The 243,793-nt window shown below is 42.1% G+C and overlaps 1 protein-coding gene across 1 annotated transcript; it reads right to left on the bottom strand.

Moving 5' to 3' along the window:
- Positions 1-13,474: 13,474 nt before the first annotated feature.
- LOC124619946 lies at positions 13,475-199,340 on the bottom strand. The gene is made up of 9 exons (XM_047146608.1): positions 198,423-199,340; positions 172,634-172,818; positions 152,241-152,524; positions 151,011-151,334; positions 143,176-143,714; positions 135,450-135,888; positions 99,693-99,935; positions 74,539-74,650; positions 13,475-13,650 (listed from the first exon to the last, which is right to left on the bottom strand). The coding sequence occupies exons 1-9, from the start codon at positions 198,845-198,847 to the stop codon at positions 13,475-13,477; spliced, it is 2,727 nt and encodes a 908-aa protein (XP_047002564.1). The 5' UTR covers positions 198,848-199,340.
- Between the last annotated feature and the right edge of the window lie 44,453 nt (positions 199,341-243,793).

Here is a 243,793-nt window from a genome sequence, read left to right as displayed (position 1 = left end):
GCTTCACTCCCAAGTTTAAACGCAGCCAAAACCTCTCAGACAAACAGAACCTAAACGATGTCAAAGTTAGCGTAAGGAGGGCTATGCGTGAAGCGTTCAGTGAATTCGAAAGTAAAATTCTATGTACCCACTTGACAGAAAATCCTAGGAAGTTCTGGTCTTACGTTAAATCAGTAAGTGGCTCGAGACCGCAGATCCAGACACTCCGGGATGATGATGGCATTGAAACAGAGGATGACACGCGTAAAGCTGAAATACTAAACACCTTTTTCCAAAGCTGTTTCACAGAGGAAGACCGCACTGCAGTTCCTTCTCTAAATCCTCGCACAAACGAAAAAATGGCTGACATCGAAATAAGTGTCCAAGGAATAGAAAAGCAAGTGGAATCACTCAACAGAGGAAAGTCCACTGGACCTGACGGGATACCAATTCGATTCTACACAGAGTACGCGAAAGAACTTGCCCCCCTTCTAACAGCCGTGTACCGCAAATCTCTAGAGGAACGGAAGGTTCCAAATGATTGGAAAAGAGCACAGGTAGTCCCAGTCTTCAAGAAGGGTCGTCGAGCAGATGCGCAAAACTATAGACCTATATCTCTGGACGTCGATCTGTTGTAGAATTTTAGAACATGTTTTTTGCTCTAGTATCATGTCGTTTTTGGAAACCCAGAATCTACTATGTAGGAATCAACATGGATTCCGGAAACAGCGATCGTGTGAGACCCAACTCGCTTTATTTGTTCATGTGACCCAGAAAATATTAGATACAGGCTCCCAGGTAGATGCTATTTTCCTTGACTTCCGGAAGGCGTTCGATACAGTTCCGCACTGTCACCTGATAAAGTAAGAACCTACGGAATATCAGACCAGCTGTGTGGCTGGATTGAAGAGTTTTTAGCAAACAGAACACAGCATGTTGTTACCAACGGAGAGACGTCTACAGACGTTAAAGTAACCTCTGGCGTGCCACAGGGGAGTGTTATGGGACCATTGCTTTTCACAATATATATAAATGATCTAGTAGATAGTGTCGGAAGTTCCATGCGGCTTTTCGCGGATGATGCTGTAGTATACAGAGGAGTTGCAGCATTAGAAAATTGTAGCGAAATGCAGGAAGATCTGCAGCGAATAGGCACTTGTTGCAGGGAGTGGCAACTGACCCTTAACATAGAAAAATGTAATGTATTGCGAATACATAGATAGAAGGATCCTTTATTGTATGATTATATGATAGCGGAACAAACATTGGTAGCAGGTACTTCTGTAAAATATCTGGGAGTATGCGTGCGGAATGATTTGAAGTGGAATGATCATATAAAATTAATTGTTGGTAAGGCGGGTACCTGGTTGAGATTCATTGGGAGAGTCCTTAGAAAATGTAGTCCATCAACAAAGGAGGTGGCTTACAAAACACTCGATCGACCTATACTTGAGTATTGCTCATCAGTGTGGGATCCGTACCAGATCGGGTTGACGGAGGAGAGAGAGAAGATCCAAAGAAGAGCGGCGCATTTCGTCACAGGGTTATTTGGTAACCGTGATAGCGTTACGGAGATGTTTAGCAAACTCAAGTGGCAGACTCAGCAAGAGAGGCGCTCTGCATCGCGGTGTAGCTTGTTCGCCAGGTTTCGAGAGGGTGCGTTTCTGGATGAGGTATCGAATATATTGCTTCCCCCTAATTATACCTCCCGAGGAGATCACGAAAGTAAAATTAGAGAGATTCGAGCGCGCACGGAGGCTTTCAGACAGTCGTTCTTCCCGCGAACCATACGCGACTGGAACAGAAAACGGAGGTAATGACAGCGGCACGTAAAGTACCCTCCGCCACACACCGTTGGGTGGCATGCGGAGTATAAATGTAGATGTAGATGTCATTTGTAGCCTGAATACCTCATTCCCAGCTTGTCCAGAAAGTATAACACTGCCCAGTAACTTTTCCTCAGCCTAAGAGCAGTGTACTAACAAGGGAACCTCCCCATCGAACCCCCCTCAGATTTAGTTATAAGTTGGCACAGTGGATAGGCCATGAAAAACTGAACACAGATCAATCGAGAAAACAAGAAGAAGTTGTGTGGAACCGTGAAAAAAATTAGTAAAAATACAAACTGAGTAGTCCATGTGCAAGATAAGCAATATCAAGGTGAATGTGAGCTCAGGAGCGCCGTGGTACCGTGGTTAGCGTGAGTAGCTGCGGAAAGAGAGGTCTTGGGTTCAAGTCTTCCCTCGACTGAAAATTTTACTTCCGTTATTTTCGCAAAGTTATGATCTGTCCGTTCGTTCATTGACGTCTCTGTTCACTGCAATAAGTTTAGTGTCTGTGTTTTGCGACCGCACCGCAAAATCGTGCGTTTTGTACACGAAAGGACGTGCCTCTCCAATGGGAACCGAAAACATTTGATCGCAAGGTCATAGGTCAACCGATTCCTCCATGGGAAAACACGTCTGATATATTCTATACGACACTGGTGACGGCATGTGCGTCACATGACAGGAATATGTTGTCGACCCACCTAACTTGTACACTTAGTGAATGGGTAAAAAGATTCTTCTACCTTGCCCGATTTAGGTTTTCATGTGGATGTGATAATCACTCCCAAAACAGTGATGAAAACTTAAGAGTTTGTCACATAAACTGAAAATAAAAAATTAAACTTTTTACTCGAAAGAAGACTTGAACCCAGGACCTCTCGTTCCGTAGCTGCTCTCGCTAACCACGGGACCACGGCGCTGCCTAACTCCCAGTGTCCTTGATGTTGCCTATCTTCGCATGGACTACTCAGTTTGTATATTTTACTAATTTTTTTCATAGTTCCACACTTCTTCCTGTTTCCTCGACTGATCTGTGTTCAGTTTTTCAAGGCCTATGCACTGTGCCAACGTATAATTAAATCTGAGGGGGGTGCGATGGGGATGTTCCCTTGTAAGTACAAACAAAGAAAGAAGGAATATTAGGATTTAACGTATCGTCAACGAAGAAGACATTGGAGAATGAGCACAGTCTCGGATTGCGGCAGGATGGGGAAGCAAATCGGCAGGGTCTTTTTCACATGAAACATCCCAGCATTTGCTTTAAAGGTATACGGAACGCCCTATGCTTACATTGTTAAATTGAGCTAAAAGTTAGGAACATTTCCTCATTTGCTATTTGGACGATACTCTTGATTTTTTCACAGAACGCAGAGATATGTTCTGCTTTTATGCTGAATTATTAATTTTGAAAAAATAATGTATAGTTTTTCAGATATTTTATTTTTTGTAAATGTTAAAAAAGTTATACATTTTAGCAAGTATTTTAAAATTTACATCCATTAATACAAAATAATTCCACATATCATTTAATTCACATATATTAGAAGGTCTTAAGGAACAACTACAGAAAATTTCATCTTTCTACTATAAATAGGCCCTGAGAAAATGTACCTTATACACAAAAAAACTAAAGTTACGGGAAATTAGCTTCAAAGTTTTTACTTCAGTACAAGCCTGCTCCATAGCTTGTATCATCAGAATCGTCCAGTAGCTTCCTCTTGATGGCTCTGCTATGCTGTCTAGCCATCTTTGAATATACTTTTATGGCATTATCTGAAGACTTCAGCCGTTCCTTGTCCAAACAAAGCATAGCTGCGGCAGTTCGTAGTCCTACACAGAGCCCCAACTTCTGCAGAACTTTGCACTTTGTTATATTGCCCTGATTGAATGATGAAACAGCATCATAAACGCCAAAGTGAAGTGTGTTTATACCCACAAACACAGTTTTAGGTAGTCTATTCCATATCACATGGTTCACACACTCATTTTGATTTTGAGTCCGGCCATGAAGACATTTCTTTAGTAGACTAATATCTGCGAGGTCTCGAAATATTGGTTTTATTTCATCCATTATGGCAGGTGGCAGGTGATGAGGGTGATTGCATTGTTTCTTAGTTACCTTGCCTCTGTTGTACTTGCACCAACTATCGTATCTTTTTGGACATAGCCCATGTTGGGGGTTCTCATTGTTTGAAGCTGTATGAAAAAACAGAGCCCACACTGCTCTTCTCATTAATTCTGCATCTGCTGTATTCTGTCTTATTGCTAGACCATAGCACTTCTGAATATGATCTATTGTAGCATCTGTCAGTCTATTTTTCCCACCTAAAGTTTTTCCATAGCTCAATTTCTTGCCTTTCATGCTAGCCTTGAGCCGTCGAAGTTTTGATCCCATCCTTTTCTGAACATGGCCAACACACTCCAGTTTGGAAATTTTCACATCGTTACCATAGGGCCTCAGTTCCTCAATTTCTTTGAAAGCCTTTGAGTCACCACCTCCAAGATAATTTATGTATCTAACGTTGTACCATTTTACTGAGCGTTGATAAATACTTCTTACACCAGCAACTTCCATACCACCACTTGACCCATAGTAATTTGCCATGCACTCCTCTTCATGTTTATTTTTCATTTTCTCCTTGCATCTGCAATGCTTGGAAAGTATTGCCACATCAACTACCTTACCAGTGTTCACACTTGTAGCTGTTACTACACCATTCAGATACGTATGGCCTCTCTTCTGCCAGCTTCCATCAAAAGCTGTGGACAAGTCTCTGCTATTATTATTTTCAACAACTGCTTCCTCAACAGCATCTTTCATGTTTTCCTGTGGCACATCTTCTACAGCAGAGCCTATTGCAGTTATGTGTTTGTTAAATTTTGAAGATGGAGGAGGGAGGTTCATCACACCACACAACATGACACCTGCAGCCCTGCCCTTTCCTATACACCGTAATCCATAAACCAGTCTAATGTTTATATCGTATAGTTTACCTGTATCTGCAGTAAGATGTGAGGAATTGAACAAAGTAACACTGTGTTTGCAATAACTGCACATCAACTCTAATTCACAAGCAAGTCCTACATGTAAGTTTGTTTTCAATGAAACACCACATTTTCCACATTATTTGCAGCACACATTGTTCTCCAAAGCGTCTGATAATAAAGAGACGTTAATCACCTCATATTTTGTAGTCCCAGCATTTAGTTTCTTGTATTCTTCTTCAATTCCAGCTAGTTTTCTTCTTGAAGCACTTTCCGGTGTAGTGGCAGCAGCATCACTCTATGTATCACTACCAGTGTTGAGGATAGTCACTACCGGGACATCAGATACTGATGAAGATGAATCAGACGAATTTTTTGTACACTTTACTTTCTTGCGCCAATTTACACTCTTTCTAAATACTTTCAGACAAGGTCTTGGCATGTTGAAGGAAAGAAAACTCAATGACTTCTCCACATACGACTTTCACAACAACGACATGGATGTACTCACAAAGGAAACAATACAAATGGTGCAGAATCTATTGTCAACTGTCTAGCAGTGTAGCCAACAGAAAAGCTAACTCTCTTGTGCTCAATTGTATCTCTGGCAAGGCTGTCTATATCAGGTATATTTCGCGTCTCATACGCAAGGTGCGGAACATCGTTTGTCGAAATTATTTTAAAAAATTATTTAAAATAGTTCTATTCACGTCATCCAAATATTTTATACATGGTATTAAACGGGAGAGTCTAAATTTTTCGAAAATGCATTTACCCAAAAATAGATTTTTTTCATCGAAAAACTCATTCCGTATACCCTTAAGCGAGTTATGAACACCACAGAACATCTAAATATGAATGTCCGGATGACGATCAGAAACCCGTCCTCCCGAAGGCCAGTCCAGTGCCGTACCTAGAATAAAGAACGTGGTTCATTTAAGGATATCGTAAGTAAGTGCCCAATTTTTGGATCCATTCCTGTTTTTGTTGTAACAGTTCGGAAAAGCTACTCCAGCAACGCAGATAATACCTCTTATCTGCACTCGCTAATGATGGATAGTTTTGCAAGAGACTTCACGAACAAGTCATTTGAAGCACATGGATTTGTGCTTAATACATCTGGCGCTATCTGCAGGCCTTACGAGCAGCCCCACGTGATTCACGGTTTTCGGTATGCTAATAATTACGGCATGTCATTCCTTCACATGTGAGGTGACCAAAATGAGTCATGAAAATGCTATGAAGGATTGCGAAGTTCGTTGTAACAGATAAGTTGTTTTCCAATAACCAACTCCAGCTACCAGGAACAAACGTGAGGTGGAGCTCTCTGCAGTATTTCCCACATTTGCCGACGAAGGCTTCTAACTTGCGCAGCTGAGAACGTTACTGCCCGCTGGACGTGGTTGCCCCTTGCCACGGAAGACGCTTCGAGCAGCTATGGCCAATGGCCAACAAAGGAGATAAGGGCACATCACGGCACTGACTTATTGCTGCACTGGCGACACGAGGGGCTTAAAAAGCAGCGCCCATCCGGCTCCCCGCCCCCGACCTATCGGCTATAAATTGCGGTGCAGAGCGGCTCTCCAACAGCGGTGCGGAGCGCCGAGTTAGTGCGAGCAAGCTGACGTCCCCCTCCCTTTTTATCGCGCCTATTACTAGTATTTATTCCTCTGTTAACGCTACATGTTTCTCTACCCCATGTCTGTTACCTACCACAAGTAAAAGGTGTTTCAAAATGACGTTAACTCCAACACAGGCCGCTTAGCCAATAGAAGTTAGTGCTCTTCCCAGTCTTCAGTGAAGCAAGGGGACGTGAGATCGTTTTGGTGATCCGTCCGACAGATGACAAAGTCTACTCGAACGTATCCCTATTTTTGTTCTAGACCGATATAATCTGCACAGGCAACCTCTTCGCTCAATTTAATTTCCATAATCATCCGCCAAAAAAGGTATCTACATATCTACCCTGCGAATCACTGTGAAGTGCGTGGTAGAAGGTACTTATTTCTGAAACATATGCTAACGTTTCTCCCCTTTCCATTCATGGATGACGCGCCCTTGAGCTACCTGCTAATTATCTGATTGTACAAGGTGATACGCGAGAGATGAACGGCTTTTCAATAAAGAATATTCGGTCAGTTTTGAATCAAAACTCATTAATTGCCATTTAACGTAGGTAAGCCTTATTTGTGAAAAATACTGTCGTCGAGGTGATGTCCATCATTTCGAAAGCACGATTCAAGTATCTTCGCCAAATCCCCCATCACACGGACCAACGTCTCTGCAGGGATGGCAGCAATTTCTTGAATTATAGCATCCTTCAACTTGTCCAAATATCTCAGTTTGTGGCTACATACATGGCTCTTAAGGTACCCCCCACAGAAGAAAGTCAAGCAGTGATAAGTCTGGAGATATGGAAGACCTAGGTACATTGCCAAAAGGAGTGATAATCTGTCCAGGGAACATGCGCCAAAGAACTGCCATTGAAGCATTCGCGGTGTGTAATGTCGCGTCATCCTGCTGGAACCAAACATCTTTTAAAGGGATTCCCCGTCTTAGTTCTGGCTTCCAGAACGTTTCAAGCCTATGAATGTACCTAGAGGAGCTAACAATAACTGTGGCCCCATTTTCATCGAAAAAATACGGTCCAATAGTGTCGAAAGAGCCAAGAGCACACCAGACGGTGACTATTTCACGGTTTAAAAGACCCTAGTGAATAAGGTGTGGATACTCAGGAGCCCAGTATCGCATGCTTTATTTACTGATGGTCTCGTTTAAATGAAAATGAGCTTCATCGCTCATCAACATAATCACATCACCACTCAAAATCATTTTCATTCTGCATGCAAAGTATTGGCGTACAGAAAAATCATTGGCTTCAGTTGTTGCACAATAAGAAGTTTTTACGGATGGAATTGTAAGGTATGCAAAATTCTTCTAACCGATTCACAATTGACTGCAAGCTCACTAGCATGAGGTCTAACTGATCGTCCTGGGCTTCTGCCTATCACTTCTCTTATTCTTATCACATTTTCTGACGTCATTACACACTGTCTCGGGATTGAACCCTTCTTAACCATTACGCTCCCAGTTGATCTAACGTGTTCTACCCATCTCAAGATTGTGTTACGACTCGGAACAACTCCATGTCGATCGACTTTCAGTTGTTCACGGAACATTCGCTGCATAACTGCAAACGACTTACTACTTCTAAAGAAATTGTCATAGATGCACAAACGACATAGAAAGAGCCACTGTTCCACTGTAACTGAGATGGCGCCTTGTATGGAGAAGGACTACTGCCACCAGTATCATCTGCTACCTCCGCGCTCACAGTATTCCGGTTCAAAACTGTTCGTCTGCGGTGTCATGCTGTACATGCAATGCTACAAGTTAGATTTGCATGAGGCAGAACAATATGCGTAGTTTCTACATGTACATCTATACTCCGCTAGCCACTAAGCGGTGTGTGGCGGAGGGCACTATTCGTGCAAAAGTCGTATTTCATAGATTTCACGTACGACCAAAATTTTTTGGAGTTATTTTTCGAATCTGCAGATAAAATATTGCTTTCAAATTCGTTAAAAGAATCGCTAATTGACCTTTTGACAGCTGCTTTCATTTCGTATAATTTCTGTTTGTCAGTGGGGCAGTGACTACTTTTAAAACGATTGTGAAAAATTTTCTGCTTTCTCACCAACTTCCTAATATGTTTCTTGAACCAAGGTGGATCCACTGACATAGAAGCCACAACGACATTATGGTCGCTAAAACCTTCTTCCAGATTAACTTCCTCAAAAAGATCAGGTCTGTTTGTCGCCAAGATATCTAATATGTTCCCATCTCGAGTTGGTTTTCTAACCAATTGCTCAAGGTTGTATTTTGTGAGCGCTCCTAGAATAACTTCACGCGTGTCTTTACTACTGCTACTCCCAATTAATTGACGCCAGATTAAAGTCTACACATGTAACTAATGGATAATTTGGAGATTTATTTCCTATGTGCTCAAGACTTTCCCTGAAACGTTCTGCGACGTTTGTTGCGGATGCTGGTGGTCTACAGAAACATCCTCTTACAATTGTCACCCCATATCTAATTGACAGCTTTATCCAGACTATTTTACAGTCCGACCCAGTATCGATCTCAACTGCGTTTAAACAGCTTTTAACTGCAATGAACACACCTCCTCCCATAGCAACAGTCCTATCTTTCCTAAACACTGTCCAATCCGAATTCGAAATTTCACTGCTGTTTATGTCTGGTTTCAACCAGCTTTCGCTACCTAATACAATATTGACATTACTACTGTTTATTTCGGAGAGTAACTCGGGGATCTTGCTACATACACTTCGACAATCTACTAACATGAGATTTGGCATATTTAAATCCTTTGGAATGACCTGTTTAGGCGAACTAAGAATTTTTACAGTTGGCACACCCACATCAGCGTCATGAACTGGCAATTTTTCAGGTCAACGGTTTGTTTACCGTGGGGAGGAACCTAATTAAAAAAAAAAAACCATGTGCACACCACAAGTGCTGTGCTACCTATGTAGCTGATTCCCGTGTTTAGTGCACCCCTGATCTATCGAAGGGCGTCCTATAATCTTCCACCTCATAGCGTAGGCCGAGGAATCTACAACTATTTTCGTCACAGAGTCGACGTAGCCTCTGGTTTAGATTCTCCACTCGACTCCAAACTCTGCCCTGAAACACGGTTCTTAAAGTTTTTTTAACCAGTTCTCGCGAGACCTACGGCGTCTATCCTAGACTGTCTGCCAGTTACGTTTTTCCAAACATTTCTGTTACACTCTCTCGCCAGTCAAATGTACCCGTTACATTCGCACACCTATTACAGTTATAACACGAGTGAGTGCTCAACCCAGCACAGTTTTTATAGACTGACGATGCAATTTATATTACAATATGATAACAGTGTCTAATACATGTTTTATCATTTGATGTTAATGATTTTACATTTTCCTCAAAATAATGATTTGAATACATTCACGGACCTTATGAAGGCCAGTCGAGCGAAACAGATTGGGTAAACAAAGAATTTTATCAGCGGCTAAGGCGGTAACACGATATTTTTCAAATATCTACGAGCTGTGGGCACCACCACCTAAAAATATCTTGCGATTCTCGGCTCCTCAAAACAAGATTGTAGCCGCTTCTACTTCGCAATTCAAACTTGCCTGGCTACATCGTAAGCGTAAGCGCCACCTCACAAATGTGTCATGTGATGCTGCACTGTTGCCGTATACTTCCACCAACTCAACAGGGATGGTTGCAGCGTTGCTCCGTTCCATATTCACAAAATGAATTACTGCAAGATACTTTACTTCATCAGCTTTTGACTCCTCTGTTGATACACTGCGGTACCACGGCGTGAGGATTTCAATTTGGAAATATGAACCTCCAAATTAATATAAATCAGTTAGGTAGTTTAACTTTTTTGAGGTGGCAACTGAAACTTTATGACAGCCTCTCCTACGTTCACTCGAATCGTCCGCTGTGACACGTCCACGGCGCAGGCAGGCAGACAAATCGCAGCCTAGGTCCTGGTGCAGAGCAGCGACGGCCGGATGCCGGCGGGCGATAGCGGCCGGTGATTAATGGTGCCATCAAGGTCGCCGCGCCGAACCTGCAGGCGACCCACAAAAAACGGCCTGCTTAAGCTGTCAGCTGGCCTGCCAATACGTTTCCGGGGTGAGCGCTCCTGGGGAACACCGCTCTAGGCGAAAGCGACACGCCTCTACCCTCTTCTACACGTCTGTGTAATTACGCAGTTTGCACATTAGCAATAACGAACTTGTAGCGAAACTGACTCGGTTCTCGTAGTCTCGCCCTTGGTAGCACCAATCTTAAATGAGTGCTGGACTGTGTTTGATCAATACGCTCAATGATGTACACGACATTATATATTAGATTCATTAACACAAACGCTTTATTCCTTTCAAAACTCAGTTATTAATCACAACGAGCAGTTTACACATTACGCAAAACCAATAGAGCGAATATCCAGGCCAGAACTTACAACCGCCTATCAATAGTCACAGTTTAACGGTTAAGTCAACTGTTGTCCTATGGCACCAAAAATACAGTTCACACATACATAAAATCAACACAGCTTCTACTAAGCGCTGTCCTGCGGTAATTTGTTAAAGTATCATACCTTGCAGCAACACACTTATGGCAGTCCCTATTGAACATCACCGTGTCCAACAAACACTAATTTCGATGACAATACCATTCCACAGTATTTGTCGATCACATCACTGCTCGATCGAACTATTCGTTAATTTAGGTGACAAAATCATTTGAAAGATCTTAACATACTACAGTACTTGAGTTTTGCGGATGTCGGTGGGTGTAATTTCGCCTTCAGAACACGCATAATTTAGCTCGAGTCAGTACTAAGAGCGTGTCCGACAAAGATCTTACTCAACACTCAAATCGCGAACTGGCAATTTTGGGAGAGGTTCGATTACTTATAGACGGGTGTAAGAACAAACCGTTATTTTGGAAACTACACAATGCACTGAAAAATGGTAGGGGTTGGATTTTACTGTTTTGGGTGAACTACAAGAACTAATGTGACTTTGAGCTATACGAAATACTGCTGATCATAAATTTAGAAAAATACATACACACTATTTTTCTTACTCAATATGAATCCCCTTGTTTATATGCATGACCGCCATATTGCAAATTATGGTAAATTACATGAAATTATTAATAAGTGAAATAATGTTGTAGCCTACGTCATTTTGTGCTGAAAATTGAAGGTGTCAAAAGTATGTAGTCAAAGCCTGGAATTTAACAGTGGTTATGACGAAATCTGCGATGGAAGACTGCAGTTGCTCGGAACTCCAAGTTTAGTTATTTGGGAAGATAATTAGTTTTATATAGTATAAAGTACTTAACAGGAAAGACAGAATGCTCAACTTTCTAACAGTATGAGTCAAGCTTTTCAAATATACTGATTAGCTCATACGTTTTTGGCAAGTAACGAACTGTAGTTCTAGTATCAATTAATTGTATTTTCTAATGACAATCAATTCTACTAACAGAATCAGAACAATCAAAACAAGAAACTCAATAATAATTCCAATAAATTAAATCTAAACAAGTATTTGATATATTAATGTAAGTTTTACGTGCCAATAGATAAATGTATCGAAAATATGATAACAGTAACAAAAGAATATGGTTATTTATGCAAGAAGGAAAACATAACAGATGGGACGAATTCGCCTGTTCTGTCACAAACTGAAACGTTATAAACAAGGCCAAATTAACTTAAGAACAGCGTTTCTAAATTGTCTTCAGGACCGGAAAATAATGACAGTCATGGTTATGGCTATACACATTTTACACTTTCGAGTGTCATATTACACGAACGGTAGGTGCGAGGAGAGATATTTTATTATTATTATTATTATTATTTTTTTTATCCCACTGTAAGTTTCTGTCTACACAGTGTCGCGCAAATATATCCCCTCCTTCAGTAAGTTAGTGCACGTATATCGCAACATAAGAAAATCCGATCCCATTTTGCTTAGAATGACAAACTTTTTAGAATATCGAATACTGTTTCTTCTAGGGCTTGCTTGTCTGTTGAACGACGTCACTACGCAACTTTAAATAACATGCTCACATTGGAACCATTGATCTATGCACTTAGATTTAAATGCAGATAGTTCGGATAATTACTAAATTGTAGTAATTCCAAACTTAAATTGTTCACACTTATTTATTGGATGAGCAATATAATTCACACATTGCTGGTGATTTTGCATAGCGTAGATTTTTCTACACGAAGCGAATATGTATTACTCGAAATTATTATTAAATAAGATAATCATTTTCCTCTAATACGTCCATATTTACGAATAAAAAGAATATCGTTTCTAAACCACATTTTCTTTTACCGGCGTCGAGAATAACCGAAGTATCGCTTTGGGAAGAATTATTTAGATCATGAGACGTGTGGAAGATTTGTCAAGGGGTACAGGAGGGAGGAAACTGGGTTTTGCCCCGTAGAAGACGCAGAATCGGCGAGGAGAGGAATATACGGAAAAAAGTGTGAGACGGATTACAAAACTGATTTATTAGAGATAAGGAAAGCACTTGGCCTTATGTTCTTGAAAGCTATCAAGTCGATCCGCCAAGGGACATAACCACAGGTCAACAATAACACGTTACGTGTGATCACTGATAATGTGATTTCATTTTCGAACAAAATGGCACCAAGAGTCTTAAAATACTCAGTGAAGTTGAGAAAACTGCGCCTCATCGTTGTACGCCATTGGAAAAATCTGCTATTCATGGGCTTCCACTCTATTAAGTCCGTTATTTTAAAGCTTCTCGCTAACGATTTCTATTGCGGAGCACTTGGCCACCAGGGCATTCTAATGAATGATTTTACGAATGTGCGTAATATCGGTAACAATGTCTCTTATTTTACAGTAAAAGTTATCTTCCCAAGTCTTATTATTAGTAAACGGAAAACCACCACTTGAACAAAAATCTTGTCTTCGTTTGTGTCTCGGAATGTAAAGCACGGTTGTTAACTTTGAACTCCCATGGAACATACCTGTTAATATATGCCATAAAATCTGGTGGGAAATTCTTTTAAACCATGTTTCTCTGATTATTTTTTGATAACTATGGCTTCAAGTATATCTTTTGCAGTTTCCCTCAACTTCAAAGCGACGTTTCTCGATCTTGACACTTGCTGTTTGTGGGTGGCCAACACCCTCCTCAGCGCGTTCTCCAAGAGCATAGGACATATCTGAAGGTAGCAAGTTATTTGGCATGAGGCTTAGAACAACAACAACAACAACAACAACTGAAAAAGTCGCCAAACTAAGTTAATTATGTTTGTCTATTAAATTCAGAATTTGTTTTTAATTTTTACAGTACTATTTCTCAGATATATGTCCAAAGACATGTACAGTTCTGGATTCATTTTGATCATCACGAACAGGACAACCAAACCCAGTATTTTAGATTTATTGCTGGCAACTAACAGCCAGTAAGTTTTCCTTTAGCAGCGATAACACAATTAGTGTGTTAACGCCAGACTTGCACAAGTAATGTGGATTGCTGATGCTCATTAACATTACTTCATTATTTCCCATTATCATGGTCTAAACAAATTTTTTTACAATATCTAACAACTTATAGTTTCGTTACTTGAGAAAAACTTTCTAAAACCGAATACAGTAAAATTAAATAAAAAAACAATACGCTCTCAATTTTTTTACGTGAGCCCTGTGTTGGCGGAAGCTAACTTAGCATTCCTGACTAGATAAATCACTGCCTTAAGACATGTATATTTACAAGGCGTATGTCACGCCTGGCTGTGAAAAATCGTTACAGATACAGATCACAATGTTCTTATTAAATCCACTAAAATACACGTAATTTTTCCACAGAGTCACTATTATTCTCCAAAAACTCTTGTTACCTTGAACAAAACTCAACCTAACCTTCACATGAAATTCAACCGCTTAAGATTTCGGCCAGTTCAGAACTGAAAATTTCAACTTTACTATTGTCGAAACTCCGAGAAGCGAACCATTGTACGGGGTACAAGAATACGCGATTGCCAACAGTGTGCAAGATGAGAGAGCTATATGGAGGTGCTACACGCATTTCTTCGGAATACTGTCGAGTGTTTGAAGAGTGAGAACGGAGCAGCGTGTGTCCACATGCATTTCCACTCCAGCTCTTCTATTCGTCAAGGCATGCCTCAGAAACCAAAAAGTTTAATGATCGTCTTCAGACAGAACAGTTTCCCCTGACTCTATGAAATCTATCAAGAGCGTACTCTTCGGGTCAGGAACATCAACTGCCGTGGCGCTCATACAGCCTATATTTTGACTTTTTCAACCTTAATTAATCCGAACGATGCCACTGAACGAATTGCTAAGAGTAGTGACATTAAGTAATTGTGCCGTTTTAAGTTACTTTCTATTTCTCGTTTATCGATACCACACACGCATGTGTAGTACTTTATATCCGCTGGTATTTTTGGCTCGTTGCTACATTAAGGGAAACAAAAACCAAATGGAGGATTGTAGGTATCCGTGCACAGAGGATGTGAGCAAGCACTTGCTTGTTCAAGTCAGCTTCTTTAGCTAACCGGCTCTAATTACCTTGAGAAACTTTGTATATCTCCCACCTAAAGACTAAGCTTTTGATTCGATGCACCATTTGAAAATGTTTTAAAGACTGAAGATTGTTGTAGTAACTTCCTGTGTTCTACGATATAGAAAGTACGGTCTGCAATTAGATTACCTATTGTTCCAACAGGAAATTAGGCTCAATCTGCAACAGGGGTTCTTTGGAACTAACAGTATGGGTTGTGAAAAGGTTTGTGAGAGAGCGCTCAAGTCAAGAGGAAGGAGCGGCAGCACTATTGCTTTCAAACGTGCTCAACGAGGTGATTCACGTGCGTACGTATAGTTCAGGCTGGAAGGGGTTCTGCGCTGTTTTGTGAGTGTGTTTTTCGTATCATGACCAGAACCTTTTCTTCTACATTTTCATAATGAATATGGAGTGGACATTTTTATCTTCCAACATGGCAACAGCCGTGTTGAGCTGCACGCATGTGCTCCTGGTTTGACGAACACTCTAGCCCCAATTGTGCCTCCACAGATCAGCTAAATCACCAGATCTATGGGACTATTTGGAATAGGGGATGAAGCGTAGTAATCAAAATCCTCGCAATTTTGTAGCCATACGGAAGATTAGCTTCTGCTGGATATGGCACAAATGAAGAAACTTGTCGACTCTCTTCCTCGCCAAATTGAGGTCATTATCAAGGCTAGAGGCTGCGTTACATGATAATAGCGTCATATCTTCTGGAGATTATGACTTTGTTGTCCAATGTGCTTATTTGAGGATTTTATTTTGTTAAGTACAAAAGACAGCCACTGGGTAGGCGTGGACTCATGATGGGGATCGGGGGGGAGGGGGGGGGGGGGGAGGCACGGAGGTTTGTGGACAACAAAGTTCCTAATGAAATGAACTGACCGGCCGGGAGTCTTGCCCTGAACCCAACGGAACACCATAGCGATGAGTTAGGACGTCGACTTTGCTCTAGACCCAGCGTACAGCATTACTGCCTTTTCCATTTCACCCTCAAAGAACTTTTTACTAAAATGTTTATATTTTTACATATATCGATTTCCAGATTCCTTCGATACTTTTCTGATAAGAGAGTAGGACGAAAAAGTGCAAACACGGTAAGCAATTCTAGGAAATTACGCGATGTGTTTAACAAAGAGCATGTTTCGGTTGCTCGCTGTAGGCTTGCCCGCATGGACACGGCTGCGAGCTGACCGGCCTGCAAAGAGTGACCATTCAAAGCTGGCCACAGGTAATGCCTACAGCAAATCTGCCACAGTTCTTGATTCAACAGCTAAGATGTAATTTCATAGTCGATAATCGAAGTGAAGTCGTTTGCGACACCTAGCAAGAGTCTCTTTAACCTAAATTTACATAACGTAAATTCCATTTTTTATATACAAACACATTTTTAACGACGGCACAAGGTTGCCGACTGCTTGCTGATTCCATACCTATCACACAATCATCCTGAAACTGTATTTTAGGACTTCTGTAAGAAATCCATATTTCGAACTTTGAAACCAGTTTAATTCGTCACTCCATATTTCACTCGCATGAATTGAGTATCTACAAAATCACAATAAGGTAACAGGTTTCAAGGAGAACCTACGCACTTCGCTAATTCCAAAATTGTGTCACGTATTAATGAAAGAAATAATGATGCAACATAAAACACACTGAAATTTGAAAACGTTTTATTTGCAACATTTAACTACAACTTCCCGTTACTACTCTACAGAGTCGCCGCTCCGACTTAAGACATCTGTCAGAATGTTGTACCAACTTCCCAGTACCCTTTGTAATAGAAGGCAGCCGCCTTTGCTTACTGACAAATCTCTACACTGGTCTGCAGCTCGTTGTCTCAGTCACAATGTTGTCCTCATAGAAAGAGTTTCCTGTGAGTAAAGAGATGAAAATTACAGGGTGCATGGTGGGTAACCAAACACCCCCCTTGGAAAATGCTGCAGGAGTGTCTTTGTTGCAGTTGCAGTGAGATTCTGCACACTGCCGCACTTTGCTGTCACGCTTGACAGTTATGTTACGCGGGCTGCATGAAATCAGGCGGAAAGCCACGGCAAATGACAGCACGCAATTCAGACTTCGCGGTACTCTCTATTGTCCCTAGGCATCTTTATTTGCTCACTGCGCACTCAGAACTGAACAGCCTTGACGTGAAGCAATCGACGGGCATACTAGAGACAGTGCGCAATACATCTGTGCAAAGTTTCATCGGATCTTCAGTGTGGTTTGGGAGAGAACCTCGTACTTTACAACTCATTTAATATATAATGGAAAAAGGCTTTGACTTAAAACTAATATAAAATAAAATAGTGCTAGCCATCTTCTTTTTCTTGTGCTTTTGTCCCGCACTCGCGCAGGGTTATTAACGGCTGTGTCATGGCTAGCTTAAAGGGCGGCCTTATGCCTTCCCGTCTCCACCCCGTTACTCAGGACGGAATATGTGTACTGCAACTGTCTGCGTGTAGGGTAATTCATGTGAAACTAAGCGAAAGTTTTCTAAATGTATGGTAATCGTGTAACTGATTCCAAACTTGGCTACCTGCCTGGTTATTAGCGTAGTGAGATGTGGGAAACCGCCAAAGGCCACATTCAAGTTGGCTGGCACAGTTCACTCGTCAGTACTCTCTTGGGCGGATTGGATCAAGGGCCAGCGCACATCCCCGGCCTGGAAGCGGGGCTTTAACATGGACGACTATTCGGGACAGAAGGAAGAGGGGGTGGGGGGTAGTGGAGTAAAATAGTAAAAGCGGTTTGTAACCTCGCATCCCTTACATAGGTAGAGAGAGGCAGCATGTCTATACACAGATTTTTGTGAGACGCCAAAAGGCAGTTCAGAGTGAGTTCATGTTTTCAGGTAGGTCGTTGAGACCTTCAATGTTTTTATTGTTGTGAATGCGTACCAAACGTAGGTTGGCAATAGTGGGGAAAGAAGGCTGTGGCCGCTTGTTGTGAATTTGTATTGTGAACTGTGTTTACGTATGGATACATGTTTTGAGTTACTAACTGGCACACGGAAAATAGTGCACTAGTGAACCCTGGATCCAGGAATGGACTGCAGCCAGTTTGATTCATCATCTGTTAACGATGAAATCCGTAATACGGATTTATTGCTTAACTGAAAGGGGGCTCAGAACTTAATTTTTGCCAACCTCGGTAGTCAAATCCAGCGTACCACAGGATGTTGAGTAAGATAAAATAGAAAGGCAGAAGCTCTCCCGCAAGAAAAAGAAATGCAGAAACACTGACTGCCATTACTAACCGCAGGTGGAAAACACTGAAAGAAACAGTTTTCTTCTCAATTACACCCAGGCATAGCCACAGTTTGCTGACTTGTGTTAATAACCGTGGCACTAAGTGAAATACTTATAATGGAGAGTGCAACTTCGATTCTAGATCATCTCAGTTATTAATTCTGTAAGTTATGCTAAAGCGATGTACCAAGCGTTAATATAAAACCTACTACGCTGTCGTAGCAGGAGGAGAAGTGATACTACTACGTAGTGCGTCCCAGATGCCGAATAGGGGACTCCTCACCGGCTTACCGTCAGACTTCAGCAACATGAAATACCTCCCAAGGACCAAACAGATCCTTTGCCGTTAAGACCGTCGTTGTAAATCGGAGTTTGCTCCAACTAAGGTTAATTCCCATAAAAAGTCAAATATGTAAATGTCTTGAAGGAAAGGAAAAAAGTCACCGTCCCGCCCAGAAAGGTATCTAAAGGCTACACCGGATTCGTTGGGTAGCCAAGAAGAAGACAGAAAACAATAGGAGCGTTTGCAGTCAGCCAAAGAAGAAAGTAGGAATTGTGCCCCTCAGAATCCAACCCCTGTTTCGTGTCTGGTTTTAGGCTCTCTACAGAACCCTATAGTAACCCCGCCTCTACGTGTTTTGTGGTGCGAGAGGCCGCAGCCGGCGCTGCGCCTGGTTAATATAGTAGGAAGGCGCAGTCGCAGGCGCCGCCTAAGGGGGGGGAGGGGGGGGGGCGCAGATGCTAGCAGCGTGCGCCTGCCTACACCTAGCGACAGGCAGGCCAGCTGCCGCGCGCTGATAACGCGGCGCCTAAATAAAAAGATGCCCGACGGGTCCCTCTTGCCGTTCCACAGTTTACATCTCTCGTCACACGAGCACGACAGCCGCTCGCCTAACACCATTACCTTCAGCAAAATTAGTGAACTATCCTCAGCAACACTGCCAAGTTTTGTTAGTAGACGATGAAAAAGTTCTGAGAAGTAGGAAATCAAGTACAGCTTCAGAAAGAGCTGTCAATTATACTTTCATAGACGCGCATAAATGTTTAATGTCCAATTCTTTGGCACTAAACTTGGATAAGAGACACCACAGGCAGTTCTAAACACATTAGAGCCTTGCAAGCGGCCAATATCTAAAAGATGATGAGAAGCACATCAAAGAGACTGACACAGTTCAATTCTGGGCATTATAACGGCACAGCAAATTCAGTTGGTAGCAGCATACTACAGCACTCCCGAAACGAACGATTTTATTTACGTAATGTCATATTGGATAATATTTTGGGACAACTCATTAAAAGTTTCCCGATTAAAAAGCGAGTATATAGGATGTTAATTCAGTAATTCTCTGTAGATCCCTGTTCAATAAACCTGGGAATAGTAACTACTGCTTTCGAGCATATTTATTTCTTAATCAAATTTGTAAATATATAACACTAGTGGGCATGGACGTGTGTGATGTCCTTAGGTTAGTTGGGTTTAAGTAGTTCTAAGTCTAGGGAACTGATGACGTCAGATGTTAAGTCCCATAGTGCTTAGAGCCATTTGAAGCATTTGAACAGACTGATGCGTCTACCGTGTTCAAAGATCTGGGTACGCCCAAGAAACATTTACCTCCCAGACCTGGGCCACCAAAACCAACATATTCGACAAAGTTGGCCGAGAGGTGGGAACACGTAATGCACCGAGGAACATTGTCGAGCGTGATCGTTTTGGTGACCCAGGCGTTCGGTGTTGGGTAGCCCAATACTCCACGGGCGTACTGGAACTCTAAATCTTTGAACCGGTACTGCCACTAGTCAAGGCTTTTGTGACACTGTACATCTTCCCTAGGTGCGGCTTTTCACGGAGTGCATTCAGTCCTGATTCCGTGGCTGCGTCGCATGGCGCAGTTGGAGCAGCTCTTAAAACGAGTGCATATTTGACGAATGGGTTGGCCTGCCTGTTCCCCGACTTAATCAAATCGAGCACGCGTAGAACGCGTTAAGAGATGCCCTGCAGTACATCTACGTGCACCGACGACCATCCAGCAGTTGTCAACCGCGCTGGTGGAGGAATGCAACGCCCTACCACAAGTATTCCTTACCAACCTTGTGGTCGGCATAGCATGGGAACACGGTTCGGAGAATGTACTGCCGTCCGTAGTGATCTCACATCCTATTAAGAACCATATCCCGCTTCTTGTAATGCCCAGAGGACCACCATTAATCGCGGGGCCATCAGTGTAATTACTGTCTTTTTAAAAGTGTCATTTCTGTTCGTTTCGCTGCGTATTTCTTTCAATTACCTTCGGTATTTCACTGTAGCGGTTATTTCAACGTATGGTCCAACTTTCATCGAGTTACGTTATTTGGCAGTTACACTTCGTGCGAAAGCATCTTTGATTCTCCAGTTCTGCACAATAGCGTAAATATTCTTTTTCAAATCAACAGCTCAAATCAGGGAATCAATATTAGAAATAAGAACAATCTACAGAAGTCACTGACTCGTCTTGTAAATGTTCATTATTGAAAACACACATTTTTCAGTAATTTACAAGCAGCCATAAAAAAGGGTAGTTAGTAATAAAATACAGTTTACGAGAAGCCTAAAGCATTTATTGGTGCCCAACTCCTTTACTACTGACGAATTTCTCAGCAGAACCAATTGATGTGTATATTATTAAAAGACCTATCAGATGAAAGGATACACAAAATCTGACTTATGCACATCATTTTTGCGCTAATGTGTTGTGTAAATGTCGTGAACTGTTTTCTGCTTGATGGTGCGAAGTTATACATTCACATGTTTATGAGAAGTTGCCCTCGATATTTTAATGAAAGTATGTTTCGGATTTTTTTATTCATCCCGTTTCAAATGGCTGTAAGCAGTATGGGACTTAACATCTGAAGTCACCAGTCCCCTAGATTTAGAACTACTTAAACCTAACTAACCTAAGGACATCACACACATCCATGCCCGAGGCAGGATTCGAACCTGCGACCGTAGCAGCAGCGCAGTTCCGGATTGAAGCGCCTAGAACCGCTCCGGCCACAGCCATCCCGTTTCCTTCCGGACCATTACACTAAAGATATCCGCATTGTATTCTTTTACATTAGTTCTACAACATTCAGGATCTCCTCACCAATGATCCATGGAACCACTGGTTCATCAAATTACACTGTCTGACAAAAAAAGTGAAGCACACAAAAGGGGAAGAAGGCACGAAATGAAAATTCACAAGTACATAGGCTACGTGATGTTATTTCAGTGATTATAAAATCGAGTAAAAGAACAAAGAACATGGCAGTATGGGCCCAATTATCAGTATCACGTTGCACCCCCTCTGACCTGAATGCATTCACTGATTTCGAATGCGAAAGTCGCCGTAAATCCGATGTACCCTCTTTTGAGGTAAGTTGGCCCACAACGGATTTAGATCCCCACATCATGACGCCAGGAATAACACCGCTTTGCCTCTCCAAAACTTGGGAAGGATGGGACGCCTCCCCAGGTGGCCGCAGTACTCGCCGACGATGGTCATCCGGGGTGGAGCACAGCCGTGATTCATCGCTGAACACAATGTGATGTCGTTCATCAGCAGCTCATGCTTCCCGGTCACGGCACCACTGCAAACGCAGTCGTTTGTATTGTGGCGCTGGGGCAGCCTACGCATAGAACGGTAATTCGTTAGTCAGATGCTGCTGGTCTCAGACCAATGATGCAAGATTATATAGAACGTTACAGAGAGCCCATTACTTGTGCCCGGATGGCAGGCGCAGATGTGAAGGGGTTACGATGCACTTCGTACTCGATACGGCGATCTTCCCTTGGGGTTGTCAATCGTGGTTCGACCGGAACCTTGATGACAAGTATGAGTGCACTCACGTTCCCACGCACTCCAACATCGGGCCATTGTCACATCCGAATGTCCCACAATACTGGATTTTGCACGATTGGAACAGCACGCCAAATGGAGAGCGACAATGATGCCACTTTCAAATTCTATCAGGTTCTGATAACGCTAACTCACACTATTACGCGGCATCTTTGGTGCTCAACGTCTGGCGCTGCTCAAGCCCCCTTAATACCCTGCCAGGCTAGGTAACAACACTAACGCACTCTGGTGGCTGATCTACCTGCCAGAGAGAATGCATTTACATTTCCGCCAATGGTGTGTACGCATACGAAGTTGTAGTGACACCCGACCAGGTCATCACTTTTGTCAGGCAGTGTCATTCATCGCAACAGGCTGTTTTCCTATGTTAAAAATATGGTTCGCACTGTTGTTATTCTGACTGATTATAACATATAATTAGCATTTACGGTCAATATTCTCACAAAATATAAATTATTTTGTGTAATTCAAGCTCATAAACCATTAAATATCAAGATCTGGTCACGTGATCGAAAACGCTCTGTTACCGACTGATGCTCTGGTGACGTCACAGATTAGGAGTAAGACGAAGCTGCACGTTTGTTATAGGAGAGTTAGCCGAAGTTACGCGATTTTTACGTTCTTTTACTGCAAAGAGTTTTGCCGTTTCGTGATGGAAAACCAACCTGCAACTTTTATAGAACAACAGAAAGGAATTTTGTGAACGCTGATAGGGGAAGTCCAGCGAATGTTGATGCGTTTATGCTCCACCTATTTAGAGCGGCGATATGTTGTACGACGCACATTCTTTCTCCCTGCTCACTGCAACATCATTAAACTCGCTCAAAACTAAGGAATTGTAGAATTTTTGCAAAGGGATCCGTGTATTGTAACTAGATTGTCGGCCATCAGTCATCAGCGACGACCCAAAGCACAATGTAATTATTCTTGGCAAAACTTAGTGCTGATTTCCTCTATAGAAGACACTTAGCAGGAGATACTGCATGCATCAGGCGGTCGGTGGCGCAACGGATAGCGCATCCGACTGCAGATTAAGGGGTCACATGTTCGAATCCTGGAAAGGTCACATATATTTAAAGATTTTAGACGAAAAACGAAAATAGCGTTAGCAAGAATTGATTGCAGGAGTTGTTTCGATTGTGGGATGTGTTACGTACAACTACGCATTAGTCTTAGTTTGAGAAATAGAAAAGACAGGATAAATATATTTGCTTTCCCAACAAACAATTCACTTTTCTGGAAAGCACTGCTAGTAGTGACGGTATCACCACAAGCCCACAGTACAACGAGGTGTACGACAAAGAGGTTATACGGAGAGATGTAAAGCGTGTACAACATAAATCGATAAATCAGGATACTCAGATGGGATTTTGAACTGCCATCATATCGAATTCGAGGCCAGTCATTTCTCACCACTGCACCACCTCCCGCGGTAACACTGAGCGCAGCGACGCAATGGTAAACACCCTGGAGTCTTATTAGGGGAATGGCGGCTCAAATACCCGGACGACGATAGCATTCAGAAGCAATGGAGCGATGGACATTTGAGAAAGTCGCGTACGCAATCGAAGCGTTTTACCCATACGGTATTTCTTATGTGCAGACAAGTCGTGCTTTTCGCACTGATTTTCAAATTAATTGCAGTTGACCGGTGTCGTCTGCCTGTGTGGTTAAAAAGTGGGTTGAGAACTTCGAAGGGATCTTGTCAACGATGATAGAGTAGCCTGCGAAACCAAATAAAATGCACACTCCTGAAAACATCAAGCGTTTAGAGCTGCAATCAAAAGCCCGCATCACTCAGATCGCCGGCATTAGGATTTCCAACAGAACGATAAGACGGAACTTACACAACGATCTACAATATCATCCTTACAATATCCAAATCGTTTAGGCTTTTAAAGAAACAGATTACGTGAGTTGAAGACAACTGTCTAGAAATGTTGAATTAATGGAACAATTCATGGACGAGTGACAAAGCCCATTCTCGTTTGTCCGGTTACGTCAAGAAGCAGAACTTTAGGCCCAAGAGTGAGGTGAATCTTAGACAACACCATTAGCAGCCTCTCTATAGTGCGCCATGTCTTCAGCAGGGATCAGGGATCGAAGATGATCTAGGCAATACTGTGGCAGCGGCTTCACAGCTGGAAAACTTCGTCACTCCCTAACTTCCTTAGTACGAAGCAAGCGAGGAATTTTTTATTTTTCCAAAAACATGGAATAACCTCCCATACAAGAGTAAATATGAATGTCGTTAATAGTTTATTTCCGAATCACGTCAGCGTAACCCACAATGAAAAGTTCAAGCACCGAACGAACGGACCCGTTCGATGGTGCTTCAAATACCACTGGTAGTGCTGCAGAATTTAAAGGATCACTTCAAGGCTCGCCGAATTTGAATTCGGCTCCTTCCAAAAACAAGTCAAATGTCTTAACCACACTGCACGCCCTCGATTGGTGACAGTATTCCAAGAGAATGTGTTTGATACCGTGCTCTGTGTTTGGAAACAGACGTCTCCACTGCTTCAAATAACTTCAGAATGATCCCCACGAGGGCAAGTGCCCCCCTTCCTCATCTTTAACCAAACAAAAATGCTTGGCAGTACCGGTCATCAAATTCTGGTGTCCGGTCTGTTCGCAGACGTATTCCGAGCGACTATCTTTTCTCAGCAGACTACTGGTGGAATGTAAGCCTACTGCATCATCCCTAGTGTATTATTCCTGAACTGACACTCGCTTGTCGTAAGTGGTCACTTGTCTTTATAAGTCTGCGCCAAATCGGTAGAGTTAAGGGGGGCCGTCCTTAAACAAACTAAAAGAATACAGCAACAGCAGCAAAAACTCAAAACGATAGTAGAGTTCATTAACTGCTAAAGCAAAATTCATGGTGAATGCTCTTTATATAAGGCGTACGATAAATACTTGGCATGGCTGAGAACTGAAAGAATACAAGACGTGTCGTCCACATATTTCAAATCATTTATTTGCACGAGAAAATGTATACAAACACCTTTTTACCGTATAATGTGTTTTTTGTTTTCCTCCTGACTGCTGAATAAAACTCTGAACCATGTATCTCCAAGTGGCGTCCAACAGGAAGATTTGCACCAGGCAGCCGAACTGCCCTGAATATATATTGAAATCATTGTCTTCCCCTACAGTTCTATCCTCTACAGCTCCCTCCAGAACCACGGAAATTATTCCCAGTTGTCCTAACATATGTTCAATCATGTTGATCCTTCTTCTTGTCAGTGTTATCCATATATTTCTTTCCCCACCAATTATGCAGAGGGCCTCCTCATTTCTTGTCTTAAGCTAGCACTAGGATAAAGATGAAGAACGTAAAAACGCAAAATCCAAAACTCCAAAATAGCGAGAAACTGTTATAGCTTCTGATGTTAGCAGAAAACGACAGTGTCCTCTGTATCAACATATGCGCAGTCTTCAGTACACGAAGAATTTAAAACAGTCCTCGACTTCCAGGCGGCGAAACCGGAGGTTGCGATGCGCGCTCACCTGGAGTAGCAAAAGGGGATTTAGTGAAATGGCGATGTGTTTTATCACCACTTTGTTGGATAGAAAAGGTCTACACACACACTTCGGAAGCCGCTATACGGTGTTGTCAGCCATTGTCTTTCCTGTTCCACACGCAAATGGATTGTATATCTCCGTACGAGCCTTGATTTCTCTTATCTTCACGGTTCTTATGCGAGACTTATGTTGGTGGCAGTAGGATCGCTCGGCAGCGTGTGGCAAATCCCGGATCTCTAAACTTTCTCAATAGTGTTTCTGCCCTCTAGGGATTACCATTTCAGTTCACGGAGCATTTCCGTATTACTGAAGCTCCGAGCAACAAATTTCAAAGCACGCCTCTGGACTGCTTCGATGACTTCCTTTTATCCGAATTGGAGGGGATCCCAAACACTCGAGCCATACTCAAGAGGGGGTCACATTGGTGTTCTGTATGCGGTCTCCTTTATAGATACACCACACTTTCCTACAAGTCTCCTAATAAACCCAAGTTGACTATTCGCATTCCCTTCAACCATCTGTACGCACTTGTTCCATTACAAATCGCTACGCCTAGATATTTAAATATGGTGTCTGTGGTAAAAAGTACGTTACTAATATTCTATTCGAACATTTATCAATAGCCTGTGCCGCCTAACGCAAGATTCATGTGGCACCACGCAGGGACTTTCTTTGGTGAATCAGGAGTCCATCATGAGAGCCTACTTGTCGCCCTGCTTTTGCAGCTAAGTTGTTGAGCCAGGCGCCGTCTTGGAACCTGCTATCATCCTTGATGAGTTTCCTCCATCTGCTGCGTTCTTTGGCGACCTCCTCCCATTCGTTGCAGTCAATATTAAATGCGTTCATATGACGCTTGGCGCAATCTTTAAAGCACAAAGCATGTCTTTCCAGACATGGAGAAGAGCTTGCATGCAACAGCAAATTTTTCCATAAACCTCTGGAGGTCATTTTGAATATGTGCTATAAATGCTGCATCATCGTCGAATAAAAGATTACTTACGAATGAGACCCCACGATAGTGCTTGGATCTGCGCAAGGAGATGATGTAAAGTCCCCCGTCAGCCCTGATATGTAGATGGATGCCCAGATTTGTTTTGCCGAGAGCAACTTTGAGAACTAACGAAAAAAATATACCAAACAAGATAGGCCAGCACAGAGTCTTGGCGAACTATTCTTTGCACAAGAAAAGGATCTGACGTGCTTCCGCCAAATATCATAGCACCCCCAATATGGCGTGGTTGGTTGGTTTGTGGGATTAAAGGGACCAGACTGCGAAGGTCATCGGTCCCTTTTTCCAAAAAAATTAAAACCGCCCAAAGAGAATAAAAAACGAACAGCAGGAAAGACGTCAGACGACACAGGACGAGAAAGACTCCGACAGAGATCAGACAAAACAAATTAAAACACACAGAGTATGACGGTGGTTGGCCGACTATAGAGAGAAAAAAAAAAGAGGAAAAGCCAACCACCAAGAACACATTAAAAACTCAGTTTAAAATCAGAGGCTAAAAGCCAGAATCAACACTAAAAAACAAACACTCAGATTAAACTATAAAAAACCCCTGCCCGAATAAAACGCAAAACTAAGTCCACCATGGCAGAGTCATCTAGTAAAAGGGCAGGGAGCGTATCAGGCAGCGCAAATGTCTGCCTGAGCACAGTTAAAAGCGGACAAGTTAATGAAATGTGCACCACCGTCAAAACCGCCCCACAGCGACAGAGGCGGGTCCTCACGACGCAATAAATAACTGTGAGACAGTCGGGTGTGGCCAATGCGGAGCCGACAAAGAACAACTGAATCTCTGCGAGTGGCTCGCATGGATGACTGCCACACACGCGTCGTCGCCTTGAGAGAACGGAGTTTGTCTGGCGTGGGCAGATTGCGCCATTCAGTGTCCCAAAACGAGAGAACTTCGCAGCAGAAGACTGCCCGCAAATCAGTCTCCGGGAGGCCAATGTCCAGGGTGGATTCACTGGTGACGTGTTTGGCCAGGCGGTTAACACGTTCATTTCCCGGGATACCGACGTGACAGGGGGTCCACACAAAGACCACAGAACGGCCGCAACGCGCAAGAGTATGCAGGGACTCATGGATAGCCATCACCAGACGAGAACGAGGAAAACACTGGTCGTGAGCTCGTAAACCGCTCAGGGAATCGCTACAGATAACGAAGGACTCACCTGAGCAGGAGCGGATATACTATAGGGCACGAAAGATGGCGACCAGCTCAGCAGTGTAAACGCTGCAGCCATCCGGCAAGGAACGTTGTTCGGAATGGTCCCCTAGAGTTAGCGCATACCCGACACGACCAGCAACCATCGAACCGTCAGTGTAAACAATTCCAGAGCCCTGATACGTGGCCAGGAGGGAATAAAAGCGGCGGCGGAAGGCCTCTGGAGGGACTGAGTCCTTCGAGCCCTGTGCCAAGTCGAACCGAAGGCAAGGGCGAGGAACACACCACGGGGGTGTACGCAGAGGTGCCCGGAAAGGAGGTGGAACAGGGAAAAACCCAAGCCCGGAGAGAAGCTCCTTGACGCGGACCGCGATCGGACAACCCGACCGGGGCCGACGGTCCGGCAGATGGACGACCGACTGCGGGAACAGGACACGGTAATTTGGATGCCCGGGCAAGCTAAAAACATGGGCAGCATAAGCAGCCAGTAATTGTTGGCGTCGTAACCGCAGTGGAGGGACACCTGCCTCCACTAGTACGCTGTCCACAGGGCTGGTGCGGAAAGCACCAGTGGCAAGGCGTATCCCACTATGGAGGATTGGGTCCAGCACCCGCAACGCAGATGGGGAAGCTGAGCCATAAGCCAGGCTCCCATAATCCAGACGGGATTTGATTAACGCCTGGTAGAGCCGCAACAGGGTAGATCGGTCGGCGCCCCAGCGGGCGTGGCTCAAACATCGCAGAGCATTGAGATGCCGCCAACACGCCTGTTTGAGCTGCCGGATATGAGGCAGCCAAGTCAACCGGGCATCGAAAACCACCCCCAAAAACCTGCGTGATTCCACCACTGAAAGAAGTTCGCCGTTAAGAGAAAGCTGCGGCTCCGGGTGGACAGTACGTCGCCGGCAGAAATGCATAACGCAGGTCTTGGCTGCCGAAAACTGGAACCCATGAGCTACAGCCCAAGACTGCGCCTTGCGAATAGCGCCCTGTAGCTGACGTTCAACAGCTGCAATGCCAGTAGAGCTGTAGTAAAGGCAGAAGTCGTCAGCATACCGGGAAGCGGAGACAGAATTTCCCACGGCCGCAGCGAGCCCGTTTATGGCTATTAAAAACAGGCAGACACTTAAAACAGAACCCTGCGGCACGCCGTTCTCCTGGACGTGGGAGGAACTATATGAGGCTGCGACTTGCACGCGGAAGGTACGATACGACAGGAAATTGCGGATAAAAATCGGCAGAGGGCCCCGAAGACCCCATCCATGAAGCGTAGAAAGGATGTGATGACGCCATGTCGTATCGTACGCCTTCCGCATGTCGAAAAATACAGCGACCAGGTGCTGACGGCGGGCAAAGGCAGTACGGATGGCCGACTCCAGGCTCACCAGATTGTCGGCGGCGGAGCGGCCTTTACGGAACCCACCCTTAGACGGAGCCAGAAGGCCCCGAGACTCCAGTACCCAATTTAAGCGCTGGCTCACCATCCGTTCGAGAAGCTTGCTAAGAACGTTGGTGAGGCTAATGGGGCGGTAGCTGTCCACATCCAAAGGGCTCTTGCCCGGTTTCAAAACGGGGATGACAATGCTCTCCCGCCATTGCGACGGAAACTCACCCTCGACCCAGAGACGGTTGTAAAGGTCGAGGAGGCGTCGCTTGCAGTCCACTGAAAGGTGTTTCAGCATCTGACAGTGGATGCGATCGGACCCGGGAGCGGTATCAGGGCAAGCGGCAAAGGCACTCACTGAATGGAGCATTGTAGGATTCAGAAGTGTTTGTGCGAAAAGAAAGGCTCCGACGTTCCATCCGCTCTTTAATGGGGCGGAAGGCCTCGGGGTAATTCGCAGAAGTGGAACTCATACCAAAATGCTCTGCTAAGCGGTTTGCAATGACGTCGGAGTCAGTACAAACTGCTCCATTCAGTGAGAGCGCAGGGACGCTGGCAGGGGTCCGATAGCCGTAGACGCGTCGAATCTTGGCCCAGACCTGCGATGGAGCGACATGGAGGCCAATGGTGGACACATACCGCTCCCAGCACTCCTGCTTGCTTTGGCGGATAAGGCGGCGGGCCCGCGCACGCAGCCGTTTGAAGGTGATGAGGTGGTCAATGCAGGGATGTCGCTTGTGACGCTGTAGCGCCCGCCGGCGATCTTTAATCGCTACAGCGATCACAGGCGACCACCAAGGCACAGTCCGCCGCCGAGGGGACTCAGAGGAACGGGGAATGGTAGATTCGGCGGCAGTAACGATGCCGGTGGTGACCGATTGAACCACCACATCAATGTCACCATGAGAAAGAGGCTCAATAGCGGCAGTGGAGGAGAACAAGTCACAGTCAGCCTTATTCATAGCCCATCTGCTAGGGCGACCAGAAGAGTGACGCTGTGGTAGTGACAGAAAGATCGGAAAGTGGTCACTGCCACACAGGTCGTCATGCACACTCCATTGGACAGACGGTAAGAGGCTAGGGCTACAGATGGAAAGGTCAATGGCGGAGTATGTGCCATGCGCCACGCTGAAGTGTGTGAAGGCACCATCATTTAAAAGCGAGAGATCGAGCTGCGACAATAAATGCTCAACGGTGGCGCCTCGACCTGTTGCCACTGACCCACCCCACAGAGGATTATGGGCGTTGAAGTCGCCCAATAGCAAGAAAGGCGGCGGCAATTGGGCTATCAGCGCAGCCAGGACATGCTGCGAGACATCACCATCCGGTGGAAGGTAAAGACTGCAGACGGTAACAGCCTGTGGCGTCCACACCCGAACAGCGACAGCCTCTAAAGGTGTTTGGAGAGGGACAGACTCGCTGTGCAGAGTGTGAAGGACATAGAGGCAGACGCCACCAGACAGCCTTTCATATGCTGCCCGGTTCTTATAATAACCCCGATAGCCACGGAGGGCGGGGGTTCGCATTGCTGGAAACCAAGTTTCCTGAAGAGCAATGCAGAAGAAAGGGTGAAGGCTGATAAGTTGGCGGAGCTCAGCTAGATGGTGGAAGAAACCGCTGCAGTTCCACTGGAGGATGGTATTGTCCATGGATGGGAAAGGCGTGAAGGGACTGGGGAGGCAGATTACGCCTCCTGGGCCCCTGCTGCTACTGAGTCACCACCTGTACAACAGCCATCCATTACGTCCGAGGGACTGGCGAGAGCCACGTCCTCAGCAGACGCCAGAATCTCCTCCTCATCTTCGGATGCAGAGTGAGAAGTTTGCGGTCGGACAGGTGCCACCGCAATGTCAGTATGCTTGGGAGCCTTTTTCTTGGTCTGCTTTGCGCGCTGTGCCTTAGGTGGTTCTGGCTGGGAGGGCCGCACCGGGTCAGTCTCAGGGACTGAAGACGACCGTGACGCCCTACGACCAGCGACCGGTGGGTGTTTCAGATACTTGCGGGTGTCTGCAGTGCCGCTGGTCGGAACTTGCGAATGGAGGTCCCCAAGAGACCCCTTCCTTGCGAGAGTAACCGAAGAAGTCTCACGCTTCTCCGGCTGGGAAGGGGGAACTGATGTCCCCGATTGTTGGGGGGGGGGGGGGGGTGTTGCTCTTGAAGTAGATGGAGCAGGAGCAACATGTTGTGAAGTGCCCCCCACAAGCAAGGGGGCTGGTGGATGCTGACCGATCTGAGAACCGATTCGTGATGATGGGAGAAGGAGAACCGTCGTTGCAGCAGCGGCGTAGGTTGACGTCATTGCCACAGGATGGAGCAGCTCGTATTTCCGCCTAGCCTCGGGGTAGATCAGGCGGTCCAGGGTCTTATATTCCATTATCTTCCTTTCTTTCTGGAATATCCTACAGTCCGGCGAGCAGGGGGAATGGTGTTCTCCGCAGTTAACACAGATAGGAGGTGGGGCACATGGAGTATCAGGATGCGAAGGACGTCCACAATCCCGACACGTGATGCTGGAATTACAGCGAGATGACATGTGCCCGAACTTCCAGCATTTAAAACACCGCATCGGAGGAGGGATATATGGCTTCACATCACAACGGTAAACCATCACCTTAACCTTTTCGGGTAAGACATCACCCTCAAAGGCCAAGATGAAGGCACCGGTGGCTACCTGATTATCCCTCGGACCCCGATGGACGCGCCGGACGAAGTGAACACCTCGTCGTTCGAGGTTGGCGCGTAATTCATCGTCGGACTGCAGAAGAAGATCCCTGTGGAATATAATACCCTGGACCATGTTGAGATTCTTATGCGGCGTGATGCTAACTGAAACATCCCCCAACTTGTCACAATTGAGCAACATCCGGAACTGGGCAGAGGAGGCCGTTTTGATGAGCACAGAACCAGAGCGCATCTTGGACAAGCCCTCCACCTCCCGTAACTTGTCCTCTAAATGCTCCACAAAAAACTGGGGCTTGGTTGACATAAACGATTCCCCATCAACTCGCGTACACGCAAGGAACCGGGGTGAATATTCGCCACTGCCTTCTTTTGTCATACGTTCCTCCCATGGAGTGGCCAGTGAGGGAAATGATCGTGGTTCGTATTTCCTGCCGTTGAGGTTAGACCTCGATCGCTTAGAGACTGCTGGTGGGGGCCCACCAGCGAGAGATGATGCACCACGCTTCATTGCGGGTCATCCGCCCTGATGCCACCTACTCCGACCAAGAGCCCTCCCCACGGGCGCCACCCAGCCGCAGCAATAGCCACCTGGCAGGATGGCCATTGCCGGGAGTCCCGATGCCCCAGAGAGATGGGCATCTACTCCTTGGCATACGTGGGGAGTTAACGGCGCAGGCATCAGTAGAGCGATCCCTGTGTTGTCAGGAGGCTACAACCAAGAGGGTACATGGCGGCCCCACCACAACGGACTGGCTACCGTGCTGGATCTTAGGTGCAATAAATTCCAAGGTCGTCGTCGCAGTTAAAAGCAACACTGCAAAGTGCAGCGTGGTAATCGTACCCAAGAGATAGAAAACGAGCGGGACACCATTGCAACGACGAAAAAGCCGGCTAAAGGTCTCAATGCACGACGGATACAATGCACCATGTAAGGCGCCCTTCCCCAATTGGCTCGCTCTTCGGAATAATTTAGAAAGATGGAGGTCAAACCCGAGAGGGGACCATCACATAAGGCCAAAACATTTGAGACTCGTTTTAGTCGCCTCTTACGACAGGCAGGAATACCGCGGGCCTACTCTAACCCCCGAACCCGCAGGGGGAAATATGGCGTGAAAAGCCCTGACCTCTTCAGGAGTTTTGGAGGACAACCTATCTTCTTCACTGGTCAAGTATATAATTCCTCCCCGCTGCGTGTGTCAAATGCCTAATTTAGGTCGAAAAAGCAATAAACTATGGCGTCTTCAGCTCGCGGCGGTAATGGATCCCTGGGCTCGAAACCCACACTGAGACTCAGGGTACATTCTCTCTCCAGTCTACCCAGCACGACACGGGCAAACGCTTTTCCAACGATACTCAGCAGTGAAATTCCGCGGTAGCAACTACAATCACCGCTTATCGCCTCTACCTTTGTATAGGGTGACGATGTTGGCATCGTTCATGTCCTGCGGCGCAGTACACTCGGCCAAATATTTCAATAAAATGTTGTAGAGCACTGGGAGGAGTGGAGCCAGCTTGGTAAGTTCTGTGTAGATGATAACTTTACAGGGGCACTTGCCGCACTTAAGCCGCACAACAGCTCTTTGGAGCTCCTCCTTAGTAGGCGCTGCATCCGGCTCGTGGCAATTTCTTCTGTTGCTTTTTAGGCTGTAGTTGACAGGATGTAAGTAGAAGTTGGATGTGGGTGTGGTAGCCAGTACGCTAATAATGCTGTATTCGAACATTACGGCATTGTTTTTTCTATTCATTTGCAGTAACTTGCCGGCCGGTGTGACCGTGCGGTTCTAGGCGCTTCAGTCTGGAACCACGTGACCGCTACGGTCGCAGGTTCGAATCCTGCCTCGGGAATGGATGTGTGTGATGTCCTTAGGTTAGTTAGGTTTAAGTAGTTCTAAGTTCTAGGGGACTGATGACCACAGATGTTAAGTCCCATAGTGCTCGGAGCCATTTGAACCATTTGCAGTAACTTACATTTTCCTACATTCATCACACCAAATAGATATTCCATCCAATGTCGTCCTGTACCCCTTAAAGTCGCTCAAAGATGACACTTTCCCATACGCTACAGTTTCATCGGCGGGACAAGGAGACTGGAAGATGAAGAGGCGAGATTCCGGAAGTGGCGACAGAGATGACGAATGAAGAGAAAGGAAGTCGAATGTCAACATTCTATCGAGGGATGACAGCGCAGCGAAGCGGAAAGAATGAAGGCGGCCGTTTGTGACAGCAGTGTATTACGGGCCGCGGCCTCCCAGGCCAGAAGAGGCGCGGCGGTTGTTAAAGCGGCCGTGGCGCCGCCCCCTTCTCCGCCCTCGCCGGGAGCCAGCGCTCAAAAGGGGTCGCCGCGTCATGCCGCGCCGCAGACGTCAAGGGGCGGCGAGGTGGGGCGGCAAGTGGGCGGCGCGATCGATACGTTTGGCAGGCGGGCCGAGAGACCGTGGCGAAGCGAGGCGTCTTGCGGCCGCGCCACTTTATCTGTCAGGTCCCGCCGGGGACTCGCACCTAATTGCCGCGCGCCATCCTCCGCCCACCCTACACCGACTTCCATCCACTTCACTTCCGACCCGCTTGCGCGCGACTACAAACGGGAGCAGCGCCGGGCAGAATAAACTTTTTAGTAAAGGAATAATTACACTTCCTTCATAAAGTCTATCGTAGCCAATTCTTCAGTCGTGAAAAGATACCCGAATCCGATTTGCAGTCTATTCACTGACCACTTAAGGATACATACGAAACCAGACGTCGATATTCGCATGGTTTGCGCATGTATCACAAGCTCTCCTAGGCTATGTCGCTCCAGCTAGTGTTACACGACGCACGTACAAACGATTGAAGAGGCGTCTAGACATTAGGTATAAAAAGGCTAATCGACAGGCAGACTTTTATAAAACTTACGTTGACAATCGGTTAAATTACACTCCGGTTTACTATCGAGCCGTGGTCCAGTCGGCCACCAACTCTTCATTCGCCGGTAGAAAGGCCTGGAGGTAGCTAGCTGGAACCCTCGTGTTGGAACAGATTTTCATCCCCAGAATTTGGTGGGCAAGGCCGCGCACGTTCGTCATCAGACTAGGCACAATCGGGCGCTGAAATAAATTAGGTGGCGACAAATGAAAATTCGTGCTGGATCGGAGTTCGAATCCGGATTTCCCGCTTTACGTTAACGGCTGCTTTAATCGCTTCGGCTATCCGAGCACGCTTCACGTCCAATCCGAATTCTCAACTTGTCGCAAACTACTGACATAGCGTCTACTCCTCATGACTCGCACAATGATTCCCGCAAGATGTCGGACAAAGAGTCATCTGATATGAATGATCTTCAACTGCCAGACACCACATATACAAATACACGCGCCTTGATGGCAATTAATGATCATTCAGTGCAGATGCACTCTTCGCCCGACCTCTTTGGGGGAATCAGCGTGAGACTGCGAGCAATGAGGGTAGTGGACAGGGAACGATACGTCAGTAGTGTGCGACAAGTTAGGAATTTGGGTTGGTCGTGAAGCGCGCTAGGATAGCCGAAGTTGCCAAGGAGACCGCTCGCGTATACGCGGAAACACGGGTCGGAGTCCCTGTTCAGCACAAGTTTAACTTGCCGCCAGTGAGTTTAGTTCAATGTCTGATTGCAGCTAAGATCGGAGTTTCAATTTCGTCATGTGTACATGTACGTCTGTGTGATCAAAAAATGGTGTCTGTTCTTTCAGGAATGTGCTATAGCGCAGACATCACACAGATAAACAAGTATTATTGGTTGAATACCAAATCTTTTTCTCATGAAGTGAGATCGTTGCATTAGGACAGCCTTGAACGTAATAGCTAAGCTTCACATGCGTCTGGAGAATAGTGTGCCAACCATAGCCATTTGGCTAAAATGCCTAAACAAACCATTCACATTGTTGTTTACGAAGATTCAGTATGGATACAACAACATTAAAACGTTCATAGTTAACAATGACAACATCTCTTGCAAATCGAGGGAATGCAAAGATACTTTTGTGCTGCTATGAGTACAAAACCTGGAGGCCCATGACCACATTTGTATCATCTGAAGGATGTAGTTACAGACTTAGGGCGTGTCTGCATTAAATTCTGTTTTTACATCTAATAATATTACGTGTACTCCTTAGGACGTGTTTACATATGGAAAACAGTAGGCAAGAATCACAGCTCATTCCACCTTCTTTCAGCTGTGAAGAGTGCTGCAAATTCTGTTGTTTAAGTGGATCCTACAATCACAATGTGAGGGAAGGTCAACAGAACCATGATTACTACAGGAAAGTACAGCCTTCGACAACTGTAAGGGCACACAGGACTTCGGCGAAACTCTCACACGTCTTGTAATGAACTGGCAGCTCTCATTAATTGTGGATAGCTTCTAGAAAAAGCTACGACGGGATTTCCAAAAGTAAGTTACACACATCGTACCACGCTAAGACCACTGTGCAAGCAACAAGAGTGGCCCACTGTCAGAAGAGAGTACATGTTCCGGGTTTCCCGCAGATGTTCTGCTGCGATATGGATAACAGGTATGTCATAGTGTGCGAGAAATGGCGCTGCAACTGGAGACGCACCTCAAAGCCGGAGTTCGCAGGACAGTGCGATTCTTGTGGGAAAAACGCTAAACTGCACACAGGTTCGTCGTTAAGTTATGGTGATATACGGAGCAAATGCAATGTCACGTCCAACCGTAGAGAAATTGTGCCAACCATTTGACCAAAGCTGAACAGGAGTGGGTGATGCTGACCGAGAAGGAAGGTCATCGACATAGAAAACAGACGACGATGTCCAGGCAATCTAGGAACTTATTCTTAGCAGTCACATAATTTCCGACGATGAATGCTTTCACACAGCAGTTCTCGAATGGCTCGTGAGCAAGAAGCGGATTTCTACTGCCGAGGAATTTAACAACAAGTAGAACGTTGCGACCGTTATTTGATGTTTATGTTGAACACAACTGTAATGTATTTGTGTCGCTTTGAAGTGTAATGCAGTTTTCAATAACAGTTATTTGGCCTACTATAATAAGATATGACTTACTTTTTGAAGTCCCTCCGTACTATAAAGACAAAGAAGCCAATTGTATCCGATTACAAAATTAGTGGTGAATATCTTGATCACGTCACATTGAATAAAAATTTAGGGTCTGAAGCATAAGATCAGTGCTAGGAAAACAGATTTGTTGGAGAAGACATGGGAAAGTGCATTTTTATGGGAAAACACACACAGACACAAGTACGAACAATTGTACACTACGGTTGTAGCGTTTGGAGTTCTCATGGAAAAGGAATGACAACAGACAGAACGAACTCAGGCACGCATTCCTAGGATCTTAACGTGTCGATATAGGCCAGGCACACTCGCGATATTTATATATGGATCTATGGAAGATGGCGACGCGGTTCTCGCGAAAAAGTGTTGGGTAAGTTTAAAGAACCTGTATTCGAGGAAGACGGCGCGACCATACTACCAACTGCCACCATCTTCTATCTCTCACAGGGGATAACAGAGTGGGTGGGCGTACAGAGGCGCATGGGCAGTCATTTTTCCCTCGTTCAGTACGTGAATGTGATATGAAAGAAAATCACTAGTACTGGAACAAAGTAACCTCCGCTATGCACTATGCAGTGGCCTACGGATTATCTCTATAGATGCAGATCGATGGAATAAATATTCTACCGCGAGGGTACTGCATTTGCAAGGATGATACGGTATCCACCGACAGGTCACGAAATATATAAATTTGTTGCGATGAGTATGTCGATTTGGTCTTCCCAGAATATGGAAGCAAGGAAGGAAGATTGGGGTTTAACGTGAGATGTTGATAGCCAGTGTGAAAGTCGTTCTTAATTTCTTTTCCTTCGTAAATAAAGTTTGCTAAAATTTGTTTCGCTTATGGGAATTTAAGTTTGGTTATTAGTAGTAGGCATCGTATGGATCAAATCGTAAAAGGAAAATTATGGCTCAATGTCTCTGATAACGAACATCGTAATTATAAGTGCGGCTCGTTTCTAAGTGCACTTGAGCGCACTTCTAGTACAGTGAAAGTGTAACATTTCGTGAAAATGCACTTTCGTTGTCGGAATATTTTTCGCAGCATGCTTGTATCCACTTTACTTTGTAAGCTCATGTTGATCGAATACTAATCAAATTTACAGTCTTGCTTGTCAAAAATACTTTGCTTTTGTTTTTTTTTAAGGAACATGTCATGATTTACAATGGTATGGTTAGGCAGGAACCTAAGAACACAGCTTAATCGTTTCAGACCTGAATTTTTTCTGGGCGAAAGAAAATATCTCTTTATGTGGTAATGCTCTTACGCGATTTTTTAAGGATTTTAGATGCTAGTTTTATACAAAAATATGTACCCGTTTTCAAAATATACTTTGTACACTTGCCTCCATTTTATGGACTAAAATAATTAATTACGAAATATTCTTTATTGAAATAAATAGTGAAATGATCATTCGATAATTGCCATGCAAAACAACAATATTCAGTTATACAGCAGATCATACCGAAACAACCACATCCGCGCATTCTGGTGGTAAAGAGCTGCTGTGCACTGATTTACTGATACTTTCATAGTGATGCCCAACAGTTGGCAGCATTTGCGCATGACCTGAGGTTTCCATTGGGAAAAAATACTTCCGTTGCAACTATGACACAGTAAATGTTGATGTACACAATTGTAGCTAGAAACTCTGAAAAGGTTAAATTGATGCTTATGAAACGAGCAACATTCATACGTCCAGTTTTGCTTGTCAAAAATACTTTCCTATTTCTTACGAGTATGTCACGAGTTCCGAATGTATGGCTAGACAGGACCCCAAGGCAAAGTTTAATTTGCAGCGAGTCGAACGTGCAGCAGTAATGTGTAAAGTGCACTTTTGAAGTCGCACATTATTATGTCGCGACAAAACCTCTCAAGCTGTAAGTGTGCTTTCAGGACTGCCGAAAAATGAATCCCGATTCCTCGTATTAAGTTGCGGTTCTCAGAAGTTAAAAAGTATAGTATACTATTTTCTTGTGCAAGTGGACGGTGACAGAAGCAGATATAAACAACCGAAGGGCATCTGGAAGGAAAATACTGCAAAAAATTTATGGGCCAGTGAAAGGGGCAGAGGGATGGAGAGTTGGGTACAACCATGAAAAACAAGAGAACATACAAAGGGAAGATTTTGAGAAATCTGTTGAATCTGAAAGAATACGCTGTTTAGGAGATATGGAGAGGATGACAGGATGCCCAAACGAATAATGAAAGAAGATTGTATTCCACTTGAAGGAAAAGCCGACCAAGAGCTGGATGGCTGGACATATGCTGGCCGGCCTTACTAAGATGGAGGTCCGAAGATGGAAGAGAAAAGCAGAGAACAGAGATGTTTCGAGGAAGATTCCTGAGGAGGCCAAGGCCAATTAAGGGCTGTAGTGCCGAAGAAGGAGGAGGAGATATTTGGCCACTACTTCCAAAAACGCACGATTTTTTATGTTTCCGTTACGATGTTTACTAATAATATTAAAACTTAAATTTCTATGAAAGAAACAAAATATCAGCTAACTTTATTTACGAAGCGAAGGAAATGAAGAACGACACTCTCACTGTTCATCAACGTCTCACTCATTATTGGTCGTCTCGATTTCCCGTGATTCATCGCGACGTTACCAACAGCTGCTCATCACATAAAAACTGCCGTCACCGCAAATGCACTTTTAGCACCAGTAGGGTCCAACAGGCTGGTAGATCAATGTTGAACAACGCTTTAAATGCATCGGCAGTTCAGAACAGTTGTAGGATAAGGCGAAAAGAAGACAAGGTCGTCGTATAGCGCACCCGTCCGCACACACCGTGCAGTAATGAGACTGACGAGGGCCCCGATACAGCGGCGGGAAACGGCGTCTGCGGAAACACTCGCTCTCGACAGCTGGTAGTAATGTGAGGGCGGCCTTTTTGAGGCCGGGCGCCGCGGGCTAATCGCGGCAGCAGCGGCGCTGGCACCGGCGCCACCCCCCGCGCCGGCGGCTGGCGGGGCGTTGTTATCTGCGCCATTGTCGCTGCGCAGCTAGTGAACCTGCAGGCGCGCACAAAGCCCAGATAAGGCGCGCCGCCACAATGCCCGCGCCCTCACGCCGGGGTGCCCGTTGCTAGGATACGTACAAGAGAACCGCCACGCATCCTGCTCAGCCGGATGGGGGACCAATACGCGCTATTACTGTGACCAGAAACTATTAAGCAAGAAACTATTAGGCTCATACGCATCCGTGTAACATTCTATCCGTGTTGCCCCGTACTACCTACTTTGACAAATTATAAATTTTATACAAAAATCTACATATACCATGGAACAATAATTACTCCCTATTTCCACGTCTTCAAATAGAAACACGCAGAAATTGCCGTTCAGATAATTTGCTACATCCCCAAAGGACCCACATCTCTCCCTGCATCACGACGTAAAGTCAAGCCACAACTTGTAATATTTTCGGCTTTATAGCCATCATATTCAGCTACAAGAAGCTCTTCTTAGTTCAGCTGAGAAGGCGACAATGGGAAGACGACGTAATGTGGTGTGAGGCAATCGTGACAGATTCGGTTCGTGTATCGTGAGAGAAACCACCTAAATTGTAGTCCTTCTCCGCAATTAGCTGCTGTTTTCGGAAGTAGCACGCCAAAATGATAAACTTCTGTACTTAAAAAAAAAGAAGCATCTTTCATTAACAGGCTATCATTCCATTAATGGTGATTTATGCGAATTGGTTGAAAACAAATGTCTACAGACTGAGCAGAATATTTCCTTTAGCACTTACATTTACGACACATCCACCGATACAGGCCAATGATAAAAGCTATATAACTGAAAAGAAATATAAAAACTACACTACTGGCCATTAAAATTGCTACACCACGAAGATGGCGTGCTACAGACGCGAAATTTAACCAACAGGAAGAAAATGCTGTGATATGCAAATGATTAGCTTTTCAGAGCATTCACACAAGGTTGGCGCCTACAACGTACTGACATGAGGAAAGTTTCCAACCGATTTCTCATACACAAACAGCAGTTGACCAGCGTTGCTTGGTGAAACGTTGTTGTGATCCCTCGTGTAAGGAGGAGAAATGCGTACCATCACGTTTCCGATTTTGATAAAGGTCGCATTGTAGCCTATCACGATTGCGGTTTATCGTATGGCGACACTGCTGCTCGCGTTGGTCGAGATCCAATTACTGTTAGCAGAATATGGAATCGGTGGGTTCAGAAGAGTAATACCGAACGCCGTGCTGGATCCCAACGGCCTCGTATCACTAGCAGTAGAGATGGCAGGCATCTTATCCGCATGGCTGTAACGGATCGTGCAGCCACGTCTCGATCCCTGAGTCAACAGATGGGGACGTTTGCAAGACAACAACCATCTGCACGAACAGTTCAACGACGTTTGCAGCAGCATGGACTATCAGCTCGGAGACCATGTCTGCGGTTACCCTTGACGCTGCATCACAGACAGGAGCGCCTGCGATGGTGCACTCAACGACGAACCTGGGTCCACGAATGGCAAAACGCCATTTTTTCGGATGAATCCAGGTTCTGTTTACAGCATCATGATGGTCGCATCCGTGTTTGGCGACATCGCGGTGAACGCAAATTGGAAGCGTGTATTCTTCATCGCCATACTGGCGTATCACCCGGCGTGATGGTATGGGGTACCATTGGTTACACGTCTAGGTCACCTCTTGTTCGCATTGACGGCACTTGAACAGTGGACGTTACATTTCAGATGTGTTACCACCCGTGGCTCTACCCTTCATTCGATCTCCGCGAAACCCTACATTTCAGCAGGATAATGCACGACCGCATGTTGCAGGTCCTGTACGGGCCTTTCTGGATACAGAAAATGTTCGACTGCTGCCCTGGCCAGCACATTCTCCAGATCTCTCACCAATTGAAAACGTATGGACAATGGTGACCGAGCAACTGGCTCGTCACAATACGCCAGTCACTACTCTTGATGAACTGTGGTATCGTGTTGAAGCTGCATGGGCAGCTGTACCTGTACACGCCATCCAAGCTCTGTTTGACTCAATGCCCAGGCGTATCAAGGCCGTTATTACGGCCAGAGGTGGTTGTTCTGGGACTGATTTCTCAGCATCTTGCACCCAAATTGCGTGAAAATGTAATTACATGTCAGTTCAAAATGGTTCAAATGGCTCTGAGCACTATGGGACTCAACTGCTGAGGTCATTAGTCCCCTAGAACTTATAACTAGTTAAACCTAACTAACCTAAGGACATCACAAACATCCATGCCCGAGGCAGGATTCGAACCTGCGACCGTAGCGGTCTTGCGGTTCCAGACTGCAGCGCCTTTAACCGCACGGCCACTTCGGCCGGCACATGTCAGTTCTAGTATAATATATTTGTCCAATGAATACCCGTTTATCATCTGCATTTCTTCCTGGTGTAGCAATTTTAATGGCCAGTAGAGTATTTATGATCACGGTTAGATTAAACGCCGGCCAAAGTGGCCGAGCGGTTCTAGGCGCTTCAGTATGGAACCGCGCTACTGCTACTGTCGCAGGTTCGAATCCTGCCTCGGGCATGGATGTGTGTGATGTCCTTACGTTAGTTAGGTTTAAGTAGTTCTAAGTTCTAGGGGACTGATTACCTCAGAAGTTAAGTCCCATAGTGCTCAGAGCCATTTTTTATATTAAACTTTTCAGATCAGAATTTATTGGTTCTTAATTATTATTACAAAGTGGTTTATTTAGCGGAAATTTAACTTTTCTAAGAAGATAATATTAGATTACTTTAATACTGGCACGAGCATAAGACAACAACTATTATACACACAAAACTTCCGTTGCATTTCGCGCCTCAGTATATTGACAATATGAATAGGCAACTGTGCTTTTCATGGTTTTGCATGCGACGCACGGTTTCATTACTTTTTGATCCGAGCTAGGCTATTTCCTGTTAGCTTGTTTGACTTGCTCCAGCAAGAATTCTATTTTAGACAATTCACTTTCTTCTAATATTAATGGTTCCAGGTTATTTGATATTTTCATAATATTCTGACGGCACGCGAGTGTTACGTTTCAAGCTCTTTAATTTGTTGTTTAGTATCCATGTTCTAGTTCTCCGAATCTTTTCCCTAAAATGCTGACTGCAAACTACCGATGAAACTGGCAGCGTCTTTGGTGTGACGTTTCTTCGCGAAATCACTTGTACCCCCGTACTTCTTAGGTCGCTATCAACCGCAAATTCGTTGTAACTTTTGCCAATAGTTATTCCTTTTCCATTCTTACAGAACGGTAAACAACGTTAAGGTATCTGCAAGGAATAATAAGTGTGTTTCATACCATATGTAGCATAACGTACTGTTAGCGCAAATATTGAACACTATCAGCAACACGTAGAACTGTAGTACGGATGCAAATACTGCAACAATATTTTCAAAATTATATGCTTTGTGTACTGCTTACTTTCGTTAAAAGATGACTGCAGTTAAACGATAATCTTCAAACACAATAAATCCAGCAAATCACACATTACGTATTTAATATTCACAGCCTACACATGCACCTGTGACTGACAGAATTCCACATTGTGACACAATTCCAAAGTTCGGGACTGCCTGGAGAGCTGAAAGAGTGTGGCGCCACGGGCGGGATAAATTGCGAACTCCACCGACATGCACACCCCCGTATGATCCAGGGAAGCGCCGAGGATGCTGTAGCATTCTACCGGGCTACCGTCACATTTTGTCATTGAACATCGGTTTCAAACACAACAGGAATAGTTTCTGTCACTGAAAGCGTACGCTGTGAAGAGAATTGGATGCAACAGTCATTTGGAATTGGATAACCCGCAAAATAACATTGCTCGCAACAGCACGTTTTCAGTGGACCGAACAACACAAAAGGCAGCGTAGCAGACTTAGAGGCGTGTAGCGCACCGATGGTCCAATGACGCGTTTAACCCGCAGCTGTGGGGGATATAGTTCAGTCCGGTGGTAGTGATATGTTATTTTCAAGGTGTTTTTCGTCTCAAGACTTGGGCCAGCTGATTCACGTTATAGCGAGCTTGAACCATTTAGTTTATTATAACATTCGTAGTGACCCAGTGTTGCCCTACCTTCTACATCTTCACGATGAGTATAGCGTAGCCACTCCCGTCTTTCAATGCGATGACAGCCGTGATCACATTTGCCCCTGGTCTGACGAGCATTCGGGCACTCTAGCTCACCGACCTGGAAAATCACTCATCTTAATCCCACAAAGAATGTCCGGAACAACATGGAAAAGCACGTAGAATGTAGCGACCAGCTAACACGCATATTCGTAGATCTACGGGACCTAATCGTCGAGTCCCTTCAGCTACATATGGCATACCTGAAGAAACTTAGCGTCTCTCTTCTTAGTCGAGTTGAGGCCACCATCAAGGCTAGAGACGGCGTAACACGAAATCGCGTGATATACCCTGAGGCTGACTCATTTTTGTCCATTTTTTCCGGCCGCCGTGGCGTCGTCCTCTTAAGCTGTTACGGACGTAAGAGCTAATTTGCTCATTCTAAAGCTGGTGGATTGGCTTTTCCCCAATCCGCTTAAACTGAGCTGTAAGGGAGACTGAATGTTGTAGTCGGATTCTGCTAGGCTGTCTTAAGGGCTAGCGACTTCCTCCCAGACGGTAGTATTTTCCGGCACTTTAAGTTGGAAATAATCGTACGAAAAGTTGTGACAAGAAGCACGACTTCCCAGAGGAGAACGGTTAATGAAGGAAATGGCCAACGAGAATGTGAGAAACCTGTTCCTGAAACCGATAGCCTGCAAGACCGAAATGTTTAAAGAACTTTGGTGACGATATGCAGTTCGCACACTGGAGAACCGATCGGTAATTTTGTGGTTCTAGGAATCGTGGGCTCTCAACTGAGTTCAAACGTTAGTGGTCCACAGTGAGCGACAATGTATTTCTTTCACTAGCGAAAGATTACAATAATTTGCAAGAGCTTTCTCCAGTGCGGTGCTGTGCGGTTGATCATTTGAAGCAAGTAAGCGGCTTAGTGTGTGCACAAGTGGTTGTTAGGCAGCCGGTTATATTAGGTCGTGCAGTAATTAGCAAGCTGAAGATATTTAATGGGAGAGCTACTCTTGGTGTGGTATTGTTTATGCTACTAAACTTATCTTTTGTCTGGATAGATTATCTCCGGCACCGAGCGAGGTGGCGCAGTGGTTAGACACTGGACTCGCATTCGGAAGGACGACGGTTCAATCCCGCGTTCAGCCATCCTGATTTAGGTTTCCCGTGATTTCCCTAAATTGCTCCAGGCAAATGCCGGGATGGTTCCTTTCAAAGGACGCGGCCGACTTTCTTCCCCGTCCTTCCCTAAACCGATGAGACCGTTGACCTCGCCGTCTGGTCTCCTTCTCCAAAAACAACAACATTATCTCCGGCAGCTGCAATGAACCACTGGAGAACAATGTATTGACAGCGACGTACGTTTTCCATGCGTTAAGAGTTGTTCTGAATGCAGTTACACTCCTACAAGCCCTCTATTACTCGCCCGAAATAAAACTGTCTGGCATCTGTAGCAGTGCCGAGTCTGCCTCGAAAACGGTTCTTTGTGATTGAGTAGTGCTTTAGAAATGGGCCACTTTAGACGTCATGTACAGTTTCCCAACTTGACGACGTAAGAAATGAGGAAATAAGAGAAAGGACGCAGACTCTTTAAGGTATTACGGATAGAACAGAAGAGAAAACAGCTAGGATGCGGCATGGCAGAGGTACCTGGCTAAGAGGTACCGAAGAACCGATGGAGAGAAGAGGAATGGAAGAGGGTGAGGAAGGATGGAGAAATCGATGTATTTGGCGACTGAGATGCAGGATGCGGCAACCGCTCTAGACCCCCCCCCCCCCCTCCATCAAGAAGAAAATGAATTGCATACATTCGTGACAGTAGACCTCATGGATAACGTAGCCGCCAAACACAAATATACTCTTCGTACGCTACTGCAACTTATTTCAACAGTAAAGTGCGCACCCGTAAGATATTTACAACATTATACGTAATGTTTCCCAGTAAGAATATGAAACTTAAACTTTTACTCCATCGACTGCTTATTGCCAGAATGTCGCCAACCGTAAATGCGTTAATTTGATTCGACAATATCATGTACGACGAAAGAATTGTGGAATGGAAATAATATAGGACACATTAATACAGGGATTTATTATATTTTTGGGGCACAGCTCTTTATTTTATGTTCATGTAATCTTGAATCAAATCCGAGTTCGTGGAAACTTTCCTTATCTTAGGGGGACGACAATTTAATCATTCCTTTATGTTACCATTAGTTAAACGTGACATCAACCACAAGATTGACCGTTAATTCTTAAATCATGTTGCATTTTTAGTGCGTAATGTACTAGTTACTGAACGCCACACTCGCTACCTACACCGTCGCGCACTGACCGCGCAATAATGAGAGAAGTGAACAAAGCTAACTCTGCTGTCTTTAAGAGACAACCACCAATGAAAATGGTAACGCGGCCTTCAATACTGACAGAAATTTCCCGTACCACTGGGAACGCAGCTTCGATCTCTCTTGGAAATCTACTGCCAACATCTGCGCAAGAGCAGGTTAAGTATAATCATAATGCAAGAGCATCACTGAATGAATAGTTGCAGTGACGGGCGTCTCGATTTTTACCATGACTGACCTACAGGATCTTGCTGAAAACGCCAGAGCATTTCTTCAAATTAACGAAACAGTTACTAACAGTATATGAAAAGTTATTCTACAATTCATGTTTGACACCATTCGAAAAAAAGGTGTGTTGCTCCTTTGGAACACTCTACGAAAACTTAATATGGCACCTGTCGTAAAGAGTAATTCGTATAACAGAAAAAATTACGTTACCTATACGATTTAACCAAAGGAAACTAAAACTTGAGATTGTATACAAATCTTTTGTAGGGCTTGTACATGAATATGATCAGGTGAGTGTGAACTACATAGTGTCCGACGAACGGGAAGGGGTGGGGGGGCGGCATCGAGTATATCAGGCGTGTCTTGTAAGAATCGTCAGGCGCGTTTTCTCTGGTGTTTCGGCAGATAGTTCGGTTTTCCAATGTGTAGTTGGTGTCAGCCCATATAAATTCTTCTTGTAACATGTTCCATACGACGCCCAGCGTCGACGGAATGATGCATCGGTTTGTTTTCCTCTTATTAAAAAAAAAATTCTAAATGGAAATTTTTAAGTGTCCTTTCGATAGAACACTACCAGATTAGTCTAGTGCAATATTCGTTTTACCGACATGTATTAACAAGGACAATAGAACACGAGGAATAACCAGTACTCCACCAAGGACTCAGTAGCGCTGCATGCTTTGGTGGCAGTCAGCGCGGGCCACGGCGGTGTTCTCGCTGCTGAAGCACTGGTTATTCCTCGTGTTTTATTGTCCCTGTTAATACGTATTGATAAGACGAATATCGCACTAGACTAATCTAGGGACCAGTCTGTCGAATGTGCACGTAAAATTCCAGTTTAAAAATCATTTTGTTTGTAACGGGAAACAAACCGACGCTTTCCATCTACGCTGGGCATCGCATGAAAGACACGATGAGCAGCATTTGTTTGGGCTGAATTCAGCTACACATTGCAAAAACAAAATTGCAGCTATCTGCCGAAACACCAGATAAAGTGTGCCTTACGACTCTTATACAAAGAAGGGCGGTACGAATGGATAGAGGCTTGAGGGGGTGACGAAATGGATAGGTAGACACACTGGCATGTGAGTATACTGTTCGTGAAAACAGAGCAATTGCTGTAGTCGCACAACTCTGTATTGAAACAAATTGCTACTTCTGAAGCACAATTACTGGAGGGAAAGTTATAATAACTGTCGGTCCACTATTCTCGAGATGTTACACTAAACTAAATCACACCGTTCTGAAATCACTGTTCTTTCGAACCATGGTAGTGATAACAACGTGAAACTTTTTTCCCTTTGTTGTGTTAAGCAAGGCTGTGGACACACTGAAAGAGCTTTTCACCAAAGCAAAAGTAATACATACAGCCTTGCCAAAGAAAGCTTCCTTGAACACGCCTGAAAGCATTTAGTGCAAACCAAGAACTACCTACATCATCAGACGCTCCTGTCTGGGTCTTTAATCACGCACCATCTTGCTGTCCACTTGCGCGCCGACAAGTAGACAAACCAGAGGGTCCAGGCAATCGTGATTATGAACAGAGCAACGCCCCGAGGGTACCGCGGCAGCAGCGCGGCTTCCGTTAATTGAAAACGATAAAGTAGCGGACGCAACGAGCAGACGAACGGGGCGCTGCCGCCGTCTGCGGGCGGGCAATTTGCCGGCGAAAACTGCGGCCCGCCCCAGTGTGGTGGAGCGGGGAGACGGGGCGCCGTGCCGGAAATTGGGGATTATTTACACGTCGGCCGCAGGAAGTGTCGCCTAACAGCGCCAGCCGCCACATGCAGGCAGGCTGCGAGCGACGGAATACACGGCGCCCGCGCTCCGGTTCAGCGATAACAGTCTCCGCACAAAGCGGAGCAGCGAACTTTTACAATATAAGCCAACACGTGGCCCCTGGCTTTGAGAAGTTCGAGCGCGTCGAGGTAGGGCCCAGCGACAACGGCAGCCGATAGGATGTCTGTGTGTTATTGCCTTCTGAGAAGTCGAAATGAGAACACAGCGCGTATTTACATATATTTTACGAGTGGTTCTGCTGCGACTTTCTCGAAGATACCGATAGATGCCACTGTCCTAGCGGTATCCTGATTCTAAACTGTGGTAGCCATTCTAGCAGCAGTTCAATGTGGTTTCAATTGACATATACACTGCAAAATTGGCTGGCTTTTCTTTCTTTGAAGAGTGAATCTACCAACTTCATACTCGTGAGGTTCCTATGTATTTCTATAAACGCCTAACAACAAAATCTTCCAATAGTAAATAAGTGTTGTGGTACCTTGGCTCAGCAGGTAAGTGCCACTGCTACGATCTTACTAGTTCACACCTACTATGATGCTAATATTTTTGATTATGTGAAAAATGCCAAGGTGCACAAAAGAATGGAATCCCCGTTAAAATCGGTAAGAAAATCGACAAAAAGAGGCAAGGTCCTGCAGTCCTTAGTAGTGGTAACAATCAAGAATGGATTTCGCAGGTATGTGCAATAAAGTGTTGAAAGAGTTTCGCAACTTTTCAAGTATGTGTACATTAAAGCGTCATACATTTTTATGCATTAGAAGGTCGACGCCTATGAAGTAATTTACCGAGCAAAATTTGAGGTACAAATTTAATAACGCTCCACAATTTTCCCAGTAACACTTGATCACTATGGAATAGAGTTTACGATTAGACAGTGCAACCTTCGAAAAACAGAAGTCCAAACCGAAATAATTTTATATTGTAAAACAAGCGCTCTAAAACATATTAAGGAGTACGTTTACAAAAGATATTTATTACAAAATATTAGTAATGGAGGATATCGGACGTATACAAAGAAAGGCAGCACAAATGGTCACAGCTTTGTCTCACTTGCGGAAGAGCGTCACTAAAAGGCTGAGAAACCAGAGTTGGAACACGCTTAAAAAAATGGTTCAAATGGCTCTGAGTACTATGGGACTTAACTTCTGAGGTCATCAGTCCCCTAGAACTTAGAACTACTTAAACCTAACTAACCTAAGGACATCACACACATCTATGCCCGAGGGAGGATTCGAATCTGCGACCGTAGCAGTCGCGCGGTTCCAGACTGTAGCGCCTAGAACCGCTCGGCCACTCCGGCCGGCACGCTTGAAAAGAGACGAAAATTATCCTACGAAAGCCTGCTTACATATTTTCAATAATCAATATTAGGACAAGAAGACCAACCAAGGGATGGGAAGATGAACTGCAGAAGGTCCTTCAGCATTTGAGTATCCACGAGAACTGTATCCAGAATGCACAAGAAGGCCATTATGGACGAACATTATAAGGTCGACGCATGATCTTCAGAGACCGTGATCGCCCGTATGCATGTATGTACGTACGCAAATGAAGGACCTAGAGATATTCTTCAGCGTTCCACGTATTACTTACGTAGATGCTGCTGATGCAAGATTACACTAATTACTGCACCCACAAGGGCGTTTAAGAAGCTATTCTTCTTGCGCTCCACTCGCAAATGATCGGAGATAACTACACACACACACCTATCAGTGCCTTCAAAAAAGCTAAAGTATATTTTTGAAAGCAGCACACAGCCAACGTAAAACGCGCATAAATAAAGACACGTGAAATAGAAGTTGCAACGCCGCCATGGTCAGAAGCTATAGACCAGAAAATATTGGTTTATGCATGGATGACCGCGCTAGGGCACACAAACATTTCATAAATACGATTTCGTAACAAGGTCTCCGCCAAGTGGCATTAGTTCCCTTTAACAAGAACTTTGTCTCAGTCGCCGCCTCTTGTTTAGTACATTTACTAAGAATCATGTCACTTCACTTCTCTTTTCAAAGAAAGGACACAGTTTCCCAAAAACCGTAGCACTGTGACTTCGTTATCTAGTTAGATTTAAAAGTCACATGCTATGACGATGCAGTAAATTACTAGAGTCCTATGTGTGCTCATCAACTGCCGAATTCCTTGATCCGGTTTACGATATACCAGACATGTTCCTATATTATTCCACAGAGTTCGAGTATTGGTTAGATAGAAATTACTAGTGTGCTTCAACATGATTCTCTTCATCGTCCTACCATATGCAACGGGAATCTAAGATTTCCAGTGGGGGACAGGCTAAATGCCTGTGCCCCAGAAGCGATAATGATACTATGGAAAATCATTTTGTCACAGAAATGTCGGAGATCCCTACCACCGCAATGTACCTTACAACAAATGAACCGCTCACCTACCACTACAGGACTACGTCGCTAATAATTATTATTGACAGCTTCTACGGTTAGTTTTCAATATCTTGATTTCATTCCTTCATCGCATATTTGAAATGAAAGTTCCTGTACAAACAGAATATGAACACGTTGCAATTATTTTTAACGCTCTCAAAGGCAATTTATCACGTATATTCGACAAACACTTTAGTGAAACTCTATGGAAGCTTAGATAACAAATGGAACTGAACAGAGTGTGACAAATCACTATATTCAGGATCTGGGGACTAAGAATTTTCAATCCCATTCGAACGTGCCCCATACTTAGTGCTGTTTTGATAATGGACGATAATAGATGCCGGACAGAGCGTATCATGATTGGGATTGTAGCTTCGACAAATAGCAGGCAATTCCGGTTTCGACAAGAAAGCGTCGCTACTAAGGTGTGTACTACAATGACACCGAAAACAAAAGCAGTCTAAAGGTAGAATATTGCTGACTCACAAATTTCTAAATTCTTACATACAGATAAACAGAGATAAAGAATCGCGTAGCATTTCCGAGTGAGACATCAAGCGCAATGTCTGGAGTACTACGGGCCGATTCTGATACATGTAGCAGTTTCTGGGCTCGGAATGGAAACAGTCTGGTTTGCGGAAGCCTATAAGGAAAATGGTCGCCATTCGGCGCTACTGTGACATGCGAGAGGCCAGGCTGGGCCTTCTGGGACAGGGCCATAAAAAAGCGGACAGAGAAGGGCGAGAGAGGTCGAGTGGAAGGGCGTGGCGGAAATGTAGCCGGCTCGGCTCCCAAGCGAGTCCAGTTACTGCCGAACGCCACGCGCCGTGGTGTACGGGGGACACGCCGCGGACCCTCTCGAATTGCCTACGACCACAAGACGCCTTACCCGTTACCGATGTCGTTCTTAGCACGAAAATACAGTTTCAGAAACACATAAGCACCCTACTATACATAGAGCACGTCTAACACCACACGCAACAGAAGAAACCGAACCATCTATTTCAATGAATACCTTCATAAACTTTCCTAACTCTGCACAGACAGCACCTAACAGTTCCTATATCCTTTCAGTATTCCAAATCTACACGACTACTCTGCAATTCATACTTAAGTACTTGGCAGAGGTTTCATCCGAACTCATACTGTTTCTCTACCGTTCCACATCGAAAAGCGCACACGATAAACGAACACTTGAATCTTTTCGTGTGAGATCTCATTTCTCTACTTCATTATGATGGTCGTTTCTCCATATGTAGGAGAGCGTCAACAAAATATCTTTGAGTTCAGACGACAAAGCCTGTGACTGAAATTTCGTGAAAAGACTTCACCTCAACGAAAAACGCCCTTGTTTTAATGACTGAGACTCCAACTCGCCTATGATATCCGTGACATTCTCCTATTTCGCGATAGTAGAAAACGAGTTGCCTTTCTTTGAACTTTTTCGATGTCCTACGTCAGTCCTATCCGGTGCGGATCCCATACCGCGCAGCAATACTCCAGAAGAGGGCGGGCAAGCGTAGTGTGGGCAAGTCTCTTTAGAATACTGGTTGCATCTTCCAAACGTTCTGCCGATAAAATGCAGTCTTTGGTTCGCCTTACCCACGACATTCTCTATGTGATCGGTTCAATTTAAGTAATTCGTTGCTGTTATCCCTTGGTATTTTTCAGAACTGATGGCCTTGGGATCTGTATGATTTATCGTGTAGCCGAAATTTAGCGGATTCCTTTTAGTACTCATGTGGATGACCTCACACTTTTTATTATTTATAGTCAATTCGACTTTTCGCACTATACATATGTCTTATGTATATCATTTTGCAATTGGATTTTATCTTCTGAAACAAACAACAGCATCCTCTGCAAACAATCTAAACGGCTGGTCAGATTGTCTCCTAGATTGTCTTCTAGGCTCTGTGAAAGGCAATCTTCGTTCAAGAATACCTTATGTCTATAGGATTCCCTGTAGCCGAACGACGTCGTACGTTGGACACACTTGTCGCACTGTGGAATACAGATGCGCCGAACATCGACGACACACACGTCTGGACCAGCCGGTGAAATCCGCAGTTGTCGACTATTGTCTCTGTAAGGGGCACAATTTAGACTACAAAACTACCAAAATTCTCTTGCCGACGTATTCGTACTGGGACAGCGCTACTGAAGAAGCGATGAAAGTTCGCAGCTCGACAAATCATAAAAGACCCAGGATGGGATCCAGCACTGGCCATCTTAATATCACTGCGACCACAAAGGTGAACTACTGGCCATACAAGGGATGAGGCTTCGGAGACGACATAGATCTTCGAATGACAACGGCGAGGATGGTCACACGCCAGCGTGGACGCGTGTATCACCATGCGGCTGCCGACAGAGGGAGCACTTGGGCAGCCGATAACAGCATACAGTATGAAAGACAGCTATTGCGCGTGCGCCAGAGCTCTTGCTTCATCGTTCGACAGGTGGCGTAGCTGTCTTTCCCGCTAACGATCAAGAAATCTTCTTGGTTACCAAATTTGGCGACTTCACGCCTGCGTGTTTTCTACCTAGTCTGGCATAAACGGGAGGTTTCAGTCACAGTACAGCAGTTCCCCGCAAAAGCAAGAGGAACTTACTTCTCACGAAACCAGAGGCCAATTCACAAAGAAAGGTGACAGCGACAGATCGAGCAAGGTTTGGTCGTCCATAAACGCGACGGCGGCGACAGCTCAACATGGTGTTCGTCGCATCTGAACACGGCGAGCTGTGCCGATAAAATACTGTGGGAATTTCACGACGACATCCGACGTCTCGCCTGAGAACCATTTATACATGACTAAAGTCGCTAGCCGCTGCGTTCCGCTCCATGACAACGCCGAAGGGAGGCAGCAGTGGAAATGTTGCAGGTGTGTTAGCCCGATCCATATGACTTCTTTAACCGCATAATCACCACAGACAAGCGCTGTGTGTATCACTATGATTCCAAGACCAAGGAGCAAAGCAAGCAGAAGAAACATGTTTCGTTTACCTCCAACAAAAAGAAAACGCGAATACCCAACCATCATCTGGCAGGGTGATGCTGAACACCCATGGTGTGTTGCATATTCTGTAAGGGGCACGGCGTCACAGCTGCATACTAGTGAAATCTGGCGAGGTTGCAGGAGGCTGTTAAGGCGAAACCTTGCCGGAAACTGTCTACAGGGGTGCCTTTCATTCACGACAACGCTCCAACTCGTTGTGTACAGGACACAGTCTCGGGTCCCGCTTCCTTGGGGTATCAACTATTACCCTCCCCCTCCGCACTATTCTCCAGACATGGCACCCTGTAACTTCCTACTATTTCCTTGGATAAAGAAACCGTTGCCTGTAGGCATTTTCAAAATGACGATGGGGTGACTTTGGAGATGGAACACTTCCTCAGTAGCCAAAGTGGAGACTTCTACAATTAATTACGTGCAAAATTCTGATGTAGTGATGTCGGAAAAATTATGTGAATGCCAAGAATCACTTTCATTAAAAATCTAAATCTTGCGTTGACAATTAGGAAATGCGAATTCTGTTCGTATGGCACGAGATCACGGAGGGAGACATTTCTCTGTGTGTCTTGGCATTGACGTCGACTCTCGAGCTAAAAAGAGTCCTCCCCTCCGCCATAGAGATGTAACGAGGGGTGATCGGTGCAGTTCCCTGCAGGGTTGACAACGCGGACTATGCTTTTTACCACAAACAAAGGCAAGGAAGCACACTACGCAGGTTATAAAATGCCCAGGCTGATCCGCAGACGAGTCAAGAATCTTGCCAAGACGTCTGTGCCGGCGAGCAGCGATGACAGGACAACTTTCGGCATTCTACTGCTGACGACGAGAAGACCCCAAACCTGAGAAAGAAAATAACCTGACACTACAAAAAGCGAAATAATCACCAAAACCATGAAGACTGAGAATGAACAGTAAAATGTGCTTGTACTCCATCACATCAGAGGAGATAGGCAAATCCTTGTAGACGTTCCGTCTGTCTATAAAACGACCAGAGACACCGCGCTCCCTCAGTCCTGTCTCAGTGGCTCTGAGCACTATGGGACTTAACAGCTATGGTCATCAGTCCCCTAGAACTTAGAACTACTTAAACCTAACTAACCTAAGGACAACACACAACACCCAGTCATGACGAGGCAGAGAAAATCCCTGATCCCGCCGGGAATCGAACCCGGGAACCCGGGCGCGGGAAGCGAGAACGCTACCGCACGACCACGAGCTGTGGACAGTCCTGTCTCATACGAGCTGCCGGTGACCTACGAACAACTGCTTAACTCTACAGTCTATACTACCCTCTCTACAACGAATTTCTAGAACTCTCACGACTAGTTAACAACTCCTATTCTCTTTCTCTCTATATATAATTTTGCCCCAAGTGCATTTGGAATGCCAACCATTTTCTCTGTTCAGTACACACGCATCTGCATTTGCATTTACATCTACACATACAAGCCACCGTATGGCGCGGGACAGAGGGTACCCTGTACCACTACTAGTCATTTCCTTTCTTGTTCCACTTGCAAACAAAGCTAGGGAAAAATGACTGTCTACATGCCTCAATATGAGCTCTAATCTCTATAATCTCATCTTCTTGGTCCTTACGTGAAATGTAAGTTACTAGTCATTTCCTTTCTTGTTCCACTCGCAAACAGAGCTAGGGGAAAATGACTGTCTATATGCCTCAATACGAGCTCTGATCTCTCTAATCTCATCTTCACGGTACTTACGTGAAATATAAGTTGGCAGCAGTAGATTCGTCCAGCAGTCAGCCTCAAATGTCGTTCTCTAAATTTTCTCAATAGTGATCCTCTCCTCGGAAAGGACGTCGCCCTCCCCTCAGCGATTCCCATTTGAGTTCCCGAAGCACCTTCGTAATACTTTCGTGTTGTGCGAACCTACCGGTGACAAATCTAGCAGCCTGCCTGTGAATTGCTTCGGTGTCTCCCTTTAATCCGACCTGCTGCGGATCCCAACCACTTGAACATTACTCAAGAATAGGACGTGCTAGCGGCCTATATGACCTACACTTTCCACATGGTAGCTAATTTGCTGTCTTCTTGTTCCATTTTAACATTCTGTGGGCCGGAGTAGACGAACTTCTCGGCAGTACGGGTTAGTGGCTCCCATATTGGAAGGGCTGACTAAAAGTTAATTTCTGTTGAATATATCATAATTACGATAAAATTCTCCTATCCGTTTCTTGTCTGTAACCGCCACATCTGTCCCACTATATTTACACAGTAAGTTTCGGCAGTGAAGTCTGCAGTACGGCGAGAAGTCCGAGCGATGCTGCCACGACCAAGGTGACATGAGAATTTCTCAGAAGGACGAAACTGCTTATCTAAGAGAAGGGGCCGGCTGTTGTGGCCGAGCGGTTCTAGGCGCTTCAGTCTGGAACCGCGCGACAGCTACAGTCGCAGGTTCGAATCCTACCTCGGGCATGGATGTGTGTGATGTCCTTAGGTTAGTTAGGTTTAAGTAGTCCTAAGTTCTAGGGGACTGATGACCTCAGATGTTAAGTCCCATAGTGCTCAGAGCCATTTGAACCATTTTGGGAGAAGGGAAGAAGAGACAGTTCGGGAAAGACTAGACCCGAAGAGCTACAAAACTATGGAGCTGAGTGCTCACGAAAAAGTTGACAAAACTCGTTGGCACGTACGATACGTTGTACAGTAGCGCATGTGCTGAAGGCGCTGGGCGGTAGTTTACGAGGCGTGCCAACGAGCCTGGTCAAACAGATATGGTGGTGCGTAATCCGGCGGCGCCCTTCTCACTCGAGCCGGCCTCGGCTTCGCTCGCCGCGCGGCAGTGCTCTGGCGCTGGTGCCGGCCGGGGTGAGCCGCCAATTACCCCCTCTGGCCGGCGCCATTAATTATTCAGGCCGCGCCGCACTCCCCCACCGCCGCCGCCACCCCGCGGTCCTTTACCGGCCTGGTCTGCGGTCACGCTGCCAGCCCAGCCACCACCGGGACGCGCAATTTCGTGTGCTCTGCCTCCACGTGCCTGCCGTTCATCATTCCCACTGTTGCGTTTATTTACTGCACTTCTCTGCGAAGCAGTATCTCCGTGAATTAGTTTCATTTCACACTTTCTCGCAGATGCCACAGTGGCTATCTGAGATTTATGACTGACGTCAAGAGATGACGTGAAACGAAAGTTCGAGAGCACAACTCACTGAAAAAACACAGAAGCAAAACGTAAAACAAGCACATCACAAAGCAATATTCTTCCCAGTTTGCCTACGAGATTATTTTTCTTTTATATACGAGGTTTTGCGACGGACACTGTATGAGTTGACAGGCGCTACGTCTCGTCTTCAAAGGAAGGTGTCGATTGCTGCTAAAGCAAATTGCAAACGAATAGTAAATATAACAATACACAGTCAAATGGCGGTTTACTCTCTTTAACTGTATGCTTTGTCTTTGGTCCTAAAAGAACACTTCTCTTACAAACTGGACTCTAGTGATCGTACACTCTTAACTTCGAGACGTGTCCAACTGCACTTCTCACATGTATCCAAGAGTGCTCGTCTGTAATATTTAAATAATACACAGACTTTCTCGTAAGTGGGGCAACAGCAATCAAACAATGACGATGTACGGTCCTGGTGAAGATGTTGGGTATTTTACAAACAAAGAGTGAATGTTTGATGAAGAAAATGCCGTGGGATAAATTAACATTATGCCAGTCGACGAAAATCGAGCAGATCTCATTTTATCGTGGCTGGAACAACCATCATCGACGAAAGAAATACCATGACGTCTGTTATGTGTCAGTTGTACTGCTTCGTTTGGCAGTTGGACTACAAATGCAGCAGTTGTAAGGCACGAAAGCATAGATGGTAACTGCATACTGTACGCGCAAACAAAGTTGACACTCGGCTCCCATCAGACAGCGCACCGAGTGTTAACTATGTTTGCGCGATTAATAATGACAGTTCAGGAGATTGGTCAACTAGGATGGGAAGTGGTACCACGAACTTCTCCACCCCCTCCCCAATACAGTCTCAAGCTAGCGCCACTTAAATTTTGTTTGGGCAACTGCAGGCTCACCTGTGTGAGAAGCAGCTCCTTTTTTTGATTCTACAACCGTACATTAACGAACTTGGTTGCAGTGCAATTCATCAAATTTATCATACAATGGTGATGCTTTCCAAACGAACAATGCTCCTGCGTATAAAGATTAACTCCTCTGGTGCCCGACATAGCCAATCTACAGTGAACTTTGTGGACCAGCCTTTGTATGTAAAGCGGACGCAAATGTAAATCGCTGGGGATGTATGTCTGCTTCACCCTGCTTTGGCACTTTTGTTGGAATTAAAAAATGAATTAAATACCATATGGAAGCTTGATACCGTGATACATGACTCTCATTATGATGAACTATTGTTAACTTCAGGTAGAATGGGAGACGGCACATCAAGTTTCACGTCTTTAGAGTTTTTGTTTCTCTGGGGAATATCTGCAAAGGACATTTACAAAATGGTTCAAATGGCTCTGAGCACTATTGGACTTAACTTCTGAGGTCATCAGTCCCCTAGAACTTAGAACTACATAAACCTAACTAGCCTAAGGACATCACACACGTCCATGCCCGAGGCAGGACTCGAACCTGCGACCGTAGCGGTCGCGCGGTTCGTAACTGTAGCGCCTAGAACCGCTCGGCCACCCCGGCTGGCTGGACATTTACAATGAGATATCACAAACACTATGAGAGAAGTGTCTTCCAATAGTACGTCTTAAATTGTGCGTCTTGCATCAAGATTGGCCATTTCATGAAGATGAACACCGCAAATGGCGGCCCACGACATCAACAGACCCCGTGACAAGCGATGTCGTCCGTAAGCTGATTCTCGAAGCCCAGCGAATATCTGCCGAAAAGAAAGCAGAACTGCCGGATATTTCCCGGGAGCCCGATGTCCTAGAAGGGGCAAGTTTTCTGTGAAGTAGCGTAGCTGCCGAAATAATTAAAAAGTGAACGAAAGAAGGCGCGAGTTAAGATGTTCAGCGCTGTTTTGGCCCACTTTATACCAGAACCCAGGAATAGCCCAGTCACAAAGGGAGTCCTCGCGACAGAACTGGGCAAAAAGTCATGGAGTCTGTTTTGTTGGGCAAAGACGGTATTTTGTACAAACTTCATACCTTAGGGATAAAGTACAGCCGACGAACATTAAGCAAGCCCCCTCGATCAGAGGATGTACTCAATGAAGATGAAACGCCGTGGTAAGATGGTAAAAGGGATCCACTTACTGCCAGACAAGCTGTGCCTTCCAAACCGAAGGGGCGTTTCCACAGCAACAATGCTTCTACCAACCATTTTCTTTTCCGTGGTCTCTCTCTCTCTCTCTCTCTCTCTCTCTATATATATATATATATATATATATATATATATATATATATATATATATATACTCAGCAAGCCATTGTGCTGTGTGCAGACCAGGGAACATCGAACCGTACGTGTCCTAACCTTATCTTATTCCCATGACCCCCACGCGTGATATACAACTGTTGCAGCATAAAAGTCCCGTAGTCTTATTCGAATATGGGTTCTACACATATGCCCAACGGTGTTTCACGAGATCTACGAGGTCTTCCTGTAGGGATTTCCGTGTAAGTTCCCCGAGCATTTCGGTTGTACTTTTGTATGAGCTACACCGACATGTCACGATCGTTGCACGGCGTCTCTGAATTCGTTCGGTATCTGTTGTTATGCCTACTTGATAAGAACTCTAGAACATCGGAACGTTAAAACTGGTCGCACTGAAGTCTTACACGCGATTTCCTTTACAGATGCACTGCATTTTACCAGAACCCTTCCAACAAATCTAAGTACGTGATCGTCCCATTTCAAATTACTTCTTAGTATTAGCCCTAAATACGTATACGATGTGGCGTGCTCAATGTGAGCACCATTAATATCGCAATTACATGCTATGGGGTTATTTTTTTGTTGCAGGCTTTATCTTAAATTTACTCACATTTAAATAGAGCTACCATTCATTATACCAAATGGAAATTTTGTCGAAGTCTTTCTGCAGTTCCTTACGATCATATAAAAGCGATATTTTCATGTGCACTACAGCATGGGAACGATAAATACGCGTCCTGTATGGTTTTCGAGGGACTCTAGTACCATTCTCCCTGCAAAATAGTGACAAGTTCAGGTAACAACAATGGAGGTGGATAGCGATCACGCACCTTTCTCTCCGAAGTAGACCAGAAAGGCTCAATAATATGGAGAGTTGGTGACTGTGGTGGCAGGAGAGATGCGACAATTTATCCTCGAGCTCACAAAACCAATCCTGGTCGATGCGAGCTATCCTCTTGGAACACAGCGTCACCGTTGGCGAACAATCGTTGTACATAGGGAGGGCCTAATGAGCCAAAATGGTCTTATAATCCATGGTGATAAAACGATCTTGCAGAAAAACCGCGAGGTCCATGGAATACCACAATATGGCTGCCCAAACCATCACCAAACCCAACCTTGATTCCCTCTTGGGAGGTAAACTCGTCCAGAAGCTGGAAACAGTGTGAAACACGACTCTTCCGACCAAATGACTTTCTTCCATTGCTCCATACTCAAGGATTTATGGCTTCGTCACTACGTTTCCCTGTTACTCATGGGTGGCTTTGGAATTCCAGCTCGCTCTACAATTTCTTGCTTATGGAGATCCTTTTGTGTTGTTTTGGTGCTGACGGAGTTCGCAAATGCGACATTCAGTTCTGCAGTGAGTTGCTGCCGTCGTGCTCTTATTTTTAGCCACAATCCTGCTCAGTGACCGTCTGTCAAGATCACTCAAAATAACTTTCATCTGCGTTGTGACTTACCGGATAATGTTGCAACAAGCTCTTGAAAATAACTTCTGAAGCGACTTACAGAAATAAACATGTGTAAGTTCTTATTCTAGCGTAACCATCTCAGCAACTGCTTGTAGAGGTTCTCTGCGGAAGTTACTCGCTAATCGACACACGCCTTAAGCAGACGGAATCTACTACTCTCAAGCTACAGTGGACTGTTCTTACTTTTTGACCGACTATTGCGTGTAAACCTCAACACAGTAACGTCAATGGCTTCGAGGAACAAGCCCTTGTTTTTCCACTAGTTACCTGCTGGACGGCCTATATTCAGCGGCTGTCCGGCTGAGTAAGCAGCTTTTGGCGGAGCCTGGCTACAGGAAGCTGTCAGGAGAGAGAGAGAGGGAGAGGGAGAGGGAGAGGGAGAGGGAGAGGGAGAGAGAGAGAGAGAGAGAGAGTCGAGGAGCGCAGCCTCACGTGGCCTGGCGAGGCGGAGTGGGGGTACGTTGCGCGCGCCGCGCTCTGATCGATAAGGCCAGCGTGGGATCAACACGCCGCTGCTGCTGCCGCCGCGTCCCCTGACCTGACCGCAGCCACAGCCGCCGCCACCGGCTTCCCCCTCGCACCCGGTCCTTATGTGTCATCCCACTTCGGCCGACCCCCACTCGCGCCGCCCCGCCGCGCAACGCTACTGGCATTTCTCCAAGCAGACTTTTCTCCGAAGAGCGCAAATGGGGCATTTCTCATATGACCTGCAGTAGGGAATGGATTTTGCGCTGCCCTAGAATTTCTGCAAAAAGACTCGACAAGGGCGCTTTAATCGGAGACGACAGTTTTATTTGTTTAGGTGCACCGTCGATGTTGAAATCATCACTGAAAAGAAGTACTCAGCTGAAAAAGGACAACTTGATTATGGTCTAATGAATCGGGTCATCAGAAACAGAGAACTGAGTAGAAAAGGATAGTTTCTTTGAGTAGTAAATGCCAATGCAGACACAGTATTCAGGGAGAATTTGCTGGACGTAGAATAGCAAGAGGTTCCACCGAGAGTGCACACTAGATGAGAAATCAAGTTATTTCCAAAAAATAATTCTTATTGTACTAAGGATCGAGCTTTCCCTTACAAAGATTAATTGACAATTACAGTGTTGGGGGAATGAGTGGAAAAAAAAAAATCTCATGCCAGGAAGAGCGAGTTTTATTTAATGTGTAAGACTAATTGCAATCAATATGTGAAGCTGCACTCCGAGTATTACTCTGCAATATTTCACCATACCATAAAAAATGTAAAAACCATGCACTACACAAACAGAATTCAAAATCCCATAAATGTACCAAAGACCATTTGGAGCATTATTAGGCACAAAATGAATTAACCCAGTAATGTAAACAATATTCATCTCCTTGATGACAATAGCAGCGAAACAGATGAGGTTAAATTTTGATCCCTTGTCACTAAATACAATGATTTCTTCTTAACAGTAGCTAAAAACACAAGGACGAAAAAATGGAGATCCATTACATTTCCCTAAGTAGGCATCGCGTCCTCCACTACCAGTCTTTGAGTTCACCAGTTCAGTTGTTTGAGACATAATATTTCAGTGTAAAAGTCAAACTGTGCCAATGAGCAACTAATTGTGACTGATGCCTCTAATTTATGAGTGATACCTGAGTATGGAGCAAATCTCTACACATAACATTGGATGGCGCCACAAGTAAATTCACTGAGATAATATCACAGTAAACGCACATGTCCATTTACGAACTGATTCCAATGCATTCTTGGATTCGGTAAAATACATGATGACTGAATCATGTGTGTGGCACCGATTCACCACAAGATGTGGAATAAAATCTTACGAACCTTTGTTTTACTGTCTTTCATCTTCACAAATTTTCATGATGGCACAGCTTGAAAGTGTAAAAAATATACTGAATGACAGTTCAGTGATTGAAAAGGAGGTTATCAATTTATATTTTCTGCATATGACTTCCTTCTTACTGTTAAATATGACACAGGGCACTACAAAAAATCACAAGAGAAAGTAAATTACATGTCTGCAATGTTCACTTTCTACACTATAAAGTAAAATTATTGAAACAATTGGTTTTTTTTTTGTATCACTAATAAGCAATGAACAGATAAACTCACGTAAGATAAAATATAATCATACGAGAAAACTGTGAGGAACAAATGTGCCAAGGAGATATGTCTAGGTAAGTATTAATATAGGTCTGTTCATTAGAACAGTTCTCCTCTCAACGGTGAGAAAGTGGTAATGACCATTTACATCTTAATTGAGTTGAAAATCATCTCAAAATTAAAAAAAAAGTTGATTAAGGTATTCAGTTATAAGGTGAAGCAGTGTTCCTCTGAAATATCTTCTCCAGAACTAACATTAAGTCACAGAACTCGTTTTTAAGATGTTTAAAGAATCTTGAACAGAGTAAAGTATACCATATCATATTCTCAACCACAAAGAATAATGTTAGCAGTTACGTATCGTAATGAGACAATAGCACAATATTAGACAACTTGTAAGACGACAGTATGAAGAAGTTGTCTGCCAGTGTCAACATAACAACAGTCAAGGTGAAAGAATGTGAAGACAAGATGATGTCGGTAACTAAATAAGATGTGACTAAGCTATTTATCACAATGAATATGCTTGAATTCTTCTCTCTCTCTCTCTCTCTCTCTCTCTCTCTCTCTCTCTCTCTCTCTCTCTGCAATATAAGTCAACCATTCAATGATGAGTGTCCATGGTAATTATAATCAAACTTTCGCTACTTGAGAGGGACTCGAATGACAAATGAGTGATCACAGGACAACTCGTGGAAACATTTGAAAGGACATATGGAACAGCAGCAGTAATGAAAGAAGCAAATTTTAATTTCCACATCAGAGTATAACATTTTTTTAGTTGCTTAACATTTTTACATTCCAGGTTACAAACATCGGTCAATGCGATGGCCATCTGCATCCATGACAGCCAAGAATCACATTATTTATTGCTCTACAGTTGCGCAAAACAATGGTGGACTGTAGAATGTTCAGCTCTGATGACAAAACTCGTGTACTGCTTGAAGATCGTACATTGTGGCCAGCATTCTCAGCCATGGCAACAGTAACTTCAACAATTTGTGGCGTAATTGGCCATCAGCCTCTCCTGGGAGTAATTCCCAAATCACCAGCTGATTCAAACTTCTGAATCACAAGCTTCAACCCTGGTGCGGATACTCTCTAAGAGCAGCAGAACTATTACTGTTGTTTTGATAAAACATCTTTACAAGTAAAGCCCTGCTCACCTTGTTGAGAGCCATGTTGACACTCTGCAACTGTAATGATTGTGTCTCAACCTGACACTGCCATACCAGTTCTAGCATCTAATGGCAAGTTATGACACAACCACTACAAACAACACTTATTCTGCAGCACACAGTCTGATCATCATTCCTATAAATTTGGGTACCTGAGTGGTACATAGTTTTCAGTCTACAATGGTTCAAGTAGCAAAAGTTTAATTATAACCACCCTGTATATTGAGGTTTGCAGAATTATGTGCCAACAACACATTTTTAATTGCTGGCTGGTAGTTACACATGAATTAGGCCTGTACGGCCATTAGATTCAAATTTTTTGAATTAAACGTTCTTTATTCAGGAAAACATGTACTGGTAACTCAATTGTTGCTGAGGTGCACTGTGAGGAAAATATATATACTATGCAGTTTCATGATGCAAGAATCAATGAAGACAAATTTAGTTTCATATTATATGACTATGACATTATGATAATGATACTAGATAAATAAGCAAACACTTATTACTGCCTCCCACAATGAAGAGAGGTCTCTGACTTTTACCATAAAAAACACAAAATTTATTTGTGGAATACTGGACCAACACATTTGTCAAAATATTAAGCAAAAGAGCAGAACTAGAACACTTACCTTGTGGAATGACAATTCATCAATCTTTATAAACATTACATGAGAAAAATCAAAAGTAATTTCCTGTAAGGTCTGTAAATCTAACGTGAGTTCTTACTTACCTAATCTCTGGCACTTTATGAAGATCTGGACTAGCTGCAGAAAGCACCAAGCACATTTCGTTTTCCCTTAACTTTCATAGTGTATCACTGTCAGCTCATACAAGTAGTTTCATAATACACAAAAATGATGTTAGGTATCCACTCAGCTGCAGGTGAGTAGTGAATTGCTCCGTAACACACTTAAGGCCCTTACAAGATAATTAACTTTTGAGCATCCCTTCTTCTTCTTCCAGCTTTAGTACAATGTACACACCTTTATACCCTAATGTGCCAAAACATTATAATCAACTGCTTAACAGCATGTTGGTCCAACTTTGGAATGAAATGCAGAAGCGATTCTACATAGTGTGGATTCAACAAGTCCTTGGTAAGATTTCCACAGGCACGTGGCACCAGCTATCTATGCACTGTTTACATAATTCCCTTAAATTACGGGCCAGTATTTTGTACGTGTGGAGCTGGCACCTGATAGCATCCCAGATGTGTTCCATTGTGTTCAGATTAGGAAAATTTGATGGCCAAGAGTTCTATGCATGTTCATTATCATGCTTCTCAAATCACTACGCCACGATCTTGAGTTTATAACACAGGCAGTTATCCTGCTGCAAAGATTCCACCACTGTCGGGGAAAACGTCAAGCATGAAGGGATGCATGTGGTCCACAATAATGTTTACACAGTCTACAGCTGTTGGGATATCTTCAATTACACTGCATATCTCATAGAAGCCCAAATGAATGTCCCCAAAGCACAACACTGTAGCCCATTGGCCTGCATCTGTGGAGTGGTGCATGTTTCAAGCAGCCCATTGCCTGAGGGATGGTGTATCAGAACTGGACCATCCACCTGGTTTAACAAGAAATGTAAGTCCTTCAACTAGATGACACATTTCCACTGACTCATGGCCCAATCTTGATGATCTCATGGTCACTGCAATTGTAACTGGAAATGTAGTTGGGACAAGAGGGGAACATGAACAGACTGTCTGCTACAGAACCACATGTTCAACAATGTGTGCTGAGTGTTGTGCTCCAAAACATTTGTGCCTGCACCAGCATAGCACTCTGTTATCCAATCTACCACAGATTGCTGCTTATTCTACTTTACAGAGTGAGCAAGCCTCCGAACTCAACATTCTTTGATGAGTCGTGGATCTCCAATGCTTGTTGGCACCTTGTGGTTTCAATGTCCATTAACAACTTTCCACAGACGCTCACAACAGTAGTATGCGAACAAATGACAAACTCCACCATTTTCAACGTGTGTTACTGAAATTTCCCTTTTGCGGCCCTTATAATCACTAGAGTGAATCCTCATATGTATCTGTTCAATTTGTATTTTCCTTTGTGTAGTGGTCATAATACCTTGGTTCTTCAGTTTATGTTCACATAAACAAAGACTCATACTGTTCTCAAAGACCCTGGTAACATTCTGCTATAGTACATACAGCCATACACAAATACCCACAGATACATTTCCGTTTCATTAGGTTGTTCCAGGTGACTGGTTGTATATGCTAATTTTTTTACATTGTTCCCTTCCTATCTTTCCACTATAATAACAACTTTATAATATCTGACGAAATAAATACAGTGATGGCCACAGCACTGAATAAATGTTAGAGACATAAGATAAAGCCACAATGTGTTTCTAGTTATATATGTGAATTACGCAGGTGGATAAAACCACTTTAAGGACGGAATATCACTAACCATAACCTTTCATTTATAAACTTTCAGTTAGCCACACATATTTTTCTTGGACACCATGAAAAAGAACTATTTGAGATGCAAATAGGTCATTAAACAGAATCTACATATCTAAGTATGGGATTTGTGGGACCACTTTAGTGCAAAACATGCTGGGATACAATGTCGTTACACTGAGACTTCATCATCATTAGTGAGTTTTTCTTTCAATTTCTTTTCCCTACAAATCATCAGACCGCTACCCAATGTATTTCTTCAAATAGTGTGAAGTTTAATTCACCCCACTTTATTGAATAGCTTATATCATCTCACTAAAGCATGAAAAAATGCACGTATGAAGTCCACTGTTATCAGGTTTTTACTGCTGGTGGGTTGACAACTGAGATACTTGCAGAGTTTCAGTTCCTGTGAATAACACTAGTGCACAATATTTTCACAACTGACACTTTCAGCAGCATGGCAGATCCATGAATCCCATACAGTTTCCTGCAGTCGTGGACAAATGAGGAGATGAGTAGAAGTATACAATGACAGTCATTACAGATGGTTGGTTGATGTTATAAGCTCTTCTTTGAGAACACTTTTACAGTACAGTAGTGGAGAAACCTGGTGTTGCCCAGGTATTTACTTACAGCTGTGCATCCGCACCCTTACCATGCAGCATCTGACCCTATGCTTAATGTTTATGACATCATATCTCCTGAACTGTGTACTGAACAATGATGTAATTTTGTAGATATATTCAGCAGCAGATTTGGATACAGTCTGTAAAATTTGTTGTGAACACAATTAGTAGCAAGGAAGTAGTAAATTAAAATGTCACACGTGATGCAACAGTTTTTGGCAACATCAGGAGATAAGTCTGGTGATCAACACAAGGATCCAACTACAATTTTATGCTCATCCTTGATACTGAGTTTTGCCCAAACAATCTAGCAAGCAGTCAATTTCTATCTTGGTGGATTTGAGTTTCTTGTCTACTGTGCAATTTCCCATTAGTCTAGCCTTTTGGTATACATTTAAATTTTATCCCAAAACTGTCACATTGTCAACATCCAGTTATAACCAGCTTTCTGTGCCTGCCTTTTAGGAGAGCTTCAAACTCTGGCATTTCACTGCAAATGCTCTGCATAATATAGTCACCTGCAGGGCACACTTTTTTGGATCTTACACTGATATTTCTGGGTTTCCTCCAGTTATTATTATCTGAATGGGATGGAACCACCTAACTAAAAAAAAAAAAAAAAAGTGTGCACCCCGCACACACAATCCGCTACCTGGGCAGCAGCCTCTGATGGGTAGTGCACACCTGATCCATTTAGGGGGATCCTACAGTTCTCAACCTTATGGCACAACTTAAAGTCTCTGATTCAAGTCTTCCATTTGACTCACAACCAAGAGACCATGATCTGTTCTGGGGACAATGCTGCAAATTGCGAGCTTCGTTGAAACTCCATGAGGAAGGCTGGTATTCTCAACCTTCTCTGCCAGGTACATGAATGATCAAAGTATGGGCTACAGGAAAGAAATGAGGGATGTTTAAAGAGTTATGCAGTAGGTTTCACTTACTTGGAGTAAACATCCTCTTCCAAAACCACAGAAAAATGTGTACTTAAAAAGAATCAGGAGGCACAGAAACATATTAACAGAACTGTATCATACTTAGATAAATATCTACAAATCAAATACCATACCACAAAACATACACTAGTGCAGAAATTAGACTCAATTATAACCTAGCAGTCACAATCAGTGCGCTAGAGAAAAAGAAAAATGGGTATATGATGAATTGGAAAACTAAAAATTACTGACAGAATTAGATGAATCACAAATTCTCTGAGGCAGCAACTAGATGAGTGGAATGTAATGAAGACAGAAATAAAATGATGGCACAAAAGGACACCATTATTCATTACTGAGGTAAATGTGTATAGGAGAAAAACCATGGATAACCGAGGAATATTCCAGCCTACTGATAAAAAGAGGAAAAAATTTTATAGTCAATAAATTGCACTGCTTAGCCCTTCCTATAGTCCACAGCGTGCTCCACATTTTACCTCATTCTTCTCCTTCTCCTACTACCACCACCACCACCACCACTACTACTACGAAATTCAAAATATAGGGCATTTTGCATTCAGCTTTCAGCTCTCGTCTCACCAATAGTGCAAAAGTCCAGCGTGTAACATAAGTAATGGAAGGAATAAGTTTAACACTGTCAATGTTGGGAAACCTGTCTGCGTATAGATTCAAGAGAACTCAATATTTGGATGAAACTATGAAGTTTCATGTTTCTTTTGGTTCCTTGTACCTATTTTTGTTCAAGAACCTTTCTTAATTTTCATCTTAGTAACTACTCACCCCAATTCTCTGACAAACTTATCTTTATTCATTTCCTAATATTTTCCAAATTACTTCTAGTTTTGTTACTTTTACCTGACATAAAAGACTACAATATTTTCATATACATTAAATTTTGAAATGGTGTGTGTGTGTGTGTGTGTGTGTGTGTGTGTTTAAACTTTAAAATCAAAATGTTATCTAGAGCAGTACAAATACCTTCACTAACTTTTTGCACTCGTGTGTGCACACACACACTTAAGTCCATACATTAAGGGATTTTTGGACTTGTAAAACACGAGATATGGTGGTAACGTGCACGAACAGTGTTGTGGAACCGCTATGATACAAGACACAGTGATAAATACTCAATATATACTAGATAATAGGCAATTGGGCATGGTGGTACTTACCATATTTAGCAGCCCTCTGCTGACGGCATGCACAACCTCAATATGGGTTGTGATACTCTCACATGGCAACCAAGGAAACACAATGGCTCCCGAAACTATAGATGAGGTATTCAGCATGGTTTGCAACAACACTCCCAATCTGGACGAGACTCATCTGAAGGTCAGCAACGGTCTGTGATGGCAATGTCAGGGTGGCTATTCTTAGAGTCTTATTTATGCACACTATAGTATCCTATTCATCAGATAACTACCAGGCCACAAAAAAGTGGACCTGTAACTGGAAGATGTCATTGCCATGGACCACACCTGTTACAGTATCTAGGGGAACACCTCCATTGGTGCACAACCACGTAATATGATGCCATTCCAGTTCCCGATGAGAATACTGGCATATCATGTCAGTTCATTTCCAAAATATTGACATGCCTGACATATGTCCCTATGGCACCTCTCCAATATACTCTGTGACTCACCTATGACCATATATTATCTCAATGGTTCTTGGTCACTCCTGGTAAGCAAAATACCACATTCAGCAATGTATGTGTCACATTCACACCGTTGGATGCATTTGACCCATCACGAAACATAAGAGAAACCTCTCAAAGCTAACAAACCATGGTGTGGTGGGAAATGTGAAATCCAGAGACATTGCAGAGCCTGTGTTGTTGGTCAAAATTGGGCATTTAAGGCAAGATAAATGATTGTATCATTGGGATAACACGTATGTAATCATGCCCACACTGTCATGGAATGAGTTAGTTCTTCACGTGGAATCTTCTTCACACACTGAAATGTGCTTGTTCACCATTCAGCTACCAATCTACCTTGGGCTGCATGCTCAGCCCCTCATCTGCCAACAACCAATCCTTCTGCAATATGACTCAAATGCAATATGCCATCTGAACCACTTGACGGTTACAGGTACCAGTACCCTGCATACTTCCTTTAAATGTTTCCATTATAGACATTGCCACCATATTTTTAAATGCCAAATTGCCAACGATATCATCAGAAATGAAGAACTGTCATCAACAGATATATACAGAGACTTAAGCAGTAATGGAGAACAAGAACTTGTGGATACCACTCATAGCCAATCCAGCAGGAAAGACTCGTTTTCACATGTCACATGTCAGTTCTATGAACAAATGTGTCTAAGTGCAATTTATAGCTACACATTTCAAGATGAACACTCTTGACCATGCTATGCACAAATACGGAGGGCACATGAATTTTATTTTATTTTATTTATTTATTGATGAGATAAGGGCGATGTATCCACATCTGTTGCTATAGATGCACTTGCGAATGGACTGAGCCCAAAACTGGTAGTCCAGAATAAAGTAATTTGAAATGCAACCTGATGTAACCATGTCCTCCTTCAAACTTACCTGATGAGCACGAATGCAATTTCATGAGTGTTTTATAATTGCAATCTTCCTCCTAAAGGCATGCATCTATGTGATAGTGATTAGTGTGTCCAAGATTTACATTATAAGTTTCAGTCCAAACAAAATGACTAACCATCTGCACTATAGAAAGACATCAAATTTGCAAAACAAGAAATGAAGTTCAAATAATTTACAGGAATGCAGCTGGGTGATATCATTGACAACTGTCCATGTTTCAACAGGAACACACCCTGCCATTTTCAAGGCATAATTGGGGCATGTAATTGCTGTGCAATGGATTTTAAAACCTCGGTTTTCAGAGAAACTCCAGAAAGGTAACATTCACACACTCCTTGTAATAAGTACTTCTGACATCGATCATCATTAGTTTGTGATGGCGCTAGTGTTTACAGTGTGTGGAAATGTTATGTTTCCAGAGTTTCCCTGAAAACCAAGGTTTTAAATTCACTTCCAGAGCACTTACTTGTTGTAGATATGCCTTGAAATTGGCAGGGTGCGCTCATGTCGAAGTATCAGTGCTTGTTGACGATGTCACCTGGCTGCAATTCCATAAGTTATTTGAACACTGCTTACACCAGGAGAAACTCAGGTCTCAAGAAACGAAGTTAATTAAAATCACTATCTGAAACACGGTTCATTTACTTTCATTCGATAGACAAGGAGAGAAGCAAATGTGAACTACATAAGCATAAAAAAAAAAATCAAATATCACTTCATAACAAGACAATCTATACCTATCGCCCCTGTGTGTGATTGAAGGGAACAATATCAAAATGAATAGTGCATACAGCAAAACTTGCCTCCATCAGTTTCTATTTTAATTCTTAAATAATGATAATTATATAAATGTTGTCACTTGCATTTCTGTTTACAAGTAGATGCTGTAAAGTGGCATGCCATCACAGTCCAGAAATAAGCACAGAATCTTCATTGTAATATAAATGCCATTGTATCGCCAACGATGGTAAATGAGAGAAATAAGCACAGAATCTTCATTGTAATATAAATGCCATTGAATAGCCAACGATGGTAAGTGAGAGTTCCCAGCAGTATGAGGTAAAATAGCAACTCAAATATTAGTAAACTTTCCAGCGCATAGATGCTTTTGTCCTATCTGACAAATAAATAAAAAATTATGTGATGTACCAGCAAGTTTTTATTTTTGATTAAAGCTCACTTCCCTGCAGGGCTGTTTCCAAACTTTAACAACTTCCTAGCAGCTGTGCAACCGAAAGTAAAGAAATTGATAAATGAATATACTTTTGTCAGAAATGAGTATTGTTTGACTCACTTAAATGATGCAGGACGAACCATACATATACTAAGCTATGATGGATTGCACATTCCTGAATAGGAAATACCAAATGATTCTCTAATCTTTGTGGTATAACAAACAGCTATTTCAACTCTGATCATGTACATGATAGTAAATTAACAGATAACTGTACATACAAATGCAGGCTTCCTTGGTGAATTGCACTGGTGAAATCCGCACAAAAATTCAGCCAAAATGTTCTGACAACGTCTTTCATTTTCTGGAATCCCACACAGCAGGCCAACTGCATGTGCTTGGAAGTGAGTGTGTCAGCAGTTGGAATACAGGAAGTAGGGTAATGGCCGCACAATGAGTGCACTATCGGTCTGTACTGTTGTGATGCTTCAATTATAAATGGCACATTCCTAGCATTTTTATTAAAAAACTGTTGACCTGAGTTAAATCACCTTCAAAAGTCACTTATAGAGCAAGCTTCTGTTGCCACTGAAATGGTAGGCAGCAGGATCTGGACCAACAGACAGCCCACTGGGGAAAGAAGAAGGTGCTGTTGGTAATGTATGCAGCGGCCTCAACCTTCAACCAGGTAACAACTTGAATATAATCATATTTAAAAATCTTAATGACTTAGAAACCCAAAACAAAGGAAACTTCTCAGTTATCATAAAAAGATGCCACAGTATATAAATTCATAACAAATAAAATTTAGTAAGAATAGGTGGGGAACATATTATGAACCCAATTACTCGTGAGAGTTTATGAAGGTGCACGAAGTTCAGTTCAAACCAACAATGATATCAACCTTAGAGTCAGTGGAGCTGCGGTCTCCAAGTGGAGAGACAGCCTCCAAGAGTAAGGGAAGTAGGCTGTAATTTACTCATACTGGAGCCTCCACAAGCAGTGAGAGAGTTAATTACATTGTTCAATTTTAGACAGTTCGACAGATAATATACCGTACGTACAAGTAAAATCAGGCAAAGAAACACCTATGTTATCTTCATGAAGCAGTGATGCCAATTCTGTATATTGTGAGTGTTTGTCAACATATAACTGTCTTCAGCACTACACGCAAGGCTGAATGAAAGTATGATACATAAAAGAGTGTTATATATTAAGTATCTACTTACACAACCAAAGTCATTCTATTCCACAGTTTGAAAATTGCAGTAGGTCATGGAAACATGATACAGATGCCATGTGATACGAGATAAGAAACACTGCACAACACTGTAGCTTCAGCAGACAACTGAAATACAACAGACTGCCACATTATTCCATATGTGGGTCAATAACAAACATTTAAATCAGTGTCACCGATGGATAGTGTATTAGGAAATGATAGAACTTGCATGTAATGTCACCAGGTACTAGGAATGTTAAGTATGGCATCCAACAGACAGGGAGGGACAGAACTGTACCTGTAGTGTTACAATGTCCCTTGTTGGTGTTCTAGTCACACAAAACTACTGGCAAATTCTGATATGTTATTGCCGCAAACAGTCGATTTTCATGCGCTCTTATTTCTATTCTGTCTTGAACCGCAGAATAGATTCCCTGCCAAGATGACATGAAAGGAACTTGTTGAAATGAAACTCTGAAATGAACTTATTACTCTACTAATTTTCTGAGAACAGAAAAAGATAATTATTTGATTTACTTTATTGTTAATTTCCCTTCAAAACACAGATTAAAAAACATGATACCACCAACATTAATTAATTTATCAGCTTGTGTAGACATATGATGTGTTGTTAAACAGAGATGTTGTCAAGAAGAAAAGGGCACATATTAATCTTGGAATTGAGTGGTCAGAATGGCCTTTTAACAACTGTTTGTTTCGTCCTCAAAACCCTGGAATTTGCGAACAGATATTTCTGATGTTCTTCTGTGAAGCTCATGTAGGTAACTTTCTGAATTAATAACACATTTAAAAATATGTAATTGGATCTGCAAATAGTGATCACAACACTAAGTCATAACTGTTAATTTGAGATTTATTCATTACAATGTGTAGTATGAAGCTGTAGCTATCAGGCTGAGAACTCTAGTAACCTGGCATTTAAATGCATAAGAAAATCTTCTTCTCTAGACTTGCCTCCTCATTTCTACAGTTTTTCTTTCACCTCACTTTTGTGAAGTTAACGATGAGAAAATTTTCTTAGCAAAGGCTCAAAATTCATCATCACTTTACCATATTATTTATGGCTAACAATGACACCCAACCTTATGAAGGGTATGATGCACTGAACAAAATAGGTAACTTTCACTGATTGGTATATTTTGAAACAAATAGATACTGACAGGTTTGTTTATAATGGCCTTGCATGATTTTTTTTTATCACTGGTGCTTACCTGCATGTATCTAAAATGGAAAAAAGGCAATGCTTTCGCTTGTACTGTGAAACGCGTAATAACTGAAAGTGGCTAAGTTTCAATAATAAGGAAGAAAGAACGATAATATCGCTTCCCACTCTTTCGGTGTATGTGCTGTACCTTCAGAAAAATGACAAGGTCTTCAATAGAAAATTTCAACAAGAGTGGCTGTTTTACACAAACTACGTTTCACTCACCATACATGACAATCTAAAAAAGGATTTCCTGAGCCCTTCTGTAGAAACTTTATGCAACACACTTCGAAAGTTTTGGTGATTAATAAATTGCAATCAAGCTTACATGTAGTTGTACTGATTCACAAGAAGAGTACAACTGTGATGCAATGAAATATCTCAACATACCGGATGAAAATTCTTACAAATATTTCTTACCTTGTTCTGTTTTATCAGGACCATTTGGATTCTTAGACCCACTAACTTTTTTGTCTGGGTTCTTTGGTGAACAATTTTTTCGTGGTGGGCGAGCCGTAAGGGCTGGTGGTACCTGCAACAGATTGAGAATATGGTAAAAGTGTTTGATCTCACATTAATCTTACCAAAATAAGAAAAATTTACAAAAAATGTCAAGAAGGAACCAAGTATTCACAACTGAGGAACACCAGTCTAACATACAAAGATTGCTGTGTTGCACTGTATGACCTACTGCATCTATGCAAGAAAAGAATCCATTCAAAACTGGACAAAAGTGTAGTTTTTACAATACTCCACCATAAACAGTTATCTGTGTAAACATGAGCATATGAATACAATTAGAGGTGACATAATACACGTTTAAAGGTATATTACCTGAGTAAAAGTGGAAATGCTGTAAACATAAAACTGAAGATTTTTACCTCAATAATTGCTGTTATATTACTTATAAGTCTGTGATTAAGATATACTTCCATGTGAAACATACCTTCCTGACAAAGGGACATGTTCTGAATACAGCAGTAGGATGCTCATATCTATTACACTTACCTCAAAGAACAGAAGAGATTCAACAATTTAGATACATGGTGGATCATAATGAGTGATTAACATGACTCTCTAGGTTTGCATCCAGTAATGATTGCAAAGGGTCTCTTTTGCAATACTGAAATATGGATAGTTGCTTACTAGTTCCCCAAAAATAAGACCCTAAATCAAGGACCGAATACAAGCAAGGATGATAGTATTCCATACCCCCTTTTTTTTTATTACTGCAAAATTTCAATATAAAATTGTGTGTTTTTCTAAAAACAAAGATGATGTGACTTCCAAACGAAAGCGCTGGCAGGTTGATAGATACACAAACAAACACAAACATACACACAAAATTCAAGCTTTCACAACCAACGGTTGCTACATCAGGAAAGAGGGAAGGAGAGGGAAAGACGAAAGGATGTGGGTTTTAAGGGAGAGGGTAAGGAGTCATTCCAATCCTGGGAGCGGAAAGACTTACCTTAAGGGGAAAAAAGGACAGGTATACACTCGCACGCACGCACGCACGCACGCACACACACACACACACACACACACACACATCTATCCGCACATACACAGTCACAAGCAGACATTTGTAAACGTGTGTGTGTGTGTGTGTGTGTGTGTGTGTGTGTGTGTGTGTGGGGGGGGGCGCGCGCGCGCGCGAGTGTATACCTGTCCTCTTTTCCCCCCTAAGGTAAGTCTTTCTGCTCCCAGGATTGGAATGACTCCTTACCCTCTCCCTTAAAACTCACATACTTTCGTCTTTCCCTCTTTCCTGATGAAGCAACCGTTGGTTGCGAAAGCTTGAATTTTGTGTGCATGTTTGTGTATCTATCAACCTGCCAGTGCTTTCGTTTGGTAAGTCACATTACCTTTGTTTTTAGATATATTTTTCCCACGTGGACTGCTTCCCTCTATTATATTCGTATCATTGTATGTTTTTCCTTTCAGATCATCCATTTAAAATTGCTTTGCAACCATTATTTTAAAATTTTGTTTCTGTATTGTTGATGATGCAGGGCTGCCTCCTGCATATTTCTGCCACCACACTTACACGTATGTTTTGCAGGCAAATTATGGGCCCTGCCTCACCTAGGAGGTTATTTGTAAACGGAAGAAGCAAGGTACTGTGTGTAGTCAAGCCAGCAACAGTCACCACAGTATTTGGGGGCACCAGTCTTGCCACTACATGGCATGCAAGTCGCAGCACAGGGCACTGTAGTTGTGAGAACTAATTTACATCCACACGGTCACATGCTCATACGATACCACGCATGCCTCCTTCCGAAGGCATGTACTTGAGTTGGTGCTCTGTCCACAGAGAGCTCATTTCATACCGAGCTCCGAGCAACCAACAGCCACCTCAAATCTCTGCTATGGATACCAGCTGCTGCAGCCGCTTTGGTGCCGTGCCGCCCTCGATCTGAGCCATGTCCGATGCTGCCCTTCCACCAGCCACTCCAAGGGCAATGCTACACAGTATTTGTTGTGACTGCCCTCGTGCTCATCACCTTGTGGGACTATGTCATTTCCAGTAGACTGCCTATGACCTCTCGGTCTCAGACGATTGTGTTGTCACAGCAGCTGCTGCTAAGCAGCAGACTGCCTACAAGTTACCAGCCTCATGGGACTGTGTCATTGTTAATCTTACTTGTTCCTCAGTACATTACAGTTCTTTAGTTTTGCAGACATTTTTCCATAAGTTGTAAACAGTTTAGTTCTTGTAATGAACAGCTGTGATTGCAAAGTGTATATCTCACTTCAGCAAGTCTCGTTCCTCTAGAAAGGGACAGAACATGTACTGTTATCAACTGAGTGATGACTAGCAGAGATAAATAGAGAGTGTACATATCCTTGTTTTGGACACTGGCAACTTTTGTTAAAGTTTTCTTTCATGGTGTTAGCAGTTTCTGCACTAATATGTAACAGTTACTGTGGACTACTTATTTCTGAATTCACGTTGTCCACGGCAAAGAACTTTGTTTTTTATTTTAAATTCCATGAGTCTGTCGTAAGCAATTTTTTCAATTGTTTTTAAAATATAAATAGGAAACTGATTATTTACATCATCCCTTCCATCCTTTTTTATGAAGTGAAACTACCATAAAAGTTGTCAGTAGATAAGGAAAACTGCCTGCTTGGATTAAGCAGTCACACAGAAGCATCAGTGGTCCGATTATGTTTAAAGAACTCTTCTTTAAGACTGTTCATTAAAAACTAGTCACGCAGAGTCTTTTTTTAAGTCAGTGATTATGATTGCTTTTGCTACTACATGTCTTGTGACAATGGTATGCTTTTGCTACCGCATGTCCTGTGACAGTGCTAATGTACATCGACCTACTAAGTGTATTTACCTTATATTTGTCACCTTGTGCATTTTTCTCCATTAGAAAGTACACCTTTGCCAGTATCAGAATAATATCCCTCAAATGTTTCTTTTTTTCCACTCTCTGCACTGTACTACTCAGAGAGAGATATCACTTGTCTACTCTTATGAATGTTTACTATTAAATCATTGTATATAAGTAAAGCAGTCAAGCTTCAAACTCTAAAAGTTATAAATACTATAAAGTCACCATACTCAGATCACAACACAGGCATGCACCAATTTACATAATAAAACACAGAAAAGCAATGTGGCTTCTTTTATACATTGTTCATACAATACAGTGAATACTGTAAAGTTCCTGTACTCGGATTTCCAATAATTTTAAAGGCCAATGATAATGTAAAAAGCCAATATGTTTTACTTTGGAATGCCAAAGAAACAAGATCTAACATGACAATGACACAGACAAATCCTCTATTATATTTAACTTATCATTATTTATTGTCATTTCACAATTTAAAACAAATGAAAACATGATGCTATTTCTGAACACAGCTGGTACTACACATATTCAGACTGAAGCACAGATCTACCATTCAGAGCTCATCATATATTTGGCAATTTAAATGTGCAACTGTGATTTGCCAACAGTGAATCAAGTGCAACCAATGGTTCTGCAGAGAATTTCTGGTCAAAGAGTGAGGGAAAGAAACAATGATTTAATATCATACTGACAAGATTATCAGAGAGGGATTGGACAAGAATTGGGAAAGAAAATAGTAATATCCTTTTCAAATGACCCACCCCCACCTTTCTTGGTGTCATACATTATTGATACCACACCAGGCAGAATGCCTCTCAAGGTTGGCAATAAACTGTGTAAAGGCCTCATCACTCCACGGACGGCTTGAAGGCACACCTCCTGGTGAACACACAAGCAGCGCCACCACCAAGACAGCTTAAGGAGGATGCAGCACTGATCTCACCCAGTTTGACAGCAGAGTTCCTCGAGGGAATTAGCAGCCTTATTCATAGTTTTCCTGTACTGTGATTGTTTATAATGACTAGGCTCTGACTAATGGGTTTCTAGAACACTTGGACTTTCTGCATTATAGTTAAATAAACACCAGTGTCACTCACTTCTAATTCTTTCTGATTTCTGTCAAAGCACCCATCTATTCCTTGGCACCCACCTCTGACAGATCCAACACCAATATACTCTGACAGGAAAAAAAATAAAATAATAATAATAATAATAATAACTGACCCAGAGTAATGACATTTTGGAAATACATTTGTGTAGCTAACATATTTAAGCGATTAACATCACAAGATAATGGGTTAATGTAAGTACAAGGTAACCTGTCATGAATATGAAATGCTGGTACATTAATAACCAGCATAACCGCCAAAATGTTGACTGCAAGCGCGCAACTGTACATGCATTGTGTTGTACAGGTGGTGGATGTCAGTTTGGGGGAATGAGTTCCATGCTTGCTGCACTTGGTTGGTCAATAAAGGGATAGTTAATGCCGTTTGTGGATGATGATGAAGTTGTAAAATGGCTCTTTGTCTTAATTAAATCAAACAATCAATCTCCTTAAAAACTTGCAACCAGTACTGATACTAAGAGTTGATTCCAACCCCCACCTCATTCTTCAAAATAAAGATTCATTGTTTTTGCAGTTATGTTATTACTCATATTGTATGTGCTGCATTCGACATATCTAACACTTCTTATAATCAGCATTCTGTGGAAGTTAGTTTCTTCATTATAACAAATTCCAACAATTTTAGCATCATTCGATGCTTTTCCTTTTCTTTCTGTTTCCTTGGGTTGTAAGTTTTCTAGAATACTTCGGCTTCTAAATGGTATTATTGCCTGCTTATATGTTATAGTTGCATTTCTTAAAATTTCTGTAATTTCTCTCGATCCACGTCTTACACCTATTCTATTGTCTGTTTACTTAGACATCCTATCCTGATGTGCACCTGGTAGAAATTTTCTCTCTTCTCTGACACAAAAAATGCTGCTTCCTCCTCCTATCCCATGAAGAATGAAAGATTATTTGGGATGACAATATTACGAAAAGGATACAGTGCTACTCACCATACAGAGATGTTGAATCACAGACAGGCAAACAAAAAGATTGCTAAACATATTAGCTTTTGGGCAAGTTGTGCTTTTGTGTGTGTGTGTGTGTGTGTGTGTGTGTGTGTGTGTGTGTGTGTGTGACAGAGAGAGAGAGAGAGAGAGAGAGAGAGAGAGAGAGAGGTGCTTGATTATGTGAATATGTGTGCACTTTTCCTTTCTGAAGAAGGCTTTGGTTGAAAGCCCATTCATAACAGTCTGTTCATCATGCCTATCTGCAACTCAATGTGGTATTTTCATGGTGAATAGCAATCCCTCATTTTCATAATATTGTTGATATTCCAACACAGACTTTCCATTGTTTGTTGCACTTCAATCAAAGCCTTACCTTGAAGTTCTAACACTTTTCCTTGAAGTTCTAAGACTTTTAGATTTATGTTTTGAATACAAAATGTGGCATTTCTACCCAGAAATGTGACCTGTTTCTAAAGTGCCTAACATTTCTTCATTTATTTCGCTTGATTGTTTCTAAATATAGAAAACATTCTTTGAGCAGATTATTGATATTTTACACACACATTTTCCACTGACAGCTTTTTTGCATTTCTAACAGATGCTATTACTCTTGTTTTCCTTGCACTTTGCAATCTGACATGTTTTGCTATTTTGATTTGTCCAGTTCTATAGAAGCTTTTTAGTTCTACAGGCTTATCCTGCTCTTTTTTGTTTCTCCTTCATAAGTTAATTTACCAGCTGAAGAATTAACACTTTCCTCTTCAATTTAGTTGATTGTAAATGATCCATACATTTTCTGCTGTCACGACAAGGATATTGCTAAAGATAATCATCATTCATCTCCTGCATGCAACCTTAGTTGAATATTCACGAATCATTTGACCTATGATGTCCACAACAAACTTCGTGGTATTATGGATGGTAAAAGTTTCTGTTTCTTCTTCACTCACTGCTACAACAGAATGTAGTGTGCTGAGAATAATCTCATTCTTATTTTTCCTTGCTTTGTACACTGTCAGGAGCACTCTGGTTTATTAGAGTTTTTCAAGATAGTGGTGGAATGAAAGTAGGAATTATTGTTCTTCAAGCAATAGAGGATTTCTTGGCAAGTGTTGATCACTGTTCCCACTAATGACACTTTCTTCTGTTGTAGCTTCTTGGCATGCTGAAGGGATGGGAATAAGTTGCCCGTTGTCACGTTCTTTCATTGATTTTGAAACGTCTTCATGACGTGAAGAATGACATACTCTCCCAATGACTGGTGACCTGATTAGCTTAGCTCTGTTACCAACATATGCCAAGGCCTTGATATTGTACTTGGATGCTACATCTGCAGTTATCCAGAACTTCAGTCTGTATTTGTCAGATCGGTTTGGCATAAACTGGACAAACCTGCAACTGTTATGCATAGAAATATCTACTTATCAACTCCAATGTTTTCACCTGGGTGGTAACATCAGAAGCAGTTTTGAATAAATTGTTCCATGATTCAGAAGGAAAGTGAACTTGTCAGTAGGGATAGAATGATCTTGGGATGACTCCTCATCAAATCAGAGTAGTATCATATGTTCATGTAATCAGTATTCCGTCATTTTATCTCTTATAAAATTAGGCTCCAAAGAACATGACCTATGATCAGTATCTGATAAGTCATGTACCAAAGAGTTAGCAGATGCTATGGGCCTCACGCATTTGTATTCCACCTACTGTCCAATGGGAAGACAGTGGTGTCCAAATATAAGACGAGTAGTCATAATTTTAGCTCATTTCTAAAAGTGAACATTGGCCACACAATACACTGACAACAACACAAAACGTAACAGGGGAATTCTGTAATGTTGTCTGAGCTAGTCACAATAACCCAATCAATTAGTTTTCTGCTGATTGCCATAAGAAAGTAATTAATGAATACCATATTATTTTGAAGTCTACAATTACAACTGTCCATTCTTTTTATTAAGGTGTATTTCTTTTTCTTACAATACTTTTGACACGAGCTGCCTAGAGCAAAGTTGCTGTATTGTTGGTGAACTATTGAGTAATTTACTGTAGTTTCGCAGTCCCTGCATTTCTTTTGTGTTGTTTCTTTGCCGGTCACTGTGGACTAATAGGATACAATACTACTACTAAACTGTAGTACAAGATATCGAGAGTGTGAACTATAATTTTATTTAGGAATTGCGTAATTTGCCAACAGGAAAAGGAGAAGTACTGAAGAATAAGGTGAGCTTATCTTTTTGTTTATTTATGCGGAAGTTAAAAAAGCCTAGTAGGTTCTATGTGCAATGTATACAACAATATAAGCACCAATTACTGGTGTTTGATTTGATAATAAAATTTTACTGTTAAAACTGATTTACTTCCAAATAGAGCAAAGATTTACTTGTCATTAAGAAACCATGGTTAGGATTGATTTTTTGAAATGATGCATACAGTGGTGTAGGGCTGGGTACCAGGTTTCACACTGTGCAGCCATACACCCTCGCTGACCCTTGTTCATGAAAATGTGATGAATACAATTTCTTGCGAGACACTAAACTATTAAAAATAACATCCAAGAAAATGTACATACTATTTTGAGGGCAATGATTCAAAACGTGTCTTAATCAGGGAACAATGACTATCGCTTGGTATGAAATTGTGGGAAACTTGCAAGTGACTAGCATTTCGCTGCAGTTGTCTGATCAAGACCTTAATATGGAATATGCCCTCTATGAGTTTGTTACCCAGATATGTCCAAGCAACGCGGTCCACATTGAGTGAGTCATTGCTTTGTCCTTGAACGCCCTCTGACAGGAAACTGCGTTTCCTTTATTCGCTTCATTGTGGCAGCTGGCTGAGCGCAGGTCTGTCAGGGTTTGTTACCAGATTCTGTCTGCGGGAAAATGGACATAAAAATGGAGCAACGAGTTTGTGTGAAATTTTGTTTTTAAAAATTAGCTTCTGAGACTTACAAACTATTAAAAACAGCTTTTGGAGATAACTGTATGAACCAGTCAAATGTTTTTGTCTGGTTCAACAGATTTAAAAATGGCTGCGAATCATTTGAAGATGAACCGCGGTCCAGCCGTCCTTCCACCTCAAAAATGAATGAAAATGTTGTCAAAGTTCACGACTTAGTGCACTCTGATCGTACAATTACAATTAGGGAGATGGCTGATGAACTTAATTTAAGTTTCTATGCAGTTGAGGCAATTTTAACTGAAGATATGAACATGCATCGAGTGTCCACAAAATTCATTCCAAAAGTGTTGTCAAGTGACCAGAGACAATACCGACTTGAAGTGTGCCAAGAACTGATTAATCAGACTAAAAAATGACCCAGATTTGTTAAATAGAGTAATTACAGGTGACGAATCATGGGTATATGGATATGATCCTGAAACCGAAGTTCAGTCTTCCCAGTGGAAGACTCCAGGATCACCACGATCGAAAAAGGCATGACAAAGTCAGTAGAAGGTGTAAACAACGTTCGTGAATTTTTTCAATTCTACCAGCATTCTGCATCAAGAATTTACCCCTGGAGGACAGACAATTAATCAGGAATACTACAAATGTGTCCTTGAGCATTTGCCCGAAAATGTGCCGAAGAAAAGGCCTGCATTGTGGAAAGACAGGAGTTGGGAGCTACACCATGACAATGCTCTGGCTCATCATGCCTTGTCCATCGTTGAATTTTTGTCCAAATTCAAAATGCCTATGCTTCCACAACCGCCATATTCCCCTGATTTGGCCCCTATGGGCTTCTACCTTTTCCTAAACTGAAATTTTAACGGAAAGGGACACAATTTGACTCGATTGAAGATATCAAGGCAAATACGGAGAGTGTCCTTAACACACTTCAGGAAAAAAAAATTCCAGGAATGTTTTCGAAAATGGAAACACTGTTGGAGTCAGTGTGTTCAGTCAGAAGGGGACTAAGTACCATCATTGTACAATTACAAGCCCATTCTTAAAACTTTCCAATCACACCTCTTATCAGCAACAGACTTCAAGACAGCACAAGCGAAATAAGATACCACTATTTTAGCAGCTCTGTTACACTCAATGAAGATGGAGAAAATCAGATACCTGGACAACATTTTGAAATTCACATGTTTATTTCATAACTGATAATATGTTGCCTGTGTTAGCTAAATGCATGGAAGTTTATCGTCAAGTTACTAGGATATTTGGAGTACTTCAGCAGTTTATGTCTTTAACTGCAGAAGATATCTTGAAAAACAACTCCAGTTATTATAGTTATTTACCAAGACAATTTGGATGAAAGTCTAAATGATGAACTGCTCAAAACCAACGTGGCTGCTGCATCTTGGGGGAAAAAGATCAGCTTTCTGAACTTTTAATGGAAAATTCATTAGATTTGTGTTTCACAAATTTAGAAACAGACTTGTCTGTTATCTTGCTTACAGACATTGATTTGTCTAGTGTTCTCTCTAAATTTGTCCAAATTAAATTACAAAAAGCTTTTGGAAAATGCTGTTTTATTTTTTATCATAAAGTTTGAAGTCTAAAGCAAACCAATGGACTCTTCTTAGGATTTGCTAGAGTTCCCACACTGGCATAATACAGCACTGCAAAGGTTCATCCAACAAGATAACTTTAGTACTAAAAGTATCTCTGGGGCAAAGATGCCAATAACTAACTATCTCCAATTCTACCAACGATGTTGTCCAAGTGCTGTTTTTTTTTTTTAAATTTTGTTCCAAGTCTTTGATTCTGTGGTTTTTTTTTTATGATATGCACCACCGGTGCATCAAAAAGTAGTCAGAAGGCAATGGTGATGGAGGTATCCACTTGGCAGTAGGCATATGTAGCGCGTCCTCCTCTCCCCTTCAGGGAGTTCAAAACAGCCCTTCTTCCAGGAGATGGTGTGTTAGCAACCTTCCATTCCACCTCTAGCCATCTTCTTCACTGTTGTGCCAGTTGACTTCCAAGATTGACGTAATAACTGAGACATCCACTGATGGTAACTCCTCCCCCATCTCATCTCACCACTTTCATCATCTGTTGACTGTGGCAGATAATCACCATCTGCATCCAATAAGTCACTTTCTGATTCAGTATCTGAGTTCTCCACAATGTGCGAAATCTCTTTATCAGTGAGACCACGCGGCGACATAACAAACTGAAAATGCCTGTTACATGTTAAAAAACTATCCAATTGATGAGGCAAGTAACAGCAGTAACACATGAAATATTACTGAAAAGTACCATTACAATGACAAGGGTGGAAATGCTTTCAACACTGCATCTATCATCATTTGAGCCAGTAACTGCTGACCAAAGCAAAAAGCAATGCAAGTACGTCCATAATTATGAGAATAGCAATATTCTAAAAAGGAGTTAAGCCAGGGGTCAACTGATCCCTCCAACCGTTCTACGTGTACTTAATGAAATTACCATGAAATCATGAAAATTCAGCAAATTGTAACACACTGTTGCCAAAAGTAGAAGGAAATGTCATGAAGTTTGTTGGGAAAAAGTTAAAAACAGAATTCATTATAGTACAAATAAAACTTGAAACGTGTCTTTTTAACCTCTTTTGCTGTTCCAGTGTTAACCACCCTCACTGGCGAAAACTGAGGGCTCTACTAAAATGACAATTCTGTGACACCTCTAATGTATATGAATGCAATTACAGTTCATTTGTGTTAAGAATTAAGCAATGCTTAGTGTTGGTCATGGACCCAATTTTCCAGATCTGGCGTCATTTCACTGGGACTCTTGATGTGCTACTTTTGGACAGTAAGTTCAAATACATGGATCAAGCTATGTGCCTTTTGTTTTTGTTAGAAGCTTTCGATACATGCAGACACAAAAATGTCCAGAAATTACTGTATTTTTGTGTGCTGCAGAGAGATTATAAATGCAGAAAAGATGAAGATTTTAAACACTCTACTGTGAACTTTTGAATACACACAACTCACCAATAGTTACCACGTATAAAACTGGCTTTGTCTAGTACGACACAAGCAGATTTTGTATTGTAGGAAGGTGAAATTGTTAGAAGGTATTGGGAAGATTTGAAAATCATGACTTAATTTAATGTACCACAATTACTGTTAATTTTGGTGTGGAAAGCAGGAAAAATAAATTAAGGACGTTTATATTAAAAATATTTTACTGGCACTGAACTTGCAGTGACATAAATAACTATCATTTCCCCCCACAGAAACAAACCTTATTTGCCACTCCTCTTTTAAAACAACTATAAAAACTCTGATCTTCATTGGACACAACAAAGTAAAGCTGTCCTCATCATTAAAGTTTGGTAGAACACCACTGTTCTTTAGTACGTATGCTCATACTTTCCGTGATGTGCCCCTTGCCTTCTGCTGACCTTAGAACTGACTGACCCCATTAAATAGCAGGTGAAAGAATGAAAAGTGACAGAAATAAAAATCTCAGGACCAACTGGGGAAAGAGCTCCAGACCTCTGAAGTTAATGTTTTGCATTACTCACTGGCAAGGGGAGATCCCCAGGGATGGGACTGTCTTTTTGAAAACATCCCTACAGTGATGTAGGTTAATACGATTATTGAAATAACTCAGTAAGGGATTACAAATTTAAAAAACGACATTTAAACCAATTACCTGAATAAAACTGAAGAACAAAGTCATTTTAATAAAGATTACAAAAAAAATTGGAAAACACCAGATGGGATATGAACACACAACCTTCAACACCTAGAAATGTATTTTAACCTCTATACTGCGCCACTGCTGCAGATAACATTACCATTTTTAAGGATCATGCGGAGTTCTTTATTGTTGATTACTTACAAACACTAGGGCAAATGGCCGCAGCGGACACTAACCTAAGACACTCTACAGATAATTTCAAAAAGTTGATCCCATCCCTTGGGACCTTCTCTTTTGAGCTACCAAGCCATGCGGCTTTTCACTCTTTAACACATTATATTTTGTGATTACAAATGCAACACTATTCTCAGAAGAAAAAAAAAGCTCCAGTATGTGGCACATAAATCACACCACAGTACACTGCGAAAACCATTTACTTCTTTCATCATACACAAAAAATAACTTTTACTTAAACAATCTCACAGGACAATAATTCACAAAGGCTACAATGTGTGGCACAGCCACATTGCAAGATAAGTATAGTATAGTTCTACATAGCGTGGTGAATAGCATGAAGAATGAGGGCAATTACTTGATCACATATGCAAATTGCATGTTGCAGGTGGCGCTGCCAGGCACTTGCACAACCGTCATGTGCTGTCACTGAGTGCGATGTCTCCCCTTGGTGGCCAAGCTTCACAACAGAGGACACAGAGTGACTGTTCTGTCATACATGCCAACCACGCAACATCAGAGACATCAGCTGGTGCCCAACATCTATCTAGTAGCCCAGTGGGCTATCACATCCCTTCTTCCAAGGGGAAATGGCAAGCTCCACATCAGCGAGTCGATCCCCACCAAGCTGGGTGCCCAGGCAGAACTCCAAACCGGGCCAATGTCTTCGGAAGCATTGGATGGCCCCTTCAATTTTACCAGATCCCAGTCAGCACAGATGGGAGTGTACCGCCAGAAGGTCCCCACTTACTGGTGCAGTCTAGAGTCTTGGTGGCTCCAATGCTGGTTGCAGAGGCCACTCCATGTACATATCTGGACTTGGTATGGAACACACCTGTAGAGGTAGGGTTGGTGCCGTTACCGCAGCCTATCTTCTTCTGACACCCGTTCCATCTCAGGCGGCCTACAAACAGAGGGACATGAGGGCATGGTCGAGATTGGTAAAGAGGACTGAGAATCAGAAGGAAGGAACAGCTGAGGAGCAGGAAGGAAGATAACAGAGGGCCTGGCAAACGAGAAATGAAAGGTGGCATTGCTGGGATGTGTGTCTGGAGGATGGCCCAGAGGCCGGCATCAGCTGCTGGGTTCCCTGCAGCAGGCAGAGCTGATTATAGTGTGTCACCATCTGGTCCCCCTTGGCCAGAGTGAGCATGCAGTGTCCCAGCTGCTGCCGGAAGATCGCTGGAATCAACTTGTTCTGGCGCCCAAAGCCCCGCACTCACACACAGGTGCCTGGCCAGAAGTGGGCTGCAGACAACTCCACAGGTGTTGGCAGCACAAAATGGAGGAGCATGTGGAGCTGACAGCCAAAGTGGAGTTCTGCTAGATCTTCCCCCTCTCAGTGTCGACCAGTAGGAACTCAAAAAAAATGGTTAACACTTCATCTGTATCAGCATGGCACATATTTCTTCAGCTGTGTTTTAAAAGTTCACACAAGTCTTTCGGCTTCACCTTTGGATTGCGAGTAGAAGTGCAGAGACAGCAAGTGATGACTGTGGTCCATTGTCCGACACCAACATGAGAGGACATCCTTCAATGCTGAAAATTCTGCTGAGTGGTGTGACCATAACCTCTGCACTTGTGGACCAACAGCTGACCATGTATGGAAATCTGGAGTACACACAAGGGACAATCAGTCAGCTAGTATTCAGGAGAGGCCTGTGAAGTCGACATGAACCTACTCCCATGGGATTGAGGGTTTTGGACAATATGAGGGTGTTTGGCGAAGAGCCACCTGTTGTTGGTCAAACTGATGGCAGTTGTGGACAAGGTGTTACAACCTGCCGATCTATGCCTGGCCAGCAAACATGGCGCTGGGCGAGCACTTTAATTTGCGAGTTGTTCCTGTAACCTTGGTGCAAGAGCTGTAAGATTGTCAGGTGCAGAGTTTCTGGCGGGACTACCCAGGGAGACCACTTATCCATGATTAGTAGGATAACAACATCCACTAGGATAAGCCAGTGGCAGAGGTTGAATTAATGTTACAATGGGTTGGAGTCCCGACTAGAAATGCAGTCCAGCCAACCCGATTACGTGTACCACAGTACACAGACCTCCTGATGGGAAAAGTGTCAATTGCCTGTTGAGCCTTTTCATCCAACGGTAAGCACAAGATCTTATCTTGGTTGAGCTATAGACTGGAGCTCTTTGGGAGATGGGGCAGGGCATCCACACTGGCATGTTGAGTGGAATACTAAAGGGGATTTTGTAATTATAACTGCTGAGAAAGAGTGCGCAGCACTGGAGCTGGTAGGCAGTCCTCTTGGGTAGCTTTGCTGCAGGACCAAAGAGGGAGATTAATGGCTTATGATCTGTAAAGAAATGAAACTTTGTCCCAAACAGAAATATATGAAATTTCTTTGGCACAAAGATGTTCATGTGAGGCTCTTTTTTCATCTGTGAATACCCCTTCTGCATGATACTGAACTTCTTTGATGCAAATGCAATCAAATCTTCAGAGCTGTCCACAACTCTATGTGCAGGACAGCCCCTTAAGACATCATTCAGAAATGTTCGCCACCGCCTCTAGCTGTTTGCCCTTTTGAAATGTGATGAGATATGGTGCCGATAGCAGGGCCTCCATTAGGATCCTGAATGACTGTTCACAAGCCTCGTACCCTACAAAAGGCATGTCCTTCTTCCACAAGTTGTTGAGTGGGTGCACAATCGGCAGCAGGCCTATGAAAACCTTTCCTTAATACATTACTTTTCCCAAGACGGACTGTAGCTCCCTTAAATTTGTGGGACGATGAAGTGTGATGAGGGCTTTGACCAGCTTCTGTGTGAGCTTAATACCTTCGGGAGAGATGACGCGCTACTGGTATTCAACCAACGGTAGTTGCGGGGGAGGTGAGAAAGGGAGGAGGGGAGGGGGATTGAGGGAGGGAGAGAGGGGGGAAGAGTGGGAGAGGTAGTGAGGGTGGAGGGAGGGAGGGAGGGAGGGAGGGGGACAGAGAGAGCGAGAGAGAGAGAGAGACAGAGTCTCGAGATTGCACTTAAGACCTGTGGGCTGGTTGGTGTGGTGGTGGTGGTGGTGGTGGTTAGTGTTTAACGTCCCGTCGACAACGTGGTCATTAGAGACGGAGCGCAAGCTCGGGTTAGGGAAGGATTGGGAAGGAAATCGGCCGTGCCCTTTCAAAGGAACCATCCCGGCATTTGCCTGAAACGATTTAGGGAAATCACGGAAAACCTAAATCAGGATGGCTGGAGACGGGATTGAACCGTCGTCCTCCCGAATGCGAGTCCAGTGTGCTAACCACTGCGCCACCTCGCTCGGTATGGTTGGTGTGGAACAGCTGCTGTAAGTTTCCAAAGTGATCTTCCATTGTGCCCCCCCCCCCCCCCCCCCCCCCCATCATCACAACGCCATCTAGACAATTTATGCAGCCCCGACCATCTTTCAGCAGTTGCTAGAGGAATCTTTGGAAGGTTGCTGGGGCATTACCCTGCCCCCCCCCCCCCCCCCCTGAAAACTAACCTGCGGGAAATGCTTTTCATATGCTTCCCATTCTTCTGTCGTCTCATCGTAAGACAGGAATTGTGGTGGAGTTGTAGCTTACTGCCAGGAGAGCAACACAGACAACACGGCTTCCTGGCATTTCTGTCCCTCTAACTGCTGTTGAAGAAACTGCTTTAGCATGACTTCCATGGACACGCCTGGTAAGGTAGCACATTGCGCAGGGTCCAATGTTATGTAACAAACATGAAAAATGACCACAATTGTCGGCAGTTATGTTGTTAAAAACAACAAAAATAGAAAGACCACCACATGAGACACCATCTCCAGAGCAAATATATTTAAGGAATTCACAGGAAATTAGTTCACAGCAGATACAATGTGTCGTGTAGCAACATGGCAAGACAGGTACAGTACAGTTGTAGCTAGCACAGTAAATAGCATGATTAGTGAGAGCAGGCTGAGACACATCACTGGACTGTGTGACACAGGTGGCAATGGGAGGTGCCTGCAGAGCTGTCGTGCACTGTCAATTGGCTGCGGTGTCTCTCCCTGGTGGTGATGCATCACAATAGTAAACACAGAGTATGTATGTGCCAGTCGCGTGCTGCCGGTTGATGTTGGAGACGTCAGCTGGTGTCCAACATCTAGGTGGTCACACAGTGAATTACCACAAGATGGAATCCACCAATAGGAAAATCAGACTTACTTGCCCTTAACAGGCTCCACTGGCCAGATCTAGCACTGATTTATGTAATAAAGTATTACCTTGTTAAACACTTTTTTGTGGCAGTATTTTCTAGTAAAACACTAGTAAACAATAAAACAAGGAGAAAATGGACCAATTACTCCAGTGTCCATTACAACATCCTCATTATTGCCCACTGCATATTCCAGTCACTAAGACTGTATAGCAGAAGAACTCCACTGATAAGTTCAATGAGATACAAATCATTATTGTTAGATTTCCTAAGTTTTTCTCCACTACAAATCAACTTCTTTCTTGTTTGTACAAATGTTTCACAATCTTATATTTTTCTTCTAATCTTGCAAGCAAATTTTAAGTATGCTCACTCCCAACATATACAATGGACCAACGGGCACTGTAGAAAGAGAGCCAACTGGATAAAAGAACTAACACAGAGGCACTGTAAGATAGGAAAGTGTTGTCTTCTCATGCTTCTAAAACATGTGCACATACTGATGTGGCACCACAATGCGAGTTCCCAGGTTGGTAGTTGGTTTCTAATAAAAAATTACATATTATCTTCCACAACAGAATGAATGTGAGTATGTCATCTATTAATTTTTCCTTATTTTGCAAGAATCCTTGTTTTAACAGAAGAACTAAAGCAGTCAGTGGCTGATCAATTCTCTGCGTCTCTAAGAAATCCTGATATCTGTTACTGATCTTTCTAAGGTAACTGCTGTTATCTCTCTCTACTTAACACGCAATGCATGCACACAGGAGTGAGGCTACACGCACACACACACACACACACACACACACACACACACACACACACACACTTAATTTTACATAAGGCCAACAGGTTATAGACTTAGAAGCAATGTGGAGAGAGACATTCTCCCTTAGTACAAAGTAGCCATAAATTCAAAATTGCAGATGTGAGTCATCTTTGCATTGGACAACACACAGAGGCATGTGTATGTGATATGATGCTGTCAAATAGCACACATCCAATAAGCACAATTTACAATGATTTAAAGCAAAGTACTGCAAGCACCTTGTCCTGATATAGCTGATCATTAACACAAGAAATTTTCCCCAAAATATTAAAGTGTGCAATTTTTAAACTCATTGATCAGAAGGGAATTAACATACATGTTTTCAATTATCAACCACTTTCAATGTTAAAAACTTTCTCTACAATTCTGGGAAAGGTAATGCACTGAAAAATGGATGAACACTTCAGCAAAATTAAGATTCTAAGTTAGATAAAATTTGTTTTCCAGAAGGTATTTTCCACGAAGTGCAATTTAAGTTATGAAATATTTAAATGACGTTATAATTATAAGGAACTGGAATTTTCTGGGATGTATCTCCAGCATATGGTTTCAGAAGTCACAACACTGATTATATATTAGCCATCCAGGACTATGTGTATGATTCATAGTGTACTGTCATTTTTTGTGAATACAACAAATTCTGTGAACTTTCATGAGCTCTTTAATACAGAAATAACCTCTAACACTTTATCTTACTGAGTAGCACAGTGCTCTGAGATTTCATGAATTTGCTAATTTTCTGATGGACATAATATAAAAAGGGTCAGGCCATGTGGAACCATTCAATGGTCTGGTTTCTGATATCTCAAATTTTGATAATTTTTTGTACACATCTAGTAATAGTTGTTTGCATGAAAAATTCCAAATTAATTTTTTTGAGCTATTAATTTTTAAAATTTCCAAAATTATGCAATTTTTGTTATGTTCTGAAACCTTAAAATCACCATATCTCAAACACTATTTGACTTACAGACCTAAAATGTGTACCATTTTATTCAGTTTCTTCTAAGCTTTAAAAGTATGTACTAATTAACGATATTCTTAACAATGCTGAATTTTTCCAGATGAAATTATTTTTTAATTTAGAAAATTTTAAATTGGATTTTGTCCTTGGGTGTCACTAGTGCATTATTTGTTAACGCATGCACCAAATTTCATGATGGTATTCAAGTGGGAATATATTAAAATAAATTTTATTTTACTGGTAAGCACAGTGCCTTGTGTCTAGTCAGCAGGGGTTTTGACTTGTTACTAAAACATAATATATCAAAAACCAAATAAGACTGTCAAATCATAATTTTTTATTTAGTATCAATCAAGTTATTACATTATCTGAATTATACACATAAATTTAAATCCCCATTTGACTTTTCTTGTTAACTGTGGAGATATTTTAACATACACCATGACACCACATGCTCAAAAAAAGACTGTGAATAATTTACTTAATTACAGCTTCATTTTAGAGATACATTAATATTATTAATTAAACAATGATGTAGCTGTTATTATTTAATGTGTTATTTGAATACCTTGTAAAGAGAAATTTTTTTATTCATCTTCAACAAGAAATATGTTAATGGTGATCCACTAACAATCTTATTAGAATCTACAATTATGTATTGCATTTTTCTTTTAAATGATGTAACCTATTTCTCATAAGCAATAATTTCATAACTGATGCAGCAACACATCTTTTCCAATATAATCTGAGGCTTTTCACAGCTCTTCTTCTGCTAGGTTTCTACATTCTTCCAGTGGCAGCTGAGGGACTTAATTTATGAAGTATGAAGTTTTTGTAATTACACTCAATTTATCTTTTCTGAAAGAGAAAGAGTAGGTCCACAACGATGTGTATATAAAAAGTTTACTTCTCCTTTTTCATTCCCGAAAAGCAGGAAACCACCCACTGTTTGTTATCATAGGTGCAAGCAACTAGTCCTGTGATCTACTCAAAAACATGTTATAACATCAAAACCCTTAAAGTCAGAAACAATTTTTGCTTTACCTTAGACTTTGCTCACAGGAATAAATGCACAATGCTTTTCTTCCCTGTGACTGCTATGGCTTTATAAAAATATTTCACAAGCTCCTTTTTTATGCTGCATGCTCATCATCTGTCATACATAAGTGACTGAAGGCATACATGCTAGCACTCAAAAAATTGGAAAGAAGTTAATATTTGATCATGTTGTACTTCCATAACTGATTAATATGAGTGGTTCAAAAACCATTTCAATTATAATTTTATGTGCATTTATGAAGCCAGTGGTTTCATTCTATATGAAAATCCTCAGGTGATGAGGTAGTACAAATATGCCAGTGTCATGATTTAAAATGCCTGATTTCACAATATAACACTGAACTGGTTATGCTCATGTCAAAATATTACAAGTACAATATTCCACTTTGTGGGGTGCACTTGGTGCTTGTCATATTTCAATATATGCGATTCAACATTTTCTTGGGCCAATAAGCATTTTAAATCATGACACAGCCAGTTTTCTGCCACTTTATCGTCTGAGCCCATGTGCTTTGGAGTTACATATATATAAAATACCATGGTCCTCTTTTCATCACCAGTGCTTTGCTAATTTCATCTCAACAATTCATCTCTACTGAACCGAATTACTGCATTCGCGTGCACACACACACACACACACACACACACACACACACACACACACACACTATTGTCCTATAAATATGTACACAACCACCACTGTAAATTTAAAGTTATATCAAATGGAAAATGCATATTATCCATTACATTATTTGTGTGACTTGTTATATGGCATAGTTTGGTACAATTTTAAAGTGATAAACCAAAGTATGCTTAATTAGTACTCAATAATTTCATTTTAACAACAGTTCAATGTAAAAGCTTGCAAACGAAGTGCAGTTGAGGTACTGTCAGAAAAACAAATAGCAGTAAAATGAAATTTACTTCACATGTTCCCTTCAATCATACCATCATGAAATTCAGCACACACATTAACAAACTGTGTGCAAATAACATACTTTTTCTTTTTGTTAAAAAAATCCGATACTGAAATTTTCAAAATTTAAGAAAGTTTTGGTTTGGGAAAGTCTAGCAATTTAATGAATTTGGTCACATGACACATATTTTAAAACCTATAATAAACTGAATAAAATGGTATAAATTCAGGTGAGAATGTCAAATATTTTTTGAAATATGGTCATTTCCAGGTTTCCAAATGTGCCAAAAATCACACAATTTCGGGAAATTTAAAAGCTGATAACTCAAAAATGAAGTAGCCAAAAAATTTCAATCTTCGATTTTATCTTATTTTAATAGGTAGAATAAGATGAAAACAATGGGTGGTAGGCTTTGGCTGCCAGTAGCCAATTACAGTATAACTCTGCTTTTACATTCCCAGAATTAACGTTTTCCCGCCGTTTATAACCTTTTTTATCAGTCCCGTCAAAATTCCTATGCTACGATGTTAATTTATTTGCACCTGATTTTGCATCAACATATTTATAGTTTTCCCGAGATTTACGCATTACGAAAAAATGTTTGTGGAGAAAAAATGACTCTGGCATCATGTTGGCCATCCAGTAGCGTTTACAAATGTTACGTGGTTAAGTTTCTTTACACCAGGGCACTCTACTCAGCAGATTGAAACCAGTAAACGTGTAAAAGTCAGAACAGTTCGTGCCATATCTCCCACCACTGTCAAGCTCTACTTGACGTAGTGGCTGATGGGAATAATTAGGTTCGTTCGAATCAAGATATCATGACCAATCATAACCATTTCCTAACAGTCCCTACAGTGCAAAAGCAGTTTCGTGATTGTTGTGGTCATCATGGTGCTGCGCCCACAGGCTTGGCGCAAACTCCAAGCCTCTACAAATGCTTGGCTAGGGAACTATCCACATGCTCGTGAGTGTGCTTGTTTGTTCTGGAGAAGCAAGCATGACAGATGTAGAGGTTGTGTCTGTCATAACCTTTGGCTTAACCTGTCATTATTGTTGTTGTTGTTGTTGTTTTGGTCTTGAGTCCTGAGACTGGTTTGATGCAGCTCTCCATGCTACTCTATCCTGTGCAAGCTTCTTCATCTCCCAGTACCTACTGCAACCTACATCCTTCTGAATCTGTTTAGTGTATTCATCTCTTGGTCTCCCTCTACGATTCTTACCCTCCACACTGCCCTCCAATACTAAATTGGTGATCACTCGATGTCTCTGAACATGTCCTACCAACCGATCCCTTCTTCTAGTCAAGTTGTGCCACGAGCTCCTCTTCTCCCCAATTCTATTCAATACCTCCTCATTAGTTATGTGATCTACCCATCTAATCTTCAGCATTCTTCTGTAGCACCAATTTTGAAAGCGTCTATTCTCTTCTTGTCTAAACTATTTATCGTCCATGTTTCACTTCCATACGTGGCTACACTCCATACAAATACTTTCAGAAACGACTTCCTGACACTTAAATCAATACTCGATGTTAACAAATTTCTCTTCTTCAGAAACGCTATCCTTGCCATTGCCAGCCTACATTTTATATCCTCTCTACTTCGACCATCATCAGTTATTTTGCTCCCCAAATAGCAAAACTCCTTTACTACTTTAAGTGTCTCATTTCCTAATCTAATTCTCTCAGCATCACCCGATTTAGCTCAACTACATTCCATTATCCTAGTTTTGCTTTTGTTGATGTTCATCTTGTATCCTCCTTTCAAGACACTGTCCATTCTGTTCAACTTCTCTTCCAAGTCCTTTGCTGTCTCTGACAGAATTACAATGTCATCAGTGAACCTCAAAGTTTTTATTTCTTCTCCATAGATTTTAATACCGACTCCGAATTTTTCTTTTGTTTCCTTTACTGCTTGCTCAATACACAGATTGAATAACATCGGGGAGAGGCTACAACCCTGTCTCACTCCCTTCCCAACCACTGCTTCCCTTTCATGCCCCTCGACTCTTATGACTGCCATCTGGTTTCTGTACAAATTGCAAATAGCCTTTCGCTCCCTGTATTTTACCCCTGCCACCTTTAGAATTTGAATGAGAGTATTCCAGTCAACATTGTCAAAGGCTTTCTCTAAGTCTACAAATGCTAGAAATGTAGGTTTGCCTTTCCTTAATCTTTCTTCTAAGATAAGTCGTAGGGTCAAGTATTGCCTCACGTGTTCCAATATTTCTACGGAATCCAAACTGATCTTCCCCGAGGTTGGCTTCTACCAGTATTTCCATTTGTCCGTAAAGAATTTGCGTTAGTATTTTGCAGCTGTGACTTATTAAACTGATAGTTCGGTAATTTTCACATCTGTCATCACTTGCTTTCTTTGGGATTGGAATTATTATAAATAAAAATAAAAGTTAAAAAAGATGAAGAAGAAGAAGAAGAGGAGGAGGAGGAGGAAATAAAACGAAAAATGATTTCGAAGAAAAATACAGACTTCAGAGAAGCTATACCGACTAATTACTGTCTTGCAATAACACTAAGATATTTAGCAATTGGAGACAGTTACAAAAGTCTACACAATTTGTTTAAAGCATCCACCCAGGTAATATCAAAAATTACATCTGAAGTCTGCAGAGCTATTAATAACGTTCTGAAAGATGAAATAAAGGTAATGTGAAACATGTTTGATATTTTGTTTTTAATATTTTTTATTAGTTTGAAGAGCTAGGTGTACAAAAATATTAATCAGTGTTCATACTACAATTATTGCTTATGCACCTCTGTCGAACCATATTTAGCATGTTTCGGCATATGGCCACTTAGAGAGCCACTTGATACCGTAATTCATTTTACATTGCTTAAATGTTTTTAGTTTAAATGCAGCTCTGCTTACGTATTTTATACATGCTGAGCAAGATGTGTTTCAAGAATTTATTCTCATTGTCAAGTGCAGTATTTACGTATGTATTTTTTGTGATGTTACACAAACGAACAATGTGAGCCATAGTTTGCGTGCGTGTGTGTGATTTTCTACATAACTATGAGGAACAGTACCTGTTAACCTAAAAAATGTGACTACAGTGCAAGAGATGCAGAATAATACACATTCCAATAGCACACAAAACACTTATTTACGTATTTGCACTTGACAACGCGAAAAAATTCTCGAAATGTGTCCGGCTAAGCATGAAAAAAAATACGTAACTAGTGCAGTATTTTTATTATTTAAATAACGAATGACAGCTGCAGGCTTTCAAAAACATCGATTATGATATGAAATTGAGTCAAATGTTCCTACTTCCCAGACAGTTATCAGTTCCAGTTACAACAGCGGTTTTTACTAGATAATACACCTTCATTAGATAATAAACACGTCCCTGACTAGTCTTTTGATGCCTGTTATGTACATATATCATATATAAAGTGCACGGGGGTATCCTATACATAACTGTCACAGCTTAAAACGTTATTTCCCACATTTTACATTTTACCGCCTTTTACACCATTTTTTTAAGTCCCTTGTGCTGCATTGCACGCAGCCACGTATTGTCATGCAGGAGAGGGCACCCCAAATCGGTTGCCCGCATCATTTGTTGCAATAAGCAATCTTGGCATCATCCAGCAACTTGCAGTAGTAGGCCATGTTCATTGCCCTTTGTTCATGCAGGTAATCAAGTAGCAATACACCTTATGAACCCCAAATGACAGCTGTCAAAACTTTCCCAGCTGACAGTCGAACACTGGCCTTAGTGGGTACCTCTTCTCCCCTCAGTCTAAAGAATAAAGTGATGGACCCAGCTTTCATTACAGGTTATGATACAGTCCTGAAACGTCTCTTCTTCTTCTTCTTCAAAGCTAGTCCCTTTCTTTTGTGCCTTGGTGAAAAAGACATGAAACCCACCTTGCTTGACATTTTTCCATGTCCAACTGTGTCTTATACAGACACTTCTGACATCACAACCTGTGATGCAATCTCAGCAACAGTAATGTAGCAATCACCTTCCACAAGCTCACTCAGGGCTTATTGTCTTCACTGACAACGGCTGACAGGCACCATGATTTTTCATTTGGTGAAACCATTTCAAAACTTCTGTGACCAACTGAACGCAAGGATTTTACCCATACTTGCATCACCAAATTGTAGTTAGTGTCTCCTCAAAATGTCATTTTATTTCACACTTCCATTGGCAGGTAAACAAATAATAATGCATGGCACAGCTGTTCGTTTACAGTAACACCTAAATGGCAGACATAAATGTGTCAGCCATGTATATAGCCAAGCCATCTCCACTCCATTTTCCCACAAGTGACTGTGACGTACTCCACTGCTTAAGTCACAACACGAATAGATGAATACAGCTCCAGTTTATATCTGAATGACTTATTAATCCTTTTCATGTCTACCTTCAATTGGGATTTGGGGGAGGGGGGGTGGGAGAAAGAAAAGAAAAGACCTAAGGGGATTCACACATCACCATGCATGACTTACACAGCACTGATAATAAGTGTACTCTTGATTAGCTTCTAAATAATTTTCCCCCTCTTTACCATCACAAATAACTTTTTCTATCTGGTATGGTAAAGAACAGAATATTAGTTTCCTGAAGTTCAAAATGCCTTTACTTTCAACATATTACTGTCTGTTACATTACTAATGTTGATCGTCGGTAAAGCAGATGCCAGACTGAGATTCACTGGAAGAATCCTAAGGAAATGCAATCCGAAAACAAAGGAAGTAGGTTACAGTACGCTTGTTCGCCCACTGCTTGAATACTGCTCAGCAGTGTGGGATCCGTGCCAGGTAGGGTTGATAGAAGACATAGAGAAGATCCAACGGAGAGCAGCACGCTTCGTTACAGGATCATTTAGTAATCGCGAAAGCGTTACGGAGATGATAGATAAACTCCAGTGGAAGACTCTGCAGGAGAGACACTCAGTAGCTCGGTACGGGCTTTTGTCAAAGTTTCGAGAACATACCTTCACCGAAGAGTCAAGCAGTATATTGCTCCCTCCTACGTATATCTCGCGAAGAGACCATGAGGATAAAATCAGAGAGATTAGAGCCCACACAGAGGCATACCGACAATCCTTCTTTCCACGAACAATACGAGAATGGAATAGATGGGAGAACCGATAGAGGTACTCAAGGTACCCTCCGCCACACACCGTCAGGTGGCTTGCGGAGTATGGATGTAGATGTAGATGTACCACGTAAAACTTTCATACGTGTATCTAATGAAACATAACAGTTGTTAATTTATGACTAAATAAAGTTCTATGTAGCCAATACTGACACATAATACCCATAACAAAGTTATAAACCTATGGCAACCAGTCATTTTTCTGCAACAGCAGCAATCTGAACATTACTGTAGAAGTTAAAATCTAATTTGCTACTCACCAATTTTTCTGACCGTTCTCCTGATGGCAACCTCGCAACAGTAGCATCTGGCGAATCCTCAGGTGGTGGTGGTTGTGTAATCCAATTGTATTCACGCTTTTCTACAGGCAACCCCCACCTCTCATATTCAAGAGACTGTGTGCGCAGAGTCTCATAACAATCGAGACACACCACAGCAAAGTCACCATTTTCGAGCAGAAGACTCTTCTCAGGTTGTCTGTGATACCTCAAGAAAGGGAAATCCTGGAACATCAGAAAATGTGATATAAAATCTTAAAGAGTATCAAAAGGATTGACTGGTATAATGCTGTGTTCCAGATACACATATTATGAAGTAGTTTCTTAAACTAAAATCTATTGTTCCTCACCATACAGCAGAGTTGTTCAGTCGCAGATAGGCACAACAAAAAGTCTGTGAGATAATAAGTTTTCAGTCAACAAGACCTTAATCGGAAATAGACAACATACACACAAACTCCCGTGAACATAACTCACAAACACATCACCACTGTCTCTGGCTGCTGATGCCAGACTGCGAGTAGCAGCACATCATGGGAGAAGTAACTGGGTGGTAGGGGTAAGGAGGATGGCAAGGTGGGCAGGGGGAGGGATAGCAGCATAGGGGTGGTGGAAGGTAAAGTGCTGCTTAAGGGAGAGTACAGGGATGAGGTGAGGAGAGGGTAGGGCAGCTGGGTGCAGGCACTAGGTTATACATAGGGCAGGGGGAGGGGATGGGGGGTGGTAGTAGTGGAAAAGAAGAGAAGTAAAAAGACTATGGACGTGTTTGTGGGCTAGAGGGCTGCGTAGTGCTGGAACAGGAACAGGGAAGGAGCTAAATGGGTAAGGACAATGACTAACAAAGGTTACATGAGATATATTGCGGGGAGAGTTCACGCCTGTGCAATTCAGAAAAGCTGGTGTTGCTGGGAATGTTCCAGATGGCACAGGCCATGAAGCAGTCATCGAAGGGAAGAACGTTATGGTGGGAAGTGTTCTCAGCAACGTGGTGGTCCAGCTGTTTCTTGGCTGCAGTTTGTCAGTGGCCATTCATGTAGGCAGACACCTTGTTGGTTGTCATACCCACAGAGAATATAGCATAGTGGTTGCAGATTAGCTTGTAGATCACATGATTGATTTCACAGGTAGCCTTGGCCTTTCCACAATTTCTAACCTCGAACCTTGCCTCACCACCATTCCCCAGATCCCTCAACATGCAAACTAACTTTACATCCGCAGAAAGAACCACAATCTACTAGCTAGAAACTGATCCCAATCTTATAATCCTACTTGCCGACAAAGGTTCCACAGCTGTTGTTGAAGGCACATGGATTAGCTGGCAGAAGGACTCCGCCAGCTGTCAGATTCATCCACCAATAAACCCTGCCACAGTAAACCCATTCCAGAAATCCAGCAGAATCTGCAGTCTCTCCTCAAATCCTCAGGCCCATCCCAGAACCTCCCCCCACAGTCTCTCTCTCTTCTAAGCCCCACACTCCTACCTTCTACATGCTTTCTAACGTCCATAAACCCAACCACCCAGGACACCCCATTTGTCTGGTTACTATGTCCCCACTGAGAGACTCTCTGCTCTCATAGAGAATTTCTGCTCCCGCAGATCAACACCTTCAGCCTATTGTCCGCAATCTAACCTTCTATATGAAACATACCAACCATTTCCTCCAGCGACGCTCCACAGTACTTGTTCCTTTACCACATGGTGCCCTGCTCACCATTGCTCATGCCACCTCCATTTAAACTCATCTCTAATGCTCACAGCCTTACTACTATTGAACACAACCTTTCCCAATGCCCGACGGATTCCAAACCCACAACCTCCTCCATAGTCGCCATCACCAACTATATCATCACCCACAATTACTTCTCCTTTGAAGGCATCACTTACAAACAAATGCTGGGTATGGCTATGGGCACCCAGATGGCACCAATCCCGAGCCAACCTGTTCAAGAGTCATTAGGGAAATCCTTCCTAAATACCCAGAATCCCAAACCCCTCACCTAGTTCAGATTCAGCGACTTCTTCGTGATCTGGATTAAGGAAGAGGACACCCTATCAACATTCCTCCAGAACCTCAAGATCTGCTGTACCTTATCTCTCATCACATCCACCACCTCCCAAAGTCCCACCGTCCAGCCACAGAGGAGCATTCTCCTAACGACTCATTATCACCCAGAACTGGAGTAACTGAATCACATTCTCTACCTCTCGTCTTGCCCTGAAATGAGGAATTTCCTATCCACTATCCTTCCCACCCCTCCCACAGTGGTATTCTGCCACCCACCAAACCTACACAATATCTTCATCCATCCCTGCACAACTCTGCTCCCGACTCCTGGCCTTATGGCTCATATACCTGTATTAGACCTAGACGCAAGACCTGTCCCATGCATCCTGCCACCACCATCTACTCCAATCCGTTCATACGTGTGGCCTATCCCATCAAAAGCAAGGCTACCAGTGAAACCAGTAATGTGATCTACGAGCTAAGCTGCAACCACTGTGCTGCATTCTACGTGGGCATGACAACCAACGAGCTGTCTGTCTGCATATTGTCTATTTCCAATGAAGGCCTTGTTGGCCGAAAGCTTACGTTCTGACAGTCTTTTTGTTGTTCTTATCTGTGACTCAGCATCTCCACTATAAGGTGAGTAGCAACTATCCTTTTCATAATATTGCACATTCCATCCTGGATTTTCCTTAGTTCAATAAAACCTCTTGTTCATTACTAGTAGATTTCAATATATGGCAATCGGGTATACTGCCAGATCATATTTTGTAAATCCCATATTATTTGTTCAAGGCAACTGCTCGGCATCTTCAGATTGTGATTGCTGGTTACTGCAGCTAAGTCGCAAATGCCAGTGTCCACACTGCAATTAGTTAAGGAATGGAATGTGGCCCATTCAGCCTCATGATGCCAATTAAGGAGCTACCTGATTGAGGAGTAGCTGCTCCAAGGTCTGCAAATCTGAGAACAGCTGGGAGAGCAGTGTGCTGAACCCCTGCCCATCCACATTTGATCTAAATGACAGACACCACTGGCTGAGAATTACACAGTAGTCGGATAGGCCCAAATGGCCTTTCTGTGGCCAGAGTGGTGGAGCTTTGCTTTTGATATTTTCCTACAGTGTATATCTATTTTTCTGAGAGTTTCCAACATCTTACACCATTTTACATTGATGAAATTTTTTTTCTAGGTTCACAAATCCTATGAAGACGCTTTTGTTGTTCTTCAAGCTTGCTTCCACTACCTAGTGTAGTGTTTAAACTGCATTTCCCTTTCTTAATTTCAAATTAAGTGTCATCTATAGTTTGCCTTATGTAGGAAGGCAGCCCCTTCCATTAACTGCTAGCAGTCAATAACATTCATTCTCTCTCTAAGCACCTAGCTGCGAGTTACAACTAGACTGCGAGAATCTCTCTCCTATAAGCTACGCTATTGCAGTATTCATTATTCATCCAGATGTCTGTCACTTTCATGTAGCAGTATAGCTGTGAATGTGTATCTGTAAATGTTTTAGAGTGATTTCCAAATAACTATGTCAGGTGACGGCAATAAACATAAAGTGCTTCTTAATCAGGTGAACATATTTATTTACAGAATTTATAACTTTTGCAAATGTGAATCTGAAATTGGGACTCCTATGAACCATGGACCTTGCTGTTGGTGGGGAGGCTTGAGTGCCTCAGCGATACAGATGGCCGAACCGTAGGTGCAACCACAACGGAGGGGTACCTGTTGAGAGGCCAGACAAACATGTGGTTCCTGAAGAGGGGCAGCAGCCTTTTCAGTAGTTGCAGGGGCAACAGTCTGGATAATTGACTGATCTGGCCTTGTAACACTAACCAAAACGACCTTGCTGTGCTGCTACTGCGAATGGCTGAAAGCAAGGGGAAACTACAGCCGTAATTTTTCCCGAGGGCATGCAGCTTTACTGTATGGTTAAATAATGATGGGGTCCTCTTGGGTAAAATATTCCAGAGGTAAAATAGTCCCCCATTCGGATCTCCGGGTGGGGACTACTCAAGTGGACGTCATTATCAGGAGAAAGAAAACTGGCATTCTACGTATTAGAGCGTGGAATGTCAGATCCCTTAATCGGGCAGGTAGGTTAGAAAATTTAAAAAGGGAAATGGATAGGTTAAAGTTAGATACAGTGGGAATTAGTGAAGTTCGGTGGCAGGAGGAGCAAGACTTTTGGTCAGGTGAATACAGGGTTATAAATACAAAATCAAATAGGAATAATGCAGGAGTAGGTTTAATAATGAATAAAAAAATAGGAGTGCTGGTAAGCTACTACAAACAGCATAGTGAACGCATCATTGTGGCCAAGATAGACACAAAGCCCACACCTACCACAGTAGTACACGTTTATATCCCAACTAGCTCTACAGACGACGAAGAGATTGATGTAATGTATGATGAGATAAAAGAAATTATTCAGATAGTGAAGGGAGACGAAAATTTAATAGTCATGGTTGACTGGAACTCCATAGTGGAGAACGGAAGAGAAGGAAACGTAGTAGATGAATATGGAATGGGAGTAAGGAATGAAAGAGGAAGCCGCCAGGTAGAATTTTGCACGGAGCATTACTTAATCATAGCTAACACTTGGTTCAAGAATCATGAAAGAAGGTTGTACACATGGAAGAATCCTGGAGATACTAGAAGGTATCAGATAGATTATATAGTGGTAAGACAGAGATTTAGGAACCAGGTTTTAAATTGTAAGACATTTCCAGGGGCAGATGTGGACTCTGACCACAATCTATTGGTTATGAACTGTAGATTCAAACTGAAGAAACTGCAAAAAGGTGGGAATTTAAGGGGATGGGACCTGGATAAACTTACTAATCCAGAGGTTGTACAGAGTATCAGGGAGAGCATAAGTGAACAATTGGCAGGAATGAGGGAAAGAAGTACAGTAGAAGAAGAATGGGTAGCTCTGAGGGATGAAGTAGTGAAGGCAGCAGAGGATTAAGTAGGTAAAAAGACGAGGGCTAGTAGAAATCCTTGGGTAACAGAAGAGATACTGAATTTAGTTGATGAAAGGAGAAAATATAAAAATGCAGTAAATGAAGCACGCAAAAAGGAATACAAACGTCTCAAAAATGAGATCGACAGGAAGTGCAAAATGGCTAAGCAGGGATGGCTAGAGGACAAATTAAGGATGTAGAGGCTTATCTCACTAGGGGTAAGATAGCTACTGCCTACAGGAAAATTAAAGAGACCTTTGGAGAAAAGAGAATCACTTGTATGAATATCAAGCAGAAAGCTGGAAGGAGTATATAGAGGGTCTATACAGGGGCGATGTTCTTGAGGACAATATTATGGAAATGGAAGAGGATGTAGATGAAGATGAAATGGGAGATAAGGAGATACGATACTGCGTGAAGAGTTTGACAGAGTACTGAAAGACCTGAGTCGAAACAAGGCCCCATTCCATTAGAACTACTGACAGCCTTGGGAGAGCCAGTCCCGACAAAACTCTACCATTTGGTGAGGAAGATGTATGAGACAGGTCAAATACCCTCAGACTTCAAGAAGAATATAATAATTCCAATCCCAAAGAAAGCAGGTGTTGACAGATGTGAAAATTACCGAACTATCAGTATAATAAGTCACAGCTGCAAAATACTAACATGAATTCTTTACAGACGAATGGAAAAACTGGTAGAAGCCAACCTCGGGGAAGATCAGTTTGGATTCTGTAGAAATATCGGAACATGTGAGGCAATACTGACCTTAGGACTTATCTTAGAAGAAAGATTAAGGAAAGGCAAACCTACGTTTCTAGCATTTGTAGACTTAGAGAAAGCTTTTGACAATGTTGACTGGCATACTCTCTTTCAAATTCTAAAGGTGGCAGAATGTACAAATTTGACTTTCTTTCACGTGAGAAATCACAAGTTCTGCATTTTCCCACATGTTACTGCCCGTATAATCCAAGATAATTAATTTGGGCGCCGGTTAAAGGCTACATGGGGGAAAAACTAAACATTCCAGATAACAGACACTGAACCACTTGTGATGAAGCAAAAGACATTTCCCCTTCAGCATGGCCACATTGTGTGTGGCTTGCTAAAAAGCTCAGAAGAAGGGAGGTGAAGATGGATGTAAGCCTTTAATCAGATGGTTCAGAGATCATCTAAGGCAGCAGAGATGACAGTACTATGGTGTCGACTTTGGATCAAAGTAAAGTAATAATACTTCTTGGTTTTAAGGACTCATGTTTAAAAAATGTGTTTGTCAACGTATCAACTGCACACGTATTATATGAGAACTTGTATACTATGAAGTATGCAGACTATGACATTCAACATATTGCCGACAGAGAAGTTAAGCTTTTCCCAGCATATTGTATGCTCAAATTACTCACGAAAATGCAACTGGATTGATTTGTCCCTGCCATTTTCAAGACATGAATTGGAAAATACCTTAAAATGTATATCTGTGGTTTTTGACATTATTGGCCAGCATTCCCATGTGTTATTCACAGAAGATGGTTTAATTATTTTCTTGTTCAATGGATCATAAATGTGGTCTCTCATTGTAATGCTGAATGGGTTACTTTACATTCATGATGCCCACTGACAGTGAAAACTATGATATTTTTTATGATAGTCTTTTGTGTTAGTCTTTGCTACCAGTAATTCTTTTTTGTGCACGGTGATTTCTATTTACTTACAAATGATTCATGGAAAATCTCATATAAAGATGTGAAACAAATACTGACAAAGAGATAGAGGGGCTGGCCAGTACTTAACTCGGCTGTACTGAGCTAAGGTAAGTACTGGCCAGCCCCTTTATCTCTTTGTTAGTATTTGTTTCATATATTTAATTACAGTAAGTCACCCCCCCCCCCACATACACGCATTATACATTTTAAAAAAAAATTATATCGAGTATACTGTGTCAAGCAAATATAACTGTTTTGGTTTGAGTTTGAAGTTAATTTTGATGTGGATTACATTTTTACTTATAATACTGTCCAAATCGCAATAAATGACAATTAGTGCAAGTTTGTCAATGATCTTGTCCTTAGACAATTGTCATTTTGAGAAAACTTGCACTACTTGATGTTCTTGCTTTCTGATGTTATGAAGACAACTGCTGTGGAGCAGTATGCAATGTCAAGGGGTGATTTCTCTCATGTAGATGATTGATCAAAACTGTATTATTCCCCTCCTCATAGATTTGAACATAAAGTATGATATACCATACCCAAATGAACCTGATTGTGGCCCACAACAACATAGTTTGGCAGCAAAGACTTTGTTTGCTTGCTCTCTGCCGCCATGCATCCACAACCAACCCACCACATTTCCTTATCACTCCATGTCTATCCGTGAAAGCACTTTCCTACATGACGCGAAGTAGAAAGATCCAAATTTTCTTTTCCATCCTTCTGTATATTATTCTTTTCAACAACATGGATGCATGTGGCATTAAGGTGTGCTTTGGTGCTGCATTTACCTCTCCGGTTACCTTGAGGATTTGTGACACACTTCCAAAAGTAAGATAGTAGGTCTCCAGTTTCATAGATTCCATTCAGTAACTTGAACCATTCTTTTGGTGTAGGTTTTCTAACAATTTCAGAAATTCCACAAGAATCTTATCTTTTCGTTTAGCATTATTTGATCTCAAGTCTTCTAAAGCTCTGACAAATTCTGAATCTTAATACCGAATAACCTATGGTTTCTAAAACAACACTCGTTTTTTCTTCTGTATTAAATCCATGTGTGTATTTGATGCAGTGAACTGTATAAGCCATACAAATGGAAACACTCTTTCACATACAACAAAAAAACATTATCTTAACACATGATTTTACAAACTACAAGAAAAGCAAACCAAGAAAACAATAGTGAAGAAAATCAAAAGAAAATTTCTAATTTCATTCCAAAGAACAAACATTCATCTCAGCATTGGGGATCTAATTTATTATGGAAATAATCAGTGGTAAAGTAAATGTATGGTATCATATTTGTATATGGCCCGAAAGAGCGATGCCAAGAAAGGTACAATATTAATGCCCAGAATGTCAGTCGGAATTCTGCCTTCATAGCAAACATGTCACCACTCGATGATGTGGAATTTGCATATATAACAACTGGGTTGCTTGCCTCACAAAACACAAGCAGAAGCCATGCAGAATGGGTGAAACAAGCCTGAGAAGCTTTCTCCGAATGTTTTAGTGAACAAGGGGCTGCTTTAGTGAACAAGGGGCTCACATGGCAGCATACATTGTAAACGTAATAACTAATTTCAAATTAAACAAGTTAACTATAGTTTACCATGTACACGTGCTGTTTGCTGTGTGTTTCTCTACTGTAAATACTATCACAAACAAAATAAAAGAATGATGTTGATTGCAATTTACACAATCTTATGTTTGTACTGTGACAACTATTGCCAGAAAAATAAACTTGTTACGCACTGGACAGATGACCAGATCGTATCTGTCAATTCTGAGAACTCTTTAAAATAAAATGAACATTTCTGTTTACTCTCATTAAACCATCATCTTCAGTTCCTGTGCTATTGTGGGCAATGACATAACTGATGCTTCCCAATCAGGAACTTCATCTGTTCAAAGTACCACATAGTGCTTTTATATGACCTTCCTGCCCACTTCCTGATATTTTGTCACTTATTTTTTTCAGTTCTGGGTGGAAATATATTTGGAGTAATTTGAATTTCTCTTGCTCTTGGCAGGAACTGATATGCATTGCACAATACGACCTTTCACAGCACAGTATATTGCACAACATATTTAATGAGCTTCAATACCTTTAAATCTCTGCAGTCTGTCAATATATTGTGCAAGCTGTCAATATTGATCTTGCATGGTCAGTATTACTGCACAATACTCATTACAGTACAATAAGTATGGAGTGACTGAGGGGCCCTTTAAGGAATCAAATGTAGTTTTCCTAAAGGAACAATTCCAGCATTTGGTTGAACTGATCTGCAATAACCACTTTAAACCAGAAAGGTTATGTGTAGGCTTTAGAGTCTGCATTTCCCCAATATAAGTTCAGTATCTTGTACAGTACACCATCTTACTATAGTAAACTGCTACAGAGGATGGAATAAAATAACGAAGATAAAACAAATAGAGATATAAAAGCGACAAAGAATCAAAAACAATAAGATCAAGACAGAATCACACAAAGATGACTTACAGTAAAAAGCAGAGTCTCTAATATACACAAATTGAAGATTTTTTTGTCCAAGAATACTGAATTCACAGGGGTGCAAGCATTAAAATCATGTATTAAGTGTGCAGAAATGTAAGACTGTGTTCTATGACTACAACATCAACAAGCAACAACTAGTTACTTTCGAAAACACTGCTGGAGTCAGAGACCAAAATAAAATATTTCAAACTAATTATAAAACAGTCTGGATTTCATAGGCATATTTATTGCAAGGTGACTGGTTTCGATCATCATGTGATCATCTTCAGACATTCAAAACCATACTGATGACTATCGCTGTACATGAAGCAGGAACAACTGAACAACGATAGGTGATGAGTAGTTGGCTATTGTCATTCAACAGTTCCTGCTGTGTGTAAAGCTATGGTCCATCATATGGCTTTGGAGGTCTACAGATGATCGTGTGATGATCGATACTGGTCACCTTGTAATAAACATGCCATTGTGATCTAAATTGTTTTATAATTAATTTCAAGTAACAATTGGTATTGGTCAACTCACACAAATTTATAACGATATGAAATGGAACATAGGCTCAGTAATAGCTAAAGCATGTGGCAGATTTCCATTCATTGCTACAATACTATAAAAACGCAATCTGTCTACAAAGGAAATTGCTTACAAAACACTCGTGCAATCTATCTTAGAATATGATTCAAATGTGTGACACCAACACCAAAGAGATTTAATAAGGGTTGGGTTGGGTTGGGTTGTTTGGGGGAAGAGACCAAACAGTGAGGTCATCGGTCTCATCGGATTAGGGAAGGACTGGGAAGGAAGTTGGCCGTGCCCTTTCAAAGGAACCATCCCAGCATTTGCCTGGAGCGATTTAGGGAAATCACAGAAAACCTAAATCAGGATGGCCGGACACGGGATTGAACCGTCGCCCTCCCGAATGCGAGTCCAGTGTGCTAACCACTGAGTCACCTCGCTCGGGATTTAATAAGGGATAACAAACATATATGAAAAAGAAACTTACATAAAGCTTTTGGCCAAAGCCTTCATCAGCAGAAGAGAAACACACACCATTCATACAAACAAGCAAGCACACCTTATGGACACATGACTGCCTACACCAGCATCTCGTGCTGGAATGTAACTATCACGTGGGGTGCAAGCAGCAATCTGGAGGGGGCGGGAAAGGGAAGGGGACGGAATAGTACTTTATGGGTGACAAGAGAGACAAATACTGTTTGGTGGAATGTGCAGTGACTAGAATGCCAACAGGCACAGAATAAGGAGGTTGTGGGGCAGGGAGGTGGGGAAAAAAGAAGTGAAATAGGAGATGAATGGGTGCATTGGCAGAGGGAGACATATAAACAGGGTGGAAGACGAGAAGGGGGAGGATATGGTAGGGGGTGGAAACTGTTGGGTGGAGGATGTGGGGGACAGTATGTTACCATAGATTGAGGCCGGGAGTAGAGAATGTATTGTAAGGATAACTCCCATACGCACAGTTCAGAAAAGCTGGTGGTGGAGGGAAGGATACAGATGGCTCGGGTAGTGAAGCAGCCACTGAAATCAAGAATGTTGTGTTCAACTGTATGTTTCACCACAGGGTGGTGTACTTTGCTCTTGGCCACAGTTTGGCAGCGGCTGTTCATCCTGGTGGACAGCTGAATGGTAATCATACCAAATATAAAAAGCTGTCCAATGATTGCAGCAGAGCTGATAAATGACATGGTTGCTTTCGCTGGAGGCCTGGTCCCTGATGGGGTAGGATAAACCTGTGACAGGACTGGAATAGGAAGCACTGGGTGGGTGGATTTTACCTGGGACTTCCATACAGATAAGATCTTTGTGGCAATGGGTTGGGATAGGGAGTGGCATAGGGATGGACTAGGATGTTGTGGGGGTTGGGTGATTGATGCAACTTTAGGAGGGGTGCAAAGTATTTCGGGCAGGATGTCCCTCATTTCAGAGCATCATGGTAGGTAATCAAAGCCCTTGTGAAAGATGTGGTTCAGTTGGTCCAGTCCGGGGTGGTACTGGTTGATGAAGGGAACACTCCTTTGTGACTGGTTCTTGAGAGTGGTGGGAGAATTGGGGATGTGAGGGGAAATGGCACGGGAGATCTGTTTGCAGACCAGATCTGGGGGATAGAGCCTGTCTGTGAATGGTCTGGTTTGACCCTCATCATGCTGACAAGGGAAACCCTCTTCAGATTTAACTGTGTGACTGTGAAACTGTTGCGTTCATTTGTTGCAGTTTACATGACATTCTATTAGGTTTTAATCATTTCCTTGGGAGTGATCACATTCACGTTCATACAAAAACCTAAATCAGGCAAGGAGGCATATTCCACTCACTCACCAGGCATACAAAACAGGTGCATCGGTAAGAGATACCTATCATATGACACATGTACTATCACTAATGCCATGTATGCCACACCAGACATGTTTTCCAGTGGAGGATTCGGCTGAATTGTTGCCTTGTCATCAAATGTTTCCATTCAAACGCGACCTCCTTTCAGATGTTAATAGAGTAGTAGTGTTGTGCAAAATCAACTGTCATTATAGATCCCTTCCTTACAACTCGCTGTTGCAAAGAGACGTTACACCATGACACAGACACTAATTTGAATACAGCAAGAGTGTGTGTGTGTGTGTGTGTGTGTGTGTGTGTGTGTGTGGGGAGGGGGGGGTGTTGTTTTGGAAAGAGGGAGGTTTGAAACCGGCTCGTCCACTTGACAGTCCAACACCACAACCACTTAACCACAATGCCATTGATGTAACAACCTCTTGGGCTGTCCACTGGGCCCTCTTACCGCTAAATAAGGCGGGGGGGGGGGGGGGGGGGTTGCAATGGAGAATTTCCCTTGTGAACAATGGAGTTTTTGTCACTGCAGATACACCGTCCTCGGTTGGCCAGGCCATATGGGAGGTGTGAAAGGGGTGACAGCTTTTGAAATGCAGGGACTGTTGGTGGTAGGGGGGGGGGGGGGGCGGTGGAGCCATCAAAGAAGAGAAGATCAACATCTAGGAAGGTGGCACACTGGGTCAAGGAGCCACATAAAGTGTATGGGAGAGAAGATGTTGAGGTTGTGAATGAACAAAGATAGAATGTCTTGGCCCTAAGTCCAGACCATGAAGACAGCCTCAATGAACCTGAGCCAGGTTTGGTGTTTTGGGAGGCTAGGAAGATCTCCTCTAGATGGCTAATAAAAAGGTTGGCATGGGAGGGAGCCATGCGGGTGCCTGTGGCTGTGATCCGTGTGCCTTTGCTCGCATTTGTGAATGGTGTGTGTTTCGCTCTTGCTGATGAAGGCTGATGCCGAAAGCTTTGCGTACATGTCTTTTAATTGTGCCTGTCTGCAACTTAATGTGTCTTCTTTATGGTAAATAGCAATCTGTCTTTTCCTACACTGTTGATATTTCTACTACTGATATATAAAAAAGGGCAGCACAAATGATCACAGCTTTGTAGGTCCCATGGGAGAGCATCACGGAGATGCTGAAAAGAACTAAGCTTACAGATGTTTCAATATAGACGCAAACTATGCCATGAAAACATGCTTACCAAGTTTCACAGCTTTAAGTGAAGAATCCATGAATGTGCTACAAGCCCTTAGGTATCACTCCCACAGTGATTGCAAAGACAGAATTGGACTAATTACAGCTCGCGCAGAGCCACTGAAGCAATCTTTTCTTTTTTTTTTTTTTTTTTTTTGGGGGGGGGGGGGGGGGGGGGGGGTGCACAACTACAGTGGTCATTAGCGCCCAGACTAAATTATGAATGCACTGTGAGGCACAATGTTAAAACAGCAACTAAAAAGGACAACACTCTAAAAGGCACATTAACAGGCAAGGGATTAAAAGAAAACAGCATAATCAAATGTCCTTAGACAGGTTTGTCAAGTGGGTAAAACGAAGAACGCGAGCAGCTGCTCCTGGGTCATCCGCTAAAATTTCATCCACAGTACATGGCAGGCCAAGATCAATGCGCAGTGTATTAAAAATCGGACAGGACGTTAAAATGTGGTGTACCGTCAGCAATTGCCCACATGGGCAGAACGGCGCCGGCGCAGCCGTCAGCAGATGGCGGTGGCTGAACCGGCAGTGTACAATCCGTAACCGGGCCAAAACGGTTTCCTCCTGCCAAGAAGGGCGTGAAGAGGTCGTCCAAGCCATGGGGAGAGGTTTCAAGGCTCGAAGCTTGTTTTCAGTAAATGTAGACCAATCGGCATGCCACAGCGATAAAATGCGCTGATGAATGACCATGCTCAAACCAGATGAAGGCCCACAACAAGAAGCTGTCCGAAGCTGGAGGACCGCAGCCTTGGCCGCGGCATCTGCAGCTTTGTTCCCTGGGATACCGACATGGCCAGGAACCCACATAAAGGCAACCGGAGAACCATTGTCCGCCAGCTGCTGAAGAGAGCGTTGGATCCGGTACACGAAAAGGTGAACCAGATACGGATCACTGAAGCTCTGGATGGCGCTCACGAAATCAGAGCAGATGACATAAGCAGAATGTCGGTGGCGGCGGATGTAAAGAACGGCCTGATAGAGGGCAAATAGCTCAGTTGTGAAGACCTAACAATGGCCATGGAGCCGGTATTTGAAACTGTGTGCCCCAACAATAAAAGATCACCCAACACCGTCATTGGTCTTAGAGCCATCTGTATAAATGAAGATCGTATTAATGAACTTCGAACGAAGTTCGACAAACCGCGAGCGGTATACCAAAGCTGGGGTAACCTCCTTTAGGAGCGAGCTGAGGTCAAGGTGAACGCGAACCTGAGCCTGGAGCCAAGGTGGCATTTGGCTCTCACCCACTCTAAAGGTTGCAGGGAGTGGAAAATCAAGTTGCTGAAGGAGGCGACGAAAGCGAACTCCAGGGGATAGCAGGGCAGATACACACAACCCGTATTGACGGTCAAGAGAGTTGTCAAAAAAGGAACGATAAGATGGGTGCCCGGGCATTGATAATAGCCGACAGGCATATTGACAAAGCAATATATCACGCCGGTAGGTTAGTGGCAATTCACCGGCTTCAGCATGAAGACTCTCGACGGGACTAGTATAGAACGCTCCGATCGCAAGACGTAACCCCCGATGTTGTATAGAGTTGAGGCGGCGTAAGATGGACGGTCGTGCAGAGGAGTATACAAAGCTCTCATAATCCAGCTTCGAGCAGACGATCGACCGATATAGGCGAAGTAGGACGGTTCGATCCGCTCCCCACGATGTACCGCTGAGAACACGGAGGACATTTAGGGCACGAGTACAACGAGCAGCCAAATATGACACATGTGGAGACCAGCTAAGTTTCCTGTCAAATGTAAGACCTAAAAATTTTGTTGTCTCCACAAATGGGAGAACAACGGGACCGAGATGTAAGGACGGTGGGAGAAACTCTTTGTAGTGCCAGAAGTAGACACAGACCGTCTTTCTCGGCAGAAAAACGGAAGCCAGACAGTCAAGACAACGCTGAAGACAGCACTCCAGGAAACATGTATGCTGCACGCTGCAGTAGATGGTCCACAAAAAGGGAGCCTGATACATCAGCTGGGAGGCAACCCATTAATGGATTGATCGCTACGGCGAAGAGAGCGACGCTCAAAACTGAGCCCTGTGGCACCCCATTCTCCTGGCGAAAGGCGTCGGACAGGACAGAACCCACACGTACCCTGAACTTTCAATCCATTAAAAATGCACGAAGAAAAAGAGGGAGGCAACCGCAAAGGCCCCATGTACGCATGGTGCGGAGAATGCTCGCCCTCGACCAGGTGTCGTAAGCCTTCTCCCTTTCACGGGCGGTTCCTTCTTGAAGGCCCGTGCATCTGACTTCTGGGTCTTAGTCTTGGCAGAAGCTGATGAAGGTGCTTGTGTCTTAGGGGTGACGGGAGGAAGAGGAGACATTGACTGGGCGATCTTAGCACTGACCAAACGGACGACCGTAGCGCTAAAGGTCAGATCGCATGTCTGCATCGATACCTCCCTGATAGGCCGAGGAGAGGTGAGGACGGTACTGTATTTCCCCGCTGGGAGCAGCGTGGGCTTCCTACTAGCAAAAAGCTTGTGAGCAGCCAAGGTGAACACTTTCTCTTTGACCCAAATTTCCTTTATACAGCGTTCATCCTTGTAGATTGGACAGTCGCGAGAGGACGCTGCATGGTCACCCTGACAGTTCACGCAATGAGGAGACGGAGGTGGACAGTCACCCTGCCACAAGTGACACATTTAGCCACATTAGAACACAGCCACTGTCTAGCACTTCCACAAGAAGTTATTCATAATGAAGGTCGACAAGGTAACCAGATGGTCAACAGCAGAGCAGCGCCTACGAAATCCACATTGTACATTGGTAAGTAGGCATCGAGATTCGAGCAGCCAAACCAAACAAGAGTTAACCATTCGATCCATCACCTTACAGACACAGCTGGCAAGGGAAATGGGTCGATAACTGTAAGGCAAGTGCTTGTCTTTCCCCGGCTTAGGAATCGGGACAACAACAGATTTGCGCCAGCATGTGGGAGCATGGCCCTCAATCCAGACGCGATCATAAGTACGAAGAAGAAAACCTTTAACCGCAAGAGAAAGGTTCTTCAGCATCTGAATATGAATAGAATCAGGCCCCGGAGCAGAGAACTGTGACCGGGCAAGTGCACTTTCGAGTTCCTGCATGGTGAATGAGGCATTATAACTTTCACGATTCGAGGAGCAGAAGTTAGGTGCCCTTGCCTCCTCTGCCTGTTTTCGGGGGAGGAAGGCAGGGTGGTAATGAGCGGAGCTCGAAACCTCTGCGAAAAATTGGCCGAAGGCATTGGAGACATCCTCAGGGGCCACAAGGACGTCATTCGCGACCGTCAAGCCAGAAACTGGTGAGCGGACCTCAGTGCCAGATAGCCGGTGCAGGCTACCCCAGACAACAGAAGGAAGAGTAAAACTGTTGAAGGAGCTTGAGAAAGCAGCCCAGCTGGCTTTCTTGCTTTCTTTAATAACACGACGACACTGCGCACGCAATCGTTTATAATTAATACAATTCGCCATTGTAGGGTGGTGTTTAAAGGTGTGTAAAGCATGTCGACGAGCACATATAGCGTCTCTACATGCTGCAGTCCAGCAGGGGACCGGTACGCGACGTGGAGAAGAAGTAGTATGAGGGATGGAATATTCAGCAGCAGTGAGAATGACTTCCATGAGGTGTGCGACCTGACTATCGCAGCTTGCGAAATTTTGATCCTGAAATGTCGCCCTGGAAGAGAAGAGCCCCCAGTCTGCTTTGGAGATGTTCCAGCTAGTTGAGCATGGAGATGGGGTATGATGCAGGAGATGGATAACACAAGGGAAGTGGTCGCTCGAATATGTATCAGAAAGAGCGTACCACTCAAACCGACGTGCAAGTTGGGTAGTACATATAGAGAGGTCTAAATGGGAATAGGTGTGAGTTGTGTCCGAAAGAAAAGTAGGGGCGCCAGTATTGAGGCAGACAACATTGAGGTGGTTGAAAAGGTCTGCTAACAGGGAGCCTCTCGGGCAGGATGCTGGAGAGCCCCAAAGGGGATGGTGGGCATTGAAGTCCCCAGTCAACAAAAATGGTGCAGGTAGCTGAGTAATAGTTTGCATCATGTCCACCCTAGTAACGGCAGACGACGATGGAGTGTAAACTGTACAAATGGAAAATGTGAACGTGGGGAGAGTAATTCAGACGGCAACTGCCTGCAGATCGGTGTGCAATGTGATGGGATCAGAGTTAAATATCATCCAGGACCAGCAACATAACCCCTCCATGAGCCGGAACACCTGCCACAGGGGGTGGGTCAAAACACACAGAGGTATAGGGTGCCATGTCAATATGATCGCATGGGCGTAGCTTCATTTCCTGGAGAGCTACTACGAGTGGACAGTGCAAGCGCAGTCAGCAACTTTAAGTCCTCTCAGTTGGAGCAAATGCTGCGAATATTCCAATGAAGAAGTGCCACTGTGAGAAGAAAAAGAAAAAGAAGAAGCAAGAAGGGGTCACCTCGAAGGCCGCTGAGGGCCTGGCTTAGAGCGAGCACTGCTGCCGCTATCATTAGGCGGAGAGCCATCGTCCATTTATTCAATAGGTTTGTTGGCCACCATGTTAAGATGGTTGGGAGGGGGAGCTTCCTCCGCTGGTGAATGGCCAGATGTTCGGCTACCAGCGGTGCGGCCAGGCAAAACGGATGACGGCCTGGGGCGGCAACCGCTGGGTGGCGCAGGAGAAGAAATACGCCATGGCGGAGAAGGAGAACTTTTCTTCCTATGAGCCTTCTTGGAAGGTCGTTTAGTTGAAGTACTGGTCGATGGCTAGGAGTTCGGGGTACGTAAGAAGTTTTCATGGGCGGTTCCTTCTTGAAGGCCCGTGCATCTGACTTCTGGGTCTTAGTCTTGGCAGAAGCTGATGAAGGTGCTTGTGTCTTAGGGGTGACGGGAGGAAGAGGAGACGTTGACCGGGCGATCTTAGCACTGGCCAAACGGACAACCGTAGCGCTAAAGGTCAGATCGCATGTCTGCGTCGATACCTCCCTGGTAGGCCGAGGAGAGGTGAAGACGGTACTGTATTTCCCTGCTGGGAGCAGCGTGGGCTTCCTACTAGAAAAAAGCTTGTGAGCAGCCAAGGTGAACACTTTCTCTTTGACCCAAATTTCCTTTATACAGCGTTCATCCTTGTAGATGGGACAGTCGCGAGAGGACGCTGCACGGTCACCCTGACAGTTCACGCAACGAGGAGTCGGAGGTGGACAGTCACCTTGCCACAAGTGACACATTTAGCCGCATTAGAACAAGACTGGCGGGTGTGGTTAAAATGTTGACACTGGTAGCAGCGCGTAGGTGTCAGGACATAGGGGCGAACAGAAATAACCTCATAGCCCGCTTTGATGCGCGATGGCAGCTGAACCCTATCAAAGGTCAAGAAAAGTGTCCAGGTCGGTACAAGGTCATTGTCGACCTTTTTCATGACCCTATGGACAGCCGTCATGCCCTGCTCAGCGAGGAAAGACTGAATCTCCTAGTCAGTCAACCCGTCAAGTGATCTAGTAGATACCACACCACGCGATGAATTCAAAGTGCGGTGAGCCTCCACCCGGACAGGGAACGTGTACAGGAGTGTGGCCTGAAGGAGTTTTTGTGCTTGAAAGGTGTTCTCAGTTTCCAACAACAAGTTACCGTTATGGATCCTGGCACAAGACTTGACAGGTCCGGCTGTGGCATCCACACCCTTCTGAATAACGAATTGGTTGACAGATGAAAAATGCTTTCCGTCCTCAGATCTAGAAACTACGAGGAACTTTGGGGCAGGCGGTAGTACTATTGTCAATGGTGGCTGGTCAAGTTTCCATTTTTGGGCAGAAGTCGAGAGAGAAGAAGAAGAGAAATCCATTGCGGATGAATCCCCCATGACTGCCAGCGTCTCCGACTGTGCGCTCCTTCCTTGTGGGGACCCTTTCGGAGGGTGCTCCCACCTTAGGTGAATGTTTACACCTCAGGTCACACCTCCCGAGAAACCGACGGAGGGACCAATCGGCATGGTCGGAAGGTGTCAGCTCAGGCAATCACCCTTCCCTGGGCCTGGCCTTTACCAGGGGGTACACACGGGCTCTATTTGTCTACCCAGGACCCGGAATTACGCTTTACCCCATCACTGGCTATGCGTGCGAACGTGTGGGTCAGACTTCAGGCCCGCCCAGGGAGGAAAGAAGAATAGGAAAAAAAAGGGAGAGAGGGAGAGAAAGGACAGACTGTCTCAAACGCCGAGGCGGAGACCATAAGGTGGAAAAGAAGGAAAGGAGAAGAAGGCAATGTAAAAAGTAAGGAAGACAGTGAGAGGGGGAGAAGGACAAAGAAAGGAAACAAACAAAGGAAGGAAGACACCAGAATAAGCGAAAAACCAAAATGACCACAAATGTAAGTCGTTGAACTGTCCATCTCCGGACACACGTGCAAACTACCCCCTTGATGGGGAGTGACTCCTTTTAGTTGCCTCTTACAACGGGCAGGAATACCTCGGGCCTATTCTTACCCCGGACATGCAGGGGGCGCAATCATTCTACTGGAGCTCCATACATAAATGGAAAGGGAAGGGGAGCACCATCTGTCATGCTCTTCATAGTGGATTGTACAGTATAGATGTAGATTGCCCTGCTCTATAATATCTTAGAAAACTTTTAAACCATAAGAGATCAATCATCCCATAGACATGGAAGTCTCTCTCTCTCTCTCTCTCTCTCTCTCTCTCTCTCTGTGTGTGTGTGTGTGTGTGTGTGTGTGTGTGTGTGTGTGTGTGTGTGTGTGAGGGGGGGGGGGGGGGGGGGGGGGGGCGCATGCACGCGCGCTTTTGGCAGGTGATTATATTTATTAATCCCAGTTGTGTTTTTATGTTGTTAGGATATCCCAGAAGATTTTAATTCAACAGTATTGTTACAGAAGAAGCTGAGGAACACTGTGGTGTAGTGGTGATGATACTAAACTGTTGCACGGAAGGTCCCGAGTTCAAAACTCACCTGGACTGTACAATTTTAATTTCTACATTCAGTTTGAGTAAATTCTAGCAGTATCCACAAATGTGAACAACCATTGTACTGGAATGTTCAGTAGCTGTATATATACTGTATGTGTTCTGGCTGGAGGCGGTTCGCTCCATGCTCTTGTATGTGCAAGTGCTGAATAAACCTTCGGTAAGTGAAGTTAGTGTTTGTCACTCATCTACTTACACCTTCTTCTATGTGGCATTATTCTGGTGGAGGCATCGGGTATTGGACCTTGTGATAGCGAACATTATCGACAACACAGTGGCTCCCATCAGGCCACAACACAGTCAATGTTTATGTCACGAGAAACCCGAGTTTGAGCAATATTCATCAGATCACACTCTATCAGAGACAGAAGAAAAAGAGGACGTTAGGATGACAGCAACTGTCTGCCACCACATGAGACATCCTTCCGGGTTCTCTGGTGATGATGGCCTAGATCCAAACAAGTGGCTGAAGGTATATGAGCATATAGCCAAATTTAACAAATAGGATGACACCATGTGTTTGGCTAACTCATTTTTCTACTTGGAGGGCATTGCCAAACAATGATATGAGAACGAGGAGAAGTTCACAAGCTGGGAAGTATTTCAGGTGGAAATGCGCAAGTATTTTGGCGAAACACCACGACAGAAGTGCAAGGCTGAAGATAAATTAAAGTGCAGGGCACAGCGTCCAGGAGAAAATACAGCATCTTACCTTCAAGACATTTTGGAGCTGTGTAATGTAGTGGATCCTAGAATGAAGGAGGAAGTTAAGGTTGCACATCTCATGAAGGGTGTTGCTGAGGACATGTATCAAGCCCTACTCCTGAAGGTGGTTTCAACAACAGACAACTTCATAAAACGATGCCAGTATATCGAGACAATGCATTAAAAACGAATTACAAGCAAGAAGTTTGAACGGTTTCCCAACGTCGTATCGATGTCTGTGATGGAGGAAGCAACTGATTTCACAAGTGTTCTTCATCAGATAGTGAGAGAGGAAGTTCACAAGGCACTTGGATAGCACGGCGAGCAAAAAACCGAGATGCTTCAAGATGTCATAAGGGAGGAAATAGAACAGACATTGAACTCAATCTCTCATCCTTCATTTCCCTTTGAAACGGTGAAAAAGTCGAGACCCAGGCGAAGTTACGTTTCTACAATGCCGCATAAGGAACCTGTTTGGGCACCAAGGAGGCCTGACGTCTGGAGGACCCAGGATAACCAACTAGTATGTTTCTACTGTGGACGACTGGGACATTTGGTGCGCTACTGTCGAGAAAGGCGGTGGATATTTGATGACGCCCACACCAGAAGACAGCATACCGATCTTAGCCAATGCCAACTCTGGGACAACGAAGATGAACAAGATGATGTGGGTGCAGGACAACATAGGTTACCATCACTGCAAGCTAGCTGCTGGAGAGGACACTCTCCAGCAAGCCGATCAGGTCTCCATTGCTGTTTAGAAGCTCCAGCAGATCATCTAGCCATTGCAATCTGGAAAACTAAAGGGTGCGACCTTCCTTTGAGGGGGGTCGCTGAAGAAAAAAATCCTCCACTGTCGATCACTACAAAAACGATAGGAAACTAAGTCGATATCCTCATGGATGGACAAACAGCCCAAGCTCTTCTGGACTCTGGAGCATCATATTCAGTCATTTCGGAGAATTACCTTCGCCAGTTGCAGAAAACCGTATTCATCGACCGCAAAACATCTCTGCTGAAGGTAGCTAATAGGAAATATGTAAAACCTACAGGAAGATGTACCATTCATGTGGGTATAAGTGCCCATACACAGCCCTTAGAATTCATCATCTTGCAAAGTGTAGTCATGATGTCATTCTCGGATGGGACTTTTTGAAAGCTTCTCAGTCAGTTATAGATTGTGGTCGCTCAAAGACCATGCTATATGAGATTAGATACTGTGGACAGGAAGGTGCGCATCCGAGGGTGTGGAGACTATTTGTGCTGGATGAAGTGATCATTCCTGCAGTCAGAGCTAGAAAGGTAACTGTCACGTGTCATGCCATGCATCAACCCATGGATCTTGTAGCGGAATGTAAGAAAGCATACCACTGAAGAATAATTTGCTCATCACAGCTTCTGTCGTCTTGTTTAAGAATGGATTCAGTGAATTGTGGATAGTTAACTGTCACCAAGAAGCACAGATCCTTCCAAGATGCATGTGCATAGCAAATGCTGAGCCATTAATTGCATAATAGCTGAGTGTCACAGAAACCTCCGATGCCAAGTCTGTGGGCACTACCACTACGAGATATGACTTCTAGCTCGACTATCACCAGATCTCACTAAGGAACAACAGGAGAAGCTACTTGCCATTCTTCAAGAGTTCTCTGAATACTTCAATCCACAGGTGAAGAGCAAATTAGACAAATCGATGGTGAAGCTCCGGATTAGCAGTGGAGACCATCAGCCAATAAGCCAGAGAGCATACTGTGTGTCAGCAACGAAACATCAAATAATTCCCGACGAGGTAGAGAAAATGATGAATGAATGTCGTGTGACTAGGGCCTCCTGTCGGGTAGACCATTTGTCGGGTGCAAGTCATTCGATTTGACACCACTTCGGTGACTTGCATGTCAATGGGGATGAAATGATGATGATTAGGACAACACAACACCCTGTCCCAGCGTGGAGAAAATCTCCGACCCAGCCGGGAATTGAACCCGCGCCTTAGAGTTGACATTCTGTCGAGCTGGCCACTCAGCTACCGGAGGCGGAGAGAGAAAATGGTGAAGAATGATATCATTCAGCCTTCGCAATGCTCAAGGTCGTCACCAGTGGCCCTCGTCAGGAAGAAAGATGGCAGTTGGCGCCTTTGTGTTGATTACAGGAAGCTTAATAAGATAACTAAAAAGGACGTTTAACCTCTTCCACGAATTGACAATACACTAGATTGTCTGAACGTGGCTAAGTTTTTCTCAACCATGGACATGTACTTGGGATACTGGCAAATCGAAGTAGATGAGGCTGATCATGAGAAAACTGCATTCATCACCCCTGATGGCCTGTATGAGTTTAAGGTAATGCTGTTTGGTTTGTGTAATGCACCAGCAACTCTTGAACGGATGATGGATAGTCTTCTGAGGCACCTGAAGTGGACGATGTGTCTTTGTTATTTAGATGACATTATAGTGTTCTCAGGGATATTTGATGAGCATATAAAAAGACTGAGGGCCGTTATTAAGTGTCTTCAGCAAGGCAGACTGAAACCTAATCCAAGAAAGTGTCTCTTTGGAGCAAAAGAAATCAAAATACTTGGACAACTTGTGTCACACAAAGGTGTGCAGCCAGACCCAGAAAAAGTGAGATCTATAACGGAATTTCCTATCCCTAAAAGTACTAGAGATGTGAGAAGCTTCTTCGATTTATGTTCTAATTACCATCGTTTTATCAAAGACTTTTGTATCAAAGCCAGGCCACTCCAAGGGTTGTTAAAAGCTGATGCTAAATTTATCTGGGGTGGTGCTCAACAAGATTCTTTCGATGTGCTGCGAAAAGCTCTGAGGACTGACCCTGTACTTGGTCTGTATGATGAGAGATCACCTACAGAACTACACACAGATGCCAGTGGGTATGAGATCAGTGCTGTTCTGGTGTAAATTTTGGACGGAAAAGAGAAGGTTACAGCCTATACTTCTAGGACACTTACAAAAGCTGAGAGAAACTACTCAACTACAGAAAAAGAATGTCTTGCTGTGATCTGGGCCACGTGCAAATTTTGACAGTATCTCTATGGAAGGCCATTCACAGTTGTTACAGACCATCATTCACTTTGTTTGTTGACAGGTCTTAAGGATCCAACAGGACGACTTGCCATGTGGGCACTACGTCTTCAGGAGTACTACATTACCACAGAGTACAAAAGTAGAAGAAAACACCATGATGCCGACTGTCTTTCAAGAAACCTTGTGCAAGACCATCAAGACTTTGATGAAGATAGTGACTGTGTCACTACACTCCAGGATCTCTCTGCTGAGCAGAAGAAGGACGCCAAGATGTCTCAACTTATGCTTGCCTTAAATTGGTCATAGGATGTGAAAGGACTATTTAAGGTAGTTAATGGATTACATTGCAAGAAAAACTCTGATCTGTTTGGAAAGAGGTGGCTAGCAGTGATTCCTAAACACATGTGCTTCGATGTTGTACAGAAATTCCATGACACAGGATATTTAGGATTTATTAAGACATACGATAGAATTCACAAGAGATTATTCTGGCCAGGTTTATTTAGGAGTGTCCGTCACTTTGTGTCACACTGTCGAGAGTGCCACAGGAGAAAGGCAGTTCCTCAGAAACCACCCGGCCAACGCATACCAATTCCAGCAGCTGAAATGCCTTTCCAGCGTGTTGGAACTGACCTCCTTGGATGAATTCCAACATCTGCTAGTGGCAATAGATGGCTTATTGTTTGCACTGATTATCTGACACACTCTGCCATTACAAAAGCTGTGAAAACAGCCGAAGCATTCAAGGTAGCCAAATTCATAGTGGAAGACATTGTATTAAAACACGGTGCCCCAAGGTCGTTAATTACAGATCGAGGGAAAGTTTTTCAATCAAATCTTGTGACAGAGATAAACTGTCGCTGCAACGTTGCTCATCACATGACGACTGCCTACCATCCGCAAACTAACGGGCTTACTGAAAGCCTTAATAAGAGCTTGGCCAACATGCTATCAATGTTCATCAATGTTGAGCAAAGGAACTGGGACGAGGTGCTATGTTTCGTGACATTTGCCTAAAACACCGCCAAACAAGACACCACAGGATTTACATCATCTTTCCTGGTGCAAGAGCATGAGGCGACTAAGAAGATGGATACTGTGTTTCTGTTACATCCTGATGACGTGGACGACAACTACATCAGCCAGGTGTTAACCAGAGCTGAGGAAGCTTGGCAGTTAGCTCAACTCTGCACGCTGCAGGATCAAGAAAATAATCGCCGAAGGTATGACACGAACCATCGCCCTGTTTTCTACCAGCCTGGTGACCTCATCTGGATTTTCACTCCAGTTTGGAAGGTTGGTCTCTCTGAGAATCTCCTCAGCTGCTACTTTGGGCCTTATAAGGTTGTAAGACAGTTGTCTGATGTTACTTATGAAGTTGAAGATTTCGACCCCAACACAAGGCGATGAAAGGTCGGCGATACGGTCCACATACTTCGAATGAAGCCCTATAAGGATCCTGAAACCCAGGGTAAATTCGAAGCTCCAGCGACAGGCAACAAATAGAAAGCTGACGAAGAGCGTAGCGGCAAACAAAGTTCTAAGAAGATCACCACCAGGGCAAGATTCAGTCATCGGGAGTCGGAGTATGCAGGACTGATGACTTGTTCCCGCACTAGGATGACATAACACCGACATGCTGTTCTCGTAAGGAGGGAGCGATGTCGCAAAGCTGTGTAGCACGGTGGTGAAGTGCTTATAATACTAAACTGTTGCATGGGACGTTGTGAGTTCAAAACTCACCTGGACTGTATAGTTTTAATTTCTATATTCAGTTCGAGTACATTCTAGAAGAATTCACAAATGTCAAGAATCATTGTACTGGAATGTTCTGTAGTTGTATATATACTGTATGTGTTCTGGCCGGAGGCAGTTTGCTCTGCGCTCTTGTATGCGCAAGTGCTGAATAAACCTTCGTCAAGTGAAGTTGGTGTTCGTCATTCATCTATCATCTAATTATACCTTCTTCTACATGACAATATGTAACTGGCACTGCTAAGAGTTTCCTACAACTTCCACATTGATGGCAACGGGTTATACACAATGCTGGTGACTACTTTGAAGATCAGTAAAACTTTGAAACATGTATCTATTTTGTACAAGTTGTAAATAAATAGTTGCCACTATTAAAGTTCCAACCCTCGTATAACCACTATATGATTTTTTCATCAAGAATAGCTAAGCTTTCCCTGGTCATAATTTTTTTATTATTATTATTATTATTATTATTATTAATTTTTTTTTTGGAACATGTGGTTAGGTAGAATCCCCTATGCACAGCATAAATTGCAGCAGCTGAATATTTCTGACAAGCACAATAGCACAATTGTAAATTTAACTGCTGTGCACCGAATATTTCGAGGATTACTTGGCTGAATACACGTTCCATCAAGCACTCTAACTTTTCTATAGAAAAGCGTGTTAAATGTGAAATTGTTCAAGAACTCACTTTGCACTTTTTTCTCTCTCTTCTTTTGAAGGACAAATATACTTTTTGCCAGCGTCTCAAGGTGTGGCAGGGGGCGAAAGACATTCCGGAGGGCTGAACGGAAGGCCTCTCCAGTTTGTCTGATGAACCGGTTTCAGGCTCTGTCTCAGGCTGATACTGATCTTCGGCCTGACATGGCTGCTTGTCCTGTTCCAGAGGTTGCCCCTCAGTCTGCAAGATCCGGGCGGTCGCAGAGGGTGGGCTTACTGGTAGTTGGGAGCTCCAACGTCAGGCGCGTAATGGGGCCCCTTAGGGATATGGCAGCAAGAGAGGGGAAGAAAACCAATGTGCACTCCGTGTGCATACCGGGGAGAGTCATTCCAGATGTGGAAAGGGTCCTTCCGGATGCCATGAAGGGTACAGGGTGCACCCATCTGTAGGTGGTCACTCATGTCGGCACCAATGATGTGTGTCACTATGGATCCGAGGAAATCCTCTCTGGCTTCTGGCGGCTATCTGATTTGGTGAAGACTGCCAGTCTCGCTAGCGGGATGAAAGCAGAGCTCACCATCTGCAGCATCGTCGACAGGACTGACTGCGGACCTTTGGTACAGAGCCGAGTGGAGGGTCTGAATCAGAGGCTGAGACGGTTCTGCGACCGTGTGGGCTGCAGATTCCTCGACTTGCGCCATAGGGTGGTGGGGTTTCGGGTTCCGCTGGATAGGTCAGGAGTCCACTACACGCAACAAGCGGCTACACGGGTAGCAGGGGTTGTGTGGCGTGGGCTGGGCGGTTTTTTAGGTTAGATGGCCTTGGGCAAGTACAGAAAGGGCAACAGCCTCAACGGGTCTGGGGCAAAGTCAGGACATGCGGGGACCAAGCAGCAATCAGAATTGTAATTGTCAACTGTCGAAGCTGCGTTGATAAAGTACCAGAACTTCAAGCGCTGATAGAAAGCACCGAAGCTGAAATCGTTATAGGTACAGAAAGCTGGCTTAAGCCAGAGATAAATTCAGCCGAAATTTTTAGAAAGGTACAGACGGTGTTTAGAAAGGATAGATTGCATGCAACCGGTGGTGGAGTGTTCGTCGCTGTTAGTAGTAGTTTATCCTGTAGTGAAGTAGAAGTGGATAGTTCCTGTGAAATATTATGGGTGGAGGCTACACTCAACAACCGAGCTAGGTTAATAATTGGCTCCTTTTGCCGACCTCCCGACTCAGCAGCATTAGTGGCAGAACAACTGAGAGAAAATTTGGAATACATTTGACATAAATTTTCTCAGCATGTTATAGTCTTAGGTGGAGATTTCAATTTGCCAGATATAGACTGGGACACTCAGATGTTTAGGACGGGTGGTAGGGACAAGAGCATCGAGTGACATTATACTGAGTGCACTATCCGAAAATTACGTCGAGCAATTAAACAGAGAACCGACTCGTGGAGATAACATCTTGGACCTACTGATAACAAACACACCAGAACTTTTCGACTCTGTAATTGCAGAACAGGGAATCAGTGATCATAAGGCCGTTGCAGCGTCCCTGAAAATGGAAGTTAATAGGAATATAAAAAAAGGGAGGAAGGTTTATCTGTTTAGCAAGAGTAATAGAAGGCAGATTTCAGACTACCTAACATATCAAAACGAAAATTTCTGTTCCGACACTGACAATGTTGAGTGTTTATGGAAAAAGTTCAAGGCAATCGTAAAATGTGTTTTAGACAGGTACGTGTCGAGTAAAACTGTGAGGGACGGGAAAAACCCACCGCGGTTCAACAACAAAGTTAGGAAACTACTGCGAAAGCAAAGAGAGCTTCACTCTAAGTTTAAACGCAGCCAAAACCTCTCAGACAAACAGAAGCTAAACGATGTCAAAGTTAGCGTAAGGAGGGCTATGCGTGAAGTGTTCAGTGAATTCGAAAGTAAAATTCTATGTACCGACTTGACAGAAAATCCTAGGAAGTTCTGGTCTTACGTTAAATCAGTAAGTGGCTCGAGACAGCATATCCAGACACTCCGGGATGATGATGGCATTGAAACAGAGGATGACACGTGTAAAGCTGAAATACTAAACACCTTTTTCCAAAGCTGTTTCACAGAGGAAGACCGCACTGCAGTTCCTTCTCCAAATCCTCGCACAAACGAAAAAATGGCTGACATCGAAATAAGTGTCCAAGGAATAGAAAAGCAACTGGAATCACTCAACAGAGGAAAGTCCACTGGACCTGACGGGATACCAATTCGATTCTACACAGAGTATGCGAAAGAACTTGCCCCCCTTCTAACAGCCGTGTACCGCAAGTCTCTAGAGGAATGGAAGGTTCCAAATGATTGGAAAAGAGCACAGGTAGTCCCAGTCTTCAAGAAGGGTCGTCGAGCAGATGCGCAAAACTATAGACTTATATCTCTGACGTCGATCTGTTGTAGAATTTTAGAACGTGTTTTTTGCTCGAGTATCATGTCGTTTATGGAAACCCAGAATCTACTATGTAGGAATCAACATGGATTCCGGAAACAGCGACCGTGTGAGACCCAACTCGCTTTATTTGTTCATGAGACCCAGAAAATATTAGATACAGGCTCCCAGGTAGATGCTATTTTTCTTGACTTTCGGAAGGCGTTCGATACAGTTCCGCACTGTCGCTTGATAAACAAAGTAAGAGCCTACGGAATACCAGACCAGCTGTGTGGCTGGATTGAAGAGTTTTAGCAAACAGAACACAGCATGTTGTTATCAACGGAGAGACGTCTACAGACGTTAAAGTAACCTCTGGCGTGCCACAGGGGAGTGTTATGGGACCATTGCTTTTCACAATATATATAAATGACCTAGTAGATAGCGTCGGAAGTTCCATGCGGCTTTTCGCGGATGATGCTGTAGTATACAGAGAAGTTGCAGCATTAGAAAATTGTAGCGAAATGCAGGAAGATCTGCAGCGGATAGGCACTTGTTGCAGGGAGTGGCAACTGACCCTTAACATAGACAAATGTAATGTATTGCGAATACATAGAAAGAAGGATCCTTTATTGTATGATTATATGATAGCGGAACAAACACTGGTAGCAGTTACTTCTGTAAAATATCTGGGAGTATGCGTGCGGAACGATTTGAAGTGGAATGATCATATAAAATTAATTGTTGGTAAGGCGGGTACCAGGTTGAGATTCATTGGGAGAGTCCTTACAAAATGTAGTCCATCAACAAAGGAAGTGGCTTACAAAACACTCGGTTGACCTATACTTGAGTATTGCTCATCAGTGTGGGATCCGTACCAGATCGGGTTGACGGAGGAGATAGAGAAGATCCAAAGAAGAGCGGCGCGTTTCGTCACAGGGTTATTTGGTAACCGTGATAGCGTTACGGAGATGTTTAACAAACTCTAGTGGCAGACTCTGCAAGAGAGGCGCTCTGCATCGCGGTGTAGCTTGCTCGCCAGGTTTCGAGAGGGTGCGTTTCTGGATGAGGTATCGAATATACTGCTTCCCCCTACTTATATCTCCCGAGGAGATCACGAATGTAAAATTAGAGAGATCAGAGCGCGCACGGAGGCTTTCAGACAGTCGTTCTTCCCGCGAACCATACGCGACTGGAACAGGAAAGGGAGGTAATGACAGTGGCACGTAAAGTGCCCTCCGCCACACACCGTTGGGTGGCTTGCGGAGTATAAATGTAGATGTAGATGTATTGCATACTTGTAATCCATCAAAGAACTAAAATAAATATGAAAAACTAATCTTGAAGCTAAGCTTGGACTTTTTTTTAGCATGTGTTGTCCTTTAAGATATACCAAACACGAATGTGCATGTAAAATTTTAAATGATGGCGTAAATGGCTGTTCTTCTGAGCCTGAAATTTTCTAAGTGGTTGGCCTTCAAAGTGTTAGGTTTAGAAAGAGTCAAACTTCCACAATTTAAGAATGAGAAATTCATCGTAATTTTCACACGTAACGTAATTCGTCTTGTGTAAAAGGAAATTTACTTTGGAAGTAACACTTCTGAAACAACCATTCACAACATTTTTATGTGGCCAGTTAAAATTCAAACTATTGTGACATCAAGCTCATCAAAAACAGCTTGTTACAAAGTATTGCGCAGTCTTCATCCTAAAGCCTTTGCACTGTGTTCTCATAAATAGTTCATTTTCTTTGCAACTAATTTATGTTTTACTGCTGCAATATTGTTCTGCAGTATTGGGTTAAAGTCAACTTCTTTGTTAACGTATCTGTTATTACCAGCCAAAATTACAGAAATTTAAATGAAAAATTCCTGGGGATTTCCCAGTTCCACACAGCTTGGAGTTCACTGATGTTCCTAAGAGCTGGGAGGTCTCGGATAGCTGTTACATCTGACTGCAGAAGTCACACCTAACTACCATCCAGAACCTACCATTTCCTAGAACGTCAGTCAACTCCAAGCTGTGTTGGAGTGAACTAACTTATTATATATGGTTCATTCCAAATGCTGTGCAGATTGCAGAATGCAGCTTGCAGCTCCATTGCACTGTCTTTGATAAAAGAATGTTCTATTTGAGTACACTAGTGAGTGTCTAGTCACATTTCAGAAACTGAAAGATGTTTTATTGAGCGATCACTGTTTGGTTCATTTTGATCCCACCAAGCTAGTCTTACTGACTGTTGATGCATTATTTTATGGGACTGGTGCTGTTCTCTCGCACTGAGTTGGATCATTGAGAAAGACAACTGCCTTTGCATCCAAACTTCTAAAAACCACGATAAAACTATTCACAGATTGGTAGTGAAGCTCTTGCTATTGTGTCACCAATACTTCTATGGCAGATAATTCTACTTGGTGACGGACCACAAGCCTCTCACTCATTGTTCAGCCCTTCAAAGCCAGTCTCTCCGTGCATGGTGCATAAGTTGCAACACTGGTCTCTGCTCCTCTCCAATTACCAGTTTGAAATTGTGAACATGCCAACAACTAAGCATTCAAATGCTCTTTATTGTCTACCAGTTGGCACTGATTTTGCATTCGACACCTCAGAATATTCTTGTTTCCACACTAATATCATTCTGAACAATAAAACACTTCATGGCTTTCCAATCAAGCTCTGACGAATTGCTCAGACAAGAGCTGCAGACCTCAACCTCACAATTCTGTTGCTCTACCTCAGCACCAGTTGGCTATATTCAATAAGTAGATTAGTGATCCAGTACTAAGCCACTATTTTGCGCATCGGCATAGCTTATCAGTCCAGCAAGAGTGTCATGCTCCTATATACAGATGTGGTTGTGCTACGTCTGCTTCAGAAGGAAGTTGCTTGCCTTCTCTATCAAGGCCATTAGGGCACTGTATGCACTAAAAAGCTTGCCCGACACCATAGCACATGGGTTGGCATGGAAGCTCGAATAGAACAATTCACTTCACAATGTCCAGCATGTGCAGAACACTGGGCGTTTCCGCCACATACATTTTTCAACTGGCCAAGTCCAGTTCCCCTTGGCACCATCTGCATATTGACTTTGCAGGTTACTACTGGAATTCCCGCTGACTTACTGTGGTAGACATTTTTAGTAAGTATCCTTTTGTAGCACCCATGCAATCCACCACAGCAGCTAGCACTATCAAGACTGATGTCGATCTTTCGTATGATCGCTAACAGAAGTGTTGGTTTCGCACAATGGACCCCAGTTCACATCGGCAGACTTTAACAAGTTTTGTTATGCCAATGGAATCAAGCATGTGACTGACTGTACTGTTACACCCTCAATCCAATGGTGAAGTTGAACACTTCATCAGAACAATCAAGCAACACATCAAAAAGTTACACGTCTCCCATGTGTGGGAGCAAGCTTTAATAGGTCTTTTTCTTGTCCTGTTGTTCCCAGCCACGTGACACAAAATTGCCAGCAGAGCTGTTGCATGGACACTGACACAGGACATTGTTTCAGCTGCTGCATCCTCCACAGCATTCTAATTTAATGTGCATGATTTGGTCATTTCAAGAGTTTCTGACAGAAAAAGGTGCTGGGAACTATCACAAAAGCTTTGGGCTGCTCTTTCTATGTTGTACAGGGTCCCCCTGGGCTGAAGGAGTGATATCAGAATAAGGTTCATTTGTGTGGGCTGCGTTTCCTGCCATAGGTTTTACATTTGCAGATTTGGTGCCCAAGGAGTACCCTGCATCCTCAGCCACCTTTGCCTCCGTTGCATCCCACATCTCTGGCGCTAGTCGGGGAGCGAAAGGAGCTTGACACAGTGCTGTCATTGTCACCGTAGTGCCGGCAGCCACAAACACAGGAGGGAGGCCGCTTCACTCAGCTGTATTCTGGTGGCCTGTCATGGATCCTTTGATCACCATTGCATCTCTGCTGACAGAAGATGACACTTCATTCCTGGTGTAGGTGTGCACCCTATGGCTGGTTTTTCGGCCAATGATTCCAGCTATTTGCAAGGTGAATGACAGGATGCGGGCAGGAGCTTGTTACCGACTGAAGTTCCACCTCCTGCCCTCTCAGTGGCACCTGCACCCAGACCAGCCCCCCCTCCCCCCTCCAGTGTACGCGTGCCATCATTTCTGACAGCACCAGTATATGACTGATGACAGCAAGGAGTTTGGGGGGGGGGGGGGGGGGGGAGGCTGTGGTGCTGTGCGCTATCAATACCACGACACACGAGTTCATGCTCAGAAGTTGGTTGTTACCCACATAACTCCACTGCTAATCTGTGGCCAGTTCTCAGACACATCCAATGCAGCCAACACTGACACACACACACACACACACACACATACACACACACACACACACACACACACACACACTGAATCCAATGTGGCCAGTGCCGCTACAGAGCTGACTTAAAAGGACGCTGCACTGACTTGGAGTCAGTGTGTTAGTAGAGTTCTGTCTGTGTAGTCAAAGTGTTGTCATTTGTTATTGAGGATATCGAACAAGCCGATCTTAAGGACTCACATTGGATTGTGCTCTGGATATACTATTATTTAATTTAAGTAAAAGAAGTTTCTTAGACACTGTGGGGTATGTATCTTATTATTTTGCTCTCTGTCTTAGAACACACCAACTGCTTAACATCGACCACTGGAACAAACAAATACTTTCTCCAACAAATATTCTTTAAACAGACTGTATAATACATGTAACAAGGACTAGTCAAGGCAACAACATTATATTGTTCAAAATATTGGCAATTAAATAAGTGAAATACATAAGAAATGTATTAAGTCTCCTTCCAATATGTTAGTGGTAAGTTGCAATGGGCAACTGGAGGGCTCCATTGTTGTTTATTATCCCAATACAGGATAACATGGAAGATATGACCATGGAAATTTTTCTGGTTGCCTTTTGTAAACATGACTATGTAATAGAACAAACAGTTCAACAAAGCTTTTGAACAATTTTATTAACAGAATTCCAACACCAACTTAGCATGGCATATTATTGAGTTCTGCTGGCCACTGGCAAGAGAGCAAATGACAATATGCTGTATTTAACCAATTATAAGGTGAAGTTTTTTCCCCCAAATTCGTCATTCCTAAAAATACAAGGTTATCTTATATTCGCAGACTAAACTATTGCTCTTTATATTAACAGTTTTTCATTGTTTAATAGAGTATATAGGGGCTGTCTAACATTTACAGAAGATGCTTTGGCTATTGAGAATTTTTTTGAAGAATTCGGAAGAGCAGGGATGGGCAAATGATACTCATGTTTAAACACGCTCAAGATTTCCAGATACACTGAAGTGCTTGATACAGTATCAATACTGCCCAAACAGTCACATGACATTTGGCTTTAGCAACAACAGTGCAAGATATACATGAGAAACATTGAACTAGTTATTACAATAATCTAGTGCTCTGCTTAAAATTTGACAATTTTGTGAAACATAAGTGGAAATAGTAGGTTTGGAATAAAAAGTTCTATACCCTGTATGGATACCATGTACAAACATTATTGCTGCTTTTTAAGTAAAGATAACATTCAACAGTTGAAATATTGTTCTTCAAAAACCAGTACTTGAGTCAGAGCACAGATCAATATTTTATTCAATTGTGATAGACTGTAATGATTTAATAAGTGGGTTCCAAATGAGAAATTTGGTCACTGTTCACATATTAGAATACTCGGTAAAAATGTCTCCAACTTATAATCAGGTTTACAACATGATGATACATTCAGATGAAACGAGACGGAAAATTAATCCAGAATGAAATGTCTAACAAACAAAATAAATAATATTAAACTGACTACCTGGTGGTGTGAGAATAAATTACAGTGGCAAGACCCTTCGTGGAGATAGTACCAACAGACGTCAGTACATTACAGGGCAAATGAAAGAATGAGCATTGGACTGAATCATGATTGTGATCTTTAATTTATGTATTAATTGCTGTTGTGGCATTTGACTTCCACCGGAGAAGATATTGCAGTCCTTGTTTCACACAGTTGCTCAAGCACAGGAGGGGGAACAGTAATACCAAAATGGAAGAGAGCAAGATGAATACGAGGAGGGGAGTTGTGAGCGAGCAGCAAATTCTGTCTTGTTGCCAAGCATGAGAATCTATACCGCATACTTTGGGTTTTAGGGACATCTACCATGCTTAAACCGCCGTTTGTCTGCATCCACTTGCAGTCATAATTTAAAAAATTGGACAAATACTCAACAACAGGATTCATTTCTGCAGGAGATGGTAAAACTCTAGATAGTCACCAGTGGTGTACTTATGTGTTTTGTGTTGCAATGTTGTGGATGCTCACTGTGACACATGACGGGAACAATGGGAGGGGGGGGGGGGGGGGGGGAGACAGCTGCTGGTCCCTTGCAGCGAATGGAAGAACAGCGGGCAGATGATACGTTTGGAAGCAAGACACATTGTAACAGTCTCATGACAAATTTGGTATGTAGGACATTCACAACAGAGAGGCATGATCGTTAATATAGAGAGAATCTCTTCATTTGTGCTAATATTTGTTTAAACAAAGATTGGTACGAAATTATAGTATTTAGTAATACATAACATGCAGTCGGGCCAGTCAGTGCAAGAGTTCCAATCATTGCATGTTGGCAGGAACTGTTCACCACTGGGCAGCAACACAGTAGGAATGTCAACCAACTGTCACTTAAGAGCTGTGCGCATGCACGTTAGAGTACTTCTCTGTTAGTGGGGATTTTCTGACAGCATCTGCAAAATTTACTGACACACCAAATAGCATTCAACAGCCAAAGCTCCTGCCTAATGATGACAAAACAGATACCTCAGAAAAGGTGAGGTTTCTGTGACTTCATAAAATGTGATAACCTATCACTGAGTACCATTCACAGGTAGAATGTTTCACCTTTGACTCTTAAATTAACTTCAGTCACCACTGAAATTAAACTGACAGTTAAAAGGCGAAAGGTTCCTCAAGTAAATAAAATGTAAGATCCCGGACCATTTCAATAGATACAGCATCAGAAAATGTTTCACTCAGCTCTGGTTACAAGTCAATTACCTACTGTAAGGAATATATTATCGGAACACAACCTTCAGTGGCTAATTAAAACTCTGCCACATCACATGCCAAGCTACATTCTATAGCTATGGTTAACAGAACAATCAACTGCTGAAATCTGACTAAATCAGTGATTCATGGAGCCCAATGTCAATGAGATGAAAGTCTAAGGCCACAAACCCCACATCTATTTATTAACAGACAGCATTAAAATTTTAATATTGATGTGTAATGCAATATAACATGGAAATTCATATTCTACCCTGAAAACAAAGTGAATAACGACAACATGAAAATACATATTTCACAAGGAAAATGAACAACAACAACAACAAAATCCATATTGTTAATTCTAATAATGTTCTTACATGTACCTTAATAGGCAGAGCTCGAACCCGCTTGCGGTATGTAGTAATGCCACACACATAGCAACAATAGTCATGTGTGTTGTAATCACGACGGTCAGCAGGAGGTCCACTTTGTTCCAGACGCCTCCATTGTGCTAACAAGGAATGGTAGCAGAAGGTGCAGACAAGTGCTGAGCCATCTTCTCGTAACTGTTCTGCATTAGGTGGTGACACATGACGGAGGAGGAATGGAAAGAACGGCGCATTACGACCCTGTGGCCGCCCATAGAGAACACGAGCTAGAGTGAGGTCAGAGTGCAGTCCACACAGAAAGCAATAGATGGAGCTCCCCGATGTAATAGAGCGATCTGTTATATGTGTTGGTCCCAATGGAACTGGGGAACTACTTGTACTAGGTGTGTCACCATTCCAGCATCCACTGCCCAATGATGTGGGTATATCGTACCTGTTGGCAGCATTATTACAGTAAATATCAAATTTTTAAAAAACCCTAGAAAATATGAAGTCTTAAAATATACATAGAGGCAAAGTGTGGTAGATTAATAAAATGTAGGAATACTCTGTGAGTCAAAATTTAAGATTTGTGTGAGAATGACTTGACTGTCAGGTAAGAGTTTTAATTATTAAAATAACTCAAAGCATAAATCTGCCAATAATCTGATGGATTCTGTTCTCCATAGAAATCTCCCTCTTTCTTCTTCTCTTCACTCTTGCTTACCGTCATGTTCTTCACTCTTTTCCCAATTAGATTTGAAGAATAAACTTTAAGAGACATGAAGTTCAACATCCAATCTAATCGTCACAATGGCTGCAGTCTGTGTGGATCAAGACATTCTTCATACCAAATGATTTAAATATTTTCCACTAAAGCTACATAATTATCATGAAATCCTACGTACACTCATCATGTAAATCATAAAGAACATTACAAAAATCTTTAGTTACAGGGTGTACATGTGGACAAGCAAACAAATTCCTGGATTTTCCACTTAGAAATGTACCTTTTCCCAAATGATACTACATTTTTTTATACGTTAAGTGCCAATATACTTTCCCTAGAGCTGTAAAACTTATCAGTCTTTGAATGGTGAAGGTTTTATACACCGGCATAGAACAATCCGGCACTTGAGGAAACTCAACCGGGCAAAAAACAACGCATTTTGGAAAGATCTTTGATGCGTGGCAATATTTACACTGCATGTTTTCGTGTTACAAAAGTATAAACATGAATTCCACCAACCACAGCACGGCAGCTTCCAAAGCACTGAAATTCGGATTGAGATACACTTTTGTCAGTCAATCATATCCCATGTCATGTGATCTCGTCAGCTAATGACAGCAGATATTCAGAGCATTTGACACATGATGTAGTTGGCCAACAGCAACATCACTGTTAAGTAGCACAAACACATAAAGAGAGAAAATTAATCATTTAAATTACTATACATACAGTATATCCACAAGGAAAGCTAAACTTTCACATATAATATTGGCAATCAAAATTTTTTTGCTGTTTTTTTCTGAAGGTGTGGTTTGGCAGAATCCTAAAGCACAATCTTAAATTGCAGCAGCTCAATATTTCTGGCAAGCACGATTATAAATTTCACTGTTGTGCACCGTACGTTTTGTGAGTTACCTGGATGAATACATGTTCTGTCGAACATCTCCACTTTTCCATAGTAAAGACAATTACATGTGAAATTGCTCAAGAACTAGCTTCACACGTTTTATTGAAGGATAATTTTACTTATGCCATTGTCACTGCATAATTTGTAATCTTTGAAAGAACAAAAATACATATGACAAACAAATCTTGAACTTGGTCTTTTTAAGCATGTGTTACCTTTTTAACATATATCAAACACAAATGTGCCAGAAAAATTTTAAATAATGGCATAAATGGCTGGTCTTCCAAGCCTGAAATTTTTATATGCGACTGGTCCTCAGTGTTGAGTGGAGAGTCAAACACTACAAGATTTAAGAAATTCATTGTAAATTCGTACAGTAACATAATTCATCTTGTGTCAAAGAAAGCTTACTTTGCAAGTAACACTTCTGAAACCATCTGCAATATTTTTCTGTGACCAGTTAGAAATGTAAACAGTTTTGACATCATACTCATAGAATTGAGGCCCACGAGAAAGACACATCTAAATCAGTTTGTCGTTACAAACTATTGTATAGTCTTTGACACAGTTCATTATTGACAGACACTTGTGTGCGCACTGTGTTTTGTTGCTGTAAATGGTGTATTTTCTTTGCAAGTAAAGTTGTTGTTATCCTCTTGTTTATGTTTTATTGTTGCAGTATTATTCTGCAGTAATAGACTAAAGTGCAATTCTCTGTTAGAGTACCAGTTCTTACCAACCAAAACTGGATGAAAAAAATCCCAATTTTTTCTGGATTTCCTGGTTGTCCCGGAGTGTATACACTCTGTACTTACAAATAATTACTTACGAATAACACATTAACTTTGACATTAAGCAGACTTTGGTAAAACATACTTTTTACACTACAACAGTATAGCAGTATTCAACAACAGCAGCGATGAACAATTAGCACTAATCCAAGCAACAATAAGAGACTATATCTGTTAACTAAAATTAAATTTAGCAAATTATAGTAAGTTAAAAAACCAATTCCTATGTATCATTCATTCTCAACAGTTATCAGATGTTTTGCAGTACTTTCACAATCTTGGAACCATGCATGACACACCACATTTAATTAATCTTTGATTTATTTACACGCACAGTGCCTTGGAATTGGAAACACATACTGGCAAGTCAAAACATTACAACAGCTGGAGAGGGATCCCATGCAAGACAGAAATAAGAAGAACTGCAACATTCATAAGATGATTATTATGACACCACTTAACAGGTTGTTGGTTTACCTTCAGATCATAATACAGCAACGATGGCATAGACCTGACAAGCCCATGGTAGATATCTGCATATATGTGACCACATGTATAGACAGGTCAATATAATTCCCACAAATTAACGAACAAGTAGTCTGTGAGTACAGAGCTGGCGCACAATACCATCCAGATGTGTTCCATCAGGTTTGGTCCAGGCATATTTGGTGACCAAGACATCAACAAGAGCTTACTATCACTACTTGAACACGATCCTGTCCTTGTGTCAGGAAAGCTGTCATCGTCATTTGAAACAATATCAAGCACGAAATAATGCAGGTGATCACAATAAGGTTCAAGTATTCCACAGCTGTCATGCTGCCATCAGTTATCGCCGCACATTTCATGTAAATCCAGATGAAAGTCCCTCACAGCACAAACTTTCCCAACTGTCCTATGTTCATGGCGAGGACAAATTTTCAAGCAGCTGTTTGCATGGATGACACAATATCTGGACACAGCCGTCAACCCACCTCTACGAGAAATGAGAGTCATCTGAGCAGGTGACATGTTTCTATTGATCAGCAGATGAATTTCAATGATCTCACATCCACTGACACTGTAATTGATGATGTTATTGCATCAATGAGGAAACATCTAGCAGTCATCTGCCGCAAACCCACATGTTCAGCAACGTGCCCTGAACCAAGTGCTCTAAAACACTTGTACCTACACTAGCATAGTACTCTGTCATCAGATGTGCTATACAGATTGCTGCTTTTCCTGCTTTACAGAGCCGGAAAGCCTCCAACCTACACATTCTGTGAAGAGTCATGGACGTCCAACACCTTGTCACCTACTTGTGCTTTCATCATACTTCAATCTAGGGGTCATGTGTGACTATTTGTGTGGTCTACAATACCTCTTTAGGGAGCAAACAAACTTCTAATTTCTGCTTAATAAAACCAGTACCAGTAGTATAAAAGCAGAATACCCCACATGCAATGAAAACTCAGAAATAAGATGTTCATTATTTATTGTGTTTCCTAAACGATCATTATTGTGTTTCCTTAACGACAATGTCACATCACTACGAATTGTCAACACAACAGTATCCTGCACAACTGGATCATCACACTGCCAGTCAATTGTAGACCCATACACAAGGTCTGTCCATTGCGAGGATAAATGTCCAACCTCCCATTATAAAGCAAGTTAATACAGGAAAAAATAAACACACCAAAAAAAGTTTTGCATCACCTCAGTTCCAAGAGTTCTGGAACCTGTACAGAAAATTGGTATACAGATCAACATAAACATCATTTCCATCTTTTTTATTGCTCATGAAAACCACACATTGCACGTTGTACCACAATACAGTGATACCTTCGGAGGTGTTGGTCCAGATTGCTGTACACACCAGTACCTCTAATACCCAGTAGCACGTCCTCTTGCACTGATGCATGCCTGTGTTTGTTGTGGCATACTATCCCCAAGTTCATCAAGGCACTGTTGGTCCAGATTGTCCCGCTCCTCAACGGCAACTTGGCGTAGATCCCTCAGAGTGGTTGGTGGGACACACAGTCCATAAACAGCCCTTTTCAATCTATCACAGGCACGTTTGGTTGGGTTCATGTCTGGAAAACATCTACTAGTCAAGCGATGTCATTATCCTGAAGGAATTCATTCACAAGATGTGTATAATGGGGTCGTGAATTATTGTCCATGAAGATGAATGCCTCGCCAATATGCTGCAGATATGGTTTCACTATCGGTCAGAGGGTGGCATTCACGTATCGTACTTCTATTATGGCACCTTCCATGACCACCTGCGACATACATTGGCCCCACATAATGCCACCCTAAAGCATCAGGGAACCTCCACCTTCTGCACCCGCTGGACAATGTGTCTACAGCGTTCAGCCCGACCAGGTTGCCTCCAAACACATCTCTGACAATTGTCTGGTTGAAGGCATGTGCGACACTCATCGGTGAAGAGAACGTGATGCCAATTCTAAGCGGTCAATTCGGCATGTTGCTAGGCCCATCTGTACCACGCTGCATGGTGTTGTGGTTGCAAAGATGGATCTTGCCATGGACGTCGGGAGTGAAGTTGCGCATCACGCAGCCTTTAGCGCACAGTTTGAGTCTCAAATGATGTACTGTGGCTGCACAAAACATGGTGGCATTGCTGTCAGGGTTCCTCCGAGCCATAATATGTAGATAGCAGTCATCCACTGTAGTAGCAGGTCTTGGGCGGCCTGAGCGAGGTATGTCATTGACAGTCCCTGTCTCTATGTATCTCCTCCATGTCTGAACAATACAGCTTTGGTTCACTCTGAGATGCCTGGACACTTCCCTTGCTGAGAGCCCTTCCTGGCACAAAGTAACAATGTGGATGCAATCAAACCTTGGTACAGACCATCTAGGCATGGCTGAATTACAGACAACACGAGCCGTGTACCTCCTTCCTGGTGGAAAGACTGGAACTGATCGATTTTCAGACCCCCTCCGTCTAATAGGTGCTGCTCATGAATGGTTGTTTTCATCTGTGACATCTCCGAACAGTTAAAGGGACTGTGTCTGTGATACAATATCCACAGTCAACATCTATCTTCAGGAGTTCTGGGAATCGGGATGATGCAAAACTTTTTTTGATGTTTGTATGAGAGTTAAACAGACAATTGTGTAATGAGAGTCATTTCACAGAACAACTTTATTTCACACAGAGAACTACTGTGTTACTACTTGCAGTACAAATGTAAATTTAAAAGAAGACTCTCTTCATTCCTATAGGGGAGGGTGGCTGGCACATTACGACAAGGACTAACGCTAATTTAATTAAGAGGAGATAAAAATTGTTGTTCATCAAACTTTTCCAATAGGTTGATTGGTACTGCATTGCAGTACTCTCCAAGATACGTACATAGTCAAGGACATGTTCATTCCTGATAGTCTTTTTTTCACCAACAAATGGAGGAAAAAACTAAATTTTGTTAGTAAGTGCACATCTAAACCATTTGTGATGCAAATCAAAAGGAGTCATTCTTGGATGAGAATAATGAGACACTGATATTTCAAACAATGCGCCACTGGTACTTCAAATAATGGAACATTCAGGATGGAATGACAACAATATGAAATACGAAATCCAGGATGGAATAATGACAATATTATGAAAAGGACAGATTGCTACTCAGCATACGGCAGAGATACTGAGTTGCAAATAGGCACAACATAAAGATTGTCAAACAAACGAGCTTTTGGCCTAAACGCCTTCATTGGAATTAGACAACAGACACACATACTCTCATGCAAATACAACGCACACGCACGTGACCACCTTCTCTGGCTGCCTAGGCCACACTTGCAGCCAGAGACTGTGGCCGTGTGTGTGTGTGTGTGTGTGTGTGTGTGTTTGTTTGTGTGTGTGGAAGCCTGTCCAAAAACTTACTTGTTTGACAGTCTTTTTGTTGTGCTTATCTGGAACTCTGCATCTCTGTTATATGGTGACTTGCTATCTATGGTTTTCCTAATAGTGTCAATATGAAATAGGTTTGATTGCTAAACGCCACGTAGAGGAGACGCTGAGCAACAGACAAACTTCAAAGTAGACTAATCCTTCAGATGCAGAAAACAAAACAAACAAACAAACACACACACACACACACACACACACACACACACACACACGTGCAAAATGACCACTGTTGACTCAGAAAGAACAATTTGGGTACTGGAGAAATGTAGGAACACGTGGGGCCATACTGGCCCTACAATTTATCTTAAAAGATGGAGTGAAGAAAGGCAAACCTATGTTTACAGCATTTGTGGATTTAGATAAAGCTTTTTCTTCATACTGAGTGGAATATGTTCTCTAAAGTTCTGAAGATATCAGTGATGAAACCCAGAGAACAAGTTGTAACAGTCAAAGGACATGAAAAGGAGACAATAGTCAAGAAGATAGTGAGACAGGGTTATGGCCTCTCCCTGATGTACACTGAATAAGCAACAAATGAAACCACAGAGAAAAGAGCAATATTTTAACATATGACATACATTCAAGTGTTAAGAAGTATTTGCTAGAAATATTAGTCAGGTCCATCATTAAACAGCAGCAAACAAGAGGAGAATAAAAGATTTTACAATGTTGAGGTACATGTGACATTGAAGATTAAGTGGGTAGATCACATAACTAATGAAGATATACTGAATCGAACTGAGGAGAAAAGAAATCTATGGCACAAGGAGGAGGGGGTTTCATTTGCTAGGACACATCCTGTGGCATCAAGGAATTTGAAATTGGTAATGGAGGGAACAGTGGGGATTGTAGAGGGAGATAAAAGCTTCACTATTGCAAGTAGGTTCAGGTGGATGTAGGCTGCAGTAGTTATGCAGAGATGAAGAGAGATGCGGAGGACATATTAGGGTGGAGAGCTACACGAAACTAGTCTTCCAACAGAAGGCCTCCACAATGACAACTACCGTTACATTTTATATTTACTCTTGGATTAAATCATTTTTCTTACATGCTGTCACTTCTGCAATGCTATTTTATTTCCATCTCCTCCACTACCTTCCTACAAACTTGAAAGCTCCATTGCATCTATAATAGGCAACTCTAAATACATTTTCTATATAAACATGTTTATTATATTGCTGCTAACCGTGCAGTGCAAATGCTGAGTTGCAGACAGGCACAACAAAAAAACTGTCGGAAAGTGAGCTTTCAGCCAACAAGACCTCCTTTGAAATTAGTCACCAAACACACACACACACACACACACACACACACACACAAATGCAACTCACTCACACATTCATTCCATCCTGGATTTTCCACTGTTTGTTTATTATATCTCTTCTACTGACCTCCTGCGTTCCAGGGGTACTCGTTCAGCCTCCAGGGTTTCCCACTGCTGTGTCAGGTGATTGACACAGCGAGTGCAAGCTAGGATCCGACCATGAGAATCAGTGCACGCATTTTCTGAAGTGCGAGTCACATTTCGGAGACAAGGAAAATGCATGGCATGTGAGTTCATGCCTTCTGGGCTTGTACTTAACCACTCCATTTGAGACCGTGCATACAGACCACCACAAATGTAGCATCGATAGTTCTGCTGCCCCAGATTGTTGTTGTTCACATTGGTTAGAGGTGGAGCACCATTTTGTTGGCGTTCTGGGGGAGGTATTGATTGGGGCTGTCCTGGTGATGCAGGTGGGGGTAAACTACGCACAGAGGAGAGAGTTGCTGGTTCACTGGTAACTGAAGTTTTTCGGCGGACACTTGGTACTTTAGCACCACCTCCTAAATCATATGGTTTGAAACGGATGTCACCGCCACCTGCACTTGCCGGAGAACGAGATGGTGGACACTGCTGTTCTGTGTGATGGTTACTGCCACCAAAAACCTGAAAAATGGCCATTAATACTTTTATTACTCAATAGTCAGCACCACCTATTACAAAACATAGCCAATTATTTCATATTTTGATAAGTTATCTGTTAGGTTTACTGCAATTCAGTAGCAATGATTAGTGAAAAAGAAGTTACAACTACAAACAATCTAAATTAGTATTCTACACATATTCAACACATTTTACAGCAAAAAGTTTTTATAATATTTGTCCTATAACTAATAATAGTAATACTTCATGTAAATGATAGCACAACAAATATTGGAAAGATGGAAGTGTTTACTGTCATAACGTGAAATTGGTAATTTTTACAAAATATAGCAACATTTGGTATTCTGGAGAGTTCTTTAGTGTAGTACAGTAATCAAACTGTGTATTTTTATAGTATGCAACTATAAATATGAAAATCACCAAACACAGCACTTTAGTCTTGCAAACATATGAATTAGCATGGCATCTCATCTCATTGTTTTACTTCTTTCTGTCAGTTGGAGTACACCACAGACACGGCTTTCACCGTAGACACCATTCCACAAAAATAGTACAAATAATATAGAAGAAATATTCTGATACCATTCTCAGTGTTTTGTTCTACTGCCAGATACACGCTTTCATTAGTCTTGATCAATCCAAATAACTCTTTGTCCAGACGCAAAATAAAAGATGTACAGTATCAAGCAAATAATAATAAGCTACCAAAGAACCTTAAAAAGCATGGCTGCCTTTCTTGCTAGTTTGTTCATTACAGAGATATGAACAGCAACAAATCTTTTTTAAATGGCACCATGTATCTACTTTCTACCTGCTCAGAAACGTATCAAAGTGTACAATTCACATAAACATAATGTTATTAAAAATCTAACATGAAACTGATATATCTAAAAGGAAAGATGATGAAACTTACCAAACAAAAGCGCTGGCAGGTCGATAGACACACAAACAAACACAAACATACACACAAAATTCAAGCTTTCGCAACAAACTGTTGCCTCATCAGGAAAGAGGGGAAGGAGAGGGAAAGACGAAAGGATGTGGGTTTTAAGGGAGAGGGTAAGGAGTCATTCCAATCCCGGGAGCGGAAAGACTTACCTTAGGGGGAAAAAAAGACGGGTATACACTCGCACACACACACATATCCATCCACACATACACAGACACAGTCTGTGTATGTGTGGATGGATATGTGTGTGTGTGCGAGTGTATACCCGTCCTTTTTTCCCCCTAAGGTAAGTCTTTCCGCTCCCGGGATTGGAATGACTCCTTACCCTCTCCCTTAAAACCCACATCCTTTCGTCTTTCCCTCTCCTTCCCCTCTCTCCTGATGAGGCAACAGTTTGTTGCGAAAGCTTGAATTTTGTGTGTATGTTTGTGTTTGTTTGTGTGTCTATCGACCTGCCAGCGCTTTTGTTTGGTAAGTTTCATCATCTTTCCTTTTAGATATATTTTTCCCGCGTGGAATGTTTCCCTCTATTATATAACATGAAACTGACTTTGATTCTCCTATACCACCACACAATGCCAGAACCAGCACACATTGCCAGAACATGGGGTAACACAACTTGTCCACTTGCTCAAGTAGACAGTAAACAAAACAACAGTGTTTTCTTATTTACAATACAGGTCCATGTAGCACAGTCAGTAGTACTTTTGAAAGCTTGGTGTGTACAGTAAGTCAGTCTTTGATAAAAACTGCATCATTGTTACTTTTCTTTTATTGGGGTTGAAAGTAAGTGTAATACCACTCAGGCAGAGGAAATCTACAGACAGCAATATCCTGACTAGAAACCATTTATGGACAGGTCTTGAAGAGAGGAAATGGATTACCGAAAACAAAATATAGTGTGCTATTTAAAAAAGATCCACTGTTGTTCATACCTTCATAACAAAGCTAGTTATTTGGAAGTGAATCATGATAACTGTCCCCTGATGACTAAACATTTATCTTACTTCTGGAATAAAAGGGACGTGGAGAAAGGTCTATAAAATACACCATAGAGAAATGGAGGTCCAGAACTAAAAATTGAATGGCCTTCGCCATATTGCTACAAAGGATAAAAAGTAAAATGCGGTTGACAGCCCACACGTTGTTCACTAAAACGGTGGATAACTCCGACAGCAAGCCCAAAAGGGGACGTAAATGGTTAAAAAACAGGGCATTCCATCAGGAAATGGAGGACAGTTAAAAGTTGGACGCAATGTGCACACAGTGGTGGGGCAGCATCACTTAACAAACGGCACTGAAAGCTTTGTGTTAGTGTCTTTTGATTGTGCACGTCTGCAACTTAACGTGTCTGGTTTACAGTATCAATCTATCTTTTCCTACATTGTTGAAAAGGATAGACTGCTACTCCCAATATAGAGGACACATTTTCTTGCAGACAAGCAAAATGAAAAGACAGCCACAATTTAAGCTTTCAGCCAAAATACCTTCTTCTGGAGTGAGAGAAAGAAAGAAAGAGAGAGAGAGAGAGAGAGAGAGAGAGAGAGAGAGGGAGGGAGGGAGGGAGAGAGAGATAGAGAAAAGCACGCGCACGCCCACACACACACACACACACACACACACACACAACTTACACATACATGACCATTGTCTCTGGCTGCAGTTTAGATGTATAGCAGTCTTTCCGTTGTGCCCATCTGCAACTCAACTTCTCCTCTATATGGTGAGTAGCAATCTATCTTTTGTATAACATTGTCATAAATAACAAATTGACCATCAAAATGACACTATCTTTTGTATAACATTGTCATAAATAACAAATTGACCATCAAAATGACAAACACAACTCTCAATACATCAGTTACAATATCAATCAGTTGAAAAAATCTGCTGCCATACTGCGTCAACATCCCCTCAAAATAGCAAATGCAGTTTCAACCATTCTGATAACACAACACAAAGAAATAAGAGGTAGTATTGTTCTGTCATACGAGATGGTGGATTGCATCATATGAAATTAGCTTGAAGAATCCTACCACAATCTAACATTTACAGTTGCAAAACTTGCTGCTTCGAAAATTGTAAGCATCTGGCATTTGGAAGGAGACTAGCGCCCCTAGTGGTGAGAAAGACGACCGTAATATTAATGTTTGTTTCTGATTATTTTTCTGTTTAATTATATAAACAGTTGTTACATTCTTGTGTGATAAGCATTATTAAATTATCAAGAGAAATGAATGATCGTGGACTAAATGTAAAAAAAGCTGAATCTCACTGATTCAGTGACATAAGCTATGACTTATTCAGAGAAAATGCTTTTGAGTGTGTGTGCAATTGCAGCTTTCTCTGGTGAAAGCAAGAGAATATAAACACACATTTCATAAGTGGCAAGCATAATTAATTTTGCCTCAAAAGCAAAGATTCTTGCCAATTGTGTCAAGTCTGTGTGGTTTTCCCTTCAGCTACAGTTGTGGTGGATTATTTGGTACATTAAATAACGTAAGCATTGCATTCCATACACATTTCCTACATTCCACATTGCTGATTGCACTGCAAGTATACTAAAGAAAATTTTATGCTGTTGAGTAAACATACAACAACTTTCTGCAAAATATGAAATCTTCTGCAGTTTACTATCAACTTTTTGTTTTTGTTTTTAAAAGAAAACTATGTTCTTCAGGTAGGTTACAAGAAAACCTAAATTTAAAAAAATAAAAATTTTGATGACACTACATACATCCTCAATCATAAAAATTATGTTACTAATCAACATAAATCATACTATTCACACACATCTGACAATGTATTGATAAGCATAGCCTTCCAACTGCTTGGAGTACTGCTGTCACAGTGTATAACAAAAATGAGCAGGAGTGTCCTGACTGTATATGTTAGTCTGTGCTCCTACTTCAAATGTTGATTCATATGTCCAGGAGTCATACACAATGGCATATGGATTTTTCAACATTCTCCATATGACTACTGCTATTATAAATATACTGCTATAGGTCCGAACAGGACTCAATAAACAAAACACACAAAGAAAGACTGCTACAGCACTATAAGCTGGATAAATCACTGGCAGATTGGTTGGTTGGTGATTTGGGGGAAGTGATCACGCAGTGAGGTCACTGGTCACATTGGATTAGGAAAGGATGGGGAACAAAGCCGGTCATTGCTTTTCAAAGGAACCGTCCCAGCATTCATCTGAAACGATTTAGGAAAATTACAGAAAACCTAAATCACGACAGCCTTATGCGGGTTCGAACCGTCGTCCTCGTGAATGTGAGTCAAGTCACTGACAGAGATTACAAACATTCTGTCGAAGTACATGTACCTAAAGTCCATTATTCTGTGTATCTGCTGATATCTTTGTACACATCATGCTGATCTAAGAAAAAAATTTACACGAATATTGCTATGTGCTATTTTTATAATTGAAAATTCTTTTACATGTCCCAAGAATATCACCTGTCGCTCTGACATGTAAACTGTTTGGTTTATGAGCAGGCTGACTATGCTTCCTTGGCTGAAATGATTCATTTTTGTACTTGTTCCTTTCAAAAGTGAAAAAGTCTTCTAATTCAGAACGAAGTTTGTTTTGGAAGTTCTTTGTGGACCTGTTTGCATAATTGGCAAACAAATAATGATTACAATATATTAATCGCATACCTGCTAATGCACATGACACATCCACCAGAAGACACAAAGAAATCACTTCTTGCTTAGATAAGGGCCGTTTTATACCTTTTCTACAAAAAGCAGTTTCTTATATGCCCTTCCAACTAGCTCAAAATCCCTGACGACGTCTCACCTGCATTTAAAATTTTTTGTTTCCCATCTCAAGTACACTTGCTCTCACCTACCTTTTCCTTTCGAAGAGGTTAGGAATTCACAGTGTAAACAGTACAAATTATTAGTATAAGATACATTATTTCTTGTAAAAACTGCAAAACCAAGGAGGATACATGTGACTGAAATGACCATGACATAGATTTGTTACATGAAATACACAAATGATTACAATTACAGAACCATTCATGATCTCAGAGTTTGAGAATACAGAGTGAAAGAGAAGTGTTACAATCAAAGGCTCTAAACATTATGCCATCAAATCTCAAGGAGGGCCTGGATATGTTCCTGGAAATTATTTATTTATGCAACTTGTTAGTGAGTACAAAAAGCTCCAATAAGAGTTTCTGGAGGATCATGCAAAAAAGTAGTTGACCATCTACACTCCAAATATGTTCAATGTCATGTACACAAGCAGAGCAGGGAAGTAGGAACATCTGTTTTTTGTTGGATGAGGTACATAGTTCCTTGCCTCATACGACTGGGTGTTGTTCCGTGAAAATAGGGCAAATAAAACTCCCTGGAAGAAGATTACTACCTCAGCAGCTTCAACTTTTCTGACGACAAAGTTTATGTTCAAACTGTTCTCTACATACAGGAGTTTGTAACACATCTTGTAATCCAATGGCACCCTAAACCACCATACATGTCCTCTTTTCCCTTGTGTATCAGCAATGCAAGCCAGCAAATTGTGGTCACTATGATAGTGCCTATGTACAGGGCCAATGCTATAGGTCATGTTACAGTCTGGCTTGTCCAAAACATAACATGATGTCTCTCAGAACCCCAATCCCAGCAACTAATTCACATACCCATTGTAGTCTGTGGCATTTGTGATATGTGGTCAATGGTAGCTGATGGTGCATCCCATCAGTCCAGAATCCAGCACATTGCATCAAACCATCGACGCAGTCTAGTCCACACCTAGTGCAGTTCTCCAGCAGTGAACTTACATTTAAGGTCTGATAATCAGTTACAGTGACATGGATAAGATGGCAGTCATCCCTTACCTTAGTAACAATGAGTGATTCAGTACTTGCTCAATACTCCTTATAACCATTCCCGATCCACCGATTCCACACACCTTGTCACTGTCATAGCAGCACACCTCATACAAGCAAAAACTTCAAAACGTGGCAAATCCATTTAATGTAGTGTAATTATTATTATTCTCCATTCAAAATGGCTCATATACTGATACTTTATACTTCGATATTGCCATGTCATCTATCATTTGGGTTTGAATTGCCACTTCATTTGGCAATTCTTCAGTAATTGATCTTGGGCAATTCACAGCCTTAGCAGAATGAGCACCACTGGGCCTATGTGTATATTCTCTCTTTCCAGTCTTTAGTACTACTTGATGGTATACTAGTGTTCTCCTCTCCTGACTTCAGATGTATAGACAGGGTGAGTCAAAGATGACTTTACAGCTTTAGAATGATGTAGAAATTTATTGAGATAAGTTACAGAATCAGTAGTAAACAAACACAAGTTTAATTCATGTAGTTCATATCAGTATCCCATTTTGCCACCAGGATCATCACAGTAGATCACATTTAAAATGGCCACTCTACTGGTGCAGAGCGTGCTTGTTGTGTGTTTTGATTTCAGGAAATAAACTCTGCAACAACTGTTCAGTGAAAATTTTAAACCAAATACGCCAAAGAACCTCCAAGCAGGCATAGAATTTACTTTTGGCACAAGAACTTTGTTGAGACATGTTATTATGTCAAACAGGTATCCAGATATGCTTGAAAATTTTTTAATTCCTCAGATTGATGAAGATGACTGAGCTGGAGTGGTTTATTACCAGGAAGACAGTGCACCACCTCATTTCCTCATGGAAGTGTGAGGTTTTCTCGATAATCGTTTCCAAGGTTGGTGGATTAGCAGACTTGACACCACTGAATTTTTGTCTCTGGGGTATCACTGAAGACTCTGCATATGTTCCTTACCCACCAAACAATTTAGCTGACCTGAAAAATCGAAACTATGCTGCCACTGAACATGTTAAACCCAATTTGCTGCAACTAGTATGGGAAGAAATTGATAACTGGTGGGAAGTTTGCTGCATGACAAATCAATATTTACTGATTCTGTAAGTTATCTCAATAAATTTCTATATAATTCCAAAGTTGTAATGTCCTTTTTGACTCATGCTGTAGAAGGAAGGTCAGGTTTTAACATTACATCAATCATTAGTTCACTGGAGATGCAGTACAAGCATGGATTGGGGGAGGAAATAAACAATGACCATTTCAAAGAAAACATCCTAGCATTGCCTTAAATCGTTAAGGGAAACCTTGGAAAACTTAAATCTGGATGGCCTGATGGGATTTGCGCCATTTTCCTCCCGAATGCGAGTCCAGTTTCGTAACTATTAGGCCATCTCACTTGGTGTATTTGTTTGGACCATCTTTCCTGAGTGTTGCAGTTTTCACAAATATTTATTACTACTGCTTATTTTCTACATATGAAACATCCAATAAACAAACCTGATGCTTCTGTGGTATGGATTTATAGCAAATTGAGCAGACTTGCACCATTCCCTGTGGTGATATTGGACTAGCACCCTGTGGGGGTTGAAGAGAGCAAATGAAAGGGAAATACGCCTCTTTCTCTGGATTGGGACAGCAATAGAGGAGACGTATTGAAGACGAGGGATACTCAAGTGCACATGTGTAGCAGACAAAGGTCGTTGTGTCAAGTGCTGGCGCCTGGCGTTTCCTCAAAACATAGTTGCGATCACCATGTGGCACACCTTGAGCAGAGTACGCATTCCACTGATGCAGGAGGTGCCGCTGGCAGGCAGAACAGGCCTGTAACAATCAGATAAGTATTGTTTCAGTAAGTCCGGGCTACATCCATCTATAAAATTTTTATGTACATCAGTAATATGTTTATATATAAAAACAAAGATGAGGTGACTTACCGAACAAAAGCGCTGGCAGGTCGATAGACACACAAACAAACACAAACACACACACAAAATTCAAGCTTTCGCAACAAACTGTTGCCTCATCAGGAAGGAGGGAAGGAGAGGGGAAGACGAAAGGAAGTGGGTTTTAAGGGAGAGGGTAAGGAGTCATTCCAATCCCGGGAGCGGAAAGACTTACCTTAGGGGGAAAAAAGGACAGGTATACACTCGCACACACGCACATATCCATCCACACATACAGATGTCTGTATGTCTGTATGTGTGGATGGATATGTGCGTGTGTGCGAGTGTATACCTGTCCTTTTTTCCCCCTAAGGTAAGTCTTTCCGCTCCCGGGATTGGAATGACTCCTTACCCTCTCCCTTAAAACCCACTTCCTTTCGTCTTCCCCTCTCCTTCCCTCTTTCCTGATGAGGCAACAGTTTGTTGCGAAAGCTTGAATTTTGTGTGTGTGTTTGTGTTTGTTTGTGTGTCTATCGACCTGCCAGCGCTTTTGTTCGGTAAGTCACCTCATCTTTGTTTTTATATATAATTTTTCCCACGTGGAATGTTTCCTTCCATTGTATCAGTAATATGTTTACCATTTACATAATCTTGAAGTCAAACATGCGAAATACTTCAAGTGACGAATCATTCTTTAAGTATGATTTCTTTGAAGCTTTTATTAGTAATTTCCAATAATGTACTGTTACTGTCTAGACATCTAACAACTCCACTACTCACTATGTATACCATATGTACTGTAGTAAACTTAACTAGACAAGTTCTGGACCAGTTCAGACATTACCTGCACACGACCTGCAGAATCCATGGGGCGAGAGCGCGCAGGCCTTGGGTGTAACATGAGACTGGGGAAGAATGGCTGTGGTGACTGAGAAGGCAAAGGAGAATTGCCACTTGCTTCACTTGTAGGTGGTGTTGCCGATGGCAAAGGTTTGGCTGATATATGACTGAGCGAACCACGTTTGTACTCATCACCACAAACATAACAGACCTCTGTAGCTGAATTCTTGTCTGGCATACTGAGGTCCAGAATATCTGTTCCTGTTGGGCCAGTCCCACCATAAGGACCTGCAACAAAACACTGCTGTTAAGATGTCTTTTTGTAAGTTATATGATACAAAGCAACTTTAGTTAGTAAATCATTTGATACATTCTGTGTTGTATCAGCTACTTCACATGATGTATTACTGTCAAGAACCATAGCTCGATGAAACTTAGACCATATATAGAAAGAGCTACTACAGCAGGGTTCAAAAGGTAACTGAAAGAAATGTGCAATGATATGAACAAAATGACACTTTCATTCAAAGACAATAATGACACTGAAGTCATTGCAATTTACAATGGTCCCCTGGATATTCTAAATGGTGGGACATGTTTCTTGATAAAGTGTGCGATCACCATGGATGGCAATGAAACTCTGCAACATGCTTCTTGGGGTAAGATGTTCCATTCTACTCCACCAGTGTGGTTGATAATTGCTGGATGGTTGTTAGTGCATTTGGATAAGCTGCAATACGTCTCCCCAACATACCCCACAAATGCTCAGTGGGATTTAAATGGGCCAGTCTCCTGACTATCCTCTCATTCCCAGAGCTCCTCCATTTGTGCAGTTCAATATGGTTGTGCATTGTCGTCCATAAAAATGGAGTCGCTGCCAGATGTATACCTGAAAAGAGGCACAGAGAGAAGGAGTGCCGTATCACAATAATGCTGACCAATGATTGAACCGTTTTCAAAGATTTGGACGACAGTACACCCATACAACAAAGTACCTTTCCACACCATTACAACTGGACCACAAAAACGATGATGTTCAACAATGTTTGTGGGTGCATTAATTGTGTCGCCGCCCCCCCCCCCCCCCCCCTTGCCATATGAATGAGGGTACGTCCAGAAATGTCAACCAACATTATTGTGAAACTGCACTTCTTCCCCATGAGTGTCATTGAGTGCATTCAGCTCTGATATAATTTTTATGGATGACAATGTGCCACAGCATTGAACTGTGGAGGTGGAGGAACTCTCTGAATAAGAGGATATTCGGTAAATGGACTGGCCTGCCTTTTCTCGGGACTTAAATCCCATCAAGAACATGTGAGATGCCTTGGAGAGATGTATTGCAGCATGTCCACATGTACCAATGACCATCCAGAAACTGTCAACCACACTGGTGGAGAATGGAACACCCTGTCAAAAAAATTCACTACCAAACTTGAGGCCAGCATGCAAGAATGTTGCAGAGCATGCATTGCTGTCTGTGGTGACCACACACTCTGTAATGTCCAAGGAAGCATTATAAATTGTGGTTATTTCAGTGTAGTTATTGTTTTTGAATACAACTGTCATTTCTGTTCACCTCATTGTGTATTTCTTTCAGTTACCTTGTGTACTATGGTGTAAAAAGTTCTTTCTGTGTATGGTCAATCATGCTATGTTATTTGGTAATGACATATCATGAAAAGTTATTTTTGCCCTTAAATTTTATACACTTATGTAGATAAATGACATTGTAATAAAACTTACAAAATAGTTTATTACATATCAACTATTAAAAGCATATGCTTTCTGAAGCCCTCCTCAGTGTCTCACATTATAAGCTCAACTAATACACTGAACATAATATCACATCCAATCAACTGTAATGACTCCAATGAGTAAAAAGTCACCTTTGAATGTCAGTAAACAAGTCAGCCTATGAAAGCAATCACTGAAATAGAAATGTGTATAACATGCACTGAGGAAATCTGCTCAAGAAATGGCAGCAGATGTAAATATATAGCAATAAAATTGTTAGCTTTCAGAAATAAAGGCTCCTGTTCTAGAAGCATAGAGGAAAAGGTTGGAGGAAAGAGGGACTGGTAAGGCTTAAGGATAAAGGAAAACCCCTTCAGGACCATGGACCAAGGGAGTTACTATACAGGACGAGAATGGCAAAACTGACTGTTGACGAACAATGAGATTTGAATTTCTGAGAATTAGGAATACCAGGGAAGACAGTGCAATACCGGATAAAACCTATTCTACAAGAACTTTCCTACTATTAAAGACTACACTATTTCCTAGTTCATGTGGAATATGTGCATGTCCCAGTCCTTTGAATCGCCCTGCTGTTCACTGCTGAGGCCTACTTCCAGTACAATGTACAACACATGCACTGTGTGTCTGCTGTTGCACACTACATCCACCAGTGCTTGTATGATAGTAAAACTTATGACACTCATCATGGTCCCATTAATAAACCTCATACTTCCCTAAAATTATTTCACTTCAGATTGATATAGACACAAAAGAGGAATAAAGTTGTGTGAACGAGAATGACTTCTTAATATGTCAACTTTCTAATGTTTTATTTGGGGGGGGGGGGGGGGTGCCTTCTTGCAATCCAGGGAGCTTGGTTTTTTTACACTAACAATGTTTTTTCCCCATTATCTGCCACTGACTGTATCACAACTTGAGTGCATGTAGGGTACTGTGTATTTCCAGTAATTAACATGTGCTGTGAAAAAACATATTTTGCAGTATATTATCAGTTATATAAATTATACTTGTGCTTTCCACAAGTTTTAGCAGTATTAGCCTCATTCAGACCACCATTCCCTCCAACTGCAGCTGATATTTACATGATTAAAGTATATTTTTAGAATTTTCAGAAACTACGAATATTATGCATAATGTATTTCATAGCATATTGACGGTTCTGAGCCACATTTCATGTTCTACCAATTTTAGCAACAAAATCTGTCTTGGAAATTTGCACCTAGTTGCAATGTATGTCCCGACGTAATCAGTGCAATATTTACACATTTTTTCCCATAGTATGTTGCAAGCAAGTGATCGAAAGTTCATGATGACAAAGTAAACATAGGTTTTACAAAGTTAACAACTGTAACATTACACCGAGTTCTTTGCATAATGTAACTGCCATAACACATTCCACTTAGTTCTCCCTTTAAACAGCTGAGCAAATAATGGCCTGAATTTGTCATTTATCTTCATTATCATCAACTTTATTACTGAGCATAACTTTGAAAAAAACAAAGTTCGAGACAGAAAATTTCACATAGCTTCACAACAAAGAAAGATGATTAGTGTATAAGGTCCCATCAACAACAAGATCATCAAAGACTAAGCAAGGCTTAGACTGAGGAAGGGTACGGAAGAAAACTGACCATTTACTTTCAAAGTGACCATTTCACTGATCACCTAACACAATTTACGAAAATTGTGGGAAATGAAAATCAGGATGGCTGGACCAATAACCTCCCAAATAAGAGTCAAGTGTTTTATCAATGTGCCACCTAACCTGGTAAGTAGCGTCAGAGAAAAAGTAAAGCTTATGCCAGCTTTCTCTCTTGTTATAAAACAAAAATCTCTTTTTTTTATGTATTAGTAGTTTCAGTTCTTAAAAGGAAGCTTGCAATCATTGTAGCATAACAGATCCACAAATTAAAACAGAATCAGCAAGCTTAAAGTTATTTGTTAACTAATCAGAAAATCATTGTACCAGCCACAAACACATGTGTTCTCTGACATGAAATGAGTTAGCTACTGTTCATAAGCAGCTGCAACCACCCTGACTGCTGTCAAGCAATTGGAAGCTGCTGCATTTTGCTGGATGGGTTACTAACAGAGATACTGAAGATACCTCAGGTAATAACCTCTCACATGGATACTGTCTCCTCTCCAAAAAATAAAGAACCTATCACCACTTGGTGAGTTGACTGTAAGTGGCATCTCAGTGGTAGGTCTAGGGGGCATTGTAAGTGAGGAAAGGATCAGGGAGAACTCAGGATGCTACACCCATCCCTTTAATCAACATATTTGAGGTTCTGTCTCCTACTGAAACCCAGTCAATGGGGGACACATCTGTTGAAAAGCCTACCATGCCCAGTGTCAGTGTGGAGCAGGAGCAAAAGGATAGGTGGCTGTTAACCATCAGCAGTTCAAACATGTCCTCCTTAAAGACAAAAAGCGCCACCTTGTGCACTAAGTGTGTATGCCTGGAGGCCTATAAACATATAGAAAAGAATGTTCAGACAGGCATTGAAAGGACAGTATGCACATAGCACAACGGAACAAATTATGCCCATTGTCAGCACGCGAAGGTTATACTTGGATCATTCCAGCGACTGACAAAGAAGATTGAGAAGATCACCATCACTGGTAATATTTCAGAGAAGCACACAATCTGCAGCACTGTCCCCAGCACTAATCATGGACTGCTTTGTCCTGAGCCAACTGGAAGGCATAAACAAGAGACTCTGAAGTTCACTAGGCTGCAGCTTCGTAGACTTGCACCACAGAAATGTAGGATTCCCTTAAAACTCAGGGATGCTCTCCACGTCATATGCTACTGTCCAGGTAGCTGATTATATGTTTATCTCCATCCACTGCAGATACTGGTAGCTGTAAGTGACCCTCAAGTATCAGTGTAAGATACAAATTGTAAAGTCCAAACAATTATTCCCTGTACATGAGACTACTAAAACCATAGGGATCAATAGCCAAACCATTCAGAAAAGGTTCCAAGAGTCTTGAGTAGTCCTTAATAGCAGTGGAGTCCTGCTGTGGCCACGGGTGAGTGCCTTTGGTGTCTGTGTGCTGTGTGGTTGTGTGTGAGACTGTGTGTACATTACTACAGGAACAGCAAGAGCTCGAAGCTAGCACAGATAATTTTCTGTTGCATGTTTCTATGTGCCACACATCAGTCAGATGCAGATGCGTGGCTCTATTTCCTTTATTTTATCTACTATTCCATCCCGTAATTTTCATTGTTGTTTCACATAATATTAGATTCAGAAAGATGGCTAAGACCTGAAATTGACAGCAGTGAAATTTTTTGAGTAGATCCAAGCAAATATCAAAAGGATAAACTAATCGGAAATGGAGATGGTGTATATTATCAAGACAGAAAATGACATCCCTTTGCAGTCCTTTAATATAGTCTCTCTGCTTCTCTATGACTGAATCACAATGTCTTGGAAGTTCTATTATTCCATTAAGGAAACCACCTCTGTTCATCTGTTGATCTGTCAAATGGCTCAGGTAACAGTGGTAGAAAGCTCTTCCAGACATCCAAGCATAGGTTTTCTCAAGTTCAGGAACAAGTCAAGTCTGGTGGACTCATGTCTGGGCTGTTTGGAGGATGTGGCACCATTTCCCACCTGTACTCACGCAGTTTTTGGGCTACAATACTGTCAATACGCGGGCGAGCACAGTTGTGGAGAATGAGTGTCCCAACCTTGAGCAAATGAGGTTGGGTTCTGTACATTTTTCTGCACAGGTTTTGCATGAAGTTATGATAATACACTGTTGTGACACAGGTTCCACATGACAATTGTCTGTCGTGCTGATTCCTTGGTGATCATAAACAAAAATCATCATTTGCATGAGCTTTGACTGAGCATGTTGAAATTATTTTGGATGTAGAGAATCTGAAGCTCTCCACACTCATTGGACTGTGATTTCAATTCCAGTTCAAAGTCTGGTCATCAATAACGACAATTCAACACAAGAATGCCTGACCTTCACAGTCGAATCATTATTTGAGCAAGGTTGCAATGTCCAGCTGTTTCCACTTCTCTTCATCGGTCAAACAGTGTGAGATCCACCTCACAGAAATTTTTCTCTTCCACATTTCTAAGAATACCAAATACTGATGTTGGGAGAATTTCCATGGTTTCAGAGAGTTCCTCACAAGCCGCACCACAATCTTTTTCAAGAGCATCTACCCCAAGTTCCACACTTTGATCATTTGTTGACGTTGGCCTTCCAGTTCTTGGATTATCATCTATGCTTATACGACCCTTGCAAAAACAATTAACCCAACACGAAACTGTACTACGATCCACTGTAAACTCAACACAAACTTCACTTAATGCATTGTGCTGTCATATTTTCGATCTTGATGTACGACCCCTGCATGGGTCCCCTGCAGGATTCATTTCTACCTCTCGGGGGAGGGAGGGGGGGGGGGACTTTCTTCCTCCTCAACATCTCACATAATTTTCATTGCTGTGCATTATTTATTTATTTATGAAATGTCCCTCATATAATTGTATAACTATGTGCTTCCATATACCAACAGACTGTAGATTGACTGCACTTTCCCAATATTCTACCAATACACCAAAATCTAACATCAGAATTACTTACAAGTGAGACTATGTCATCACTCCATTTCATATCCTTATACAGTGTTACACTCAGGTATTTGAATGAGTTAGTCGATTCAAACTGTGACTCACTGATATTATAGTGATAGCACTATGTTTTTTCACTCTGTGAAGTGCACAATTTTACATTTCTACACATTTAAAGCAAGTTGCCGACCTTTGCACCACTTGGAAATATTATCACGAGCTGACTGAATATTTATACAGCTTCTTACAAACAGTACTTGATTACAGGTAACACCATCATCTGCAAAAAGTCTGTGGTCATTAATATACACTACTGGCCATTAAAATTGCTACACCACGAAGATGACGTGCTACAGACGCGAAATTTAACAGACAGGAAGAAGATGCTGTGATATGCAAATGATTACCTTTCCAGAGCATTCACACAAGGTTGGCGCCGGTGGCGACACCTACAACATGCTGACATGAGGAAAGTTTCCAACCGATTTCTCACACACAAACAGCAGTTGACTGCCATTGCCTGGTGAAACATTGTTGTGATGCCTCGTGTAAGGAGGAGAAATGTATACCATCACGTTTCCTACTTTGATAAAGGTCGGATTGTAGCCTATCGCAATTGCGGTTTATCGTATCGCTACATTGCTGCTCGCGTTGGTCGAGATCAAATGACTGTTAGAAGAATATGCAATCGGTGGGTTCAGAAGGGTAATACGGAACACCATGCTGGACCCCAATGGCCTCGTATTGCTAGCAGTCGAGATGACAGGCATCTTACCCGCATGGCTGTAACAGATCGTGCAGCCATGTCTCGATCCCTGAATCAACAGGTGGGGACATTTGCAAGACAACAACCATCTGCACGAACAGTTCGATGTTTGCAGCAGCATGAACTATCAGCTCGGAGACCATGGCTGCAGTTAGCCTTGATGCTGCATCACCGACAGGAGAACCTGCGATGGTGTACTCAGTGACGAACTTGGGTGCACGATGGATCCAGGTTCTGTTTACAGCATCATGATGGTAGCATCCATGTTTACAGCATCATGATGGTAGCATCCATGTTTGGCGACATCACGGTGAACGCACATTGGAAGCGTGTATTCATCATCGCCATACTGGCATATCACCCGGTGTGATGGTATGGGGTGCCACTGGTTACACGTCTCTGTCACCTCTTGTTTGCATTGATGGCACTTTGAACGTTACATTTCAGATGTGCTACGACCCGTGGCTTACCCTTCATTCGATCCCTGCAAAACCCTACATTTCAGCAGGATAATGCACAACCGCATGTTGCAGGTCCTGTATGGGCCTTTCTGGATACAGAAAATGTTCGACTGCTGCCCTGGCCAGCATATTCTCCAGATCTCTAACCAATTGAAAAGTCTGGTCAACGGTGGCCGAGCAACTGGCTTGTCATAATGCGCCAGTCACTACTCTTGATGAACTGTGGTCTCGTGTTGAAGCTGCATGGGCAGTTGTACCTGTACACACCATCCAAGCTCTGTTTGACTCAATGCCCAGGCGTATTAAGGCAGTTATTACGGCCAGAGGTGGCTGTTCTGGGTAACGATTTCTCAGGATCTGTGCACCCAAATTGCATGAAAATGTAATCACGTCAGTTGTAGTATAATATATTTGTCCAATGAATACCCGTTTATCATCTGCATTTCTTCTTGGTGTAGCAATTTTCATGGCCAGTAGTGTACAATATGAACAGCAAGGATCCCAAAACACTTTCCTGGGATATACCCAAAGTTACTTCTACATTTGATGATCACTCTCCATTCAAGATAACATGTTCTGTCCTCCCTACCAAAAAGTCCTCAATCTGTCACAAATTTCACTTGATACCCCGTACGATAGAGCTTTTGACAATAAGAGTATGTGTGGTATTGAGTTAAATGGTTTTTGGAAATCACGAAATGCTGCGTCTAACTGACTATCTTCACCCAAAGCTTTCAGTAAGTCATGTGAGAAAAGTGCAAGTTGGGTTTCCGATGATTGATGTTTTCGTAATCTATGTTGATCTGCATGGAGGAGGTCAGTCTGTTCAAGATATCTCATTGTGTTTGAGCTCTGAATATGTTCCCAGATTCTACAACAAATCTATGTCAGGAGTATTGGAAGACACAGTTTTGTGGGTAACTTCTACCATCCTTCTTGTAGATAGGTGTGACTCGTGCATTCTTCCGGCTACTGGACATGGGTTTTTGTTCAAGTGATCTCCAATAGATCATAGATGGAAGAGGGGCTAACTCAGCGGCAAATTCAATATAGGGATTCCATTGGGCCCTGGAGCTTTGTTCCATTTTAACGATTTCCGCCATTTCTCAACACCACAGACACCAATACCTATTTCACTCATCTTTCCAGTGGTATGAGGATTAAATTGGGACAGTTGGGTTTCCCTTTGTAAAGGAACATTTGCAAAAACAGTTAAGCATTTCAGCTTCTGCTTTGCTACCCTCAATTTAAGTTCCTGTGTCAATCGTTAGGGAATGGACACTACCTTTGGAACCACCAACAGCCTTTTCATACAACCAGAATTTCTTTCACTAAGATATAACATTATCGATTTTTTATCTAATTTACTGAACATATATACCTTTCTGCTTGTTTTAGTTTAGTGGAGTTCAAACTATCTGTTCTAATTAGTTTTCACAGAAGACAATTAGTAATGCTTCAAGGATGTCCTATCGCGCTCACCATTAACAAGACCGTAATTTTTACAATTGATTGTTGGGATGATTAAAGTCTCTACATATGATTACAGAATAACAGGGGAACTTACTTACAATTTTTGGTTACATCAGGAAATGAGTCTGGTGGGCAATACAAGGATCAAGTTACCATTCTATGCCCAACCCAGCACTGAGTCTTGCCCAAATAATCTCACATGGAGTTTCAATTTCTATCTTGGTGGACTTGAGTCTTTTGCCTACTGCAACAAATACACCCATTAACCTACCCTTTTGACAGACACTTAAATTTTCCCCAGAAGTCCCACTCTATCAATTTCAGGTTTCAACCAGCTTTCTATACCTAGTTTTATGGGAGCTTCACTGCTTTTCAAGAGCATTTCGAACTCTGGCACTTTGTTGTGAGTGCTTCAGCAGTTGTTGTTGCTGCTGCTGCTGCTGCTGCTGTTGTTGTTGTTGTCTCCAATCCAGAGACTGGTTTGATGCAGCTCTTCGTGCTGCTCTATTCTGTGCAAGTCTCTTCACCTCTGAATAACTACTGCAACCCACATCTTTCTTGGTCTCCCTCTATGGTTTTTACCCTTTACACTTCCCTCCAAAACTAAATTGGTGATCCTTTGATGCCTCAGAACATGTCCTACCAACTGATCCCTTCTTATAATCAAGTTGTGCCATAAATTCCTCTTCTCCCCAGCTCTATTCAGTACCTCTTGATCAGTCTAATGATCTACCCATCTAATCTTCAGCATTCCTCCGTAGCATCACATTTTGAAAGCTTCTATTCTCTTCTTGTCTACATTGGTTATCGCCCATGTTTCACTTCTACATGACTACACTCCATACAAATACTTTCAGAAAAGACTTCCTGACTCTTAAATCTATACTCAATGTTAGCAAACTTCACTTCTTCAGAAACGCTTGCTTTGCCGCAGCCAATACACATTTTATATCCTCCCTGCTTCAACAGTCATCAGTTATTTTGCTCCCCAAATAGCAAAACACATTTACTACTTTAAGAGTCTCATTTCCTAATTAATTGCCCCAGCATCATCTAATTTAGCTTGACTACATTCTATTATCCTTGTTTTGCTTTTGTTGATGTTCATTCCTCCATTCCATTCAAGACACCGCCCATTCCATTCAGCTGCTCTTCTTGGTCCTTTGCTTTCTCTGACAGAATTACAATGTTGTCAGCAAACCTCAAAGTTTTTATTTCTTCTCCATGGATTTTAATTCCTACATGGAATTTTTCTTCTGTTTTCTTTACTCCTTGCTCAATATACAGATTGAATAACACCGGGGATAGACTACAACCCTGTCTCACTCTCTCACTCCCTTTCCAACCTTAGGTTTGCCTTTCTTTAATCTAACTTCTAAGATAAGTCATAGGGTCAGTATCCCCGTGCATGTTCCAACATTTCTATGGAATCCAAACTGATCTTCCCCGAGGTCGGCTTCTACCAGTTTTTCCATTCGTCTGTAAAGAATTCTGGTTAGTACTTTACAACTATGACTTAGTAAACTGGTAGTTTGGTAATTTTCACACCTGTCGGCACCTGCTTTCTTAGGGATTGGAATTATTTTATTCATCTTGAAGTCTGAGGGTATTTTGCCTGTCTCATACATCTTGCTCGCCAAATGGAAGAGTTCTGTCATGGCTGGTTCTCTCAAGGTTATTACTAGTTCTAATGGAATGTTGTCTACTGTTGGGGCCTTGTTTCGACTCAGGTCTTTCAGTGCCCTTTCAAACTTGTCACAAAGTATCATATCTCCCATTTCATCTTCATCTACGTCCTCTTCCATTTCCATAATATTGTCCTTAAGTACATCGCCCTTGTAGAGACCCTCTATATACTCCTTCCACCTTTCTGCTTTCCCTTCTTTGCTTAGGACTGGTTTTTCATCTGAGCTGCTGATATTCATGCAGGTGGTTCTCTTTCCTCCAAAGGTCTCATAATTTTCCTGTAGGCAGTATCTATCTTACCCCTAGAGATACATGTTTCTACATCCTTACATTTGTCCTCCAGCCATCCCTGCTTAGGCATTTTGCACTTCCTGTCAATCTCATTTTTGAGACGTTTGTATTTCTTTTCACCTGCTTCATTTACTGCTAAGATCACCTGCGAAATCTTCATTTGTTACATCCCTGCAGTCTATCTTCCTTCTTTTCAGTTGTTTGGTGACTGAAGATGCACTAAATATAATTTCATTTAGTTATCACAAGGGCAAAATATGGTTCACAAAATCATAAGAGATATATGCAGGATAATTACAGACAATATAATGGACGAACTGATGCCAACATATTTAAATATGTCTGCTTGTGTCTGTATGTGTGGATGGATATGTGCGTGTGTGCGAGTGTATACCTGTCCTTTTTTCCCCCTAAGGTAAGTCTTTCCGCTCCCGGGATTGGAATGACTCCTTACCCTCTCCCTTAAAACCCACTTCCTTTCGTCTTCCCCTCTCCTTCCCTCTTTCCTGATGAGGCAACAGTTTGTTGTGAAAGCTTGAATTTTGTGTGTGTGTTTGTGTTTGTTTGTGTGTCTATCGACCTGCCAGCGCTTTTGTTCGGTAAGTCACCTCATCTTTGTTTTTATATATAATTTTTCCCACGTGGAATGTTTCCTTCCATTATATTGATATCATTAGTTTATTGTTTTTAAGAGTAGATATAGCATCACTCAAAATTATATTAAAAATATTGATATAACAAATTTTATTGTGCAGTTAATACAAATAATTTATTATGGGCACTGTTGCTCACTTAGAGTGGGATAAAATTGTTTCATTATTTAACATGCCTGTTAATTATACTTTATTTACAAAAGTTGATATACATCTAAACACATAAATGACATAGTTCTAAAAAATCTATATTTCCTGTCAGTGTTGAAAATTAATATAATGATAGTGAATGCCTGCAGAAACCATATTATAACAGCTTACAGACAGGCCATGTTCATTACTTAGTAATAAGAGATGTCAAGATTCAAATCACTAGTCATCTGAGTCTGCAGGTGTAACTTGGCACTTTTCACAGGTGTAACTAACTTTTATACCTCCTGCAAACAAAACTATTACAAGAATCACACTTTATTGTTGTGTTAATATTCTTGGCCCTTCCATAAATAACACAGTGTCCCTGTTTCTTAGCCGAATGCTTCTCAACTTGCTCCGATGTTGTCCAGTACCTTTGAAGGAACAGCAATATGTCCTTGGTAAGGCTCTGAATTTTGGCTCTTTCTATCAGATGTGATTTCATGAGGTCATAAGCCAGGTTCTTCAGAAATACTATTCTCGTAACCTTTCGATTTTGTCCATTTGCATAGAAAAGGATCTGGGCATTGATACCAGCAATGTGAATTAGAGTGAAACTGAGTACCAAAAGCCACCTTCTTGTTATACGAGCCACAGAATATGTGCCATACATTTGCTCGACTGCGTCAACACCACCCTTAGTGGCATTGTGATCTAGCACAATCTCTGGCTTTTGAGAATCTTCATCAATAGTACCTGAATCTTCTTTGGTATGTATGAAACCAATGTCAAATCATTTTTATATCTGAAGAGGATGAACCATGTACTCGATTTTTCTTGGGCAGGAATTCCACGGGAATTTCTCGTTTATTCTTTCTGAGTGTCCCAATACGCACAAACCTTTTACCTAATAGCAACATAGCCAAGAAGCAACTTGTATACCAACTGTCCATAGTTCTATTCCTGTTGGATCCCTCTATATGACTCACAAGTATGTGAACTATTTATGACACTGAATTTGAGACTGCATAAGGTCCTTCGGGTTGTGTTCTGCAATATACCTCAAGGTTGATTGTAAAAAAATGATTTTGCTTCACAAAACACAAATATCTTAATGCCATATTTGGCGAGTTTGTAGGGGATATTTTGTACAAATCCACAGCGACCACTAAAAGCTTACAGTTTCTCATCAATGATTACAAACTCAATTTTTTAACTGGTTATCCAGAATCGAACTTACTGTGGCCACCTTATCAAATGTTCTCCTCTCTTCTCTTGTGCTTTTATCATCAAAACAAATACAACAGCAAGAATAGAAACCGCTTGTGGCTCATCACAGCTCTTCCAATTTCGGTTCATGATTGATCAGTCTTCCACAGTTCATTTGTTCGTATATTTCACAGCAGTGTCGATCATTTCTATGTTAATTATCTTGAGGAGTCCAGAAATGTCGGTTGTTACATCCCTGGCAATAGACTTGGGTCCAGGAAAATGTTTTACAATATTTTTCCTTCTTGCTTTGCTTGAGGCAGAGCTAGTACATTTCCTCCATTTAGAAGTTTTCTCTCTTCCCACAAACCAATCACCAATAGAACATGGTTGACAATTATTGTCTTCAATTTCGTCTGACTCATACTCTTGTTCTCTTTCAGAGTCATCGTCACTACGAGTAATTACCTCCACTTCCACATCAGTATCACCGTCCAATACAGTGTCTATATCTTTCGTAAAATCTGGATCTTCATTCACAAGCCATTCAAGTTCCCCATTAGTTAAACACTTTCTTGCCCTAAATTAAAAATTTATATCGAACATGGGCCACTGGAACGTTGCAAGTAAAATAACCGCTATGTTCAAACATGTAAAAAAATACTTACATAAGCAGTTGTGCGGTGCACTGAGTGTGCCAGAAGTGACAGCTTTACACTAAATTCTCCATTTAACAAATTCCTTAGCACTGACAATTACTGCACTGAACATAACAGTCGTCAGAACAATAATGAAGAACTATGTCAAGTTTTAAAGGCCTACATTGTTGCAAACACATTGGATACGCTGATTATATAAATTTGGCACACTGTGCACCGGCGTGCCTGCTCTAGGGTTAATTACATGAAGACATTCCCCTTAACTCTGTTGCCCCTTGTAGACACTACGTGTAACTATACTGCTACTGATGTTGGGGCATATGAAAAGAAAATTTATAGCTACAGCCAACACACTGAAACAATAACATTTTACCTTAGCTGGTTTTATTCATTGATGTAAAATCAGAAATATACACATATGTTATCACAAGTTGTTTTTATTTCTGCTCCTGTTTTATTCCCGAGAGTATTGTTAAGCTCTAGGGGTTGGTGAGATCATACAACACAGGATAGTTGCCCACTAATTCAAAAATTTCATTGTCATTCACGTTTACGATGTTAAACTACTACTCAGCATCACAACAATCAGACCATGATGCAACCATGACGTGAGAAAATATCGGCTGCAAGAAATATGGCAACCACAATACAACGGCAGCAGCACGGTTTGCATTGTCACATCATGGGCGAGTGTGAACACTGTCCTTTAAACTCCTGGAAAAATATCTTCAAACATGTCAGCGGTATAATGGCCAGTCACGGCATTGTCACATCACTGATATGCGTGAAGTGCCATTAAGGCTGACAACTAAAGATGTACACTATTATTCTACACTGAAGCATCAAAGAAACTGGTATAGGCATACATATTCAAATACAGAGATATGTAAACAGGCAGAATACAACGTTGTGGTTGGCAACACCTACATAAGACAAACAAGTGCCTGGCACAGTTGTTAGATCAGTTACTGCTGCTACAATGGTAGGTTATCAAGATTTAAGTGAGTTTGAACGTGGTGTTATAGTTGGCACACGGGCGTTGGGATTCAGCATCTCCGAGTTAGTGATTAAGTGGGGATTTTTCCATACGACCGTTTCACGAGTGTATCATGAATATCAGGAATCTAGTGAAACATCAAATCTCAGACATCGCTGCGGCCAGAAAAAGGTTCCTGCAAGAACAGGAGCAACGACGACTGAAGATAATTTTTCAATGTGACAGAAGTGCAACCCTTCTGCAAATTGCTGCAGATTTCAATTTCAATACTGTGCCATCAACGAGTGTCAGCATGCGAACCACTCAACGAAACATCATCATTACGGGCTTACCCTTGATGAATGCATGACACAAAACTTCACGCCTCGCCCGGGCCCGTCAATACTGACATTGGACTGTTGATGGCTGAAAACATGTCACTTGGATGGCCGAGTCTCGTTTCAAAATATATTGAGTGGATGGATGTGTACATAAAAGGAGACAACCTCATGAACCCAGGGGACTGTTCAAGCTGGTAGAGGCTGTGTAATGGGGTGAGACGTGTGCAGTTGGAGCGATATGGGACCCCTGATACCTCTAGATACGACTCTGAAAGGTGACATGTATGTAAGCATCCTATCTGATAACCTGCACCATTAATGTCCATTGTGCATTCTGATGGACTTCGGCAATTCCAGCAGGACAATGCGACACACCCCCCCACATCCAGAATTGCTACAGAGCGGCTCCAGGAACACTCTTCCGAGTTTAAACACTTCCGCTGGAAACCGAACTCACCAAACATGAACATTATTGAGTATACTTGGGATGTCTTGAAACATGCTGTTCAGAAGAGATCTCCACCCCCTCATACTGTTATGAATTTATGGACAGCCCTTCAGGATTCATCGTGTCAATTCCCTCCATCACTACTTCAGACATTACTCAAGTCCATGCCACATCATGTTGCGGCAGTTCTGCGTGCTCGTGGGGGCCCTTACCAGGTCAGATGGTTGGAAAAATCATAGTGAAACAAGTTCCATATGTCAAAACTGGTTCCATTAAAACCTCAAGCTCATTTATTCAGTTTATTTTAGAGCCTTATATAACTGATGCCATATCTTCATCATCTCAGAAACTTTGAACCTGTGCTAAAATATAAGTCTTATTACACATTTCTGGGGTCATATTCTGGCCAGTTCTAGGCAACAGTCGGTTTGCCTCCTTCAATCAGTATGGTGTAATGAAACTTCCTGGCACATTAAAACAGTACCAGATTGGGACTTGAACCTGGGACCTTTGCCTTTCATGGGAATGCACTCAAACCACTAAAACATCAAAACCAAGCGTGACTCATGAACCATCCTCACAGCTTTACTTCTGCCAATATCTCATCTACTACCTTGCAAACTTCACAGAAGTTCTCCTGTATATCTTGCAGGACTAGCATTCCTGGAAGGAAAGACACTGTGGAGACACGGCTTAGCCACAGCCTAAGTGTTATTTGCAGAATGGATTTTCACTCTGGAGCGGAGTGTGGGCTGATATGAAACTTCCCGCCAGAGTAAAACTGTGTCCCAGACCTGGATTCAAACCTGGGACCTTTGCCTTTTGCGGGCAAAATCTGCAAAAATTTGAGGTTGCTGTAAACATTGTCTGCCCGATCATTAACACACAACATTAACAATATGGGTCCCAATACACTTATCTGGGGCACAACTAAAGTTACTTCTAGTTCTTTTCCTAAGGATAGGGCAAGCAAAGGGCACCTACACAACCCATTATACTTTTTGCTGGTCTTTGCCGTTTTCACAGTTGCTGCCAATTTTTGGCAAATTGCCTGCAGCTTCTGTTAATTTGAAAATCTATATTTTCAGAAAATGAAAAATATAGTGTTTCAATTCTTCAGGTCGGTTCTCCCTGTCTGACAGCTTAGAAGATGTATCAATGGAAGTCACAAGTACCAGGTTTTAAGGGGGATAACTGTGTCTCAAAGCACAGACATAAAGCTAAATGTACACAGAGTCTTTCCTTAAAAACTGAACAGAAACAGCTGGGAAACCTAGTCATTGAGCATTTCCTGGAAGGTATTCATGAATAGTGATATAGATTGAACCGTATCATGACAATGACTCCAGGCTTCTGGGACAACATATATAAGATATGAATGCATAGTTTTGCAGTGTTATATACTGATAAAATTTTCTTGGGCTTCCAGCCACATCCAGTGGTTTAAAATCCACAAGCTTTCGACCGAGTTCTCCTGGGCCGTTATCAAGTGGTGATTTATACAGCTGTGCTGTCTTCGCTGACATCATTGGTGCTCGCTCCAGTGATGTTGTCATTGCGTGCTTGCCGGGTTCCAAGTTGTGCTTAGTTGTGCTTAGCTGCATGCTGCTGTCTTTATTGTGAGTGTTGTCAGAAATTTTTAACTCTATCGCTTCCTTTATAACACTGTCTCAAAAACTAGTAGTTCATGTAATAACAGATGTCTCAGCAAATGCAATACGGCATCCATTTCATAAAACATGTTCCGCCACCGCTGATTTCCCAGGAAACCGTAGGCGAAAACATCTCTCGTGTTCCACACGGCACTTTTCAATAGTATGTACAGTCTGTCTGATATAGAACTGTCCACACCCACATAGTATTTTATACACTCCTGGCATTCTTAGTCAACAATGTCTTTCACAGGCTTCATTAGCTGTCGAATTTTAGCCAGTGTCCTAAAAACCGTATCGATTTTATGCTTCTTTAGAAGCCTGCTAATCTTTCCTGTTATTGAGCCACACAACAGCAAGAATGCAAGCTTCTTCATGCCATCCTTGGAGGTCTTCTGCTTACGTTTCTTTGGCAAGATGGCTTGTGAAATCCAGCAGCAGTTCTAGCCGTTTCTCTGAAGACTTTCCGTAAGTGGTTCAGTTCCTTCTGAAGGCTTTCGGCATCTGAAAAGGCTTCAGCTCGATGCACCAATGTCCTCAGTACAGAACAATTCTGCGAAAGGTGGCGATAGCTGGTAGCATGCAGATATCAGTCTGTGTGGGTGGGGTTTCCGATAAACACTGTGGCCGACACACAATTTCTTTCCAGCAGACGTGGTGGTCTAGAAAAGGTAAGGCACCATCTGTCTCTACTACTATCATGAATCTGATGTTATCATGGATACTGTTGATGTGGTTGAAAAATTCTTCCAGCTTTTCACACCCTTGAGGCCAGACAATGAATGTGTCATCGATGTAACGATAAAAGCAACTAGGCTTTGCACGAGCTGTGTCCAGGGCAATGGTCTCAAAGTACTCCATGAAGAGGTTGGCTATTACTGGAGCTAATGGGTTTCCCATTGTGATGCCATCCATCTGGCTAAAATAATCTCCATCATACAAAAATTATGATGATGTCGAAATGTGCTTAAATAAATCCACAACAGTGTCAACAAATAACTGAGAGAGCAAATCTAAAGACTCTTTGAAGGGAACCCGCGTGAACAATGACACCACATCAAAGCTAAACATCATATCTCCTCCTCCAAGACACAAGCATTTAATTCAGCTGATGAAATCAGTCATATTCTTAATGTGGTGCTGACAATGACCCAGGTGCGGAGTAAGGAGGCTGGCCAGATGTTTAGCTAGTCTATACGTTGGTGATCCAATGGGACTTATGATGAGACATAGAGGATTGTGTTCCCTATGAACCTTGGGAACTCCGACGTCTTCTCACTGAAGCAGGCACATCAAGCGTGCAATCAAAACATTACAAAACATGGCGCTGGAACAAGCACCAGCGACGTCACTGAAGACAGTGCAGCTATATAAGGATGGCAGCAGCAATCATTTAACAGTCACCACTTGACAATGGCCGAGGCAAACTCAGCCGAAAGCTCACGGATTTTAAACCACTGGGCGTGGCTGTAAGCCCAAGAAAATTTTATCAACGTAAATAAGGAGACTGTTGAGACAAAGATGTGAAGAAACTAATGAATGGGGACAGATGCACCATGTAAGGAAGTCTCGAGCTTGGTGCGCTCTATATCTTGTCAGTCATCTTAGTCAGAAAATATGAGGGCCGACACATGTGCTAGAAATCAAGTGTTGTAGAAGGTCATGATCATAGAGGAGAAATAAATACACAAACAGTAGTACAATGGTAGATACCTTTCAGTTCAGCTGAAGCATAGACAGCAAGCTCATCCCAAACTGCAGCTTGCTACAGCACAAATCTGCCCACACATCTGGAAATGTATGTTATGACAGTTGCAAATACTTGGCAGTGTTGTGAGATAAAATCACGGGAGTTTTCACTGAAGACTGTAATAGATGATAACATCAAGACTAGTTTCCATGAATACAAGGTAAAACAAAGCTTTGGAAGTGTTGATGAAATAAGCCTGGAAGTAAGGACCAGTAAGGGGGCCACCACTGATACTCTTCTGCAATGTGTACGAAGTGATTCTTGTGAATCCTTTAATCACTAAGCCACAAAGTACTGAAAATGCTAAGACAAACTGAAGGGTGGTAATCATAATCTGCAATGAGTTCAGCAAATTAAAACAGCCATTTCAAAGATCATGAAAGGTTTTCCAACAGACACCATGAAATGTATCAATACATGGTAGTTAGGGTAAGTATGACATGAAGTGTTGACCCCAAGTGTCAAGCTGCCATATTTATAAGCTTATATACATTTTGTAACAACCTAATTTCAATTATCTGGTTATTTAGAATTCAGTTTACTATACCAATTAATATTCTATCATTAATTTCATTCTGACTTTAGCAACCATAGATTTATCTCTGCACCAGATCGACCGGTACTAATCAATACTTTAAAAAACACACAAATAATTATCATTTTATAATTGCAGGATAGTTTTTGTAAGGACTGACATTAGCATTCCATTTGCATTTGTGCAATACACTCGCAGAAATGTTAGGCACATTTTCCAACTAAAAATCTTCATGATACAAGCAACTTTATAAAAAACGTTGTTAGTGAGCAAAGTTTATGAATTTCAATATTAAAAGCTAGAATCCGTTTAAAATTGTGATGTGAGAGGATCAAATTAATGCATAACTGAATGATGACAGTCTGTGTACACTAGAAAGATTTTGACGCTAATCCATAAATTTTCTGTTTCTAATAATGGATGACATAGGTAGTAATTGTTACAAATATATACAAGGAGTGACGAATCAGCCATGGGAGAGTCAGTTTTCCGACAGTTTTTCGTAGCCTGTTTTGCTACAGTTATACGCAGTGAACACGTGATTTTGAAGGAGGACATCATGTAAACACGAATTTCTTGAAAATTTTCTTAGCACTACCAAATCAATAGTTACACTGTCAAGACCTCAGCAAGTTGATGCAAATTTTAGTGGAGCACATAACTCACAAATTCTTTTACAGTTACTGAAGCACTGGGGATTACCAAGAAATGAAGATGAGTATTTGCTAATTAATTGTCACACACTCATCTATTTCACCCATATAACCTAGACCCAGCAGTGACCAACTGGAAGACACTGTACACCAGAGGTAGAAAACACAAAAGCAATGTTTTGCAGAGATGTAGCATCTGTTTCACTGGTGGGTATAAACATTCAGGGACGAGAATTTCTTGGAGGTAGATATTATAAAACAGTCAACATCCACAGTTATAGTAACATCGTAACACTTTCAGTCCAAGTTTACTGTTAAAGAAATATAAGATAAACAAACATGTCTACCTGGTGCTGTTGGTACACTGACTGAAGGTGGGGCAGATGGAGATTCCCTAGTAGCATGACGAAGATCAAGAGCTGCTTCTGACCCTCGTGAGTCATCTACAGACATAGCAGGTGGACACTGAAGGCGTGGTGATAGTCCTGGACGGCTTGAAGTTCCTTCTCTGGACACAGGTCGACTCGCTTCCCTGATAAACAGAGAAAAGGTATTAAGTATGATTATAAGTTCAGAAATAAATGAGAAACATGGTAGTTACAGCATTATGACATGAATAGATTGCTACACACTAAATAGTGGAGATGCTGATCGCAGACAGGCACAACAAAAAAGACTCTAGCAACTTAAGCTTTTGGCCATAAGACCTTCTTCTGCATTAGACAAATGCATGCACATGCACACGCACACATTCACACAAACACAACTCACACTTACAAGTGTCTCTCACAGTCAAGGCCATGTCTGGCTGCAGCTACCAGAGACAGTGGTCCTGTAAGTGTGAGTTGCATTTGTGTGTGTGTGTGTGTGTGTGTGTGTGTGTGTGTGTGTGTGTGTGTGTGTGCACGCGCACGCGCGCATGTGTCTTTTCTCAGTTTAAATGGTCCGCGGATATGAACATAAATTTCTCGTAAATAACCAGGTTAATGGTTATCCATGTTACCAAGTTAATCCCCCCCCATGAGCCATGGACCTTGCCATTGGTGGGGAGTGCGTGACTCAGCAATACAGGGGTATCTGTTGAGAGGCCAGACAAACGTGTGGTTCCTGAAAAGAGGCAGCAGCCTTTTCAGTAGTTGCAGGGGAAACAGTCTGGATGATTGACTGATCTGGCCTCGTAACACTAACCAAAACGGCCTTGCTGTGGTGGTACTGTGAACGGCTGAAAGCTAGGTGAAAGTAGAGCCATAATTATGCCTGAGGGCATGCAGCTTTATGGTATGGTTAAATGATGATGGCGTCCTCTTGAGTAAAATATTCGGAGGTAAAATAGTCCCCCATTCGGATCTCTGGGCGGGGACTACTCAGGACGACAATGTTATCAGGAGAAAGAAAACTGGCATTCTACGGATCGGAGCGTGGAATGTCAGATCCCTTAATCGGGCAGGTAGGTTAGAAAATTTAAAAAGGGAAATGGATAGATTAAAGTTAGATACAGTGAGAATTAGTAAAGTTCGGCGGCAGGAAGAGCAAGACTTCTGGTCAGGTGAATATGTGGTTGTACATACAAAATCAAATAGGGGTAATGCAGGAGTAGGTTTAATAATGAATAGGAAAATAGTAATGCGGGTAAGCTACTACAAAACAGCATAGTGAATGCATTATCAATTAGGTAAAAAGACAAGAGCTAGTAGAAATCCTTGGGTAACAGTAGAAATATTGAATTTAATTGATGAAAGGAGAAAATATAAAAATGCAGTAAATGAAGCAGGCAAAAAGGAATACAAACATCTCAAAAATAAGATCGACAGGAAGTGCAAAATGGCTAAGCAGGGATGGCTAGAGGATATGTGTAACGATGTAGAGGCACATGTCACTAGGGGTAAGATAGATACTGCCTACAGGAAAATTAAAGAGACCTTTGGAGGAAAGGGAACCACTTGCATGAATATCAAGAGCTCACATGGAAACCCAGTTGTAAGCAAAGAAGGTAAAGCAAAAAGGTGGAAAGAGTATATAGAGGGTCTATACAAGGGCGATGATCTTGAGGACAATATTATAAAAATAGAAGAGAATGTAGATGAAGATGAAATAGGAGATATGATTCAGAGCACTGAAAGACCTAAGTCGAAACAAGGCCCCGGGAGTAGACAACATTCCATTAGAACTACTGACAGCCTTGGGAGAGCCAGGCCTAACAAAACTCTACCATCTAGTGAGCAAGATGTATGAGACGGGAGAAATACCCTCAGACTTCAAGAATAATATAAAATTCCAATCCTAAAGAAAGCAGATGTTGACAGTTGTGAAAATTACCGAACTATAAGTTTAATAAGCCACGGCTGCAAAATACTAACACGAATTCTTTACAGACAAATGGAAAAACTGGTAGAAGGCGACCTCGGGGAAGATCAGTTTGGATTTCGTAGAAATGCTGGAACATGTGAGGCAATACTGACCCTACAACTTATCTTAGAATATAGATTAGAGAAAGGCAAACCTACATTTCTGGCATTTGTAGACTTAGAGAAAGCTTTTGACAATGATGACTGGAATACTCTCTTTCAAATTATGATGATGGCAGGGGAAAAATACAGGGAGCGAAAGGCTATTTACAATTTGTACAGAAACCAGATGGCAGTTATAAGAGTCGATGGGCATGAAATGGAAGCAGTGGTTGGGAAGGGAGTGAGACAGGGTTGTAGCCTTTCCCATGTTATTCAATCTGTATATTGAGCAAGCAGTACAGGAAATAAAAGAAAAATTCGGAATAGGAATTAAAATCCATGGAGAAGATATAAAAACTTTGAGGTTCGCAGATGACATTCTAATTCTGTCAGAAACAGCAAAGGACCTGGAAGGCGAGCTGAACAGAATGGACAGTGTCTTGAAAGGAGGATATAAGATAAACATCAACAAAAGCAAAACGAGGATAATGGAATGTAGTCGAATTAAATCGGGTGATGCTGCGGGAATTAGACTAGGAAATGAGACGCTTAAAGTAGCAAATGAGTTTTGCTATTTGGGGAGCAAAATAACTGATGATGGTCGAAGTAGAGAGGATATAAAATGTAGACTGGCAATGGCAAGGAAAGCGTTTCTGAAGAAGAGAAATTTGCTAACATCGAGTATAGATTTAAGTGTCAGGAAGTCGTTTCTGAAAGTATTTGTATGGAGTGTAGCCATGTATGGAAGTGAAACATGGACGATATATAGTTTAGACAAGAAGAGAATATAAGCTTCCGAAATGTGGTACTACAGAAGAATGCTGAAGATTAGATGGGTAGATCACATAACTAATGAGGAGGTAGTGAATAGAATTGGAGAGAAGAGAAATTTGTGGCACAACTTGACTAGAAGAAGGGATCAGTTGGTAGGGCATATTCTGAGGCATCAAGGGGTCACCAATTTAGTATTGGAGGGCAGCGTGGAGGGTAAAAGTCGTAGAGGGAGACCAAGAGATGAATACACTAAACAGATTCAGAAGGATGTAGGTTGCAGTAGGTACTGGGAGATGAAGAAGCTTGCACAGGATAGAGTAGCATGGAGAGCTGCATCAAACCAGTCTCAGGACTGAAGACCGGAACAACAACAACAACAACCACCAAGTTAATGTGATGTTGGTAAAGATGTCACCAAGATATTGCAGTGATCTCTACTTATTTTCAAGGCAACATAACAGTAAATATTACAGCCATCTGGCCAGTATCTGCTCAAGGCACCTATCACTTATAACAACGCAAATCTGCTAATATCATGGATAAAATGAAAACTGAGTCACCTAGCATAAAATAAATTACTGATCAGCACATACATACATAAAATATATTACTGGTTCAGTCATGGGAGTCCTAACATTCCCTAGAAGAGTCAAGTGTCAATTAGCTGATTAAAAAGAACAGGCGTATCAGTACTGATGGTTACACCAATAAGTTGCAATGTATAATGCTTTACTAGAGACCAACAAAAGCTGTTCGAAGGGCTAATTAAGTGAATAATAGTTAAGTACAAATCACATACATTTTCATTTCTACTCGAATAACTGTATGTTCTGAAGATACAGAACACTGCCTAAGACAATAAAGGCAAAGAAATGAAATATAAATTTAATTTTACTTGAGAGTTATGTAGCACGCAGTGAAATGCACATTAAACAGACTGCATAAGTACCCCTCATTCTACACTTCACCACAATCTGTCGCTAAAACCTTTATTTCGTATTCACATTAGTTGGTTTCACTGATACGCACCCAAATTGTTGCTTTCCACCCTAAACTAGACCTTGAGCTATGCTACAGATCAGTTCATCAGCCCAACCCAGATACCAACAGGGAACAGTATCACAATATATCCAAATCTGCACTTATAACTACTGATTTATTCAATGATTATTGTACTGTATTCTGTAAACCTCATGACACAGGTGAGCCTTCAGAGATGTAGAATGAGTCAAGCAGAACATTAATAGGCAAAAGCAGCCACTGCAGGCTCCTTCTGTAAACACACCTATTACTTAACGGAAATTAATCTGCCATTCATTCATCTGGATATTATTATAAATATTATTTGCACACAGAGTGAAGTTGATTATGCATATAACCAGATTTGGATATCACACTGCTCTGTCGTATAGTCTGCTGTGTAGCGTGGGTTATCAGTTAAAAGCCAGTTCCTAATGTCAAGACCTTTAGTATTTTGGAGTACGTATTTTCCATGCTGCAGTATAGGCTATACAATAGTGGCAGTTATTTTCATTTTATAATAAATTTCGAAAAAAATAAAATAAAAAAAGGGTTACCGTGCATCGACCTAACTGAAGATACCAAACTCATTAGAAGTAAATACAGCTATATTTCTCACATACTTCTGTCACATAATGTTAGCTCTACATTAGTTCCCAATCCCTGTGTCTTGAAGACCAAATGAACATTCCACGCAATACAGTCACAACATGTCAAAATTTATTATCTTCTACATCTACATTTATACTCCGCAAGCCACCCAACGGTGTGTGGCGGAGGGCACTTTACGTGCCACTGTCATTACCTCCCTTTCCTGTTCCAGTCGCGTATGGTTCGCGGGAAGAACGACTGTCTGAAAGCCTCCGTGCGCGGTCTAATCTCTCTAATTTTACATTCGTGATCTCCTCGGGAGGTATAAGTAGGGGGAAGCAATATATTCGATACCTCATCCAGAAACGCACCCTCTCGAAACCTGGCGAGCAAGCTACACCGCGATGCAGAGCGCATCTCTTGCAGAGTCTACCACTTGAGTTTGTTAAACATCTCCGTAACGCTATCACGGTTACCAAATAACCCTGTGATGAAACGCGCCGCTCTTCTTTGGATCTTCTCTATATCCTCCGTCAAACCGATCTGGTATGGATCCCACACTGATGAGCAATACTCAAGTATAGGTTGAACGAGTGTTTTGTAAGCCACCTGCTTTGTTGATGGACTACATTTTCTAAGGACTGTCCCAATGAATCTCAACATGGTACCCGCCTTACCAACAATTAATTTTATATGATCATTCCACTTCAAATCATTCTGCACGCATACTCCCAGATATTTTACAGAAGTAACTGCTACCAGTGTTTGTTCCACTATCATATAATCATACAATAAAGGATCCTTCTTTCTATGTATTCGCAATACATTACATTTTTCTATGTTAAGGGTCAGTTGCCACTCCCTGCAACAAGTGCCTATCCGCTGCAGATCTTCCTGCATTTCGCTACAATTTTCTAATGCTGCAACTTCTCTGTATACTACAGCATCATCCGCAAAAAGCCGCATGGAACTTCCAACACTATCTACTAGGTCATTTATATATATTGTGAAAAGCAATGGTCCCATAACACTCCCCTGTGGCACGCCAGAGGTTATTTTAACGTCTGTAGACGTCTCTCCATTGAGAACAACATGCTGCGTTCTGTTTGCTAAAAACTCTTCAATCCAGCCACACAGCTGGTCTGATATTCCGTAGGCTCTTACTTTGTTTATCAGGCGACAGTGCAGAACTGTATCGAACGCCTTCCGGAAGTCAAGGAAAATGGCATCTACCTGGGAGCCTGTATCTAATATTTTCTGGGTCACATGAACAAATAAAGCGAGTTGGGTCTCACACGATCGCTGTTTCCGGAATCCACATTGATTCCTACAGAGTAGATTCTGGGTTTCCAAAAACGACATGATACTCGAGAAAAAAAGATGTTCGAAAATTCTACAACAGATCGACGTCAGAGATATAGGTCTCTAGTTTTGCGCATCTGCTCGACGACCCTTCTTGAAGACTGGGACTACCTGTGCTCTTTTCCAATCATTTGGAACCTTCCGTTCCTCTAGAGACTTGCGGTACACGGCTGTTAGAAGGGGGGCATGTTCTTTCGCGTACTCTGTGTAGAATCGAATTGGTATCCCGTCAGGCCCAGTGGACTTTCCTCTGTTGAGTGATTCCAGTTGCTTTTCTATTCCTTGGACACTTATTTTGATGTCAGCCATTTTTTCCTTTGTGCAAGGATTTAGAAAAGGTACTGCAGTGCGGTCTTCCTCTGTGAAACAGCTTTGGAAAAAGGTGTTTAGTATTTCAGCTTTACGCGTGTCATCCTCTGTTTCAATGCCATCATCATCCCGGAGTGTCTCGATATGCTGTCTCGAGCCACTTACTGATTTAACGTAAGACCAGAACTTCCTAGGATTTTCTGTAAAGTCGGTACATAGAATTTTACTTTCGAATTCACTGAACGCTTCACGCATAGCCCTCCTTACGCTAACTTTGACATCGTTTAGCTTCTGTTTGTCTGAGAGGTTTTGGCTGCGTTTAAACTTGGAGTGAAGCTCTCTTTGCTTTCGCAGTAGTTTCGTAACTTCTGGTAACTTTATCAATGCAAACAGTCAACATCATAATCAGCATGATCATTCCTCAACCAAAATCACCACCACCACTATATGTACACAGAATTAGAATGGAAAACATAATCAGAAAATAGAGAGTGTAATATTTAGTTTGGTCATGAGAGAACTTACATTACCTGTAGAGTAATTAGACATTATAACAGACTCTTTCACAGCAATTAGGGCAAACTGCAAATATGACACAATTACAGAGATAAGAATAACTGTTTTGGCCTCATAATGTGGACTAAACTGCCAGTGGACCATCAAAAAACAGCAGCTCTAATATTCAGATTAAATCCGTAGGATACTACAGGAAACATGAATGGCCTCATTTTATACCTAAAATTAAATTGATATGAGAACAATTATACCAAAATTTGAAGTAACACATGGAATGCAGTCAAATCAAATGATAAATACAAAAAGAGATTGGCTCTATAAGTTTTCCATATAAAGCTATGGCCCTGCTCTGTTGCTTTTCACTTTTGATAATTGGTAGGCACAGCGAAAGTGCTGTGTCATCACTCAAACCTCCAGGTACTGTTATTTCTCTCAGTATCACTGACTTACCTTCATCCACTACTTGGTAATTATTCCCTGCAATTCAGTTTTCGAGTGTTCGGGTCCACTTTTAATTTTACAAAATTTACAGTGTAACTTGAACTTTATCATAGCAGTTTCAGGTGCATAAATTTAACAACTGACATTTAACCATCACTTCAACTCAAGACAGGAAGTTGTTCTATTGCTTGTGCATGTGTGGATGGGTGGGGGGAGGGGCAGGAGGAGGAGGAGGAGGAGGAGGAGGAGGAGGAGATTGTGTACATCAAAGCTTCATACACCTTTGATTTTTAACTCCCTTCACATCACTTACTTTGTATTTCAAACAACAGTACTCCCATACCTGAATTTGAATACATTTTGTGATGGTGCCTCAACTGACAGACCAGTACAAGTATGAACTCAATGTGCTAATGTCATACACTCAGACTAGCAAAAGAACAAGGCTTTTCAATATGTTTGGTTTAATTACAGCAAGCCTGAAACCAGAGACAAGCACTCAATCACACAGTGTGATCCCTGTACAACTGATTGCGCACTGTAAGTTACAACATCCAAGCTATCGCAAAGATAAGATAGAAGTCCCCGATCAACAATCTGTAATATCAGACAGTGCTATTATTGCGTATAGGCATGAGTAAATTAAATACATTTTTTGTCATCAATTATTTTACTATATCATACGCATGGATGATGTGGGGGTCGCCACAAAGTACTCTCAGAAAAATACGACTTGCTTCACACAAGGCATCACAAAACGCAAACACCTTCAGAAATTTCATTTTTATACACCTGTCTCAGTCAAAATTCAACTGGGGGTCTCTCCAGAAGTACTATGCAGGTAGCTTACCAGATATGAGACCTTGATACCCCAAAACATTTTCAAGCTCTTAAGAACAAAGTCAGCAGAGGAAATCCATTTATGGTGAGTTTCACGTATTTCATTCAGTTTTCTAATGTCTGGATTTTAACAGCATTTTTATATTAAACTGAAAATCATAGTTATAAAAGTTAATTTGCGGGCTACTGCATACAGCATAAGTAGTCAATCTGTAGTGAGCCACTAAACAGAAGATTCTGTAGCATACAGTGACTGCAAAACACCCATGTTAATTTAAAACATTTTCATTTGATGTTTCTCTGCCTGGTATTATTTCATAACAAAATTCCCACAAAGTATGCTAATAACCACAATATGTATTGTGTGTAGTATCATTTTGAAAGTAGGCCTAGTCAAGTACAATTATACATGTTGGCACAAGCATTGCTGCCAATTTTGAAATTGATCCCAGATCTCTTTTATTAGTGTTTAATATCATCTGTGCATCTGTTTGAAATTTTTGAACTGTTTCAAATATTAATCGGCTCAAATTGATTTTCACCTTGCAGAAGAGAGAGAAGGCTACTAATACATTTGGTGAGCATGGTACACAAGGAAAACCTTCACCTTGGTATTAACCAAAAACACACGCTATTTGTGTTCCACTTCACTGAACTGATCTCTTCCTGCCATCCCTTACTCAAATTACACCACAACAGAAATCTTTATGTACTTACTGGCCATGAACGGTTAGTTCTCAATCTACAATTCCATTAACATCAAAGAAAGAGATGAATGGCTCAGTGCTGTTTAGTTTTAGGCTCGTAATCAAGAAGTCAACTACCGTCAGAAGGGAGAAACTCCAAAAGAAAGTTCGGATCCTCTTTGGGATATTGTAGAAGTTTTCTGCAGACTTGTTAGCAATACTATTCCTGTCTATATCTCCATGTAGCATGTACTTAACCACATGCCACAGTAAATTCAGTTTGTCCAACAAACATCTTGGTAAACGATTGTAACTTCATTCATAGTGTGTTCAAGATATGGTATATGGTCAGTTTAGTTTTACAAAATTTTCTTGTGTTGCATCAGTTGACATGCACTCCAAACTGCCATCAACTGCTGATGTCACGCCATTTTAAGGACACTCGTAAGGAAGACAGATTTGTGTGTAATCTAAAACCCATTCACAATGAACTCATTAAAATTTTGGCTGTTTGTACAGCACTTTTTCCAAGTACAAAACAGAATATTATACACAAGTGATTCTTTAAGTGAATGATTTCCAAAGTTCAAACTTGAAGAATAATCACAAAAAGTATGTTCACCAAAGGTAAAACCAAATAATCAAATTCAGGGAGGGTTTATAGAAAGATTCCCAATAGCATTTTAATGTATTGATAACAATTCACATGATACATTCAAATTTTTGGAGTATCTGCATGATATTTACACAACAAAACCCGAACGGCAAGTTCAAATGTTTTCTTAGACGTACACAGATTTAGTGGAAATACAGAATGAGTATAACTACACTTAAAAACTCACCATACAGCGGAGATACTGAGTCGCAGACAGGCACAAGAAAAAGATTCTATGCCTATCTGTGACTCAGCATCTCTGCTATATGGTGAGTAGCAACTTTCCTTCTTATAATATTGTTACACTCCATCCTGGATTTTCCATTGTTTGATACACTTAAAAACTAATACATAATGTCCCATTATCTTGACAAACATTTTAGTTGTTCCAAATGACACATAATACTAGGTACAAAAAGCTGATTGAAACCTGAAATTGATAGCAGTAAAATTTTGGGGGAAATTTAAGTATATATGGAAACAACAGGCAAATGGGAAATGGATGTGGTTTTTTTGTCGCAATAGACAAGAAACTCAAATCCACTGAGGTAGAAATTGAAGCTGCATCTGAGATTGATTGGGCAAGACTCAGTATCAGGGGTGGGGGTAAAATGATAACTGAAGCCTTCTATTGCCCACCAGACTCATCTCTGGTGGGCACTTAAATCATCCAACAATGAATCTGCAAAATGACAGCTTTGTTAGTAGTGGGGCTGATAAGAGAGCCTGTGATACATTACTTAATGCCTTCTCTGAAAACTGCCTAGAACAGATAATTCGTAACCCCACTCAAGATGGGAATAGAGGGTGTTCCATTTATCTGATGACTGCTCGTGCAGCGCAGTAGATACCAGACAGCCAGTGGTCCACTGCCCAGTGATCAAACGCCATGTCGCCCATCTATTGCTGCAGTACGACATGATTACATCTAAAATATAAGCAAATAAATTTTGTATTCACCCGTATCACACAAGGAGGTGCTGGAACTGCCTGCCATTCTTTTCCACGCATTTCTGATATCTACTCAAGAAATTTAGTAGTAACACAATGTAATTCTCTTGAGATATCAAATAATTGATTCACGTATATTATTCTTGAGTTCCTCTATCATGTGAGGATTTGTTGTGTACTCTTTGTCCTTCAGTGCACCCCACAAATAGAAATTGTACAGAGTTAAATCAGGACTTCTAGTGGGCCAGATATTGTTACTAATCACTCTTTCATCAAACGCATTGTGAATTGTGGGCAAAAAAACATTGGCTGTATGAGCCCTTGCCGAATCCTGTTGAAAAAATTCGAAGCTTCATTCTCTTTTGCTCAGTTCATTACAAAACAGTTGCAAAATTGTTTTGCACATATCTTTCACTTGTAACTGTGTCTTTAAAAAGAATTGGACCTATTATTCCGTCACTGCTAACTGTGCACCACACTCCTATTTTCTGATCGTTAATGAGTTCCTCATGAAGCACAACAGGTCTATCTGCACTCCAATGTCGACAGTTTTGGGAATTAACATACCTGTGCAAATGGAAACAAGCCTCGTGTGAAGACAGAATGAGGTAAGGGCCCATTTCACCATCATGTACTCATTTTAAAACCCGTTCACAAAACTTAACTGTGTGCACAGGATAATCAGGTTCTTGTACTGCTGATACTTTATAGGGCCTTAGCCGAAAAGGCTTAGCACCTTTTTGGACAGAGGTACACAATATTTGTGTTTGCTGCGAAAGACATATAAGAGACATTTTAGGGGAATTTTCAGGCAGTATGCATTGTCATCAAGACGAGCTTCTCTGAGCACTGTACATGGTCGTTTAGGCTTCTTGTCTTGAACACATCCCACTTTATGAAATTTATTCACTATGAGCTGCTTCACGACTCGGAATTAGAGCACCTGGAAACTTCTGTCCAAACAATGTCTGAGCAGTACAAGTGAACTCTGTAAGCACACATGAATCATAAACAAACACCTGTTGCGGAATTGAATAATTTGTTCTTGCCACTGTTGCATTCGCAAACTTCACTGTTACACTAGTGATGTCTGTTTCACTACTTGAATGACACCGGCTGACAAGGCGCTTATGTCTGTACAGCTTTCAGGCCAAAACCCACAAAAAAAGGGGGGGCATAAAAAGAGATTACTACATAACAGGAGAAAAGCATGGGGCTACTATACATAGCTAGGTGCTGAATGAAACGCATTTGGCTCTCAACAGAGCAACGTGTGACACCTACAATAACTACCGAGCAGAATATTGTCAAATGATTTCTCCAAAACCCAAAGAAATTCTGGTTATACGTAAAGGCGCCAAAGCTAGTGTCCAGTCCCTAGTGAATGAGACTGGAACTGAAACTGAGGGTAGCAAAGCAAAAGCTGATACGCTCAACTCCATTTTCAAATGTTCCTTTACCAAGAAAAACCCAGGAGAATTACCTAATTTAATCCTCATACCTCTTGAAAGATGAGTGAAATAAGTATGAGTGTTAGTTGTGTTGAGAAACAGCTGAAATCGTTAAAACTGAACAAAGCTCCATGGCTCTGTGGAATCCCTGAGAGATTCTTTACTGAATCTGTGGCCGAGTTAGAAGAAGGATCAACTATAATCCATCATATATCCTCCGAACAAGAAACCGTGCCCTGTTCTTGGAAAAAAGAACAGGTCACACCCTTGCACAAGAAGACTAGTAGAAGTGATTCATGAGACTACTGTCCAGTAATCTTAACACAGTTTTCTTGTAGAATCTTCTGAGCTCAAACATAACAAGGTATCTCCAATAGAATGGCCTCCTCAATGCCAACTACCATGGATTCCAAAAGCAGTGCTCATGTGAAACCCAACTCTAGTACGATTATGTGGAGTATCAAGTAAGATTTGTGACTGGATTGAGGACTTTTTGGTCAGGAGAACACACAATTTTATTTTGGATAGAGAGCCATGTCAGATGTAAAAGTAACTTCAAGTGTGCCCCAGTGAAGTGTGTTGGGACCCTTGCTGTTCATATTATATATTAATGAACTTGCAGACCATATTAATAGTAAAATTAGGCCTTTTGCAGATGATGCAGTTATCTATAATGAAATACTATCTGGGGGAAGCTGCGTAAATATTCAGTCAACTCTTGATAAGATTTCAACATGGTGCACACTGTGCCAACTTGCTCTAAATGTTCAGAAATATAAAAACTTGCACTTCATGAAACGAAAAAACATAGTATCCTATGACTATAATCAATGAGTCACTACTGGAATTGGCCAACTCATACAAATACCTCGATGTCACACTTTTTAGGGATATGTAATGGAGTGTTCACACGGCTCAGTCATGGATGAAGCAGGTGGTAGACTTCAGTTTACTGGTAGAATACTGGGGATGTACAATGTCTATAAAGGATATTGCTTACAAATCAGTTGTGCGACCCATTCTAGAATATTGCTGAAGTGTTTGAGACGTGTACCAAATAGGACTAACATGGGATATTGAACATATATGTTGAAGGACTGCACAAATGGACACAGGATTGTTTGACCTGTGGCAGAGTGTTAATGAGGTCCTGAAGAAACTGAAATGGCAGACTCTTGCTGATAGGCATAAACTAACCTGAAAACATCTACTAATGAAGTCTCAAGAACTGGCTTTAAATGATGACTCTAGGAATATACTACAACCCTGTATGTATCACTCACATTGAGATTGTGAGGAGAAGATTAGAATAATCCAAGCACGCACTGAGGCATTCAAACAATCATTCTTCCTGAACTCCATATGTGAATAGAACAGCAAGAAACCCTAATAACTGGTACAATGGGATGAACCCTCTGCCATGCACTTCACACTGGTTTGAAATGCACACATGTAGATGTAGACAAAGATGAGCACACTTCTAATTTCAAAATTCTTATCTTAAGGAAAAATCATACTTAGCCTTAAACTTATCATACATACAATCAACTCGTGCATTTTGAATTAGGGACTACAATTCACTACTGTTCGAACTGCTTGATTAATTGTGCCAAACAACTTTTCTTGACACATCTACATCTAAACCAGAATAACAAAGTTAGTGATCACTATTTGTTTACAGGACAGCTATCATAGCAACAACCAATCAGAGCACGTGTTTAGTCACACCTTCTGCTCTGTGCATTGTCTGTTGTATAAGATGGCAGCTAGAAGTCAGCTGCTGGTGACAATTGCCACCTGTAACATAATTGTTGTAATTTGTTCTTATACACTTTGTTTCTCGGAACAGAATAACAACAATATGGAAAGGATAGATTGCTATTCATCGCATACATAAGGCACTGAGTCACAGACAAGCACAATGACCATTCTGCGACTCCGTGCCTTCTCTATGTAGCTACCACAATCTATTTTTTCCACATTATTGTTATTCCGTCCTGAACTCTCCATTGTTCGTTTCTCAATGTGATATTTTTCTTTCACGGAATGTGTAAAGAGTATTACGATCATGCATAGCCAACTCAATGTAACCCTTTAATGGCGAACCTACAAACAATACACAACTGCACAGCTGCTGTTACCTGACCATACAGCGCACACAAAAAAACGGCAAAGAGACACCATCTTTCCTCTTCCATGTTCAACTATCAATTGCCAGCTATCACCTGTGACACATTTCCAGAGCATCAAGTTACATATTTACCATTTCCTGTGTTTTCTTAACAGTATATATTTGTTTAACTGCTTGTGTTTCTTAGTATTTAGGAAATTTAGTCTTAATTTTTGGTTAGCTACAAGTCTAAGTTCAGTCAGTCTGTAAATCAGTTTTCATTTCTTCTGAACAGCCAGCTACATAGTTCATTGAGGTATCAGTGTCCCTTGGTTACACATCAAGAGGATAACAAGTTGTTTATCTAGGTTTCAGTAACCTCTTACTGTTTACTCTTCAGTTAGTCTTGCTAGGATGTGTGCCTGCTGTGTGCAGAGACAGGAGGAACTGGCCACAGTTCACAGTGACTGTGATCAGTCACCTTAAGGCTACCACCTCAGGGTGTATTGGTGGCAGAGAATTGGAACGTCGCAAGGGACGCCTCAGGTGTCGCCTGTTTCACCGAAGGGCTCTACTACCAAGGAACATTGTAGTGTACACAATGCGGTGGACCTGCAGGGTTAGTGGTGCCTGGTAACATGTTTGCTTCACTTCAGGTGGACAGCCAACATGGAGGCTGGCCGTAAGGCCTTGCCTATTCACCTTGTGAGTTAACAGGTGGCCGTTCCTTCAGCAGGGCAGGAGGAGGAACATGTGGCAGGGGTTTGCTAGTTACAGGGAGCTCCAATGTTAGGCACATTATCGAACCCCTTTGGCAGCTAGTGTTCAGGGCTGGAAAGAAAGCAAATGTGCAATCAGTATGTCTGCCAGAATAGGCTCATCCAAGATGTGGAGGTGGCCTTGAATGCGGCTATCAAACGTAAAAGGTGCAGTCATCTTCAAGTTGTTGCTCACATTGGCACCAACGACACCTGTCCCATGGGTTCTGAGGCCATTCTCAGTTCTTATACAGGGCTGGCCTCACAAGCAGGGTGCAAGCAGAGCTCGCAATTTGCAGCATCATTCCCAGAGTCGATTGGGGTCCTTTGGTTTGGAGGCGAGTGGAGGGTCTCAACCAAAGGCTTCATGATATCTGTGATGGTATTGGCTGCAGATTTCTGGACCTGGGTTATCGTGTGGGGATTTGTAGGACTCCCCTTGATAGGTCTGGGGCGCACAACAAAAATGAAGCAGCTGCTCGGGTAGCAGGGCAGTTGTCAAGTGCACATGAGGGTTTTTAGGCTACATGGTACTTTGAGTTACTCTAATAAACACGCACCAGTTGATGTGCATATAGGTACATCAGACTGTATTCAGAGTGTAGACAATTTGACTGTAAAAATTTTATCAATCGAAGTTTTATAAGTTCCTGAATTTACTGCCTTCAAGGAAAGTTCTTGCACTCAAATTATTCTTGGGACTGAGAGCTCACTAAAACCCGCAGTAAAAAGCTCCGAAATATTTAGCGAGTTGTGGAATGTTTATCGGAAAGACAGATTAGACACCCCAGGAGGGGGGAGTGTTTATTGCAGTCAACAAAATTATTCTATCTACCAAGGTGGAAATTGAGTGTGATAATGAAGTTGCTGGTCATGCACAACAGGTGTAGGTGAAACCAAGTTAATTGCTAGATGTTTTTACTGACCACTCAACTCCACTGTGATGGTTCAAGAGTCATTCAAAGAAAGTCTGTGGTCAGTTGTGCACAAATACCCAGATCACTAGTTGTTGGTGACTTTTAATCTACCAAGTATAGACTGGGACATGTAAGGATTCATTGCATGGGCTACACACAGACAGTCTCATGAAGTAATTTTGAACACCTTTTCCAAAAACTGTCTTGAGCAGCTAGTTCTGCAGCTCACATGCAATGTAAGTATCTTGTTGGACCTTGCAACAACAAACAGGCTAGACATAATTGATGGCATTAGTATAGGGATGGGGTTAGTGATCATGGTATCATAGTGACTATGGTTATGAAAGTTTATAAATCATCAAGAGGGCTAAGAGAGTGTTTTTGCTAGAAAGAGCAGATAAGCAGTTGTTTGTATCTCAAATAGACAAAGAACTGCAATCATTTAGTTCCAGAATGATGGCCATAGAGGTATCATGGGCAAAGTTTAAACAGATTATTAATTGTGCTCTAGACAAAGTATGTGCCTAGTAAGTGGGTTACGGATGGAATAAACCCAACATGGTTCAATAACGAAATTCTGAAAATGCTTAAGAAGGAAAGGCTGTTGCACTCTCCATTCAAAACAGAACACACAAACGACGACAGGCAAAGATTAGCAGAGATTCACGTGCGTCTGAAAAGACCTATGCACAAGGCATACAACAGCTAACACTATCATACCTTGACTAAAGATCTGGCAGAGAAAGCAAAAAAAATTTGGTCCTATGTAAAATCACTAAGCGGGTATAAGGCTTCCATTCAGTCACTCGTTGACCCATATGATTTGGCAGTAGAACATAGTGAAAGGAAGGCCGATGTTTTAAATTCCACATTTAAGAAATGTTGACATAGGAGAATTGTACATCCATACCATTGTTCGACCATAGCACGAGTCCCGTATGGATGACATAGAAATAAGCATCCCTGGTGCACAGAAACAACTGAAAGAGTTGAAAATAAATAAGTAGCCAGATCCGTATGGAATTCCAGTTCGATTTTACGAAGAGTATGCTATGTCTTTGGTCCCTTACTCAGTTTGCATTTATTGCGAATCTCTCGAGCAATGCAAAATGCCAAGCAACTGCTGGAGGAGGGGAGGGAGGGGGGAGGGGGGGGGGGGGGAAGAAAACAACAACAATGCAGGTGACTCCTGTATGCAAGAAGGATAACAGAATAGACACACATAATTACAGACCAATATCCTTAATATTGGTTTGCTGTGGAATTCTAGAGCATATTCTGAGATCAAATACAATAAATTTCCTAGCGACCAAAGGGCAACAGGCTGATTCCATATTTCTAGCTTTCCAAAAAGCATTCAATACAGTACCCCACTGCACACTGCTATTGAAAGTATGCGCATACCGATACATGCTCCCAGTTACGTGACTACCCCGTAAACTTCTTAAGTGATGCAACTCAGTTTGTTGTCCTCAACGGTGACTCTTCATCGGAGACAGGGGTAACTTCAAGAGTGCCTCAGGGAAGTGTGATAGGACCGTTGCTATTTTCTATATACAAAAAAGATCTGGCAGACAGGGTGGGCAGCAACGTGTGGTTGTTTGCTGATGATGCTGTGGTATACAGGGAGGTGTCAAAAATACGTGACTGTAGGTTGATACAAGATGACCTAGACAAAATTTCTAGTTGGTGTGATGAATGGCAGCAAGCACTTAATGAAGAAAAAATTAAGTTCATGCAGATGAGTAGGATAAATAAACCCATAATGTTCGGATACACCATTCATAGTGCTCTGCTTAACACAGTTACAGAATTCAAATATCTAGGCATAATGTTGTGAAGCGATATGAAATGGAAAAAGCATGTGAGGAGTGTCGTAGGAAAGGCGAATTGTTGAACTTGGTTTCTTGGGAGAATTTTAGGTAAGTGTGACTGCATATAGGACACTAGTGCAACCTATTCGCTAAATTTGTTGCTGGTAGGTTTTATCAGAATGCAAGTGTTACGGACATGTTTCAGGAATTCAAGTGGGAATCCCTAGAGGGAAGATGATATTCATTTCAAAGAACGCTACTGAGAAAGTTTAGAGAATTGGCATTTGAAGCTGACTGCAGAACGATCCTACTGCTGCCACCATGCATTTCAGGGACCATGAAGAAAAGGTAAGAGAAATTAGGGCTCATTCAGAGGCATATAAATGTTCATTTTTCCATCGCTCTATCTGCAAGTAAAACAGGAAAGGAAATGACTAGTTGTGGTACAGGGTAAACAAACCCTACCACACACCATATGGTTGCTTCCAGAGTATGTGTGTAGATTTAGATGTAGATATATTTGCAGTCTGACAGAACTTAATATTTTCCCCTTCAGAATGAAGAGATACTTCATGTATCAGAAAGAAGGGTACTGAAGGAATGTAGACAGACCACGCAAACAGAGGACACACACGCATATTGCAGCATTTCCATGGAAAGTATTTAGTGCAGGGTGTACTGTATTCCATGACACTACCAATCGGCATTTGACCGGTGATGAAATAATCAAGATTATTCTTGCTCGAACAGTCCACGGGTATACTGCCGGTACATAGTGTCCAACGGGCACAATATTTCGGCGATCAGACATGTCACCATCGTCAGGTGCACTGACGAACTGAGCTCCTGAGGGTGGGCGGCCGATTTAAATCCCTTACCCCCGCGGACCGCTCTCTTTGCATTCTGCGCCCTCACGCCAGCAGTCGCGAAGACGTGGGCGTCGGAATCTGTCGTAACGTCGATGTGCTTGCTAGGCCTACGTACGCCCTGGTCACCAGTTCGTACTTCTGCTGAGAGTTAAGAAGACTCTCAGCAGAAGTACGAACTGGCAACCACGCCGGCGGACATAGCAAGTACATCGACACTACGACAGATTCCGACGCCCACATCCTCGCGACCGCCGCACGCGGGCACGGACGGCGAAGAGAGCGGCCCACGGGGGGAAGGGATTTAAATCGGCCGCCCGCCCTCAGGAGCTCAGTTCGTCAGCACACCTGACGATGGCGACATGTCTGATCGCCGAAATATTGTGCCCATTGGACACTATGAACCAGCAATATACCCGTGGACTGTTCGAGCAACAAATACGCCGGGAGAAACTGAAGAATCACAACATTATTCTTTTTTTTTACAAAAAAAAAATGAAGCTTGTGGTTACAGACTAATATGTAGCATAGACCAAGTCTAGGTTATTGCAACATGTCTCTTATTTGCATCCACTAATATCTTTTGGCATTATATTCTGTGGTAACCTGTCACTGAGGACAACAGCCTTTGTTGTACAGAATGCATAATAAGGATAATGTGTGTTATCTGGAACCCTCTCTAGACAGCTCTTTAAACAGCTGGGCACACCGACAACAGCCTCACAGTAATTTAGTATCAATAAGTGATCATAGTTTGAAAAGAACAGTAACATTCATAAACATACTACTAGAAAAAGAAATGATTTACACTAGGCAACACTCAGCCTCGGGACTAAAGCCTGGAAACATGGCCAGTGGCAGTAACAATGGTGTTCCTCTACTGGTCATAGATTGACAATGCTTTAGTTTCGCACAGCCAATGGGAAGACACTTTCACATAACCAAAGAGACAATAGGAAATTAATTTCTAGTGCTGAGGTAGAAACCATTATCTTCTTTCCTGCTGGTATAAATATTTGACTATTTTTTATGAGTATGTAACAAATTACAATGTTGTAATTAGGTTGGGATCTAACAGCACAGCTTAAATAATTGCTAGTTTCACTGAGTTTTCCAAGTATGTCACAATTTACGAGGATGTGGTTAGGTTGGATGTGACAGTTTTGTTGTCAGATTGTGAAGCCAACAAATGTTACGAGCTGAAAAAGCTGGCTCTGGTGACAAACTGATATGTAGCTTAGCCCATTGTTTAGGCAGATTGGAATGTGACAGTCAGGATACAGACTGATCTTTACCATAGACTGAGGTTTAGGTTGGGTTGTAATGGGACTGACTGGCAGTGAGTTGGTGAAACTAATGAACGTGAAAGCCAAAAACTTGATTATGGTCATACACTGATCTGTAGTTTAGCCTGACATCTAGGTTATGTTGGGATATGATGATTTTACTTGCAAAAAGTACATTAATATTTTTTCTTGTCACATATATTTGTTTACTCTGAATGTTTTGCTAATTACAAGGTAGTGGCTTGGCTGTGATCTAATAGCACAGCTTAAATTAAATTAATGATCTTGGTTGTCAAAATATTTTCCTGTTTCTTTCAAATATTTTAGGATTTCATACTGATATACTGACGTGAGCATGTGACAAAATTCTTTCAAAATACATTATATGTCCACTGCTCTTCCACTGGCTGCACAGAATCAGAGGCTGATCCACCATCTCTCCTACCCACAACCCTGCATGAAACACTTATGTGCACCACTGGCTCTGATCTAAACTTTTATCCAGTCTTAGTGTGTCATGGAACATAATGACATATTCAGCCATAAAAATCTTTGACCCCCTACCAAGTGATGGATAATATAAGTAACAAACTGAAATCATATCTGCTTGGCAACTTCTTATACTGCAAAACAAATTTCTGAATGTTTCGTAGTATTATTGAGTGTGAGACCAATGACACTATCAACAAAGCATCTATTTGTCACTGCTACATAACAACTGCAGTCAAAAACAAATCATCAAATGCTTGTTTATAAAACACAAGAAATCATGTAAATGGTCAGCACGCTATCACATTTTTCACTAAGAAAATGTATACAATTAGGTCTATGAAAATGATTCCTTGCATATCATGCCAAGAGCTCTCAACTCAGTTTGATATTTCAAGTTTTAACAGATTTCAAAGTGTCAATACCAAGAGCATCGCCACCCAAACATGACTCCCTCCCCCCAATACCTTGTTAGTTAATACGTATGTCACAGTCACCATAGTGGTTACATGTTAATGAGAAACAACTGCTTCACTGGTAGTGGTGTTGATGGCCAAAGCTGACAGAGAGTAACATATTTTTCGCCACTTTTGGTAGTCTGAGTGAGTATACAAGTGAGTGCCCTAACAAGGCAATTGGGAACTTTTTCGTGATGTATAAGGTTGAACAGTTTTGCAATTTCTTAAGAGTGATACTGTTAAAATTATCAAATTACAATAGCTCTGCAAAATAAAAGGTAAAAATGTTAATGCAATCACTGTTACCAAGAAAAAGGTCAATGTGGAAGGATGATTTCAAATGAAGAGAACGATGGCTAAAGTTATGAACACAACCAGTCCAGGCAAGCTTCGACACTTTTGCACTACTGCTTTTAGCTTGTACATGTCTGTTTCACAAAAGCAATGAGAAGATATTTTTAAGATACCAATTATTGGTGATAAAACTGGCTGTTTGTATTTCTTTTCAAACTCATGAGTTTGCAAATGTCAGGTGCAACTTGATGTTTCGGTTTCATTTGGGACTACTGCACTGTAGATGCTACTGTTGTTGCAGGTGTGGGTGACTATTTACTATTTTCTTTTACAAATACCAGTGCCCTTATAAATCGGTGGGAGATAAGCGGAAACTATTTAACATAACTCAGGAAGCAGCAGATCTCCCCCTTCCCATCCCCTCTTTCCAAAGTAATGTTTTTTTCTGCTGCTTCAGTAGGTTACATTTAGCTGGCAAGAGCACAAATATAGTCTGAGTTTGTTGTTGATGCAGTAAACAGATTCTTTTTAGTTAATGTATACTTTGCATCATGTCACATTAAAGAAAAAGGTTAATAAATACAAAGTCAGACTAGAAAATCTGAAGCAACCAGAAGGTGTGGAGGAAACAAAATGAAACTTCATGGATTGCGGGGGTGTGTGGTATTATTTCAGTGATTACAAAATTGAGTCACATTTACAAAAAACTTTGTAGTATGTGTCCAATCGTCAGTATGATGACGCCCCCTGTGGCCTGGATGCCTGCACTAATTTGGTTGGAAAGGGTGACAAAGCCGTTGTATCCTCTCCTGAGGCAACTGGCCCACAGCTGTTGTAACTGGCCCTTAATATCTTGGATACTGGCACTAGGACAGCACTGACACCCGAACTGGCCTCACACATTCTATCATGGATGTCTGGAGATCTTGCTGGCAACAGGAGTATCACAACATTATGCAGATAGTTCATAGAGACGCACGTCATACTTGGATGAGCACTGTCCTGTAGAAAAGTGGCATCACATATTGGCCCACAAGAGGTAACAAGGACGTCCATGATGTACTGTGGTGTCCTTAGGATTCCCTCAAACCCTACAAGCCATAATCTGACGTCAAACCCGATGTCTCCTCAAACCATGATGCCACAAATAACGATGCTGTGCCTCTCCTCATGTTGCTACCATAGTCATCTAGGGCAAAGCACAACTGTAATTCATCTTGGAACACAATGCAATCCTTTTCAGCAATAACTCTTGCTTCCCAGTCATGGCAGCACACCAATGCAGCTGCTGTGTTGTGGTGGTAGCAGCAATCTACGCACGAGACAGTAACTCCATATTCTGGCTGCTGTCAATCTCTGACGAATGGCACAGGATAACACAGAATGTTGCAGGGAGTCCATTACTTGTTCTCAGACAAGAGGTGCAGATGAGAAGGAGTTACAGTGTGCTTGGTGCACAGGCAGTCCTCCCATGTGGTGGTCATTTGTGGTCAAAAAGAACCTTGGTCATCAACCAGAACCTTGACGACAAGTATGTCTGCACACACGTTCCCATGAAGTCCAACTTTGGGTCGCCGTCACACCTGAGTGCCCCACAAATCTGGATATTATTTGACCAGACAGTCAAAAGGAGACCCACAATGGGGGAGGGGGGAAGACTTTTAAACCCTGTCACATGTTGGTAATACTGTCTCACGTGAGTGTCCTTCACAGGGATGACTCAACATCTGACACTGTTCATGGAACCCTTATATAATTTAACAGGCCTGACGCCAACACTAAACTTGAACATTACTAATGTAATCTGGTGGCCATCCAGCCTGTCACAGAGAATAGCAACTCTTTAATCATTCACACACCCACCACTGGTGCATATGTGTACACAGTCACTCTGAGAGTCGACCATGTCTTCTAGGTGCTTGACCTTTTGTTGTGGTTAGCTTAAACTCAACATTATGAAAGGTGGCATGTACTTGCCATTACCTCACTAGCTACTTCAAAACAATTGTCAACACACCATCCAAAACAAATGTCACATCTCACACGTAAGTTACCAAAATTTATCTGAAAAACATGTGTTGGGAGCAAAACTTGTCACGTTCTTAACTTAAACAAGGACAACCACAAAGTAGCGAAAGCAATATCATTCGATAGAGTGGCAAATGATTTAGTGTGTAGCAGATATTTTCAAATATAACACATTCCGAATTTTTGATGAACTGACACAAGCTAAAAAAATGTGTTCTCTACAACATCATGTAACACCAGGCAAAGGAAGTAAGTCAAGTACATAGGATACAACTCCTAATGATGCTTTCAACCAGGCAAAAACTTTCCTTGCTTCTAGTGATACTGCAACTTTCCAAAATAAACCTCAAATGCAAAGTTACAGTGTTGGCAGCTCATTGCACATTTGGTGTTTGATAAGACCTGCACAATGGTAAATCATTAAAAGATACAGTAATTTTAAAAATACTATAAGGGGTGTTCAAAAAGAAACGAGCTGGAGGCATAATTACAGAAACCAGTACCTGTATGTTAGAAGTACTCACCCTGGCTGTTGAGACACTTGTCCCACTGTAACACAAGGCAGTGAATGGCTGTCTCATAAAATTTCTGGTGCTGCGATGTTAACCAGTTCCGCACGTACAGCTGGGCTTCGATATCCGAGGTGAATCGGAAAGGTTATGCTGATGTTCTTCTTTGACTAAGATGCCCCCCCCCCCCTCCTGATTCCCTTCCTGCAGCACGGGACAACAGAGAATCCCCAGTATTACTCACAAACCTTGACCACCCTTCGCCACACAATCAAATCAAAATGACCAGGCAATCTCACCCATGTGACATTCTGCTCCACAACAATGCAAAGCCTCACACAGCCAACACAGACGTGGAACTCCTGCAGCAATTCAAATGGAAGGTTCTTGGCCACCCTCCACACAGTGCGCACCTCTCTCCCTGTGATTATGCCATGTTTGGCCCCCTTAAAAAGGCTCTGAGAGGCAAACGATTCACCTCGGATGACGACATCCAGCTGCATGTGCGGAACTGATTAACATCACAGCCCTGCGAATTTTATGAGAGAGCCATTCACGGAAATATGGAAGCATCCGATCCCGCCCGTCTGTTTTGACCCATGACGTCACAAATATGACGGAAATGACCATAAACCACGATTTCAATATGGCGCATATAAAGTCGTTATGTACACATTATGAGGATGAAAATACATCAAAAAACAAACACACACACGTTCCACAAAAAGCCTAATGACACTAACGGGACAAGTGCGGGAAATGTCTGCTTGTGTCTGTATATGCGCGGATGGATATGTGTGTGTGCGCGCGAGTGTATACCTGTCTTTTTTCCCCCCTAAGGTAAGTCTTTCCGCTCCCGGGATTGGAATGACTCCTTACCCTCTCCCTTAAAACCCACATCCTTTCGTCTTTCCCTCTTTCCTGACGAAGCAACCTGGGGTTGCGAAAGCTTGAATTTTGTGTGTGTGTTTGTGTGTCTATCAACATGCCAACACTTTCGTTTGGTAAGTTACATCATCTTTGTTTTTAGATATATTTTTCCCATGTGGAATGTTTCCCTCTATTATATAAATATAAACAAATTTAGACACCCACCCCCATACAAAACCAACGTCACAAAACTCCCCAAATACCACTAAACACAATATCATCCGGAATCGGACACTTCCCTTGACCTATATAGTTCAACAGCAGCTCCCGATCCCATAAATTAGGACCTAACACTTCCCTTGACCTATATAGCTCAAAAACATCTCCCGATACCAATACCAACATTCACAGCCACATATTGGACACTTCACGACTTTATCCAACAATCTGAATAGTTAAAGAAATTTTATTAGAGACAACGCTCTGTCCCCCACCATAGCCGGCAACCGAAAACTGTTGACCCTGTCAGTCATATCCATACCTACCAATGACAATAAAAAAAGCAATTAACCAAAATTCACACACGACGCCACACTCGCAAACTAAACCAAAAACATCACCTAACACACCACCAGAGAGCACCACCATCACATCAAAACAACATCTACAAACATGCCACTCTCACAAACTAAATTCTGTGCCGTCGCGACGCCACACACCACAACTGCCTTCCATCACGGATCAAAGCCGACGGGTGGGATCGGACGCTTCGGTCGACCCCCCATTCACTGCCTTTTGTCACAGTGGGACAAGTGTCTCAACTGCCAGGGTCAATACTTGTAATGTACAGGTACTGGTTTCTGTAATTATGCCTCCGGCTCACTTCTTTTTGAATGCCCCTCATATAATTACTCCATGTACAACTAAAATGAAAGAAAGAGTTACAGTTATCTGCTCATTGATTGGTTCTTTTGGTTCACCTTGTCTTCATATGTTACAACTTCTTATCATATTAGATACTGAAGAATCATGGATGAGATGCAGTATGGGAATGTCAAAACATTCCTGAAGAACATGGAAGGCTTCTATTCTTAGGGCTGGCACAGAAATTGAAGACATGGAAAAAGGTAATAGACAATTATCTGTACGCCACACAGCAGAGACAATATGTATGCTCACATTTCTTGTAAGACACAGTATGGCTTCCCCTAGTATATTTTCACAGCTGATGTATGACATATGAACACAATCTGGATCAAAATACCTGCCTGAAATGTCTCTATTAAATAAAACCATGCTTCTGAGTTTACCTTGTGATCTTTAATTACGGATAAAGAAAAGTGTATTAAATTTAGGGCAAATGCTGACAGTTATGAACTCTGTCAGAAACTGGAAGTAGCTGAACCAATCATAAAGCAGGCTTCAATGTTTCATAATGACAGTGTAGTAGGTTACCATCACAATTTATATTAAGATTTTTCAACTTTGCAACTTCCTTTCAAACTGTCACTTTCCAGCCTAATATAGATATTGAGCTATGCTGGACACCATGGTCACCACAATGAAACAGGGTGGGAGCATTCTCACATTAGAGACTGCATCTCATGTGTAATATTCAAAATTATAGTAAGTCACACAAAACAATCTATAAACATATTAAAACTACTATGAACAAGAAAAGTACAAATTCTCACCTAGAGGTTGCATCAGAATTGAGTCCAAGGACCTGTGCAGCATATTCTCCTTGCACAGCCATTTCAGCACCCGTATATGGTCCATTGTCACAACGTTTCAGCCAATACAGACGGCGTGAATGTGGAGTGCCGTCTCTTTCATGACATTCCCACTGCTGCAGTAACAATGAGTAGCACAAATAACAACACGCTCGCAGTCCATCAGGTGCAACTACATGATCTCTGTAGCCTGCAGGAGGTTCATGGGATTCCAGAAATGGGAAATATGCTTCCCCAGGTGCTCCAGGCTTTGATCGCAACCAGAAATGTTCTGGATGACCAACATTTCCACACACAAAACACACACGGCTCTGAGGATCATCACCAGGGACTGCAGGCCCTTCAGACCCTGGCTCTTTCTTTATATACATTTCTGTTAATTTCATCTAATCTTGTAGCACAGTGTCTTCACTGAAGGAACTTTCAGCACAATTCTTCACTATCACTAGGCAACAGTATTCTTCTTCATAAAACAGATTTGTTTTCCACATAACACCATCACTTTAACAACGAACCAAGCTATACTTACAACACACGGTACAACCAAAAACAGTTCTGTATTGATCAAATCTAACACAATAATCAACACAACTCAGAGCATAACACAGAAACTGTAAACAATATATTTGTAACATACTCTGTTATTAAGTATTCACCAACATTGGAGCACAGACAATCTAAGCCTGTGAGCAATTTCTTAACTGTGAACATAGGCGCAGTGATCAAGAGTAATTGACCATATCCCAATTCACAGCATCATAGGTGTATAAACATTGCTTCTGTAGCACCAAACCTTCATTAATAAAACAAAATCAATGGAAAATATTTCTTCAACAAACAAAAAAACACAGACACCTAGAAATTACTGCATTACATTCTATTGCTGTATGCCCTGAACAGTGTGAAAACATCAACCACTTGTGATAAAAATGTGTTGCAGAAAAGAAAATTTTCTTATTAGAGAAATATTTCACAGCACTAGGTATAAAACCAGCTCTTGCACAAGACTATCAACAGAATCACAGATTAAATTACAACTGCAGTGACTGTAAGTTCTATACTTTTTGAGAACAGTAGTTTTTGTCACAACAAAAGTTTTCAGCCTTTTGGAAAATGAGAAACTGAACCTATATGGAATTTTGTATCAGATGGATTAAGTTTCAAGAAAAATATTATTCCCAATTTCTTTCCATTTTTTCTTCTTCGGTGTAAGTTTGGGAAATGGCATCTGTGCAGACCAGAGGGATGCTCGTACATGATGATTATATCATCATTACCAACGACCTGTAAAAACAAAAGACGGGGGTGATTAATGCACGTATTAAACATAATCGACTTCTGTATCAAAAGGCAACGACAGTTTTTTCGTAAAGGAAAAACAACCGTACGAACACCGATCATTTCTCTATATTTCAAATTCAAATATGTGACGCCTCTGCGTAGCTGCGGCTATGTGCACAAGCCGAATAATCAAACTAACATTCATGGTCAAATGCGGGTGAAAACCTGTTTTCATAGGTCTAGTGCATGTTTATGATATAGTCTGGACACTGTTGCAACACTGTGTGTTACATGATAACGAAATATCTGCAAAAATTGCTAATGTTTTTATTCGACATCCGACATAAGCCCGCACTCCATACATCATGACGATTCTTGAAAGAATTGTTGACGTTGACGAAACAGTGCCTATCAAAACTTCAACTTGCTTTCTAATATGTTGCCTAGGTAAATCACCTGTGTAAATATGACACAATGTTAATCAGTAGCAACGTTGACACGATGACAGTGTTTTCCTCAAACTTTTCTGCAGAAACAACAAAAAATAAACTTGACTCAAATTGTACGAACTTCTGTGCACGCCCTGAAATAATTGAACCTCAGTGATTGTGAGCATTACCAAACTTTTACGCAATAAACTGTTTATTCGTTCCGATTATCATGAAATGTGTTTGGTTACAAATGTGTCAATACATTCTTCAGTGAGGTTTATCAACAAAGTAAATGGCATAAATTAATACACGTACATCGTATCCTTTGTTGGCAGCCACAAGCGTAACTTTATATTTGCGATCATCTTCAGGAACACACCACTTTTTGACTTTCGACACTTCTTACACGAACCTTATCTTTCATAAACCTTCCATACGTCCAATACAAATCACTGTTGTTATCCGGTTCTTAATGTACTTGAAAACCCTATGTATGCAATTTTAGAACGTATGGCTAATTTCACTGAAGGTTTCTGTTACTTTTTCCTGCACATTAAAGCGCAGAACAGTAAAATATTGACGACTTACAAACACACAGCTTTAAGCGCCGTAACTACACTTACAAGGCGGCCATGTTAGAAATTAGCAGAATTTCACTCCCATAATGCATTGGAGAAATGTATGTTGACGATCATGATGCGTAGTGGAGCTGTGTAGTATTATTGCGTTAGTTGTGTTTATCTTGTGTCATGAGTCTACTGTGAGATTTCAGTAAGGAATGCTGTAAAGAAGACAAACGGCGAGAAAAATTTAACTTACATCGTTTCTACAATTTACCTTCGCGTTGTGTATAGTGCGAAACAGCAACCTTTGCCTTACTTTCAACTGGCTGTTGTGGAGGTTATTATTTGAATTATAGTAATTATCAAATTCATCGTACTATTTGTATTTCTCACGTCTTTCATAGTGATAATATGGAAATACTTTATGTGCGTTACTTCCATTTTCTGCAAAATTTCATTTCTTTGTATCGTAGGTCTTGTTTGGAATATATTATTATTATTAATATTGTTAATTATATTATTAATTGTTAGCTACAGTTGGAAGAGTAGAATTATCTTGTTGCCTTTTCAAAAGTTGAATCACTTAATGGAGTTTCCACCAAACTTCTTGCCATTGTTGGTTTGAGATGACTGTTATGTTGTTGTGTGTACGGTGACAACAAAAATGTCATGTGACGAATCACGGTCGGTCAAGATATTATCGAGATACATTGATCGGAAGATGGTTAGAAGTTCAGATCAGATGGATGTTGGTTGTTCAGGCTGTAAGTCGCTAAATAAATCAGAATGTGCTGTATTCGTTGTTCTGCGATCCAGAGGCCCAATGGCGTGTAGGGTATTGTTTTTAACGGCAGACAATACGAATATGAACTGGATTACCTAGTTAAAAAAACAGAGTACTTGCACATTGTGCTGAAGTAGAGCAAATTTGCTGTGAAACATAAATGTGATAGCAGTCACTGATACTTTGTGCTAAAGCCTCAGGTGGAAATTAGGAATTCTTGAATATATTAGTGTGACAACGGCATCGAGTATCGAAGTACTGAACGTTGAAGAAACACGTTTGTGGAAAGAGCACATATAAGAAAATTACGATGAAGCATAGATTTGTATGTCATTGCAGTGAATACCGTCGATATCCCACATGTGGCAATAATATGAGATTGGTGCCGTTCAATGTTCAAGCGACGGCTGAGTGTAGATGTGTTACAGGGATAATTATGGCGATCCATCCAACAGGCGCGGAAATAAGTCTTTCTTGTTATTTTGACGTACTAGTACTCAATGACACGCAAGATTTGCAAAAATGGAATAGTTGATTCGGCAACATTCTCAAACACGCACTGGGTGATTAAAAGATAACTGTGCAGTCCTACCAACTATTTTCAGTTTTGTGACAGCAACAAGATGTCAATTTGACTTTAAAGGTAGTTAACTTAAAAACGTAATGGCGATTTGTACGTAAAACTACAATTTTTTTTTTTTTTCAAAGTGGAGACATTGTAATGTTTTAACCCAAAATGTTTTTTGTAATATTCACAATTTTCATTTCGATTCCAGCAATGTTGAAAGTTATTTGCTGTTTCGGCTAATATACATTGGGTGATTGAAATGATAAAATGAAGAGCAGAACTTGAAGTAAACCTATGAAGGATAGGCCTATGTACTAACGAGTAATTTCATTTTACATCGTTTCTTGGTGGACATAACTACCCCAAAATCTACTGTGGACTGCATATCTCCTACCATATCACAAGTTATTTCGCAATTCGTTTTCAAATGATCTTTCTCTGACTTCCATATGTGTGTTCTAATGTTAATATATATGGGCTTTTGTAGTGTTGTTAGGAAAAATGACATTCCCCCCGCCCCCTTCCTCCAATACTGTATTTTCGTAAATACTGTGATCGGCATGCTTGAGGCATGTTTAGACAATTTGTTATATATTTTAAGCAAGAACAGAGAAGTGCATATTCTTTTATTGTAGTCATGCTTTGATGCGTTACACCTAAATTTGGTAGCTCAGCAAGTATATAGTTAACACCTATCAAGAAAATATAGATTAATAACTGTTAATATTCTGTATTTAATGAACAGTGGTTTACAATGTGTCCTATTATCTACTTTTGCCATTGCTCTGATTGCTTTCTTCTGGATCACCAGAATTTAACATATTTTTTGTTGTTTCACCTATGTATTAACCCATGCCTTAAAACAGACTGAAAAAAAGCAAAGTTCGCCATCCTTACGTATTAAAATGTCACACAGCACATCGGTCTCTTCGGCAGATATATCACTCTTTGACAGCCTAACCACTGTGTGTTCAGCGTGAGACTTCCATGTTAATTTATGGTCACGTATGATACCTAAACATTTTGCATTTTGTTTTCTATTTTTACAGTCTTTGATAGACTGAACCACATATTCAGGGTCTTACTCTCATTTAACAGTAGGCCATTCACAATAAACCATGATATTGCATTTTCTTTTGCTGAATTCATACTGCTAACAAGGTTATCAAATACATGGTCCACAGACAGAAAAGTTGTATCATCTCCATACATATGAGTCTTTATGTCTGTTTCTTGGTAAGTCATTTGTATGTACAAGGGATAGAAGTGGTCCTAATTTAGATCTCTGTGGCACTCCGTGTTGAACCTCAGGTGTGTTTGACTGATGACTTCTTGAACTCATCACTTGCTTCATTTTATTAAGGTCTTAATTGCAGAGTTTTAAACTTTTGTCACATTCCACTGGGAAATACGGAAGCGTCCGATTCCACCCGTCTGCTTTGACCCACGAAGTCAAAAATATGGCAGAAACGACCATCCACTATGACTCCAATAAGGCGCCTATGACGTCATTACCTAAACATGACAACAAACACGAAAATACATTGAAAACCAACACACACAACTTCCACAAAAAACCTAATCAAACTAATGGGACAAATGCTGAAAATTGGGGGTTTTTGGATGGGGATAAAGTAAATATAAACAAATTTAGACACACTCCACCATACCAAACCACACAAAATGACGAAAAAAACCGACAACACAAAACTCTCCAAATTCCACTAAACACAGTATCGTCCGGAATCGGACACTTCCCTATATAGCTCAACAGCAGCTCCCAGTACCAGAACACCCAAAGCCACAACCACAAATTGGAATTGAACTCTTCCCTTGACCTGTATAACTCAGCAGCAGCAGCTCCCGATATCAGAGCACCCAAAGCAACCACAAATTGGAATTGAACACTTCCCTTGACCTATATAGCTCAACAGCAACTCCTGATACCAGAACAACCACAGCCACAACCACACTTTGGAATCAAACACTTCCCTTGATCTAAATAGCTCAACTGCAACTCCCGATACCAGCACACCCACAGCTACAATCCCCCCACAACGCATTGGAATCGAATAGTTCCCATCACCCACATAGGTCAACAGCGACTCCCAATACTAAAACACCCACAGATACAACCACAAATTGGAATCGAAATTTCCCTTCAACTATATACCTACAAACCAACACACAACATCAAATCACCAATACAACTAACCACACAACTCAGAACCACCCCACCAGCCACAACAACACACAACAAATACACAAAAATAAAACTAGGTCAGCCACCACAGGCAGACACCCCCCCCCCCCCCACACACACACACACCAACAAAAAATACACAACCAAAAGAAAGACCCAACCCACCCACACCCCCCCCCCAACCCCTCCCCAAAATAAAAAAACCAATAAACAAATCTCAATCACACACTACAACTCAACAAAAACTGCAACAAAATAGATCCTCCACAACTAAATCACAAACCAACACAACTAAAAGCCGCCCCGAGCTGCAGCCACCCACCCACATAAACAACCCTAACTTACCACCTTCAGCCTGCACATCTTCCTGATGGCCCTTAAGAAAACCCGAAAAAAAAAAAAAAAAACAATAGCCCTCAGGGGCGCTCTTCCGCCAACAGTACTCATCTAAATGAGATTGAAGGTTAGAAGAGCGCCTCTTCCCCCTCCAAAGAACTGACTTAGCGGCCCCCACATCCCCTCTATGGTATTCGTACAAGCCCCTGTCTCATAATTTTTAAACTCTAAACTATGGTTCAGTACTAAATGATTGTACCCCCTCTCACCCAACCACTTATAAGAAGAAAAAGCATCTGAAACTACAGTAACCTGGTTCTGTAAACTCCTCAATTAACCCCACTAATTCCCTCTTAGACTGCCCCTCCACAACCGTAAAAACACATTCCGAACCCCCCCCCCCCCCCCTCTCCCCCCAATACAAACAGCCCCCCACATCCAGAGACCAACCACAGACTTACCCCTCCCATACTTCCTTTTATCAAACCGTGACTCGTCCACCACAACCCCAGACCCACCCAACTTACCGCTGTACTTAATAAACTCAGAACATACTTCATGACAAAACAAAAAGCAGTCAAGCACACTCCTCTCGCTCACACCAGTCTCATGCGCGCAAAAACTGTGAGAAGATTTATAACAAAAATAGTACGTCAACAACACAATCTCGCGCAGTCCAACGTAGACTTCTCGAACCAGGAACCGCGGCATATGGAGTGCCATAGGTTATCCCTATGGCACCGCCACATATCACCGTCCCTGGTCCGAGACGCCGGAACTTTTGCCAATTTCATGTCATGCCAACAAACAGCACACTTCACAACCTCCGCCAACAAGCCAAACAGCTGCAGAAATTTAATCGACTCGAACGGACTCACCCTCATCTCGGCATGCAAACGCACACGCCACACTCACAAACCAAACTCCACACCGTTATGATGTCACACACCACAACAGCCTTATGTCACTGGTCAAAGCCGACAGATGGGATCGGACGCTTTGGTCGACCCTTCCACAGTACTCAAGTTGAGAGAGCAAAACAGAGTGGTCAACACAGTCAAAGGTCTTGCTCAAATCACGTTACCTGTATGTGAGCATGGTCCTCAAATTCTGCTAAAATGTCTCTCACTAAGAGTTCTATGACTTGCAGGGTTGACCTTTCTTTTCTGTAACCAAACTGTGACATACTTAACATATCTTTTACTCCTAAGTACTCGTACATCAGCTGACACATTATCCTCCGAAGACTTTGGCTTGTATTAGAATAAGAGAAATTGGCGTATAGTTTGCTGGATCAGATTTGCTACCCTTCTTAAACACTGGAGTTTGAGAGGATCAGGAATATTGTGTGAGACACAAGTTTATAGAATATGTTAAAGGTGCTGCAATGTAATGTGTTATTTCTTTAAATAGATTGTTTGACATATTAAAAATATCTGTACTTAATGAATTTTTCATTTCTTTGACAATTTTAACAACTTCATCTTGTCATACCTCTTTGAAGTGTTTCAGTGAAGGTTTGACCTGATTATGATTTAGGTTTATGCTCCTAAGGTAATCTATATATATTATATTAAGTTTACTAATCAACGTTCTGATTTCATCAGCACAGCTTACAGAATATTTGTTGAACGTAGCTGCTGGTATTGGGACAGTCTTATCATAGAATGAGATTTTCACTCTGCAGCGGAGTGTGCGCTGATATGAAACTTCCTGGCAGATTAAAACTGTGTGCCCGACCGAGACTCGAACTCGGGACCTTTGCCTTTCGCGGGCAAGTGCTCTACCAACTGAGCTACCAAAGCACGACTCACGCCCGGTACTCACAGCTTTACTTCTGCCAGTACCTCGTCTCCTACCTTCCAAACTTTACAGAAGCTCTCCTGCGAACCTGCAGAACTAGCACTCCTGAAAGAAAGGATATTGCGGAGACATGGCTTAGCCACAGCCTGGGGGATGTTTCCAGAATGAGATTTTCACTCTGCAGCGGAGTGTGCGCTGATATGAAACTTCCTGGCAGATTAAAACTGTGTGCCCGACCGAGACTCGAACTCGGGACCTTTGCCTTTCGCGGGCAAGTGCTCTACCAACTGAGCTACCAAAGCACGACTCACGCCCGGTACTCACAGCTTTACTTCTGCCAGTACCTCGTCTCCTACCTTCCAAACTTTACAGAAGCTCTCCTGCGAACCTGCAGAACTAGCACTCCTGAAAGAAAGGATATTGCGGAGACATGGCTTAGCCACAGCCTGGGGGATGTTTCCAGAATGAGATTTTCACTCTGCAGCGGAGTGTGCGCTGATATGAAACTTCCTGGCAGATTAAAACTGTGTGCCCGACCGAGACTCGAACTCGGGACCTTTGCCTTTCGCGGGCAAGTGCTCTACCAACTGAGCTACCAAAGCACGACTCACGCCCGGTACTCACAGCTTTACTTCTGCCAGTACCTCGTCTCCTACCTTCCAAACTTTACAGAAGCTCTCCTGCGAACCTGCAGAACTAGCACTCCTGAAAGAAAGGATATTGCGGAGACATGGCTTAGCCACAGCCTGGGGGATGTTTCCAGAATGAGATTTTCACTCTGCAGCGGAGTGTGCGCTGATATGAAACTTCCTGGCAGATTAAAACTGTGTGCCCGACCGAGACTCGAACTCGGGACCTTTGCCTTTCGCGGGCAAGTGCTCTACCAACTGAGCTACCAAAGCACGACTCACGCCCGGTACTCACAGCTTTACTTCTGCCAGTACCTCGTCTCCTACCTTCCAAACTTTACAGAAGCTCTCCTGCGAACCTGCAGAACTAGCACTCCTGAAAGAAAGGATATTGCGGAGACATGGCTTAGCCACAGCCTGGGGGATGTTTCCAGAATGAGATTTTCACTCTGCAGCGGAGTGTGCGCTGATATGAAACTTCCTGGCAGATTAAAACTGTGTGCCCGACCGAGACTCGAACTCGGGACCTTTGCCTTTCGCGGGCAAGTGCTCTACCAACTGAGCTACCAAAGCACGACTCACGCCCGGTACTCACAGCTTTACTTCTGCCAGTACCTCGTCTCCTACCTTCCAAATTTTACAGAAGCTCTCCTGCGAACCTGCAGAACTAGCACTCCTGAAAGAAAGGATATTGCGGAGACATGGCTTAGCCACAGCCTGGGGGATGTTTCCAGAATGAGATTTTCACTCTGCAGCGGAGTGTGCGCTGATATGAAACTTCCTGGCAGATTAAAACTGTGTGCCCGACCGAGACTCGAACTCGGGACCTTTGCCTTTCGCGGGCAAGTGCTCTACCAACTGAGCTACCAAAGCACGACTCACGCCCGGTACTCACAGCTTTACTTCTGCCAGTACCTCGTCTCCTACCTTCCAAACTTTACAGAAGCTCTCCTGCGAACCTGCAGAACTAGCACTCCTGAAAGAAAGGATATTGCGGAGACATGGCTTAGCCACAGCCTGGGGGATGTTTCCAGAATGAGATTTTCACTCTGCAGCGGAGTGTGCGCTGATATGAAACTTCCTGGCAGATTAAAACTGTGTGCCCGACCGAGACTCGAACTCGGGACCTTTGCCTTTCGCGGGCAAGTGCTCTACCAACTGAGCTACCAAAGCACGACTCACGCCCGGTACTCACAGCTTTACTTCTGCCAGTACCTCGTCTCCTACCTTCCAAACTTTACAGAAGCTCTCCTGCGAACCTGCAGAACTAGCACTCCTGAAAGAAAGGATATTGCGGAGACATGGCTTAGCCACAGCCTGGGGGATGTTTCCAGAATGAGATTTTCACTCTGCAGCGGAGTGTGCGCTGATATGAAACTTCCTGGCAGATTAAAACTGTGTGCCCGACCGAGACTCGAACTCGGGACCTTTGCCTTTCGCGGGCAAGTGCTCTACCAACTGAGCTACCAAAGCACGACTCACGCTCGGTACTCACAGCTTTACTTCTGCCAGTACCTCGTCTCCTACCTTCCAAACTTTACAGAAGCTCTCCTGCGAACCTGCAGAACTAGCACTCCTGAAAGAAAGGATATTGCGGAGACATGGCTTAGCCACAGCCTGGGGGATGTTTCCAGAATGAGATTTTCACTCTGCAGCGGAGTGTGCGCTGATATGAAACTTCCTGGCAGATTAAAACTGTGTGCCCGACCGAGACTCGAACTCGGGACCTTTGCCTTTCGCGGGCAAGTGCTCTACCAACTGAGCTACCAAAGCACGACTCACGCCCGGTACTCACAGCTTTACTTCTGCCAGTACCTCGTCTCCTACCTTCCAAACTTTACAGAAGCTCTCCTGCGAACCTGCAGAACTAGCACTCCTGAAAGAAAGGATATTGCGGAGACATGGCTTAGCCACAGCCTGGGGGATGTTTCCAGAATGAGATTTTCACTCTGCAGCGGAGTGTGCGCTGATATGAAACTTCCTGGCAGATTAAAACTGTGTGCCCGACCGAGACTCGAACTCGGGACCTTTGCCTTTCGCGGGCAAGTGCTCTACCAACTGAGCTACCAAAGCACGACTCACGCCCGGTACTCACAGCTTTACTTCTGCCAGTACCTCGTCTCCTACCTTCCAAACTTTACAGAAGCTCTCCTGCGAACCTGCAGAGCTAGCACTCCTGAAAGAAAGGATATTGCGGAGACATGGCTTAGCCACAGCCTGGGGGATGTTTCCAGAATGAGATTTTCACTCTGCAGCGGAGTGTGCGCTGATATGAAACTTCCTGGCAGATTAAAACTGTGTGCCCGACCGAGACTCGAACTCGGGACCTTTGCCTTTCGCGGGCAAGTGCTCTACCAACTGAGCTACCAAAGCACGACTCACGCCCGGTACTCACAGCTTTACTTCTGCCAGTACCTCGTCTCCTACCTTCCAAACTTTACAGAAGCTCTCCTGCGAACCTGCAGAACTAGCACTCCTGAAAGAAAGGATATTGCGGAGACATGGCTTAGCCACAGCCTGGGGGATGTTTCCAGAATGAGATTTTCACTCTGCAGCGGAGTGTGCGCTGATATGAAACTTCCTGGCAGATTAAAACTGTGTGCCCGACCGAGACTCGAACTCGGGACCTTTGCCTTTCGCGGGCAAGTGCTCTACCAACTGAGCTACCAAAGCACGACTCACGCCCGGTACTCACAGCTTTACTTCTGCCAGTACCTCGTCTCCTACCTTCCAAACTTTACAGAAGCTCTCCTGCGAACCTGCAGAACTAGCACTCCTGAAAGAAAGGATATTGCGGAGACATGGCTTAGCCACAGCCTGGGGGATGTTTCCAGAATGAGATTTTCACTCTGCAGCGGAGTGTGCGCTGATATGAAACTTCCTGGCAGATTAAAACTGTGTGCCCGACCGAGACTCGAACTCGGGACCTTTGCCTTTCGCGGGCAAGTGCTCTACCAACTGAGCTACCAAAGCACGACTCACGCCCGGTACTCACAGCTTTACTTCTGCCAGTACCTCGTCTCCTACCTTCCAAACTTTACAGAAGCTCTCCTGCGAACCTGCAGAACTAGCACTCCTGAAAGAAAGGATATTGCGGAGACATGGCTTAGCCACAGCCTGGGGGATGTTTCCAGAATGAGATTTTCACTCTGCAGCGGAGTGAAAATCTCATTCTGGAAACATCCCCCAGGCTGTGGCTAAGCCATGTCTCCGCAATATCCTTTCTTTCAGGAGTGCTAGTTCTGCAGGTTCGCAGGAGAGCTTCTGTAAAGTTTGGAAGGTAGGAGACGAGGTACTGGCAGAAGTAAAGCTGTGAGTACCGGGCGTGAGTCGTGCTTTGGTAGCTCAGTTGGTAGAGCACTTGCCCGCGAAAGGCAAAGGTCCCGAGTTCGAGTCTCAGTCGGGCACTCAGTTTTAATCTGCCAGGAAGTTTCATATCAGCGCACACTCCGCTGCAGAGTGAAAATCTCATTCTGGAAACATCCCCCAGGCTGTGGCTAAGCCATGTCTCCGCAATATCCTTTCTTTCAGGAGTGCTAGTTCTGCAGGTTCGCAGGAGAGCTTCTGTAAAGTTTGGAAGGTAGGAGACGAGGTACTGGCAGAAGTAAAGCTGTGAGTACCGGGCGTGAGTCGTGCTTTGGTAGCTCAGTTGGTAGAGCACTTGCCCGCGAAAGGCAAAGGTCCCGAGTTCGAGTCTCGGTCGGGCACACAGTTTTAATCTGCCAGGAAGTTTCATATCAGCGCACACTCCGCTGCAGAGTGAAAATCTCATTCTGGAAACATCCCCCAGGCTGTGGCTAAGCCATGTCTCCGCAATATCCTTTCTTTCAGGAGTGCTAGTTCTGCAGGTTCGCAGGAGAGCTTCTGTAAAGTTTGGAAGGTAGGAGACGAGGTACTGGCAGAAGTAAAGCTGTGAGTACCGGGCGTGAGTCGTGCTTTGGTAGCTCAGTTGGTAGAGCACTTGCCCGCGAAAGGCAAAGGTCCCGAGTTCGAGTCTCGGTCGGGCACACAGTTTTAATCTGCCAGGAAGTTTCATATCAGCGCACACTCCGCTGCAGAGTGAAAATCTCATTCTGGAAACATCCCCCAGGCTGTGGCTAAGCCATGTCTCCGCAATATCCTTTCTTTCAGGAGTGCTAGTTCTGCAGGTTCGCAGGAGAGCTTCTGTAAAGTTTGGAAGGTAGGAGACGAGGTACTGGCAGAAGTAAAGCTGTGAGTACCGGGCGTGAGTCGTGCTTTGGTAGCTCAGTTGGTAGAGCACTTGCCCGCGAAAGGCAAAGGTCCCGAGTTCGAGTCTCGGTCGGGCACACAGTTTTAATCTGCCAGGAAGTTTCATATCAGCGCACACTCCGCTGCAGAGTGAAAATCTCATTCTGGAAACATCCCCCAGGCTGTGGCTAAGCCATGTCTCCGCAATATCCTTTCTTTCAGGAGTGCTAGTTCTGCAGGTTCGCAGGAGAGCTTCTGTAAAGTTTGGAAGGTAGGAGACGAGGTACTGGCAGAAGTAAAGCTGTGAGTACCGGGCGTGAGTCGTGCTTTGGTAGCTCAGTTGGTAGAGCACTTGCCCGCGAAAGGCAAAGGTCCCGAGTTCGAGTCTCGGTCGGGCACACAGTTTTAATCTGCCAGGAAGTTTCATATCAGCGCACACTCCGCTGCAGAGTGAAAATCTCATTCTGGAAACATCCCCCAGGCTGTGGCTAAGCCATGTCTCCGCAATATCCTTTCTTTCAGGAGTGCTAGTTCTGCAGGTTCGCAGGAGAGCTTCTGTAAAGTTTGGAAGGTAGGAGACGAGGTACTGGCAGAAGTAAAGCTGTGAGTACCGGGCGTGAGTCGTGCTTTGGTAGCTCAGTTGGTAGAGCACTTGCCCGCGAAAGGCAAAGGTCCCGAGTTCGAGTCTCGGTCGGGCACACAGTTTTAATCTGCCAGGAAGTTTCAGTCTTATCATAGTTTCTGATTTCACTTTTAACAGTATTAATTACTGACCAGGCTGTTTTGCACTGGTTTTTACTATTTTGTATGAGATGAGTGTCGTGTCTCTTTTTCACTAATAGTAGCTCTTTCTTATACAATTCCTCAGTGGTTATTTCAAGATTGTTAATTTCATTAGAATTATTTACTTTGCCAAGGCACTTTAACAGCAGTACCTTATTTTTTAAATTCTTCAACTCTTTGGTGTTACACAGTTTATCCTTTCTTGTTCTGTTATATTTGTTTCGAACAAGATGAACTTTTAACATACCTATTAAGTAGTTGTGGAATGTTTCATAAACTGTTTGGGCATTGGAATTGCATCTTTGAAATAATTTGTTCCAGTTAGTTACACTCAACTAGTATGTTAGTTTTCTGAGGGTTTTTTTTTTTTATTATTATTATTATTTTCCTTAGTATTAAGGTATTGAATTTGATAACTTTTGTTAACATGGAGTGGTCTGAGAAACCAAATTCCCATACACTGGTGGAGTCACGAGGACAGTTGACAAAAGCATTATCTAAACATGCTTTTAGTCTTGTCGGTTCTGAATTTACGTGATGGAAGATGTGCTGCTTTAGCATATTCGGCAACTTATGTGCACTGGGTTTGTTACATGTTATGTCGAAGTTTGAATTAATGTCTTCCCAATTGTAGTTACATGTGGCAGAGTACACTGTCTAAATTATCTAAAAAAGTTTTTTCATCTGGGTCAGGGAAATGGTAAATACATACTAAGATAAGTTTCATTACCTCATATATGATTCCAGTAATTTCAAAGTGTTTTTCTTCACGTCCTCAACTATGATCTAGTGCTCTAAACTCTATTACATCTGAAACGAACATAGCAGTACCAGCGTTACGGTACTGCAAAAACTGTGTCCATGTTTGTAACGTTCTGCTACGTAGTGTTCTATTTGTCCTGGTTCAAGCCAATGTTCAGATAAACATAAGGAAAGGATACTTATTTTGTGGCAGTGGCTCCTCCAGTATTTCACCTTTACTTTCAAACAACTCAGTGTTTGGAAATAAGATGTTACTGTGACTTATCAGGGGGGTAGGAGGCTGATCTTTCACATTCTTATTTTTTGCCGGCTTGAAACCATAAAAAATTGTCATTGAGTGACACAGGTGTATTTTGCCTTTGGCTCCTCCTTAAGCTGTGCTGTACTGCTGCTCCAGTTATTGTTGGTTCTGCTGCTGCTATTGTTGTTGTTTCACTTATTTCCAGTGTTTGCACTTCCACAACTATTGTGCTGTTCTGTGAGCTGCTTGCATTTAGTGTGTTCACTTGCATTAACAAAATATCACATTCGTCTTGAAAGGTTGTAGCTTTGCTGGCAGCAGACTTCCCATTTGTCCTTCCAGGTAACACACACTTCTTGTCCACGAGAGATATGACTCCTGTATCGTCACACTGGATGTTTGAGATTGTATTTACTATATCCAAAATTTTTGTTACAATAACATTTTTCTCTAGTTTATGTAGATGAAACCCATGTGTTATGCAGGATCTTTTCCCCAAATTACTTATGTTCACAAGACATTTTCCAACCGCCTGCAAATGTTTTGCATCTCTGTATTTGCACTTTCAATTTCTTTGTTTACACAGGACCTTTCTTTCAAGTCGTAACACTGGAAAAAAACAATGTTTGTTTCTCTCAGCTCATATTCACAGTGCAACCAACTTTTGTACACACATGGTGTGCAATGCACAACATATTGTATATATAGCTGCATTACTTGAGGAAGGTATGACGTGATGCCTCCGCAACATTTCTCTCTGTGTGTTCTTTGTGTGGTGTAGAGCCTGCTACCAGAATCTTCATTATGGTACAAACATAAACATTAATCTTGGCTCTTGGTCAGTTTGTTATCACCACCACATTTTCTGCTTTCGCATTCTTTGACTTCGCCAACTCTCAACCAGAGTGTCACCTTCCAATCCAACCTATATCTCAGGCTGCGCTACAGATTTAATCGCCACCACAAGCAAGATTTCTCGGGGCACCAGTACTTAACTTTAACCCCTTTTCACTAAAACAGGCTAACAAATTGTGCATGCTTTTATCACACATTGTCTGCACTCTTTGTTGTATTCTGAACTTCTGATCATTTGACTACCTGTTTGTAAATAATAGTTTTAATTGCCCACAGGCCGTTCTGTAAAATGGCATTGGACCATCATGTTTATATGGAGTTTAAAAATCACAGTTAGCTGTTTAAAAAATTATGTAGTTAAAAGTTTAAAAATTACACAGTTACATGAATGTACCAATAAAGTGAATGGCTATATAAGAAAACACTGATATACGCACCGATTTTTTAAAATGGAATTACACAGATATATAGGATGTTTCAAATAAAGTGTATGTCTCTATAACTTACAAAAAAGAGATGACAGGAACATTGATTGAGATTGGTCAACGTAAGAAATGTTTCCCTTTTTATGGGGTTATGAACATAGTTTATTGAGTTATTTTCCAGAGAGTTACTGCAAAGAGATACAATTTTTTAAAATAGATTGTTATTTTTTTTTCCAATCAAGTAGCTGATGTATTTAAACTAGCTGTGTGCAGATCCAGTTTATGAGGGTCGTCCCATAAGTACCCGGCCTGACCGAGAGATGTTGTTGAAAAATATGAAAAATATCTCTGGATCAGAAAGTATAAAATCTATGAAGCATATGTTTTAAATTTGAAGTCGCCACATTGTTTAGTATTTGTTTGGCAGCCTTCAATAGTGAATGAATGTCGTGAGTGAAAATGGAGAATATACTCTTTCTTAAATGGCCTCAGTGCAACCAATATTAAAGCTGAGGTAGATTCTACTTTGGGAGAGTCTGCTCCTTCATTGAGTAGCTGAGTTTAAACGAGGCCATACAAGCTGCCAAGAAGAGCATTGTAGTGGTCGACCAAATGAGGGGATGACTCCAGAACTGGAGGAGAAAATCCACAAAGCGGTACTGGATAATCGTCGACTGAAAGTGTGCGAGCTAGCAGACATAGTAGGCATTTCAAAAGATGCAGTACATCGCATATTATCTGAAAATTTGGACATGTGTGCAGGGATTGTGCCACATTTGCTCATGCTCAAGCAAAAACTAGTGTCTTGAAGATGTTTCAATTGAATGTTTAGTGAAGTTTCGCAGCAACAAAGCTGATTTTTTGCTCTGTTTCATAACCATGGATGAAACGTGTCCACCACTTTACTCCAGAGACAAAAGAACAATGAAAACAATGGACACAAATTGGAGAAGCAACTCCAAAGAAGGCAAAGACCGTTTCATCTGCAGGCAAGGTCATGGCATTGGTATTTTGGGATGTGCATGGGATAATTTTCATTGACTTCCTTGAAAATCGAAAAACTATCAACGGCAAGTATTTTGCGAACTTATTGTAATGTGTGGGTGAAGAAATCGAGCAAAATTGGCTGCATTTGGCCAAGAAGAAAGTGTTTCTTCAGGACAATGCGCCAGCTCACAAGTCCATTATTGCAATAGCCAAAATTAAGGAATTAAAGTTTGAATTGCTACCTCATGCACCCTATTCGCCAAATTTAGCTCCTTCAGGTTATTTTCTGTCCTCAAACTTGATAAAATGGCGTGGTGGTCGAAGATTTATTTTCAACAAATGAAGACGTGTCGGCAGTCAATGGCTATTTTGACGAGTTAGACAGTTCTCATTATAAAAAGGGTATTGACCTTATTGAAAACTATCGAGAAAAGTGTATAGACTTGAAAAGAGATTATGCTGAAGAATAAATACATTTTTTTCCAAAATTTTTGTGTTTCTTTGGTAGGTCGGGTACTTATGGTACCACCCTCGTAAAGTACATCTCTATCAGTTTTAGTCTGTGAGTTTGAAACCGTCAAGGTGTTAACGGTGGATGCAAAATGATGTTTTTCATACTTGGTTGTGTGCAGATGGATGTTGCGGTAAGTGAGGTGCTGAAATGTGTGCCCATGTTTCTGAATGCACAACAAAAGTGTTCTGTCTATACAACCTGCGGATGGGATGTAATATTGCCATTGTAATGGAGCGACAAGCTTCCTTGATGTGCTGTTGGTGGTCATGAAGGAAGGATAAAAACACAGCAGTCAGTCGCAATCCCACTGGTTTTTTATTAATCTTGCATATCCAGATTTCAGCTATAAATAGCCATCACCAGTGCAAAAATACAGGGAAATTACAGAAGCAGAACTGTTTACATAACACACTATCTAATAGCAGTGATCCATTCTAGTCAACATACCATTTGAATTAGGAACCATCCGACAAACTCTCAGCATTGCATTGTGACTTCACTAGTGTTCTGGCAGAAGTAAACTTAGGTGGTTGTTTACAAGTGCAGCAGCCTCAACTTCTTTCATGTAATATAAGTAACACCTTCTACATTGGAAAAATAACTGGCCCAATTTTATTCCAGTACAGTAGTACAAAACCCTTTCTTTAATAAGTAAAATCAGCAAATATATATGCACATCATCCTTAAAATGCGCAAAGAAATGATGGTTTACAGTGGTTTTTTCCGTGTATTAGTGGTGAAGTGATCCATAAAATCTTTTGTAAAAGATCGTTAATGGGCTCATTCAGCTGTCCTATACAGAACTGTTACATCACATTATAAATAAAAAATTAAAAAAACTTTTTTTGAAGATTGGTGTGATAATATTTTGTAGACCACTTTTAAATTTCTCAAAAACTAAAGTCTAACATAGTCACTCTTATCATAGTGGTTTCACTAGATAATTAATGTAAAAGAAACATAAAGTTCACACATCTTTTTTTATTTATTTTTTTTATAGGTCTGTTAACATTATAGTAAAGTACTGAAGATCAACATGACAAGGCTAATTTAACCAGGTACATTTAATAACAAAGAATAAAAAAATTAAACCATTCTCTTCTGACTTCTCACATACTCTCATGCCCCGTGTTATCATATTAAAGGCATGCCAAAATTTCCACATTGATTCCCTCCAGGTTTGTGATGTTCCCTGTCTTGATGCAGGAGACCGTCGTAGAGCTCCCAAAATTACCAAGACCCGCTCATTGAGCAGGTGAGTACCACATGAAATCAAGTGGAAGTATGTCTCCATCTCCCCCAGGAGGTCCAAAATCTGCTCTTCTCAGCTTTGTGCATCAATCTGACAGCTGACCTCAGAGAGGCAAGTATGTATCCACTCTCAACCAGATGGGCATCGAAGTTGGAACTCTAAACTATATCCTGCCTATCCAAAGCTACATGCTCACCAAACCTGATCTCAAGTCTTCTACTTGTCTGTCCCAATGTAATATGCATTACAGCCTGCGTGTTTCATCCTGTGCAAACAATTCGTCATGCACATTTCTTTTATCGACACCATTAGCCAAAATATGCCCAAGATCAGTTGTAGTAAAAATGTATCTGGTTTAATGAGCCTTTTCATGTTGATCAGTATTTTATTTTACTGTGATGTTGACATAACATCATAAAAACAATTTGTATGAACTTTGTTTCTTTTATATTGATTATCTAGTGGATCACTTAAGCATTATGATACGAGCAACTACGCTAGATTTTACCATCTGCTGAATTCAATTTGATATGGAACACTATTTTATCAAGATGGTCTTCAAAAAAGTTTTAAGACTTTTTAAATTTTTTTATTTCTAATGTAATGTAACAGTTCTGTAAAGCACAGTTGTGTGAATCTATGAATGATCTTTTACAAAAGATTTGATGAATCACGTCACCAGTAATACACTCCTGGAAATGGAAAAAAGAACACATTAACACCGGTGTGTCAGACCCACCATACTTGCTCCGGACACTGCGAGAGGGCTGTACAAGCAATGATCAGAGGCACGGCACAGCGGACACACCAGGAACCGCGGTGTTGGCCGTCGAATGGCGCTAGCTGCGCAGCATTTGTGCACCGCCGCCGTCAGTGTCAGCCAGTTTGCCGTGGCATACGGAGCTCCATCGCAGTCTTTAACACTGGTAGCATGCTGCGACAGCGTGGACGTGAACCGTATGTGCAGTTGACGGACTTTGAGCGAGGGCGTATAGTGGGCATGCGGGAGGCCGGGTGGACGTACCGCCGAATTGCTCAACACGTGGGGCGTGAGGTCTCCACAGTACATCGATGTTGTCGCCAGTGGTCGGCGGAAGGTGCACGTGCCCGTCGACCTGGGACCGGACCGCAGCGACGCACGGATGCACGCCAAGACCGTAGGATCCTACGCAGTGCCGTAGGGGACCGCACCGCCACTTCCCAGCAAATTATGGACACTGTTGCTCCTGGGGTATCGGCGAGGACCATTCGCAACCGTCTCCATGAAGCTGGGCTACGGTCCCGCACACCGTTAGGCCGTCTTCCGCTCACGCCCCAACATCGTGCAGCCCGCCTCCAGTGGTGTCGCGACAGGCGTGAATGGAGGGACGAATGGAGACGTGTCGTCTTCAGCGATGAGAGTCGCTTCTGCCTTGGTGCCAATGATGGTCGTATGCGTGTTTGGCGCCGTGCAGGTGAGCGCCACAATCAGGACTGCATACGACCGAGGCACACAGGGCCAACACCCGGCATCATGGTGTGGGGAGCGATCTCCTACACTGGCCGTACACCACTGGTGATCGTCGAGGGGACACTGAATAGTGCACGGTACATCCAAACCGTCATCGAACCCATCGTTGTACCGTTCCTAGACCGGCAAGGGAACTTGCTGTTCCAACAGGACAATGCACGTCCGCATGTATCCCGTGCCACCCAACGTGCTCTAGAAGGTGTAAGTCAACTACCCTGGCCAGCAAGATCTCCGGATCTGTCCCCAATTGAGCATGTTTGGGACTGGATGAAGCGTCGTCTCACGCGGTCTGCACGTCCAGCACGAACGCTGGTCCAACTGAGGCGCCAGGTGGAAATGGCATGGCAAGCCGTTCCACAGGACTACATCCAGCATCTCTACGATCGTCTCCATGGGAGAATAGCAGCCTGCATTGCTGCGAAAGGTGGATATACACTGTACTAGTGCCGACATTGTGCATGCTCTGTTGCCTGTGTCTATGTGCCTGTGGTTCTTTCAGTGTGATCATGTGATGTATCTGACCCCAGGAATGTGTCAATAAAGTTTCCCCTTCCTGGGACAATGAATTCACAGTGTTCTTATTTCAATTTCCAGGAGTGTATAAGAACAAACACATTGTAAATCATAATTTCTTGATGTATTTTAAAGGTGATAGGTGAACATACTTGCTGATTTTATCTATTAAAGAAAGGGTTTTAAACTACTATATTGGAATGAAACTGGGTTAGTTCATTTTTTAATATAGAGGACATTACTTACACTACATTACACAAACTGAAGCTGATGTACTTGCTGTAAACCACCACCTCAGTTTCCTTCTGCCATACACCAGTAAAGTCATTGGTGGCAAGTACTGCTGCGAGTTTGTTGGGTGATGACTCATAGTATATTGACATGGATCATTGCTATTGGATTGACATGATGTTTTATTTCTTGTTTTATGTAAATTGGTTCTTTTCTTTGTATTTTAGCACTGAAGATGGCTATTTATAGCTGAAATCTGGGTATGTAAGAACAATGAAAACGCAGTGGGAATGCAGCTGACTGCTGTGTTTCTATCCTTCCTTGACTAATCTACAGTCGCTGCGCACATTGATTCCTTATGGAATAAAAGTTGTTTAGATGTCATGTTCATTCAGACTGCTTACCATGTCCTTACATTGCCGTACAAGCGACATGCCGGACGACACAAACAAACAGGGTTCATTGTGCCACAGATATTGAAGCTGAATAAACATGGCATACACATCCAACAAGTGCATTGACATGTTGCTGATGCTTGGCGAATGCCAGCGTCATGCCAATGAAGCAGCCATGGCATATGCCGTGAGATATCTATCTCAAGGAGCTCTGACAGCGATTACATTCTTATATGCTGAACAATGACTTTGGGAAACAAATAGTTTGAGAGGGCATGGCAGTAACAAACAAAGACCAGCAAGATCTGAGGAGATGGAGTTGTTTGTTTTAGCTGCAATACATCATGATCCTCATGTCAGCTTACAAGACATTGCTTCAGTCACTGGTATCAACCTTACGTGTGTGCGACAGGCAGTGCAGCAGCACTGAAATGTGAGATGCTGGGAACGATATCAATCAGAGAATTACTTTCTGCAAATGAACCATGCATTACTTCACTTTGGACACCTTACAAAGTGTTATGTTCTCTAATGGATCTTCGTTCACAAATTATGGTGCAGTGGACCATCTTAATATGCATTACTGGTCAACAGAAACTCCTACATCCTGTTGGTCATCAACAGAGGCAGTCCATTAATGTGTAGTGCTGAATCCTTGGGAATGAAATCAACACTGCACACTACTTTTTTAGGTACACAGACAGGTGAGATATATTGAGTTTTTATCATTGATAATTTAGGTGCTCTACTTGAAGATGCAAGTGCCTGTCTTGACATTACAGACCATATATGGATGCAGCATGATGGTCACCCAGTCCATTCTGCACCTGGTGTGCAAGAACTGAACAACAGATTACCCAGATGATTGTTGGGGTGCCATGGTCCTTTGGGGTAGCTCGCACTGTCAAATATCTAAAGACTCATGTTTCTCACTGAACCCACAGCCCGAAATACTTTAAATGATGCATCAAGGAAGCTTGTCGTTCCGTGACATCAGCATGTGACATCTTGTATGCTGGTCATTTAGAAGTACAGTGCTTGTGCATTCAGGTACATGGGCATACATTTGAACACCATACTCACACCAACATTCCGCCACCAGAACATCCATCTGCATGCAGCCAAGCATTATGTGCAGCCTATTACATTCACCCCTAACACTTTGAAGGTTTCAAGCTCCCAAACTGAAAGTGATAGAAATGTAATTTAAATTGATCTATACACAGCTGGTTCATAACCACCATCTACATGATGGAAAAAACTGATGTTCTATTTAAAAATTATAACTCATTGCCGTAACACTCGGAAAAACAACACAATAAACTATGTTCATAATGCCACTGAAAGTGTAATGTATTTTATACGGACCTATCTCAATAAGGATTCCTGTCACCTATTATTTTGTGAGTTACAGAGGTACACACTATATCTGAAACATGATGTACATCAATAGAAGACATCGCTGTGTACCTTAATCCTTGAGCACGCACACCTGTGTATAAAGTGTGCCAATCACATACAACATTGTTTTGTAGCGCCTACGGGTTCGGGGGTAAGAATAGGCCAGCGGTATTCCTGCCTGTCGTAAGAGGCGACTAAAATTAGTCTCAAACGTTTCGGCCCTTATGTGATGGTCCCCTCTTGGGTTTGACCACCATATTTCAAAATTATTCCGAAGAGCGAGCCTTACTTGGTGCATTGTGTCCATCGTGCATTAAGACCTGTAGCCAGCTTGTTCGTTGTTGCATTGCAGTCCCACTCGCTCTCCATCTCTTGGGTGAGGATACATTCCTGGGTGCGATTTCCGCCATGCACTCTGCAGTGTCGCTTTCTGCGCTGATGACAACCATGGACCACTTGCCACCTAATATCCAGCACGGTAGCCAGTCCGTTGTGGTGAGGCCGCCATGTACATTGTTGGTTCTTGCCCCCTGACAACACAACACAGGGATCACTCTACTGATGCCTGCCCCATTAACTCCCCACGTACTCCAAGGAGTAGATGCCTATCTCCCTGGGGCATCAGGACTCCCGGCAATGGCCATCCTGCCAGGTAGCCCTTGCTGTGGCTGGGTGACGCCCGTGGGGAGGGCCCTTGGTTGGAGTAGGTGGCATCAGGGTGGATGACACAGAATGAAGCGTTGAACATGTTGTCTTGCTGGTGGCCAACCACCAGTAGTCTCTAAGCGTTCGAGGGCTCACTTTAATGCAAACAAGTATTACCCCAGATCGTTCCCCTCCCTGGCCACACCATGGGAGGAACGAAAGGCTATGAATAACAGTGAGACGTATTCACCCCGGTATCCAGTCCGTACAAGAGCAGGTGGGGAATCCTTTGTGTCCATCCCAATTATCGTCTTGTAACCTCCCCCTCACTTATCGACCTTAATGACAGTGAAAAATTAAACCGCGTGTACCTAATGGAAATTTGGGAAAAGCAATCGTCACCGAAGTTAATCTGTCGGTAAAGAGGGAGGAAAGGGTTACATCTAAATGAAAGGAACAAAGCAAATGAAATTGGTGGAAATTAATTTTGAAAAGGGGTAAAGTTAATAAAGAAAGTAAATGTGCGGCCGTTACGTTAACAATTAACTAGCGGTAATTAGATATTTGAGATTTGGGGGAAATTACGGTCGCCAGTCCTAAGGACAATTACTATAGTAACTGAAAAAGAAAGGTTATTACACATATAATTAGCACTAGAAGCGTGGCAACTGGAGGTTGACACGTGTAGTGTGAATACTGAAAGTTTGTCAGAAGTAATAAATTTCGCTACACTCTGACTTAATTTAGCAAAAGAGTTAACAAAACCGGAAAATCGAAAGTTAATTTAGTGACTGAAGTTAATAGTGAGCTTTCTTTCTGAAGCACATCGAAATTCAGTAAAATACGGTTAGTCTTGGACTACCTCAACAATCATTTCAAAAGCAACTTTAATCTACGCAATTTAGAAATAAGAGATTTTACTTTGAACTTGAATTAAATGATTCTGAACAATTAACAATAGTAAAATTTAGTACGTACCAAGCTGAGCTGCAGTCACAGGTAAGCTAAAATATGGTAACAAAACTAGCACTCTTAATTTGTGCTTGTGTAATCTAAGTATTGTAGCCAGCTATGAATACTTTAACTGAACTTTGAAATTAATGCAGTGAAATGGAATTATGCTGGCGTTTGAATTTCAACGACACTCGGGTTCATTTCGGAAAAGGAAGGGACCCTGCTTGGTAATGCAATTGGGACAATGAGCAACAAAGGTTCATGCTAAGTAGCTGTAATTTTGTGATGCATCAATTTTAAAAGTTTGAAAAGCTGAGGTCTGCCATACAGTTCTAAAACTTTACGTGCTTCCAGTCTTCCTTGTTGGTTGATTGAAGGTTTGAAGCCGTCGATCGAGGATGTGGCGACAGTCACTCATTGTCGGCCGTCGCTGTTGCAGAAGCTGGATGTTGGCGCGCCTTCTTCTCGACACGGTCACCTGACGAAACGGGCTCTTGATGTGCGCCAGCTAATGCTTCCCGTCTGCGACACCATGTCAGAAACTATCATCGCAAGTCGAGCGCAATTACATGCTGCCAAACCCCGAAAGCGCGGCAACTCGCGGGAGCGTCACACAACACACCTGCTCCACTCGCTACTCCCGCCAGACTCTCTCTTGTGCTCTGCCCGCGCTCCACGCGGCAGAGTTAACACTACCAAAGATCCTACACACTTTGATTCTTCACACGACCTATCGATGTAATCGTTCGATAGCAGTTTTCCCTAGGCAAGACCCAGCGTAAAAATACAAATAATATTTACGAAACAAACCAATTATACATCGACATAAGTGCATAAATATATATATATACAAACAGTAAAACAATTACAATGTATAAAGAGACAGAAATGTCATATCTTGAGGTAACAAAACAAGGAAAAAAAAATAATAGTACAATAGATGGAAATAGGAGGATATGCATTTCCGGCGTTACACGTGCCCAACATTGTCTGAGGATGTTCGTGTAACGTAAACAGACTCAGAAAATGTCCCAAAAAAGAAACAGCGGAAATGCATATGCTCAAAACATCAACAAAATTTAGCATTCGTCTAATTAACCATAAATCAATTTTTAGACCATAATAATTGAGTGGAGACACTCCTAATCTTATTCCACTCTGTCATCTTGCACAAAATAAAACAGGTTGACAACATATTAAAATTCATAGATCATATAGAAAATGGTTTAGCTATTCCAAAATCGTCAGAATCCGTAACACTATCAAGAAATGGAATACTATTTACAAAATTAATCAGAGTACATGGTCATAAACACAGGTAGATCAAAATACGCAAATAAATAATTAAATAGACTACACATTTTGTATAACCTTTTCATAATTAATATTCTCGTCACGAGAATCTATTTAACGCTAAACAAGAAAATAATGTACAGCAGATCGACAAAAACATAAATATTAACAGCAGAATTCTTTCAGCTATCCAGGAAGAAAAACAACTCCGCCTTCCGTACTCGCAAGTACAAAGAATGCCGACAGCGGCACAAGAGCCGACAGCGGCTCGCCTCGCCAGTATTGTTGCGCCCGCGTGTGCGGCACGCTTGATCTCACTCGCCCTTGTGACCGCGTTTCCAGAACGTCCGTTTCACTGAATTCTTTCGGAAAAACTCACTCCCGAGTAATCTCAAGGAGTCCATAAACACTATCACAGTGGATAACTCAACACTGTCCATCATCACGCGCATGTACTAGCCTGAAACTTAAAACAGCGTCTAAGTACATCGGCAATGACTAGTAAATCACATATTTATGAAATCTTACAGCTATTTACAAAATCATATTTACATTCCTTAGTCTACTGTCATGGTCGCCACGTGTAACCTCCCCCTCACTTATCGACCTTAATGACAGTGAAAAATTAAACTGCGTGTACCTAATGGAAATTTGGGAAAAGCAATCGTCACCGAAGTTAATCCGTCGGTAAAGAGGGAGGAAAGTGTTACATCTAAATGAAAGGAAAAATGCTAATGAAACTGGTGGAAATTAATTTTGAAATAGGGGTAAAGTTAATAAAGAAAGTAAATGTGCGGCCGTTACGTTAACAATCAACTAGCGGTAATTAGATATTTGAGATTTGGGGGAATTTATGGTCGCCAGTCCTAAGGACAATTACTATAGTAACTGAAAAAGAAAGGTTATTACACATATAATTAGCACTAGAAGCGTGGCAACTGGAGGTTGACACGTGTAGTGTGAAAACTGAAAGTTTGTCAGAAGTAATAAATTTCGCTACACTCTGACTTAATTTAGCAAAAGAATTAACAAAACCGGAAAATCGAAAGTTAATTTAGTGACTGAAGTTAATAGTGAGCTTTCTTTCTGAAGCACATCGAAATTCAGTAAAATACGGTTAGTCTTGGACTACCTCAACAATCATTTCAAAAGCTACTTGAATCTACACAATTTAGAAATAAGAGATTTAACTTTGAACTTGAATTAAATGATTCTGAACAATTAACAATAGTAAAATTTAGTACGTACCAAGCTGAGCTGCAGTCACAGGTAAGCTAAAATACGGTAACTAAACTCGCACTCTTAATTTGTGCTTGCGTAATCTAAATATTGTAGCCAGCTATGAATATATATACACAAATAGTAAAACAATTACAATATACAAAGACACAGAAATGTTATATCTTCAGGTAACAAAATTAAGGAAAACAAATTTATAGTACAATAGATGGTAATAGGAGGATATGCATTTCCGGCGTTACACGTGCCCCACATTGTCTGAGGATGTTCGTGTCACGTAAACAGACTCAGAAAATGTCCCAAAAAAGAAACAGCGGAAATGCATATGCTCAAAACATCAACAAAATTTAGCATTCGTCTAATTAACCATAAATCAATTTTTAGACCATAATAATTGAGTGGAGACACTCCTAATCTTATTCCACTCTGTCATCTTGTACAAAATAAAGCAGGTTGACAACATATCAGAATTCATAGAAAACACAGAAAATGGTTTAGCTATTCCAAAATCATTAAAATTCGTGACACTACAAGAAATGGAATACTATTTGCAAAATTAATTAGAGTGCATGGTCATAAAAACAGGTAGATCAAAATACGCAAATAAATAATTAAATAGGCTACACATTTTGTATAACCTTTTCGTAATTACTATTCTCGTCACGAGAATCTATTTAACGCTAAACAAGAAAATAATGTACAGCAGATCGACAAAAACATAAATATTAACAGCAGAATTCTTTCACATCAGCTGTCCGGGAAAAAAAAAAACAACTCCACCTTCCGCACTCGCAAGTACAAAGAATGCCGACAGCGGCACAAGAGCCGACAGCGGCACAAGAGCCGACAGCGGCTTCGCCTCGCAAGTATTGTTGTGCCCGCGTGTGCGGCACGCTTGATCTCACTCGCCCTTGTGACGGCGTTTCCAGAACGTCGGTTTCACTGAATTCTTTAGGAAAAACTCACTCCCGAGTAATCTCAAGGAGTCCCTTAATACTATCACAGTGGATAACTCAACACTGTCCATCATCACACGCATGTACTAGCCTGAAACTTAAAACAGCGTCTAAGTACATCGGCAATGACTAATAAAACATTCATTAAATCTTACAGCAAGTTACAAAATCATATTTACGTTCCTTAATCTACTGTGACTCAGCTGAAAACTTAAACTAGCAGCTTGGTTTTAAAATTGATTAATATCCAGTAACTCTTAAATCATTTAATCAACATTAATTACAACTTCTTTAATGACCTTGGTCAGTCAAAAGCATGGCAATCTAGCAAATCGTTAAATCTTACACTCTATTTTACATACTGTATAAATTACCCATTGTGTGGTATTAATCGATCCTAGGTCGGTACAATTTCAAGTCTACAATGTTCCGTATACCTAATAGTTTTCCAGAGCTTGGATACTCTAAGCAATAAGCATTTGTGTGAGGTATACCAATGACTTTATATGGTCCATTATAAACAAACTTAAATTTTGAGATTTCATTGTCTATCTCGCTCGATTTCTCATAAGCTTTTACAAGTACTAAGTTTCCGATCGCAAACTTAGCAAAACGCGCTTTAGCTTCATGACGACGTATGCGAGCATCGGCTTTAAGCTTCATTACTTCTCGCAAACGATCTTTTTTCACACCAATACTAATGTCAATCCGTGGAGGGAATTTGATTATCTCTTCCACTAAACTTTTACTTCTGTCATCCAACAGGATTTCCTTTGGAGAAAATCCCGTCGATTGATGCCTCAAGGTGTTCACAATTCTCTCAAATACTGCTACATATTTGCCCCATGCCCTATGGTTGTGATGACAATAGGTACGGCACAGTCGGCCTAGCTCGCGCATATACCTCTCAGCGGGATTCCCAGCCGGACAATAAGCTGAAATATGGATCACCTCGACCCCATTACTTTCCATGCCTTCATTCCACAACTTAGAAGTAACTTGTGCCCCATTGTCTGATAGAATCGCCTTGGGCTTACCAATATGAACAAAATAATCGTTCACAAGCTTGCTATAGACCGCTTTGGCTGTAGCTTTCCTAATCGGGTATAGTTTGATGAACTTGGAAAAAGCTTCTAGCACTACTAAAATGTAGGCAGAGTTTCCTGATGACTTGGGCAAAGGTCCGTACAAGTCCACGCACAGTAACTCAAAGGTGTCGTTAGGCCTTATACTTTGCATAGGACCACGACTCGTATAGTTGGTAACCTTCACCTTCTGACATAAATCGCAAGTTTTCACTCTGTCAGTAACTCGTTTTAACATGTTGTTAAAATGCACTACTTCACTCAGCTTTTCCGTACATTTCTTAGGTCCACAGTGACCATACGCCAAATGGTAGTAGTCTATTATTTCCGTGACGTATTTGGTGGGCCAGCATACCCGCCAAATATTACTATCTTCACCCTTACGTATGTACAAGATATGATCGTATATCTTGTAATACTTCCTTAATTTTTCTCCTTCTGGACTCTTTTCATCATATCGGGTTTTCACCATATTTAAACAACCATCCTCGTTCTGATGACGACGTAGATTCTTACAGATGTTCATTATTAATTTACGTCCCTCAACTTCTTTAAAATAGTACAATTTGACCACTCCATCTGACTCATCTTTCAATATCTCTTGATTAGACTCGGGCAACCGCGACAGCGCATCCGCTACGCAATTGTCGGTCCCTTTTACGTAACAGATGTCATAGTTAAATTGCTGTAAATACAGCGACCACCTAGTCAGTCTTTCGTGAAGTAGTTTACAATCCTTCAGATAAGTGGGCGCCTTATGGTCCGTATGAATAATCACCTTACGGTCCCATAGGTAACCCTTGAACTTCTTGAATCCCCACACGATAGCGAGACACTCTTTCTCAGAAATCGTGTAGTTTCGCTCACTTTTTGATAAAGTTCGACTCGCGAACGCTATCGTCCGGTGTTCCTTATCCTCTCCTTTATCAACCTCTTGGAACAGTTCTACCCCCACCCCGTAATTCGACGAATCCGTTCCCAGATGGAAGGGTAGCGATAAATCAGGATGAAATAGTATATTAGATCTTAACAACTCGTCTTTTAATCTCTCGAAAGCGGTCTAACACCCGTCAGTCCACACAAACGGAACATTTTTGCGTAAGAGGTTATTTAAATTTTCATCATTAAACACTTGTCCTTTTACAAATTTACGGTAAAATTCTGTGAGCCCTAGAAAACTTTTTAACTGTTTCCTAGACTTGGGTGGAGGACAATTCCCTATTGCCTCTAGTTTTTCTGGGTCTTTCGTAATACCAGCAGTGGTAATTACATGCCCTAAAAATTTCAGTTCGTGCTTCACAAATTCGCATTTCTTTAGCTTTAGAGTCATTCCGCCATGGCGCAATGCTCTAAAAACTTCATCTAACAGGTCACAATGGTCATGCCAAGTGGCATTGGCCAACAATAGGTCGTCAACATATACAGTTAATCTTGAACTCAAAGCCGGTCCTAGCACTTTATCTAGGGCCCTGATGAATACGGACACAGATATATTAAGTCCAAACGGCAGTACTCGGTACTGATAACACCTGCCCGCAAACAAGAAGTTGATGTATGGCCTAGATTCTTCTTCGAGTTCTATTTGCCAGTAACTAGCCGTCAGATCGAGGCTAGTCATGAACTTAACGTCATGAAAACGTTGCAAAATCTCCTCCATACTCTCTGGTCTGTCTGTTTCGCGTTGAACGACCCTATTCAACGTGCGTGCGTCAATCACAATACGCACACTACCATCCCGTTTTGCTACAATGACCAAACCGTTATTGTATGGACTCGTACTTCTTTCAATCACTCCCCATTCGATCATCTTATCTATCTCCTGTTGCACTGCTTCCTTTTTGGACAGCGGTATAGCATACGGTCTCACGAAGAATGGTTCGTGCGGAATTACATGCAACTTGCATTTATATCCTTCCACAAGTCCCGGTTTGTCTGAAAACACACTCTTATTCCTCATTACTTCATACAGGCCTCGTCTTTGTTCGTGTGTTACGTTTGACACACCGTCTACAATACTTTCCAATTCACTTTCTACACTATTGTCAATGCCGAGATTCCTCACATTACAGTAGTTCAAATTCATACCTACGTCAATACCATTCGGCCAGTTAACAATGTGTATAGGCTGGTATTGCCTATGCACACCGTCTCCTGCCTCGTCAAAACTAACTACTATTGTTTTATCTTGGGACGTACATGTCAAAGTTTTGATTTCGCAGTTAATCACTGCACGGTACTTTAATAGCCAATCTAACTCGATAATTACTTCCGTAGTTAAGTCTGGCACGACGACAAACTCTTGTTCAAATCGTGCCCCACATATCTCGAAGTTGACAAAAATCTGTTTTGTGACCGGTTTACTGGCCTTCCCAGTAGCACCGATAATTTTCACTCCTGTTACTGGCATAACTACGATGCCAGGTCTGTCTTTCAGTAACTCAAATATTTTCCCAGATACAGCACTCAATTCTGCACCGGTGTCAATCAACACGTTTAGTTGTAGGTCGTGCATATTAACAGACACTACTATCTGTCTACACTTGTCCTCGACTGTTTCTTTATTTTCCCACAGTAAATCCTCGTCTATATCCAGGTCATTCCAGAAAAAACCATCCGGCTTTGATCCTAAATCCGGTTTATCTGGCGGCTTTTTCAGCCTCTGTTCACATACAGTTTTAATTTCAACGCGTCTGTCCTGAGGCTTAGTCTGTAGCTTCGCCTCCAATACCGAAACCTTTTCCTGTAACTCGTCAACTAGTGAGTGTTGCTTTGCTATCAATTCACTAATTGTCACCTTCGTTGATTCCTCTTTAGTCAGATTGATCTCATCTGCCAATGTACCTGGAGAAATATGCCCAGTAGTATCTGCAATCACTTCCTCTAGATCTGCGCAACCCACACTGCTATCGTCTGACCGTATAATGTCAGCTCTAACCTCACACACGATCTAATCTATGTGCTTTTCTACCAATCGTGTCCGGCTATCAGTAAAATTTTCGTAATCTTTCTCCTTAATACTGTCGCAATGTTTAAACTGGATGTTCGCGTCGGATGGGTCGGCTACTTCTACCACTACAACTTTCGGTAAAGTCTGCCGGTTAGGGCCAGCACTTTCCGTTATTACTTCAACATTCAACTCCTGCGGGACGAAACACGACGCATCTTGCTCGTGCTCCCCATTAACATCAACTATTTCTAGTAAAGTCTGCCGGTTAGGGCCAGAACTTTCTATCACTTCGCAGCTACTATCTTCCTGTGGGACGAGACGCGGCAAATCCTGCCCGCGCTCCCCATAAACACTTCTCCCGTACAGGCCCCTATAATCTCTTAGTTCGTCGTATAAGCGACCGAACTGCCTTAACCAGACCTCATCCCTCTCTGCATCCCCTCGCTCAATGACGGACGTGTTATCCGACATCTGATCTTCTCTCAACAATTGCGAATCATTCTTAAACTCAATCTCCAGTTCCGCTGTGGGTATTACAGCTGCCACTTTATAATCGATTTCCGGAACACTACTTAAATTGTTCTCACTGACAGTGAATGTATTTTCTACTGCCGTGTATACAGCTGATCTACCACTTGTGGGCGCACTCCTTTCTCCTAACACTGGCACACACTCCCGCCGTTGATTATTCCACACGGAATTTTCATAACGACGACACCTGGGTTTTCTCCTGTTATTGGGCCGCCAAAATTTCTCCACGCCCGGTCGGCCCCTCACCGGCGCGGCTAATGGTGTCCCTGTCTCGTCCCAGCAGATACGCTCCCCGGATGCTGCTGAGGCGGCTGATCACACCCTCTGGCGTTATTACTATTCTGTGAAGCCCGTATCACGTCAGTATGATACTGGTTTCCGTCATTCCTGTTATTATTTGCATTGTACCGATTGTTATTACGGTCCGAACCATTATTGTTATTGCTGCCATGGTTGCGGTATGCATTATTCCCATGGTTATCGTTGTTGTGGTTGCTGTGGTACCCGTTGTTGTTACCACGGCCTCTACCACTGTCGCGATTATTGCGCCAATTGTCCTCGTCCTCCACTCTTTCCACGAAATCATTTATTGTCCAGTAATTGCTTCCTACGTAGCGTTTTGTATCATCTGGAAGCTTTTTGTAGAGTTCCCAGACTATTTCGGATTCTGTGCGGCGATCACGCAAGTATTCCAACTTGCGGATCCAGCCCTCACAAAACTCCTTCATCGAATCGCGCGAATTCGCATCGAAAGGCCTCGATACGACAAATTCGCGCCAGACACTTTGCTGTTTTTGCTCTGACCAGTATTCAGCCAGAAACAAATTTTTAAATTCGTCAAAAGTCAGGTTCGTAATGTTGAGGTTTAAGCCCCAACGCTTGGCATCACCAGCCAACACATCAATAATCGCATTAATTTTTCTCTCATCAGTCCATGATCTGGGTAAAACTCTTTCACAATTCTTAATGAAATCCGTCGCGTGTATACCGCCTTTTTTCAAGGGGTCGAACCGCTCCTCTTTCGTCAACAATTCCGAACTATGTGCATAGATTGGCACATAGCTCTGTTTTTCGTCAAGTTTTTTTTTTCGTAATTACTTGGCAAGTGGTTATCGCAAGCGTTTCTACTTCCCTTTTTTTTTCTTCGCAGGTATTAGCCTGCTTCGTCACTTTGGTATCTACTTCGGATACAAAAGCCTTTAAAGCTTCCACCTTCTTTTGATCCTCTTTTTTCACTAATTGAATTTGTTCCGTCACCTTATTCTCGATGATCGGAGCAACTGATTCTCCTACACTTTTCTCGATTCTGCTAATTTCGGAATTAAAACGAGTATTTATGCTCGCAATTTCCGCCTGAACGCCTATCATTTCCTGTTTAAGATTACCGATTTCGGTATTAATTACAACAATATCTTCTTTGATTTTATCAACTTTTGTGTTAACAACTCCAACATTGTTGATAACAACGTTAATAGCTTTGTTCTGATTGTCTAGCATCCGTTCAAATTTTTCAAACTGAGCTTCTTGCCTGGCAGCCCGAGCTTCTTGCTTGGCAGCCTGAGCTTCTTGTTTGGCAGCCTGATCTTCTTGCTTGGCCGATTCACTCTTGATTTCGTTAATCAAAACATTCAATAAATCAGTTAAATTCTCGGAAACTACCGGTTTTACTTCCGTAGCGGCTTCCTCTTTAATTGTCCCCCCGTATTCGTCATCAAGGGATTCAGATTTGATTTTCACTTCCGATTCCGAAACATTATCTAAAGTTTGGAATTCCATTTCTGCTCTTAGTTGCGTTTCGGCGGTCGCGTCTTTCATGCTAGCCGCCTGCCCCTGAACAATGGGTACCGCGGTGCGCGTTTCCCACTGTTCGACCGATTGTTCCGTACCAAGTCTACCAAATTTTGGCAATTGTTGCCTTCACTCATTTTAATAATTTTCAATATGAATGCCAAATCTCAAATATAATTAGGATTACTCCCACTACTTATTCTCGCTGACGTAACGGCCTGTACGTAACCAGTACTTTGTTACGAGATTTGCACCATACAAAATTCGTGTCCAGAACAACCTCAAAACTGAAGATTGTCCTGTCACCAGGTCGCCACGTGTAACTTCCCCTCACTTATCGACCTTAACGACAGTGAAAAATTAAACCGCGTGTACCTAATGGAAATTTGGGAAAAGCAATCGTCACCGAAGTTAATCTGTTGGTAAAGAGGGAGGAAAGGGTTACATCTAAATGAAAGGAAAAAAAGCAAATGAAATTGGTGGAAATTAATTTTGAAAAGGGGTAAAGTTAATAAAGAAAGTAAATGTGCGGCCGTTACGTTAACAATTAACTAGCGGTAATTAGATATTTGAGATTTGGGGGAAATTACGGTCGCCAGTCCTAAGGACAATTACTATAGTAACTGAAAAAGAAAGGTTATTACACATATAATTAGCACTAGAAGCATGGCAACTGGAGGTTGACACGTGTAGTGTGAAAACTGAAAGTTTGTCAGAAGTAATAAATTTCGCTACACTCTGACTTAATTTAGCAAAAGAGTTAACAAAACCGGAAAATCGAAAGTTAATTTAGTGACTGAAGTTAATAGTGAGCTTTCTTTCTGAAGCACATCGAAATTCAGTAAAATACGGTTAGTCTTGGACTACCTCAACAATCATTTCAAAAGCAACTTGAATCTACGCAATTTAGAAATAAGAGATTTTACTTTGAACTTGAATTAAATGATTCTGAACAATTAACAATAGTAAAATTTAGTACGTACCAAGCTGAGCTGCAGTCACAGGTAAGCTAAAATATGGTAACAAAACTAGCACTCTTAATTTGTGCTTGTGTAATCTAAGTATTGTAGCCAGCTATGAATACTTTAACTGAACTTTGAAATTAATGCAGTGAAATGGAATTATGCTGGCGTTTGAATTTCAACGACACTCGGGTTCATTTCGGAAAAGGAAGGGACCCTGCTTGGTAATGCAATTGGGACAATGAGCAACAAAGGTTCATGCTAAGTAGCTGTAATTTTGTGATGCATCAATTTTAAAAGTTTGAAAAGCTGAGGTCTGCCATACAGTTCTAAAACTTTACGTGCTTCCAGTCTTCCTTGTTGGTTGATTGAAGGTTTGAAGCCGTCGATCGAGGATGTGGCGACAGTCACTCATTGTCGGCCGTCGCTGTTGCAGAAGCTGGATGTTGGCGCGCCTTCTTCTCGACACGGTCACCTGACGAAACGGGCTCTTGATGTGCGCCAGCTAATGCTTCCCGTCTGCGACACCATGTCAGAAACTATCATCGCAAGTCGAGCGCAATTACATGCTGCCAAACCCCGAAAGCGCGGCAACTCGCGGGAGCGTCACACAACACACCTGCTCCACTCGCTACTCCCGCCAGACTCTCTCTTGTGCTCTGCCCGCGCTCCACGCGGCAGAGTTAACACTACCAAAGATCCTACACACTTTGATTCTTCACACGACCTATCGATGTAATCGTTCGATAGCAGTTTTCCCTAGGCAAGACCCAGCGTAAAAATACAAATAATATTTACGAAACAAACCAATTATACATCGACATAAGTGCATAAATATATATATATATATATATACAAACAGTAAAACAATTACAATATATAAAGAGACAGAAATGTCATATCTTGAGGTAACAAAACAAGGAAAAAAAATAATAGTACAATAGATGGAAATAGGAAGATATGCATTTCCGGCGTTACAGTCTCCTGTTCCCTCAGTAGGTCGTCCATCTTCCGGAATGGTGGCCCCGGTCAGGGTGTACGATCGCGGTTTGCGTTAGAGCTCTTCTCTCTGGTCTTGAGGTCTTCCCTCTTCCACCTCTTTTCCGGGCCCCTTTGCATATACCCCCGTGGTACGTGCCCCGCCCATGCCTTCGGCTCGATTTGGCACAGGGCCCGAAAGACTCAGTCCCTCCTGAGGCCCTCCGCTGCTGCTTTCTTTCAATCCTTGCTGTGTTTCTAGGCTCTGACGTTGTCTATACTAGCGGTTCAATGGTTGCTGGTCATGTTGGTCATGCTCTTACTCTAGGGGATCATTATGAACAACACTCATTGCCAGCTGGCTGCAGTGTTCTCACTGCCGATCTGGTCGCCATCTCTCGCGCCCTAGAGTATATTTGCTCCTGCTCAGGTGAGTCCTCCGTTATCTGTAGTGACTCCCTGATCGGTTTATGAGCTATCGAACAATGTTTCCCTTGCTCTCGTCTGGTGATGGCTATCCAGGAGTCCTTCTATACTCTTGCCCATCGCGGCCGCTCTGTGGTCTTAGTGTGGACCCCGGGTCATGTCGGCATCCTGGGAAATGAACGTGTTGACATGCTGGCCAAACAGCCTGTTGGTGCACCAGCCTTGGAGATTGGCCTTTTGGAGAGTGACCTCATGTCAGTTTTGTGGCAGGAGGTACTTCATACCTGGGGTGAAGAATGGTGCACCCTTCCTTCACCCAACAAACTTCGGGCCACCAAGGAGGCTACCAGTGCATGGCGCTCCTCCTTGCGGGTCTCTTGCAAGGACTCTGTTGTCCTCTGCCGGCTGCGCATTGGCCACACCTGGATAACACGCAGCTATTTATTGTGCCGCGAGGACCCACCTTTATGTCCCTGCGGGTCAGCTTTGACAGTGGTCCACATCTTGTTGGACTGCCTGCTTTTAACTCTACTCAGGCAGACGATTTCGCTGCCTGATATGCTTCCTGCACTTTTATCAGATGACGCGATGACAGATTTAGTTTTGAGTTTTATTCGTGCATTGGGTTTTTATCGCTTGATCTAAGTGTTTGTCCTTTTTTTGTGTTGAGTCTGGCCTTTGGCCTACGATTTCAGGCTGGGGTTTTTAGTGTGTTTCTTGGAGGTTGGCTATTCCTTTTTTGTTCCTATGTTCAGCCAACCACTGTCGCACTCAGTGTGATTTTAATTCCTTTTTTCTGGTCTCTGTCTGTGTATTTTTGTCCTGTGTCATCTCTTGTCATCTCCATTTTTGTTCTTATTCTGTGTGGGTGTTTCAAGTTCGTGGAAAAAGTGACCAATGACCCTAGTAGTCGGGTCCCTTCAATCCCACAATCCAACCAACCAACATTGTTTTGTACCATTCCATTGTTGTTTTACAATTGTGAGCCCATACCTATTCCTTGATTATTGCATCTGCTAACACAGTAATAAGTTGTGATTCCATTTGTCCTAATGAGCATCGGTAATATAAAATAGAGAACAAGCTTGATGATAAATAATTGATGATCCCTGCCAGAAATTTACTCGGATTCTGAGCTAGCTGCTGGGGTGTATTTTTCCTTCTTTTCCTGCTGTTTATTTCGTAAGATTTGTGGTGGGTCTTACACCAGTACTAGCGAGAAGTTGTGTCCCTGGCCAATATAACAGGGCAAAATTTTTCCGACCCCAATACACCACCAGATGAATGTAGTAATACCTTTATCCTCTCTTCAGAATAGTTTTTTGGTGGTCCAGATCCTTCCGTGCCACCTCCTGTCAATCCAGCTGCGGTGACAGAGTCCTGGAATGCTTCCACAAGTTCTCTCTATTGCACTACTAAATAGATAGTAACACTTCTCACAAACGGGTATATTTTGCCCAACATTTTCACTGTTACTTTTCACAACACAACTAACAATTGCCACGGTAATACCACTCTCTTGAGTGCATACAAATGTTTGTATATGTATACTGTAAGACCTGAGAGAAAAACCAGAAAAAAACTACCACTATTCAATTTTTCATTACACCCTTGTTGGTGTGTCGTTTACTCCATGGCTCTTGGATTCAGGCACTTGCTACACTGTGGCACAAATGACTCCTGGATGACCAGTGGTTGTAATACTATTTTTACTGGTCTCCTTCTTGCCGGCTCGACCACTGCTCCACATTCACTGTGTTCCTTTCCCACTACATTTATCCTTATTCAATTTACTCACGAGCATCTCACGTTGGTGTCTTTCCAATGGTGTGTTGGGATGTTTACAAATATCCCGAAACACTACATATTGGATCTTTTAAGTACTTCAATTTTGTCAAATGCCATTCTATGTACTTTTGTATGTCCCCTATGAGTTATTGTATGGAGTAGGGTTTAATAACTTTAAGATTAATTTTGCCTGAGTACTTGATAACCAGTACTTCCTCTTAAAGCTTTCCTCAAAATCTTTCCAAGACACAAATTCTTCTGTATGAGCATTTCCCTATTCTGCAGCATCTCCCAGTAAATATCCAAATGTGAAATCTATTTTCTTTAAGTCATCCCACTGTTTAGGTAAAGATCTGGCAAACACTCTTAAAAAATAAATTGGGTGTACTTCACCATCTGGTTTTTACTTTAGAAATTGCCTTTCTACATTAAACCCATTTCCTATATATAAATCCTCTTTAGTTATTCCTGTTATAGGTTCAGGTTTACCATTTTCTAACTTCTTTTTATTATCGACTATGCTTCCTATATTCTATCAAGTATTCTGTTAATTGTACTTCTCCAGAAGTGATTTTGTCATTATGTATTTCTGTTTTGTCTTTTACTTCTTGTTCTACGAATATCTGTAAACGTTTTTCCAAATGTTTTATAGCATCAGGTGTCCCTATTACAGCATTTATTTGTATGGACATGATATGCTTATTTGTGTCTGAAATACTAGCTCGTACCGCTTGGAATCGGGAATTCACTTTATCTGCATAGCCAGTTCACTGTTGAATTGTTATTCAGTGTATATTTTCTTGTAAATCATCTGTTAACATTTGTTTAACTACTTGTTGTACCACTGCTGGCACTGATTCTCATAATTCATTTACTTTAGAGTTTATTTCCATTATTTTAATGTTTTGATTATTAATTTGTGCGTTAATGTTAGATTCTAAGTTAGCTTTAAACTCTCGTATTTTATGGCTTAGTAGGTCATCTATTGATTCAGTAGTTTGTTTCTTAATGGACTTAGTTAATTCTGCTTGCTCTGCTTTCCATCCTTCCTTATCCTTCTCTGCTTGTTCTTTAATTATACCTTCTAGTACTGATCTTAACCCCTCATTTTGCATTGCCATCTTTCTTGTGATGGGCATGCACTATTTATCACCAATTGACAATATTAACATTAAACCCTATACTCACAGAACTTTTTCTACTTTTAAAATGTTCACGGCTCACCCTTCTGCGGAACTATGGACTGCACGCTGGTTGTAGAACAGCTGAAGCCGAAGCCGGCGTTGAAGCTGAAGCCAATGTCTGCCCTCATGCTGTGCGCTGCCGCTGATTGGACAACAGTGCACCCTGTACTCGCGTAACTGCTCACCGCCCTGCGTTGATAACTCCCACCGGATCAACGTCTGCCATGTGCGTTATTCAGTCAAAACAATTTTGTTAACTTCCAGACTAATCGGTGCACTCATTGCTTGTAACATGGGTGTACTTTCTGCTTTTCCATTCATTATGTAGACTTAGAGAAAGCTTTTGACAATGTTAACTGGAATACTCTCTTTCAAATTCTGAAGGTGGCAGGGGTAAAATACAGGGAGCGAAAGGCTATTTACAATTTGTACAGAAACCTGATCGCAGTTATAAGAGTCAAGGGGCATGAAAGGGAAGCAGTGGTTGGGAAGGGAGTGAGACAGGGTTGTAGCCTCTCCCCGAAATTATTCAGTCTGTATATTGAGCAAGCAGTAAAATAAACAAAAGAAAAGTTCAGAGCAGGTATTAAAATCCATGGAAAAGAAATAAAAACTCTGAGGCTCGCCAATGATATTGTAATTCTGTGAGAGACAGCAAAGGACTTGGAAGAGCAATGAACAGAATGGACAGTGTCTTGAAAGGATGATATAAGATGAACATCAACAAAAGCAAAACAAGGATAATGGAATGTAGTCGAATTAAGTCGGGTGGCGCTGAGGGAATAACATTAGGAAATGTGATACTTAAAGTAGTAAAGCAGTTTTGCTATTTGGGGAGCAAAATAACTGATGATGGCCAAAGTAGAGAGGATATAAAATGTAGACTGGCAATGGCAAGGAAAGTGTTTCTGAAGAAGAGAAATTTGTTGAAATTGAGTATAGATTTAAGCATCAGGAAGTCATTCCTAAAAGTATTTGTGTGGAGTGTAGTCATATATGGAAGTGAAACATGGACGATAACTAGTTTGGACAAGAAGAGAATAGAAACTTTCGAAATGTGCTGCTACAGAAGAGTGCTGAAGATTAGATGGGTAGATCACATAACTAATAAGGAGGTATTGAATAGAATTGGGGAGAATAGGAATTTGTCACACAACTTGACTAAAGAAGGGATTGGTTGGTAGGACATGTTCTGAGGCATCAAGGGATCACCAATTTAGTATTGGAGGGCAGCGTGGAGGGTAAAAATCGTAGTGGGAGACCAAGAGATGAATACACTAAGCAGATTCAGAAGGATGTAGGTCGTAGTAGGTATTGAGAGATGAAGAAGCTTGCACAGGATAGAGTAGCATGGAGAGCTGCATCAAACCAGTCTCAGGACTGAAGACCACAACAACAACAACAACGTGTTCACTATTCTTTCTTAGACAGTTCATTCAAAAGCTCTTAATTATTTTTGTTTCTTGCTACGAGCGTTATGAGGCACTGTTGTTGATCCCTAGTTGTCAGGGACAACTTCTCTGCCCTCAATTCTTTGGAGTCATAATTATGACTCAAATCAATTTTCTGCACTTACTTGCTGGTGCATTCTCTGATCGCATTCACCAGCGTTGCCATGTGGGGTGTATTTTTCCTTCTTCTCCTGCTGTTGTTTATTTTGTAAGATTTGTGGTGGGTCTTATACCATCACTAGTGGGAAGTTGCTCCATGGCCAATATAACAGGGCAATATTTTGCTGACCCCAATACGCTGCCAATGAAAGTAGTATTACCTTTATCCTCTCTTTAGAGTAGTGTTTTGGTGGTCCAGATGCTTCCGTGCCGCCTCCCTGTTGATCCAGCTGCAGTGACGATTCCTGGAATGCTTCCGCAAATTCTCTCTATTGTGCTAGTAAGTAAGTAGCCACACTTCTCACAAACACAGGTATATTTTGCTCAACATTTTCACTGTTACTTCTCACAACACAACTAACAATTGCTATGGTAATACCACTCTCTTGGGTGCATACAAATGTCTGTACATGTATCCTGTAGGACCTGAGAGAAAAACCAGAAAACCAACTACCATTATTCAATTTTTCATTATGCCTTTGTTGGTGTGTCATTTACTCCATGGCTCTCGGATTCAGGCACTTGCTGCACCATGGCGCAAATGACTTCTGGATGACCATTGGTTGTAATACTATTTTTACTGGTCCCCTTCTCGCCGGCTCGACCACTGCTCCACATTCACTGCACGCAAGAAAGGAAAACACAGAGTTTCCCTATCCCACTACATTTACCCTTATTCAATTTACTCCTGAGCATCTCTTGTCGATGGCTTTCCAATGGTGTGTAGGGATGTTTACAAATATCCCTAAACACTACACAGCACAAGCCCCCAATGAAGCAGCTATCTATGAGATAATTAGTAATCAGATAAGCTGTTGGCAGGGATCTGATGATGCAACCGCACTGTTTAATGCTTTGAGTTGGATGTTGCTGTAGGATAACAAGAGTATGCAGCATTTATTTTATTGTTGTGTAATTGAACAGTGATTCATCTCATTTAATGTAAGTTTATTTTATTCTTGTTAAATTAAGCTAAGATTAAACTCTGATTTTGCTCATACACATTTAACTTGGTAACATAAAGACAGCTAGCCTACACACGCATACTAAGTATGCCACACACTCACTTATGTTATAAAAAAAAATCTCGAGGATTAAAATAACAATCACAACTGTATCTATTCATTGGTTTTATCAATGCATTAAAGTCAAGGGTTCGTATATGTAACCTTAGTAATCTTGGTATGGGCACATTTGCGGCATGTCCCAAGACTAGATCATATGATAGTCGTGAATGGACTAGCCCACAGTAGGGTCTGCATAGTAGTGTTTGTCGTTGACGTTTTTCTCATCAGAAATACCCTTGAACTAATTTTATATTATTTATATGATTCTCCTATGAGTACCCTATTTGAATTAAAACACTTCATAACTGATAAAGGTGAACAAAAACATTTTATTTTGCTCTCCTGCAACAATTCAGATACAACCGATATGTGAATGGAAACACTCGTGCGACCAGTTCTAGAACATTGCTCAAACGTGTGCAACCTATACCAGATAGGACTAACAGGGGATATTGCATGTATACAGAAAAAGGCAGCATGAGTGGGCACAGGTTTTTTTAATCAGTGGGAGAGTGTCACTTAGATACTCAAGGAACTGAATGGGAAGACTTTTGATGATAGATGTAAACTATACCGAAAAAGTCCATTAACAAAGTTTCAAGAACCAGATTTAAATAATTACTCTGGGGATGTACTACAACCCCCACCTACGCTCACATAGGGATCGTGAGAGTAAGATTAGAATAATTACTGCGTGCACAGAGCCATTCAATCAATCCTTCTTCCCACATTTCATACATGAATGGAACAGGAAGAAACCCCTTACAACTGGTACAGTGGGACGTACCCTCTGCCATGCGCATCATGGTGGTTTGCAGAGAGTGTAGATGTAGATGTAGATGTAGAAAGAGAACTAGCACAAAGAATGGACACACAGATATCACACACACTTGTCAACTGAGCATTTGGCTTAGTTTCGTGATTGTCCCCACACAGCACCTTGACACCTCCTCCCTGTTTCACCTCCCCTTGTTAGCGAGAAGTTTGGGGTATAAAGCAGTATTCATAGTGTACGACTTTACCAGTCCTGGTGTGAAATGGCGACTGTTCGTGTTGTACCATTGCAGCAAAGGCTGTTCTGGTAATGACCCCATCCCTGCATTGCTCATGGCTTTTGGTGTAGGCATTTGCATTTACATCTATACTCTGCAAACCATCATGAGGTGCATGGAAGAAGGTACGTCCCACTGTACCAGTAATTAGGGTTTCTTCCTGTTCCATTCACATATGGAGTGCGGGGAAAATGATTATTTCAATGCGTCTGTGCATGCCGCAACTATTCTAATTGTATCCTCATGATCCCTATGTGAGCGGTGTCCTTTGGTGTCTCTGGGTCACTCTCCCATGGATCAAACAAACCTGTGACCATTCACACTGTCCTTGTCTGTATATGTTCATTATCCCCCAGTAGTCCTCTTTGGCATGGGTCTGCACACTTGATGAATATTCAAGAACTGGTCGCATGAGTGATCTCTTTTGTAGACTGATTGCACTTCACTTCCTAGTATTTTACCGATAAACCAAAGTCTGCAAACTTCTTTACCCACATGTGAACCTATGTGATCATTCCATTTCATATCGCTATAAAGTATTACATTCATGTATTTGTGAGAGTTGGCTGATTCCAACAGTGGCCCACTGATATTATAGTGATAGTTTACTACATTTTTTTGTTTTGTGAAGTGTACGATTTTACATTTCGGAACATTTAAAGCAAGTTGCCAGTCTTTGGACCACTTTGAAATCTTATCAAAATCTGACAATATTTATGAGTGAATATTTATGCAGCTTCTTTCAGATAGTACTTTGTTACAGATATTGCATCATCCGCAAAAGTGTGAGGTTACTCTTAATATTGTATGCAAGGTCATTAATATACAACATGAACAGCAGGAGTCCCAATGCACTTCCTTGGGGCACACTCGAAGTTACTCCTGCATCTGACGACCCTCCATCCAATATAACATGCTGCCTCTCCCCTACCAAAAAGTCCTCAATCCAGTCACAGATTTCACTTGATACCCCACGTGATGGTACTTTGGGCAATAAGTGGGAGTGTGGAATTGAATCACATGCATTTTGGAAATCAAGAAATACTGCATCTGCCTGACTTGCTTGATCCAAAGCTTTCAGTATGTCACATGATAAAAGTGCAAGTTGAGTGTCATATGATCGATATTCTCGGAATCCATGCTGGTTAGTATTGAGGTCATTCTGCTTGAGATACCTCATTATGTTCTAAGATTCTACAACAAACTCGTGTCAAGGATACTGGATGGTAGTTTTGTGGATCACTTCTACTATGCTTCTCTTACACTAGTGTGACCTGTGCTCTTTTTCCAAGAACTCGGCACAGTTTTCTGTAGAGGGCTCTATGATGTATTATACAAGGTGGGGGAGAATGGACTCCCTGATTTGACTGGTTGCAGTAGCCACCAGAAAGATCACGGGAGGCGCACATCGGCACGGCGCGTCACGGACGGTAGTTGCCGCAAGTAGTCTCGTCCACCAGAGGGCACGGGAGAATTCGGACGCGACCTCTGCCGGCGGAACAACAACAACAGTCAGTTCACATCGGGCATGCCTAGGACACAGTCCCGGTCTACACCAAGTGAAGTGCGACGTAAAACGTGAACAGTGTTACTACACAATTGGCGACGAGTAGGGTCGTTCTTTCGCATGTTGTGTCGTTGTTCCGGTTTCGCAGCTTATCCATGGCATGGAGGATTTAGTGCGGGTTTTGGTTGAGCAGCAGACGGAGCTCATGGCCACCATGAAACAAGTGCTTCCGGCGTTGCTCTCCATGCAGTCTGCTCCAGCACCGTTCCTTGCTCCCTTTCCCCCGTATGACGAGACGGCGGAGGATTGGGACGCATATGAACATCGCCTTCTGCAGCGTTTCCAGGCGTTTCATGTTGCTGATGTTGAGGTATGTCGTGCTCTTTTCTTGTCTTGGATATCTCCCTCACTGTATCCAGTTTTGCGGCAGCTAGCGCAGTTGCAGGAACCCTCGTCCTTGTCTTTTGACACATTGTGTTCATTGCTGTCTTCATATTATCGCCGCTGCACGCATGTTGTGGCGGCTAGGGTCGAGTTCTATCAATGCAAGAAACAGCCCCATCAGTCTTACCGGGCGTGGGCCGCTACTCTGCACGGTCTTAGTCGCAAGTGTCATTTTGTCACGGAGCAGTCGCGAGAGTCGT

This window comes from Schistocerca americana, chromosome 6 (assembly GCF_021461395.2).
Source record: "Schistocerca americana isolate TAMUIC-IGC-003095 chromosome 6, iqSchAmer2.1, whole genome shotgun sequence".
Classification (NCBI taxonomy): domain Eukaryota; kingdom Metazoa; phylum Arthropoda; class Insecta; order Orthoptera; family Acrididae; genus Schistocerca; species Schistocerca americana.
This window is presented reverse-complemented; position numbering and strand designations above follow the sequence as displayed.

Excerpts from the sequence above, each read along its gene's own strand:
- LOC124619946 (XM_047146608.1), bottom strand. The coding sequence starts at position 198,847 with ATGAAATTAACAGAAATGTATATAAAGAAAGAGCCAGGGTCTGAAGGG. Across the intron at positions 172,819-198,422 it reads AATTCTGATGCAACCTCTAG|GGAAGCGAGTCGACCTGTGT; the intron begins GTGAGAATTTGT and ends TCTGTTTATCAG. Across the intron at positions 151,335-152,240 it reads ATTCTGCAGGTCGTGTGCAG|GCCTGTTCTGCCTGCCAGCG; the intron begins GTAATGTCTGAA and ends TGATTGTTACAG.